This window comes from Drosophila simulans, chromosome 3R (genome assembly GCF_016746395.2).
Source record: "Drosophila simulans strain w501 chromosome 3R, Prin_Dsim_3.1, whole genome shotgun sequence".
In the NCBI taxonomy this organism is placed as follows: Eukaryota; Metazoa; Arthropoda; class Insecta; order Diptera; family Drosophilidae; genus Drosophila; species Drosophila simulans.
The window spans coordinates 15231251-15470213 of NC_052523.2; the positions used below are offsets into that span (position 1 = coordinate 15231251).

The following is a 238963-nucleotide window of genomic DNA, read 5'->3' on the forward strand; positions in this document are numbered from 1 at the left end:
TTATTGAGTAGATATATTAGTTAAAACCCTTTATGAATATTAATTTCTATTTACTACTTCAAATACTTAAATGAAAGCTAAAATGACAGTAAGTATGCCTCCGTAAGATACGGACAAACAATATTTTTGGGGAACATGGAGTTTTCAAAATTTTACAAAGTTTGAAAACTCAAGTCGACTCGTAGGTCGCCAAAATATATATTTTGGTTTAAACGACCCCGTTGTAACTCAACGGCCTCCACGTGGTGTTCCCTGGGTTCCGATTTTAACATTTTAATCGGAAGCTAATTCGAGCGGCAAAATATACATTTATGAAGGCATATTTATTGTTTTTAAATCAATCAGGTATCTGATAGTTGAGGCACTCGACTGTAATGTGCTACTTATGCTGCACTTTGTCCTCTCTTACATTTAAAAACATTTTCCCCGCTAATTATCGCATGAGTAACCGCTCTTCCAGGGAATCCCCGCACACGGACCCCAAACGAAAACAAACTTCAGCTCCTCGAATCCGTCACAGCTGGCTGCCAGGCAACAAAAAAGCTTAATAAAGCGGCCAGCTAAAAAAAATACGTACACTTGGATGTGGCAGGGGGCCAAGGAGGTCACAGTCTTTGGCAACTGTTGCCCCAAAATCGGACGCAGAGCTCGTTGCGGGAGCATTCACACAAGTGGGGAGAAATCAGCGCGTATGGGGATGTGGGTTTCGAGTTGGAGTTGGAAAGGGGAGAAGGGAACCCACTGTGACCACGTCGGGCGGAGAGTCACACATGTGACCAGAGCCAGAAATTGGAGCGGCCATTGAATATGATAGAAATAGAAATAGAAATACGTACGTGCAAAAATTTCAACGCTTGATTAAATTTCAGTCACAGTCACAGAGAGAAGGTTGCTGCGATAAAAAGCAAAGGAGCCAAAGCGCCACAAGTGTGGGGCCAACTTGAAAGACAATCAGGCAGCAATTTAAAACCATTTTCACTGTGGCCAGCACACCCAATCCCACATCCACACCCCCATCCGGATGGGGGGGTGAGGTTTCCCTGGAAAATCGGATGCCACCTGCTGTGCGGCAGTTGCAGTAACTTCTGCTTGATTAGTTTTGATTTGGTTATTTGGCATTAGGCCATGTGCCCGGCCTTCTTTAACATGCTCTTTTGGCTTCCTTCGATTTCCCCTGCCTTTCTGTCTCGACGGACAGTGGAATAAACTAATTCCCAGTCATTCGGTGACGCAGATGGCTTTGGTTCTTGGACTCCAGGATGGGCTACGGATGTGCCGGCATGTGTGCTCGAGTTTTAATAAAAACTCAATCATTGTCCGTTTTTACCATATGGGTCGAAAGTTTTCGGTGGTTACATTTTGATTACGGCTAAAGACTTGTAATATTCAAGAATGGGAAATGGGATTAGCGAACGCCTTTACTAAAATCTTAAGAAGTATCAGTTCTAACAAGCGAACAAAGATATATTTTTAGCAATTACTTTAGTAATTACTTTAACTTTAAAACTCTTTCAATGAGCCTATGACATTTTGGAGCCTAGTAAAACATATACACAATCTTAAATTACAGCCATTCACGTACGTGTCTATCAATCTAAATCCGTTTTCATGGCAATGACAGTGTCACACATGGCGCATACTTAATATCAGTTAGCAGCACGTTCAATGGCGAAAAGCAAAGCCTCAAATTGCACTATCCCGCCCCCCTGAAATGGTCAACAAATCATTAACCTTCCAACCCCCGTGCTGGAAAGTCAAATAGAAGTTAAACCCAAGAGCGATTAAGACATTAAGTACACGGAAAATGGGGTGAGCTGAGTTTGCTTCTAGCACCTCTATAATTTGACGAAATGGAAACGCGAGGGAGTGAATCGTGGAAAATCATAAGGACCGCGATCGTTTGTCGCGCGTGCTGAAGTTTGCAGAATGCGGCAGGCACTACACTTCCGCTAAATGTCGCTATTATTTAACAATTTTGTTTATGTATGCCTTTCATGCGGCGCACCAGAAGCACCAGAAGGCAGCCAGCCCCATCGCAATGTGGAGTATAATTTATGGTTACTCTGATTCCCCCAGCGCCGTTGGGCAAACTAAATTGTCGCCCTCGTCAGCGGCAGCTGGAAAAAAATATGAAAGAAAACAATTACACCTGACTTAACACTTCCGTTACTTGTTACAAAAGCCGCACACGTTCCCCCCGTTCACCTGGTGGCCACCCACATGGCCGGGCTATCCACCTGTCCAGCCGAACAGGTCCAGCAGACAGAGGTAGCTGCGTGGGCGACGGCAACGCACTTTCATTCGAGCACTTCAAATTGTAATTTAGCACGTACAAGGAGCATGGTTTTTTGAGGGGCTGGATGGAAGTTACATGACCTGCTTTAACAATCCCCATTTTAGTGCGTTTCCAAACAGCTTAGGATATATAGAGGTATACAAATTATATAAGTGAATAGTTTTTGTAATTATATTAACATTTTATTCAGTTTTTCGTGTGTGTAAATCAAAGGGAAAACAAAAAATTGGTATCCAAAAATAGTGATTTGTAAAGCACCTTAACGAAATCGTTTGATCGTACATAATAAACTTTCGTGCGCTTAAAACTAAAAGTTGACATTGCTTCCAAACGATGATTATCAGTAATATTTGTATAAAAATTGTTCGTCGATACATTTGTATGTGTTTGTTTAACGATAACCATTCGATTTGTTCATCATACAGAGGCACTAAAGCTTATTGATTCATTGATTCTTCGCATCTTCGAAGAACCAAAACATCCTTCAACATATTCGATTTGTGCTTAAGTACTTAAATGCTAAACACGTAATGCAGTGAGAGAAATAAATAGTAATGTTTTGGTATAGAATTTCATTGAGACAGTATATCTATAAACCGTATTCATCAGAATCTTTGGACAGGCGGACGTATATAAATAAGAAATGGAAGATAAATAGGCGGGCAGGATATATGTTTCGAGTATAGTGAGTGCTGACATAAATACTCATGAGTCTTTGAGTAATTCGCAAGATTCAATTCTCAGAAATGCGCAAGTTTTGGCTGTCTAAGCTAATAAAGTTCAATCGAAGACAGACTTCCAAAGTTAAATTCTCTTGATTGTTCGTTTTAACCTAAATAATTCGTTTAGCAATTTTATATCTCATTTTAAACTAATTTTGAATTTGTTCGAATATAATATGTATGCCTAGTAAAAGATAATTGTCAAAATAGTTTTCGGTTAGGATTCGATATACTTCGCAAGTATATAATAAATTTCAATATTTTCTGGCTATTCAAATTCAAGTTATGAGGGACAAGGGAAAAAAAAACAATTGTGATTTTTGTCGAAAAAAATACAGTTGAACAAAAAGTATTGCAATATCAATGTGTATACAAAAAATGCAAATTAATATCAGACTGGAAACCGATTTGCCCTATCCGAACTTAGTTTCAAAATCGGTGCAATCAAAGGTGAAAATAAAATTGATATATCAGCGTATAACTTGATTTGTGCACAATTTGCATATGGTTTGTGCTCGTAGCGTAGGCGGTCGTCTAGGATATATTCGATATTCTGATGCTCAATAACACTATAAAGTAAACCTGAAGCTCTATGTCTAGGCAAAGCTTGGACGTAACTGGGTGGCTGCTCAGGACTGCCTATCACTCCTCACTTTGGAGTTCCCGGAGGGGCGTTGGCCAAGCCGAAGAGCTCTTCGTAGGAAGGTGCTGAGAAATAAATATAAGAGAATATTTAACGACATTAAATTATTGTTTGATACAATTGTAATGTCGAATATCCCAACTTACGCAGCTCATGGGCTCCAGGCGCCTGGCGAGGCTGCAGGAACGATGCTGAGGCCGAGGTGGATGGCAGTTGGCTATAGGCCGGAGCTCCTCCTGCTGCTCCACCGCCTGTTGGCGGGGCGGCGACCACTCCGGTCGGCGGTGGTGTGAGCGCAAGGAGCGAGTACTGCGGCGACTCCGGCAGCGGGTAGGCGGGCAGGTGGGGTGGCGGATACGACTGCACCATAAGCGGACTGGACGAGTAGGGCATGTAGGGCACGTTGGAGCTGCGCAAGCTGGCCCTGGCCAAGGGACTACCATACTGCGAGGACTGGGAGCCCGAAGTGTACGACATATCCATGCCACCGGTTCCAGCGCCCACGGCAGGACTCAGAGTGGCCGCCGAGGAGTCCGAGGTTATCGAGTTGATGGAGCTGCACTCGCTAAACTGCGAGGAGTGCGAGGGCGAGCCAATGGAAGAGTCCAGTGAGGGGTAGACCGGCAGGGCGGGCTCAAACAGATTGCCGGAGCCCAGATCCGGACCAGGTGGTCCATCGTTTGGCCGTGGCGGTGGCGGCGGACGCAGCGAACTCTGCCTATTCGATGGATCCTGCGAGTACACCTTGAAGGGCAGATTAAGGATCAAGTTCTTAAAGAATCCACGCAGCACCGCCTCCACACGCAGCTCGTATACAATGGTGATGACGCCGCTCATCTGTTCATCCGTAGGCTGAGCTCCATCGGGCAGGAGCAGCTCGTGCGCAAAGCTTCGCTCGGTCTTCTTCTGCACCGAGCCCGTCTCCTTGGTGGCCACCGCGATGCACTCCACCTTCTGCACCCGCAGTGGCACATGGCTGTAGTAGGTCACGTACTGCAGGACGGTGAAGCGCAGCTTCTCCACGGCGGTGGTGCTGTTGTTGATCACAGTGGCGCAAATCCTAAGCGGCTCTCCGCGCACCGCAAAATCCTCGGGGAGAAGGGCCAGCAGGGTGATCGGTCTAGTGCCAAACAAACTGATCGTCTTGGTCACCTGCTTCTCCAGCGAACTGGGTATGCTGCGTTGCATGGGCTGGAGCGGCATGTTCTTCACCACGGTGAACGGAATCGTGTGGCGCTCGTCGAAGGTCCACGGTCGCTGGATGAGCACGCGCATCTTGTACTTGATGGCGCCATAGCTGCCCTTGAAAGTCGAGGGTAGCTGGCGACCCAGCGCTACCTCGAAGATGAACGTATGCTCCCCAGCCGAAAGTTCCAGGCCACGCGGCTCGAAATCCGGCAGAGGCGTCTCGCTGTGCTCGTACACCTCCTTGCTGGTGTAGAACAGGCTGCGGGAGTACTCGTTGTTGTTCGAGTTCTTGCGCAGGATCTCCATCCATTTGCATTTGCCCTTGCCGGTGACCTGCACCTTGATGGCTGAAAAGAAAATTAAGTTTATTAAAAACTAATTTATATTATTGCAAATTCAAACGGCTTAAAATTTAAATTAGCAAAGTTTCCATCCATGCTAGCGTTGCCATCCATTTCACTAGCGAGTGCAACCACCACAACAGCAGAGTTGCGAAGCCTCGATATTATCGGTAGCAGTGTGGCTGCATTTTCTGCACATTTTTTCAGACGCCGTATGGTATTATAAGTTTTAGCAAAGACGGACATATTAATATTTTCACGTACTTTTCACATCTTGCCAGAAATTCAATCAGAAAATCCTTTCGTTAATGCCTGTTATACTCCTAAAAATACCATTAATAGTCTAGCGTTTAAGGAGAACCGAAAGGTCGAGCTGCTCCACCTGCCTCGAGTGACTGGAAATCTAATTTGCGTTTAGTTCGACGCAAAACCGGTGCCGACATTTTCTCGCCCAATTAAGTCGAGTGTGGATTTTGCCGCATCCCGTTCCCTTTGCCCTTTAAAAATCCTTGATCTTTAAATGTTGTGAAGCGAAGCGGTGCGCGCTGCCAAGATGAACTTCGATTATATCGGCCAGGCCCTGGGCTACCACGGCCAGCCGCTCCAAAAGATCTGGGACGACGAGCGCGGCGTGGACGACCTGCGACTGATGGGCCTCACCCAGGTGAACTACGGGGTCTACCAGGAGCGGCAGAAGTACTTCACCTTCCAGGAGCGGGCCAAGCGATTGAAGATGCATCAGTTTCTGGCCAGGAAGGCCACCGATTTGTATGATCGCACGCTGGTGGCCAATGTCATGGAGGATTCCCTGCTGGCACAAGGTGGGTTTAGGGCCTATGACTATATAAGGATAGTCAGTGGATAACTCCAATGCTATGTTCCTTGCAGGCAACACATACATGACGCAGATGGCCCCCTTCGAGTTCTTCCTCAATGTGAAGGACAAACGCAAGGGATGGGCGCACCGACTGTCCGCGCTGAAGCAGGGCGACATCATCTACACGCAGGTGACAAGGCTGGCCAGCGGCAACCGGCTCATAGTGAAGCCACTCTGCACTGCTGAGCCCAAACACGCCTACTTGGCTGACATTCCCATAAAGGTAACCGCCAACACCTTTATCTGTATCATATTTCGCATACTAATCAAATCTATTTCGTCGTAGGCCGTGATTCTGCAGGACTTCTGGGGTCCCTTGTCCCTGGACAAGCAGGGCAATCCGCGCAGCTTCGTCCAGAATGACATCTTGCGCTGTGAGATCAACAACATATCCGCGGATACCGAGCGTCTCTCTTTGAACATGATAGGCATGTTCAACAAGGTGCCGGATTTAAAGTTTGGTCTCTGTGACTTTAAGGAGTTGCCCAAGTATTATAGGTAAAGAATCGTTTATCGTTTTTTAATGCATATCTTATATTATGTTTAACAAATGTTTCTCTTGCAGTAAAATCCATAACGTGGATCATCCATCTGCGTCTCACTACGAGGATGAGCTAAACAAAGCCTTAGAGTTTGAAAATCCCAACTACGATTTGCTGTTCCAATTGAACGGACTGCAGCCAAACGAGAATCTGTCACTGATGTCATATCTAAGGGCGGGATTCCCGGACGAGGAGAGCGCCGCGGAGCTGCGGCAGAAGCAGGCCTCCCAGTGGGCCTTCCGGTAAGTCTATATACTGACCTTATGCCTTGAGAGTGTTTGTCATTCCATCATTCGCACACCCTATCGCACCCAACACCCACCTTCATTGATTGGCCGCTGATCAGCTCCGTGGCTGATGGCATCGAACACTTTAAGAACGGCCAACAGGTCGAGGCCTTTCAGTGCCTGAACAAGGCCTTAAACATTGATCCGCGCAATGTTGAGGCGCTGGTGGCACGCGGTGCCCTCTACGCGAATCGCGGCAGCTTTCTTAAAGGGCTGCAGGACTTTGAGAAGGCTCTGCACCTGAACAAGTATCACGTGAACGCGCGCAAGTACATGGGCGAAACGCTGGTGGCTCTGGGTCGCAGCTACGAAGAGGAGAATCGCATAGCTGAAGCAGTTAAGGCCTATAGCGATTGCCTAAATCTGCTGCCGATGCACGAAGAGGCACGCCAGTCCTTGGACGCACTGCATCTAAGTGGAGACGGTAAGCGTAGAATAAGCACCGAGCCGTTCAACATGACCGGTGGCCACTCCTCAGACGAGTCCTCCTCATCGAGTGCCAGTGATAGTGAATGCGAAGATTCGGGTGAGTACATGCTGTGTGAGGTCAGTGCAAGGAGGGCTCTTGTAGCTAGCTAAGCACTGATCCACCGTTTATTATTCCCTCATGAGCTCTTCAAACCGATAACTTATTCCCAATTGTAGCTGGAAAGGCCAAGTCAAACATTAGTCAGCCCTTTTATGCCCAACACAAGCTAAAGCAATCGGGAGACGAAAAGTTGGCCGTCATTGATGCCCATAAGGCAAATGAGTTTCGTCTGGACGACGACGAAACCGTGTCCAGTGTGCGGAAGCTTTTGCGCGAGGCAAGCAAACACAAGAAGGCCAAGAAGAAGGGAAAGAAGAAAAAGGACAAGAAGGAGCGAAGGAGGTCCAGGACCAAGTCCGAAACGGAGGATCCCATTGAATTGCTTAAGAAGATTGACTTCCAGGAGGCCCTCAGGTGAGTTTTGCAGCAAAAGATGCTCAATGCACAATCAGAATACATTTTCTTGAGATTCTCCCTGCTTAACCAACTGTGATAGACAAGACAACAAGTATGTACCAGGAATTATTTAGCTTGACATCCGAACTGCAATTGCAACCTAAACGATGTTCATTACAATCTGGGGTGCACAATGCGGTTTTGGTGTCAATGCTGTTGAATATTTTACAATACGCAGTTAATGCCACAGTTTGTGTTTCTTTTAGGCTCATGAACAGCACCAGGAACGATGAGGAACTCAAGGCCAAGATCAAGAGCTATCTAAAAGATGGAGGAAAAGAGTCACCGCCTCCGCCGCCACCAATGAAGAAAACAGTAGACCCATCCATAATGTCAACTTTTGACAACATGGGACCCAGCACATCGCGTCATGCGGCCGCCGTTGTTGGCTTCGGAGGAGCCCAGCCACCACCAGCGCCCAAGTTTCTGGGGCAAATGAAACATCCGGAGCCGGCACCCAAGCTCTCCTTTCAGATCAAGAAACGACCGCTGCAGATGGACAAGCTGGGAATGCTGCGTCTTGCTGCGCCAGCGGAGCCACTCAAGGAAGGACGGAGCAGCAGCTCCCGCAGCCGGAGTAGGAGTAGAAGCCGCTCGCGAAGTCGCTCACGTAATCGTCGGCTTGGAAGGAGCACGCGTTCGCCGCTCAGGAGCCGGCGTTCTGACTCGAGGTCCAGATCGATTAGCCGATCACGGTCGCGTCGCCGTCGTAGCTACTCCCGTTCGCGTAGCCCCTCGCCACGCAGTTACGGAAATCGCTTTGTGATTGGACGCTACCGTAATCGCCGAACTCGCCGTTCGCGCTCCTTTCATCGTCGGCGGTCTCCGTCGCCCATTTTGAAACGCCGATCGCCTTCACCATTTGTGCCCCGTCGCACACCATCGCCGGCATCCCGCTACCGACGCAGCCGATCCCGCAGTCGCTCCCGCTCACGCAGTCGGAGTCCTCGACGCTTTCAGTCTCGCTACATGCCGAGGGATCGTGGCTCCGTGAATCGCAGCAGGTACTCCTGGTACAATCCGCATAAACACAGTGTATCCCGCACCGTGGAGCCAAATGGCAACGATGAGAGGGCAGCTACTCCGCCGAAAAAGGGTTTTGCTGACGATAGATCTGGACGAGAAGAAAGGGCGTGAACAGGGCCTCGCCTACCAGTCTTAAGTTTCCTTTTAGCTGATAGGGTACATTTGATTTGATATTCAAATTTGTAAAACGCTCCCTTTGGGAATTGTTCTTTGGTCACTAAATAAAGAAGCTTGCGAAGCGAATTTATTACAAACTATAAAAATCAATCGATTATTGGTTCCTTTCAGACAACATGTAGCTTAAAGTAAAATCAGGAAATTGTCGGTATTTACATTTTTAATATAGCGTACAAACATATAAAAATATTTTTTAGTTCAAAATAAATTACACATGTAAGTATATGAATCGAATACCTAGGCAAAATTAATCAATGTTCGGATAAGTGTATTCAAAACTAAACAAGCTAGTGTGTCATTTTTGTATTTCAGATATCATAGATATTGCACATGGAAGGAACTAAGTCCAAAGCGTTGTGAGAGTGTAAGAGAGCCCCAATAGAGAGCGGAATATCCCGGAGAGTGTATCCCCCGCCGTGCCCCTTATCAACACTTTACGCTGCATTTTCGCAGTGAGAGACGGAGAGTAAGAGAGAAAGTGGTTAAAGAGGGGACGAACACCCGGCTGTTAGTGTTAGTTGGGGCTCCTAAGAGAGAGCTTAAGCGAGAGAGGCAAGTCTGGAAGCTAAACAACAAGCATCAAGCAAACACGAAAGATAACGACTTGTTTCATTTGATATTCGCCAGCCGGCAGAAGCGGAACAAACAAAAAATAAGAAAAAACAAACTTCGGACGCCGCAGCTGCGGACACGAAATTAGAATACTTACGGCGACAAGTTATCGCACAAATTAGTACGCGGACGAGAATTGCTACCGAGATACGTCGGCGGACACCCGAATTTTTTCCCAGAAGCCAAGGTGCCGTGTAAGTGTGAAAGGAGGTGGTTTTTACCAGCTGCTAATTTATATAACAATGAAAGCCAGTAAAAGTGCAAGGCCGCGTGCAGTGCAGAAATGCAGAATTGCAGAAAAACAACGCAACACGCGCGACATTAACACTAAACACGTACATATATACATGTGCACATATATTCTCTATAATTTTCCGTGCGGACTTTGGACGATAAGCGGGGCGACAACAATATCTGGTTATACATGAAGACAAAGAACATAAGGCTGAAAAGCCACGCTTGTCTCTTGCTGGTTGTTGTTGTTGCTGGTGGCGCTCTTTGAAGTGTGTGCGCTACACTTGTTGCCAAGCGGCATGTTGGTTCACGGGCACAACAGCTGACAAGTGATTTAGTGTTATATTTACCCACTCTTCTTCTTTGCAGTGTGTGCTCACAAATTGAATGGAATCATTGGTTAGATTCCCGTGATTAGTCATAAAACACATAAGCTATAGCGAAAACTATAACCTTCATCACCTCTGTATCAAACAATTGTGGCGTGCTTGATAATCTTATCGCCCATAAGAGTAGTCGAATATGGTCAACTGGAATAATTTTGGTTTTACTGCCAAGATTATGAGTTATTGACCCTAAATCAAAGTATAAAAACCGCTCTTATTAAATAGATAAACCGAAATCTCATTTTATATCATATCATATTAAATTTATCCAATTACCTATTCAATTTTTTTCTTGCAGCTCAAGGAGAGGTTGAAGAACTAGAAGCTTAGACATGTATACGAAAATCTTTCGCGCTGTGATAATCGGAGCCCCCGGCTCGGGCAAAGGAACTATTTCGGAATTGATCTGCAAGAACCACGGATGCGTGCACATCTCCACGGGCGACATTCTGCGCCAGAACATCATAAAAAATACGGAACTGGGAAAGAAGGCGAAGCAGTACATTGCTGAAGGTAAACTGGTGCCCGACGCGATTGTGACCAAGACTATGCTGGCCCGTATAACCGAGGTGGGCAACAGGTCGTACATCTTGGACGGATTCCCGCGCAATATTGCCCAGGCCGAGGCACTGTCTGCGCGCGAGCAAATCGATGCCGTGATCACGCTGGACGTTCCACACAGTGTGATTATCGACCGGGTCAAGAATCGCTGGATCCATGCGCCATCCGGCAGGGTATACAATATAGGCTTCAAGAATCCCAAAGTGCCTGGCAAAGATGATGTGACGGGGGAGCCGCTGATGCAACGCGAAGACGATAAACCCCATGTGGTGGCCAAGCGACTGGAGCTCTACGATGAGGTGATGAGCCCGGTAATAGCCTGGTACGAAAAGCAGGGCCTGGTCGCCACTTTCAAAGGAAAAAAGACTAAGGAGATCTGGCCGATGATGGAGCTTTTCCTCAACGACCGCATAAATGCGTAATGGAACAACCCCGAAATTACATCCAATGTGCACAAACTAACGATAAACTGCTGTGTTCAATTAAGTGCATAATATATTTAGATATATATATAAACGAATACGTATGAAATATGTATGTTTGTGGGCCGGTTAAGAGGAACAGGCGTATAATTAATGTAATTGCGAAGCCTTACACAGTAGCAGCTGTCATGTATTCCTTCTTCCACAGATATCATTCCCCTCATGAGCATGTCTTGCAGCTCCCCCCTTTTTTGTATAAACATATTTTTGTACTGGTATTCTGTGCTCTGATAATAAATCGCGTTTGTTATATACATACATATATATATATTTGCGCTGATAACGCCATAACAGCCGACTTTGACTTTTGGGGCAGTTAACGGACAGCCGTCGATCTATTTTTAGGCAATGTCCACAAACACTTGGCCCCATGTGTGAAGCCAACACTTATGGCTTCACCTGATGTCACCTAAATGCCCTTCATTTTATCGCGTAGCGCATTAAACTCTAAAAGATATGGGATAGTGTGGCGCTCCCGTTTAGTCTCGCGCTCTCTTACTTACACATGCACGGACCAGCTGCTGTTCTCACGCACACCTGTATAGTGGCAAATCACAACAGAGAGGCGCTTTGTTGACAGGCAAGGGCGCACAATTAGGTCAGGTTTAAAATTGTTTAAATCATTTATATAAAATTCAATAATCCACTTATTGTTTTAAAGGTAACTTCATAATAATTTGGGGATAGTTGTTTTCCTTGATAAATACTATACTACCTAATATACCATTACTAGGAATCTTATTTCTGGAGAATTAAAAATAATAACTATATGAACACCTTTGTGGCCTCTACTGTGCTGAGAGCGCCCTCTCACCTCTCTCTCTCTCTCATTTAGACCCGACTTGCGCTTGGCCCCATATTACGGCATTTTCGGCACGCCAACTGAGTGCTCCGCTCTTCGCACATGCCCCCACCCTCTATCCCTCCCGCTCGCACCCGCGCGATGCGTTTGGCTTGGCATTTCCTGAAACAAATGCCAGTACTCAAGAATCGTGAAGAACGAAAAGAAATTCAATTGCAAATGCAACGGGCGGCAATTGAAAGCTTATCGATGAATGAAAGGCGAGCGCCGAAGGCAATTGGAGGAATTTGCGAGCAAGAATCTCGAAATTGTGGTGCAGCTGAGGGGGGGAGGGGAGGAAGCCCCATAAAATGGCCGCTGTGCTTTGTTAACTGATGGAGTTCTTTGTTTATGCGAATGGGGCCGCAACGAAAGTCCAGCTGGCCATCGGGCGGACAATGGGTTGCAAACCGCTGACAAAACAGAAAAAAACACATTTCTATTTGTGGAGTACATGATGGCAAGTTGTGCAGAAAACCATCTTTGTTAATATTAGATTACTCGATTAAAGCAAACATTTTTTGGTAACACGATCTATATGTCTGTAAATAATACCCATAAGCATAAACTAAGAGCCTAACGTGAAATATGGGGTTTTAAAATGTATGTGCGAATGGCTTGCAAACTCATATCTGATATTATTTTTCTGCGTGTCTACAGCGGCCTGAGTCACGGGATGATGCAAGCCGGGCTTTGAGATGTGCATTCCAGGAGGCGGCAAGTTATGCTCGACTGGCACTTACCGCGTATTTTGGAGCGCTTGTTGACGTTCATCCAGATCTCGCCGCGAATTATGTCGCCCGCAAAGTAAACCCGATCCGCGCTGTCCAGCGTGATTCGCAGCCGCTCGCTTTCCATTCTGCTGGCGTTGATGGTGATGACTCCTCCGATTTGGCCACTTTCCTCACGCACTTATCCAAAAATAATTTCGTCATCAAAATGCCGCCACATAGAAACGTACATGGATGCACTGCAGCACCACGGCCCGCACCACCCTAAAGTATATGCTGAATAGTAGCACCACCACACGCACTCGCCTCACGATTTACGATTTGATTTTACTACACACACCGCGCGGTGAGTGGGAGCTTTTTCGCGCTGATTGTGGCCAATTCTTGGGGAATCTCGATATCCATCAATTCGCAATGGCCCACAAGTGATGGTCGCACACCCCGGGCTAATTTAATTCGATTGCTGTCGTCCACTGGCGGGTTGAATAATTAAATTTCTTATAAATTTACGAGATCCGAGAGTTACGCTTTTTTGTTGTAGCTGCAGCTCTCTCTTTCGATAAACGGGAGAGCGGCGGTCCGATAGCAGGAACAGCTGTTGCGCGGTGCTGCCACCTGGCGGTTGTCTAGCTGAAGCGGTTAATTCGCAGACTTTTGAATCGGTTTTTTTAAATGTGTTTAATTTAAAGTTTAAGTACTACACAACGTTTTTCAAATGCACTGTTTTCAGTTGTAATGCAATAGTTCTGAAATGCTTGGTAGTGCTGATCTTTTTTTAAGGTTTGATGTTCGAAAAGAGAAAAAGAAACTCTCTGTTTAACAAAACGCTCCGCTTAAATATCAGCGATGATTAAAGCATACATACATATTTTATTAAGATTAAGCTTTAGTTGGCTTAGCAGGCTTAATGCTCCATATAGTTTTCTGTGTGCTTCCCCGTTTTTTCCTCCGCTTCTTCTTCTGGTACCTGCATACTCTCAGGCACAAAAAATTGCTTCTTGGTTCACCATCGACTTTTGAGAATTCAGTATTAAGCCAGAGCTGCTCGCGTTCGGTGCTCGCGAGCTGAGTTGCCGGAACCCTCGAATCCATCGAATTCCAACCTCTCCCACCAACTATCAATAAAACAAACAAGGGAACTTGATAGCGCGATACCGCCTGACACCGTCGCCAAGGAGTCAATTCTGGACAGGATGAGCAGCAAGGTGAACTTCGTCTTCGACAGCAATCCCCTGGGGGTCTATCAAGCCGGTCAGCTAATCTCCGGCACGGCGGAACTGATTACGGAGCGCCCCAAGACGATTCGATGTAAGTGGCACCGACATGCGGATGAAGACGCAGTACATACATATTCTAATGGACTCGAAACCATGACGTCATCCCCCTCCATCCCCATCCAAATTCTGATTCCCATACCGTTCTCATCCACTTTCGTTGCGTAGTCGCGTCGTCATTAATATTGTTGGTGCTTTGTTGTTCGCTGCTTTATTGTTAATGTTACCGGTAGATCTGTTTAAAAGATGTGTATTGTATATACAAATGTACATATACATAAAGTTTATATACAACACACATGTGGCCGCTTGGCTGGCTTCGGATATCTGATATCTGAAGCGGCGTAAAAACTAGTTTTGTTTTGAAATTGCGTACGCTGTGTTTGTATTATTAGATATTTGATTCAGTTACTGGTCAGCTCGTTCGTGCCAATACCTTTAAATTGTAGTGTATAGGTATCATTTTGGGTCAATTAGGGGTAATTCATACAGATATAGATTGATACAAGCTCCATTAGCAAGCTAAGTCGGCCTTATCCGCATTATCATAAAACAAAACTCCATTATAATTCAAATATTCAAATAATTCCTAGGGTATCAAAAAGTCGAGCTTCAGCAGCGCTTTATTTTGACGGTGAACTTTATTAGGTAGCATTCGTTTTTTGTTATGCTTATGATTAAATTATTCCCGGAATTATTGTTAGTTAATTAACAAAGGCAGTTGTTTGTAGCTGAGCCATTTTCCAATACAATTCTACATCCGAAGCACACAAAAGGTCCAAGGTCAACGGCAATTAAACTAAATGCATAATTGAATTACATACCCGGCAGTACAGACAAATTAACCCAATTGCAGCGATCTTTATAACCATAAATGGATACGGCGAGACGCGCTGGCAGGAAAGCGAGGAGCGTGTGGGCGAGGATGGGAAGACGACCAAGTCCCTGGTGACCCACACCACCACCGAGGTCTACTACAGCACTGATCAGCCGGTTTATGGAAAGGCCGGTGGCTCCCAGCTGGAGTTGCCCACCGGCAAGTATGTCTTCCCCTTCCGGGCAACGATTCCGCCCAACGCACCCACCTCCTTCAATGGTGCTCATGGTCAGATTAAACACGAGGTGACCCTGACCATCGATCGCGCGGTTCGCTACAACAACACCTTTAAGCAGTGCTTCACGGTGATCCTGCCACACGATCTTAATAAGCGGCTGGAATATAAGGTATGTAGTTTTGGTTCTTCTTCTTAAGTGGATAACCTTATGCAGCGCACTTCCCCCTAGGAACCCCTGCAACGCTTGGAGTCGAAGAGCTTCTGGTGGGGCTCCATTTTCGGTGCCCATAAGCCGATGATCATGGACGTGAGCACCTCTTATTCTGCCTACGTGCCCGGCCAGAAGATTCATTTCCATCTGGTGTTGGACAACCAGTCGGATGTCCAGTGCATGGACGTAAAGGTGCGTCTGCTCAAGAACGTCTCGTATCGAGCGAACTCATCGGGCGCAAAGGAGCAGCTGAAGGTCACCGAATCTCGGGTGGCGGACAAGCACTGCGGTGAGGTGCTGAAGCACAACAAGGCCAAGTTCGATGAGTTCCTCACGGTGCCGCCAACTACTCCATCCACGCAAAGCGAAAAGGATCCCATTCGAGTTAGCTACACACTGCGCTTCATCGCCAAGACCTTCAAGCTGCACGGTGGAGGTGACTTGGTAATGGACTTTCCAATAACCATTGGCACAGTGCCGCTGCTGGGAAGTGCTGATGACAAGGGACCCGGGGCGGAGAAGTCCCAGCCCAGTGGTGCCTCTCATCCAGGTGGGTTTTGCCCTGAAGAAATCAGAATCGCAAGTGTTTTTAATCAACGTTTCTCCGGCTTAGGCTCACCCAACTTTCAGGAGGACGTCAGCGAAGAGCAATTCGAGTCCAACACCTTTAAGCCAAGATATCCCGTCTATCCATTTGATGGAAAGCCTGGAACCAATGGCTCCAACGGGGCAGCTAATTTTCCCAGTCTTTATCCCAAGGCAGAGGATGCGCATCCTGCTACTCCTGTGAAATTCACACCAAATCCTGTGTCGCCAGCCGCACAAAAATCGCCACCATATCCGACCAACATACCTGTTGCTTCTCCGCCAGGCGGTAATTTTGAGGTGCTTGGATTCAGTATACCACCCGACTATAAACCCACGCCTAGTGCTCCAGCTGCTTCCTCCACTGGCGGCATTGGGTGGAAATAGGGACCATAACTTAACCATTTTGTATTCTACACCTTAAGCCATTTTTAAATATACAAAAAAAGCCCGCATAAGTGGCAACGCTGTGCACGTGGCAGCTATAGTAATATCGATAGTTAGGAATATCTTAATCCTAAATGGTCTTTCAATCAACTCGAGTATAAACGCAGTGATCTGGTTTCAGGAACTATGCCTACTATTAAAAAATATATATGCTCCCAATTAGGAAAATCCTAAACATGAATGTTAGATGCTAGCTATTTTCTAGCTATTGTTGTCAACCGCGATAGCCGATAGTTGGCATCGCTGTTCGCTGAAAGCTCATCGCCAGCGGCTCGAACAGCTGATTCCGTGCACTTGGCGACGTAACTCGGTTTGTTTTGTTGTTGTTGCGTAGAGGATTCAAGCAGCGCGGCTTGGATTTGGAAAACCAGTTTGTGGAAGTGGGAAGCGGCCAACTTGGACAGCGGCAGCAGGGGATTGGATCGCCGCACAACTGCAACGGCATCTCAACGGCGGCGCTATTACAAATCTGGCGAAAAGAAAGTTTTGACGCAATCCACGGGCCGCCGCCTGTAATGAAGAAGCGTCGCCGCCGCAGTTACTGCTGCACTCTGCCCGCGAACGGACGCATCTGCTCCAGGTGAGCTGAGATTGAAGTGCGCTGCCCTAGACATTCAGCAACATCATCATCATCATCACCATCGAGCGTGCTGCCAATGCCTTTGTCTCTTTATCTGAGCAGCAGCATCGGAATTTTGGGAACTGGACAACGGTCGCCGAGACATCGAACAACAAAAGCGGGAAAAAGTGAAATCGCTGATAAACCCGAATACCTACCGAGCTATTGTCAATCAATGAACGGCCGTTTGAACCTGGAGTCAACTTGGGAGCTCTGCGAATTGGCGGGCAATTGGCCATAACATACGGAGATAATAGTGAAGTAATCGCAGAGACATACGCACGCTCCGTGGAGCATGACACTTGTAAGTCTCATCCTCAGACGAATTCCACTCCTACTATTTCCCAATTCCTGTCTACGCACTTGTACACACCAATTTGTCCATCGACTTTGATGAATGTGTAAACAAGTCGAAGTTTGCGCCCTGCCGCACCTCTAAAACGTTTTGAATGAAAGCTACAGGCAAGCTTAGCTAAGTCGGATTTTCGGAAACTCCATCTCTGATAGCATCATCATATATTCGGTTTTTTTTTTCTATCAACAAACAATCTTAAGCTTTCTTTTTCACAGCATCTGCCTTGAATTTCACAAGAAGTCAAGTAAATTACAAAGAACCATTAAAGCAAATTCTCTTTTTGAGACTATATAAGCTATACCTACATATAAGATCCAACCTCATGGGAGATGCTAAGTCCGAGTTAGGTGTAGCAGCTAAAGAGTTTCGACTGTAATAACGTATCCACCTGTCTGCGTTTCTTTATTTTCAGAAATGCCATTGAAAAGTTGGCAGTCGCAGCAATAAAAGTGAAATCCGCACGAGCAAACATACGCACACGAAAAGCGAAACCAAAGGCAGCTCCGACGCAGACATGGCGGTAACCACAGGCTCCACCAGCGAGGCGACCACAGCCACAGCTCCCGTTCCGCGACGCAAGCACAGTACGCGGGAGCAGCTGCATCAAATGCTGGCCGGTGGGCTTTCGGCGGCCATTACGCGCTCCACCTGCCAGCCGCTGGACGTGCTCAAGATCCGCTTCCAGCTGCAGGTGGAGCCGCTGGGCAAGAACGCCGCCAAGGAGGGACCAGGAGCCCTTACCTCCAAATACACATCCATCGGACAGGCGGTGAAAACCATATACCGCGAGGAGGGTCTGTTGGCCTTCTGGAAGGGGCACAATCCTGCCCAGGTGCTGAGCATTATGTACGGCATTTGCCAGTTCTGGACGTACGAGCAGCTCAGCCTGAGGGCCAAGCAGACCAGCTATCTGGCGGATCATCAGCATCTTTCGAACTTCCTGTGCGGCGCTGCGGCCGGAGGAGCAGCAGTGATCATATCCACGCCGCTGGACGTCATCCGCACTCGTCTGATTGCCCAGGACACCAGCAAGGGATACAGGAATGCAACAAGGGCTGTGTCGGCGATTGTCCGCCAAGAGGGTCCTCGCGGCATGTACCGCGGTCTGTCCTCCGCCCTGCTGCAAATAACGCCGCTGATGGGCACCAATTTCATGGCCTACCGCCTGTTTAGCGACTGGGCGTGCGCCTTCTTGGAGGTGAGCGATCGCAGCCAACTGCCCACGTGGACGCTGCTGGGACTGGGCGCCTCCTCGGGCATGCTCTCCAAGACGATCGTGTATCCCTTCGATCTGATCAAGAAGCGACTGCAGATCCAGGGCTTCGAGTCGAATCGCCAGACCTTCGGACAGACGCTGCAGTGCCACGGAGTCTGGGACTGTTTGCGGCTGACCGTGCGCCAAGAGGGCGTTAGGGGCTTGTACAAGGGCGTGGCCCCCACACTCCTTAAGTCAAGCATGACGACGGCCCTGTACTTCAGCATTTACGATAAGCTCAAGCAGGTGCGCTTCTAGGTCGGACTTGGAGTCGGGGTTAATGGCGGCTCAAAGCCATTGTGCGCCCAAACGGAATCTACACTGTATTTTCTATTTTTATATCTATTTACCGCAGCGCGTAAATAATACTAAGACTTAGGCTAACTCTGTTGATTAGTTTTCGGTTGTGCGTATCTTTTCTGGGGGTTCTGTTTATCTTAGACCAATCGACTTGGTCAGCGCTTTAGTACACACAAAAATAGTTGGCGCACCAGTTAAGTTATAGATTGTATGTGCTAGATTGTAGTTCATTATGCGGCAGAGCACCTCACTTCTCAGACACATTCAAATTTTTATTTATCTTTTGTTTGATTCGCAAACGAAACGACTGCGCTGGCAGTTCATTTGATATTTAATTAATTAATTACACCTAAGTATTCAGGGAATTTAATAAAATTGACTACATCACAGCAGTGAAATAACTTTTATTTTTAATGAGGATTGACCCTGCCAATAAGATTTAATTATTCATATTTTCAGCTTAAAGGTGTTTCCAATTGGAATAATTGGTTTTATGAAAACATGTTATTGAGCTGCAGCTGTTAAACTCCAAACATAATCAATGTTAAGAAAAGCTCGCTGCTGTGAGCTTTTTTGGTTGTGAAATTGAAACGATGATGCAGTGTATAAAAGGAAATGTATCTCTCGGAACAACAATACAGTTACTTGAGCGATTTCCCGTCCGGAGAAAATGGCTCTTGTGAAGACCGACACCATCGACAACAACTCCATTCCATGGGTTCTGTGGCTACCACCAGTAACGGAAGCGGAGAGGAAATCGCCGAAAGGGAGATTCACATTTGATGGGCCACAGGTGGTGGCGTTTCACTTTGTTAAGAACCGGCACGGAGACACCTTGGACAAGTGGATAAGGCTGCTCGATGAGTTGGCACAAGAGTACGTCGGTCGGATATTGTTTGGATTGCGCGACATCTCCAATATCGGGGAGTTCAATGCGAACCTAGATCCCGACGACTTTGGCAGCTACCGAAAGGGATTGCCACCGCGAATCTATGGCAAGGACTGCGAGGGCCGAGTGTACGATATGCACAAGCTGGTCAGCGCCAAGTACCTGAGGGAGTTTTGCGACCAGCTGCTGGGGGATCAGCTCTTCCGTGCCGTAGTCCTGGGCGCCACTCCATCGCTGGACTCCAAGCCAATGAATTACTTCGAGCTGCGGGAAGGGAGCAGCAGCGATATGCTGGTGATGCTATATGATCCTGCCTGCTACTACTGGCCCATTCAGAAGAGGATGCTGCGCAAGCTGATCCGCCTGCTGGCCAGCGAGGATCTGCCCATTGTGATCGTGGACAAGGCGACTAACTACCTAGGCGTGGGCTTCACCCGCTGGCTGCAGATGGTCAACTGTCACGGCTCCACCATCTTCACATCGCCACGTCGCGATGGCTGGGACATCAAGTTGTCGGTGCGAATGGAGAGCACACGTGGCTACCTGCGATACATCGCCCGGAACAGGCAGCCGGAGCTGATTGACTTCGATGCCGAGGGGGAGCCCAGAGCACCGGAGCAGGCCGTGGAGTACATACAGTATTTGTTTTAGATCTCGACCCTAAGTGAGTGGCAAGTCACATACATATTATAACTATGATCACTAACTTATTTTTGGGATAAGATGGTTTTTCAGCCATCGGAAAAGTATCCGTTAAATTATCATACAAAAATTAAATGTCAAAATATAACATTGTTACCAATATTTACCTATTTACTAAAGATACTTATCTGCATGTAGGTGCATAAGTCGGCAGCCAACCTAAATATAGACGAAAAACCTGAAGGCGATAACAAACCAAGCTCGGAATTGCTCCAAGACACCAAAAATAAGAATTATTTGGTTTATAGATATGAGTTTGTATTCAGAACTTCACTTTGTTGTTCGCGTCCCGCGGCTGGACGTGGATCATGACCTTGATAGCGCCTCCGGTGCCGCGGCGGGAGGTCTCAAACGCCTCAGCCGTCTCCGTGATGTCGTAGTGGTGCGTCACTAGACGCTTCACGTTCACCTTGCCCGAAGCCACCAGAGCCAAAGCGGCGGAATAGCTAGAGATGCGGAGTTATCAGTAGTTGATTTGACCCACGATGTTGCCCCGCCGAATCTACCGATAACTTACTCATTGCAGTAGCGGAAGACGCCACGAATGTCGATCTCACGTGCCAAAGCGTTGATCAGGGGCAGCTTGACCTCGGGCGCTCCCATGCCCACAACCACTACTACTCCGCCAGAGCGAGTGGCCTGAAAGGAAAGTGGTTAGTGACTGATTACCCAACCATACGCAATACTGATTCACTTACAAAGATGGCCAGGCGTGCGCTGCTCTCGGCTCCACAGCAGTCGATGGACTTGTCCGGCACCTCGCTCATCGTCTGGTGAACCACCTTGACGGTCTCCTCGGCGGGCTGATCCCGCTGCAGGAGCAACGTGTGTGTGGCGCCCAGCTCCTTGGCAACATCCAAACGCTGCTGCACCAGATCGGTGATGAGGATCTCGGATGCACCCATGGCTTGGGCAGCCTAGGTGGGAAAATGAGTTCAATCTTTTAAGTTAGTGACATATTAATCGACTTTCTTACCAGCAGGGTAACCAAACCAATTGGACCAGCGCCCAGAATGAGCACCTTTGAGCCCAGACCGACTCCTGCGCGACGGCAGGCGTGAACTCCCACGGACAGTGGCTCCAGCAGGGCTCCCTCCTCCATGCTGACGTGATCCGGCAGCTTGAAGCAGAAGTCGGCGGCGTGTTTGTAGTACCTGGTCAGGTTTCCATCGTACGGAGGTGTAGCGCAGAAGACCATGTCGGCGCACAGGTTGTATTGCCCCTGTTTGCAGTGATCGCAGTAGCGGCAGGGCACTCCCGGCTCAATGGCCACGCGGTCGCCCACCTTGAGGGTGGTCACATTCTTGCCCAGCTTGGCCACCACGCCAGCTGCCTCGTGGCCAATGATCATCGGCTTGGTCAGCACAAAGTCCCCGATGCGTCCGTGGGCAAGGTAGTGCACGTCGGATCCGCAGATGCCCACGCTGTCCATAGCCAGGAGAACCTCTGAGCAGGAGAAGGCAATACAAAAGCAATTAGTTGCATGTATCTATAAATCAAATCCTAGGCAATAACAATTAGGACATACGATATAACAAGGATCTAAAGTATCTAAATATCTGAATTCATGATAATTTATTAATCTGTGCCGTCAAAAGTTATTATTATTATCAATTATTATAGCCATTTATAACTCAGGAAATCACTACATTTTATTACTTTATTAACTATGATTAAATAATGTTTTTGGAATTTAGTTTTTTATTGTAATTTTTCTCTAGTTCAAACTTAACAAAATGCGTATACATGGTGATTTTTTATTAGTGTATGAATCCCTTACCATCGTCGGCGATTTCCGGAATTGGGCGTTGCTCCTGCAGGAAGTGAATTAGCAGTTGCTTGTTTTATTTCCGGCTTCAACTTACCAATCGCAGGTCCTCGATGCCGTGGAGAACAGCTGTTAAATTGTCTGTTGCCATGATTACCGCTTGACTTTTAATATTTTCACTTTCCGTTGCACAACCGTTCGCTTTGAAAGCCGATTTAGCACTGAATTCAGTATCCGATCTGCCCGATATGCTGCGCTGGCAAGTAAGTTTATACATATATGTAGTTATGTATATAATATATTTTTCTAAATTTGCCTATTTATGTGTGTGTTTGCTTAGACCGGAATACAGTTATTATCGGTTATATTGGCTGTGAAGTGCAGAAGTTAAACAATGCTATCATCTAACTTTGTTTCTCACTTTAGATATTTGCCGGAATAGCGGTACTTATATCTCTGCCTTCTGCTTAAATTACAGTTATTGTGTGTAGTAAGACGAGCCCCTTAAGTTCATTTTATTCGCTCTCGCCTGTAATTTGTTGCTGCTCGTTCTCTCACTTGCTACGACCAACCGCGAAAACAGCTGTTTTGTATTTACCCCAAGTGTTTACATATTCCGTGTGGGCGTTTCGCCGGCAAAAACAAAACGGAGAAAAAGCTCCGTTGTTTTGTTCGAGCCTTCCTTCTAACATACACTGAAAATATTTTATTAACATAATAAATTCATAATAGTATGTCGTTCGATTATGGGTAAGCAAATTAAAATGAAAAAAAAATAAAAATAATTAAGAACAAAAAAAATATTTCTATTTTAAATAGTATTTTAATAAAAATTTGGCAAGTGTACACAAACGTACCCAAATACGATACGTTATCACTTGATTTATAGGCTTGCGCTGCTGGAAGTTAATTGAAAAAGAAATATGTACAAATATTCATCCAAATAGAATAATGTGTAGCTTTTCCCATTTAAGAACGCAATAAGATTAACAAGTTTGCTTGTGTTTGCTATACGGTTTTATTGGCTTTATTTCTCTGGCTAATATATTCATTTCAATAAGTGTTTGATATTCGGGTTCTTAACATATAGAATTTCTATTTTAAAAACGTTTGCTTATATAAGTATGTGTATAAATGTCCGTGTGGCTTTGCTGCGGTTTTTTATTGACGTAGAAATAAAAAATGTTTGCTTAAAACTAAGAAAAAGTTTCCATCACGTCAACTGCGCATTAAGTTGGCTGTTTTATTTGGTTTTAGTTCATTTTGAAGATAAATGCATCATATTCTGTAAATGCTATACGTTCCGTAAACAGTTTTAAATTTGGCTTTGAGTTATAGAAAGGAAAGCTGAGTTTCAAGTTTGCTGGCTAGTGCCCAACTACAACAGTTTACTGTCTTCTTTTTTGTTTTGATAACCTTGCAAATTGTCATAAATTATAGTGGATGGATTTAAGATAAGCAAGCAGTTAATTTTCGAAATTACAATAAATTTGTTTAATTGGGTTTCCCCATCACTTCTGATCAGACAAAAAATTAATTTGAACCTCTAACTACTGAGCAATTTTCACTTTTGACTGACACTTGCAAGATTATTTGAAATTCGGACTACCGATCTATTTAGAAGTTTTCTGGCTTTATAGACGCTGTGCGAGTGTTAGATCTCTAGTAACTTAAGACTTTCTAGGGCTTGGATTATGTATGTTGTGGCTTTGATATCTATATATATATACTGTATTTCCGTTCACTAAAGCTGCAATTGCAGAGACATGCGATCATGTCAAGTTGAAAGGAACAAATTTGGCCAAAGGAAACTTAATGTGTCGATCTGCGTATGTAATTACGTTTTTTATATCACACTTATGGTCGAAACGAAACTGGAACCAGGAACACCCCACATCCTCACATCCTACATGGATAGTTCCTGGCGCGGTTTGTTGATGTGCAGCCGCTGAGGATCCTGCGGCGCCACACAAATGTCGGTCAGGATGACGACCTCGTAGGGACTGCAGTCGGGCATGCGCAGGAATCCGCACAACCAGCCGTAGAATCCCTTCTCGATATCCGTGATGTCGTTCACCCAACTGCTGTACTGCAGACTCAGCTGCCGCAATCCCGAGTAGATGCCCAGTCCGAAGGTGCACAGCACGATGGCCAGCGGATAGATCACGAACAGCAGCGGCGTCACCAGGATCTTGTGCAGGTACGTCCTCTCCTCGCAGTAATAGTTGAACATATTGTACCAGGTGAGCGTTCCAATGTAGAAGGAGTATACCGCCGAAACGACGGTCACGAACGGCAGGCAAAACAGCGAGATGAGCAGGATGTGGAGGCCGGTGCCACAGCTGCAGGTGCAGCACAAATTGCCACCCTTCTGGGTGTCGCTGGCCATCGCATGGGCGTTCAGCTGCTCCAGCTCCTCGCGACTGATGTTGATCTGTAGGTCCACGGACTGGCCCTTCTTGCGACCCCGCTTAATGGTGCCCGTCATGGTCAGGTAGTTGCCGCCGCCCTCCTTGCGCGCCTGATAGCCCCGCTCCAGACTTTGATCGTAGTTGTTCAGCACACTCGTTTCGCCGGACTCCAGATCCTCGTAGTTGGCTATCTCCGGTGAGGAGCGCTGATTGCGCCCCTGGCCGGGCAGATCGCTTGTCCGGATGTTGACCCGTTTCTTGGAGGACGATCGGTTGCTCAGGCAGTCCTGCGACTTGCTCAACTTGGCGTCCAGGCTGCTCTCCGAATAGCAACAGCTGCTGGGCGTCACCGTGCTGCTCTCGTGCCGCTGCGACGTCGACTTGGTGCCCTGCGATATGGATTCGAAGTTCTGCAGCTCGTTGAGATTACTGTTCGATCTGGCTGACTTCTGGCTGTGCTGCGTCGAGCTGGCCGAGTGGGTGCTAGCAAGGGTGTCGTGGGCACTGGGCACACCCAGCTCTCCCGGCAGCTGCGGCAGCGGCTGCTTGTTCTTGATGATCAGCTTGGACTTGCGGAGCTCCTCCTCAAGTCCGGGATTGGAGGGCGATAACTTGGGCCGATTTTGCTGGAGGAGCAATCAAAAGTTTATTAATAATCGTTATACCCACAAAAACAGAAATCAACGTGTGAAGATCGTAATGATTTCGACATAATTAACTTGAATTCAATAGTAAAAGTTAGAACTTAAGAATTCGCGACTTATATATCTTAAAGATGCACTTATAGTAAGCCAAATATGGGGCTTATAAAGCGTAGAACATGAGTTGATAATTATTGAAGCACTCTTTTAGTTATTTTTTTATATAATTATATTATTTTCACCTGCACACTGACGATGTGATCCACATAGTTCTGCTTCTTGGCCTCCGACTTGGTTTGTTGACGTTTCCGGGGCGGAATGAAAACAGGGCGTTCCTTGCTGCCCGTACTGGTGTCTCCGCCCAGGCCGCTCGAGCCCTTGCCCACCATTTTCCGAATTTTCCACTTGGTCTTGGAGCAAAAAACTACATCACCATCGCTGGGAGCAGACAAATTTTTTCGTTTGCTGTGACGTTACTTAACGCCCAGTAATGCAAAAAGTGCACTTCCGGCCTTTGTCGCTTCGCGGCTGTGTTGTTATTGATTTTTCCTGGGCGGCTGGCACGTCCTTGTGCCGATTTTGCGTTCATTGGCGTTTTTAGGGGGCTGCTGTTGTTGCATTTTGGGTTGGGCGGCAATGTTTACAAAAAACTTGGCGCCTGCGCGGGCGACATGTTTAACTTTTTAAAATGCAGGCATTTCAATAGCTAAATTATAATGTTTACGTTATGTAGGGCTTATAAATACACAATTTGTCACAATATTTTTAGTTTGTTTAGTGAGTAGCTTTTGTTTTTAGCTTTTATAACGGTTTAAGGAATAACAGTCTACTTTCAACGAGAACAGCTGACTTGAGCAACGCAAAGTTGGCTGCGATTCTATATGCAGGTGTGACCAAAAAGTACAAACTGATCCTGCATTGAGGCTCCATATTCTATAGTCCTTTAGTTATTTAGTTTGGCGCATCAGCTTATATGCTGTGCATTTTCAATAAGAAGTTACCAAATTTAAAAAACAGTTTTAATTTTTATAATATTGTTTTAATCTATATTTAATTATGTATTGAAGAAATGTTGTTTCGAAGAATTATTTTTTAAATCGTATAGGAAAAAATACAAATACACGTTAAAGTAGCCGCATAAACCAAATAAATAGTTCCCAAGTCCAGGTGAGCTTTCAGGGTTTTCTTATCGATCGCTGTCTGGTCACACTGCGCCAACCGGCCTTTTCCCGCCTCCTCTTCCTTATCGTCATTCATTTTCCATTCGTTCTCCATTCGCCAATTGGATCTTGTCGCTAAACTTTCCACTAAACTATACTACAAAGATGTCTGCTACCGAGGGCAAGGTGAGTGCAACAACTGGAATTTTAATTAGCAGAAACACACCCAGGCTGTCAATCAACAATCAATCGCAGGTAATCACATGCAAGGCCGCCGTCGCTTGGGAGGCAAAGAAGCCGCTGGTCATCGAGGATATCGAGGTGGCGCCGCCCAAGGCTCATGAGGTTAGTTCAGTTCGGAAAGTGAGAGACGTAACAGGTTTAACTAATTACCATACTGCTTGACTCCAAAAGGTGCGCATCAAGATCACGGCCACGGGCGTCTGCCACACGGACGCCTTCACCCTGAGCGGTGCCGATCCGGAGGGCCTGTTCCCAGTGGTGCTGGGCCACGAGGGCGCCGGAATCGTGGAGAGTGTCGGCGAGGGCGTGACCAACTTCAAGGCTGGCGACCATGTCATCGCTCTCTACATCCCGCAGTGCAACGAGTGCAAGTTCTGCAAGAGCGGCAAGACGAATCTCTGCCAGAAGATCCGACTTACCCAGGGCGCTGGAGTCATGCCCGAGGGCACCTCCCGTCTAAGCTGCAAGGGACAGCAGTTGTTCCACTTCATGGGCACCTCCACCTTCGCAGAGTACACCGTGGTGGCCGACATTTCGCTGACAAAGATCAACGAAAAGGCGCCGCTAGAGAAGGTCTGCCTGCTAGGCTGCGGCATTTCCACAGGCTATGGTGCCGCCCTCAACACTGCCAAGGTGGGTTCGTGGAACTTTCACCACATCACTGACTTACCAACGCCTCATTTCAGGTGGAACCCGGTAGCACTTGCGCTGTTTGGGGCTTAGGAGCAGTGGGCTTGGCCGTGGGCTTGGGCTGCAAGAAGGCTGGCGCCGGCAAGATATACGGCATTGACATCAATCCCGACAAGTTTGAGCTGGCCAAGAAGTTTGGATTCACCGACTTTGTCAACCCCAAGGATGTGGCCGACAAGGGTTCGATCCAGAACTACCTGATCGATCTGACCGATGGTGGATTCGATTACACCTTTGAATGCATTGGCAATGTGAACACCATGCGCTCAGCCTTGGAGGCCACGCACAAGGGCTGGGGCACCTCAGTGGTGATTGGAGTGGCCGGCGCTGGCCAGGAGATCTCCACGCGACCCTTCCAGCTGGTCGTAGGTCGCGTGTGGAAGGGTTCCGCCTTCGGAGGCTGGCGCTCCGTTTCGGATGTTCCCAAATTGGTGGAGGACTACCTGAAGAAGGACCTGCTGGTGGACGAGTTCATCACCCACGAGCTGCCGCTGTCGCAGATCAACGAGGCATTCGACCTGATGCACAAGGGCGAGAGCATCCGATCCATTATCAAGTACTAAGAATGAGATAACAATTCTTTGCTTTTCACTTTTTATACAAGTTGGCAATTGCATGCGATTGCTTATAATAATAAACACCCAGTGTATATGTAAGACTATCTTCATTGGGGGTCGGATTACTGTCCCCGTCGCGCTTACTCCTCATAATTGCTTGGATTATTTGCTTATCTGCACTGGCCCACTAAGGCTCAAAGTTCAACAACTTGGAATTGTTCGAGATTGCGGTTACTTAATACGTATGTATATTTGTAGAATTTCGCAACTTTGGTATAGATTGATAGAGTTATCTGATGACCCAAACTAAACTCACTGCCGGACATCCTCCAAAGCGCCGAAAATTGTAAGAACAAGATTGTGATATCTCCCCCATATAAAAAGTCACGATTACACGTATAGAATGCCTGTATTTAAATACGCACTACAACAACGTTTGCAGACAAACACGCGCACAGATACTTAAAAATGAATATAAGTCTTGTATCTATGTATCTAGTATGTTTTTCAATTTAACAAACATGCATGCAGTTTTGGTTTCGTCGTTACAGATAAGTCATTTTAAATGCATATTTCTTATGGAACTCGCTAGCTTATATACAAGTGTCTTTTAAATAGTCTGATATTGCATACGTATATGAGTAAAACGTTAGATTTGTTCGACTTTACTTGTGACTAAGAATACGTTGATGTTTAAAAAACATACAGAGCTTCACCCTGCGAACGAACACAATGGAATATAAATACTTTTTCCTAAGCCTAGGAGAGTATGATACTATTGAAATACTATTTTTGTGGGACATTAGAACTTAAATCTATCGAAAACACAAGAGATGGTATATAGGGAGCTATGGATTATTCTAGGAGTGGGATTCGGTTTGAAACTATTTGAGCACGGGCAGGACCAAAAAAGTCCGCCTCACATCCGCGAATTGTAATACGGGTCGTCTTCGCAGGGCGGATATCCGTAAAGGTACGGATGGTGGCATTGCACTCACGACCAGCGCGACTTCTGCAGGTCGATCTGTCCCTCCAGGGTCTTGGCCAGATAGATGACGAACAACTGCAGCAGGGCTATGCCCAGGGCAACGCCGGCAATCACATACAGATTCCTCTCGACCCATACGCGCACGATCTCGATGCAGCCGCTGGTCCAGATGCGCTTGCTGGCGGCGGCCACTGAGTGCTCCTGCACGCCATAGCCACACATGATGTTCACCAGGCCGGAGCTGATATCGGTGGCATTAATACAGCAGCTGTAGGGCACTCCACATCTCTCCACCGACGGCGATGAGCAGTTGAAGTACTCGTTCTTGCCTGTATGCATACGGACATGGAATTATTTCGTTTGTGGCTTAAGAATCAACTACTCACTCCAATCCTGGTAGCCTGCGTTGCTCAGGCCGCAGCACTTAAACTCCTGCTGGGCAAAGTCGATGAAGTTCTGCAGGTCGGAGTCGTCGCGGTACGAGTGGATGATTTTGTCCGTGAACTGGTACTCGAGGAAGGAGTTCATGTACTGCGGGAAAACGAAGCAAATGATGGCCAGCGACATCTCGAGTATGAAGAAGAGAAGCAGGCACATGGAGTACAGCTTTAGCAGCCAGGTGTTCTCGCGCAGCGCTCCCAAACAGCCGGCGAAGCTGACCGTGAAGACGATGACTCCGGCGATGATCATCACCAGGGAGATGTTGAAGATCACATCGTAGACGGTGTCCAAGCGCAGCCAGCCATTGCCGTCCTCCAGTTTGTCCATGAAGGCGTACACGCCGATGGCCAGGAGCATGCCGCCGAAGAGCCAGAAGAGGAAGTTCAGCAGGAAGATCATGTACTTGACGCAAGAGGAAACGTAGCTGAAGTGGTGCGGATAGGAGATCCGCGGGTGCATGTAGTTGCCCCCCTGATGGTATCTGTGGTTGCTCATGGCCACGCGAATGTGCAAGACGTGTTTTCAGCCGAGTATTATGATGAGTATTACTTTTGCTGGTATTTTTGCCCAGGTTTCCTCCCCCACGGTTTTTTCTTTTTGTTGACGCCCTCTTTGCGTGTGGTCTCTTCTGCGGCCTGCGCGGCTGATTTGCAATAGTATCGAAGTGCGGCAGTGGTCGGGTGTGCAATTCTGGTGTTTCCCCGCAGCGAGTATGATGAATTAACGCACTAGCTTAAATTTTATGACTGATAAGCAAATTTATGGAGCCACAAAAAATAACAAAGTGCCCGGCGTTGCCAGACCTGCAGCACAATTAGGCAGCGGTTGGCAGCGCGGCCAGTCAGCTGTTCGCGTGACCGTACTGCCTTGTTGCCCACCATCCAGCATTCAATTGGCAACGCGAGCCAGCCAGGTGTTTGATTTTCATCGCGTGCAGCTGTTTTCCCAAGCAGCTTTTTTTGTATTAGTTTTTAATTTTCCACCGCTGCGTAACATTGCGACGCACGCTTGTTTTCGCCCGCGTTTGGCGCATTCATAAACAAAAGGCCAAAAATAGAATCAGCACCATTTAGAGCGCTATTCAGCAGGTGAGTAGTTTTCCAGCGTAGAGAAAACCCAAGGACGCACCATTTAAGCTTGGCAAAATTAAGTGTTTTTTTTTTCGGTTCCCCGCTGGTGACATTGAAGCACAATTGCGAGCGCATTTTCCCTAATTGAGTTGCGACTTTCTCTGCGCTGCGCTTTCTCCTCGCCAAGCGCTCAAAAGCAGAAAAGCGCACGAAAATAGAACGGAGAATGTGGGAAATTAGACGGAAGTGGCAACGCGAATTGCATAAATATTAGTTAGTTCGCTCGCGTGGGCAGTGCGCAGTGGACAAAACATTGACTTTTCCTCCTTGCTTCGCTCGTTTTCCTGATTAAATAACCAGGCAGTGCCAAGTGCAGTTGTCACCTGAAATTAGCCACGAAATGTTTGCACTTTCTGCTCGCCACGCACTGCGGCGCACTCGAATACTCGCCATTCCACGCTTTTTCTCAGGTGAGTTGCACTGAAAAGTCGCAGGTATAGTTTGAATTACCTGTGGGCGTGTTCGCCCATGCTCATCGATTGGCCATCGGCTAATTTTAGACACAATTTGAGTTGATTTTATACATTTGCATTCTATATGAACGCAATTTCGCCGCTATTTTCTGACTTTGCTCGCAATGAATTCATTGTCTTCAATTGCCCGCGACACACTTGGCTGCCTTTTCTATTGTTGCACTCGGAAAAACCGAAAATAAAAGGTGACTGCTCCACCTCCGCTTTTCGATTTTCGTTATTCGGCTTTTCCTTCGCCTTCGTTTGGCTTTGGGCGCCACTCCGCTTGATTGCCGGCGGGCGGGCAGCATAAAGGCATAAAACTATTTTTGGCCCAATGCGCGTTTCTCCACTCCATTTGATGGCCGCACTTAACAAATCTGTTTACACCTCCATTAATTAGCAGGCGAGTTTGTATAAAAAAATTGGTGTTACTAATTCCCTGGATGCACAACTTCGATTTCGAGTTTTCAAGAGTGTGCTGAATAAATGGGGGAACTTAAAAAAGCTAAACATTAACAAATTGGTTGGCCAAGCTATACGTATTTTCTATATTTTGTACGCTATATATAGCCTCTGATTAATAATGGAATAAGAATATTTATGCATATATATTTCTAATCAAATTGGCTTCATAAAATGCCCAAACTTTTCTGCATATAATTCATTTTTATAAATGATATGGCATGGTATGTGAAGCCACATCCATTCTTTATCAGTCGTTTTTTTAAGAAAACAAGATGATTATAAGTTTCGAGAAAGTATTTTCCGCAACTCATGGCTGATACGACCAAGCTTCTTATCAACATATGGCCGCATTCAAATAAGCAAGTTGAGATGGCCCAAGGTTCCGTCGAAAGTCCCACCGATAAGTGGGCAGATTATGAGGGAAATCTTTCAGTAGCTTGACGAAATCCCCTACTCAGTTTCCATTACCCAACTGCGGGCGAACCGAAAAGCACACTCAATCCGACCAGACCGCAAACCAAATACCAAAGTATCGTATTGCATTCCAGATTCACGCCAATACAGCGACAATCCGGACAAAAGGTATTCCGGACCAGCAGCCACTATGGACAACAAGAGCGAGAAGGTTACGGTGAACAAGGAGGAGCTGCGCAAGCGCCTCACCCCGGTGCAGTATCAGGTTACCCAGGAGGCGGGCACCGAGCGACCCTTCACAGGTGGGTCTCTCCTTACTAAACATGCAGCCATAAAGACGGAACACCAATCGTCGAACAAACTGCCTTCGAAATCCTGCGTAATCCCAAGTAACAAATGATGGAATGCAATAATGTCCACAGGTTGCTACAACAAGCACTACGAGAAGGGCGTGTACCAGTGCATCGTGTGCCACCAGGATCTGTTCAGCTCGGACACCAAGTACGATTCGGGATGCGGATGGCCGGCCTTCAACGATGTCCTGGACAAGGGCAAGGTCACGCTGCACCGCGACGCCAGCATACCAGGTGCGTATTGGCCAGGCGGCCCACTTTTGGCCTAGACCTTGCTCGGCACTCTTAGCTGTTGATTACTGCAAAGCGTTTTGAGTTCTGTTTTTATTTGAGTTGCTGTTCCGTTGCCGCACCCAACAGTTGAGAATTTAATTTGCGTTTATCCACCTAGGAGACAATATAACCCAGACTAGAGTAATAATTCGCCTAGTTGTCATGTGTGAATAAGAGCAATCGTAATATCAACAAGTAGTATTAAGTAAATCAGGTCAATATTTATCAAGTTTATAAAGAAGCCTTGATAACGATTAATAGCAGAGTTTAATGAATCTAAGCATAGAATATTTTATATTTTGGTATGACCTTCAGCTTGATTGTTTTAAATTTCTAAAGATACTGGTGTGTATAAGCCATAAAGTATAAACCATTAAGTAGGAAGTTTTTAAGAAGAAGCTGATTAGTTAATGGCTTAATTGAACCCTATAAAACGAGTAGCTAGCATTATTCATTTAAAGTCTGTGCTGTTTGTGTTGCCTTGTTTGTTGCTTTGTTTCGTGTTTTAAATCTGATCTTGAACCCGACCCCAAAACTGTTCCACTGCCCAGAGTTCACTGTAGTTGTGCCGTTGGCCTTGCCGTTGTTGTTGTTACTGTGTTTAGTCTTGTGCCGGTGATTTGTGACTAGTGAGTGTTCCTGCTGCCGTTGCAGCACCTGAATGCGCAACAAAGCGAGAAGAAGCGACTAAAATTGATTCCTAACCGAGTATTGTGTTCTCTTATCCCCCTCTTCTATCCCGCCTGACTTTCTCAACATTTCTTTCTTTCTAAAAAAAAACTAAAAACAAAAACACATGAAATACAACTAATGCCATATCGAATCCACCCGAATATCACCCACGAGTATCACTTGTAAACCGATTAAACCAACAGTAGTCATTTCGAAAACGCTAGGCATGGTGCGCACCGAGGTGCGCTGCTCCCGATGCTCCGCCCACATGGGCCACGTCTTCGACGATGGACCGCCGCCCAAGCATCGCCGCTTCTGCATCAACTCCGCGTCCATCGATTTCGTGAAGAGTGCGACGCCATCGAAGGCGGATCCACCGACGGCCTCGTCCAAGAAATAATGACCGATCTGCCTGTTAACCACAAGGAATACCATTACACCCGGAGGAGTAGCCCCATATAGACCAGCGGTAGATGCTACTCCGGGTCTATAGAGGGCTGCAGGCCCAGCGAAGAAAGATATTTAGCTATTTTATAGGCGTTTATTATGCAAAACTGTTTAACGAACAAGAAACACATAGCTTATACACAAGAACGATGTTTGAAAATGTATTGCGGAACGAGGAGTGAGAGATTAGTATTGTAGATCAGCCCAGCAGATTCCATTTGCTATATACTTTCCCTACTTAACCTATGTATGTTTCGGTTTCAAATCTATATCTCTATATTATAAATTTATAAAGTTTACGAAAGTTTTATGAACGGAAAGGGGAGTCTAAAGTTCCTTGCCTTGGTTGATGCACTCTTTTCGGTTTACAATCACTCACTGTGTAGATGAACTCTACTTCTCAAAAGTATCTCCCCTGCATACCCATCGTATCTATAGGATATATTGTACGTTAATAAAAATTAATCCATTTCGTAGGAGCTTACGTGCTTAGCAAGAAGTTAAGTTTGCGCAAGGTTACCATGTATTTAGGGATCAGACGAGGTTTCCTTTAGTTGGTTTCTATGTTTTCCTTTCGGTTAAGTGCAATTTTCATACATATTTCGGTTTTGAATCTACATAGATCATTGAGCTTTTTCCACATACCACATTTCGATCATTATACAAGGTCGATTGGCTTTATTTTTGGGCCAGGGCCATTATGTGTGTGTCTGTATGTGTATGGTGCTTTTATTTTTAAATATTTCCGCATAAGTGTATTATTTTCCGGTGATGTATTTGGTTATTTTTATGATTTCGATTTACGTTTTAGTTTGTTGCTTTTTACTCACGCTCAATGGTTTTGATTTGAATAACATAACCCGAATACTTTAACCAACATTATATCCATAAACTATATAGAGTGTTTTAAGCAATCCGAATAATGTGTATTTTCGTATATTTTCTATTTCTCTTTTTTTAACTCGCTTCAAAAACAAAAAAAAAAAAACTAAATGTACAACGCCTGTAAACGTTTTTTGGGGGTTTGTTTTGCTAACCAAAAACACGAAAACATTAACTCATCGCCGAAATTATAACACTCGAAAACACGACACATGAAATGCTTAATTAACCAAAATAATATGTACGCCAAATCGTTCGAAAAATCATCTATATTCCTGATTCGCCAATTATTTTCACCCGATTTATGTGACTTCATTTCATATTGTTTCACCTGCCACCCATTGTTAATTATCGCTCTCTCTCTCTGCTGCACCTCCTCCTTCGCCTCGTTCTTCGCTCTCTGATTTGCACTCCCATTTATTTGCCGTTATTTCTTCGCTCTTTTCTGTGATTCTTTCTCTGCTTCTCATTTATCACCCATTTCGCAATCAATTTTCTCTTTCTGTTTGATTTGTTTACAACGAAAAACTTTGAATTAACCTTGCAAAACGATCAAAAAAATAAAAAAATTCTATTGTAAAAAAAATGTCAACAAAATGCGCTACACAACAACAAAAAAAAAAAACAACAATCAAAACGTATCCAATTAATCCCACGAAATGGCAAAATACAAACTAAATAGGGGGCAATATTTTACTACTAATCGCACATCCAGAACGTATACGCACCGAGGTCCGCTGCGCCCGCTGCAACGCCCACATGGGTCACGTCTTCGAGGATGGTCCGAAGCCGACCCGCAAGCGCTACTGCATCAATTCCGCCTCCATTGAGTTCGTGAATGCGGATCCCGCCACCTCGTCCCCGGCCGTGGCCACGCCCACCGCGGCGCCCATTGCCCAGCAGTGAGAATGCCGAGGATCAGCCGCCAACGGAGGAGGCAAGCCTCAGAGTGTCGTTGCTGTTAAGAAATTTTTCTACGTGTACTATTTAACTTTCCGCAAATGTGGCCAATTTTAGCTCGTAGTCAAGTCAATCGCCCCTTCAAATTCTACCTGTGCCCCTCTGTTTGTGTAAATAGCTAATGTTTTGGTTCGAAATTTGTTCGTTAATTTATACAAGCCCAAATACCGAATACTCTGTAACCCCACACATTCAACACAGTACTAATTTTAAACTGAGCGCGCTAAATAAACGTGTGTTTTTTACAATAAACCGGTGCTTGCATGTGTTGTGTTTTTGCAGTCGTCACTATTAATTTGAACGTAGGTGTAAGTAGCGACCAGGTGAGAACGGAACAGCTGAGCCGCGTTGCCAACTGTGTCAGTTGTCTTCCCTTGTTTGCGCAAAACAGATGCTGCGCCGCATTGTTGTTGACGTGACGTAACGACCGGCGACGCAACAACATGAAATCGAATTTATTTATGGCTCGGAAGTCAATTGATTTTAATTGCAGCCGCCGTATAAGGTGAATTTAAATGTTTATTAGCCCGAAGTGATGTGCTGGCGACAAATCGATAACAGCGAATGGGCTGAGTATGCGATCATTCGTTTTTGAAGTGCGGCACGTGTGTAGGTAGGGTGACTGGAGAGTTCTTAAACTGGACCACCCACCTGTACGTTCTACATGCGATTGTTCGTTTGTGACTTTCAAACCGGCGTAGCCAGAGTGACAGACAGCATTGTAAATTCGCAATTATCTAACAGCGATTTCAGTGTAAATACAATTCGGGCACGTCGAAGTGATAATTTCGGATTCGCGTCGCGAAGAGATTAGATTTGAGCACCCGACGACGACGACCATGGCCTGATACACCAGATTGCCCGTGAATCTAGGCAATATATTGAGCTTCACCTGTCCAGATGCAGAAGGGCCCAGCTAACGGCATCCCATTTCAGCGCTTCACGTAAGAGCTCGCGCCGCTGAATCTCGTTGCGTAGCGCACGTTACGTCAGTGACCGTTACGAAATTTCGAAAATGAAGGAGTGGCTAAAGATCTCCTGCCTCCTCTGCGTCTTCGGCTGCATCCGCGAGATCCGTCCGTCGGAGCCCTACGTCACGGAGTACCTGCTGGGTCCCTGGCGGAATATCACGGAGCAGCAGGTGAGTGGCATCCCACCATGTATCCATTCCGTGGAATATCAAATTTTTTCTCATTCCAGCTAACGCACGATGTTTACCCAGTGGGCACCTATTCCTACCTGGTGCAGTTGGTCTTTGTCTTCCTGATAACAGATTTTCTTAGGTAACTATGCGCTGAACATTGTTTACCTTTCAAATCAGTTGAAAAATGTATTTTCTTAAACTAAACTTGGGCTAACTTGCTAACAACCAATTTCATATTTATATTTTATAACAAAAATTGTTCGTAATCAAATACGCAACCGAGTCATTATATTTGTAACCATAATGTGACCTACTCCAAAGTCAAACTTTTGCCTTCGCTATTCAAAAATTTATTGTGATTCAGCAAATTAAATTCGATGGGGCAATGTGATAGCTTTGCAATTAATAGCTGTGCGAACGAAAATAGGCATAATTTTATAACTATATGTATTATGTTTCAGATACAAGCCGCTGATCATCACAATTGGAGCCGCGGGTGTGATAATATGGAGTATGCTCATCTGGACCACCAGCGTGCTGTCGCTGCAGATCCTGGAGTTCTTCTTCGGCACTTACATGGCCGCCGAGGTGGCCTACTATACGTACATCTATGCCAAAGTGGACAAGAAGTACTATGCCAGAGTGACCTCCCACACCCGAGCAGCTATGTTTGCAGGCAAACTGGTTTCCGGGATCACTTCCCAACTTATGCTCAATCTGGAGCTGATGAACTACAAGGAGCTCAACTATATAACGCTGGGCAGTACGTACATCAACTAGCCCAACATTAAAGTCATTTATTATGCTTTTATTCTACAGCTCAGATTATAGCCATGCTTTGGGCCTTTGGCCTGCCCCGTGTGGATAGGAGTCTTTACTTTCATCGGGAGCAGTTGTCCATTACGGAGCCGCAGACCCAGCTGCCAGGGGAGGGAAACCTGGAAGAGATGGATCAGCAGCAGGAGAGTACTTCAAAGCAGCCCGGAGCACTGAGCCTCCTTTGGCTACATTTCCGCAACGCATATACCAATCCGCGAGTCGTCCAGTGGAGTCTTTGGTACGCCATTGGACTGGCTGGTTACCTGCAGGTCACTTACTACGTTCAGGTTCTGTGGAAAGTGATCGAACCGGAACCTGTAATTGCGTGGAACGGCGCTGTTGATGCCATCCTGACAGCTCTGGCTGCACTAAGTGCTTTGGCCGCCGGTTATCTGCACACTGGGAGGCTCAGACCGAGAACGTCTCTACTGATCCTGGGGCTTTTGTCCGTCGTGGAGGGCGGATGTGTGCTGATCTGTTGCTGGACACAGGACATCTACTGGTCGTATACGGGATTCGTGCTTTTCGGCGCCCTCTACGGCTTTACCATCACGGTAGCGAGGTAAGTCTCATGATTTTCACGTACTCCATATATATTTGTACTTTATTTTTGCAGTGCTGAAGTGGCCAGAAATCTGGAGGAGGAAAGCTTCGGACTGGTCTTTGGTGTGAACACCTTTGTGGCCCTCATTTTCCAGTCGCTGTTAACCATGATCTTTGTCACGGACACTGGATTTGAGCTCGATCCCGCTGGCCAATACACGGCGTATGCGTTCTATTTTATTGGCGTCGGCGTCTTGTATCTGATATCCGTGCTGATTGAGTACTTAATGTGCCGCAACACCGACGTTGAAAAGCTGGAAAACTCACTCGATTGAGTACCGATGCATTTAGATAGTACTTAAGGTCAAAACACAACTCGTTACTTAAAGAAAGACTTGTTCCTATGCGTGAACTACTATAAGATGGTATTCGTGCGATGGTCGATTGTATTCCCAGAATATTTAAGTCATCTTTTTATTTGCAATCTGTTGGCGATTCTTAGTATTTAGCAGATATTTCCATTTATAGAGCGCACAATCAGTCTCAAGTGTGCAGGAATAAAGATACCGAGTTTTAGTGTAGAATCATTGTGTGTTTTACTAATATTATCTGACGATTGTCGAACTAATTACGTTTAATTTATAGAAGAGCACTGATTGCTGATAGCAGAGTAATCGAACTTAAAAGCAAGCGTATAAGTTTTAATACATATTATGAATCATTATGAGCCGAAAATGACAACAATTGTTATAGATTTTATTTATTTTGAGACCACACATGTTTATAGTCGGAATACCCGCGCTGTTGATACTATACGCGGAACAATTTCTTTTGCACTTTTAAAGCGGCTATCGCTGATTATTAACTTATCAGTGTTGATATTTTGCATCAATAGATTACAGAAACATTAATAAACAAGTGTCTAAGGCTCTCTGAGAAACTCAGTGCAAGATAGATCCATTTAAGTGCCCTGCTAATGGGCTAATTAGCTGGTAATGGCTGGTATGGCCAACTTGGAGTGGGAACCGCATCAGGCGAGAGCAAGTTAATCGCGATCGTGCCCATGCTGCTCGCTGTAAGCGGAAACTTCCCGGATATTCCATTACCTCTCTGCTCCGCTGGCCTGCACAAAATCGGAGAACACTTGGATCGTAAATCGCGAATGGGCCAGCGCTGATTACAAGCGTCGAAGGTAAATCTCTATACTCGGCACTAGCCTGCTAACCCCTTGGAAGAATGTGCAATTATTATAATAGCTGGTCGAAGCTCCACGCTGCCAGACATATGTACATATAGTCGGTGGGATCGCTGGTTAGCGTTAAGATCGCGATTAGATTCAAGCCGACAGCCGTAACGGGATGGAGTCGTGGCTGAAGATATCGTGCCTGCTATGCATATTCGGGTTTCTCCGGGAACTTCGACCCTCGGAGCCATACCACGCGGAGATCCTGATGGGCGAGTGGTATCACGTCACCCAGGACGAAGTCAACCGATCCGTCTACCCGGTGGGTACATACTCCTACCTGGCGCTCCTAATCTTCGTCTTCCTCATTACGGACCTGCTCAGGTATACAGCCCAAGCATGAATGCAATCTTTATTGGCCAGCAATAACCCTCCGATTACGTTTCAGATACAAGCCCGTGATTATCGCCAATGCCATTACAGGCATCTGCATCTGGGGCACGCTGATCTGGACGACCACTTTGAGCGGCCTGCAGGCGGTGGAGGTTTTCTATGGCTTCTACCAGGCGGGCGAGGTGGCCTACTACTCGTACATCTACGCCAAGGTGGACAAACAGTACTATCCCAGGGTGACATCGCACACACGGGCGGCCATGTTCGTGGGCAAGCTAGTTGCGGGAATCCTGGCTCAGCTGGTCATTGGAATGAAGTGGATGAACTACAAGCAACTGTTTTACATCTCCGTCAGCTGTGGGTTCCCAGTTAGCAAAGTAATTCTATAGCCAGTTAACTAATGATTCCACTTTCCCACAGCTCAAGTTGCGGCGCTACTCTGGGCATTCTTTTTGCCAAAGGTGGAGAAGAGTTTGTACTTTCACAATCGAAGCGAGGCCATAGAAGGTGGAACCAAAGCGGAGGGCGGTAACCTGGAGAAGGGTTCAGAGCAACCCAGTACCGAGGAAGCGAGCCAAGAAAAGAAGGTACCAGCGTGGCAGCTCCTTTGGTTCCACTTCCGTAGTGCTTACACCAATGCCTTAGTGATACAATGGAGCTTGTGGTATGCCATCAGTTTGGCTGGCTTTCTTCAAATCACCACCTATATGCAGGTGGTATGGAAGTCCTTCGAGAACGAACCAACAGTGAGTTAGTTTCAATGATCAATGGCTTTCTCATCCTTGAGATTTCCCCTGAAGATAGCCTGGAATGGAGCTGTGGACGTGGCCCTGACGCTTCTAAGTGCTGTGTTTGCCCTTCTCGCCGGTTACTTCCATGCTGGACGTCTGAGCACCAGAAGCAGCCTGCTCTCGATGGCTTTGCTGTCGGTCCTGGAGGGCGGCTGTGTGCTGCTTTCCTGCTGGACCGATGATATATACCTGTCCTATCTTGGCTATGTGCTGTATGGAGGCCTGTTTGCCTTCACCATAACAGTGGCCAGGTAAGGAGTCCTTAGTCCTAGATCCTACAGGTGGAAATTATCAAAAACCCCCTATCTTTTATAGCTCGGAGTTGGCCAGCAGCTTGGAGGAGGATAGCTTTGCTCTGGTGTTTGGTTTCAACACGTTCGTGGGACTCCTGCTGCAGTGCATCCTCACATTTGTCGTTGTCTCGGAAAAGGCCAATCTGAATTTGAATGTTTTTCAACAGTTTTCCGTCTACGCATTCTATTTTATAGTTATTGGAGTAGTATATTCCATTGCTGTGATTTTGCAATACATTTGGTCAATATCGAAGAAACCAATAGCAATTCAGGAGGCAAATTAACAAACATACTCTAATGACGAAAAAGTGTTCATTTATCAGATAGAATTGTTATGCATTCATAATGTCGGTTTAATAAAATAAAAATTGACTTGTATTCTGCAACATTACTAGTTATAGGAAATATTTTCCAAGCTATTAAAACATCGTTGCTATTATATTGTTTTACACTTTATTAAAATGTATGTTTTTTATAGTTGTTTCAAAAAATGAAGAAAATTAATACTAATCTAATCAGAGTGTACCATGTACATAGTATGGCCACTACAAACTTAATAATATGTCAAATTAAACAATATCATGAACGTCGTTATTTTCAATACAACATTCAAGAATCAAAGTGCGACTTGAATCCACAGCTTGGCTAGCAGAACTCGGTCTGATCCCCGCCGTTGCGGAGGACCGCCGAAACCCGCCACGTCATCGACTCGTAGAGCATCTCAATTTTGTCCACCATATCCTGGTCGCTGTGCCAGACGTCGTACAAGACGGCTCGAAACTCGCTGACATTCTTGGGCGCCTGATTCTGGATCCTCGGCTGGATGATGGCCATCAATTGCTCGAGGAGATTGAGGTCATTGCAGACGCTGCCCTCCGGGCCCATCAGCGAGTCAAGAAAGATCTCCTTTGGCGGCGATGATTCGTCGACGAACTTAAGATCGTCCATGTTGAAGATGTTGCGCCAGTCGCGAACGGTCCAATCCTGATGGGCGGTGGCCCAGGCCAACCTCCTTTTTTTCGCCCCCTCACTGAGGCCGAAAGTGCTGGGCTCCTGCGGCTGTGGCGATCCTCTCGGCTGCCGTGGGCCTTTGGAGCGAATCTCGCTGATCCTGCGCTGCAAGGTCCTGCGGCTGACCTCTATGCCGTGTCGGGCCAACTCCCGCTGCACATCGATGGAGGTGTAGTGCGGATTGTCGCTCAGCATTTGCTCGACCATTTGGCGGTTCTCCAGGACTTTGGGTCTGCCCACCTCGCGTTTCTTTTCCTCCTCCTGCGCAACCGCCACGGGCACCGCTGTTTTCGTTCTCTGCGGCAATCTCAGCGTGGCAGTCTTCCCCTCGAGCAGCTCACACTCACGGATGCAGCTAATCACGCTCTCCACGTCGCACTCCAGGATCTGGGCTATCTCCTCACAGCTGTTCGAGCCCTTCAGCGCCTTCACAATACCTCGAACTTCGGGAGCGAGAACCATTTCGTAGCACTTCTGTACACCTCGAGTTTCACAATACCAATGATGGTAATTCGAATCCTTAATAGGCGTTTTATGCACCTGGCAGGTAAAAGTTTCTGCACCGATTTTGACGCTAGTCTGGACCTTAGTTTTATGGCGAGCAAGCTGCAATTGGCGGGATTACGGCATCATTTCAGGTAAATTCAGTTGGCGTCCCTTTTTGTCTTTGGCGGCCATTCCGTTATTCGTCTGCGTCAAGACTGGCAACCCTTGTCTTAAGGGAGGATTTTCGGAATTTCAAGATCAGCTGTTCGGGGAAATACCATCACTTAAAATGCGGCGTAGTTTATTCAAAACTATTATTTCAAGATAACTATTTAACTGAATGAACAGTTCTGTGTTTTCAAAGTAAACTTTAATAATATCGAAAAATGCTGAAAATAAAAAAAAATCGTAAAGAAATCTAGTCTTTTTTGCAATGCAATAATTTTGATAAGCAATTTGTTAAAAATCCACATTTTAATAAAATGCAGCCGTTCGCGTGTATGATTTAAATAGAATATTACCAAGAATACGATCTGAAATGCAAAAAACCTGTGTGGGAACCATTTAAGTTTACAACCAATTACCAAGACGCTTGCAATTAAGTACATTTGCTTTGTTTTGAACATGCTATTTAATCGTTGATTTCCTTTGATGCTTTGTAGAATTACAAAAATAAATATAAAAACTTGTACATATGTAAGTGTTAGTTACCTCTACTGTAGGAAATGCAATACACCTTTTATGGAAATTTTAAAAATATATATGCCAGATATTTTGTTGCTTGTCTTTTATGCTCTGTGTGTGTTAGTTTCTTCTTTTACGTACACCGTTTTCTGGAGGGCGAGGGCAGTTTGTAAAACTATGCTCAACTTAACATATATACGCGAAGGGTGCACATTCATTTGGAATTGCAAATACCATAGATCAAGATCAAATTTTGAGTACGCTTAAGCTCGCTAGAGTGGCTCAGCCTTCGAGGCAGCTGATTGAACTGATAGATATTAAAGCACATAATCGGGGGGGAAGGCAACCGAATAAGCCACTTATGCTAGGTGGCGATGGGACCGTAGCAGAGGGATCGGAATCGTATAATTAAATAAATAACGCTAGAGTACGCCTAATTGGTTTAGATCCATGTGCTAGGTTTTGATTTGTGTGTGTCCGTTTTTGTTACTCCATCGCTTTTGAGTGTTTCTTGTGTGGGAGTGTGGAACGAAAGCTGGAGCTTGGGTAATCGAGAGTGTGGGATGGACTGCCCGTAGTTAGTCATCCAGATCGATATCGGAGTCATCCGAGTCGTAGCCTCCACGTATTGTCTTCTGTGGGCGGTTGATGAATGGCTTGCGTTTCACATCTGGTGGCTGCATCAGGTCGCCCTTGTAGTCAATGGCCCCCGAGTGGGCGATGCGCCACTCCAGCATCTCGGTGGCGAAGTCGTCGCAATTGCCCAGATCGGTGAATCCGACAATAAAGTCCTTGGTCTTGCTGTCCTTCACCAGGGCGATGGTGGGTATCACCTTGATGCGCAGTCGCTGGGTGAGGAATGGAGTCTTTTCGGCATTCACCTTGCAGAACTTGGCCTCCACGTGCTTGGCCGCGAGGATCTTCAGGTGCATATCCACGATCTTACAGCGCTCGGTGCTGTCGCGGTAAAAGTGGCAAACAATGTTGGGCGACTTTTTCGACATCTCGAAGAACTCTTTTTCGTCGGCCAGCTCGGTGTAGGTGCCATGACCCTGGAAAAGATTAACAATTAGATTGGGGATTAATGAGATTGTTGCGCTGACAAGGTTTTCTTTGAAAGTTAATTTTTACATATCTATTTAAATTTTGAGCTAATTAGGCTTGTAGCCTAATTTGAAAACCCCTTATGAATAGTTAACTTAATTAATCGAAGCAAGAGTCGTGGATGTCATAAAAGTCGTATCTTGAATACCATTTGGTCATATGTCACCTAGAGAACAATCTCGAAGAATCTTCAATAGTAGTGTTGCAAGAGAAGACCACCTACGTTTCTGAGCCACTCCTGCTTCTTGTTGTTTAGGTCCTTCATTTCGCGGAGCCGCTGCTCCCTCAGGGTCTTCAGGTCATCCGAATCGAGGTTGTCCAGGCGGTCGATCTGCTGGTCCAGCTGCTGCTCGATGGTCTTAGCCGCCGTGAACAGTTGGTTCTCCAGGATGTTGGCCATGTTGTCGTCTTCCAGTTGCTGCTCCTCTGTGTGTCTTGATGTTTCTCCGTTATTCGCACTCTGCGTGTGGTGTGTTCGTGTTGGCGTCGATGGTTGTGGGTGTGTGCGTGTGGTCCGGCACAAATGGAAAGGCGTAGTCATGGAGCCGCAGATGCGTCATGTTTTGTGGAAAATTCAGTTAAGTAAGGCATGTTTCGGGGAAAGTGCAGCGCATCTCGATGAAGGTGCCCACAAATCGATTATTTAGACGGTACTCACCTTTTATTTTCACTTATTTCATTGATTTTGCTCCTAAAAAGTTTATTTAGACGTGTGGATCCGTGTGACCGTTGGACTTCACATAGGAAAATACAAAAGGCTCCTTAATGTTGAAAATGCCATGACAGTATTATTTCCCATCAGCTGTTTTCGTACTAACGACTGGCCACACTGCCGCCCTTTGATGGTTATTCCGATAGTGCAATATATTTAGTTGATCAAAGGTGAATTAAAGATGAAACCAGCCTTGACAACGGTCAATGCCACTGGCAAACACACTGCATCCGTGATATTCTTCCACGGATCTGGCGACACCGGTCCCAATGTTATGGAATGGGTGCGCTTCCTCATCGGCCGGAATCTGGAGTACCCGCACATAAAGATTATATATCCCACGGCTCCCAAGCAGAAGTACACCCCGCTGGACGGGGAACTATCCAACGTGTGGTTCGACCGCAAGTCCGTGAACATTGCCGCATCGGAAAGCAAGAAGAGCATGTCCCAGTGTTATGATGCGGTCAATCAGCTGATCGACGAGGAGGTGGCCAGCGGCATACCGCTGAACAGGATCATTGTGGGCGGATTCTCGATGGGCGGAGCCTTGGCTCTGCACACGGGCTACCATTTGAGACGCAGCTTGGCCGGCGTATTCGCACATTCCTCGTTCCTGAATCGCGGCTCCGTTGTCTACGATTCCCTTGCCAACGGCAAAGCCGAAACCTTTCCAGAGCTGCGAATGTATCACGGTGAACGCGATACTCTGGTACCCAAGGACTGGGGTCTGGAAACCTTCGAGAATCTAACGAAACTGGGTGTCAAGGGCACATTTCATCCATTGAGGAACACACTGCACGAACTGAAAACTGCCTCAATCACGGATCTGCAGCAATGGATTCATGAAAAACTGCCTCCGCTGGAAAACCATGTGCAGAACAAACTCTGAGTGGCAAGTATTTACATTTACTTAAGTAAACTTTAATAATAAATTATTTATTCTTCTATTTCAGTATTTGGCATGAAACCCGTGCATTTTGAGGCACCACAGAGGCAAGTCTTTCCACCTGTCACCTTTTTATACTGCCCTTCTCCGCCATAATGAAAGCATAACTCCTCCTTGGCCGCAATATCCCTTGCTGCGAAAATACCTAAAAATTATACATGAGAAGAGAAGTCGTATCAGAATCAGCAATAAAACTTGCCTATTTTTGGTATGGGACAGTCTATTCGTACAGCTGCTATATGACAGTTCGGTTCGCAGCTGTGGTTCAGGTAGCGTCCGATGTTTCCACGTCTTGATGGATCAACGATGGTCACCTGTTGCTTCTTGTCGCTAGTGTATTCATTAAGAACCAGGACATAGTTCATCAGGCCAAGTTTTTCATTAACATGCAAGCGTCGTTTTGCCTCTGGAACCGTTAAAAGTTCTCCAGCATACTCGCAGATGTATCCTCCTTTTGGAATTTTTACTGTAGTCCGTAGTCCTTTGGATCCGTACTCAGGCGAATCGAATATTTCCAAATGTTTCCTCGGGCCTGAGTACACAAGCCGATTGGAGCAGGTGTTTCTACAGCATTTGCACATGTCATTGCACTCAATGACAGGATTTGCGGAATTCCGAAGAATTAATTCGCTGCCATCTCCTGTGAACTCATATTGGCCTCCATGTGGACAGACTTCGCTGTTTTCGCAGGCTCCTTTGCAGTGACAGGGATTCAAAAGAACAGAATTGTACTCGTCCGCCAAACATTTGAATTCTTTGCTTCCATCGCTAGGCATCAACACAGATTCCAATATGTATTCGAGTCCATCTGGGTGCTCATAGTCGTCATTCGGAGCTGGTTCAGATTCGTCCATTACAAAGTTTGTTTACATTACATTCTAGTCCGATAATTGATTTCCCATTTTATGGATGTTGCGCTTACTGAAGAATTTTCCACTTTAATGCCTCGGTCACACTCTGAATTTAAAAATGTTCCCTAATTTAAATAAAAAACGTTTCCAAACAAAATTCTATATATATTATGACACCAATATATCCTTGTAGTTCCTATTCGACCGTTTGGCTTTTAGCGTTACCAGACTTTTTGCAGAAGGTATCTGCCCTATGATGAGCGCCCATATTTCAGATTTCCCCTGCATGGTGAGTTGCCACCGCTCCACCGTGGTGGATTTCCCACTCCTCCCCATCGTGTTGGGTTTCCATTTCGGAGCGATGAAGGGGCTGATTTGGATCCAATCGAAGTTGTCGAACGATTGGCAGCACGTCTGAACTTTATGGGAGCCTGGTAGAAGTTCATCGAGTCGATGGCTTCGAAATGGTTCTGAATATATCGATTTTATTGGACGCTGGGCGGAGGGGCATCTTTCGCATTGCAAGGCCATGGTACTTGCACATAAGAAAGTATGTGTATTTATGCCAGTGAGATTATTTACTTTTTCCTATTTTCGTGTTACTTTTTCGTATAAGCTATTTATCAAATTTTGGCGTAACACAGATTCTAGTTTCTACGGAAGTTTTAAGAGCACTTCCGCTTGTTTGTAATCATTTAAAATTTAATTTCCAGAAGGCTTTATTTCCCCCATCATTTTTTTTTCATTTTTATGCCATAATAAAAACGTTTATAACCAAAAACGTGAAGAAAAATACCTTAGTTTTTATGTAAATACCCATTAATAATGAAATAGGCCCACATTGAGCATTGCTATATTAATGTCAAAACATTTTCTTTTTATTTCATTTTGTAAAGTAGTATAATCTGTTTTTGAACATCATAAATATTTATTTATAAAATCTTTTGCGTTAAAACATCTTTTACATTAGCTGGAGATTCACAATAATATTTTGAAGGTGTAATATTTATTTGTACTGATACTGAAACAGTTTAACAATTATCCTCTTCTAAAAGGCTCCAGCGGTGTTTGTTTCTGTAAATAGGTGGCAATTAATCTGGATGAATGGAATTATGCAAAGCGTGGAAAATTTTTCGCTGTGTACTAATCTGAAATTGTAGTATATTGAATGTTTATTGTTCTTCTATTACAATTTGTTATCTTCTTACCATAGTCGATTTTATTTGCTTAGGGCATCCTTTATTTTGTCATATCCCGACTGGATATTTTCGGTTACTTTATTGGTAATCTTGGTAACATCATCCTCCTTTTCGTAGTAGGCAATGAAGTAGATGGCCAATCCGACCACGATGCCGATCACCAGAAATCCACTGATGATGGAAATAAGCACACTAAGTGCACAATTGAAGCAGCTAGAAATGTAAATAAGTTATTATTTGATTTTTAAATTGGTTATCATAATGTATTTGTTTTCATTATAATTACTCGCATTACCCCCAAAGGATGGGACAAGGTCCTTTTCTCACAGAAATGATGCAATACTTTCGAATTAATTACGCATGAAAAGTTGTCCAATAAAAATGCACCCCAAATTACAGTAGTAGATAAATTTCCACCCCATCAGTGAGTTAACAACTACGTTTTGAGGGCCAAGAGCTGGCATTCCAACGGAAATGCGAAACCGGCGCCGTGCTGCCGGTTGTTGGCTAAAACCGAATGGGGCGGGATATGGAGATTCCTGAGGGTAGATATGTATTTAAGGAATAATTCCGTCGCGCCTCGATGGAGCCAGGACTTTCTGGTGCCAGATGGTACATAAGGGGAAACTAATGCGTCGCACAGTAGTAGTACGAAATGCTCGACATGACCACATTTTTTCGTTTGTATCTCATAGATACGCAAAAACGCGGTTCTTCAATTCTGGTCAGTGTGCGCGAATATGAACAAATAGATATGTATACACTATGTGCGCTAACATATAAACGAGTGCCTTAGGAAGCGTGAGCTGGAATAATAATAAGTAGTCTTCTTGTGGCTACCATGTTGCATGTCATGTACATATATACATATTTCACAACAAATATGCGTATGGAACCATGGACAATTAAGTAATTCATTCTGCCAGCTAAATGTTTGTACGGATGCGATGATGATATACCATCGAAAGTGGATACTGCTACTTTCAGGTAGAATGTGTCTGGGTACGGATTCTCGTGCGGTTTGTTTACCTGCTCTCACTGTTTATTGTTCAGTTGCGATATGAAAACCTGTATGTATAAGAGTTGCAAGCGAAAATTCGCACAGGCGATTTCCAGTTTTCTCTGATTTCGGCTTCCGCTTTAGAATTACACTGCTCTCATTACGCCGCCATTCAGTATATAAATAGTATAGTTAAAACAGCTCCCTTGTGAGAGCTTTCTGGGAGTATAAATGTTTTCATGGGAATCATACATTTAAGTATGTAAATAATGAAAACGTAGCTATCAGGTGGTTGCACACTTTCTTATCTTATTTGCCGTCTTACTCATAGTTCGCGATCTATTTATAATCCATGGCCCAGAACTAAATGCTTGCCCACTTATAGATGACTTCTTGCACTTAACAAAAACTCACTTATCTCCAACTTACAAGATGCCAGAGCCTTACAATGCTAATCTAATTATTCCAACTTACCAGCAGGCAACGTTTCCGGCCAGACACTTGCACATGTTGTTCTCGTTTTTAGTTCAGACGATTTCAGATGAATATAAACAATTTGGTTCTGCAATTAAATAATTATTAAGAACATTACACCCGTCTGAGATCAGAAAGAGATATCGAGCTTACAATCAAAATCAACCGCCTTTGTCGACTAAATTTGTTTAACTAACCCAAAGAGAATGAGAATGAGTTTATGTGGTTCGAAAACTTCTCTGTCATACATGTTCGACGTCGCACAGTGGCGCAAGGTCGATTAGTGCGTCTTCAATATTAAGCAAAATATTAATAAATTAAAAATATTATTTAATTAAATGTCATCAAATTATTAAACAAAAATGAATTATATTGAAATTAAATACATATTCTTTCACCCAAAACTGGAGCTTGTTAAAATTTCTATAGCACACTTACAAGTCTTAAATCAAGGGTAATTTATGTATTTTATTAAATAAAAACTTAAGTGGATTTAACCAATTTCATGATTCCTTAATGCAACTTAATGAATGTGAATTTGGTTTGAAGTCGTGTTGCAAGCATCTAGCAACTATCTCCCAATTGTTCAATTCAGTAGAAGAGAAGTATTTAATGAAAGAATATCTTTGATTTTTGCTTGCCCTTGAGAAGAAGTACTTGATGTGAAAAGTGTGAGCTGTACAAACTTCTTATACAAATACCTGACGATTCGGGGTGAGAAGTTCAAGAGAGCGTAAACAATATAAAAACACATTAAAATTAACCCTAGGCGCATACATACATATGTATGTCGCTGCCATTCAGCATCAAAAGCGGATCAAGTATAAGTGTTTTTAACATTATGGCGCACTAAATTTCCCGTTCCGCACCCTTGATAAAAATACAATTTTTGGATTAATTGGATTTATTTAAATTTAATTAAAGTATTTACAAAAACTTGCTTTCGATTTATTAGATTATATTCGCAAGTGTTTTCAATATGGCAGGCATTTGTTTATTCGACTGCAAAATATACACTAACTTACGTACATACACATTTGCACAAGTTTCTGGTAGGAAAGCACTTGGTTATGACTTCTGGGCTATAGCTACAAACGTATATATGTACACAGATCCATTAGACACTATCCACATAAATATTCTTAACAATTTTGGTCATACATAGTAGAGTAGTTAATGCATATAGGATAGAGTTGAATACATTTGTGGTACAAATCGAGCGACAAGACCTCGAGATTGGACGAGTAGCAATCGTTCTCATCCATATCATACCACTTATCTAGGCATAACGTTAGATATAAAACTTTGAACTACATCTGTCGGCTTATGAGTAAAATGAAATCGGCTAACCGGATCCGTATCCGGATCCCGATCCTAACGTATTTTCGGTGCACGGAAACGAATTGAACATATCTCAACATCCCGTAGACTACGAATATGGAGTAACATGCTGGCTTTTGGTGTATATGATACAGTATTGCAGATAGTGTTGGTTCGATGATTCGCAGGTAGGGAGCCTTTGAGGCTATCACATATGATTGTTCCTTTCTTTTGTAGGGGCTTGGAATGGATCGTCCTAGGAGTACTGCGGCGACTCTCCGCCCGAGTTGATCTTCTTTACCCGGCTGACATCGTCGTAGGCGATGGAGAAGACGCTCTTCTTCTCGGCAATGGGATTGCGACGTCCCAGGCTGTTGAGCAGTGAGTTCATCGCTATTCCGGAATCGTGATCATCCTCCAGTGTGGATGCGTTTAGCTGCTTCTGTGTGGGATGCCCCGTTCCGCGATGCTCCACGTAGATCTTTGAGTTGGACACCTTTACTTCGTTTTCTCGGATGGGTGAGGGCTTGGGCTTGGCCTCCTTGCTGGTCTTGGACTCTCTGCCGGACTTAGATTCCTTTCCGCCGGCAGCTGCATGTGGCGGGGTCTCGGGATACATGTAGTGGGGCAGCTTGGTGGGCGCAGTTGGGACCTCCAGGGCGTTCTCCCTTTCAAAACGGTGCTCCGAGTGCTGGAGCAGTGGGTGATTCGTGTCAGTCTCGATTTTTGGTTTGTGCTGCTTGTTTAGGGCTCGGTCCTCCTTCAGCAGTCGACTGCCTTTTGGTGGAGATTTCCTGGGCGCTGGTTCTGGCTTGTACCGGCCACCAGTCTCATCATATTCCTCAACGTCCTTGGGTTGCGCCGTGATTCTGGTTTTCGAAACCCGCTTCTCCGCAGCTCCCACCTTCTTCTTGCTGGATGGTTGTGACTTTGATGACTCGGTGGAGGTGCGTCCACTAACGGATGACTTCTTTTTGTTGTAGTACCACTCCATGTACTTGGGTACATTACGTTCTTCGGGCTCGAGGCCCGCCAGCTCTGTTTCACTCTGGTAACTGCGATCGGTTAGGGATCGCTTGGAGCCAACTATTTCCGTGGAGGTGGACATGAGCTTCCTACCGTTCTCAGTCACCGTGGACTCGTACTTTGAGATGGACACTCGGTTATGTGGCGGTTCTGAGGATGTCTGCTTCCTGGAACCCCTTTTGGAGCTATCGCGCCTTGATAGTCGCGGCATGGCTTCTGGCTGGGAATCCGTTGGTGACGACCTTCTCGGCAGCCTTTTGCGATCTACTGGGTTTTCCGGCTCCGCATAGGTTTTTTCTTGCCTTCGGTACCTTTCGTTTTCCTGCGCTCGACTAGGGTAATTGGTTCTGATCACAATCTCGTCGCCATCCGAATCGATAGAGTACTCCGTATCATCCTCATCGAAATCGGCATCGGAGTGCTTGTAGTACTTCTCTACCTGTATTTTCCGAATGCTGTGCGATCCCGGACTGGCCAGGTCGTCCATTGAGTCGCTTATCTCCATAAACATATCGCGGTTATGGGAATCCGATTCGGTTCTGTGGCGATTGCCTGTTTCGCTTTCCCTGTTTCGGGATTGGTCCTTTCGACTTTCGTCACTCAACTGCTTGCGCAGGATACTCGTTTTGGTCTCCCTTAGAGGTTTCTTGGGTGGCACTCGTTTCTTCCTCTCCTGTACTTCCTCCTCCTCTTTGATGGGAGTCCGAATCTTGCGTTTTACCTCCTCCACCATTACGATTCTCTTGCGAGGCTGCCTTGGCCGTTTTTTCGTCCTCCTTCTCTTGATCCAGTAGACTCCTTCGGGACTATTTGGCGGATTGAAGCGCACGTACTCGTATCCGTCCTCCGACATGGATTCGTCGTTTTCGCTGCGGGCTCTTCGGCGAGATGGTTTCGCCAGTGAAATTTCGGGATCCAAAACGCCATCGAATCCCTCTGTCTGAGTGCCAGCATCGCAATCCGTCTGAGTTCCTATGGCCATCGACTGGCCGGGAAGACTCTGCGTTTCCAATGCCACTTCGTGTTGGGTGTATGCATTCTCCAACTTCTCCTTTTCCATCAAAATCTGTCGGAGTAGAGCATTCTGCTGCTTGAGTGAGTGCTCCAGTTCGTGGGTAAGTGACTGATTGGAAACAGCTGGCTGCATCTGCTGATCCAGGGAAACACCTTCGCCTGCTTGCACCGGCTGCGTGTGGATGACCTTCACCTCCGGCTCCAGTTGGGAGTAAACTATGCTATTTGGCCCCGATTTTCCCAGCGGGAATGTGTCTCCCTTTAGGGTTGATCCCTGCTGAACCTCATTGGGCATGGATTGGATATAGGTAGCGCCCGGAACTATCTGATAATGCTCTCTGATGATCTGCTTGCCATCCGGCTGCTCCTCGATGAACCTGCGCATCAGGATCTCCTTGCCGGAGTTGTCGACCATCAGCAATTGCGGATGGGAGAGATTACCCGCCGGTTTCATCGGGACATTCACATAGATGTTGTCATCGTCCAGGTTTAGGCCATCCCTAGTCTTATCTCTGGTCATCAGCTGAAGAATCTCCACGTTGCCATCCTTGATGAACAGCTCCCTTTTGCTTTTGAGACTATTGTGGGCGGTATTAAAGTCGATGTCACTCCCTCGATCAATCTCGTGCCTTCGCATGGAATCATCGTCGATGTGGCGCACTTCCGAGTCGTACTGCTTCCTCCGGGCGTACTCCTGCCTGTTCACCCGGGTCCGGGTGATGTGCTCCCTGTCGCCCGCCAGATCGCGGTTCTCAATCACATCCTCCATGTATACGTCGCGGTCGTTGATCAGATTAGTCCTAGAGTTATGGAAATTAAGATGAAGGTCGTCTTTGGCTGTGCGGTTATGCCTGCAGGGTTAGTGGAGAAGGAAAAGGTTAAGTTCTGTTTGGTTTTGAGCCCTGGTTTGTAATCCTACTTGATGCGAACACGTCGCTGCTGCTCCCCGGCGGATTGGATGTGTCGCCGATCGCCTTCGCCGATGTCCTGGCCCCTTCCTACGTCTTCGTCAAGCTGTTCACGTCCATCGTGGAACTCCCAGCGGGTGGGCTTCGTTCGGGTATCTGGAGGTTTCTCCGCTGACCAGGCATCGCGTCTTCCCATCCACTCTGCGACCTGCAAGTGTGTTAGGAATTCAGTTTGCATAGGCTTATGAGTTTAAACTATTCCGAAAAAGCGAAGTATATCTAAGGAATTTTAATATGCATGTGAAGCAATGAATCTTGAGAAATTTTGGGTTAAATTGTACATGTTAGATATACTTCCGCATCCATTATGAGTTGTGCAAATTTTGCAAAGTGAAACAAATTTCGTAGTCGATAAGGAAATCAAAAATGAAAAACTTAAGATTGATAGCTTTTGCAATTTGGAATTTGGTAAGTGCGTTTGCATTACAATTTACTACTACAATTGAATTCGAAAAAGTTCAAAATCTACCTGAACAGATTTTGTTTGTTTTCCATTTGCCATTTCCCTATGCACTAGATGCACATCGTCTTCAGTTCTACTGATATTAACTATTCTTTTGCTACAAGAGAAAAATAAAAGATTATACATGGATAGAATGGTTGTGATGTGTGGTTGATTATGTGTAAATTATTCCAGAGTTCTTAAGATACTTGTTCATTGGCTTTGGACTGGAAACCAGTTTGTTAATATCCATTTGACTCAGTTATTACACTAATGTCGGTATGTTAAGAATGCAATTGCATGCTTAAAAATTCAACATTTATTAGGCATCTTAAATATTTAACCACTTTGCATATGGCAGTCAAATATTTGCCAGTATTAAATTTACAGTTCGGCTCACTCATGATCAATTTAGCATTAGAAAGTCGCCTTTAAATAAATATTATTACAACTAATTGGCAATAACGCTTTTTATAAGTGCATTCGTAACGAGTTTTTTATGAACTCCAAACGTGCAATATTTACAATTACATAATTTCCATCTTAGCTTTTATCACTGCCCCCAAGTGAGATTGCGTAGTTTGGCATATAACAGTGGGGAGACTAAGTAGTTTTCACACCGCGATAGTTAAATAATCTTTGGAAAATACATTCTATGCTTAATAGTTTAGATGATGATAATTTAGATGATGCTTGTGTATTTTAATATGATTTTTCCAAATATTATTTGTTTCCCTGGAGGAACGTGTACTGAACCCATCCCAAATTGAATAATTATTTTTGGTACTCACGTCGCCGCTCCGTAAAGTGGACACCAGGAGCAGATGCAGCAAAGCAGCAGGATCAGAATGGTGAGTGCCACCAAGGTGGCCAACAGGATGAGCAACCAGAAGAGCACCTTGTTCTCGGCCTTGTACTGCGTCTGCAGGGGAGTGAGATTCTATTAAAGGCAATTAAGCAACCCGATCCTCCAGGATCCACTTACGTCTGTGCTGGAGGTGTCCTGCGGCATAATGGCATACGAGTTGTTGTGATGGGACAACCGTTGCTGGATCTCCGATATGTCCACCACGGAGGAGCTATCGTAGATCACGGTGGCCGTCACTACACTTCGCTCCTTGATTCCCGGATTTCCCGCTGGTATATCCTTGGCACCCGGCTCATCGGGTCTCAGGGGTCGGATATTGTGGATGTACACCTTGCCGCCTGAGAGGGCCGACAAGGTTTCTTCGGTTTTGGCCTTGTCCGGATTGTGTCCTGGCACCACAAACTTGACGGTGCGCTTCCGGCTCTCTGGTGGATAAACACGAATCGTGGTGGTAGAGAACCGCACCGGTACTCCCAGATCATAGGCCCGGGCTGTCAGGATGAATATATCCGTATCCTCATCATCCGATCCCGCCTGCCGACGTCGTCTCGTCTTGGCATTCTTCTTGGAGCGCAGGTGGATCTTCTCCCTAACGGTCAGCTCACCGGTCACCTTGTCCAGAACAAACTGATTGTCGTAGTTGCCATTGATGATCTCGTAGCGCACCTCGTTATTGGGAGCTGTGGCGTCCTTGTCCTCCGCATGAATAACAGCGGTTGTGGTGAAGCCCATCAGATCGTGTGTGAGTATAAACTCGTAAAGATCCTTATCGAAGATGGGCGTTTCATCGTTGACATCTATTAGTTTGATTATTAATGGCACCTGAGCTCGATTTCCCTCGCCATCCATGTCCCTGGCCTCCACATAGAGATGGTACTCGGGCATCACTTCCCGATCGAAACCATGCTTGTTGGTGGACACCGTGATCAGTCCCGTCTCCGCGTCCAGATTCAGTGAGGTGTTCAGATAGCCTAGAATAGCCGTATAGCGCACTTTGCCGCCCAATCCGGAATCCGGATCGGTGGCGAGCACTTGGACCACCTTTGTGCCCGCCGTCATGTTCTCGGGAAGCTCTACTGAATAAGCTGGCTGCTCAAAAACCGGAGCATTGTCGTTCACATCGTTGATATACACCGTAACGTTGACCAGAGCCGAAAGATTGGTCGCCGGTCCGAGTTCCTGGGCCAGGATTTGGAACTGCACCGACTGCTGCTGCTCGTAGTCCAGCATGGAGTTGTCGCGCACCCGGATCAGGAACCCGGCACTCCGTTCCGCCACATTGGGGCTGATCTCGAACGTGCCGTTGTTGTTGAGCAGCGTCAGCGAGAAGACGCCGTTCTTGCCCGTATCATCGTCGTAGACCCGCGGCACGTAGGGATCAACGAACGTCAGTGCGGTGCCTTGTGGGGCGTTCTCGTCCACCCTCGAGACATAGCTGCGGGAATGGCGGAGCGGAGGAGCAGAGGAGAAGAAAAGTCGTGAGCCAGAGATTAGCATGGGGAAAGAACTTCGTGAACGCCTGTACACTGTTGTAAAGGCGTGCGACAAGCTACTTCTACACTCGTCAAAAAGCTGGGGACTAGCCACATCATGGCTCATCTTATTATATGGACAGATCGAGGTTGGAAGAAATAATTTGCTACTTATAAGGGTGGTCTATTAAACAATCCCAATAAATACTATATATATTATATTCAACAAAGAGATCCTATTAGAATCAACCAACAAGCTAGACTTAAGCTAAGTTCTAAGGAACTGATGTTTCAATCGATCAGTTTCAATCTTCATTTTGAAGAGCATTCTTGATTGAAGATCGCCCATTTCTCTGACTGCAGCCGGACTGGCAGTTGGCTGTTACCAGTTTGTCGGGAATTCGGCTGGGACGGACTGGAGTTCAAAGTTAGTGCGCATAAATGGATGCTGCAGTCGCTGATTTCAGCAGAAGAGTTTATAGTCCTCGTCTTCGACTTGGTCGTCTTCTAAGTCGTCGCCTTGTCGCCGTCATCGTCGTGGTTGCCTATGCCAAGAATTTTAGGACTTTATGCTAATGGACGCGGCTAAAATTTGTTGTTTGTGTTGGTCGCAGCTCAGTGGTGTCTTTTCGGTCTTTGTTTTGGGATAAGCAACATCACTCCTACTTCGCCCAATTGCACTAGGAGGGAGCAGGGATACAGGCAACAGGGAGCAGGGAGGGAGGGACCAGAGATTCGGGACCCGGGACTCATAGTGGTTGAGCAGGTTTGCCCTAGCAAAGTCTATTTTCTTTTCTTTTTTTTGGTTTTTTATTTTTGCAGTATGCCCCCCGGCTGCTGCGATGGGAACCTGCTGGTACTTACTGATCGTTCTCGAAGTACGGCGGCGAATTGGTGCGATCGGGCAGAAAGAACGCCAATTGGACCGTGGAGGCCAGTGCGGGCGGCTCGTCACGACCCACCTTAACCTCTTCCGCAATTACGGTGAGCAGCACCGGATCACCCACATGCGTGATGAAGGCAATGTCCTCGAGGGGTCGCATCAGGAAGATCTCGCCTGCAATGCAAATAGCCGAAGCGTTGATTGATTTAATGCACAGTTTCGAAGGGTTAGCTATATTTAAGATTAATTGCATAGAGTTCCTGAAAATGAATACTTAAATTCCAATTAATCAAAGGAATCATAACATAAAATAATATCGTTGCAAACTAGTACCAATCAAGCTGCTGCTTACTTATTTAGTCTTATTTTAACACATTTTTCTGAAGAGAATTATCTGAGACCCATCAGTCACATCTCGAGGCAATTAGAAAGGTCAACTATGGGAACTTCAGTCTAGTTTTTTGCACTTTTTTCCGGTGTGATTTGCGTACTGGAAAAACTGAAAGCTGCAGCCAGCTGTAAATGCTCACAATCTGCCTGTGGGCCCAGGAGCGTTTTTCTTTTTGCACCACAGCCGTCATCAGAAAACCTGATAAATGGTGCAGAAAGTTGGTAGTTCCCACGCCAAGTTCAGTGCACGTTGATTATGCTTTTTTCCCAATTTTTTATTGAACACTTTTTTTTTTTTTTTACTTTTCCCCGGTGGTGGTCGTTGGGTAATATGCAAAAAGATTCTGTGCAGCTCGAGAAGAAAAGATTCCCACCCATAAACTTTCGGCGGATTAGCTGGCGCCACAGCCGAGGTTCTCAGAGGTTCTCAGAATCCAGAATTGGCTGATTAGCCGGGCCATCCATAATTTGAATAGCTAATCAACTAGAAGTGCATACCTTGTATAAAAGAGGCAACATATTTAGTTATGCGTCGTTGCCGTTAAATAATTAGTATACTTCGTGTCTGCGAGCCTAAAAATAGCTGCAACACTGCTAATAAATCCGGGCAGTGGGAATATCGACCACAACGCTGTTAATTGTTTTGCCCCAAAGGGATTCCAATTTGAAATTCATTTGGCTAGAGCCAGCAAACTGTGAATCTTCGTGGCAAGAGTGCTTCCCACTGCACATGGCTGAAAGAAATTGTGGGTTGATTGGGGGAGGAGGAGTTGCATGAGGAGGAGGAAGAGGAGGAGGAGGAGGAGGAGGTGGAGGTGGAGACAGCCTGGCCATTATACTCGATGGTGCTGGTGGGGCAAGAGCAAGCGGCTCGGCCTTATAGCCAAAGTCATCAAAGTGCTACTGCCAACGAGACGAGACTAGCACGAAACAAGGAAGTCTCTGTGGTGGTTTGGGTTTGGGCCAAATTGCGGCACAGAACTTGGCCGCAACGAACGGGTATTGCCGTTGACGTCGGAGGAAGTTGCCTGGAATCGGAGAATCGGAGAATGGGGGACTGGGGATTCGAAGGCGGGGTGAAGATGGGTTTCTATCTAACGAGTCTGACGACAAAGCGGGTTGCCGTGTTGCTTGCAGTACTCGTACCACTCCACCGCTGCACCACTGCACCACCTGGTAGTTATGTTAATATCGGTTACCTGACGTTGTTCTGCGGCTATTTTCCTCTCGCTTATGCCTGGCATTTGTTGCTGCTATTGTGGTTTCTGATTTTCGTCCAATTTATTTTGCTTGCTTTACTTGTGGTCAATATTTTTAAGTCCGCTGCCCATGCGCAGACCATTTTTCTTGCTTCCTGCGACTATATTTGCAAAAGCTCGCCCCTCCCCATCCATGGGAATCTGCGATGCGATGCATCCGAGTTTGCAACGCTAAGACAAAAATTTTCTACTATCTATGCACTATCAGTGTCCCATGAAGATGTTATCTTATTTTATTACAGTGGCCGTTGGTAAGAGTAACCATTATATAGGCGTTCTAGCAACGATGACCATCACAAGAGGAATTAAAGTGTGTTATCTCCTTGATAAATGTTCGGACCTTGAAAACTAAGTGTGCTTCCGCATAGAGTACGTCCTTTACTTACCGCTTGTTTCGTTGATGTCGAAAAACGAGGTGAACGGATTGTTCTCGGATACCAAGCCGTAGCGAACCTCCCGGGGATTCCCCTTGTCACCATCCTCGGCGTGGACTTGCAATATCTGAGCGGGCAGAGATATTGGAATTTATGTTCCTTAGAGATATGGAAAAGATATACCTTATCGCCTGGCAGTATTCCCGGTGGCAGTTTGGTCACTGGGGGAGCAGATGTGAACACTGGCGGCTGATCTTGAACATCCTGCACGATAACCACTATCTCCATGCCCGCTATATTGCGGCTATCCTGACCAGGCTCAGCATAAGCATCCTTCGGGCAAAATGGGATATTTTCATTTATAGCTATGATTAATCTTAAATATATAAATACTCACATTGGCTAGTATCGTTAGATGGTACATGGCTTGCTTCTCAAAGTCTAATGGTCCCAGGAGGAAAACGGTGCCTTCTGTGGTCTCGGAAGATACGATTTTTTGTCTTATGGCAAACAGCGGAGAACCCTGTTGGCGAAAAGTACGATCCATAAATCATAAGCTCCGTTGGGTTAGGGGTCTCCATGGCCATCTTCCAACTTACCCATAACTCGAGGTAGACTGGTTTCTGGAACAGTGGATTCTTGCGCGCAATTACGTAATCCAATTCCGTGCCGCGTTTAGCATCCTTTAAAGATAAATCGGGGTTGGGGCTTATAACTTTTGATGATATTTCGGTTGGAGTAAATTACACATTTGACCCTGTCCGAATCCGCTTGTAATTTTGCACCATAACAATGATTATCGTGTACGAGCATCGCTTATGAAAAACGAATAGCATCTTCTCCATTGGGAGACGTGCTTCTAATGGCTTATCTGATTACTGCTTCATTAAAGTGGCTACACTTGCAGAAAATTCGTTGACTTGCGAAGGCAAAGAAATTTTAGAATACCTACTATCGAAAATGGTATCTAAATGCCAAATAGTAATAAGAAAATAAAAATCTAAAAGATTAAATCTGTTTTATAGAAATCTAAGATACGTAGTTAACCAATTTCATTACTCCCTTTTCTGCTGCAACTTGACTCCCTTTTATCCTAAGACCTCTGTAATAGAACTTTTCCAAGTGCCCCAGCTCCTCTAGACGGATCTCTTCACGGGCGTTACGTGTAATTGGTAATTGAAACGTTCTGGCCGTGGCCACATCCACATGTGGATGGATGGGTGTAGTGTTCTCACCTCGGGTATCATTATGATGCCGGGCTTGTGCGGGAAGATGAGGTCGTGCGGCGTGGTGAAATTGGTGGCCGTAATTGAGCAGAGTTGCGTGGTCATCCCGCCCTTGGTGTCCTTCACCGATACCTGGAAGTCATAGTATCTGCCCGGCTCCAGTCGTCGCTGGAGAACGATATTCGCCTGGCACACGGAATTGTACTTGGTGCAGGGAAGCGATTCCACCTTGACGGTGGAGGCGCTGGCATCGCCCACGAACTCGAAGGTCAGCGGATAGTCGAACTCCTCGTCGGTGGCACGCAACCTGTAGATTACCGAGTTGACCTGTGCGTCCGCCGGCACAAGAACCAGGCGCATGCGCGTGGTCGGATCGAACTTGGGGTCCGCTCCCTGGACGTGATGTGGACACAGAATGCCAATTAGGAGGCTGATTGTCAGCAGTCGATAGGCGGTCATTGCGCCCAACCAGGGACCAATTGGACCCAGTCGCGATGGCCAGTGGTGCTGCATCTGCTGGTTCTGATGATTGTGCTGCTGTTGATGATGATGATGATGCTGATGATGATGATGATGCCGGTGGTGCTGCTTCAGGCGATGGTGATGGTGGTGCTGGTGATGATGGTGATGGTGGTGGTGCGGGGAGGTAGCTGGGGTGTAGTAGTAGCATTCCCTCTGCCCACTGGGCTCCTCAGCGGCACTCGTGCGACTGACAGGCTCTGTTCCCAGGCGGCAAAGCGGGACATGTGATCGGTTCTTCTCCGGCTGACTGCTACTTGTGGAAGCCATTTCTGGAAACAAAAAGATTGTCAAAATTTAAGGATTAGTAGAAGCTAAAACATTAAATATAAGGGTCTTAAACTTGGGTAGCAAATAAGTGAATTAATCAGTTTTTGATTAGTTTACCCAACAAAGAGGGCTCTACTTCCGCTGCTCTTCAAATTAAATCAGTTATGAAATGGCACACAAATTTAAACCCCGAAAAATCCAAATTGAATTTTCCTTACTATTGAGATGGTAACCTTGTTAATTTCAATTATAACGCAATGCGTATCAAATGAATAGTGTTAACTCGGAAATTAAAGGCAATTCAATTTGAGAGCCAATTTAGAAACGACTTGTAATGCATCATCGTGGATCAATTAAATGGTGCTATCAGAGCACCCGATCTGCATCTACGGATTTCCAAAAGGTAGTGTCTTGGGATTGGGAAGCGAACGTGGTTGTGCAATGCGCTGACCACGGTCCAAACCGCGCCGAATCATCGTCCCAAATGCATAACTTTTGTGGGCCAAGACGAATCCCAAGCACCAAGTCGGGACTGGATTGCAGTTGGCTCGCTCCGGGTGTGTGCAAGTGTGAACTATGTATTAAGGTTTAACTCGGCGTCCGGTGGTCGCTCCACAAAAGTGGTTGACTGACCAACCAACCGATCGACCGACCGACCAACCAAGCGACCAAGCGACCATCTACTTTCATTTTCCATTCGGGGCGGTCTGGGCAGTGCTTGGAAATCGAATTAGATTTCATAATTAATACTGCAGCACTTTCATTTTTCCTTAAGCCATGTAGAGCCATGTAGCCATGACCAACAGATGAGGCCAATTTGTATGGCTTAACCGCAGTGGAAGTGGAGTTGGTCCGCGGCTGATAAATAATGCAATTAAGAGATCTACGACTGCTTATTTGTCGCAAACACGGCGCTCTGTTTTTGGCACCCTGGCTGAACAAACTACTCAAACATCAGGCCGAGTTGTAATATTATTAATTAACAAAATACTCGGATACTTTGGCTTTATGCAATCGTGCTCCCCGAGCAAACGGCTTTTCACAACGATTAAGTCCAGTTGGTCAATGTTTTTCCGCCGCTTGTACTTATGTTTTATGTTTTTTTATTTCACTTTTTCGGTGCCATATACGTTTGTTCAAATGTGAGCAAGAGAAATGAGCAGTGAGCCGAAAAGTTAAGAGCTGAAAGCGTTTTGGCAATATGTTGAAATGGGCATAAATTATGAACTTAACACTTGAAAAGGTTATAGCTGTCCTAATTGCTTTTGTTTCGCCTAAAGAATGGCCGTCATAAATCGATTCGTGTAAAGGCTTTTCAACTAATGTTTTAATGGCCGCACTTGCATTACTTTCCAACTTGTTGTAAAAGGGCATTACTTTCTCACCTATTATAGAAAATAGTCATAGTTGGGGGTCAATTGCGTAATTCCTTGCGGTTTTCACACGTATTAAAATCATATCGCATATTAAGCTTATTTGCTGAAAATGCAGATCCACTAATCTCCGCCGAATTAATAGGTATTTAACAATTTAAAACTAATATGACAACATAATAACTTTCGTTTTGTTTGAGCCAAGTTATTATGCAGTGTTGAGATCGTTATCATCTCATAAAATAACCAGCAGCAAATAGCCGAAAAGCTCTTGATGACCTTTATGTAACTTGGCGCAATTAAGACGCCAGATGAAATGTCGATTCATCCGATTCAGAGGGTAAGATGGGGACTATATGGCTGGATGACAGGTAGCACTCGTTTTTAAGTACATGAGTATGTGCCTCTCGGCCCAAAGAACACCATGTATAGCTGATAATTGGGCTACGATGTGTCTTGGCTAAAGAGCGTCGTTCTTGAGCCATCATATCGGTCATCATCACAAAGCCGGGTTTCAGAATTGGTAACGCGGTCAGTCAAGCGGTCACGTCTCGTCTGTCTAAACGCGAAAAAATTTCATTACGTTTAATCATGTGCGACAATTACAAGCGGTACTTTAGACGCATTTCTCCGAGGCTTTGGTAAAAGTATAGCCATTCTTTATGGTCTACTTGCTGCTGAACAGCACTACAATCTCGTTATTCTAATGAAAATTCCATAAACCTTAGGGAATGTGTTTCTTTTCGCTTTTTGCTCAGTTTTTTTTCACTTAATAGCTGACTGATGGATTCTTGGGTGGAGATGAAAAGACAGCGGCCAGCGAAGGAAATCGAGAAATAGATCGCGACGGCTTTCGGTTTTCTTAGCCCAAATTGCTCAAATTGGTAAGTACACACACAACGTGAAAGATGATAAAACTCGGACCGTAACGCTGACACAAATGACAGCGGACATTAAACGGTGTTGAAATGACAGTGTAGAGCTTTTATTTCGCTCTTTTTTTTCACTCATCCGAGTGCCAGGTTGACCAGCAGTTGAGCAAATTGAGGGTCTCCGGCTCCGACATCCAGTGGCAATCTCTGTACACAAAAGAAAGAAGGTTGGATAAAAAAAAACGACCATTCTGGATGGATGCTCGATTACAGGAGAATCGGAGGAGCCGGCAGACAGTAGCCGCCGCGCAGGCGAATCATTGACCAAATCCTGGCACTGAAACTGGGACTGGGACTGGGACCATTTGCTGGCCGCATTTGCTGGCCCTTAGCGTTCACGTGTGTGCTGCACGTAATTACAAAACTGGCCAAGAAACAGCGGCAGCAGCAGTGGTTATACACTGCGAGAAAATTTGGAGCATGGAGAGAAGGATATAGTTTGGATATATGCACCTTATTGGAAGTTCAGTTACTTAGTCTTGCGACATCTGAAACATAGCTACTTTAACTTTCAGATAAAGAAATGTCCACCTTGGTAGTTGAAGTTGGTATATTTTTCTCTCAGTGCTGCTCCTTTTGGCCCGAACCGAACGTCGGCTGCTTAAATTGCGAGCTCAGACTTTTTTGCGAACAGCTCGGCGGTGAGCTATTGGCAATCCGGTTTCTTGTCCGTCCCGTCCGCCGAACGGCCGTTCGTGCTAGCTGTATTTGCCAATTTCCAGTTTGTGCAGCTGCATCTAAGTGGCATCGTCGAGTCCTTAGCCACAAGCCAATGACCAGTTATGTCAGTCGGATCCCAGGCAGCCCCACTTGGAGTTTACAGTCTGCTGCTTGGAGCATGCAGCATGGAGCTTGCAGTTTGGAGGCGAGGCTATGGCCACCCGACACCCTCGCTTTTGGTCGCCAGCGTGTTGCAATATATTTTGTGGCTGCCGCTGCCGCGGCGGCTGCTGCCCGCATTTGGCTTAGAAAGGCTAAAGTATAATGAATCTGTGTTATATGTGCATAGTATGCACACCACTGGCCGCCCGGCTGGCCCGATAATGCATTCAATTTGCAAGTATATCGCCAGGCCCAGTTTGGTTCCAAATCCAACATCGAAGTCCACATCCAAGTTCCCAGTTCGCAGTTTCCCGGCTGCTGTTGCGCAACAATTGTAACACACGGCACACAATATTTGTGCCATTTGACCGAATTTCTCTTAACACAGATATATACATATATACATATGTGTTCCAGCCGGATCGGAGCGGTCAGACAGCTTGCCTGGCTCTGGCTTACTGGCTAAATGGCTAACTGACTAACTGGTCAACTGAATCTACCACTGGCAATGAAGTTGGCCCGGTCTTGGGTCTCTCCATCGCCATCGCCATCTCCATCTGGAGCTGGAGCTGGAGCTGGATCGGCAGCCAACGCCTTGATGTTTCGCTATTTGCTCTTTGCTATCTGCTACTTCTGCACCATCTATATATAGGATTAAACAATCGTTCACATAACGCCACGGATTCAGGCAAGACAACATTTCTTCGCAGAAAGGAGTATGAGTCAGTTGAATTTATTACCACCCAAAATGGCTTCATTTCTGCCGCTCAGAAATGCCTTTGAAATGGGGGAACACTTGGGCACATTAATGCCAGAGTCACCGTAGCCTTGTTTATCAATTGATGGCCTAAATAGAGGCATTGAAGGTGAAGGTATTTTAGATTAAGTTAAATTGTCTTACCTAGATGATTCATTAGGAACTATTGTAGCTAAATAAATTTTTTTAAAATTTTATTCAAAAAAAGATAAAATCGTAGTCTTTGTAAGCAGAGGATTAATAACTATTATTATCCATTTTATGTCTTTCGTATGAAATAATGCCTATCATCAAATAAAAATATAACTTGTGGCTTATCTTCTTTGAAAAAAAAACAGAAAGTACCTTTCCCATTTCGATATCCTGATAATTTAAGGTTTCGTTTATAGACATAATTACAATAAAGGATATTGCCGGCGATAAAAAAGGAACATTAAAAACGTTCGCTGTAATCAGGAAGCTGGTAAAAGAAAAACTATATTTCTTGCCTATGTTCCTCAAGTTTATGAAACAGTTTCGTTTTTATTGGCTTGCAATCGCCACAGCTGTCGGAAAATTTGGCCAACTGCGTTTATTATTGTGTCGCGAGTGAAGGGTATGTAAACTTCGACCCGCTGCCGATGATCAATGTCTTCCTGCTTTTGGGCCAAGTCTGCGGTCTAGTCGCTGGTCTAGTCTGCGGTCTACGGGCTATAGTCTATGGTCTATAGTCTTTGGTCCATGGTACGAGTATATCCCCACTCCAAAATCGGGCGCGCCTCAGCCAAAGCTCGTGAGTTCACTCTGGAGCAAAACAAGATTTTGGGCGTTGTTCAATTTTTCGGGCTGGCCTGGCTCCGGTTCAAAATCCAACTGCAACTTCCACGGCACGCAGCTTCGTGAGCTCTGCACTTTTGTCTCTTTTTTTGCAATAGTTTTTTCTGTTTTATTTTTTGGATTTGGCTTGGTTTTCGAACTCGGGCTGGGCTGCAACTGGCTGCGACTGCGCCGTGGCTGCACACAAGTAGAATGAAAATTTGTGTTGCAAATAAAGTTGAACCTGATGGCAAACTAATCTGCTTCACGACAATAGAGCTCGCAGCCAGACAGCGGGCAGCAACAAACTGCTGCACTGCGAGAAATTCGCAAGGTTAAATGAGCTAGAACTGGGAAATGTTGACCAAATGAATTAAGCCAGTTTGAAAATTAAGCAAACATAAGTATCTATGCTTTTAGAATTTGTGGCATTGAAAAATAAAACCATAATACATAGTTCACATGATTTAAGATGAAAATAAATGACTAGAACCTAAATGTCAGCATTGTACATGATTCTGACTAGTACGGAGCTTCCTTAGAAATGTTCGAAGTGCGAATATTTTTTCTCAGTGCAGCCGCGAGTAGACGGCGAAGGCAGCTAGCGGCGCAGACTCGTAATCAACGTTTATTTCGTGGCTCGTTCGTGTCCCCCATGCGACCGTCGACCGTCCTTCACCAAGCTAGAAGCCCCGTCTATCCTTTCCTGTTCGGACTTCAGGGGGTGGGGCTCAGACCAGGGCGGATTGGGGAATGTGGGGATAGGGGGATATGGGGCTTTGGAGCTGGGTCTAAGCTGGCTCTGTGGTCTAAAGTCTGGAGCTGGAGCTGGAGCTGTTGCTGGAACAGTGACTGGGCCCAAACCCGAACCCAAAAGCCGCCGGCCGTTCCTTTCCGTCTTTGGGCTTTTGTCTGTCTGTCAGCTCGTCAGCAAACACACAGATATTTATGCATGTATTTGCAGTCAATTTTTGCAGTGTACGTACATATCTGCATCTATAAAGTTTTTATTGCCGCAGCTGCGGGCGTGTTTCTGGGTGCGCCTCGCTGGGTAAAATAAATACGCATAAAGGCGATATAGCTGAGCAAAATGGAAACAACAGGGATAACTACTGCTCCATGTCTGAGAACGGCAGCATTTTTAATATATTATTCCCGTAGTTTAATTGCGGTCCATAAAGTGCTCGGCGAACAGTGATTATTCAATCGCCCATGGGTAAGTCGTATCGATGGGCTAAGCATCAAGCGCACAATTAAAGCCTAACTATAAATATATATATTTTGGATTTATCTGTGGAGAAATAATTTCTAGATTTAAATCTATACTGTTATGTGGTTGGATAACTGTAAAAGTTAATACTCGTATGATGGATGGCTTATTGCACTTTTACCATACGAAATGCCATTATTTCTCAAGGTATAACTGGTTTCCTATCAGCAAATCAATGTTGACTCAAATACCTTGGTGCTTTCTAAGAATTTTCATTGTACTTGTGAATTCTTGGCAAATACCAACGGAGGGCGAGACAATAATGTGTGTGCTTTAAAGTGTCTCGAAGGCAAGCCTTTCATTTATTTTTAAAAATAAAATAAAAAAATTCCATGTGGGCTGTTAATGCGATAATTACTAAGGGCCACATTTGAAATACAACTAATTTGGCGTAATAACACTGGCACTTATCACTATTATCTTTGAATGTCAAGTTTGTATGGCTTGGCTGACGGCTTGTACGTGTTATGGATGACTAAAAACTTTTTTTTTGTTGAACTATGGCCGTTTCCCCAGATTTTCTAATTATCGTCGGGGCCGACTGTGATGTTTTCCTTTCATCTCAACAATTCCAAGCAGTTGGCAGCCAACGTTTTTTTTTGTTTTTGTTCGCCTTTGTTTCAGTCATTTTCCTATAATTAACAAAGAAACGCACTGCGGCGGCCTAGACAAGGTTCAGCTGCAGGCTCCCAACTATTGAGTGAGAAACTTGGCCCACAGTTCACAGTCAATTGTAAATGAGGAGCACAAACAATGTTTTCTTTTGGGATCCAAAGGGACCTCAACAACTCCCCAGATCCAACTCGGATGTGGACCCGACCACGGGGGCTGGACCGCAGACCATTCGATTAGTCGGGGTGCCAACGCCAACGCCGACGTCTTGCATCTCCAGTTTTGGATCTGGAATCTTAGGCTTTGGGCTTTCGGCTCCCATCTAGCCATCGCCATCGCCATCATCGTCTGATAAATATTAAGAAACCCCACAAACATCTACAGCGTCATCGCCCGCGCCTTCTTCTATTGCCCGGCTTTGCCTGGCTCGGTTCGTCTCGCCTGTCGACTCTACTACCTTTTTTATACTTTTTTTTGGATCCGTCATGCTGCCGCTTTGTTTTCGGGCCACGGTTCCTACGAACCCTAGCAAACGCAGCGAAAAAATAAAATAAAAATGTAAATAAAAGACCCCAATGAATGCAATAACAGCAATACCAGCGAGCAGCGTCATAAAATGGTGCGTGGGATTGACAGCGAAGACAGATACCGAGATGGTCTTAGCTTCGACTACGACCATGGTCGCAGGGCTCCAGAGATCCCGAGTCGACTCCTATTCCACCCGGGGCATAGCGATCGGCAATCGGATGCGATCCTCCAGCCGGCAGCGTGTTGAGTACTCAAATTGAATCTCGACTTTATCGGCACCCAGCCACGGAACGCTGGCAGACACGAAATTAATTGGCTTAATTTATGTGAACTTTTATAAGAAAATGCACTCAGGCACTCTTTGGCGAGTTGATTTACATTTATTTTCGCATTGCCAGCGCGGTTTAAATACCCATCCCGTCGTCTTCTAATGCTTGTTTGGATTGCAGTTAAGCCGCATCAACGGCAACATCCAGGCTCCAACGCTCCATAGGACACCATCCATCCAACTGGGATGGTACGTAATACTACTAAAAAAAATGAAAGAACGCCTTTGCCGTTGGCCAGCCTTCAGCTCAGTCTGTTCCTCAGTCTGGATTACCAACCGTCATCGGATGAAGGAAGCCTCGCAGACGGCCAGACAAAGACTGTGACTGATGGCTTGCTGGCGGATCAGGGGCCTACGGCATTAAGACACTCGGCAAAAATCATATGCAAATCGACAATAAAAGTGACTACTCTCATATCTTAATGCCACCTACTATTCATTTATTCGTTCAATTTTCCATTTCTGTCACTTAACGTGAATTTATATCAATGATATTAGTTCACATTAATTATCAGTTGAATGTCTTTATGGGACATATATCTTTTCGGACTAAATCGAAGTGTTTCGAATCGTTTAATTAAACGCTAGTTTCTTTCAGTGCTTAAAGAACAAGATTGGAATTGGGAATGGAGTGGAGACTAGGGCTATTTTGAAGAACAGAAAATCTATTTGCAGTCGTTGTAAGGAATCGCCGCGTCGTTGTAGGCCATAATTGCTCTCCTCAATAAAGCAAAAATTTATTTCCACTTTGGCAAATGGGACGCGCTGAGAGTTGGCCAAGAGGGTAGTGTAGTGCTAGTGTTTTGGCCAAGAGCTGCGCGGCATGGGAAATGAAGAGCGGGCCAAAAAGCCAGACTGCAGCGGCGACATTGTGGGCGTCGAGCATAAATAAATGTCTTTATGTGCCTTCGCGCAGTTATTGTTCTTCATTTTGCATGCGGTCGGGCCAAAAGGCTTCAGACTCCGAATTGTGTTTTTAAAACCTCGGTTGAACGACACTTTAATGACGCCACACTGCGTTGGGCAACCGGCGAGAACTAGTCGCCATTACGAGTTGAGGTACGTGGATGTGCGTCCCGTTGCCTCGCGGCAATCGAAAGACTCAGGCAACGAACGCGATTTTTCGATGCCCATGCCGATGTGCGGTCGCTGTAATTCACTTTAAGCGTCTCCGGGCGCTGTTAATCGGGTTGCAGCGATCGACGCATGGCTTTCCAGTAGTCTAATTTGCCGTTTTAGTTGAGGCCAACAGCCTGCCCCCAAATTAATAAATATGCCCGGTTCGACGCGTTGCATAAAAAAGAATAACCATAAACGAAATAAATCATAGACCGTCGACCCAAACCGACTGCACCCCTCAGCGGCGTGTCGGATTTTTTATAAATGAAAGCAAGCGGCAGATCGATGGCCGGGAAAAAGTTAAGCTTTCGAGAACCCGAAGCCAAACGAGGCACGAATATATGTATGTACGTTTTCGATGCTCAGGCACGCATGGGACGGCACATAAGACACACAGCACTGCCATTATGGATAATTCTGCAGCATAAATTTTAAAATGCCGCAAAGCTGTCAATTTTGGCACTGCCCCGAGTAAAGTGGGTCAGGCAAGGTCGCTCCGGTGTTGTTGCTGCCGCTCAGGTAAGTGGCCAGGTATGTAGTTTGCCTTTGCGTTTGCGTTTGAGTTGGAGTCTCTGTTTGCTTTTGCGTTGGTAGCTGGTAGCTGTTAGCCATGTTCGTGTGGCTCGATATATACAGATATGTATCTGTATATACATATATAAAGCAACTTGGCTAGTTCCTGCAGCAGCAGTCAACTTACTCGCTGGCTGCAGACGAATGTACATCGTTATGTAATCCATCAACATGGACCGACCGAGCGACCGATTTGATTAGATTCACCATATGGTTTGATGTTTCGAGTATTTATGGAGGATCATCCCACAAATTACCTCCAAAGTAGGTGTTTACCGGAAAATCATCCGACGATATCTGAGATTTCAGAAGGAAGGTTGGATAGATTGTCAAATTTACGGCCTCTGTTGAAATCGATTGCTACTTAACAAAAGATCAGTAATTAAATGTTTCGAAATACAGAATATCGACAGACGGCATTTAAGTTTCATTAATAGTTAATAGAGGACTTAAAGAATGTGAATATTTATAGAATGCATAAATGTTAATACATACATACAGCGTCAATAAAACTTAAATTATTTTTCAATAGTTTATTTTATGACTTACAACTTTTTAGATTACCTAATATTGCAAGGGAGAGTTGGTTTTGACTTGAACTTTGTTTTATTTGTTATTTATCTCGTCTGCAGAGACTTGATATATATATTTAATTTTCTCCCTCGCACATCAGACATGAGTTGATTAAATATGTACATACAAACTAGTTCAATTATACCTTTTGAATGGTTAAAAAGTGCTGCGTTGTGAACTCCGGTGAAAAATCGTCGTATCTTCACAGTCTGACTTTTAATTTCAACTTTCCATGTGGTCGGTCGCCTTATTTATGCAACCCGAATTCGAGCACTTCACTGCTTTTGTTTGTCGTTTGTAATCAGGTGATTGACATTTTCGGACCCGCACTGAATATTAATAGACCGTCTTAAATTGACTGCATCACTTTTTGGCCACTGATTTAAAGGCACATTTCTGAGCGTTTTTTCACCAACTATCCTTCCGCGTCCAGCACGTTTTCAATAAATTCAATCTGAGGAGTCGAGAAGCCCAAAGAAACCGATTGAAAACCGAAACTGAAACCGAACCGTGTTTTCTAAGCGGCTCAGATAACCAATTTGGGGCTTCGCTTGAATGAACCTCGAACGACCTTGCCTTCGGATTAGATCAAAGTCGATCAGATCGGTCAGATACGAAATTAATGGGGATACCGATCGGGCAGACCTGTCAGTCACTACTAGGAAACCATTCTTTGCGTAACTCAACACCGAAGCTCATTTATTTTGGGAACTTGGCGAATTTGCTAAACGTTCTTTTGTTCGCCGTGCTGGAGTCTCCGATTGCAGAAACATCAAAAGTATTTACGTACAGCAGCGTCAGCGGTTCAGCGTCCACGTTAAATTGCTGCAATTATACTGCCTGACCAGCAGCTCCACAATCTCGGTCTCCCCGAGTCCCGATTTCAATTGCAATTCCAATACCGATGGCGATCGCGATCACGATTTAATCGCAGCTAGACATGGTATAGTATAGCATAGTATAGTATGGCATAGTCGAAGCGATCCAATTTCGATTCCGATCCGATCCGGGTGTGTTGGAAAGCGCGCCGACGACAAAGTGCTACTGCCGACGCCAATGGTCCGGAAAGAGTGCTGGACTAGTGGAGCTTATCTGGACGCGAAGAATTCTCCGCAGAAAGCCAGAGCGAGAGTCTTCCGAGACGCAGAAAGCCGGTTTCTCTCTCTCTCTCTCACTCTCTTTCTTCTCTTTGGAACCGAAAGCAAGGCAATGGCAATACCCACTCTTGTTTTTGTGGGAGCAGCAAACCCGTTTCGCTCGCCGGTAGGTACAACAACCACTCTGCTCCACTCCACTCCACACCACTCCACTCCAATGAACCTTGATATATTCCCAATAATAAACAAGCCTGAGAACTATCGGAAGCGGACGAGTCCGCAATTAATCCTGCAGCTCTTGTATTCGGTTGCGTTCGCACATGCAAATGGCGTTTTATTCAATTATTCAACTATTGGCCACAAATTTGCACGGCTTATACAATAGGTAATTTGTTAGCGATTTTCGCTGATTTCAATTGAGACATAAAGCCATTATTGCATGTTATATATCGCTGCTTATTTCGACGATTTTATTGTCGCCTTTTCAAGCTGAAAATTTAAGCACTTAGTGCCAAAATTATTTACATATATTTCAATCTTTTAGTGTGTTAGTTGCCTACCTATATTTATGCTTCGTTTAAAATTTCGAAAGGGTTCCAATATATATTTATCTATTTCAGCTCCTTGGAGGTATCGCAAAACGCATAAAATATTTTGTTATTTACTTGTAATATCGGCTTCACAAAGGGCTTTCCATCAGGTGGTGGTAATATTTCTTATTACCTACTTTAAATATTTTTAGGAGTTTCCGAAAGGGTCTTAAAAGTAGATTACCTAGATGCGACTGAATTATGTAATGCTGACTGCATTTAATATCTTGTTATATTTCGAAATATGTAATTTGGATTTGTTTTCTTGTCGACAGGAACATATTGTAAAGGTCATTGTTTTTAATAGTGCTCGAAACTGAGACCGTGACTATGCTAATATTCACAACCGACATGTTTTCGATTAATGACTTGTGTATGTTTAATTAATTTGGTCAAAAGACCGCACCCCCCTCTTAGCGGCCAGCAAATTAAAACATTTAGAGAACCAATGTTTTTCGGTTTGAATTTTCCCGGTGGCGTCGGCCCGGAAAATGCTACACACGAAATTGCAGTAATTCGATCATGTTTTCAGCTTGTTCAATATGTGTAATCGTGTTCTGTGCTATTTATCTTGTGACCTGCATCTAATGCAGCCGGCAGAGCGCCGGAGCAGCCTATCGTAGGTACATTAAAATATTTTTCCTATACCAATACCAGACCAGTGCCGCTGTCTGCTGTCTATAGGATATTTATACATGGGGCCAAAAATGAAGGAAAAACGAACACAATGAGGGCGGCAACCTAAACGAGTTTACGGCCGAATCCCAGACCCAAAACCCAAGACAAGAACTCGGAGCAGCAGATGTTGAACCCATTTCTCATATTAACCTCCGTGCGCATGGAGGTTTCTTTACAACTTTTGCTACGGCTGCAGTTGGAAAAACTTGAGATTTGGCCAATGGGCCCACGTGGTGACACACTTTTCCAGGCATCTATTTTGCTTCTTTTTTTGGCGGCTGTTAGTCACGTCTTGGGTTGACGAAGTCGCTCCTATCCTGACTTTTCCACATCCCAGGCTCCTTGAATGGGGTCAACCCAATAATGAGGACGATGGTTTATCGGAATGCCATTGGCCCGGCTACGCCCTAAATCGCATCCACCAGTTGAGCCTGGTTTATGGGCCTTCGATTAGGCCTTACCTTGAACACACCAACTTAACGGCACCTAACCTTTTTGACCTACAGATATATTAATTTTGATGATGACGACGGCCTGACCTTGTGACCAGGCGGCCAAAACAAATACAGAGGGGCCGAAGGAGTCTAGGGTTAGCTATCCAATCGGACACGTCAAATAACCATTACCATTACCATTACCATGCATACTTAAGCAAGCCTAAATATATGTACTAAGTAGTACACACACACACACAATTTTCAAGTGCAATTGGATTTTCCAGTGCGGTTCAACACGAAAATAGTAATTACCTCATTTTGGTTAGATTCCTTCAGTTAATTTCCGATTTGTTGCGCTTCATTATCCTTTTTGCAGAGCATTTCATTTAATTTAAACCCTATTTCGTTTTAAACGCTGCGTTTTAGAGATACACGACAGTAGTAAAACAAATGTCATGTTGTTATTCAGAATTCAATATTTGCCATAAGTTTTGGGGCTTTCACTGTCATGTTAACTTTATCCGCATGGAAGTTTAGATATAGCACAAATCACGCGATGCACTTTGGCAGCGCAACTTTGACAGCCTGCAACATGTGGCATCGAATTGTTAGACCCTGCAATGGTGCAATTTCGTTTTATTGCCCCTTATCAGGCGCTTTTCTGAGTGATTCTTGGGAATCGGAGAACTTAAGACACCGAAGACACCATTCCAGACGTAACCACTAGCCTAGCCAGCCAAGTGAATTGAAAGTTTTCACACGTACTCGACCGTACGTACTACATACACACATACTTTACTTGGCTGATGCTCTATTTAGGCAGCCAGTTCTGGCCAGATGGCTTATCTGGGCTAACAATGACTTTAGCAGAGGGCTAAAACCAAATTCGGTGGTACAACAACCCCGGGATGGGATCCAAGGCACCCAGCAGTTATCGCTATCGCACCGTCTCCACTTTCTCAAATTATTTTTAGGGTAATCAATAGAACGAGGCGGTGCGAAGGGAAAGAGTTCACCGCCTGAAAATAATTAATCTGGCTTTTGTTGAAAATGTTCGAGACCATGTGGCCGATTTTTCGCTCTTCTGACAGCCTTGTCGTGTTTTCGAATCAAGTTTATTGACCCAAAGTAATTTCACATGCGTGGATTTAAACCAGCGTATTGGGACGCAATTATGTTATTAGGAATTATACTCTAATACTTTTTCGACACGATTTTATTTGGCAAGTTAATGATGTATTGATTAGTTGTATAATCAGTTAACACTTGTCACGTTACAGAATGGAACGGAAAAACGCGTCTTCGCTGCGAGAAGTTAATATTGGTAACCCGCGAGCTATACCGTTAGGCTCGGGGTCTTGACCACGTCTAAAGGACTTTGAATTTGATTTGCATGAGAACGGCCCAAACGACCGAACGAACGACTGGAAAGCCGTGGGTCGAACGAAATTACAACCTTCCACCGAGAATGTCCGAGTGAATTAATGAATTAAGCCGCGATTTATTCAAAGTCCGGTCCAAAGTGTATGCTCTTACACAAGGTGCTTCGTTGAATCCATGACTCTTTCGCTTGAATTGTGGCTCCGGCGAATGTCATTGGGACACCCTAGTCCGATTTGCATACATATTCCCGAAGTGACCTCTCTCTAGTTTCCACCGTTATAGCCCTAACACCATGGTTACCGGCCATGGTCAAAACACGCTACTGGACTTTCCATTAATTTATACAACAGGATGAATGGTGGCATGAATCCTAGCCACACACACACATATTTCCCTGTTTTTATATATGGCATGGGTACCGGGTATAGAACCTCAGGTGGTTGGACTGGAGCACTTTGCCTTCGGTTGCCTGACCAGCCCGAGGACCGAGATCCGAAATCCGAATTCCGAAATCCAAAATCCGAGGAGTGTTTTCCACACCTACACCTCGGCTTATTTGCCATAGGTTTGTGAAAGGCAAACTGAACGAAATGTTTGGGTTTCCGGTTTGACTTGTTGAGGTTTTATTTGCATGCGAGCCCAGCTCTGCCCGCCACCGATTGTGGCAAGAATATTGAAATACTTAATTATTCCCTATTGGCGTTCATACATTTTATTCTCGCATTCACGCAATCCACGCAACTGACCCCCAGATTGCAAACCAAATTCTGCCTTAATGGTCATTCCCTTTCAGCGAGATTTCACTGGATTTACGTGCATCCGAGCAAAGTGGTTGGGCGGACTTTTGAAATAGCCCAATTGGGGTCAGCCACCCAGAGTGAGCTACATTTTTCCAATAAAAAATGATTTATGAATTGCCTGGAATTTATTTAGGAGACGAGCCATGGATTGGGGATATATTTTATGGGGCTAGGACCTCTGTTTACCCTTGGTCTTTTCGAACCATAGGTGGTTATATTCCTCGAAATTTTATAGTAGCTTCTTTCAAGGTCGCAAAAACATGGCTGATCTTAATTAATTTTTATTGCCTCTAATAACTTAATAGCTTACCGTGCTCGGAGTATTTTACTTTGGATATACTGACTGCTTTTCACAGGAAGGAGGTTATAAAAACATGAATTTTTAAGACTTCTGTTAATGTTTTTCTTACTAATTATAAATTAATATATTCCATGTTTCTGCTTTTATTGCTCCAAAATCAAGCTAAAAAGTGCTAGTGCTAAGTAATTAAAATTTGAAATTCAAGCGAAATGCTTTTTACTTTTACTTTGGAATTCACCATTACTTTCAATTTCAGTTTAATGGCGTTTTGATACTACAATTTCCACCTTATCTGCTCCACCCCAAATCGTGCATCGAAATAGTTTTCATAATAGAGGTGCCAATGTCGCACGCCACATATTTCCCGGGCGTTAATTTGAGTGCCACATACGATGTGGCAGACCCCACCTGCTCGTAGGTTCGTGCCCAGCCACATGGCTCAATATCTTAGGTAAATTTACATACATCCACCACTTCGATTTATTCATGCATGGCCGCGTATGCAAACGAATCTAAATTGTTGCACACTGGATTTCCAAAGGGTTCCGAGCCAATTGAGGACTCACCTCGAGGATGGAGAACGGCCGACAGGACGCGCGGATGAGCGTGTGGCGCGTGGATAGCATGGATGATGATGACCAGGAGCGCGGGACATTCGGATTCGGCGGGGCACGAAATGGACACCAGGCTATGGCTATAGATATGGAACTCCGATTCCGAGCACTCGCACTTGCAGCCCGGCGAAAAGTTGAAATCAAAGTTGGCAAAAGGCGTCCGCATGGCGGGATTTCCGATCGGTTCTTCAGCCCTTCGAGCACTGGCCAATATACTCGCGGCCCGAATCCGACGCCTCCGGTTCCACTGGTTCCTCCGGTGTTCAAGTGCCGACTGTCAATGCAAATAAAAATAACAAAATGGCCTCACCTGGCACCTGTATCCTGGCAACATTCATTAAAACACCTCCGAGCGGAGCGCCGTTCAACTTCAGAGCCGCGCCGAATTTGGCGGCTATACGTTGGCTATACATATGTATGCATATATATATATATATATGTATATATGTGCATATATATACGGGGATATACACATATGGATATTAATCCATTTGCACTCGCGCCACTGCATAAGACAAATCGGGCAGCGGAACCGATTTCTCGGCCAAAACTTGCGACGCTGCAAAACGAGCGCATTATTTAATAATACCGTTTGTTTATTGAATCGCAGTCAAAACTTTTGGCACAGACGGAAACCCAGCTACCCAGGACTGCTCCCAGTGCTCCTTCTCCACTTCGCCGCAACTTGGTGGGTGGCTGGATGGATGGGTGGCGGTGCACAGCAAGGAATCATGTTGTATGGGTATGGTGGATATATGCTTGTCAGTATCTTCGACGGAGCTCTTGAAAAATAGTTCCTTAAAATGCGCGACTTTCCAGGCATATCAAATTTAGATATATCCCGAATTCAATGAACATTTTTTGCAATATTTTTATAGCATTTTTTCCAGTGCACTTGGAGGGGGGTGTTGCAGTCGTCGACGGCAACGACTACAGTATGGGCCAAGTGGCAGGGGCAAAGGCAACGCCGGCATGTCTGTCACACCCCGAAAAGTGAAATAGCTTCTGTCAATATTCTGTCAATAGGCACATGTTTTCCGCTGCCGAGTGGGGTGGCGATTGCCAAACCAAACCAAATCGAACCCAAAGTGGAGCCATTGGGGGTAGGGGGGGCACCGCTGCGTTTTCCCTTTCGCCTGATATTTAATCGATCTCCTGGCAATGAACATAGATCAATATTGCGTCCGAAAGCGATTTCATTTTGGGGGCTCGACCTATTTTTGCCACTTATCCTGTGCGGAGTATTAAATGGGCATTTTGGATTCAAATTCATTTTGGAATATAATAAGAAAAGTAATGTAATGTAGTTGAATTCAAATCAAAGCGAATACAGATTTTATTAACATATATATTTTGTTTTTTTTAATGTTAATCAACATCACCTATATGTAAAATTCCACTCCATATTAAATCGCCAGAAGTTGCTGCCCTTGTTTTGTGTCTGAATAACGACGTCCTCGCATTTATCTGCATAAACTTAAAGCGCAAAGTATCTCAACTCGGCAAGAAAAGAAGATAGACCCAAGACTCAAGGGTCAAGTAAGTACATACACTCCAGAGTGCATACATATATGTATGTAAGTACTGCGAGCATGTGCATCGCATCTGTGTGGAGGAAGACAAGGATCTGGAGTTGCTGGGATGGCTGGTCTGTGGTCCAGAGACTCGACACTGGGATATGGGAACTGGGAACTGGGAACCGGGAACCGGCAGCTCCAACACTTTTCTTTGGCCGCTGGCCATTCCATCCATGCACCATAATTTTCAATAGCTATTCAAATTCTTTGAAGTTCTCGAGGTCACCTAACGGATGCAAGAAGGCATTGAAATTGATCCAGGCCATGAGCATCGCATCGCAGCGCATCGTATCGCAGTTGCCACTGCTACATAGTTGAAAACTGGCGAACTTGCCATCCGCTGGGCTTTTAGTTTTGGTCTTGGCATCGCTTTTTGGCCACCAAACCGGATAGTCGTAGTCATAGTCTCTCCAAAGTCCCTTGCAGCTCTTTGTTGTTTTATTTCGTTTTTGTTCTGTTGCTCCAAAGCCAAGATGCATCATCACATCGACCCAATCGCATCAGCCAGCATCCCATCCGATCCAATCCTATCCTATCCTATCCAATGCTATCCTATCCCGCACATTTATCTGGCAAGCAATTCCAATTTCGTCCGTTACTGCGAATATCCGAGTAATCACTGGTTTTCCAACCAATCAGGGGGTTAAATTGCATCAAGATGCTTACTTAAAACAAAGTTGTTTTTATAACAAAAAATCCATCATTAAGCCTTAAGTTGCATGACTTTAAGTAGGATACGAAACTGCCTAACATTCCCCATCCTGATTAATTATTTATTCCATGAATGCAGCATGTTCTTTGATTTTACAGTGCGCACTAAATGTGAATTGTTATACCATTAAGATGAATTTCCAGGCAACAGGATCCTAAAACTACTTTTATATCGCTTACTCGAGTATCTCCAATTACCAAAACCTTAGATTTGAAACCTTGGACATGGGATCTTAATCTTGGCTTTGTCAAAAAGGATGTGTGGACTAGTACTGAGCATGGTAAAGTGAGTATCTGAAAGATTCTTATTTTTTATCACAACAAGTACTGATGAGTGGAAAAAGTCTGACTTCCCGAGGAAACACTTGCTCAAAAGCAATCACTTTTTTTAATGGAAACTTAAGTACGCATATCAGATTACGAGCTAATGAGCGTATGCATGAGAAATAATGGCATCGGCATCGGGATCGGGATCGGGATCGCCTCCTCTCGTTTAACGGTGTGGTGTCATGAAGGTAACGACCTTAAGGAGAACAGATGTTGCATCCAAGGAATTTGCATACTGGACACCAAAACTGAACTGATCCAAACCGAAAGCCAAAACTAAAACCAAACCAAAAGCGATATAAAGCCGGCTTGGTGTTAAGTATAAGTTTGAAAATGAGCCAAAGAGTAAAAGAATCGTGCATTATAATGTAATGAACCAGTTCGCCCATGGTCGCGTATTAACCATCCTGCAGAGTACTTCATTTGCGCCAGTGCCTAAGCATCTTGGTTGGCTTTAGCTCCTGGGATAGCTGTAGATGGCTTCTCGGCTCCACAACTGCGAGACTGCGAGATGCAAATGAAATATGCGCCGGCATTAAGAGCAAAATTACAAATTTCAGAGGAGTGCGAGCGGCAGCTGCTTCTGGCCATCTACATGGCAATGGGTATGGGTATGGGTATGTGGCTTATGTGGCGCTGCCTTCTGCACGGTGGCCATTTCCTGGCATTTTAACTGGTTTTGTTTGACGGTGGTTACAATTAGCGGCTATTTAAATTGCCACGCATGAGCCGCTATTAATTACGGAACGATGGCACCGCAGCCTAAAACCGAGAAAAAGTTGTTTACGCCTGGTATTCCACAGAGGATCCAGGGGGGTGGGGGACCATCTAACCGTTAAACGGAAGCTCCAATGTCTTTCAAGTACCCGAAGTACAAGTAAATTGGGGGGATAGAGGGGGCTTCCCAGAACCCGATACCCATTGCACTGATTTGGACTCGGGGGAATCACTTTTTTATCAAACAGCAATTTGCACCTATCAGTCGATCAGTGTCCCTTTTCTTCTGCCTATTTGGCTTCTTTTGTTATTGTTTTTGTTCTCTTTATTCCTTGTATTTTCCCATGGCGCAATCACAACTAATGCACCGCGTATGGAGCCTCTAAATGTCGAATGAAGTCAGCGATAAATTCAGCTGGTTGATTAGCTGTTGGGGCAATAAATCCATCGCTTCACACCGCCACAAGTAATTGCCGACAAAGCGTCTTCGTCGCCGTCTTCATCTCCATTTCGACAAAAAGCTCAGCTCCGATCAGCTCAGCGACTCTGGATGTGGGCATGGGCATGGGGATGGGGATGGGGACTTCAGTCCAAGTCCAAGTCCAGCTCCGTCCATCCATCCATCTATTCTGCGGACTGGACTGGACTGAGCTGGTCGAGCTCTTCGGCTCTCCACTCTGAGTAAGAATGTGTGCCGGCCAATATTTTATCAAACCTGACATTTCCTCGTGTAGCTCCGATTATGGCCCGGGTTGCGACGAGGTCGCGATTCTCTGCGAGCACAGCGGCATTGATTGCCACTGCCCATGTGTATTTATTCCTCTGCTTATGTTTATGTTGACATTGACATATCTCGCGTCTTATCGGTTTGCAATAAGTGTACGCCGTTCCATCGCACAGGCACAGGCACCAATGAGCCGGCATCGCTTGAGCGAGCGTTCTGTTTTCCACCGCTCTGTCGCCACAGTCGATACTGCTGGTATGGGTAGGTACCCATGGTCGAGGACGTTGGCGACAACTGCAGCTCGGTTCGGGCCCTCTGGACCCGGATGAAATGGACAATGACCTGCCGCAACGAACGGGTTTGACCATTAGCAGTAAGTTATTCGGCAAACGAAATTAGAGACACATGGTGCTTAATACACTAAATGATCGTAATAGTTTAGACCTTGTTCAATGGTACCACTTGCGAATATACTTGTAATTTTGTAACATATATACCCAATAATGTGGTAATGAGATTTTTATAATAATATTTCCATTGTAAGATTATAATAAGATTAGTCATACAACATATTAACCTTTCATGGTCAATTTTAAATCTTTACTAGAAATGTAGACTTAAACAATTTAAGAGGTTAAAATTTAATAATTTAAGGACGGTTTTATATTTGTACATGTTTCGTTGTCAAAGTGTCTAGTTGGTTTCCATTCCAATTGAATGCTAATTATTAAATGGCCATTTACAACATTAAGCCAATTTGCTATTTTATCTATTATCAACTAAGTATCGGTGGCCAATTAACTAATGCTGAGCATAAGAGGTTACCGTGTCACAGTAAGTATTTACATAAGAAGATAATTAAATTGATCTAATTGCACCAGGCAGCATCAAATTGGCATTTGTTGTGGAACCAGCGGGTCATCCAGGCGTTTTTCTTTGACATGTTTGCAGTTTCCGCCATAACATCGAACCTCGTTGGATCGTGCTAAATAAAGTAAGGATATTACTTCACAATTTCTAAGTTTCTCGAACATACTACGTACAATGGGCTTAGGGAAAATGCGCTTCATGTCCACGCGATGCAAGTGCTCCTGATGGGCCTGCTGCAGCATCTTGTACTCCGAGCCACTGAGGCATTGCAGGCAAAGATCGCACTCCTCCTTGTTGCAGGACTTGTCGCAATCGTGTGCAGCGCATTTGTTCAAGTCGGTGGCCAGGTTTTTATCGGCTGTGATCATCTCGCTGCTTTCGCCAAGCCTTAAAGTAAATACATATTAAAGTACGTTGGGTTTAATATTATTATTATTACTTACAATGTGCCACTTGTTGATGTAAGTGGCCTTATTCCAACCAAATTAAACACGCTGTATAGAACTTGCTCGTACAACAGCGAGTTGGGCTTGAAATGGGCCGAAGAAAGATTGGGAGACATGTTGGCCTCCATGAGAAAAACTTTCAGATCCTCGTCAATAAACAAATCAAATCGCATCAGATCGAAGAAGTTGTGAGTCCTGTAGGAGCGCAGTATGTTAACGATGTCCTTCTCCTTGGCCGCAATTGTGGTGCGTACTATGTGCTCCACTTGAGGCCAAATCTGGGCGGGATCCTTGCCCTGATCTCGGACATAGGCTTCAAAAACGGTGCGCATGCTGCCCCCAAAGCGATTGTAGTACTTGCGGAGCGAAGGAACCTCCCAAGTGGGCAGGTAGTCATCCCCCACAATGTACTTGTCCACATTCTCGGCATCGAAGGGATGGTATTTCACGGGGCAGTACCGGAACAGAACGTCGCCCGTGTAGATGTAGACTCGCAAGGGATTAATCGAGGTAATGACTACATAGACGCCGATGTCGAACTTGTGGCCATCCACCAGATAGGGTCGCTGGACGAATTCCTGGACAAAGGAGTCGTTCGATCCGAAGGCAATGTCAGCGGGAGCTCGCACCTTAATGTGCCGATGCTCGTTGTGCTTCTGGACGAACAGGGCCTGGGGATTCTCCCTGGCGTAGTCCAGGAACTCCTCCCGTTCCGCTGGCAATCGAAAGGCGCGCGGTAGAAAGGGCAACTGGGTTGTGCACAGGTCTACCTTGTTGGTTAGGTAACCGCAGCCCGGGTAATGGTTCACCACCTGATGCTGTCCGAGATTCTTGAGATTGGCGAACGAAAGAAATGGATAGTCGTGGGCCCACAACAGATTCCAGCTCTCGTTAACTCCCACTCTTTGGTAGCCGAACTTGTGCAGCACACTGACCACATGCACCAGGTGCTCCTCCGTGGGACTGCGCCCAAAGATCGCATATGTGGGCGGTGGCTGCAGTTGATCTGCTGAAGAGTCTGCTGATTTCCAGGGGAAGACTCTGCTGGCATGGGGCAGCACCTCAACCACCACGGCCGTGGCCACCGTCGCCGCCAGAAATATCATAATGGGCAGCAGTCCAATGCTGTTCGATGGCTTTTCAGACTCCTCCGTTTTAGCCATCTACAGAAAAAGAGAAAGTTTTTGGTTGCTCATCAATGGAAAATGCACCAAAAATAGATGAACTTACTTTGCCATCTACCTCCTTTTGATTAGGAGCATTCTCCACTACACTGGCATCCATTCCACGTCCGGGAGTGCTATTTTCAAATGCTAATACAAGCGACTAATTTAAAACAGACTTTTTTGTTCGCGATCTCCACGGCAACCAAACCGAAATTTCCCGTTTGCCATTCAAAGTGAAGCGCCAGCGGGTCAGCTGTTTCGAAATTTCCCCTTTGTGGCGCGCGTTTAAAAACGGCATCTCTGATGAAACGGTTAGGGAAATTTGTAACGGTAATTTAAAATATTTACAAATAATTACAACAAATCTTAAAAACATATAATAAAAGGTCTTAGAGCCCGATACTGGGTATTTCAAAATTAATTTTGTTTTTTTATGTCACAAAAAAATAACTAAAACACACATTTTGTTCTTATATACTTTTTTTATTTTTTCGTTGCAAAGTTAAAATGCAACGACGTACAAAAATCACTGCAGATACTAAAAGAATTCAATCGCTCAAGGCCTTGTTCAAAAAAGTGGTTCGCATAATGAGCCTTAATGATCCCTGGCGCGAAAACGAAGGTGACCCAAGGATAACTTCAAACGTCACGAGGAATTTATCCACCAGAGTGCGCACAAAATCCAAATCGGGGTTCCTAACTGCAGCGGTATAACAAATTTATTCAAAATATATGTAACAAACGAATAATTACCTACTTTATGACAGGACAAATCTCTGATTCGAACGCCGCACGTGATTCGTACAATTGCGGAACGAAGGAAATTATGTCAACTGTTTGCTAAGTTGACATGTTTGGCAGGCTTCAGTCCAGTGAAGTACCTTTTTTATGAGGTGGCTAACAACTGACTTTGGGTTTCTTTAGAAAATTCGAGCTCGACTAGTTCCTGTGGTCCGTTTGATGCCCGTGGACGCTGGTCGCATTATCATAAGGCAATCGGATGCTCCTATAACCGTGTTTTTTGTACTAACAGGGGAAGTACATATGATTAAAAACCAAAAAAACCAGGTAATGGCTGACTAGTATAAATACATAATCCTAACTTTTGATTTGATAGGAGGGAGAAGGAGTGATCGTGGGATTCCTTGGTGCCGGAGATATGATGGGTGATGTGGAGCTCTTGCAGGGCATCAAACGAACTCACACCTTCAGAGCAGCAAGTGAGTTTTTAACTGAGTTATTAAGTCATATTTAATATCTTTTTATTATATTCTTCATTCTGAGAGCTAACACCAGCATAGCTAACATTCTTATCTCTCCCAATTAAATCACACTTAAGTATGATAAGAAAGTGAATTAGGTAAACTGGCACTATTTGCGGCTCATGTCGGAATAAATGGGAAATACATAGGGCCAGCACGCGATTTGTACGATTGTGTTTATTGGGAGTTTGTTTGGTTTTGTTGCTTCATTTGCGATTGCCTGTACCCACCAATTTAATCAGCAATAAACAACGTTAAGTCCTAATTCGATTCAATCAAAATGAATAACAAAATACCCCCTCCCCCCGAGTCCGTCACGAATCCGCCAGGTATTCGTATTCAGTAGTATAAACTATTCAGTCAAATATATAGGTTGGCCCAAAACAACACCCGCCTTCCTTTGGCGCATTGGCTTGATTTTTCGGCTGTTGTGCCTGTTACTCCTCGTGCTGGCAATCTTAAAAAAAAGAAAATAAATAAAAAACAGATGCACGCCACCAGAAGCACCAGCACCAGCAGTACTTGGCCCCAGCTCCATGGATTCCATGTGCCCCGATTCGATGGGAGTCGCCAATTCGCCAGTTCGCCAGCAACTATTGAACGATTCACTTTGCAGCCTACTGCGAACTGCTCGTCCTGTACGACTATGATTTTGCACCGATTCTTGGGGCCTACATGACCAAGATTTGGGACGAGAAGAAGCGGGCCCTCAAGGCACTGGACTACTTTGACTTTCTCGATGACGATCAGGTAAAAAATCCAGAAGTTCCACTCTGAAGACTTCTTAGAAACATCATGTCCCATTACAAACCAATTCCCTCATTATAAGCCTTCAACATTCATTTCTTAACAATCATTCATGAACAGAAATACTTTCCTAAATATATTTACAAGCTAATATATAAAGCTCACCATTTATTAACTCTTTTGCTAAATTTTACTGAATTATTTTCAATCTACAAAATGCATTTTTGTAGATCGTAGAAGCTTGCCGATATGGGAGACTGAAGCAATTCGATCCACTGGATACCATATTCTGTGAGGATATAGGATCCATGACCAATGTCCACTTTGTGCTCAGTGGAGAATGTCTGATACTACAATGTCTGAATATAAAGGTCAGCAGATCTGAAAACCTTTGATTTCTACTTAAGCCCTTTACTCCAATTCTAGGTTAGCATGAAAAGGGGTAAAAAGGTATATGATCTTTTGCCGGCGGCTGAAGGTGATGTGTCCAAAATGTTTAGAAAAGCCGTGAGATCCACATTTTCCTCCCAAAGTACCCACGAAGATCAGTCAAAAATTGATATTCTTGATCTTGTGGCAAGTACGAGTTCCAGTTCCACGGGAGAAAAAAGTGCTCTCAACCGCAAGGTAAGCGCATTTTTAAAGCAACTGCAAATATTTGGGTATAGTCTATCCTGTGTTATTGCTTGATTTGTAGTTTCTTTTTTTATTTGATGTAAATATTAATTTAACTAATATACAGATGCGAAAAATGGATCTAAGAGATATAGAAAAAAGATGCGGCATGATCAAATCGCCGCCACAAAAATCGCGTTTCACTTGGCGCCGCTCGATTCGAAAGTCAACGATGTCCGTATTTTCTCGCAGTGAAAATAGGTTGATAAGTGAAGATGTATTTGAGAATTTTTGGGAAATGTGCGAGGATGAAAGTGATATCGAATCATATTCATCGGGCTCAGACTACACGGACATGGAGTTTAAGCAATCCTTCCGTTTCGGTCCTACCTTGAATAATACTACGGAAATCGACTACGATGGGAGTTCTATTTTTTCGTCATCGCTATCTAGTTTTTCCTCGAGCAGTGGTTCATCCGTAAGTGCCTAGGAAAATTAGTACACGAAAAGTGTTCCTTAAATATAAGGTGAACTCTATTTTGAATATGTTTCACCATTCTGGCATTCTCCTTGCAGACGACACCCACCATTGAAAGCCATTTCATCGATGTGGGTACCATAACATTTGGAGGCATTTTCGGCTTGGGCGAGAAAATGGAAAATCGCGTGATAATGGCAAGGAGCACGGTTCAATGCCTGATACTTCCCAGATTTTTCCTGCTGGAGAAGAAACAAAATCCCGGCAATGTCTGGGAGCGCAGACTGTTGTATGTGGGCGTCATGGTTCCATCCAGAGAAGCCCTTTTCGCCCACTATCGTAAAGCTTGTGACTGGAAGAAGTTCAAAAACGATATAATTTCCGAAACCCTGAAGCCCTCCGACAATGACAACACAAACATCGAAGACGTTCCCATAATTTGCAGAATTGTAGAATCACCAGAGGATCTCAATTAGTTGTGGAAAATAAATTGTTGATTAAGGGGCGGTTCTGTATTTTTCAGTTGAGTCAAAAGTATCAGCTAATTATGACAATTTGGTTCAGCTGAAAAATGTAACAACACCCGATAAATTGAACTGCATTTAAATGCTATTTTTGGTTCAGGTAATAACATCTTAAAATATTTATTGGTAAGTCTCGGAATCCGCGTCACACTCCAGTTATTAAGGGTCATTACTGGTCATATATATAGAATCCCAGAATAAACCCTATACTTCATTTATTATTCCTTGTGGGAGCAACAAGTTGGAGCGACGTCAGCTGGCGATATGTTTTGGCACCCAAGGTGTTGACATGGCAACGGCCAGCCATCGAGGTTTCCATTGACATTCGGACACCTTCGTTGGTCAGTATTGATTCAACATTTTCCCATGCAAGGTGCCTGAGTTACCAATATGACGACTGCGAGTTTACCAAGAGTTCCCGAGGGACTGCGGGACCTAATGAAGGTCTATACCAAGGAGGTGTTACGTGAAAAGCCGGCTGATTTGTATGGCTTTTCGGCCAGCTTTTTCAACATGATTGTGGGTGAAAAATCACATCAATCGGTGCGAAAATACGAACCGGTGCAAACTTACGAAACCATCATGAAAAACCGCATACGTCAGCAGGTTCCTCTGTCCATGGTGTTTAATATAATACCAGAAAAACTCACCGACCTCATCAAACAGTTTATAAAAGCAGTTTTGAGAGAAAAACCGGACAATATATACATATTCGCACAGGAGTACTTTCAGCGGATGTCCAAGGAAAAGTCGGGTCGAATTGAGTACAGCAAGTACTCGTCCTACGAAAAGTCATTGAAGGACAAAGGGAACCTAACTCCTGCAACGAAAGTAACCTGTGAGTGTGGTCGAGTACTGAGTGCGAATAGAAAGGATGTGGAAAACACTGCATCCGTATATACAGACAACAAATTAGCCGAGGCCGATCAGCGAGAATTTTCCAGCAGAATTACCTATATACAATCGGTCGTCATCATTCAAAGGCATTTTCGTCGATATCTCAACGAGCGGAAAATAGGTCGCGAAAAGGATAAATGCAATAGCGTGGAGTATGTGGCAGCTATCCTACTGATTCAAAGGCAGGTGCGTCGTCATTTGGCCAAGAAGCGAGTGGAAAAACTTAAAAATTCACATGACGCACAAAAATCCGATGCTAAACCCAAAGCTGCCGACTATATGAAAGCCGTTGTCGTCATTCAACGACATTATCGCATATATTTGAAAAGGAAGGAGGAGCAAAATCGATTGAAACACGGCCCAGTATCCTTAGCAACAGCAGCCATCATAATCCAGAGAGCCTACCGGCGAATGGTGGCACGACATAGGGCCAAAAGAACCACATCCACCGTCACAGATCAGGCCGAGGAACTCAATGACAATGCCTCCGAGACGGGATCCTACACATCCGTCTCCACCGCTCTGCTCTCAACGGAGTCCACGGAACTGGGAATGGCGAACTTCGAGGAACGAGTCCATCAAAAAATAATTCACGAGGACGAGGAAGTGGAGAACAGTAATGTTGATGCCGGCCTTGAGAAGGAGTATTTTGCGGAAGCCATTAAGGGCGAACAAAAGTCGATAAATTTACGGAAAAGCGGTAATTATGCTAATGTTTTCCCATTAAATTTCCTTCTTTAAGCAGAAGTTGCTTTTCATTTTCGTGTTGCAATCTATTAAAAAATGACAATTTTTCAGAAATTCTTAGCGGCGCCCTAATTGAAAGCATGATTTGCAAACCAGATTCGCAAAACATCAAGGATTTGAATAACGAATCAAAAGAATTCGATGTTGAGTTAGAGAACGAGCATCAACCGGCTAAACTTGAAGAGCACATTACTGAGGAGAAGAGAACTACTGAAGATTCTGAACCGGAATTTATAGTTGATAATAAAACAAGTCTAGATCTGGTAACGATACCTCAAGTCGAGGTAAAAGCTGAAAATAAAAGTATAGACCATCAGTCAAGTGAGGATCAATTAAAATCTAATAAAACCAGCTTGGATACAGAACTGGAAACGCATGAGGACTCCAAAGATAAACCACTTGCAAATGACTTAGATCCAAAAACTGATGATGCAAATAAAGCTGAAGACTCAAGCAGTGATCTTCATAAAGAAAGTCGCGAAGAAGACAGCGCATTGCATAATAACATTAAGAAAAAAGAAAGTGAAGATGTACAAGAAAATATTGTGGAACCGGCTATCCCTTCATCCGATGAACCGACAAACGAGGAAAAAGATTACACCATTATTTCGTCCAATGAAACTATTCCGCCGCCTAAAATTCAAAATTCTGAAAGTCAATTACAGGAAGTTCCACTTAAAAACAAAATTACTCCCACAGTTTCAATTGAAATTGAGCATGTTGAAGATATTTTGGAAGATTCATCAGCAAGTCCCCATGATTCTAAAGGTATGTACTTATTAAATTTGTAAGTAATAAAGATTTAATACGTTTTAACTATATATTTAGCTAACAATCTAACTGAAGGGATCTCTGTAGCAGAAGAGCCTGAAAGTATCCCCAAAGTAGAAGTAGATAGCTTGAAAAGCATCCTTATCAATCATAATCAAGAAGTTTGTGAGCAAGGTAAACAAGATATAAATTTATTAAAGAATTGTTTATATTAAATTTAATTTTGTTTAGAAACTTCTTTTGAAACTTTAGATGACAACAATTTGGAAGTATCTCTAGAAACGCAAAATGCAGTTTCAAATAAGAAGACCCAGTCTTCAGATACACTTGAAAAGATTAGAGAAAAGAGAAGTATTGAAGATGAAGACAATGTTCGATCGAATTCGAAGTCTCAGGATGTGTTGATTACCGAAAGCCCAGTTGATCAGGAAGACCAAAAACTGGAGTTGGATGGAAAATCGGAAATAATATCTGAAGTGGAAGATATGCCGAAAACAACACCAAATACAAAAGATGATGAAGTTTCCGGCAGTACTGATAAAGTAGAGATAAATAAAGAAGAGCCATTAGATGACATCGTTGAGTTACCAAATCATGAAATAACATTGAACAAAGTGCTCGAAGCTGGTAAATATGGAATTGATTTATATTTATTATATTCACCAAAAATATTTTCTTTAGTATCGGAAAATAGCCAAGAACGAATGGGGGACTTACCATCTGAAGATAAAATTGTTGAACATAGTACTTCAAGCTTAGCAAAGGAATGTGAGCTGCCAAGTAAGTTAAAAAATATTGTAAAGTATTAATAATACAAAACGAACCTTTACAGAAGTAGAGAAAGAGTCAAAATCAATGGATGATTTAGAGGCAACGAAAGAGGTCCTTGGAGATATATTACTTTCCGAAACTGATTTGTCCAAACAAAACATTAAAGAAAATGTAGAAGAATCGGGTAAGTAAGCTCATTACATCCTTGATCCTTATTTTTAACTGTTTGTTGTTCAATTTTAAGATAAACCTCATTCTGATGACTCCCTAGCACTAGAAAACTTAAAGGATAAAATAAAAATGATGTCACAAGAGGAAGTGACTCCAATAGAATCTGAAAGTTCAGAAACTAAGGGATCATCTACAGATAAAACCAGCATTTTCAGTAAAAATAATTCCGAAGAAACTAATAATGAATCACAAAATGTCGATGACATTACTGAACGGACTAAGTTGAAAAATGAAACAGATCTATTGGACTCTCACATTTCTGCGACATCCTCAGGTTAGTGGCAAAAAATAAATCTCTAGCTTAAACAAAATATGAATAGTTACTTAACAATATTGTTTTTTAAAATCAGAAGTTCAAGATGATAATGAAGATATTATACCCAATGAAAGTAATATTCAGGACACCGCAGCTAGCACAGAACTCTCTGTCATTGATGGTAACTAGCCTTTTAGAGTTCTTGGAAGAACGCATTTTTATACTTATATTAAAATGTAGGTGAAATATCAATTGGGAAATCTGAAAGTTTAAAAGCTGAACCACAACATTCCGAAACGGAGCAAGTTGAAAATCAAGAAATGGAGAACGAAGCTACTGAAATAGGTAAAAAAATACCGGAACACCCCGATGCTAATGCTAAAGACTTAGAATCCTATAAAGAAACGGCTCCAATCAATTTGGAACCTGAGAAAGTTGAAGATGAGATTGAGGAATTGAAAACTGAATCTAAACAATCGGAGGAGAAAACTATTCCAACCAAACCTGTGCCTATGAAAGCCGAAGATGCCAAAATTACGAAAAATTCAAAGGAATCTTCAGATGATGCAGAAGGTATTTATACATTTTCCGAGCCAAAAATAATAATATAATTTTTGTATTTCATGTTGAAGACGAAAACAAAGCCGTTGAAAAAATAATATATATCACAGGTAATATTAAATAATAAAAATGTATATGTCTACAATTCACTCAGTTCAATCACAACTTTTTTATACTTATCAGAAAACGTAGTGTCTGCTTCATTTGAAAAACCGCCTTCCTCAGAAAAAGAAAAATCAACTTCACTTGATGAAAAACCTTCATCAGAAAAAGACAAGTCAACTTCACTTGATGAAAAACCTTTATCAGATAAAGAAAAGTCAACTTCCCTTGATGAAAACCGTCCATCAGAAAAAGAAAAGTCAACTTCACTTGATGAAAAACCGTCATCAGAAACAGAAGTGTCAACTTTATTTGAAAAACCGCCTTCATCAGAAAAAGAAAATTCAACTTCACTTGATGAAAAGCCTTCATCAGAAAAAGAAAATTCAACTTCATCAGAAAAAGAAAAGTCAACTTCACTTGATAAAAACACCGAAGAGGATCTTTTCCAAGAATCCCAAAAAGTTGATGAGGAAATGTCCAAGGAAAAAGCTGCCATTGCAGTTGGTAAGTAAATTACAGTACAATTGTTATGCTATGATTATAATTTAATATTTTTATCCTAGTTGACTTACCTGCTACAAATAAGGGGGAATCTGTTAATAGCCCGTTAGATAACAAACCCAGTTCAAAGGAATTGCAGGACATACAAGATGAAGCTAGTACCGACAAGGAAACGGGGGAACCATTCAACTTGTCTGCTGAAAAACACAGTAAGTATACGTTATAGATATTAATATTCCTTAATATTAAAACATTGTTTTCATTAACGCAGGTGAATCTGAAACATCTAATAAACGTAGCGATACACCAAGCAAAGATATTGAAAAAGAAGATAGTATAGATCACACAAGTAAGAAAATCACTTTTAAATAAAAATTATTTAAGAAATGTTAATTGTATATGTAGAAGTAATTGAAAATATTAAGACCACTGATGTTGATGACTTGGTGCTCGAAGATGATTCTTCAAGCGACCCAGCAAAACCTGGAAATCCCGAAACGGAAACTACCAAAAATATCATGGAAAAAGAAAGTAAGTTAACAACTAGGCCCAATTACAATAACTTTTAATGAATATAAATTGTTATAGTTGAGGAAGCAAAGGACGAAGACGACTCACGCCAAAAACCCGAAGTAATTACTGGTAAGAGTTCAGAATCGAAAACGTTTTAAATTTGTTTTTAAATTAGCAGAGAAACTCTACATTGCTTGTATCTAATCAATTAATTGGCACCCAAAATTTACCTACTAACCATATTGAGATTGAAAAGATCACCAAGAAGTTATCTAGCCCTAGTGTAAGAGAAAAAGATATTGGCACCCTAACATCGGGACGACTTGTGCCCACACCCATAGCTGAGTTGCAGCTCAAGTCGTTCAAGACTCCCAACGACGATGGCGCCTGGTATGATATATATGTGGAGCCCAAGGTAACCGGTGAAAGGGATTTGGTGGTCCCTCCAGCTCCGGTTGAAACCAAAAGACCGGATTCGGGGAAAGAAGTAGCTTCTGTAGTAGAAGAACCTATGATAATCTCAGAAAGAGCTCCAAGTTACTATATTCCCAAGGAAATAGAGGAAACTGTAAAACCAAAACCAAAGAATTCAGTTTCATTTTTTGTGTCATTCGATTCTGATGATGGAAAACCCAAATACAAGATACCGAAAAGATTTCAAAATCAACCGAGTAAAGATGCTAAGGAAGAAATTAAAGATATTGAAACTACTCAATCGGAATCAGATATCGATTCCAACGAGGAGGAAATTGAAATTATTGAAGTTTCAGAAGGCGATCCTGAATATCAGCAAACCGGCGGAACTAAACTACAAACCATATTGGAACTCGATAATGAAAATGAGATGACCAATGAATTTAACAGTCAAGGACAATCCTCAGAACTAAATATGAATGAAAGTAATGTAGTGAAACCAAAATCTCCTACAAATTCAATTAATGAATTTGAGACAGCTTATAAAACAGACATTTTGAATATCACAAGATCTGTGCAAATCATAGAAAGAGCTTACAAACGGTTCAAGAATAGGTCTTCTTTAAAAAGTGAGCCTGGCAATGCATCTGATTTTGAAAACCAAAACAGAGCTGCAATAGTTATTCAAAAGTGGGTTAGGAATACCCTAAAGCAGAAAGCTTATGATACTCAAAAATCGAAACAAAGTCTTGCTGCGAGGAAGATTCAAAGAGCTTATCGAAGATACGTTGAAAAGGCAAAACAAAGGACTCAAAAACAAGAAATGGCTGCACTCATTATTCAAATGGCATTCAAACGATATTCTAATAAGATCCGCACGGAACTTAATAAAACTCAATCTTCAGTTGACACAGAACTAGAGCAAAATAATGCAGCTTCTAAAATTCAAAGGGCTTATAGAAGGTATCTGAAACTACAATCAGAAAGACATCAAGATGCTGGAATTTCAGTAAAAGATGATTCAAGCTCACTTAAATCGGTAAAATTACCCGCAAAAGCCGAAATGGGGAATAAATTTAATTCTAATAACGAACATAGTTTAATCCCAATTCACAATCAAGAAGTAGATGATTACCCAGAAATTATAAACGAATTGCAACCTGAAGAGCTTAACGATGTTCTAAAGAAAGCCGAAACCGAATCAAATTCAATTCTTTTGTCTGATTTAACTAAAAAACACAAAGAGATAAAAGAATTAAGGAGGGAAGGGTCTCAGGAAGAAGAAGACCCTCCGATTGTCATTTTAAGCAAAGTTAATTTGGCAAGTGTATCTGCAGAAGTTAAGAAACCTTTGGCTGCATTGGAATTGCCAAGAGAAAATGAAGAGCAGGTTGTAGAAACAATTTCAAAACCAATAAATTTGACACAATTAAGTGAAGAGCCTAAAAGAGTAAAAGAATTAAAGTCGGATGAGTTCAGAGAAATAGAAAACATTTCAAAAGTGAATTTAGATCAAACGAATTCGACAAAATCGCCTGATAAAGAGATTGAAGAATTACAGCCAATGGAACTAACAGAAAAATTAGTAGAGATAGAAAAACCGTCAGAGGAAATGAAAACTGAACTGTCGAATCTATCTCAGGCAAGTCCCACTCATCCATTGAAGGATGATCTCGTAGGAAAGTCAAGTGCAGCTCTAATAATACAAAGAGCGTTCAGGCAGTACATAGAAAGAAGAAAACTTGATCATTTCGAGGATAGCTCCATTGACTCCATTACCAGTTCCCGCATAACGGCCATAGAGACCGCAAACTATCCAGCTGCTGGAACACCATCACGAAGTTTAATTCAGGAAGCTATCGGAGATGCAGAAGATACTTCAGAAGATACTTCTAAGATCCAACCGAAGTCCGAGTGGTTTGTGGGATCAACTCGCATAATACCAAGCCAGGGAGTCGTTGAAGGACCTGTTGAGGTGGAAACGAATCCGGATCCAGCTGCAATTGCAACCACAAGTAAAGCCGAGCTAACCACCAGCACGCAAGTAGAATCAGTTGAAACAGTAGATAGAACGCATGGCTCGCTTGAATCTAAATTAAATCCTGGTACCATAATCGATGACTGCCTAGGCGATGCATCCGAAAAGGATAATGCAATCTCTTCTGGTTTAGCAGGTTTAGCGGAAGCTTCTGAAGCTCGGCTTGATTCAGTGGAGGATCCCCTTCTCCTATCGCAATCTGATTTTGGCGGGCTCGTACAGTGTAAGTTTTGAAAAACCATTTAATGTCTGTTAATCCCTCAAGTAAAATATCAATATTTTCTTTAGCTCTGGACATCGCCTCAACTCAAGAACTGCTCAATGATTTTCTGCAAAACGAGATTGAATATTCTTCTAGACAAGGACCGTTTCCAAGTGCGAAACTTCTTGATGAAGTTATTGAGGAACCTTGTATAAAAAGAACCGCTTCGCTGGTTAATGTTTCCGAATGTGAATCAGAATCGGATATTGCTAGTCAAAAAGTCGAGAATACAGATTCTTCTCTATCTGAAACTGCGGGCCTGGACACACTTTCTGCAGATACAATAGACAAAGCAACTATTAAGTTATCCAAGCCAGAGGAAGTAATTGAAAAAATGTCCCAGCTTCGTGACTCGAAGTCCCACGAGAGGATTTCCTCAGCAGATCCCAGTTTCGATGAGCCTGTGATCCGACCAATAAGTTCTCTGCAGGAGCAATCCAGCTTGGACATCGAGGATGGAGATATAATCGTATACAACCGGCTGCAGAGGGATGAAACTAGGGAGAGCTCTGCTCAAAGCGATTCCGTGGTCTTTGGTGATGCAGTGTCCGAAAATAACCAAGAGAAGGAGTTGCTCAATGAGGAGGAGTCCGGAAGGGTGCATTTGATGAGGCACTACACCATCGCAGGAGATGATCCGCGAGGACTATTCAGATCTGTGACCATCGATGATGCTCTGAGTTATGTGGAAAACGGAGCTAATGGCATGGGTGCAAGCAGTTTCTGTTTGGACGACGAGACTTCGGAGAACATTCGAAAGAAGATGATGGCCTACTCGTTGTCTGAAACGGATTCCGATTACTTTGATCCGAAAAAGGTCAGTAGCGAGGATTTTGAAATTGACACGGCCATGGCGGATGCCATGGGCACATCCACTGAAACGGAATCCACAATTGTTTCGGCGGCCACGAAGATTCAGGCCGGAGCTCGTGGCTTCCTTACCAGGCGAAGATTACGGCGGGCCAGTGCTGGCACCAAGTCATCCACTTTGGACACCAAGGCATCCTTTGGCAACGATGCGATCAGTGAGTCCTTGGAACGATTCATCGAGGAGGAGGCGGCCAAGAAGATACAAACCGCATACCGGATGCACACACGAAAGCGAAAGGGTCATAGCCGGAAAATGGAAGGCATCAGCTTGGAGAGCAACCTGGCCGCCAGGCGCCAGAAGTTGCAGCGCGGGGATGCACTGCGAAATGATTCCACTCCGGATGATGAAAACAGTTTGATAGTCAGTGGGGTCAAAGCCCAAAGAAATGCAAAAACCCAGAGAAGCAAGACCGTTGGTAAGTAATCATTTGTAAATGGTTTAAATTGGTTAACAAATTTTAATATTTAAATTAACTTAAATAACCAGGCGAGGTTAAGTCCAGCGCTGACATGGAGTTGATGTGGCTGAAAATGAGGCAGAACTCAATGCCCGTGCAAATCGATTGCGAAGTTTTCAGAGTAATCCCCAAACATATGCGAAAACGCATCAAAAGCGCCGAGGCGAACAAAAGAAAATAAAGTATACGACGAATTGTATAAGTATAAACGCTGAACTATATCTAAATAAAATATATGTATTTAATCTGAAATGTTTTTGTTATCAAACAAGCGGAAAGATTTCCGGGAGTAAATCATAACATTTAATTTTCCTCAATTTAAACATATTCAACTTAAACAGACTACGGATGAGCGGATGGCTGCCAGTTTGGCTCTAAACACTAAACACACTTGACAGATTTATGGGCTGGGTGTGCACCTTGGGTCGATGCACTGAATCCCGATGAATAGATTCGCTAGCCAGCTATTAAATAGGTTCTATTCAAAAAAAAAAAAAAAAAAAAGACACGCCTCTCACTTTGTTCTCCCTAAAAACAATTCTTTACAACTATCGTTTTGTGTTTTCCGTTTCGTAAGTTTCCATCAAGTGCTACATGTTAGATGAATAAAATGTTTATTCACTGTATTCATACCATATACATACAGCACGGTATACCAAAAATAGGCCTAGAGAAAACACAAACAAATTGGATCTCGTTAATGGATAGTGCTGTCTTTCAAGATTGCGGTTTCTTGATTAAGAGTATTTTATTCTTCTGGAAGCTATCAGTTAATATTAATCTATTTACACGACACGTATTGAACTAAGCGGTAGGATTTGAATACACATATTTGTATGTACAGTAGAAATCAGAGTTGTGGAAGTCATTACACAATGGGCTCGCATTGTTTCAATTCTTTGCGTGTTTTGAATCCCCGGAAGCCAGCCTGAATTTTAACGGCCGCATCGGTGGCGATTTTCTGCTTCTTTCGCACCAGGAATCCCCGGAATCCCGCCTGTATCTTGGTGGCACTGCGATCCTCCACGGATTTGCCACCATTCTCGGAGCCCGTATGCTGATCCTCGCCGCTGGGACGTGGATTTCCCTTATTGTCCTGGTTTTCCATGAGGGCGTTGTTCTTCGGTCGCTGTCGCTGATTCCGCCTGGGATGGGGGTTCTTGCTGGATCGATGGATCTCTTTGCGCACGCGGTAGCCACGAAATCCGGCCTGAATCTTGATGGCCGCACTCTCTTCGGACTGCAAGGACGATGCTGATTCCGGGGAGCTGGGGTAAATGTACATGATCCTCTGGTGCACTGCGACAAAAATGGCAATCTCTGAGTCCGCGTTTCTATCCAACAAATACGGCTTTCATCGGTTGTAGCAGCTCTCTGTTCCGGACGAACTTGCTCGCTCGAGATCTAAAATTGTACTGGCGTACGGCGGACGCAGGCTTGGCATATGTACGGCGAGAATTTTCATTTTCATTCACAAAACAAAGGCCCCACTCAGCGATTTTCCTCTCGCACCTCCCAACATATAGCTTACATGGGCCTTTTGTATCTACACCTCTGGTCCGGCGGACTGAATCCCATCCGTTTGCTCTCCCGCGAGAATGGGAAGGAATCCACGGATGCTGATGACGTTCAAGAATTTCTGTTTCACAAAGTATACAAACGCGTTGGAAACAATTATCTAATTTCGCCAGCGCTCCCAATTGTGTGCAGTCTAATTAACAGACATATAATAATTGTGATCGGTTGCGTAATATATCCAGTATATATCTCAAATATCAATATATATTATTAGGGCTTAGCTCGTGTTGACAATAATCCATCAAGCAGGAATCACTATTTTGGACAGTTGTTTACAATATCTAGGGGCCTACGTAGCGGGTGGTGGACAAAAAAAAACAGAGTAAATTGGTTTAGGTGAAAAGCGAACTTATAGATACACATGGATCCATAGCCACATATCCATGTGCAATGAAAAGAACATCGGTGCAACGCTTTGTTAATGGAAACGATGAACAGACACAGGCAGAGGTAATTGAAAAAAATACGTACACTCGTGTGCATCAATATCGGAATATGAATTTCAATTAATCTCTTATTGTTTGATGTTTGAATTATCTTGACCCTGGGTTCGGATGCAAAGTTCAAAGTACCACAATGTTATTAAATTGAGCAAACAGCATACGTACATGTCGATGTGTAAAAATGGGTAGCTGACTTAAATGGAAATTCTCGTCACAAATAAATTATATCTATTTTCATAGCCTGGCTGGCTGTTTTTTATTGATATTGGGCCCATGATCTTCTGGAATTTTTCGAAAACGTCTAGAGAAACATGTTTCTAATTCGCCCTCAATAAATTTTAGATCAACTTGACGTCATTCGGACCTTAAAACGCAGCAAAGTGGCGTCAGTTGTGAGAAATGTACGAGAAATAAATATTATTGTTAGGACTTTTTAAATAATACAGTCATTCCGCAAATGTTCCGTGATAAACAAGATTGTAAAGATTTCCTTCCGGAAATTCATAAATTTGGAATGCCTACATGCATATATATATTTGCCATTGTTTTTAAATGGCCAAAAACGAGCATACGTAACACGCTTACGTATTTTTGAAAATTCGTGCACATTTTGAGTACATTTCAGCTTTCAAATGTATGTAAGTACATAGATGTGCATGCGCAAATATACTAATTGAGTTCTGTATAAAAGGAAGTAATAAACGTTCTCAAACAGAGGAAAAAATATTTTTAAAAAATTGGCAAGTGGCCAAGGCAATATGATTGGTTTTTGTGATTTGTCCGAATGACGTAGGCAAACACAGTCGAATGTAGAGCGAAATTGTCGGTTTGCGCGAAAATTTGGAGGCCGACCAAAGGGTCTATGTGTTTCGCCCAAGCATTATCAACAAACAGAAATTAGACATTGCTTATAATCTCATTTTTTGAATGTAAACAATCATAAATATTTATCTAACATATAGTCTGCCGGCTCGACTGACTTATGCACTTGAAATACCTAGGATTTCCCACTAAAAGTATCAAAGAAATCTATTCTGTAAACTTCTAGCTACTAAAAACATCACTGAATTATTGTAGTTCAAATAGTTCAAGCAGAATGAATAAAATAATGATTTAATTTAGTTTATTGGGCTCATATAATGGGAAAGAATGTAGTTTTCTCTTAACAATACAAATGGAAATACAAATAATATGACGAAATGATTCAACGATGGACAAATAATGAAGTGATTAACAGTGTTTAGCAAATTCGATAGAGCATCTTCCGTTGCATCCTGTGCTGCAGCTCTCCACGTCGGATCATGGTATGAATTACCTTCATTACCGTGCGTTCTTCGTATTTCTGACGCAAAAAGTCCTATGAAAAGAAAGCATTGTAAGTAAAAGTTGTTCATTCGATTCGTAAGATTTCTGTGCTTACCTGTAAAATGTTCTGCTCCGATACTTGAGATCCAATTGCAAAGCGACGTTTCAATTGCTTTTCAATGCGGTTCAATGTCTCCTGGTCCTCCTCAGTCGTAAATCCTTCGGCTCCAGCCAAGCTGCCAGTCATCGCAGCATCAAGAGTAGACACTTGGAAAAGGCGAAGTGCTTCGTTCACGTGCTCATCTGTGGCAAATGGTTGCAAGCGAATCTTCGCCAACGACTCCGAAATGCGGATGACAGCCTCCAACTGGCGCACAGTGATGGGAATGCTCAGTCGTTTGTCAGATGCCTTCTCCTGTTGTCCGGCTCCACTGCGCATTAGCACGTAGCGGCTCTTTAGCTTCTCGCCGGCAGCTTCGCTCAGGCGCGGACCGCAATGAGTTCGGCAGTAGTGAATGTACTTCTTGAACGTCGACAGCGATATCTCACCCTCAGCCGGCTCTGAAGGCGCTGACTTGTTAGAGCTCAGATGCACGTTGATGATGTGCTTGGCCAGCGTAATGTCCCGCGACTCATCGTGAATATCCTTTACAATGAAAATCATGTCGAAACGGGACAGAATTGTGGGCATAAAGTCAATGTTCTCCTCGCCTTTGGTGTCGTCCCATCGACCGAAAATGGAGTTGGCAGCCGCCAAGACCGAACAACGTGAGTTCAAGGTGGTCGTGATGCCGGCCTTGGCAATGGATATTGTCTGCTGTTCCATGGCCTCGTGAATGGCCACACGATCATCCTCTCGCATTTTGTCGAACTCATCAATACAAACCACGCCGCCATCGGCCAGCACCATGGCTCCACCTTCCATGACAAAGTTGCGCTGAAGAACAATATATCATTTGATTTGTAAGTATTAGGTGTGTAATGTTTTTTCTCACCGTTTGAGGATCCTTCATAACCGAAGCGGTGAGACCGGCCGCACTGGAGCCTTTGCCCGAAGTGTAGACTGCTATGGGTGCCACCTTTTCCACAAACTTTAACAACTGTGACTTGGCAGTACCAGGATCGCCCAGCAGAAGGACGTTAATATCACCTCGACGGCACAGACCATCCGGTAAACGCTTACGAGACCCACCAAAGAGCATGCAAGTAATAGCCTTCTTGATATCCCTCGAGCCGAAGATGCTGGGCGCCAGAGACTGTGAGAGACGTTCGTAGATGTCCCCAGAGGCGGCCATTCGCCGGAAGTGCTCCTCCTCATCGGATGTGATGTTGCTGTATCGGGAGATGGCACCCGCACCCTCTGAGTCGACGGTGATGCCCACTACCCTCATATAAGGAGCACGGACTCCAACGACAGCTTTCTCGCGACCATCCCGACGAGAGGGTTTGCCCACTTTGCGAATGGAGTATATGCCCTGGATAAGCACGCGATTGCCGGGCACTACACGTTCACAGAGCGAGCGATCGCAAAAGAGCTGCAAGTGGCGGGGAATCTCACCCTGTGGCACAAAGTCGGGGAGCTCTTGCAACTTAAGGGTCTGGAAATCGACGCACTTGCACTTGTCCGGCATGATGAAGAAGGGGTCCAGCGGGCACTTGGGTCTGCCCGCCTGCTCCGTGTTGCACTTTCTGGGTAGGGCGTAGCCCTCCAAACCTGGATTCACTTTGAGATTCGGTATGACCGTGCTGCAGGACAGGCACTGGATGGACATCCGCGTGGCCTTGGCACTGATTCCCGAAGCTGCGACAATGATTCCGGCGATCTTAACCAGCTTGGAAACGCAGTCCGACTTCAACTGCCGTATGTTAGTGGGATTCGCATTGGAGCTCAGAAGAATCTGTATATCGTGCATATGCTCCTCGTGCTCCGGCCGGGGAGCTGTGATCTCGTCGGCTACCTCCCGGGCAGCCTCCTCGAAGATTTCTAAATGCTCCGTCGGCTGCTTGTTTAGCTTGTCAGCCAGAGTCTCATCGAAGCCCACCAAATCCTCCATCTCAATCTCCAAGAAGTAGCGGCCATTAAGATAGTTTCTCTTCAGGGTGTCACTGCAGGGGGATTACTATTAATGGGGTTCAGATGAGGGGATGTAGTCCACTTACCGGTATTTGTAGAAAAAGTTCTCCTCGTTGAAAGTTCGGATGAACTCCTTGTACTTCTTTTTTACCGCCTGCAAGTTGATTTGCGCATCCTGCTGGTTATCTCCGCCGAAATTGTCCGAAAAGAACACACCCGCGTCGTCGAAGCCTTCCATTTTGATAGGTAAACGAAGTTAAAAAGAGGAACTGGACTTATAGACGCTACTTCTGCTTCGCTTTATATTTCGATGTTTAGTAAATGCGATGTGCGAATAATTTGCCGCCAAAATTACCGGGCAAGCGGTCGCTAGGGATGAGCACTTGCCAGTGAAACTATCGGTTCTTATTTACAACTATCGATTATACGTGTTTCCTGTTTTATGTATTTTTGTTAGCAGTAAAAAGGACTACTACACAAACATTGCAGCAGTTGATAAACCAATATTTATAATTTACTTCGTGTTTTTATTTATTATATCTTATCGATGCTATGACCAAGATTATATTACACGATTATAGGGAACATGCCTTAGACAACTAGCTCGGATTCTTCTCAGCTGAAAAATACTAAAATTTCAGAAAAATGCAATAGTATCGAGCTGGCGATATTTGTTTCTAGCTTTTGTGCGGGGCCAGTGTTGATAACCGACCTTTTAAACTAGCGTGCTGTAGAAACAGTCCCATCATTTAGTCGCCAATTTTTCGACGTGAAAAACCAAAGAGACGCCGAAGAAATTAAAAAATGGTGAGTTTTGGTCAAAATGTGACGGCAATCGAAGGGCCAGTAGCTGACGAACCCGATTCTCAGGCCAGCACAGACATCCCCATGGAGGCAGCTGTGGAATCGGCGACCGGCATCACGCCCAATTCAAATGCGAACTCAAACAATGTGGCGAAGAAGCTGCCCGCGGAGGGCTCCACCGGTGATAATCCCAATGCCAACGCCGACGAGATGACGTCCCGCGACTATTACTTTGACTCCTATGCCCACTTCGGGATCCACGAGGAGATGCTCAAGGACGAGGTGCGCACCGTCACATACCGCAACGCCATGTACCACAACAAGCATCTGTTTCAGGGCAAGGTAGGGTTAACTTCCGGGGTTTCCCCATTTTTCGTAGCCCTTCTCACCGGGGAATCTCGTCTTTGCAGACCGTACTGGACGTGGGTTGCGGCACCGGCATTCTCTCCATGTTCGCTGCCAAAGCCGGCGCTGCTCAGGTGATCGCCGTCGACTGCTCCAACATTATTGAGTTTGCCCGCCAAGTGGTCATGGACAACAATCTGCAGGATGTGATCTCGGTTGTCAAGGGCAAGATTGAGGAGATTGAGCTTCCAAATGGTATTGAGGGAGTGGACATTATCATTTCCGAGTGGATGGGGTACGTTTCCAATAGTAGTGAAGCTTTAAAAAACAGCTGCCGCAGCAGATTTAATTTAATATATTTATAACTAAGATTGGCGTATGTTAAGGCTAATTACTGACCATTTTAATTGCTTTCCTTAATTTAGTTACTGCCTCTTCTACGAGTCCATGCTGGATACAGTGTTGTACGCTCGGGACAAGTGGCTGAAGAAGGACGGCATGATGTTCCCAGACAGAGGCACTCTGTATATCACGGCCATCGAGGACCGACAGTACAAGGACGAAAAGATCAACTGGTGGGACGATGTCTACGGCTTCGACATGAGCTGCATTCGTAAGGTGGCTGTGACCGAGCCACTGGTCGACGTGGTCGATCCCAAGCAAGTGGTATCCACATCTTGCATGGTCAAGGAGGTGGATCTGTATACCGTGCAAAAGGCCGATCTTAACTTCTCGTCCAAGTTCAGCCTATGCATCAAGCGCAATGACTTCGTGCACGCATTAGTCACCTACTTCAATATAGAATTCACCAAGTGCCACAAGCGTCTTGGGTTCAGTACGTCACCAGACTCCACATACACGCACTGGAAGCAAACCGTGTTCTACCTGGATGATCACATGACGGCGAAGAAGAACGAGGAGATCACTGGCACGTTCCAGATGAAGCCCAACGAGCGGAACAACCGTGACCTGGACTTCGTCATCGACATTAATTTCAAGGGCGAATTGTCTCAGATTCAGGAGTCGAACACATACCGCATGCGCTAGGGGCAGCCATAACCAATCCGATCTGCCATTTGGGATGGGGCTCAGAGCCCTGCAGCGAGGATACATACAATGACTAGACGTAAGGTTTATTCCAGTGCGAAATGTGCAACGAATTCGTGTTGCGTCTTCTCCTAAGTTTAACGTGTACCTTTGTTAGTATACATAATATTTTACGGTCGTGCGCCTGTTTAAATTATTATCCGAACATACTTCTAAGCAAGTTGTACAGCAGCACGTCAATTCTCACATAATAAACAGTGCATTAAGCACGTCCCCTTTTGCTGGAAACAAACTGCTTTTGATGATATATGAAACCAATCAAATCTCGCTGATTGTGCGTCTTTATTTCTTAGTAAAAAAAGGAATTTCAAGAATGCATCGAAAGATTTATATTGTCATCTGAAGTAAATTTACTTGGATCGCAATCGACATAGGAATTCCTACAGAAAATGCGGCCATGGCCGCTTGTTCTTTGATGCGACACTGCTTAAACGATATCCTTTTGAAAACATTAATGACGGTCCCGAGAATTCGAGCGACTTCGACGATCGCGCGAGAAGCTGCGGCTGCGGGGCGATCGGGAGCGACGTGGTGAACGGGACCTGAAATAAACGCATTGGTAAAGAAGAAAAGATTACTTTAAAGTTAAAAAAAAAAATAATTAAATCAGCTTAGCATGGTAAGAAGTGTATGTACATACGCGCCTTACAAAGTGCTGCAAAATAGATGTGTTAAATACTGCTTAATTGTTACTTAAACTAATACCAGGGGAAACACAAATGAAAGCTGTGCAAACTGTTTTGTTTCTATGAATTAAGCTGTGGACCAATTAAGATAAGAGTAGTATTGCTATTGCTGCTTTTGCTTTTAGAACCAACTGATATCCTATATTTAGAGTTTAAAGCTTTCTACTTTGTCGGATAAATATGCAATAAGAAAATGGTCTTTAGTAGCTGTGATCATCAGCGTTAAACGCGCTTAAGGCCAGTTTTCTCGACATCAGAGTCAAGTACTTGAGAAAGCGGACGAACTCTCATATTATAGGCAACTAAATTAAAGAAATAATTGTAAGCAATTATTTGAAGGATACGCAGGATAACTTTAAAAGATAACTCTTTGGGCGACTGCATTGCTTCTTCTAGGATGAAATCATTTGGGTTGCTAATCAAAACTTCTGTGAGGCTGTGACGCTGAACATGGTTAATTTAGAGTTGCAAGTTGAAGGTTGCTGGCTGTGGCTGTGAAGATGGTTGCTGTTGTAGATTGTTGATGTTGTAGAAGGAAGAAGTAGCAGTGGAAGTAGTTCTAGCCGAAGGAGTTATCCTGAAAAAGTGTCGATAACTCGCATTTAACAACCACTAAATGATTGGATCGTAGATAATATATGTATACAGTTTGTTGGTTTGGACTGAATAAAGTACCAAGTCGATTTTCAATTAGATATGTTATGAATAGCAATGCCATTTCAGTTGGACCTGAATAAAACAGCCTGCGAAGAAGTACTGATAAATCTGACCTTTTTCGAAGGCTGTTCTATCACGTGCAGAAAAAGGCGGGAAAATTTACGCGTTTGCTATTAGCAATTAATGCTTTTGCGATGATTCCAATTAAATTTCGATAACAAATTGTATACGTTTTGATAAGGATTGATTAATTTTGACGGTTACAGGCTAGACCGCCATCATATGCTTAGAAACCTGAAGAAAGTACCCAATTTTTGGAGTCAAGTGATCCATGATTCCATTTGGGAAACATATTGAGTCAAGTAACATGAGAAGTACAGTTTTTTTTTTTGTCGTGGAATTACCTGTAGCGGCCGGAACCAGAGCGTCCACTACTGCCGCCTTCTCCGCGCCGGCGATCGCGCGAGCGACCCGAAGACATCTCTACGCGAATCCTGGTGCCGCAGCAGCGTGTTCCGTCCAGGGCACGCGTTGCGTCCTCTGCGTCACGGCGATCCTCAAACTCGACGAAGGCGAAGCCGGGCGGATTGCGGGCCACCCACACGTTTCGCAGGGGTCCATATTTGGCAAATGCGCCTTCGATCTCGTGCTTGGACGCCGATGAGCCCAGGTTTCCCACGTACACCTTGCAGGCCAAGTCCCACTCCCTATATCGCGGCATTTTTGTCGGGCGGTGCGGTATCGTGAGTATTGCGGGAGGTGTGCAAGCGGCTAGAACACGAATATACGGGTACTTATATTATCCGTGCAAGCAGCTATACTTTATAAACTAATTCCCACACTTACCTTCTAATTTTGTTAAAAATTTAACAAAGATCTCCGCCTTTCCTTTATTTATTACAATTACCGAAAAGTGTGACCAGACGCGGAAATAGTGGTGGCACCGAAAACCGATACATCGCTATCGCCAGTTCCTGATATGTGATATAAGTTTTGTTTTTAAATATTTCTATGTTTAACCATTACCAGTGCCGAATAAACATCAATTATGTGTTATTGCAATTTCATTCACTTAATGTTAAATTATATGGACTTATACAAGAAAATGAATACATATAATATAAATAAATCACGGTGTAACGATTTAAAGCTTGAACCGTGACTGAAACAATCACATCACTAATATTTAATGGGCAGGAAAGTTCTCTCACCATCTGGCAGCACTGAGTTTCATAACCAGTCCGCCGGGCTCCATTTCATTGAACGAAAACATTAGCAAATCCTAACTGAAATGAGGCTTACGAACACCCTCTGTGCCCAGCACATCGGCTGGCATTTCAAGAAGCACTGGCTGGTCCAGGGTAGGCGAGTCCCCAAGGAAACTGGCGCCGCAGCGGAGCTCCTGAAGCTAGGTGTTCTGGTGAAGAATCCCGAGGATCTCTTGAACGCCAAAGTGGAGAGAAAACTGTGAATATCAATGGGAAATATGTAATGATTTTATAAGTAAACATATCTGACCTTACGTTCAGGGTGGACATTGTTGGCACACGCGAGAAGACCGTTTCCGAGGACAGCAGCCACCCTGACTGGCACCCCACAGTTTGCAACACTTACTCCGACAACAGCGTGCTAATTGGTGGATTGCCGCAGGCACAGGTGCTGACCAACTCTATTGTGATCCAAACATTTCCCAAGCACATCGAGGATGCCATTTCAAACCAGCAGTTGCCAAATTCCGTAGACAAGAGTGTCCGGCATGCGATTCTGGCATCCCACGTGCTTGATGCAGAGCAAGTCAAGCTGCCCAAGGTGAGGCTACCGGAGAGGCCGGCTTTTAACCTGCCCCGCTCCTACGGAATATCACACGAAAGGGTCAAGTAAGATCATATCTTTAAACTGTATCCTAACATAAGTAAATATTAATATCTCCTCAGTCGACTGTTAGTAAACAAACTCCTGCATGAAAGTGAAAAACTGGCTGGCCGTTCAGTCTCTGTACGAAGGAAACTGATAGACAACGCGTCTTTTAAGACTTCCTTAAGCAAAGACGGGGATCTGCTAGGTTTCTCAATCAATGCTGAAAAAGTGGTATTTGCCAACCGAGCCATCGAAAGTGTTAAGGGAAAATTCGAAGGAGATCTGCCTGATCTTTACCCCATGAAGAGTACTATATCGATTCCGAAGTACCACATTTACCGAACTGAGAACTTGTATCGTAAGTTATTTAATAAGTACTACCCGATGCATGACTAACAATGTTATTCATTTAGCTTTGCGCACGGACATCAGCTGCTCCCACCCGCACACCATCTTTACAGTGTTTAATAAACACCAAGTCAAAAACTCCCACGGATCCGAGGTCACAACTTCGCAGCTTCAGGCAAGGACACTGATCAAAGCTTTCGTTGTGGCTGCCGCTCGAGCAAAGCAACTGCATGGGGATTCCGTAGAAGGAGCTCTTCCCAAACCAATTGTTGTGCAAAGCGTTCAGACTGACGGTAGGACGTTCCACTTCGGAGTGCTGCAGCTAAATACCCTCGATCTTGGCGCCAATAGCACTGCCAAGAACTATTGGTTCCATAGGCAGAACTACAATTTGTTTGCTGAATGCTCTTACGAAGGGGGACGAACGCATTTGGATAATTACAATGGCGAGGTCTTCCGCATATTTAATGCTTTCTATAACAATTCCTAAAATAGAAATCTTACTGAATAATAAAATATGTTTTTGTTATGTCTGTATATGGCTCAAAAAATTCTTTTATTGGGACCTCTTGGTCCTTCTTTAACTATTATTTAACTAAAAACGAAACTTCAAAAAGCGATATAGCTAGTGTGTCAACACTGGGTGATTTAACCAGGTGTGAATGCCTGAATTATTTGGCGCCTTGTTATTCCCCTTCATCCACAGGTCGATATCCAAGTCCCCACCCCTTTACTTTTTTAGTCGACTCCATAGCAACCAGGATGCACTGAATTGTTTATGCATCGATGTATTGACTGCTAATAGAGACGTCAAGCAAAGTTTTCTCCACCCACACACATTTAAAGTTTAAAAAGGCAAAAACTCGCTACCATGAGTAGGCAAAAGCAGAGTACCAGCTCCAACAACAGTGGCACATCATCGGAAACCAGCGAGACGCAAAGTGTGGATGACCAGCAAGGTACTCCGCATTCAGCCATTCGTTCGAGTAGTGCATCATTGAGTAGGTGGGTAAAAAAAACTAAACTTTTAAAATACCTTACACATTATTTAAGCAATTATAATACCTTTTCTTTAGAGCCAAAAACAGTTGGAGACGCATGAAGGAGCTGGCTGCGGAGAAGGAAAAGGAAAATGAGGCCAAGCGACCTCCTTGGCGGGCAGTTAGCGTTTCCACGCTCACCAAGCCCGATAAGAGCGCCTTGCTTCGGGCCAAGTTACTGGATGCTTCGAGGTTTTAAAGTCAAATTATACAATTTAAATATTAAGTGTTTTTTTTCCATACAGACGACTAAGAGCTGGCAAGGCTAATGTGGCTTTGCAGACGGACTTTGTGCCGACGAAGCTCATGAAGGAAGTCAGTTTCGGTGTGCAGAAGGATCTTATTCTGCTCAAGGACGTAGGTATTCTCACCGATGGTCAGTACTCCAAAAAGAAGGATGGCTATGAGAAGTGTAAGTTTTCAGCTAGATATATTGTGTGGTTAAATGTAACACAGATACTTGCAGATGTTCTTACCTATTCCATGTCCCAAATGACCGACAGTGTGCCTACCGTTTCGCGTCAAACACAGACACTACTGCCGAAGGCCTATAACAAGGATCTAGTCAACTCCTATCTACCCAAATCAGATGAGGATGACAGGGATGGCATCTCCGATGTGGAGAAGAGACTTGGTGATCAGATAGCGAAGATACGGAGGCTCAACTTTGATGAATCGAATCAGTTGAGGGGAAGTGGAAGTAACTCTATCTTGGCTCCTACTCTGGCATCCTGGCATTTCGATGACGATGCCGTGGAAATGGAATCTGAGCGACATTTTATACCCTATACCATCGAATCGTTTAAGCCTTGGCGCAGCTTCGTTCCCTTTCCCTTCCGATTGAGGGGTAATGCCCTGATCGGCACCCAGAAAATAGATTGGTACGCCCTGCTGCAGTCCATCGATGACCTGATCAAGGAGTCCAACCACTTGGTAGACAAACTGGAACACATCATGGTTGAGAATCAAGCGCATCGCAGGTCTGTTTTGGGAAAACTGGGTAAAATACCCACCTTTGAACCGACCAAGTTTATAGCTCCATCGGAGCAGTGGTTGCCCCTCATTGAACAGCAGGAAAAGCAATTGCAAATTATTTTAAGTGGCAATGAGGCTAAGAATGCCTCACCAGAATAGAGCTATTCAAAAATCACAAATGCTTACAAAATATTGGATCAATCGTTAAAACTTCTTTCCAATGAAACTATATGGTAAATGGCCTAAGGCTTTGTTAATTGTTTTGGAAAAGATTATAAACGCACAAAAACTAGTTGAATAAAGATAACACAATGGAGTTTATTTATATGTTTGGAAAATATTTGGTTGTATGCAAATGGAGAACAATCTTTTTAAACTTTCAGCGAATAACATTAACTAAACCTTCTTTTCTCGGGAAATTCCAGATGATTTTCCTTTTCCTTGTGGGTTTTTCTTTGGCATCAGCTTCATTAGAATATCCGTAGCTGATTTACTGTCTAGCGGACAATTGGAGTACACCTCTTCACAGGCGCGATCATTGGCTCGCTTTCCATGCTCCAATGCCTCCTTTATAGCCGTTCCATCGAGGAGGTAATCCACCAGGGAATTTCTGGAAACAAATCAAAAGCAAATAGTATTTACTAAGTACCTTGGAGTTAAAAGCCTCTACTCACTCCGCTAGCATATGAATAAATTCATCCATCTGGTCTGAGGAACCAATCTTCATGTTGTACTCCGTAGAGCGAACATAACCACACACAGCACGTTGCATGCAACTCGTTGAGTCAATATTATTCTGGCCCAGAACATCGTCAATCTTATTTATCATGCTGCTCAGTGGTGTTAGGTCACTGTCCTCGCCTAAAAATTAACGAAAATTAACTTAATTTTTGAATTTCCTTAAAAGCTTTCCACTCACTGCGGCCGTAGCCTCCATAACCACCATGGAAAGCGGAAAGAATCTTGGGAATCAGTATAATGGCGCCAATGCCCACGAGAGTTCCCAAGACAACGCCGCCCAGGTCCAGTTTTATGGGATTGTAGGCGGATAGTCCAGTACCGCCCGGATAACCCTAGATAATTAAAGTTCAAAGATCAATGTTAGCAATTTAGCCCACGAGATGGGAGTTCTGATGTAGTTCACGCACATTTAGGGATCCGTAGCCAGTGGTATAGCCCAGGCGTTCCAGTCTGTCCTTCGTGGAAGCTGTCTGCGGTTCACTGGGCTGGGTCTTGTTTTCGTTATAGTACGACCTTTCCCGCTGTGCCTTATCCGCATAGAACCTGAAGCCAATCCAGATAAGCATCGTATATGGAGTACTATAAATCACTTACTTATGGCTATCTTCGTATTTGGGGATTGCACTGGCGTAGGTCAGCACTACCAGAACTCCCAACAGCTGAAGTATGACAATGTAATTTCGGTTCATTGTGCTCTTTTAAGAGGGTATCCTTTTGGGTTTTTTTTTGTAAATTAGTAATAGTCCTTTGCAGTTTTTGGCTCGTAGCTCCAACGCGTCGTTCGCTCTGCTCCAAACTAATATTTCCAGCGACAGCAACTCCATTATTTATAGGAGTTGCCCAAAAATGCGAGCAATTTGTTCAAATTACAAAATGTCAAGCAGCGTGCGGATTTGAATGCCGTTTATGCGAGTATTTGGGAAAAAGTGAGGAAAGAAACGCATTCTAGCAAAACGAATGAACAGGTGTTTGTAACCATATAGGCACTTATGTCCCCATACACGCACAGTAAACCCCCCCTCGATGAACGACCATTCATCGTACTTATGTCGCTGTAATGCGCAATTTTCATTGCATACTCAATTATTTAACGAAATTATCGCAGACACAAAAAAAAAAGAGGCGAAGACGCCACCAACAAACAACCACGCTGGCTGGGCGGATAAATTGAGCAGCCATGCATCTGAAACCAAAAGTCGTATATCTATGTACTCCAACGGATCAAAATCGCGACTTGGGACCGGAGACACATGGAAGTGTTTGCACCTGCGCCACTTGCATCATTATGAGGGGCATCCGACCAAGAGATTTCTGGTATTAAGTCACTGACTTCTTGCCGCTCGTTTTATATCGTGAATATATTCAAACCCATATATACATATATGGGCTTTTACATTGATATTTATAAACTAAACGTATATTGCTTTATAAACATTAAATCAACATTTAAAAAAAAAAAAAATAATATTATTAAAGTTTTTTGAATATGGTCTCTTACATTGATATTTTTTAAAAGCATATTTTCAAAAATAATCTCTTAAAGATCTTACAGATCTGAAGATTCAAAATCGTCAGGGTCGCCAGACAATGACCTCCATATATCATCTCATATTAAGATAATGAATGAATTATTTCACATACGACTACTTTTATGGACGATTAGTAAACTTTTTCAAGTTGCAGACCTAAAGTAATATCTTTTAAAATTTTTATGAAAATCAACATGTTGCAGAAATATTGTGCCATCTTATCATTTCAATCAAAGAAGATTTGTTGAAGAATTTGCTATATTGAATCCTTTTCGCCAATTTATTTTCTGCTCATTTTTCAATGTCTATTCACACCTAATTAATACTAATACTAATACTAAATACCAAGTCAGTGCTCAATGACATTTTTGTTCGCCGATTAGGCTGACTTCGGCAGCCTTGAAATTACGAGTCATTCATTGCCTCTCGTTAAGGTTAATGTCATAAAGAATTTGGTTTTTTTGAATTTCTGCCATGGTTTTGTTTATATACAAGCAAACACCTACACACCCGATTTAAAATGTGGGTATAGGATGATGTGCAGTTTATTTATATGTTCACGAATACATGTTTCCGATCTTATTGTAAGATGGTATGAGTAATCTGGCCTCAAACTGTTGGAAAACAACATTTATTTTTATCTTATTTTCATTTTTGTATTTTCTTAATAATTTATATCCAGCTATTTGTGTGGAAAGCTCTGTGTCCGGTCCACAGGTGATACCCACTGACCATAAATTGCTCTCAGGATTTTAATTTCACGCCTTATTTGTTTCAAAAAATGCCAAGACTATGCAGCTCATTCTATGAATTTTGGCTAATCAATCTTTAAACAACGATGATGATTTAAATGCTGATATTTTGAATGATGGAAACACGAATTAAGCTATAAACAGTTCTAGAACATTATTAATGCCTACATGTAATCATATTGCTAAATGCCAATTAAATGTAAAAATAGTGTAATTGCCATATTCAATAATTGCCCATTAAATTGAGAAAATCTTGTAGCAGATTTATAAATAAATAATCCGCAGAATGTTTTGATGTTTATCGACCCATATTTAGCCTATGCCAAAAGGGCCACTTTTCCCCATCATCAGATGCCATCATCAATTCGCGTCATATCCCATGCTAAATCTAGATTCTAATCTTATCTAAAAAGTTCTGGAAGAAATCCGTGACGCCTGAAAAGGGCTCTATATCCTGGGAGCACTAGACGCTGTACATTTCATTTGTATATAGGCTTTTCCGAACGCAACTGTATGAAAAGTGCTGGCTTTATGTAAACAGAATTCGCTCGCTCTTTTGCGAGGAGAGATGTCAATGTTTCTTAATTCCAAAAATAAGTTTATTTGGGAGATGGATAGAGAAAGAGGTATGGACCGAGCGTGCGAGAGAGAGCGGGATCGAAGGCTGTGAAAATTTTGAAAATCAAAAAATTATAAGCAAGTGCTCCGTGCGATTCTCAGGCAGATCAACTCGAACGGGCGTCAAGTGAACAACACGCAACGACGATATATCCGAACCAAAATCCAACGAACAATTCATTATCTGAAAACTCTCAAAGCATCCAAATCTAAAAATCGCAACATGGTTTACGAAAGTGGATTTACGACCCGCAGAACCTACTCCTCGAGGCCGGTGACAACTTCCTACGCAGTTACGGTAAGCCCTTCGAAATAGATTTTGAACTTTACTTGACATACGGTAGTGTGGTTTTCCTCGATTTAAATCTGTGAAATATATCTGTGCGTACAGTTGCCAAACTCGAAACTCAAGCAGTTCAAGAACTAACCTGTGATTGCAAGAAACGCTGCGGATAAATTTGACAAATTTGAAAGCAGTTAGCTGTTAGCTGTCAGCTGTCAGCAGTTAGCTAATGGCTAATCGAATCTGTAGTCACAAGAATTCAGTTTTAAGCGCTTGTGTCCCACTTGCTGTACTCAATGGTTTCATTCTGAGAAGCGAGCAGATTACTTGAGAAATTGAAACACGTTTGAATGTAAAGTGTCTACCAATTATGAATATCGTATCGAACTTACAGTACCTAACTAGCTGGTCCTTCGCAACGGAATGTCCTTGTGCTCAGAGATATTATATTTAATGATCACCTAGACGTTCTGACCATGTTGTACATATATAGCATTTTCAGGTTCAGTGTAAACATTTGTGTAGTAATTCATACATAAACCTATTTCTAACAATTTAATAACTCGCACACAATGGTTGTGTGTACTGAATACTACATATATCTGAGTTATGTGCCTGCACAGTCGTCTAACCATAATTAAACCAGACCGAAATAATAAATATGTGACAAAATTTTCTGACAAAACGATGCGAGTGTGAAAAGATTGCAATTTTCGCGAGATCGTGGGAATTGAATCTTCAGCTAATTTATTGCTGCGCGATGATCTTCATATCTCTTTCGGATATACGTGTTTACTCATCTCCCAAATATAAAACGCTAAATACATTTTGGGAACCAAGAATTCAGCGGAGGCCGAACATTTTCTTCTCTATCTATTTTATTATTATTTACAAAATGCTGAGGTCCGTCTGGTCTGGCGGTCTAATGGTCTGGTGCCCAAAAATGTTTAGAATATATATGGGCGAGTGGAATTCCAAACACATGCGAATTCGCGATGAAACTCATACGGAGCCAGCTCTCTCGATAATTTGTTTTTGTACGGGCCGTGGTTTTGCTTTTTGTATGTGTAATACTATATGCGCGCGCATTTCGCTCTTTGCTGGTCCTAAAAATATCTTTCCGATTTCCATAATATATTCAAATAAACCGATGCCATGGCAAGCAACTACAACAAAATAACGCAAAATATTCGAAAATTAGAAGATAAATGCTTAGAGGGAACAACAAAAAAATGCCCATTTTTCGGACTGTCCAATGTGATGATAATCCAAAGCAAGGATATATATGTACCTCGAATCCCCAAGAGATCCATCTTGTCTGGACACTTTCTGTGTACCATGCATATATGTACATTTGGACAAGCACTCGCTGTTTATAATTTATAGTGATAACTTGATGATTCGATGAATGAAAACAACAATCTACTTTGATGTGTATCTATGAAATACGTTTTATTGAGATTTGATTCTTGGTATTTAGGGCTAGAATGTAGGGTAACTGGCTTAATTGATAAATAACTTGGCTAAATTGCTGTAAATATATATACGTTTGCTGTTTGTGTTCCATCTTAATGCTCCCATTGCACATTACTCACAACCACACTACGTCGTATCAATATGCATATATACATATGTGTATTTAGACTGGGGTGGACCTTTTGGAAAAACAAAATCTAAATTTTCATTACTGCACTTCAATACAAACCTGTTAAGTAGGCTAGCTTTTGGCAGCCCAACTGTGCACGCAACGGCAACGTTGCGTATGCGTAATATCTGTTTAAGGCTTGTGCAAACCAATAGAGATTTAGGTCCACCCTAGGGTTCAGACACATGAGTAGCTATGCATCTTGTGTCATAATGTAAGGATGTTCGATGTTATTGGATACAGCTTGACCCACCCAGCACTTCGATCTGATACCAAACTCAACTACTGCCCCAACGAAGCTGTATATAAATGCCCCGCCCGCGCACTGTATATACGCGTACATATGACTTTGACCCACCGCACCGCCCAGTTGAGATCCCCGTTCGCTGCACCACCTAACCACTGAGCCACAGCTTAATCCCCGGCTGACCCAGAAATTAAAAACAAAATTGTGGACTTTTGGGCATTGCAGAGAACGAAGAGAACACCAATTGACTGGGAGAAAGTTCCGTTCGTGCCGCGGCCGTCGCTCATCTCGGATCCGGTGACCGCCTTCGGAGTGCGGCGTCCCGATCTCGAGCGGCGCCAGCGGTCGATCCTCGATCCGATCAATCGGGCCTCCATCAAGCCCGACTACAAGCTGGCCTACGAGCCCATTGAGCCGTACGTCTCCACCCGGGACAAGAACCGGACGCGGATCCTGGGCATGGTGCGCCAGCACATCGACACCGTGGAGGCGGGCGGCAATACCGCCGGCCGCACCTTCCGCGACAGTCTGGACGCCCAGCTGCCGCGACTCCATCGCGCCGTCTCCGAGTCCTTGCCAGTTCGCCGGGAGACCTACCGCAACGAGAGGTCGGGCGCAATGGTCACCAAGTACTCCTACTAGGGGAGCATCACCCTATTCACCCAACCGACAACCCGAACCCAATCGAAGCCTAGTCGAACGAACCTAGTCGTATCTAAGGACACATAACCAACTAAAACAGACAAAAAAAAAACTGAAAAAGCATTCAAAATAACGATAGGCCTACATCTAGTCTAGCCATATAATCTTGTGTTAACCCACTAAACACTGTACAAGTTTTTACTCTACACAGAGAAAAAGTAGAACTTTTAGCCATTCTATCCAGAATTCGTTGTAATCGAAATATTTCCAATTTAGCAAATGAGATTCCAACTACAAACCGTCTGTGCTTTTTTCTCTGTGTACCCATGTATCTAACGTTTCATCCATAGACTCATAGCATTTGTGTGCATAGATGGTTGCATTAAGCTCTTAACTCTAAAGTAAAACAGTTCGAACATGTTTCAATTTCCCCAATTGAGTCGCCTTGCGTTCTTTGGCCATTTGCATACAGCAGTTCGTGGAGCAGCAGGAGCAAGTTTTATCCTTTACCTTTAAATGATGCTTGTGCTGCCAATGCCGAAACCAAACCAAACCAAACCTTATCTCTATATCACTATCAAATCGGAATTTATAGACTCCACGCTTAGACCTGTGCACGGACAGACCGGGCTCGCACCGCAGCCGGGCCTCCTCGGACTACTCGTACACCTCGAAGTCGTCCGTGGAGAAGAGCAGCTACGACTCGAGCAACCCGCACTCGTACCGCCCGGAGCGCTCCACGTACACGTCGACCGTGGAGAAGACGTCGCGCAGCGGTCCCGGCGGCTCGTACAACTACAGCACAGAGCGGACCAGCACCACTGGCGCCGGACCCGGTGGCTACAGCTATTCCTCGACCACCAGCGGCAACCTGCCCGGCGGCACCAAGTACCGTCACTTCTCCTACCACGTGTAGGGGACGCACTGCGTCAAAGGATCGGCGTCGTCTGTCCACGGCTTTGAATGTTATGGTGCCCACTAATACGTCATTGTTCTGACTATATATATATAAATATATACATTTTGCAAATAATCCACTTAACCCGCTAACCTTGAGTGCCCATTTATATATATTTGTATACGATGTTTTCGATGATGATGTATTTTCGTTTTGACTTGGACTAATCACCACTAATGCCCAAATAGTTTCGCATATAGACTAGATTAACCGAACAAGATCAACAATTTCTGTGTGTATTTGCAACCTTCAAGAAGTCATGTTAAAACATATTTGTGATACAATAAAATAAACACGGTCTTATCTCAAATGAACGTAGCATTATATTTTTTGAAATGAACATACGTTGAGGTCGATACGATATTCATACTGAAGACACAAAGTAGGATAAGGAAATCTACACCGTTTCTGTCAAGAAATATATGAGAGTTGTCAGCTCTTTTGAACCAAAACATGACCTGCTCTATTTTGTATTACTTTCAGTACCCCTCGGTCGAGAAAGTAACTCGTGTAAGTATTTGGTTTTCATCCTTATCGCCTACATCGCTCGTCATCCATCTTTCTATGGTTTACTATTCTTTTCTATTGACTTATATCACACACTGTTCAATCACATCCATCACATCATCGTCACTGGAAAAGCAGACTCGGTTAGTAATAAGCCCTCTCATCATAGTCTTATTTAGTTTATAGAGCCAGAGAATCCATTTAATTAAAATATAAATTATTCCGAGTAAATCCCACAACCCCAAGTTAAAAATTCGGAAGGTAGTGAGCATTTTCAAGATGCATTCTTCATTTATTATCATTTCATAATCATCATTTTTGGGGTGTAGAATCAAACTGATCTAAGCATCCATCATTAGGCAGACAAAACTCCTAAATGGAGAGATCACGATCATATGGTTTACGTTTCTGTTTCTAGTTATATGTTCTTATTTATTTTCTCTGCTTTCTCATACCGCTAATCAAATCATAATCACCGAACCTTGCGTATTCTATGTTGTCTTAATGTTGAAACCATTGCCATATAGGTATACAAGTCGAGTTACCCCATCTACTCGAGCTACTCGGTGCCCCGCCGCGTCTACGGCGCAACCCGGGTGGTGACCTCGCCGATCCGCGTGGTAACCTCGCCCGCCCGCGTGGTGTCCCGCGTCATACACTCACCATCGCCTGTTCGCGTTGTCCGCACGACGACCCGAGTGATTTCATCGCCGGAGCGCACCACCTACTCCTACACCACGCCATCGACCTACTACAGCCCCTCCTACTTGCCATCGACCTACACTTCGACCTACATCCCGACATCGTACACCACGTACACGCCGTCCTACGCCTACAGCCCGACCACGGTCACCCGGGTGTATGCCCCACGCAGTTCGCTGTCGCCGCTGAGGATCACCTCCTCGCCGGTGAGGGTCATCACCAGCCCGGTTCGCTCTGTGCCCTCCTATCTGAAGAGGCTGCCGCCTGGTTACGGTGCCCGCGCCCTGACCAATTACCTCAATACCGAACCCTTCACCGTAAGTTGGTCCAGCGTACTTAGCACGTTGCTTTCGTAGACACACAGAACCAGGAGTAGTGTTGTTCTGGGCCCTCGCTTCTTTTGCTTCGATTTGGCCCCCCACCCCATTAACTTTGAATCGATGTTACAGACCTTCTCCGAGGAAACAAGCCGGATTCGCAACCGCGCGCAATCTCTGATTCGTGACTTGCACACTCCCGTGGTGCGCCGTGCACGTAGCTGCACTCCCTTTCCCGTCACTGGGTAAGTAGGGGTCATTACCACCTAATGGGCATCTGAGCACATTCCATTCCAATGAGGACACTTTTGAAACCAAAAATAGATACAATAACACCTACATGGATCCAATTATATATGTTTATATATGTGCATTGCAACAATTTGGCGCACATTCTTGAAACTAGAAGGCCCTTGGCATAGAAAATAATTGAATTCGTTCCACTCTTCATTTTTGTGTCGAGATTGCGCATACGACATGTGGGCCTGCATAATTTCGGTGCAATGATATGAGGGATAAATATGATTTGCTAAAAATAATAATTGGATACCCTTAATTATGTTCTGTAGACATTTCTAGATAAAGCATTTTTCTGCTATATTTAATATATGCATATATATGTATATATGTTTTTAGTTACACCTATGAGCCGGCCTCGCAACTGGCCCTAGATGCCTATGTGGCCCGTGTCACAAATCCTGTCCGTCATATTGCCAAGGAAGTTCACAATATTTCGCACTACCCCAGGCCAGCAGTGAAATATGTTGGTAAGTTGTGTTTCGAAACGTAAATGTTAGACTACTGCACTATGTATTCTGTTCACAAATGTGGTTAGATATCTTAAATGTATAGCAAATGGTTATTAAATCGCATTCTTTAAACAATTAAATAACAAAAGGTAAAAGTCATCTTGCATCAGTAAGGATTTGCGGTGACAAGGCCTATAATGTTAGAAGTCCGTTGTACGATACGGACAAAGTTCGAACTGATATTAACCTCTTGTCCTGGTACCTTAGACACCCGACTTGGAAGAATGATAAGAAATCCCAAGATCCTGTGAAGGAAGGTAAGTACTGTTTGTGTTCCTACATTGCGCTTGAAAATGACACCTGTATATATGTATCACTCAAGCATAAATGTAATAGATGTTGGCGCCAAAAGATTACCATTCATTACGAGATGCATAATTAAGGACAAGGATATGCACTATATTTTTCTCTTTACAAAATTTAAATTGCTCAAACTTTGTTACTATCCTGATTCAAAATAAATAAAGCTGCGAAAAACACTTCTCACTTCACAAACACAAATCAATCAAAATATAAAATAATTAATCAATTGATATAAACATGTTTACGAGCACCAGGGGCTTCAAATTAAATTTATAGATTTATAGATCAATTCGCAATTCTTCATACTCCCCTTGTCCAATAATTTTCTTTCAGTATATTGTCCAATTGTATTTATTGTCAACGTACAACGTTTGTTAGTTCAAGATAAGATGTTTTTTTTAATACGGTGCTTTAGAATATAAATTAAATAATTCATTTGTAACTAACTTACATATTTGGTTGCTGCATCCTGAATTGTTCAGTTCATTGTATTTCACTAACGTTATACGTTTTATGATTGATTGATTCTTTCCAGTTGAAGCTGTTGAAGTTGAGGCCTAAATGATAACATGCCTGATTTTTGTATGGACATACACTTCTCTTTCTTAAATAAACCAATCTAAAAGACTTTCTTTTGCGTGGTAGACAATTAGCCGATATCTACAAGATGAACACTTGATATCGACACACTCTGGCGCTTTCACTACTCAGACTAATACTTACACACAATTCAGATCAGAACAGCTTTGAAGATCGAAATAATAAAAATATTAAACAAATTTAGCGCATCACTTGTGATACTAACATTTTTCATGTGACTCACCAAAATGTAGATACTTATTCATTCTCTTTCAATTTGTTGTAACTTAAGTAAGAAGCTGACTATTAAATTATATATTTTCATGATCACTGATTACGAACTATTAAATACTTCATGTGCATAATTTTTGGCATTTAAGATATGGACGTCAGCGCGAATTTTGTTAACCAATGTTATGTTCATGCATATGTAAACACATTTTAGGGATAGTTACTTACAAATATGTATCAATATATTAATTTGTAAATACTGATCTAAACGCAACTCTTTCCTTGTGGGGTCGTATTTTGTAAAAGGTCTGCATATCGGGTCTATTTCAGATGGGGTTTCAATGGATTAGAAAGTGTCGATTTTACTATTTTGATAGGTGATATTGCATCTGCTCACATTTTTGTACATAAAGATGACTAATGGATTGCTGCAGAATTATAATGAAATACATCGAGATTGACGCGAATTTACACAGTACAACACTTCAAGACCTTAGCTTACTTCATATACTCTTTTTTGCATTTTGAGATGTATATATGTATGTATGCTTAACCCATTAACCACATTTTGGTTCAATTCTTCACACCCAGAACTTTTTAAAAACTCCCATTAATGCCACACAATACTCTAAAACATTGGCGTCTACTGTATCTGCAATTTTCCTTGCCTCGTCTATAAGAAAACCAACAATCGCCGATCCTAAGAGTAAGTATTGTAAGTATAAGTATAATGTATAACGACATTAGCCGAGTGAACAACAAAGTGAAGGATATTTAATGTAAAATGAAAAATAAGATAAAAATGCATAAGCACTGTGGCGAAGGCTCTTCTGACAAGCATTACATTTCAGATGCCGAGTTGGATCCTAACCGTCCATCTAGAAAATTTTCTGCCCCTAGGCCCCTGGAGGATCCCCTCGATGTGGAGGCCAAGGAGAAACAGCGTCTGCGCCAGGAGCGTCTTCTAACCGTCAACGAAGAGGCTATCGACGAGGTGGACTTGGAAAAGAAGCGTGCCCAGAAAGCCGATGAAGCCAAGCGCAGGGAAGAGAGGTGGGTTGTCACTCCCTTCACAAGCTCATAGACACATTTCCTATTAAATCTTTAATGTTTCCAAAGGGCTCTCAAGGAGGAGAGGGATCGCCTGACGGCTGAGGCCGAAAAGCAGGCTGCTGCCAAGGCCAAAAAGGCTGCCGAGGAGGCCGCCAAAATCGCTGCCGAAGAGGCTCTCCTGGCCGAAGCTGCCGCCCAAAAAGCTGCAGAAGAAGCTGCCTTAAAAGCAGCTGAAGATGCTGCCCAGAAAGCTGCCGAAGAAGCGCGTCTAGCGGAGGAGGCTGCCGCCCAAAAGGCCGCTGAGGAAGCTGCCCAAAAGGCTGCTGAAGAAGCTCGTCTGGCAGAGGAGGCTGCGGCCCAAAAGGCCGCCGAGGAAGCTGCCCAAAAGGCTGCTGAAGAAGCCGCTTTAAAGGCAGCCGAAGAGGCTCGTCTGGCTGAAGAAGCTGCCCAAAAGGCCGCCGAAGAAGCCGCACTGAAGGCTGTAGAGGACGCTCGTGCCGCCGAAGAAGCTGCCCAAAAGGCCGCCGAAGAGGCTCGTGTCGCTGAAGAGGCTCGTCTGGAGGAGGAGCAGCGTGTCCGTGAGCAGGAGCTGGAGCGCCTGGCGGAGATCGAGAAGGAGAGTGAGGGAGAACTTGCTCGCCAGGCCGCCGAGCTGGCCGAGATCGCCCGCCAGGAATCCGAGCTTGCCGCCCAGGAGCTGCAGGCCATCCAGAAGAACGAGAACGAGACCAGCGAGCCCGTGGTCGAGGAGCCCGTCACGCCCATTGAGGAACAGGAACCGATCATCGAGCTCGGCTCTAATGTTACCCCCACTGGTGGCAATAGCTACGAGGAGGATCTCGATGATGAGGAAGAGGAGGACGAGGAAGAGGAGGAGGAATAGATTCTACACAATCATCATGCTGTCAACCTAATTTAAAAGAAAAAAAAAAAACAATAAAAATATTAGAAAAACAATTTAATGGGGCAATGGGGGGATAATGGTGGATTAGATATCACATTAATTCATATATTCATCTTAAATCAACACAATGTTGTGCTCTAAATTTAATCATTATAAAGTTTGCTGAATAAATCAAAATTATGATACCATATTTTTTTTAAAGCATTTCATTATAAAATTCATTTATTTTGTTCTAAAGTTCCTCCTTACCATAGCTAAATATAAGATTTTCATATAATTCAGATTTGTAAATAGTTTGTTTGACTTTTCAAACTTCGCGCCAAACAATAACATACCGAATAAATAGCGAAAGAAAAATACCGTGCTATACTAAGCTAGCATTTTTTCGAAACTGCTTATTCGACCGCACTAAATTTGAGGCACAACAACAACAAGCAAAGCCGAAAACGGTACAAGTGGCTTTGCAAATTCGTATTTAATAATTTAAAGCAAACAGAATGTCGAAGGAGGATAAGGAAAAGACACAGATCATCGACAAGGACCTGGACCTGTCCAATGCGGGGCGAGGCGTGTGGCTGGTGAAGGTGCCCAAGTACATTGCCCAGAAATGGGAGAAGGCGCCGACGAACATGGACGTGGGCAAACTCCGGATAAACAAGACACCTGGCCAAAAGGCCCAGGTCTCGCTTTCCCTCACGCCCGCCGTTTTGGCTCTGGATCCCGATGAGAAAATACCCACCGAGCACATCCTGGACGTGTCGCAGGTCACCAAGCAGACGCTCGGCGTATTCTCGCACATGGCACCGTCCGATGGCAAGGAGAACTCGACTACCTCGACGGCACAGCCGGATAACGAAAAGCTCTATATGGAAGGCAGGATTGTGCAGAAGCTAGAATGCCGACCCATCGCCGACAACTGCTACATGAAGCTGAAGCTGGAGTCCATACGCAAGGCATCGGAGCCACAGCGTCGCGTGCAACCCATCGATAAGATCGTGCAGAACTTTAAGCCTGTGAAAGACCATGCACACAACGTGAGAACTACTATAAACTCTGTTTCAGTAATCTATATGTATATATAACTCCTCCATTCCTGCAGATTGAATATCGGGAGCGCAAGAAGGCCGAGGGCAAAAAGGCGCGCGACGACAAGAATGCCGTGATGGACATGCTCTTCCACGCATTCGAGAAGCATCAATACTATAACATCAAGGATCTGGTCAAGATCACCAACCAGCCGATTAGCTACCTGAAGGAGATTCTCAAGGATGTCTGCGATTACAACATGAAGAACCCGCACAAGAACATGTGGGAGCTCAAGAAGGAATATCGCCACTACAAGACTGAAGAGAAGAAAGAGGAGGAGCACAAGTCAGGCAGCAGCGATTCGGAATAGCATTAGGAGAATCGCTGACTTACTTTCATTAAAACACATTAAGTGATTGCATGGTTCCGTTTTATTCCTTAAGAACTACACTTTATACTTACGAAAAAAACATTATATCTTAAAATGATTGTAAATAGACACTAGCTTGCACTCTGGTAAATACATACATATATACACTTTATCCTTAATTTATCTTGAACTTTGACTTATTTCCGAAGAGTTCTTATGTTTATACTTTTGTACAGACGAGATCAGGTACTTGAATTTAGTACTACCAGCTCATAAGGATTTCCAAAACACGCGCTTCGTCAATCAAAAAATGATTTGTCTATTTTTGTTCTTAAAATTTGTAGGAAATCATAGAAATAATAAGAATACGAAGTAAATCTATTCGTAGGTAAAGTAAAATAAATCAAAAATGTTCAAAAGAAATAGAAATTAATAAAAATGTGAAAATTTCAAAAGCAACTAAAAGCGTAATAAGTGAAAAAATGAAGGAAACAAAAACTAAAAAACGTCTTCATGCTTAGGAAAATCGAGCTTAGATAATACTGGCCTACTACTTTACAGAAATATTGTTTCTTAAATCGATAAGCCTAATCTAAAGCATTCTTTCTATTGCAAGCTTCCTAATAATATGTAACTAAAACTTACATTTGTACACAATTGCGGGTAAATAATCTGGCAAGAACTTATATCTAATGCAGCATCTTGATCTTGTTGTACCGCGTGGGAAAGGGCATTGTTCTCTCGGCCTGAAAATAATAAACATAAAAATTGAATTCGAATAAGGGGGCACAAAAACTACTACTGAGTCGGGACGCAAGGGATCTTTTCTACAAAGCACTACTAAGCACATTTAAGACGAAACACGGCTACTAATTTAGGCGGGCTGTCGATGCCAATGAGGAGCCCATCGAAGATATCCCCGAGTCGGCATCAGAAGGAGTCGGCCACATCTTTGGGATGGGCTGTATCAATCGCACAGTTTTAGCAAACACCTCTGATAAAGACGCTTCCGCAGACTTTCGTTTTGTGGCTGCAGATGCCGTCGTTTGTGTTCCTGGCTTGTTAGCTGAATCATTTAGCTCTTTACTTCTCTGCGTCGATTTGGTCTGGGCCGCATTTATGTTGCCCACATCGTCCTCGGGATTAATTTCCATTCGCTTCATACTCTTTAAATGCATTCGAAACTGAGACATGTCGATGGGCTTACTTTTATCGCGATTTCCAAAATCCAGAGATACGTTTCCGTGGTTTGTCTGCAAATGTAATGGAGTGTAAAAGTGATTGCTTATCGGAGGGCAGCATTTAGATTGAACGCATTCACTTACCAGTACCAGGGAAGCCAGCATGTAGCGACACATGATACTAGGATCCTTGTCAGCCATGACGTCGGCCAACGTGGCTGTTCCGTTGCCCGCCTTGCAAATGCCCAAGATCTCGGTGCCCAAGTCCCTAATGTTGAAATTCTGCCGTTCATGGGCTGCTTCCAAAGCAGGAGCCAATCGTCTATGCCAGTCCCGGATCTAAATGGACAACGTTAGTATTTTTTTTTTTTAATTTTATATCCAATATTTACTAATGAGCTGTCGTCGACACCTGGATTGGCTGTTTCAGCAGGCAAATCATTTGCATCTGCTTCGTCATGTAAGGTATCTTGGTCCTGCACAGTTGAAATCTCTAGGTCTGAATTGTCAGGTTGGGTGACATTTAGAATATTACTGTCCATTGCACTCGGTTCAGTACTTGAATCCAATACAGAACTAACTAACGCGCTCTCCATTCCTAAATCCACTGTGGTTTCCAGTCCGCTTAGCATTCCGGACGATTCTGTTGCAGTCACTTCAAGTTGCGATGAATTTGCGGTATTGTTCTCCGCATTGGGTTCTGTGGAAGCGTTTAATTCCTGCACTAGTGAATCTCCAAGCCCACTTTCCATTGCGGGGTTCACATTCTCATTCAAGGCGTCGCTGGCGCTCACATCAGTTAAGTTATTGGTGTTGGCTTCAGGCTCGTCTTCAAGCTCAGTTTTAACTTCTCCGACGGTGGAGACACAACCTGAGACACGCACCTCGTTGAAATCGAAGCCCGAGTCAAATGTGGTTCGGCGTTGGCAGAAACCCAGAAAATCTGGTAAGATATGTTAGGTAGTTACGCGACGTGAGAAAGTGTGGCAAAGTAACTTACTAAAATCCCTATCAAACTCTAAGTTACTGGGGGAGCCGGTTTCTCTTTCATTTAGGGCAGCCTCTCGTGCAGTTTGCAATACAGCTCTGGGAGCGGTTGGGGATTTTGGATACGCCTCTCGCTTGGTAGGAAGCCGCTACAAAATAAAACACAGATGCAGGTCAAGATTTTTTCCAACAGTGATGTAACTATTTAAAACACTTACTGCTTGCCTGAATAAGTCGAACTCAGGTGGAAGTTTAAAGATGCATTTCCGACGCAGGCGTTTTATGGGGAGACCCATAACATTCAGCAGAATGGGATAGCTTACCTCCCTTGGAACATTCATGATAAGATCGGCATCCATCTCAATGATATTAATGGTTTTTGGCTCTACCGATTGGTTAATCAACTGCAACATGGGCGACAACTGGCGTTGATCTTCTAAATCTGAAAGAACAACACCCTCATCATCAAAAGACTGGCCTGCCGTGACAAATGCAATGCAGGGATGCAAGTGTTTGACAAGTGCCAAAATAAAAGAGTAAAGAAAAACAAATATGTAAGTATTTGAAACCATAAACAAAGGATTAAAAAAAACCCTTATCCTTAGTACGCTTGCCGAGCGTTGGAATGCCATTGCTTTACCTGTATGCATTTGAATATCGGAAAATTCTTCCAAACCGATCCCTGAATCGATTAGCAGCAGTTCCTCTAGAGTCAGATCTTTAATGGGTTCAACTCTCGTGCTGTCCAGAACACTAGACTCGTTAATGGCTAATGTGCTGCTCAGCGGAGGATTCTCTTCTTGGCTAACGCTTAAGGAGTTTTCTGCCTGGCTGATGCTTAAAGTCGCCTCGACTTCGCTAACGTTTAATGTAGAGTTCTCCACCTGACTGACGTCCATCGTGGAGTCGGCTGTGGTTAAGGACCTGCTGTTTTCATCCACCAAAGATTGGTCAATAGGAACTGTTTCGTCCGTGTCCATTGTCAGATTCTTGTCCATGCACATTTCATTCGCCAGTCCCTCATCCAAATTGTCCTCCATTAATCTCGCTGAATCAACCAATCTTCTTCTCGTTGTGACAATGGCTCCATAGCGGGCTGCTAGCATTTGATTCTCCAGCGCAATATACTCGTCCAGATATTCCTTTGTGGTCATGTGCTCATTAAGAATTTCCGTGGTGTTCACCTGATTTGTGTGCACATATTCCTTAATGAGATTCAGCCTTTCAAAGGGAATATCTGGCAGAAGCGTATTGTATCTATGCTCTACGTGGTACGTAAACATTTTGTACTGTTTTTTCTCATCCTGGTCGTAGGGATTGTGAGGATCCACAATTGGCGCATGTTTCCACAGGTTGGGCGGCGTGTGATCCTGATAAAGGTATTCTATCGTCCGATTTCTCGTGCACTTTACAAAGCCCGCCGCGTTAAAGCGTTTGTCGTCCGACATGGTCTTAAACCTTTTCGGTTCCAACGTGAGCAAATAGGGATCAACTTCCTTGTTAGTTAGCTTTTTAGCGGGACGTTTGCGCGTTTCCTCCGGCCTGCGCTCGTTTTTCTCCGGTCTGTAAATATGAAAGCAAAACGATTATTATATCGCTAAATGCAGATTAAAAGGGGATAAGCTCTTTCTTTAAAGGACTGATTATTACGAAATATACATATGTAATATAATGAAATCATCTCTTGTTTAATCAAAATACTGGTGCTATCTTTAAAATTGATTAGACTTTCAACATTTAGGTCAAATAATCTCGCCAAATTATTTAATGCCGGCTGATAAGAAAGAGTTTAAGTGGTTTTGAAAGACTTAAAGGTTTATAGTGTAATGTATTTATTTAGGATGTGATCTATCTATGAATACCTCTCATGTTATTTTTATGAATGATCTTAGCTGTCTACGTTTTTTCTTCACTTGTCTGGTTTATTACTCATTTCTTCATATACTCTGTTTGTTATTTGTTTTTGGAAGCACAAAAACGTGCTCCATCATTTATTAACATGTGATTAAACGGCAAGCCGGCTTCTGTGATATTAACGCAAACAAAGCCGAAGATGGGGGCGTAAAGTAAAGCTCGATAAGCGGAATTCTGGACTGATAAGAGCCGACGCCCCGTCAGACAATTGGGGAGCACGTGGCTTTGTCTTTCTCCATCTTCTTTACTCTTCAGTTCTGAGTTAAACTTACGCAGCACTTCCGCTGGGCGTCTCCTTCTGCAACTCCGATGTGAGCAGGGCTTCGATCTGGTGCTCCACCACCTGGTACAAGTACTCCACTCGGTCTCCATAGATCTTGCCGCAGTACTGGAGGGCACTTCCCGCGGCCACGATGGCCGATCTTCGGGAGACATCATTTCGTCCCAAGCAGTGGCGCAGTAGCTCTTCAATATACTGAAAAGATAAGCAATGTATTTGAGGATCTGCAGGTTTTTGTGTTCACTGTAAATTAAATAATAGATTTTCCTTAAAGATTATGATCTTTGAGTTCTGACTTGGAAACCCATTTCAAATACCAGTTATCGAGGCTTGACTGTAAAGCCCACGCACGTTGCGTCACACTTTTGTCTTGATCTTTCTGTTCCTCGACGGTTTTGCTTATATTGATATATATTGGCTTCAACACTCACATATCCCAGTGATATCCGTAGATCCGTGGAGTAGTCCGTGTTCTTGGAGAGCTCTTCGAGGAGGACAACTAGCAAGGCGAGCTCCTGTTGCTCATCGTAGGCGCGGATGCACTTGGCCACTTGGGTTCCCGGCCGATTCCTGGCTACTTCCAATATCTGCTTCCTCGCTTCGCTCAAGTGGGCTGTGAATTGAATAGAAACCGAATGGATTTGTTTAAACAAAAACCACACACCCAATCGCAGATCCGCTTTGTTGTTTATTTCGGCCCTCCCCCCACACACACACAATTGCACAGAAGCACCAACACACGCGGTATACTGGAAATAGCGCTGACTTAATCAATGGGAAACGAAGATCACGCCTGGGGCTGTTCTGCGTTGGTTACCTATGCTCTGGATGCTTACCCGCTTCCGCTTCTTCAGGCGAAATCCGCTCCATGGCTTACTAGATAACAATAGGATAAATTTGTTTTATGTTCGGTTTTGCACATTTTACTGGCATCATGGACCAGTCCGCAGCACGCACGCACGACGAGTGGGGAAATCAAAATGGTGGAGGCACGGCTTGTCTTAGTTGGGTCCAGTTATGTTATGGTTTTACGTTTTGTTTTCATTTCCTTGGCAGGAACAGGAATATTGGCGCGAATCGGTGCAGGGACAATTTCATATTCACGACAAGATATATGTATTTCTTATTTTGTTGTGCTCTGCCGACGAGAAGCGAATGAGAGAAGAGACGGAGAAAAATTGCTATGGCAATGCTGTAGGGGGCGCATGCAGGCATGGTCACCTTAAAGTTATCGATAGTCGGTCACGTTTATTATTTCGTGTTCGATGAATATCTAATTTAATTTATTTAATTGTACATTGTTTGTAAGTATCTCAAAACATATCATAATACGCTATATAGAAAATTCATGAAATTCAGCTTAGGTCTTGCTTCAAACCTTTATTTTGGTCATTTTTAGGAAAACTATTTTTTGGCGATAGTGTCATCACTATCGGGAGTGATTCGCCTGTGTCAAGTGCCATCACTTCTTCATAACAAATATCATTTATTATTTTCTTTATATCCGCACTTGTTTCTCTCAAAATGTCCAACCAGGAGACCCAGGTATCCAGCCTGCCGATGCCGCCGGAGCGGTACATCGCCAATTACACGGACGAGAATATCCGCCGCAACCGAGCGCCACGCCCACCGCCGCCGCCGGCGCAGCACGAAGTATATAGCATGTTTGGCATCCAGTACAACAACGACGAGATGATCCGCAGCTTGGAGTCCCAGAACATCAAGCGACTGATCCCCATCCATTTTGACCGGCGCAAGGAGCTCAAGAAGCTCAACCACTCCCTGTTGGTCAACTTCCTAGATCTCATTGACTTTCTTATCCTGAACCCTGACAGCCCGCGGCGCACGGAAAAGGTGAGTCAATTGACCCATTAAAATGTAGCATCTATTGTATTACACTCATTTGATATCTTAGATTGACGATATCAGTCTGCTGTTCGTCAACATGCATCACCTCCTCAATGAGTTTCGCCCACATCAGGCGAGGGAAACGCTGCGCGTCATGATGGAAATGCAGAAGCGGCAGCGCGTGGAGACCGCCGCCCGTTTCCAAAAGCACTTGGAACGTGTGCGCGAGATTGTTAATACCGCCTTCTCAGCTCTGCCGGTTCTAGATGATGACGACGATAGCGGCGGAGCAAAGATTAAGACGGAGGTGGATCCGTTGGAGGCGAATGCGGCGGCAAAGAATGATCCCAGTTACCAGCATGACCGCATGTTGTGCAAGCTGGTGGACGCCATCGAGTAAGCTGAGTTGGCAGAAGACTGGACATCGACGCTGGAATAGTGTCAATCATTGTGAATGGCTTGGAAAAAAGAGCTCCTCATATTTATAACTGCTTTTAGTGTAAGAAATAAAACCCCAATTGTGTGATGAGAATCTTGCACGTCTAATGAGTAATTCATTCACTGTCATGTGTTAAGTCATCTTTGAGATAAGCTTTACACAGATAACATCCGAGATAAAGGCACACTTTTAAGCATCCCACAAATTTCACCATTGAAATGACGTAGTCAGCGTGGAGTAATAATTTAGTCAAATGTCATAAATTAAATAATCTATCTAGAACAATTTCTTCAGGATGAGGAGAACAATATAAATGTATATATTTAATTGTAAAAATTGCTAAGAAGACATGAACATCACACGTTTTCTTACTTTTTTATGGGTGCTTCCGCATGGCATCATCGTGGCTAGCCGAAGTATGCTCGTACAGTACGTTTCATAATGTACATATATGTACCAAAGTGGTTTTAATGAATATATATGGTTTTTATCAAAACTACTAAATTTGTTTTATAAACATGATTAAAAAGCCAATAGATTTCTTCATTCATAACTGGAGTATCATGTTTTCCCTAAACTTTTTTAAACTCACTGTTCCCCTTACAAAATACAACGTGTTTTTCTAAATAAACATGTTTTAATACGTTTATTAGCTTTCTTAGATTGTAAAGCCGCGATAAGAGAGATGTAGTTAAGTGAATCTTCACTTTTATTGAGGTAATCTCCGATAAAAGCAGGTGCCATGCGCTCTAGGAGATCATTTCTCGTGCAGCATTGCAAGTGTGCAAGTCGATCGAATAGGAATATTGTGAAAACCCTTAACTCAGTGACTTTGAGCTTAATTTTTTAAAGAACTTGTGGTTGCGCTTTTTAATTAAGAACTGCAGCGTATTAATTGAACAATCAATTTCAAGAGCAAGCCAATTGTGAAAACCCATGGTGGCAAATAGTAATTGCTGAGATGTCGGAAAAGAATATTAAAACAGCGAATCCAGAGAACAGCAAAGGTAAAGTGGTTAAAAAAAATTTGTTGCAACCAATTAGGATAAAGTTTGGAAAAAATACAGAGCTTCCTTAAAAAGTTAATGGTTTTTAAGAGTATCATTTAAAAACCAGCCGTAAATTAACTGAAATGTGTTTATTGTGACAAATTTAATCGTAACCTTTTACGACAATGAAAAATAGTCGTAAGATTATGTGATTCTTCGTAATCTGAGTTTCCAGAAATTTGTCATAACTGCCTTTAACAAGTGTGGAAAAGTTCAGTGTTAGTGGGATGAAATTATAGCCCCATGGAATAAGTTAATGTGCGTACTAAAACACCCTTTTAATCGATTCAGGACTAGAAACTGACAAGGATGCTGATGGCAATTCAGATAGTACGGCGGAGGCGGAAGTTACGACCACGGAAGAAGGTCCTGCCACCTTCGACAAGGCGATCGAAGGAGCTGGCTTCGGAATCTTCAATCTGATGCTGCTGATCGTCTCCATTCCCGCCCAGAGTGCCGCCATATTTGAGTCCAGCTCAATGTCCTACATCCTGCCAATTGCCGAGTGCGATCTTCGCCTGACGCTGGAGGACAAAGGTGTCCTGAATGCGGTGGCCTACGCGGGCATGACCATCTCGGCCATTGCCTGGGGCTATCTGGCGGATACGAAGGGTCGCAAAAAGATTCTCTACTGGGGCTATCTGATCGATGCTGTGTGCGTGTTTGGCAGTGCCTTGAGTCAGAACTTCAGTATGCTGGTCATGTTCAAGTTCCTGGGGGGCTTGGTGTAAGTAATGAGTAATCTCTTTATCATTTAGACTTTAATTTATAATTTATTAAAGGGTAAATGGTCCGGCTGCTGTGCTGTTCACCTATCTGACTGAAATGCACGGTCCCAAGCACCGATCTTCCGTTCTGATGATCGTGGGCATGGTCACCTCTACGGCGACGGTTTCGCTACCTCTTTTGGCCTGGGGAATTTTTCCCAGAGATTGGGACTTTGAGTTCTGGGGCTTGCACGGTACGTTACCTTCATATTTGTTGAAATTTTAGAATATTCTAATTTAATGTATGTTTACTTCAGTCCGCAGTTGGCAAATTTACCTGTTCGTGCTGGGCATTCCAAGTTTGATCAGCGGTTTGATCTTCTGCAGCATGCCGGAGAGTCCGCGCTTCTTAATGGCCCAAGGACGCAACGAGGAGGCGCTGCAAGCCTTTAAGCAGATCTACCATGTCAACACTCGCAAGCCCAAGGATAGCTATCCGGTATGAAAATATTTAAAAATAGGATGCAGTGTTTAAATTTAATACGAAATCATTTCCTTACAGATAAAAGCTCTTATTCAGGAAGCTCCCAATCGTAAGGCTGGCCAGAACGAGGTTATCTACACCATCGAGGAGAAATCCGGAGAGGTGCCAACCAAGCGACAGTCCCGTACCCTGGCGGAGAGCCTCCGAGCCGGGCTGCAGCAGATGAAGCCGCTGGCCAGGAAGCCCCTGCTGGGTTTGGCCATCTGCTGCTACGTGATGCAGTTCGGCATCTTCCTGGGCATGAACACCATCCGTCTGTGGCTGCCGCAGCTCTTCGCCTCCATGGCGGAGTACGAGGCCCTGCACGCCGGCGACGGATTGGATGCCAGCATGTGCACCATCCTCGAGTTCAGCGTCAATCGGACGGCTGAGACAGCTCTGAATTACGCCGACGCCTGTTCCGAGGTAGGTATCAGATGGTGCTTGGAGATAGCAGATCTAGATCTGGTTTTGATCTGTAGATAATGATCTAGATCTGGTCTGGATCTTCAGATTGCGCTTATCTGGCAGCTCACTTAACGCCTCGTCATCGTGATCGTGACGTGGCTATCTCTGCACACAAAGCGAAAGATAACCATAATCGTTCATAAATGTGGAAGTTGTATACGAGTTTATTTGATAGTTACATGCAAACTGGAAGTGATCTTTCTTGATAAAGCCTCTAAAATTAGCCCCTTATTTTATTTTTATAGCCCAAGGTAATTTCGATGGACATGTATCTGAATAACATTATTGTTTCGGCCACGGGCTTTGTGGGCTACTTCTTTGCCGGTGGAATCGTGCGAGCTCTGGGTCCAAAACGCATGATGAGTAAGTTGCTCCCGAAATTGTATATCTTATTGGTGATATAACTACATATAACGTACTTTCCAGCTTACGGATTGTTTCTGTCGGGAACCTTTGGCCTGATGCTCTACTTCTCCGTGAGCAGTCTAATGACACTCATTGTGTCTGCCACTTTCCTTACGATTACGGGAATTGCTGTCTCCTCACTTTTGGGAGCTGTGGTGGCCCTGTTTCCCACACAATTGAGGTAGGTTTTCCATTAATGCCATCGAAATCGTATTAAATGATGGGTTAACATTTTCAGAACCGTTGTGGTTGCCATTGCCATGATGTGTGGACGCTTTGGTGCCCTGTCCGGAAATTTACTCTTCCCCGTCTTCGTTCAAATCGGATGTTTGCCACCATTTATAATGGTCTCCTCAGTGCTGATATGTAAGTTGAAGTTAGTTTGCTCTTTAATAATTATTTTACTACATTTTTTTTTCATTTTATTGCAGTATCTGGCATTCTGTCAATATTTCTGCCTGATCCAGCTAAGGCAACGTTTTCTTAAATGAAAATAATAATACAATAAAAACTAGACCTAGGAATGCCCATTTACTTAGAATCGGATCTTGCGACATTAGCTTTTGTTTAGTTTTACAAATTAGAGATAACGACTCAACTGGATTAGATAGGCGCTGAACAACTATTTATATTTACCTTAAGTAATCAAACCAAATATATCTTTATTGTTGTACAAATTACGATGTTGTTAGAGTTCCATTCAAGTTCCTACGTGCTTTAGCCAGATGGGGGCAAATACATATCTGCGGATCCCTCAAAGGACTCCACTGGTGGGCAAGGACAAAAGTCGGCGGAAGTTGCGACATGCAAATCTCATTAGCACTAATTAAGTGTATCCGGCGGTGTTCCATTGGATGGGTGGCTGTGTTGGCAGGTGAATTGGCAGGTGAATGATCAACTACAGATAACATTAAACGGATTTACAAAGTCTGCAGAAGGGCAAAGTGGAAATTAGTGCTGCGTGAATTGACTTATCGTGGCATCCTTTAAGTGGATGCTATTTATCAGATTGAGTGCATTAGTGAAACCCGAACAACACGAACTTTCACCAAATGAGCACTCAATTTTAGTCATTTTGGAGCAGCCTCCTAATCTTAAAATACCAGGAATTGCTAATTATTATAGCTGGAATGCCTTTTATTTCTGGAAATGCACAAGTGTCTCTCAAATTGTATAGAAATAGGAACAGAACAAGATAATGCAGTGAAAACAATGATCTAGCGATAATTATTACCTATAATATTTGATTAAATTTTGCTTAGTTGCATATATTTGATTAGTTGAACCATAAATTTATAAATTGTAAAATCCCATATGCCACAATATGTGGAATTGCCTTTCCCCATTTCGTAACTATCCAGGAGTCTTTCTAGTAATTTTCAAAATTTTCACTGCTCCTCCCCCAAACAAAATATTCGTATTAATTTCTAGAGATGGCGAATCGAGCAAGGGATAATGCCGATGAGCCTGCTGACTTCGAGACGGCAATCGCAGAGTGTGGCTTTGGGCTCTTCAACGTGTTCATCCTGTGCAGCGCGGTGCCCTGCCTCACGGCGATGGTCTTCTCGGCCTCGGCGCTGTCCTATGTGATGCCCTCCGCCGAGTGTGACCTCGACCTGAGCATCGTGGACAAGGGAATGCTGCATGCGGTGACCTATGCGGGCATGATCATCTCGGCGGTGCCCTGGGGATTCATAGCGGACACCATTGGACGCAGACCCGTCCTCATTTCGGGCGGCTGGCTTGATGGCTTCTTCGTCCTGTGCGCGTCGCTCAGCCAGAATACTGCCCAACTGATGGCCTTCAAGTTCTTCGATGGTTTAATGTAAGCGGTTTAGTTTCTTTCATTCCAAATTTAATGCCTACTATTAAAATGTAATCGTTAATGCTATGACCTTCCATTCTAGCATCTGCGGTCCATTTGCGGTTGTGGTCAGCTACCTGGCCGAGTTCCATGGCAAAAAGCACCGGCCTTACATCATGTTATTTGTGGGTCTGTGTGTTTCCATTGGATCGATGATTTTGCCCCTGCTCTCCTATGTGCTGTTGCCGGTGCCCATCCTTTTCACGGTCTCCTCAATGAAGTGTGGGTGAGAGTCCTTCACCATCTGACCTAAATTATGAACTCTACCTTCTGTCAGCAGTTCGCACCTGGCAGGTCTTCCTGGTGGTCAGCTCGGCGCCCAGTCTGCTCAGCGGTTTCCTGCACATTTTCTTGCCCGAGAGCCCCAAGTTCCTTATGTCTCAGGGAAATTATAAGAAGGCTCTGGACTCCTTGCAGCGCATCTACAAGCTGAACAAGCGGAAGAGCAAAGAGAGCTACCCGGTACTTACAATTTTTCTATACATTTTCTTATTTTTTCAATAATTTATTATTTATTTAACAGATAAAACATCTCACCGATCCCACGCCCGATCGGTCGGATGATATTGATGGTACTGGTCGGCCATCTACACTCCAGGAAAGATTTAGTCGGGCCAAGAGAAAGTTCATCGATGGATTCAAGCAGCTGAAGCCTATGTTCTCCAGTCCCTACTTGGCCATTTCACTGCAGGTTTATTGCCTGCATTTCTGCCAGATTATGTGGTAGGTATATTAGGTATATGTATTTGCACCTAATATATACATTATCCTAGTGTCAACTCGGTGCGTCTGTGGCTGCCACAGATCTTCGCCACGATGAACGCCATGGACACTTTGGGTGCGAATGATACGAGCATGTGCGCCGTTTTGGAACACAATGCAAATGCGAAATCCATGGATGAGGAGGAGAAGAGGGTGGAGTGCGCTCTAGTGGGTAGGAGATCGCTTGTTATGGGTTACCAGAATCTAAGGTAATAATTTCTATCGTTCAGCATCATGACCCGGATAGCTACTTGAATAACATCACGGTATCTGGAATTGGTCTGGTCGGTTTTCTGATCATTTTTCCCTTAATGAGATTCCGAGTGGTCTCGAATTACATACTGAGTGAGTACTGTACTTATACTTGGGATGCAAAGCGAGTCTCAAATATTATAAAATACCTCAATAATTATGCTAATAACATTGATTTATTGCTCGTTTCATAATAACGTAAATTGGAACCATTTCCAATTCGAATTTGCATCTCCATTTGAATTATTTATTTATGTGAGCTCCTGACAGAGGTGTTCCTATTCATCTGCATTTTCCTGGTGGGCAGCCTGTACTTTGTGAAGACTTCGCTGGTAACGATGATGGTTTCCGCCGTCTACCTGACCATGATGGGCATTTGTGCCACTACAATCATTGGAATGTCTGTGGTGATATTTCCCACCCTGATGAGGTTTGATATCCATAATAAGAAATCAAGATTAACATCTTTCTCTATTTGCCAGGACGATGGTATTGCTGCTGATCATGACCTTTGGGAGACTTGGATCTGTAAGTGGCAATATGTTGCTGCCGGTTTTCATGCAACTCAGCTGCTTGGCTCCGTTTCTCTGGCTTTGCTCACTGATGTCAAGTGCGTATTATTACATTTAAGATACATTCTGAGATAATCCCTATACCCTTACCACAGTTGCCTTTCTGTTTTCGCTGTTCCTTAAAGTCGACGATGAGCAATCGCTGAACTAATGTCTGTAATGGCTGTAATTAATTGTCTCCTTGTCGATGAATTCTGTGAGAATGAATAAAAATAATAACAAACAGTCGACTGTGTGGTTAATTCAACTTAATTACCTTTGAATCACAGGCAAACACATGCCAGACGGTTCTGATTAATTTCTTGAAGCCTTTTGATTGGTATGGAAAACATACATATCTGCCGGTAATTATGTTTTTGCGGTTACCAATTAATTTGCATATGCAAAGCTGACTCGCAATTCGCGCTTCGCTGGCTGCCAAAAGGATTTCCACCAGCACATGCCCTTTGTCTGGCGAAAACTTTTCCCCTGCATATTTTTCTAACCGCACCGCAACCATAAATCAGCACTAAAGTTTGTTGCCATCGACTGGCGACAGAATCAATGGGAATCTGCCCGTGATGCACACACGGCGTATACTTACTATTTCGAACCAAGAACCGGCAACGAGAATATCCTATTTCCGGGCACTTTCCTTCTCGACTCTGGAAACTAACCTATTTCACTGGCTGTCAAAACAAAGTCAAGCGGTAATTGACACATGTTGACTTGGGGCGTTTCCCTTGCCAGTTGTTGGTGCTATGGCTCCCAGATCGCACATATGGCTCCTCTGCATATTGAGTCATGTCCGTAGTTCGGGCTGCACTTATTTCGGTTCAATTTATAGGTGGTGTCAAACCAACCCACACAAGACTATGAAAGCAGTTTGTGCTGCCTTGAGTCATCTAAAGTATGTTTTTCCTACTCAGCACTTGGGCCGTGAAGGGTATTCTAAATTCATAGAAAATTGAGCATCAGTTTGGTTGTGAATAATTTAAGGTTTTTAATAAGGTTTGTTTTTAATATCCACAAAACCAATGAATACCAGTCAAATGAAACTATTTAAGTTTTCCCGAAACTATGCACTTAATTAGACTTTGGAACTGACTGCACAGCACATTTGGTTCACTTTCCCTATTTATGCGGCGGGTATCCAAATTTAGCCTTAAATTTAGTACACACTTTTTCACACTCTATCTGCTGGCGGAAAAATTTGACTAAAAGCTTAATGCATAAATGTATTCCCCAAAACTTCTGCAGACTGCTTCGTATTTTTATGAAGCTCTCTATTTTGAAAATGTAAAAAAAAAAAGATACCTCTGGCTACTCGTGCGCTCTATAAAAACGGCCAAACAACAAATGCGCATAAATTTATCATAATAAACATGTATAAATCGCCGTGAATATAAACAGGGCTGAAATATGCTTAGGGCGGCCTAATGGTAGGATGAGTTCCTTTTGGGGGGCGGGGCCAAATGTAAGCTATAAACTAAACGAAACAAGATCGTAAAAAAAGCTAAACAAGGAAATGCATACGCTTGTAAGTGTGTGCGTGCCCCGGGCAGAAATGAGGTACATAGTGCCACGTTATTAGGGGGGGAATCTGTAAGGACGAAGGAGGAGATCCGCCTGAATGGGCAGTCATAATCACATAGGGCCGAAAAAAGGCCGACTTGCGGGGCAGATGGAGCGGCAGACACAAACATTGGCAGACATTAGCAAACACAGAATACGACAAACAAACGCACACAATCACAATGGGTCATTTGAACGGTCCTTGAATTGTTCTTTGTTCGCGCAAGTGTGTGGGTGTTTCGCAGTTGGGTATTGTGTAAGTGGGGTGTGAACCGCGTCCTCTGCCATCATTTACAGGTCATTCATCACGGCACCACGAAGTGAACCGAAATTTACACCCTCCCAACGAGTTTATGTAGTTTGGGGTATCAGGTGAGCCGAACAAGGGGTTTTAAGCGAATTTTGAAGTTTATACAATGAAAATAACAACTTGGTAAACCTTCGATAATTTACTTTTGGCCAGCACTCAAGAAAGTTTAGGAAGCCTTAGGTAAAATCATATTTTCACACAAGAGTTATAAGGACAAAGGATAAATTGGCCTTGGTTACTTTTTAAAAAACGAAAATACCAATTCTTAAAAGATATTCATTGAACCTTTTTATTACGTGCTATAAAAACATATCCTGCAACATGTTGCCAGCAAAGTAATGTTGCTAGGTTCTCTCAACAGGTATGTTTCCAGCCAGCCTCTGTCAGCACGACGTCGGCAGAGGAACCCTGCAGAATTGGTATTTTCACGAACCAGTCGGCGGCGGCACTTGCAGCGCTAAGGACGTGCGCAACATAGCGAGCGGAAACTCGGGAGCTGTTTTAAGAAAATAAGAGTGTTGCCAACTAACGGTGTTTTCGTAGTGTGTGCGTGTGGGCTTGTTGCTAGTGTATGGGTGTTGTGCTGGCTTAAAGCCTGCGAAAAGCGCAATGCAAAATAGTGGCCAAAAAAAAGAGGCTACAAAGTGTGCAAAAAGTTTGTAATGTAAACACAAGTGGGAGGCAAAATTTGTGCAGTATTGTGATTTAAGAAATTCAATTTAAATGCTATTTATAGCATCAAATTGTGCGACAACTTTAGTGACATGTGATTAAAAGCATATTTTTTGTTCTGATGGAGTATAAATAGAAATGGTTTCTGAAAAAAGGAGCTTCATATCAAAGCGAAATGCGGATTAAGCTTTTATTAGTTCGTAATCTTGTGGATAAGTGTGAATAATAGTTGAATACAATTAAACGAAGTAGTAAAGTGAAACAATATAATTAAATGCAACCCTTTTATGGAATCAAATATCAAGCTGAATTATTAAACTATTGTAATCCAAATTATACATTTAACCATATTTACTTAAAATCCGTGTGCGTTTACACTTTAGATAATTTACTTCGACACATAAACTTATTTTTAACTGCAAGGTTGACAGTTTTGTGACCAAATGGCCACATGCATCGTTGAACGCAACTCGTCCTTGACCACCGGCCAAAAATAAAAGTGTGTTGCATGTGGCTGGCAGTTCAAAGAACATATAAAGGAGAACTCCTTGGAAAAACCGCCACAAAAGAGGATCAACTGAAAGCACAGCATTTACGGAGAAATTAAGAGTCAGCTTCCGGGGGAAATCCGTGGAGCTCAAAATGGTTTCTATGGTGCCGCGTTATTAAATGTGGCATAAGTGCAGCGGGATCATTACGGAAACCACCCTCTATCCTGATTACGGACAGCAAAATGTCGGAGATTGTCGACACCGAGCTGCTGGTCAACTGCACCATCCTCGCCGTCCGGCGATTCGAGCTGAATAGCATTGTGAACACCACGCTCCTGGGCAGTCTCAACAGAACCGAGGTGGTCAGCCTCTTGTCGAGCATTATCGACAATCGGGATAATCTCGAGAGCATCAACGAGGCCAAGTGAGTGGGCAGGAAGTACTGCGTCCTTTTATTTAGCCTTCCAGGTACTTCGACTCCACGCTCGCGTTCGTCCTTTATTTATTTGCGCCGAGATCTTCTAGCAGCCCCCGCACAAAGTTATGCAAATTAAACGGTAGAGTTAAGAGCGATTCGCGGAAGCGGCCAGGTTTCCCTGATGAGGGCCAACTGATTACTCGCGGCGAGGGCTTAAATTGAATAAAGTTTCGCGGGTCTGGCAGCTGATAAGCGTGTTTGGAGTTCGTCCGGTTAAATCGATGCACTCTGACTAAAAGTTGGAGTTACTTATACAAATTAGGATACACAGCTATTAGGTTTTATTGCAAACTTTTATTGTTGATCACATTTTCTTTGAGTGTTGTTTTGCAAGAGTAAACATTCTTAGTCTAAAATCTTAAAAGCCCTTCCATTGGTAGCAGTGAGAAAATTGTGTACATTTGTTTAGGCCTAATCTGATTGCTTTTTAAAATATATCCATAGGTCACGCTTATATCATTAATGCTTTAAGTACGCAGAATTCTTAAATACCGAAAACAAATCGTGGTATTCACACTGAATATTCTTTAGTTGACTTTCAATTATAATTTACATGCGCTGCATGTTTCGTACCTTAATGCAATTTCAAATAGGTTTCATTGTGTAATTAAATTGTATTCTGCAAAGTGCTTATCCCTTATTTAAAAGCGAAAACAAAGGAATGCTGCAAATAATTAGTATTTATTCGGAAGGCTCTTGTTTTCAATTTTTTTAATTTAGCGCATAGTTTTTAAAGCGAATGTGGTGATTAGGCTATGACAGTTTAATTAAAAACAGATTTCACAGCTCTAATAGCTTTTTGTACGCATTATGTAACGACCAATAAGTGCAATTTCATTAAAATTATGATAATAGATTTAACTTAATTGGTTTAGTTTGACAAACACTTACAGTGTTGAAATATCACACTTTGGCTAAATAGGTTCAGCATATAATCAGTTCACATGAACGAGAAATTTGGGTCCGTGGTAATTGAATTGATGATTAGCCTCTGAAGGAGTTGGCAAATCCAAATTGAATGCGTTGTTGGTATGTTTTTAATCAGCACAATTATTTTAAGTTGACCAAGAAAACCGCGTGTACTATAAATACCAGCGTTTTCATTTGTATCGAAAGCTAACCACGAAGTTAAATTAATGACTTGCCGCAATTGCGACTATTGCGTAATAACTCAAAAGTTTGCGCCATAACAAAATAATAAAAAGGAAGGGCAATCGCTGAAAGTTCCAGCCGGCGGATAAATATTCACTCGACTTCGCCTTAATTATACCAGTGATGGATTTCGGTCTTTTTTGGAACTGGTTAATTAAGCGCTTAAACTGTTTTTCAGCCTCATTACAGGGGCTTTTGTTTTGGCTGGATATCCTTTAATTGTTTTTTGGCGGAAAATTCAAAATGAGATGAAGTTACTGTACAAACTGGTTTATATATAAAAGTTAGTGGGAAAAGTTTATGTATCGATTTAAAAGTTATGACATGTTTCATAAAGAAAATAATAGTGCTAAGTTAAACACCGTATTCAAATTCCAGGAAAATATATATCGTCCCGCACAATTTCTCCTCTCACATTTCACTTTAAACGCTTTGAGCTTCAATTAAACTGATTTCTGCGAATTGACTGACAACTAATACATATATAACATAGTAGGTGTGGGTTCGAGAGTAATGCTTTTGATTACCGGTTATGTTTTAGAGAACAAAGTTACTCTATGGCTGCCTTAAAGTTAAAGTTATAACTGGGGAAAATGCAGTCTAGCAGAAATATTTTATATTTAAGGATGAAGTTGGTCGTGGTTTCCCATCCATAAATTGCTATTTAAAGTTATATTTCCCCCTGCAAATTCCATTGTAATTGCTTCCTTTTAGTCTAGAACAGCCCAGTGCCACAATAAGCTGAAAGGACTCATTCACACACAAGTTTACTAATTGCTTTCCACCCCAACATCCTGTTTTAGGTGACAAACTACTCGAAAAGGGGAAAATAGCGAAAAAATAATTAAATTCCGACAAATGCAAAGCTCTCTGCTGGCCACCCAAACTAAATCCTCGAAAAACTTTGACACAAACAAAACGACCTTCCAATTGTTGTTCGATGTTCTATATTTGGTTCCTAAGCCTCGAGGTTTAATGCTCTTTGTGAAAGAGAAAGTAAGTGAAAGTGGAAATGTGCACAGCTAGAAAAAGGGGTAGGCCATGACCCTATTTATGGAACATGGTGGCGATACGTTCAAATTGAAAAATTCGAAGTAAAATATTTTAACGACTTCTGCTACCAAGAACACATTCTCCACTAATTTAAAAATTTAATTTAATTTGGTACAACCAAATTGTTTACTGTGCATGTCCTTTGTTTATGCGCGGGCATTTGAGCAGGTGAATTGCCTGCCGCTTGTCTCGGGTTAAGCTCATTATGTTTGCTTCAATCAGAGCAAATGTTTCGGACATTTCCCATGGATTATTGATGGAAGGAACTTGACAGCTTCGCCTTCGACACGCGTATGGGATTTGCCCACATTGTCCACACACTTCAGTGCGCGTTGGCGGCCCACGCTGCGTATACGCAATGTCGTAGTATATTACAAACCGATGGAATGGCTTGCTTGAGTCGATTTAAAGAGATCGCATCCTTTCGAATTTGATGTTTATGGCGTTTCGTACGCTTATTGATTTTGATACTTGCCCAACGATAACAGCACAGCACAACAAAGGACACACGACATTAGTGCACATCCTGACGGCTGTAGCTGCTGTTGGTGTCCATCGGGGCCCTGGCATTTTTATGGCCAGACTCAAATCCAATCAGAATGAATGGGCCACATAAAAACAAGAAGTGTTCATCGATATTGGCGAGCATCGAATTTCGAATGCTTTACCAAAATTAGAGTAGATGGTGCTTAAAAAAAAGAGATCAGATAGCAGCAGTCTATGGGGAAATGTTTTCAAATTTTCCGTAATTTTATTGATTTTACTGTACTAAAGATCCATCAATAGTGCTTATTAAAAGGTTAGGTTACAGTAAAATTATAATAGTATGATTTTTATACGATTTTTGCGACTTTTCCTCTTTACTTACTATTATTTTACGGGGATAAAAACCCAGCCAGTTACAAAATCCCTCTAAACTGTGTCATTCATCTGGCCCAGAGAAAAGTGGCTCATGTAGCCAGCTTGTTTAGCTGAGGAACCCCTTCGAGACGCCACGAACTGTGACATTTCGAAGGAAATTCGAAAGAAATGGTTTGGATTAGGTCCGGAACGGAGGAATAGGAAGCCCATAAGGATGATTCCTTGTCTCGCAGCCGGGAACAGTTTGTTTATGTCTATTCATCGATGGCTAAGCCGCAGCTCAGTAGAAATGGCTATGGGGCCTAGGAATGGATTTCGAAAAAATAATGTTGGCCATTTCGAGGGGACTGGACGAGAAGAGCGCAATCTGTACAAGCTGAGTAATTTGCATATGACAAATTTTTCAATTACCTTTTCCTCGCCAAACATAAAACAAGTTCCCAGTGCGGATGCGGATATTCCATCAGTGGGTGAGGAGATGGCAACATTAATATGGCAAGCGAGGCCAATGAAACAGATATACGGACAGGGGCATGAAAATTTAATGGCCACTCGATGGCAAACAACATGAACAGTTTCATTTACGCATTGTCCTGCCACCATCGTCATCAACACTCCCGATTGCTCTGTCAAGTGCATTTCTGCAGGACACAGAATGTGGTGGCAGAAACTGGGGCTGTCGGTCGAAGGGCTGGCGGGAAATTGAGGGACATGTGAAGCACCTCCGTTCATAAATTCTGAAATTGAAAATGGCCTCATTTGCGAAGCGTGTCGAAAATTCAAGTGACTGCTGCCCCACTTTAAGCTCGCATTGTTTTTGTTCGTTCAACGATGATTACTTTGGGGGCGGATTGGAAAGGTGCCTGTGACAGCCTCCATTTGTCAGGCATCGATGAGCATTAGACCCAACTTATCTACTGTCTCCGACACAACACACATGATCAAGGATAACACTGTGGGAAACGTTTTCTATTTGGACTTAAAAGGAATATATTGAGATACGTGCTATTTAAGTTTTTCATGCCTCAAATATTCTTGCCTTGCATTACAACATTTTCCCTTAGGGCAGCCAAAAGTGAGCGTTCATACATTCTGTTTCAAAATATGAATTTCAAAGTATTTACTTAGAAGAAAACCAATTACCGAGCACTTATAAGCCCCCTCGAAGTCGCTTCGTCGCGCCGTCTAATTAGTATTTCACCAACTTTATGCGGAAAGCCTTTAAACTACGTGACACTTGCAGTTCCGTAACTTTGCCGACTTTTCCCACTTTGGCAACTGCCGTTGGCAGCAGAAGTTATCGCCCAGAAGTATAAACACACGGTGGGCCAACTTGCAACCTGCGTGCGGCATGCCCAATGAGGTCCTTGTCGAGTACTTGGGACCTTGATCTACCCTGCTTTCCGCCATCGCAACGGTGCAGTAACCGAAAAGGACACCCAATGGAACCAGTGAGCCAGGGAACCGGAGACAAGGCAACCAGAGAAGCAGGCACAAAATATATAGCTAGGGAAATAAAGCAGCCGCAAGACCGCCAATTTGGGTTGCATTGCCCGGTTCGTCATGCATAAAATATTCAGTGGAATATAATAAAGAGCGAAATGCGAATGCGAAACATGTTAGCTGAAGCGGCTCCAAGGAAATACATAGTGCGCAAATTGCCAGGACGTCAAACGGAGGTTACATGGGGGCTGAGACCCCCAGGAGGCTCTAAAAGGGGGTTGACGACTATTAGCCGAGTTAATGTGGGTAACTCACCTTCTTGAGTGCGACGATAAACTCGTCTAACTGCCACATAATGACCGGGCAATTTGTTGGTGCCCCCCATGAACAGAAAATTACGAGAGGGTAAACTATAATCGATGATAATTTCTTTAATATGTCTAATTAACTCGGGAAAACTCAATTCAAACCGCTGTGATTTGGCAGGAACCTATAAAAAAACTAGACTTGAATAATAGGATTATTAGTTAAGAGTAAAATTATTCTTTAAACGTAATGATAATTTACTCATGAATAATATTTGAAATCTCTTCTCTATTGATCACAATAATAGCTCATTGATTTCAAATAATAACCACAATTTATCACCCAGTAAAGGTCATCATTTAAACATAAGGCCAAATCAGTTGAGCGGAAATCTGGTTTATGGTAAAAATGGATGAATGCACTCACATAGAGACAGAGTAAACAACTGCAAATTCAATCAGATCGAAAATGCTGAAAAAAAATAAATTTGCCACACGTATTGATTGTGAATCGCCACACGATTCGTGAAAAAGCTACTCGAAATTCTTTCACTTTAACGAATCAAAGCAGCTGACACTTTTGGGACTTTTGCGGAAGCAATCAAGTAATAAAAAAAAGTCGAATTCCCTTGCCTGCCAAATGCTCTGCACAATTTTTAAGGAATTTGCGGAATTTGTTCCAACGAAAATTTGCATACTCAGGGCCAAATATATATTACGAAAGTTGAGCGATGCCAACTTCCAGCAGTTATACTGCCAAAATCGCCGGGGAAAATTGTGCTGTCATTAGGCGAATTTCTAGTAAACGGAACAAAAATTATAAGTGTGCACGGAAGTGCAAAGTAAAAAACTTACCAACGGATGTAATTAGTTCACTTCTGATGGCCAAACACTTCCGTCCATGAATAATGATTATTTTAATAACAGGAACAAACTGAAGTTTAGCACGGATTAACAATAGCATTAAACCTAATTTGGTGGCCGTAAAGGAAGCGGGGTCAAAAAGGAAAAAACACAAATTACGTTAATCAAGTTAAATTTGCTTAAATTAGGCTGAAAATGTACACCATCCGAGGCGGGGCTGGAACTGCCTCCTTTGTCCTTCGTTATCCTGGTGCTTTAAAAGTCAGCTGCAATGGCAGGAGACCATAAATCTGCTGGGAACTTTTCGCCCGTATTTGTAATAAGTGAAAAGTTCCTCAGACAACAGCAATTATCATAATTGGAAAAAACAAGCGAAAGTAGGGAAGCTCCAAAAAGTATGCAGCGAAAATTGTTTAAATTAAATTAAAGGTGGGCGCGTTTGTTTGTCATATTTAACGGAATTTAAGCATAATGCAAATGCAAATTGAAATTATTGGCGAATTCTGTTTGAATTTCCATGCACTGAACCCATTAAAATGCGTGCATAATTTCTCTTTAATGAAATGAAATGCTAATTATAGCCCATTTGAATTTGTACATACTAATTATATCTAAAATTTGGAAATTTAGCCAAAATTTCAATAACGTAGTTTTATATTTTCGGGAATTACATCATGTTCATTTAATGTTGATTATGGGTCATTGTTACATGGGCTTTGTGTGTATGTAATTAATGGAGTTCTTGTTTGCTTCTGCACATCGCAAAATATCTAATTAAATGTGAAATCGATAGTCGAATCGCAAATAAATACTTCGAATGTAATGCGATACGTGTATCACAGGCCAGTCCGCAAAAACAAAAACTCAGTTAGCCATCTGTAAGCAGATTTATGGCCAACCAAACTTGTAATATGAACGGTCGATAATTATGTGAAGAGCTCTCAAGCATTTGCGTTTCATACAGTCTGAATGAACTTAAGTTTAGTTTAGTTAGTAAATGTGTGCGGAATTAAATACGTAATTAATTTATAATATGCTTAGCAAGAAAATCCAGACTTTAGGTACAAATAATAGGAGTAAGTGAATACAAAGCTACATATACAAAATATTTCCCTCAATTTGTTTTCGCCACTTCACAATTTAACGGCTTATTGACCAGAATTTCAATATTGTTGATTGGATATGAACAAATGTTTCTACATGGCAAACTGCAGCTAACTAAGCAGAGAGTTTGACAACATTCGCAACTCAAATGTAAAAAAACTAGAAAAAACAATGCAACAATTTTTGGTAATTTAAAAGTTTTAGAGCTAAATATTTGGCAACTCTATTCCATCAGTTTTGCGGGCATTTAATTGGGACCACGGAACCCAAATTATTTAAATCTAATGTGGGTTAGTCAAAAGTATTTTGTGGGTCGAACAATACCAATCAATCAGGGCATCAATCATGGTTAGACAAAGTGGGCAAATTTGATGCCCGAGAGACAACTGGCAATAGGAATGGAAATGGATGAATGTGAACAATTCGCTTATTGAATTTTCGTTGGAATTGTGTCTGCTGCATTTTGAGCAGGGTGGTAAAAATAGAATTGGAAAAAAGGGCGAGGCACGGCTCATTGATATTGCTCATACGCCCTGTGGCGCGCAAACAAAAGCCACCGACTGGCTACGGAAGTGAAGAGAACATGCTCTGTGGATATGGATGGCCATGACTATAATCGAACAAGGTTCCCCTAATTAATAGGATTTACCATTCATTCAACTACGGGCTAATCAAAAGGAAGCTCCACAACCAACGAACCAATGACAAAGACAGCCCTCGAAATAATTAGCGACATGTTCGTCGCATCACAAGTCATTCGCTGCCATGATTAGCATAATGCCTGATATGATAATCGGATCCCCAGTTCCAGTTCCATGGATCCAGACCCCATGGATCCACCTCCAACTCGTTTCCTTTGGCCGACGGATGTCGGTCCAATGAAATTACAGCATATTTTCTGCTACATAGTTCTGCTGCTGTTTCAATATCGATAAGGACGCTTCTTTTGTGGCAAGTTTCCTTTAAGGATTTTTCGCCAAGCTTTTGCTTCATTGATTTCTTATTGTTATTGTTAAGGCGAAGACGAGCACGCAGTTCTGAAGAGGTTTGCCAAATCACAAAGTTTCTGGCAGTCTGTGATTGAATTTCCAAATATTGTTTGCCCGAAGGGTGGCGAAAAGTTAAATTTAAGATGGGATTTCTTCAAAGGCATTCTCTCTGCAAAATATGCCATTAAGTTAAGGAATAAATAACCAATCCCTGAGACTTATTAAATTTGAATTAAGATTTTGAGCTGGATTTAGTATACCAGAAATTCTGGGAACAGAATGTCCGAAAAATAAAAACTTTATTTCTTAGAAAATATTTTTACACCATCGTAATTGCTTCTCCCTAAACAAAATAACACTAACTGTCTCCGGCTTGATATTTTCCCAAATTTTGCAATACAAATTTGATGATATTTTCGATATTCCACAGAGACTTTCTGACCGAGTGTCTGTTTCCATCGCCGACAAGACCGTACGAGTTGCCATGGGAGCAGAAAACGATTTGGGCCATCATTTTCGGTCTGATGATGTTTGTGGCCATTGCCGGCAATGGTATTGTTCTCTGGATCGTTACAGGTAAGCTTGCAAAAAAAAAAGCTGATTTAAAGCACTTTGCAAAAGCACGTATACGCTGCATTGGCGATAGCCTTCCCTCTAATTTCTAGCATTTTTTGTCTTGGCCATCACGTGTCTGCTTTGCCATTTCCCATTTTCTCGTTTCCCCGAGTTTTTCCCTCTAATCCCCTGCTTCTCTTATGCCAAATGTCTCTGCAGGACATCGCAGCATGAGGACGGTCACAAATTACTTCCTGCTGAACCTGAGCATCGCCGACCTGCTGATGTCGTCGCTGAACTGCGTCTTCAACTTTATATTCATGCTGAACTCAGATTGGCCATTCGGTTCGATTTATTGCACCATCAACAATTTCGTGGCCAACGTCACGGTCTCCACGTCGGTCTTCACGCTCGTGGCCATAAGTTTCGATAGGTGAGTTCCGCTTTCCCCTACGCCTGCCCTCAATTCTCCTCCATCGACTTCTAATCGGTGCGTCGGCACATCCGCTTCCTGCCATCCTGCAGATACATCGCCATTGTGCATCCGCTGAAGCGCCGCACGTCGCGTCGGAAGGTGCGCATCATCCTGGTCCTGATCTGGGCACTCAGCTGTGTGCTGTCGGCGCCATGTCTGCTCTACTCCAGCATCATGACCAAGCAGTAAGTGGGCGATTGGACCCGAATCGAGGGCTTCTCTCAAGATGGGGTATTAGTGCTCTGACTAGCAGATTGCACAGCTAGAATCTTCTTAGAAGTCACTAGAAAATGCTCATTAAATTTTGCATTTAACTGAAAATGTAGATATTTAAAATATTTGGAAAAGTTTGTATAACTTATTGAATCACTTAAAACTTACTACACAATGAAAGGTTTGGTTCTAGGGTACTTAAAGTTCGTTACCAAAAACACTGTCTTCCCTTTGTTTCTGTTTAACCTCCGCGTGAAACACAAAACGCAACGCATAAACAAGTTTGTAAGCCTTGGCTTACGAGTTGGCCAGGCTCCCTGTGGAGTGGTAGTGTAGCATCTCCCGCAGCTCCAGGTATCGATTTGAGAGGCCAAGCAAATATAAAATGAAATTCCGCGCACCTTCCAGAATTACTTCCATATTTTATCCATTTCTCCCTATTTTTGGTCGGCCATTTTCGATGTTGATATAAGCATCCATCTAAATCACCATGTCGTCTCAGCTCCGACGGCTTCATTTGAATTTTACGCAAATTCGCAACATTCGGTCGGTGAAATTCTGCCGAACTGAAGCGTCTGGGTGTCCTGTTTAATAGAATTGAAGCATTTTTTATTTTGGGCTCTCAACACAGGCGGGATAAAAGGTCTCCCGGGGTAACAGACTTCAGGCATAATAAAGATGGCAAGTTCATATATCAAAATGTGATAAAGAATAGCCAAGGTGAAGCTCGAGAGAGTCGAACGATGGCAAATTCCGACAAGAGCATATAAAGGGGAGTGAAAATGAAGGATATATGGCTGTAAGGATATATATATATGCGTGACGATTTCAGGCAAAGTGAAAAAAACGAAAAATTGGATGAACGTTTTCGAAGAAACCCCCGTGGATATAGACAGTTAAAAGGCTTCGAGGCGTATGAGTGATGTAAAGTAAACCAGTCAAGCTCAGATAAGCCTGAAAATAGATGTCAGAAAGTAAAGGGATTCATTTCGTTAATAAATGTCTAAGCAAGTTGGAATTCCTGAGAGCCTAAGTAGTAATTAGAAGAGGAAATATAATTGGCTAGATCTGCATAACAATTTTAAAAGCTTTACTAAATAGATTCATTTTGAAGTTAATATTCGGGCGTGACAAATCAAATCACGCACAGCTTAAATCAATTCCCAAAATAATATACCACAATTTTCCATTTAAATCAATCATTTTGGGTGTGAAGGGTACCCGTGATTTGTCAGACAAACGCTCCCGGGCACTTTCCCCATAATTGTTGGTCAAATTATGACCTGTCTGCCACAACCAGTTGCCATAGCCGTGTTATTAATGGTCGGAAAAGTACGGGTAAACAGACAGGTACTGGGGATTTTTGTGTGGACTCGAGACAACGTCCCTTTTAAGTGCTCGACAATACTGCGCCATGAAGGACCTCATAATTTGGCAAATTAAGTTTTCAATTTGATGACGGGCCAAACGTGAAATTTGTCATGCTTGTAACAGGCAGCTTCCATTCTGCCACTTCCTCGGTGCTTAAAACTGGCGAAGTGTGAAACCTGACGGCTTTTTATGTTCAAGGGAAATCTGGGGAGTAATTAAATTATGAAATTTTGATTTATCAGGTTTCGAAATTTGCATATTTAAATGAATACTTTATTGGGGCCATGTTAACCTACTGAAATGGGTATTTTGCAGCTATTACAATGGAAAATCGAGGACAGTCTGCTTCATGATGTGGCCAGATGGACGATATCCCACTTCTATGGCGGATTATGCGTAAGTTTATTATTATGCTAAGTGAATTTGGAAATTTGTGTAATAATAAATTAATCATTATGTTTATAAGCACACTTAATGATCTTTAAACTTATTGTCCTTACCACTAACTAAGATACTAAAAGTATAAGCTGATCAAAACCTAATAATATTTAATTGCAGATACAACCTGATCATCCTGGTCCTGACCTACGGCATTCCCATGATTGTAATGCTCATCTGCTACTCCCTCATGGGTCGCGTTCTGTGGGGCAGTAGATCGATCGGCGAGAACACGGATCGCCAGATGGAGTCGATGAAGTCGAAGCGGAAGGTGGTGCGCATGTTCATCGCCATCGTGTCCATCTTCGCCATTTGCTGGCTGCCGTATCACCTGTTCTTCATCTACGCCTACCACAACAACCAGGTGGCATCCACGAAGTACGTGCAGCACATGTATCTCGGTTTCTACTGGCTGGCCATGTCCAATGCCATGGTCAATCCGCTCATTTACTACTGGATGAATAAGAGGTAATTGGCAATGAATAAGCAAATGAAATTAGGGAAAGAGATGTGATGTGACTTCTTTCCGGCACTAAAGAAATTTGTAGTAAAAATTCTTCGCATGTGCTAGAATATATATATGTTAATATATTTTCCAAACTTATATTCATATTTTTAGGTTCCGGATGTACTTCCAGCGGATCATCTGCTGCTGTTGCGTGGGCCTCACCCGCCATCGATTCGACTCGCCGAAGAGCCGGCTGACGAACAAGAACAGCTCGCACCGGCACACAAGAGGTGGGTACACCGTCGCCCACTCGCTCCCCAACTCCTCCCCCCCGACCACCCAAACTATTTTGGCCGTCCTGGCCCAGACTCAGCCTATGCCTCAGACCCAGTTGCTCTTGTCCCACCACTCACCACATCCCACGCAACCTTCCGCAGCGGAGACCAAGAGTCAGTGGAAGCGCAGCACGATGGAGACGCAGATCCAGCAGGCGCCGGTCACCAGCTCTTGCCGGGAGCAGCGGAGTGCACAGCAGCAGCAGCCGCCCGGAAGTGGAACCAATCGGGCAGCCGTCGAGTGCATTATGGAACGGCCGGCGGATGGGTCCAGTTCGCCGCTGTGCCTTTCGATCAACAACAGTATCGGTGAGCGGCAGCGCGTGAAAATCAAATACATCTCCTGTGACGAGGACAATAATCCCGTGGAGCTCAGTCCCAAGCAGCTGTGATGTTATCCCGATTTGTCCTGCCACTGGAACGGATTGTGAATCCTCCTGGCCTTCGCCTCGTTTCGCTGCGGGGGAAATGCAATTTGCCACTGCTTGCTCTACTCTGTACATATACTCACATTCACAAAGAGATGAAACATGTTTGCATAGCAGGGTGGGTCGATTTTAAGTGGGAACTTTAAGTACTGAATATTAACTATTAAGTCGTTAGCCTCTGTGCTTAGTTATGTAAAGTAGTTTCGTTCCCAATGAATTATTATTCCCCCTTCTGTCCGCTATATAAATTTCTTATTTCACTTAAAGTTCTATTGCACTTCTGCAAATCGAGCCACCCTATTGCAAAGTCAAAGTCGAATTTCCGGTTGTCAAAAGAAAATGCTTCAGCGAGAAGGAAAAACTTACCAATAAATTGAATTTGTATGTATTTGTATAGAAGAATCTATCGACACTTTAACCATCGAAGAGCTGTAAGTTTTAACTGTTGTAAACATCTAGGCTAAGCCAAGTTTGTAAATACATTCTGTGTATAACTGATAAATGCATCTGCGTATATGTTGTGCTATTTGAGTAAAAGAATTACGCGAGTCATGGAATTTCTCACTTTAAGTTGTTTTAATCGCACCCAATTAACTGAAGAGCAAATTGTGGTCAGCTGTTGACATAGTACATATATTAAATTGTTATAAAGTGGCAAGTCAAGACAATATTTAGTTATCGTTTGTCAATTAGGGACAATTGAGGCATGCTGAGTAAACAGGACTGTCCTCAATTGTTAACAGCCCGTATAAAGATGACCTCAGGGCTTGCCATTCAGCTCAAGGGTTAGGTAAATATTTTAGATAGAAATTGGCAATGAGCACAAAGCTGGGATTAATTTGCTTGAATAAATACTAATTTGGCTGCAAAAGTGTGCTGCTAATATCATTAGAGCAATCCCAAAAGGGAATTTGCATTCCATTATGTTGCCAGTCGCATTATTTATGCAAAGCTGAGAGTCCAAATCCATTCAACCCAGTTAGCCATGCACGAATTCATACTAATGTGGGTGTAGTTATTACTCAAATATGGCCAAAAACTGGGTGGCGATGGCAGAAGGAGGTTCCTTCAATGCAAATTCGCAAAAAGCGAATCCTTTCAAATACTCTCAAATCATATAAACTTCAGTCTTTTTCCCGCGTCATCCCATTCACCTTCTTTTCAGTAGTTCAATTTTAAAGGATTTCGCTTTTATTCACCCAAAAGCAAACAGAAGCCGAGCTTCAAGGCGGAACATATACTCGCATAATGGTAAGCGATTACAGAGTGTAATTGAAATTCTAACCAGCAACAGAACCTAACCCCATCAAAAGCCTCTTGGGAAACATTCAACTATCTAATTGAATCACAAACAGTTTCATCGCAGGACATTCGATATATAGAGACGAAACTCAAGCCCAAACGCAAACCGAAATCAAAATCCAACCCGAAAACCAGACACCAGCAAACAGAGAGCTACATTTTTATTGGCACGATTTGGCAGTCGGGGGAGAAAGGAGAAAGTCGCGCTAATGCGTTAAATTGCTTGTTGCACAGTGAACTCCCAATGAAATCGATGGCCAGAGTTTTTTATTCGAGGTAATAGGATTTGATGGTTTCGGAGCTACGGGAACTGCGAGAGCCCCATTCGCTGAATAACAATTTGCATAATAAGTTGATGTTTGTTGCGCAGATGCCCCACTTGTCAGACTCCTTTTCCATTGTCATGGCAGCCGCAAAAAAGCCTTTAACGATTGAAAAGGCAAACCGAAAATCAGTTGAAAAGATTCTATTACCATCCATGTTCATATGGTTCATCGTTTCCTTGGCAACAGACTGTGGCCAAGACCTGGGGTCACACCGCAAACAGTCAGAGCAAGTTGGAGTGGTCTGACATCGAATAAGGTCGCTCATTTGATAAGTATCGTATCGAATTAAATGGTCATCAATTTCCATATACACGTGCGTTTAAGAGCACCCTGTTATTGTCCTAATAAAGAGGGATAAGTACCAAAAAAGATTACAAAAGACATTGTAGTTGAGCAAGTCAACTATCCGATACCCATTACAATCATTATGAGAAGAATATTATATATATGAAAACTTTACATCATTTTGCACCCTCGTAGCTGATTCGAATAGACGATTATGCTGTTTTTGAAGATGGCTTGATAGATCGTGTTAGTTTTGAAATATCTTTCAAGGCATTACCTATCACTTCAGTTTCTACTGAACACATTCTTCAATACACAAGGCAGTGACCCGTTGTCCAGGTTTTGACTTTTCAACAAGGAGAAACAGAAACACGTAAAGAATTAAATTCGAAAATGATTGGAGTCACGGGAACTTTCAAGGTGCTGGCGGCCATATCGGGCTTACTGTTCATGGGCTATTGCGTGTATTTCGACAAACAGCGTCGCAGTGATCCGGATTTCAAGAAGAAGTTGCACGACCGCAGGATCCAACGCTCATTGGCATCCGTGAAGTCAGCGGCATCGGTTCCCATGAGCGAGCGGGACGTCGAATTGTACTTCATGACCCAGATACACAAGGGCGAGACCCTGATCACAAACGGCGATGTTGAGGGAGGCGTGGAGCATCTAATCAACGCGATGCTCGTCTGCGGCCAGCCGGCAAAACTGCTGCAGTTGCTCCAGAGCACCTTGCCCGTGGATATCTTCAAGGCGATGCTGATCAAGTTAAACGCCTACGAGGCCTCGCACCGCTGTTTGCCCTTTGTAGTGGATGATGAGGCTACCAGTAGCCTTTGAAATACTCCAAAATTGATGGTCTCTGTTTTTTCTCGAACAAAACGATGACTTTTTTGAGAGCTGCGTCTGAAGTACCGAAATACATTTCTTTGGTTCACGTATCTCGGGCAAATGCGTACAATATATACTCGTATCTCGTTTTATTCGTTGCCAGGGCCAACTTGGCAAACAATTTGTGGGATGAGGGAACTTTGCAGCCATTAGCCAAGTTGGCAAATTAACGACCTCGATTATAATGTCGAGCGTAACGTTTTGCCATTTTATCTCCGTTTTCATTTTTACCGAAAGGAATTTCTTAGTCCGAACGAGCTGTTCAAAGCTGCAGTCAAGGTCTTTGTCTTATGGGACTTGTAACCATGTCAACGGATTTTTAAATATCTCAGCAAATTTGACAAAATCTATATCTGCATAATGAACACTAATATTTCTCTTTGTTTATTGTTTCACGTTGGCCGCAGTTTGAGCCATTTAACTAGTCATCAAGTCTCAATTAACTCACCCATTCTGGCTTGAAAAATCACTGGGCTTATCAATTCAATTCTCAGCACGGATTTCATCCGACAGTCGAGATTAGCATGACAATTGAGATGTACGGCTAACTGCATATCTGATGTCGATTGGCAAGGGTTGAATGCACAGTGAGCACGAACGAAGTATCCGACATCCCATTTCCGGCTATGCAGCATTTGCATGTGTGCGTAGTTATCTGTGTAGGCATGTGTGTGTTCTGGCCAACAATGACAGGCAAATAAACTGGGCTTCGGGGAATTCCCGCCGTTGTTCTGCGGTCTGTGTGCATAATTTGCCGGGAACGCATAGCCGTGAATTTGTCACCCGGACGCATTTGATTGATGGTCTTGTGGTCCCGCCAATTGGCCAAACTGGCTGAAACGTCTTCTCCCTTTAAGCTGTCGTTTTAACCATTAGTGGCATTTTGATTCTGCTTTGAACCCTGGAGAAATCACGAAGTTAATGTTAAGCAAGGGAAGAACAATAGGGGGTCATTCATCTGCATATACATTTAAACTCTGTCCAACACTTCCCTAGGTCATCAATTTAAGTAAAATATACTTGGTTTAAAAAAATTAAATATAAATATAAATAAAATATACATATAAAATATTCCACTGCATAAAAATATATAAATTCTAGTTTTGTAAAACCCTTCCCTAACCGTTTTATAGTGTGCTTAAGGCTGAAATAAACGGCGGACCATCTGAAAGCAAACAATCTTTTAGCGCCCCTTTGTCAGCATTTAATGAGTGGAAAGTTCAACTGATTCCCATCCGATTCAGGTTCCCATTGACTGTAATTACATAATGACCTTTTGCGGTGCTTTCCCTTGCTGCCAACCATTGTTCAGTAATTACCAGATAAAATAGACAGACAGACGGACGGGGGAATGGCAGCTTTGTTGCCCGGCACTAATTTTCAGGCTAAACATCGGGCTATAATGATTTTTGCTTTGAAGCAGTCCGGCATCAAAGATTTTGCCCAAGACCGACGGCTAATTCAATGAAATCTCCTGGCAGAATACTGAGCAAGAATGTCTGGGCTAAGAACAGTGCTCAATTATTCCATCTCATTTGGAATATTGGCAAATTAAAAGAAGGTAATTGACCTTTTGGCATTTTTCCTCGGAAGTTCCGCAGGATAAAATCAATATAAATCTTTTTGGCAAACGTCAGCATTTCATTAATGTAATTGATTAATTAATTTTTTTTAATTGGTGTACCTTTTAGTTACATGCTTGTATATGTTATTAACAGCTGATTTCTTTTCGAATTCGATGAGATGACTATTAGTAAAAAGATATTAATTAGGCTCACAAGCGTTGAGACTGACATAAATTAATTATTTTACTACAAGCTTCATATTATTTTATTTTTAGATGCTTTCTTTAATGCAGAATTTTATTGCACTTTATCTAACTGGGTTGCTAAGCAAAAGTAGTTCGGTCTAAATGGAAATCGAGACAGCCATGAATATCTTGAACGTGCGTGTAGTGTTGGCAGTCTGCGATGTGGAGCCACATCAAACAGACTAATTGGTTCGGGGCAGCCACAGCGACCAGGAATTGTGGCACGGAGATTTATGCATGGGAGGGGGAAGTGTCATTATCGCCGATGTCTAATTATGCCATGGCGCGCCAATGTCATTAAACATCTCTCCAGATAGGGGAAGACGAAAATGTTGTGAAATCTTATGGTTCAACTGTTTCCATTGTGACTAATATATCACGTATACGCCCTGTAAGCCGTGAAACCTCAGCAATCCAATCCCGAAAATGGCTTTAGCATAGTTTGCTGGGGCACGGGGGAAAACATACCGTGTTTACTCGTGTTTTTTTGTTTTCGGTATTTTTTCATACCTTACGCTTGACTAAACAGAAATTTCCCATAAGCCGTATCAGGCTAAAAGGACGACAGAAGGCAGAGGTACAAAAAAGGATTCAAGGCCCCCGTTGCCCACTTCATAAACCATTTGGCAACACAATGTCACATTGGCACTCACACAAATACCGCTGTCCGTACAAAAACAAGCACCTATAGAACGCTTGCTCACACGCACGGAGACTTTCATTTCCTGTCAGCGGAAGTGGTTGTTGCGTCTGCCTACGTGAGTGTGTGTGTTAAGTTCTATATCATATCCTGGTATTTTTTCGCACGTTTCACAATTTTTACCCTCAGCTGTTTTGAATTTCATTTGAATGTTTGCTTTGCGAGCATTGGGACAGAAAAATGCGACCATATGCATATAGTGAAGAGTAGGTTCAGTACACCGAATGAATTACGTATACGCCATGTTTGCAGCAAAAAAATGAGCCCGCAGCTAGAAGGTTTTCGGCAAACAATTGGAACACAAGCTTCTCGGCAATCCAGAGCGATTTTCTAACACGTTCGAAGCGATGCAAACAAACGTTGTGTGTGCATATTGATAGTTTTACAGCTTACACTTGAAGAGAAGAGATTATTGTAAGCTTTCTTGAAAACAGAGTGTACAAGGACTTACTACAAGAAAACAGATTTAAAGACAAGCACTTTTCTTGCACGAGTTAGCCAAGCAAAATGTTCTATCGCATTCAGACAATTGGAATTTTTAAACTCAGAACACGATTGCTTACAGGACCCTTTTAAGCACACAGAGAGATAAATAACTATAGAAGAATATCTGGCACTGATTTCGTTGAATGAGAACTTTTTATGAATTCTATTTGCTGCCACTTTAATTAAGTATTCCGTCGGGCTTTCACATCAACTTATTGCATTTTTATTTGAGTACTTTACTTGAGCATAACACAAAAGCTACGAGAATATCTCCTATATTGGTTTTTTACCTGAATAATAAACTGGATATGTATGGCTTTCAAGCATTCAACAACTGTCCTTGTGCAGTCAAAACTCGACTATCACAGGCTCACATCATTGTTAAGTGGAATTAGGGGAAGGACTATTTTATTGCTGCAATTTCCACTAAGCCAAAGCCAACAACAGGAATGCGTACAAATATATATACGTATATATATAAATCCTGCCGACATCAGGCGGCAACGCTGCAGATATATTGTTTGGGCCAGGGTCTGTAAGTTTCGAAAAAGGAAATGCACTGGCTGCCTTTACTTCTACCACTTTGTTACTTTTATAAGTATGTTTAAGGTGTGGGCGGGTGCGGTGTTTTCAGAGGGAGCCCAAACCAGATGGCGAAGCAATAGTGGTCCTACACGCTAGTCCTGCCAACACATTGCATTCTGTTTGCACAGCCGCCCAGGAACCACTTGCCATGAAGGCTCTCTCATTGTGCCCCCCACAATTTTCGTGCCACAAGCCCCAAGTCCTGGATCCAGAGCCACGCTGGGAATGTCGTCAAAGGATTTGCGTCACAAGACTTTAACCACACACAGAGCAACAGCTGGGAAAGCAATTTTTACCCAGCCCCAGTACGAATCCTTCGATTCGGCGAAGTCAAAATGTATTGCAAAGGCTTCATTCAGCTGCCGAATGGCAGAGTTTGCTGGAATCCAGCGGAACTTCTTAATTGAGGCCGGCCAATCTAAATAGATCCTTTGACTGGCCGAGCTTCCGGCCCAGTTCCGCTGCCACTTCCACATACCACTCTCCAATTTGTAGTCCATGTGCTGGGAAATGATGGTGCACCTGAGGCCGGACACCACAACGACAATTGGAGTGGCACGAAGATTAATGGCGGTCATCCCTTAGGTCGCAATGCATGAAAAGAAATTTATGTAACGTAAAATCCTTGACGTGGATTTTTACTGACTACTTGTAATTATATCATCAAATAATTCGACTGCCAAATTAGAAATGTGATTTAATATAACTAATAAAAGTGTGTTTTTATAGGGGAATATTCATTTCTCCAAGTGTAGCCCTGCCTCTGACAACATGGTAGTCTGGACTGAAAAGTACGGGTGCCTGGAACCCTGTGGGTCCTGAAAAATGTGCCCGCATGTTTGCAGTGGCTAACAGCGGCTCCAGGGATCCGAAAAGTCAGATGTGGTATGACGAACAGGACATTCAACTTGCAGGGCTCGTGTATTCCAAGACAACGGGTGGCATTCTCCGCAAACATTTGGTGTGCGACTTTTATTTAAACTTGAGTGCCTTGAACTGTAAATTAAAAGAAACTCAACAGCATGTAATAACTGAAAATGATAACAATTTAAACTAATTTCCTTGTGCTTGTTTATAATAGATAGTAAAAATAAATATTTTCCTAATGTTTTTTCCATTTATAAATTTGCTTTTGTGCTTTTTTAAAAAATTTCGTTCTGTTCCTTTTCCACAATATATTTTCAAGCCACAAAAATATTTGGCCTAAAATTAAATCACAGCAAAGATCCTGCCTTATCATCATTCACGACCACACAAAGTCTGGCGCTGTGTGAGAAGTTTAATCAAAATAATAAACTCAGTTTGCTTTCTAATTTGCCATGCAAAAGAAAAAGTTTCAAGGACGAGGCTGGCAGGGCTGGTTGCTTTTGTGCCTTAGTTCATTATCTGCGTCTTTGGAACACCCACCGAATCACAAGCTCAAACACCAAGGATACCAGGATACAAGGATACCTACACCTCTGCAGATGTCTAAACAATATAAGTCGCCTACTGTTACAGTTCATTTGAATGGAAGGAATTTCATACGAAATGAAGGCGGCACGGCATATTAGATTTCTCGTCGCAGAGCGGGCTTGGAAAATTTCAAATGCAAATGAACAGGCAGATGGGAATGATTCCGAATATTTATTCATAATAAACAAGATAACAATAACAATAATGTCACATGATAAGCTCTGTCAAATGTTATCGCTTCGCAGGTCTGTATTTCGAATAGCGACCCATAAATATTTATGATTCTCGGGCCTAGACGGCGTAAACAAATGTATGGAAAAGTTTTGAGCTTTTCCAGGCGCCAACAAGTCGTTGTCCCATTAGAAAGTATTAAAAAGTATTATTTCATTTTACGACTAAATCAACCAAAATCTGTTTTATATTGGCGGCTATTAAAGAGCCATTTCGACTCATTTTATCCAATGTTTTACATTGCAGCCAACAACAACGAAAATTAATGTTTCATGGGATTAGGTTAGGTAACCCGTTAATTATTTAACCGGCTGTTATGGCGGATTTTAAATGGCACCTATTTAATTTGCATTCGTAACAAGTTTTTTCAACCGCTGAACTTTGAAAAGGATTTGCTGCAGCTTAGGTAATTGTGCTAATAAGAACGTGTGCGCAGCTCGTGATTTGTTAAAACTTGAAATCACATCAACGTAATACGATACATTCATTAGCTAAACAAGCACTATAAATGAGCATTCATTTAATTACACAACTGCTGCAAAAGGAGCTCAGTCGTGAGGTTTGTTTTCGGATTAAATATTTACCTGTTTATTTGGTAGGCAAACGAAAGTGCTTATGCAGTACTTTATTTTAAAGCCAAGAAGCTTAGATTGAATAATTTGAATGTAAGAAACGCCGTAATCAAGGGTTTAAGTCTGAATATATATGAATTAAATATAAATATGAATTTTCACTAGAACAGAAAGACAGAAATATGCTGAGCTAGTTGAACGCTCTTAAATATTCAGTGGCCTCTCAGCGCAATCCTCTTACGGGTTTCCATAAGCCATTTCAACGGCCAGGTGACCAGTTGCTTGCAGGGGTCACGTTCAATGTTCAATGTCCTTTTTCAAGGGGTAAACGTGAGCCACATGCCGAAGACAAAGACAAAGGCAGTTGGCTTGCGTAAGTGCCAATATCGTTCCCTGGATTCTCTATTTTCAGAGCTTTAAAATGTGGCAATTAAGCGCATTCTAGCACACAATGCGGCTCTTTTTTGTGGCGTCCCTGCAGGTGGCACATATATCAATTATTAACATGACCAGCCAGAATGTTCTGCCCCCTCGAATTGCAGCGTGTGAATATTGTTTTAATACTGGCATATGCCAGAAGAAGGGTGAAATAATATAGCCACAGTGCAAATTGTGAACTCTGAATGGGGCATAGGCAGTGAGCGGTGGGCAGACAAGCTGGCGGTTCACGTGGCGTATACGTCATGTTGGCTGCCAAATAAATCTGCGCGAGACGGACCTGCGGTTGATTTTATTTCGGTTCACTTTTGTATTACTCCATCCTGTTTGGAGAATTTATGAGCCGAGCATAACGTTGATTTAATATTTATAACAACAATTGCTTTTCGCCCCAAAAGCGGGCCGTCAAGTTTTTTAATGCCTCTTGGCTTGAACGCAGGAATTTGGCAAATTAAGTTTACTTATTTAGTGAATTCCTTCATCCTCACATCGCAGTTTAATGCCTTTGCTTGGGATTTACGGGGGCCACAACTGAAATTTTTATTTTCGGCTTACGCGCTTTTATGGCTCTTGTTGATCATAAAGTTGCTAAAATAATTGAAATGACATGGCTTAAGTGAGTGCGGAAGTTTTGGCCGTTTGTTTTTCCTCTGTCATTGCGTTGGACAAATTTGAGGTTGTTTATGATGCCAGCTATTAGCCATCACAATGCGACTGGGCCAAGATGAGGATGGTGGACAAAGTTTGAAAAACTTTTTGAATGGAACACCACTTTCACACATTGTATACATGCGTGGTAGTTACGATAAAATGAGTGGGCAAACTTTTGCGAACAATTAAAAGGAAATGGTAAGTGGGTTGTGATTACACAAAGCAAATGTCCTTCATGAAAAATGCATTTGACGTTATAATTTATAAGCTTCTATTTATACGAACTTGTTAAATTGGCGTTAAATGTGCTAAAGCTCTGATTTTACCAAAAATACATCAATTTATTTTGATTTTTAAATAACGTAGAGCTTCTTTCGAAATGTGAGCAAACCACTTTATGAATTACATACAATTTTGTGGCTGTCACTAATTCCAATCTAAATCCTTGGTTTCCAGTTCGATCGAAATCCTTGGGTTTAAATACTTCGTTTGATTTTCACCAGAACTGGGCTTTGATACTCTGACGGTCGTCCTGTTCTCGTCTGGTCAGGGAATTCAGTTAAATGTGAAAAATAATTTGAACAAAATCGAAACTAGAAATCTCATATTCAACATTCCTGATTCGTTTGACGCTTGATTGATGATGGCTGGCACAAAACTTTGAATATTTCAGCAACGAGTGCGGTAAGCTGGGATTGAGCTGGAATATTTGCCCAGCCAGGAGAAATTGTGTAGTCAGGTCATCATGTTTTACATTTTATTTAAATAGAAAGCCGCAGGGGCGAGCAATTTTCGCTGGGGACGAGACCCATCGTATTTTACAGCTCTTTGCGGCAGAGAGTTTTGTAACTTTTGCGTAACTTTGTCGTTAATGCTCGGTGCCCATTTGAGTTGTCGGTCGAAGGGGAATGTGGAGGAATATATACATGATGGCGTTGTGTAAACTCACCGTCTTTCCCATTAACGATGCTCTTTCCCCAGACAGGACCTCCACCTGCGTCATCAACAACTTGCGCCTAAGCCATTTGGCCAAAAAGGCAATTAGGTGAACCTGAACTGAGAAACTGAGTGTGTGGAGCGACATTGCTGCGGGATTAGCATGTAGTATTTGGGCCAGATGGGACCGCCCAGATTCGTTTACACGAGTATGCAAATTTACGCTGCAAACGTGACAAATCGAAAACAAACCACACCGCAACGCAGCGCACTTACGTACATACTAACTAGTATGTATGCTTGGACAGGAAAATAATTGACAAAGCACCTGAGATTGCCTCACGTTCGAGGTGTGTTTTGCCAAGTTTAATGGGGCGATGTTGTGGGCGCTTTCAACAAGTGTTGCATCAATTTTGCTCAAGGTTATGGACAATTGCCTTTATTGAAAGTCCTTCTAGCTGCCATACCACTTTGGCATTTCCTCCGTTTCCAAATTTTAATAATCTTTAGAAACTTTCCTAACTTTTTTATGCACAACATATATTTTTTTTCATTCCCAACCCGGCTGCGACCTCAACAAAGCAAACTTGGCCCACAAAGGTTCCTGGCGACAGGAGCAGCCTTGAAAGTCCTGCCGTAAAAATTTGAACAGGAAGCCGTTGAGCTGTGAGACCAAACCCGGCAAAGACACCAATTTTTTTGCTATATACATACAGAAAAAGAAAAAGGCTTGAAAAAATATGTATCTTAATAGAATTAATTGAATAACTGAAATTGCATCGTATTATCCAAAAGGAGAAAATCTAACTGAAATAATACATAAACTATGTTATTTTCCGCTAACATTTTACCCTTAATATTGCTATGCTTATGCTAGTTTCAATTTCAAGTTTCTATACTTAATTTTGTTCAGTGCAGCATCCCTACCAACACTTCCATCCTGTGGCAGTTCCCTTTCAAAATTTCTCCGCCAGACGACACACCGTCAAATCGCCGGCAAAGTCGACATAATTCAATTTGTTCGGCCTGCTGAAAGCTGGCTGATATTTTACGAGGCCCCTCGAAAGGGGAGCACTTTGAGCCCCCCGAAAGCATAAATTAAGCGTTTTAACTGCTTTTCCCTGTTTCCAAGTTAGGGGTGAAAGCCGTTGGGCGGGAAAGGGTTAAGTGTTGGGCCCAGTCTCGTTTTGTTCGACACGCAATTTGCGTTTTTGTGTGATTGAAATGGAATGCTTTGTGCCGCGACGAAGTCGTAAACTTAATTTGACAAATTGCGAGCTTAGCGGGCAGGAAAAAACCGCCCACTCATATGTCAGCCTGCTTTTTATACTCTACTCGGTTTTCCAACGCTTTTTCGAGCCCGTCACATAAGCGCTTTAATTGCGCGCCTTTTGATGGGATCATAAAAAGGGCAAACGATCCGAATCGGAATTGTATGTGCCTCCAAATGTGGGTGCAGTTTTCGGCTGCGGAAATGTGTCGCCAGCTTGTGATATTTCATAAAAGGCATTAAATGATATAATTCCCGCACATGACAAGTGAAATTGCTAACCGAGCAATGCGTATCAAAGCGGTTAATAAAGGAATGAAGTTCTTTTGGAAATGAAAAGAGTCACGTTCCGTAAATGTTTCCCCCTGGTGATAACGCAAATTGATTATGAACTAAAATTGCAAATTTATGCAGTCATGGCTTCCAAGGAAAGAGGAAATTGTGAACTTTAAAAGACACAAGCGGGCATTCGCCCAGCATAATTACTATTTAAGGCATTTTTCATTAACGCGCTCTCCTTTTCCTGCTTTTCACTTGGACTTAAGGAAAAACCCATGGAAAATAGTTGCCAAAGAGAAGCGTGAAAGTATTAAATGGCCGGAGGGACCTTTCGCAGTCACTCACTAATTCCAACAAAATGTGGGGTTTTCTCATCGCCTCTGGCTGAATTTTTCAGGTCGGAACAGCACTTGTTGCACTTTAGAACACGAAAGGCAAATAAATTCTCCTGCTAAGACCCTCCTAAATATATAAACAGGGGTCAGCTGGCTGAGGAGCTTAAAATAACAAACATTTTCTAGACTAATTAGTAGAACGGCCAAGAGGTCATTGAGTGTGAGCCAGGACTCTAAAAACTAAAAGGATACTGTTGTCCGAGCAAGAGCTTTTGCAAATTTAATTAGCCAAAAAAGACGAGATGTTAAGTTCTGCAGTAGGAAGAGTAACTGGAAAGAAAAAGAGAGAAAAAACTGCTCTTTAAACATGGTAATTGAACTTCCTAGACGCACTCTTTAATTGAATTTGCTGAGCCATTTTTTCCAGTTTGCTTCCACTCCATTGAAGCCAGATAGGCAGATAGCTATAGCCCAAGTCGAAGTTGGCCAAAAAGAACCCGTGTTACGTGCTGATGTCCAAGCCATAACACTTCAAATGTAATGGCCAGATCGATGGGCCAAACACAGATAAACTGACATGGCCAAATGGACTGGTCAATGTCTAGCTGAATGGGCCCAAATGAGCCCTTTTTCTTTTGGCCAAGTTCCTGCCTTTAATGCGGCTGTCTGTCAGAGAAGCCAAAATGTATACCGAAGATAAATGACCACCGAGCAACAACCAGAGGCACTGTGGCCAACTTTTAGTGGCGGGCAACAAAACTTGGTCAAAGTCACAGGCCATAAAACCCAAATCGTCAGTTAATTAAGCCTTCAGTTGTCCCAAAAGCACTTCTCACATGGCCGAACTTTCGACCAAAAAGTTTGCATTTTAATTAGACCCGACAGTTGTCGACGACACTTGAACTATGGTATTTCTAGGAATCGTCTAACAAAACAGGACCATAATCAGATTGTGGCTAAAAGGGGAATTTAATCCACAGCTATACCGAAAATAAAGGCAGAGATTGTTCTGGATTTCAACAGGATATACCGGCGGAGAGTTTTATATTTGGCTCAGCAGAATAATAGCAAACATTTCTGGCTTCCCGACCGTAAAGTGTCTACTTGCAAACAAAGGCGTTGAGGAGTACAATTCGTATCAAATAATAACAAGAGTGAACCAAAAATATAAACTGCTGTTGACGTCAACAATGTCGACATTAAAATGCAAAATACGAGATGGCAACCGAAACGAAAAAAAAAATCAAAGTTCCGGGATTCTGTGATTTCTTTGATGTACATATTTTTGGAGCTTGTTAATGAAGACTAAATTGTAAATGTATATTTGCTTATGAAATTGAGAAATTTCAGCCCACAAAAAGTGAGACTGGGTGGAAGAAGGTTAAAAATGTGCCTAGTTAGGCCGAAAAAAGAACTTGATACGTGCGTGAGCTGAAAGGAAATTGATTTGATTTCATAAATTCAAACCATCTTGAGGATTAGACGAGAGCAATTGACAGAGAAGGAATCGTTTTTCATTTCTTCAGTTGTGTGTGTAATTCTACCCCTGATTAATATAAATCAAGATTATAATGTCTATTTAAGGCGGCCAACAAAATAAATTTAATTATTTCCACATTACTGAATTTCAAGACAAACATTATTGCCTCTGTGCCATTTCCTGCGTAAAGGATTCCAATTCAATTTAATTTTTTCTTGTCACTCGGATTCATATTCTGGTTAATTCGCTTTTGCATAAATTCCGTATCACTTGTTTGCCGTTGTGTTTAATATTTGCATAAATAGATAGAGATCTTACTGCGAAATTTTCATAAGTTGACGAGCAATGTCAACAAAGCGAAAACAAAACTGAAGGGAGAGTTATGGAAAAATATAACAACATTTCAACTATTTATGTGCTATGCACTTGAAGTGTAATTAAAGGCGACATTTTCAGAAGTTTCAGGGAAATACTTCAAGGAAAAGCGTGTTGCAGCGACACTTCCTAATTGAGATTCCATAACGGTTGCCATCATTTGCACAGTTAGTTAAACAAGGGGCGAGCAAATTTTCCTATTTGTTTAATGTCCTGCGTCGATTTGACAGCAGCTCTGGGCTGTTTCCTCCGTAAATCCTGCGAAAATTAGAGCACTGCTTCTGTCCACCCGTTACCGTTTCCCAGCCACGACTCTCCCCGGCCGTGGATCACGTCGGAATGGCAAATAGAAAAGGAATTTCCACGCCAGCCTTTCAATCTGGGCGATGCTGGTTTTCCATTGGCTTTTTTCTAATACGCCGGGAGTGGCGCATGTTTGTAATTGCTCAGCGATTCAGCATTTAAACGCATTTTGCCCAAATCAAAGCGTGCTTTGCTTTGACCTCTGACCTCGTCTTCGGGTAATGGAAAAATTGAATAAATAAACGGAATTATGCAAACTAGAGCCACCCTGAGGGGTAATTATTTTCACTTGGCACGACGCCTTTAAGTCGTTTCGATCAACAATTAAATTCAGACCAAATTCGCATCTTTGCGTGTTTCGAACAACGGTGCGTATACTTCATCATCTGCAGGCCGTAAATCAAACGTGGCATGATGCATGCATATCCTGTGGCAGCGGAACAGGATATGTGGAGGACTCTCGTCCTCCAGAAAAATGTGGCAGAAAAATCTGGCCCAGACGAGGTCTTATCAGTTTTCTTTTCGGACACTCGCCACAAGCGCAGATTAATTGAAATAAAGAAATAAATCATTTCCATGCATATTTGTTGTTCCCCTATCTTATAGTAGTTTTAAATACCCACAATAGTTTGGTTGTAAGGCTTCTTAAATAATTTAGTTTACGCTCTAAGCATATGTTTTCAGAACACTCCTTGCAAAAAGAATAAAAAAGGAACCTGCCCACCCACTCCGGACGAATATCGCCTTGACATTTAAGCCTGCGGCTCAAGTCGGCACCCATGTTCGCATATAAATAAATAATGAGAAGGGAAACCGCTGTTCAAAAGGCAATTGACTGGAAAAAGGTGGTCAGGTCCGATGTCCCAAGTCAAGTGATTGTGCAAATGTTTGGACATCGGTCAGGTGGCCTCCGACTCGGTCCGTCTGCTGAATCGGCTTGTTTGCTCCCCCTGATTTGAGTAATATTTTCCATGTCCGCAGGTCGACAGCCAATTTTCTTGGCCTTTGCGGCTAATCAGTGACACGTGCTCACTTGAATGTTCATTTTTAATTTCCGATGTCTAAAATGTACAAAAGAACATTTATTGATTCTTTAAAGGACTGCCACTTTGCCCTATTCAAAAAGTTTGCCAAATAAATTGAAACCTATAAAAAGGATTATTCCTTTTAGCGATCTGGCTAATTTTGTATTTCTTTTCGTATTTCACTGTTTTATTTAAATAATAATAAGATGGCATTTAATATTAGTTAAAAAGCATTCGAAATACTCCAAGCTAATTTCACGCTGGAAAACCTTGAGTTTTTACGTATTATGAGTAATTCAGTTAGAGCGCGGTTTGATAGTTTCTGGTGGGTGGTGGAAAACAAGTAGCTAGAATCTAGATTTATTTCATTAATATTTACACACGACTTTCCACTCCGGAGCAGCGCTCCCATCGGAGATCCTGTCCTGCGTCCGGTGCAGTCAAAAGCAAAAGGGTGAACAAACACCGAGCGCTGTTAGCAGTTATTCATTTTCAGTTTTCCCTGACACAAGTTGGCACGTCATCAACACGGACACACATGCCTGACGCATCTCATCGCATCCCATCCCATCCCAAATCCCATCCTATTCCATCTCGATGGCGATGGAGGAAGGATGCTCGCTGGGATTGCGTGCGACGCTAGAGTCTCGAGGGGAAAGTTGCAGATGCAGCATAAAATCCAGTTCTCGCCTTTTCCAAAATTCTGCACGTTTTGTTTACACTTGATTATTCCGTATGGGTTGACTTCCATGGCTGGACTTACTTTCGGACCCAGGTATTCTATGTGTTTTTAAGGTCGTTTGCTCTTCGAAACTCTGACAGTTGTGTTGTGGGCGAATCCGTTATCAGCAATTAATCATAAAGTGGTGGAGGTTGGCAACAAATAAGCCAAACACAACCTCAGAACTAAAAGGACCTCCAACCACAATAGTAATAGGAAGGAAACTTTGTCTTTGGCGCTGTTAGCACTGGAAAAAAATTTTTAAAAATTTAATTTAAACATATTAACGCTTAAATTATCCAAATAATTATGTTATTATAATAAAAAAGCAATTGGTTGAGATATCTGATATATCTTTGATATTATTATAACTTTTTATAAAATAAATTATAACTTTTGATACTTTTAATTATGTGTAATCGGGCTCATATATAACAATGTAAAAGATGTATACTTATGTAGTACAAATATATAAATAATATATATAGCGCCTAGTTAAATATAATAATTGAAAACTGTGCATTTTTGTTCCTTCCCATAAAACATCGCAATTTTCTTAGAATTAGCCAATGGCAGCAAACAATTTCATTTATGATTTCAGACTGCGTTTTTCCCTCAGTCATGGCCAATGGAAATTTATGGACTATTCCCGGCCCTTATCAAATCGGGTTTGTTGGAGGGTCTTAGTTCTTTTTGTGGGCGGCTGCGTGGGCGTGGCAGTCAGACGGACATTGCATTGTTGCCGACAGTTGCAGCCAAGCGAGTAAAATGTTTAACAAGCGCGAAATTCGCGCAAAGCAAAGCGAACAGAAGACGACAAAGACGAAGAGATAAAATGTTCAGCTTTCCCTTCTCTCATTCTTTGCTCCTTTTTTCGTCCTTAGTGATTTATTTTAGGCTGCTTTTCTATTTAGTTACCCTGTAATGCATATTAAGCCCAAAAACTTGCATTTTATGACCTATAAAAAGTTTTATTTATAATAATGAAGAGGTAATTAAAAGATATTATTTTAGAGCTGTATTAACTAAAGTTTCATGTGTTTTTGAAATTAGATTTTTGTTAGTAAGTATCAACACTTTTCAATTGGCCAACAGTGATGGTCGTTTTTATTTCTGGGTCACAGACCGAGGAGAGTATTTAATTAAATTTTGGTCCTAGTTGCTTACAACAGCCGACGCTTCGGTAAATCTTTTTATTAACTCGCAGTCAGACAATGAGAATGTATGTTCCTGGGTCTGACAACTTGATAATCTTTGCATGGCTGAGGAGTTGGAAAACCCTCATCCAGAAGCGCCATGTGGCAGAATTTGATGAAATATAAAACTTCAAAACGAGTCTGACAGCTGCTGACATTGCGATGTCCTCTCCCCAGTGCCTCTGTATGTGTTTCAAGCGTGCGTGTGTGTGTGTGTGTCAGGATTAAGCTGGCGCATCATTAAACAGACGACTGCACATTGCGCATACGTCACGTGGGCCAGAAGGAAAATATGTAACGACTTTTGATATATTTCGTACATGTTTATAAAGCAACCTCTTATGCGATTTGTCACCGGCGAATCAGCTGTCATCTTAGAGGCATTCAAATGCTTAACAATTAATCAGCTTATCCCCGACTGACGTGAAATGTGATTGGCAATGGAAGTTCAGGGCCAAAAACTCATTTCAAGCCCTAAGAATTCCCAGAACTGCAGTCAATACACCTTGTCAGTGCCTTGATGAAAAGAATGCTTTGAGATTCACGAGTCATTGCGGAATTTCCAAAAATAAATATTTCATCGCACAATCTCGCGCTTTTTCGTTCATGTTCCAGACGACATTTGACCCAGGTCCGGCAAGTGAAAATCTGAAGTCTGAAACTTTGGTTCATGTTAAAAATTTCTGTGGCAATAAGTAGCAAAATGGTGAATAGTAAAATAAGGCCTTGATTATTTAGCACAAAAGGTAGATACATATATTAACTTCGATTTTCGGCGCGGACGGCGGGACAGTCGGCGGAACAGGTTCGTCCGTTATGGCCATAAATAGGGGCAGTTACCAACGTTCCGAAATTGAAAAAAAAAAAAAAAAAAATTAATATGCTGCCACCCATTGAGAAAGCATAAGGCACATAAATATAAACTCAATGGACCGCCCGCCGAGGAACCCTTCAGGTCCTGTGAACATAGCATTTACGTGGGTGTGTGGACGACAATGTTACTAATGTATGTATATTCCACTCATTATTCTGCAATTGAGGCTTGGACAGTGTCCATTGGACACCAACACCCGCAATCCGCACTCACTCAATTGATATGCATGTGTTTGTAAATTAGCAAACGAACAATTCAGAAATGGGAGCCTGCCAGTCATGTCCTTTAAATGACTTTCAGAACGATGTGTTAGTCAGTTGTGTGCATGATTAAAAGTCTTAATTAAATATTTCGTCCCGATTAAGAATGTTTTCGTTTACTCAACAAAAAATATTCAAGTACCATATATTTAAAATTTTAAATATTTTATCAACCTAACATCAAAAGGACCACAAACTGCATAAACTTTTTACCTTTGCCGGCAGTGAAACTATACCAAATTTAAAGTTGGCCAACAAGAGACCGGATCGACATCACTGGATGGCGCTACGTCCACGCGTGCCATCTATCCGGCCATCAATTAAGCCACAACAGCATGGCATATTCGAAGTATCCGGAGAAGGCTAAATAAAGCTGTCATCTCCCAAATGTCAACAAGGTCATTCCGAAACGAGCGAAATGGATCAGGGTACCGAGATCCGGATCGGACCCACATATCGGCGCACCGCAATCCCATACACAAACAAGAAATCTCCGTCCGTCGGTGCTTAATTAAATCTCATCGGGCAAGTTTATTTCACTTTCTCCATCCTGGCTGTCAAATTAGGGCTTCATGTGGCCAACTCCCGAAAACGCCAGCGGCTGTTGCACAAATTTGGGTTTCGCTCTGGCTAAAACTAATTTCCACTAGATGATGTCAAGCCATTAAGTTATATTTGGTCAGCTGGTCGGAGTGGCGACCACTACACAAATAGTTGAGTTAAGCTGTCCATGACAGCGGTCGTGAAAACCCCAGGGTCAAAGTCAAGTCAAGGGGCAAAGTTCACTGAGCCCATTCGCAGAACTTGTTGCATACTTCATGGAGCACCCGTTGACATGATAGGTGATAGCTGGTAAAGGGGGAAAAGGCGTGGAAAATTCCAAGTGCTCTTGAACATAAAGTTTGCTAATTGGACTCTATGCGCGGGGGGCCTACGTTGAATTTAGTATGAGACGCTTCTACTACGATTTGCGGGGGTGAACTCATTAAAGTTAAACTGCAATTATAATTAAAAGACGCCAAGGAATCTCTGCTGGAGGTTTATGCTACATATTACATCACGTACTATATTTTGTACTAAAAACCATGCTTTAAAATGTGTACTTAAAGCTATAAAGTTCAGTTAAATTCTTGCCATATGGCATACAGTTTAGTCATATCACTACAAAATAAATAAGCATAGCTTTTCAGTTTTAAGCTGAGCCGCATTCACAACAGGATTAAATCTGATCCTCAACCCACCGACTCTGACGTCAATGATGAACGTATTTGCCCCTGGCAGCAACTGAGTTTTTATTTAACCATACCTCCCGAAGTCAAACAAATAAAATGACAAAATGTTCTGGATCTGGCCTGGCCTTATTTAAGCCTCTCGACTGGCAGGAGTGTTTTAATTTGTCAACCCCTGTATCGGGACTTGTCGCCAAGCCTCAGCAAATCTCACCTGCCAGGTGGAAGGACCAGCTGAGTGCCTGCCTACAGCTGATTAAGCTCATTTATCAGAAGTGAAGCCAGCCCAAATGGAGGTTCCTCGAAGTGCCTCACTCGGCTCAAGAGTCTGGCAATTAAATGGCCTAAACTGGAGACCCAGAAGTCGCCTACGGCATTCGCACAGTAGGGAAAGTTGAAGTCAATATTGATATTCATGTTGGGAATCCGAAATTCGCCTACCAATTCCCAAGGAACGAGGATGCCACAAGGAGGGCTTAAAGGCCAAGGCATTTTGGTATTTGAAAAGTTTGGCGCGCATCAATTTGGCAAGACAAACATATAATCGTTAAAGTTTTAATTGTACTGTGTAAATGATGTTTCGCTGCCATCTAAATTTAGATTGAACAAAGTTTCGATATATATTAACAAAGTTTGCGTTGCTCAAGAGGGCGGAATTTAGTTCGTATTGATAACATTCCGCAAATTTAATGAAATTATCACCGAAAACTTGTGTGTACAGCAAACCCCAAGCGGTTCATATGGTGTGTGCTTACTTTCTTCAAAAATATTAAGCCAACATTTTACTGAGGAGTGTGCCATAACTTATGTAAATGATTTAAAGATACACTTTTTGAAGTCAAAGTAGTGTCCCTGAGGAGTTAATGCCCCCCGGGAGAAAGTGGCTTTCAACTTTCATCTACCAGCTACTGCGTCTGTCTCAAGGAATTCTGTTCCGACGTTTGTTGAATAGTTGGCAACTTTCTTCAATTCACCCAGACCCATAACTTGACATGAGCACAACATCCCTCCTCCAAGTTCTGCCCTCGCCAGACATCTGGAAACTATTGACGTGTTCCACTTTTTATGGCATGCGCCTTCTGGGACCTATGTTGTGCACCCATCCTTCATCTTCCTGCCGTTGGCTTATTACATCGCAAAGTTGATTTCACGGCATTCTTGCGGTGAATCCTACTCGTTGTCAAAGGGAAAAAATCCTGCAGCAGAGGATCTGACAACATACCATAACACTACTAGTGTGGAAATTTCTTTTCATGAAGATATATTAAAGATTTTTAAATGATTTCTTGACTTTTGGTTTCGATGTGAGGGATAAAAGTGAGGTTGTCCTCAATAACCATGTTATTTTACCAATTTTTATAAATTACCTGTTGGCATCACTGGCTGACACGGTCCGTATGATTGAGTCCAGGCACTTGTGAAACAAATTGCCGTAGATTCCGACGAAATCCGTCTTTGTCCACCGCATCTCGGCCGGAATATGTTGGACAAATGGACAGTTTTGTGAATTAATTTGATGTCTCGGCTGATTCGCATTTCGTTATTCGAAGACACAAGGAACAGCCGCAAAAAAAAACTGTTTGCATAATGGAGCGGGGAAAATGGGCGTTTGAACCGAAGTGTACGGAATTTCACAGATGTCACATGTGCAGAACAAAGGCTCGAGACAAAGAATTCATTGCAGCTGAATGATTAATTTGAGCTCATGGAGCACATTGCTTTGATGATAATAACGACCATGTTGATGTCAAGTTAATCATTGACCTAACTTTTTATGTCCACATTGGGCAATCTATCTTCATGACTTTGAATAATATGTTTACCATAAATTGAAGATGTTTTTGTTTAATAAATTGATGAATTTAAGCCAAGGAATTTTAACCCTTAAGTGTATTATATTGTCCATGCACTAAAACCGCTTTTTAAATTTAACTAACTTTATGCATTAAATTTAAACACTGGCAGCGAAAAACCAGTCGCAGATAAACAGCATGTTATTTCAAAACAATTTCGAGACCTTTTATACAAATACTGTGCATGTTTTGGACTCACAGAAGCCCGCACTGTTTTACATCCACAACCGGCAAAAAAACATTGCCCTTGGACTGCATTTTAATGTCCAACTTGTGGTTCAGTAAACAACTAAAACTCTCGTCTGTGAAAATAGCCCCTCTGGAGGCCATTATCCACTGCCACTGCTGGTGGAAAACTATTTTTAAAGAGTTAAAAGCGATTCAGCGGAAAGGGAATTTATGAAATTAGCATAAGTTGAACCCAAACTGAAAATACAACTTTGAGTGGCCCTAGGAGAGGGTATGGATGATTTCAGATTCATTGAAGTGAACAAACGTTAGGCAAATCCAAAAATATCCTTGCACTGCAAAGGACTAAGATGGAAAAATACGTAAAAAATATGGCTGGGCCTGGGTATTATTTATTTTACTTTCATTTCTGCCGCGGGTCCTTTCCGTTTCCCTTTGTCCGGCTGTCTGTGTAATCGGCTAGAAGGACTTAGATAAAACACGAAATGGCCACAAAAGGGATCTTGTCGCTAAGAGCATCTACACCCACACACACTTCATAAATACACATGCCAACATCCTTCTGGATGAGAGTTCGACAACCGGATTCCGAACCGAACCCGGCGGCCTAAAGGCTTGCCAATTTTGGCACACGTCGGCAAATAAGAATAAATTCGTAAAAAATCACGGAACTATAAAAGCATGACGGAACTGTATAAGCCTGATGCGTTAAAATTGGGATTAGTAAAACTAACAAAAATAAAGCCACATAAAAAGCTACAATAGATGTATATACAACAATTTTGGCAATATTACATTTCATAAGTCTATATTATAGATGATACACTTCCAAACAATTTATATTATATATGATCCACCAGAAACTGGCCAAATCGCACCATCGTTGAGAGTGGGTGAATCATATAGACGAACAGCATGGCCAGAACGGTTGCCTGCAGGACGTATTCGCTGCGATCCGTGTGCTCGAATCTTCGCTGATGGATAACGGTGATGGTGAAGAGGATGAGACTAGCCACGTAGATCAGACTGACCATCGACACGTATCGCATCATATAGCGATTGCCGTTAAGATACACAACCAAGTAGATCGAAACGACAATCGCTATGCAACAGAATGTGAGGACGATCATAAAGATGCTGCCGGGCAGTATTTTCAGCGGCAGATAGACGCCCATAAAGTAGAGCATGATGTTCAGGGCCAGCACGATTGTCAGGACACCAGCCATCCAGAGCATCGATAGACGCGCCCACCGGTGGCAATTCACAAAGATGACGATCACCTCCACGATGACAATGGCCAACAGGCCATTGCACGGACACTGGTTGGCCAGGTACACATACGCCATGATCAGCACACATCCCACGGCCAGGAGCAGCCACACGAAGCTGGGCACCGAGGGGCTGATCAGCTTCCCGAAGTCCGTATTGCAGATCCGCAGGACCACAAGCTGAATCACTGCACATGCCGATAGAATAGCGTGGATCAAGTAGACCCAACCGACGTGTTTCTCCCTCAGGGTCACGGAAGAGCGCTGGTGCAAAGGACCCGACGATGCAACCGGGCTCAGCAAGCGCGGGGTTTCTCCATGATTTGGTTTCGCAGGCTCATGCGGTGGTGGAGCAGGAGCGGGAGATTGAGGAGGTGGCCTGGGTGGAAGTGTTGACCTTTGACCATTCGGTTTGCGTGGACCCGTCGATGAACGTGGCGTGGGATTAGGCCTACTCATCTTCCTCCGCGTTGATACCACCACCACCGTTGTGGGAACCTGCTGGGTGCTATGAACATGTATATTAAATATGAATATATTTGATTAACAAAGCGGTGGGTGTACTGTGGGCAAAAAGTGTTCTGTTACAATTTAGATTTACTCAAATAAACGATTGGAATTTTGCTACTGAAACTAATACAGTTCAATGATTGATACTTTTAAATGTTGATCTGTGATGGAATAACGAATCGATTGGATATATAATTCTGTTAATGAAACCACTGTGGTATATGCATACTCATGCATATTAAATGGGAATTATGCTGGCCAGGACTCAAGTGCTAATCAATGACACGTGCTGCGTTGTCACCAGACTCATTAAGATGGCCCACCTTGCACCTGATGATGTGTTTACATATGTATTTAGCTCTGGCGAACTGTGTGCGCTGTGGGCCAACTTTTTGGGCCATTTTGTGGCTGGGGCTTTTACTGAATTTTAATTAGACTTTGCCGCTGAAAAGCCAGCACGTGCAGAAACATCGGCAAACACGGCCTAAAGCCAAACAACAAAGTCAGGAATTAAATAAACATGAGTCGGGCAAAAACTTAGGGTCTCGCCTCAAGGAGAGGAAACCAAGTGGTGTCTTATAACCTAGCTTTCTTTAGAATATGTTATTGAGTCAGAGATTACCGCGCTTTGTTCGCCTGATCTCTAATCCCCAATAATCGATGACAATATGCGAATTTATCTAAGCTTACACAAATGTCGGCATCATTCAGTTTGGCCATTCTCTATATTATTACCCCAGTTTGCTGTCATAATAAGCTTTGGCATTAAAAGTCCTACAAATGCCTATCAACCCAACCAGCCTGCCACTCACAGCAACAATAACTTTTAAGAGATTTAAACTGACAGTGCCAATAGCCAGCAAAACCACAACACGAACAGAATGGCAAATTCTGATCGGAAGTGCGCCGCAAGGAAGTCATAGTAAATCCAATTAGAAGGACAATCGGATTTTATTGACGCTCGAATGAGTTGAACTTAGCTGTGAACTGTACAACAGATTTATTGATGCGGAAGAATTGAATTTATCCTTAGGAAATACATATAAGAATAAATATGTGACAGCTATATAAATTAGTAATAATACTTACATCTCCTTTTTTGATCTATTAATTTATGTTTCATTTACGATTTCTTTGAAAAAGCAACCTTTTTAATGCCGCATAAAATTTATCTAAAATGTTAATGTAATTTAATTTTAATGACTTCCATTAGGTAAATTTGTCTGGTTGAAATGACGTTACTTATCAAACCAATTAAAACGTCCATCTCAGGTTGTCATGACAAAGGCTCGAAATATGAAGTTTCATTAACAATGTATGTTTGATTGATTGAACTGGCAGATCCTTGTGCATTTGAGCAACAATAATACTTAATAGATACTTGCATTCTATTAATAAGAACTGAGCATTCCACCTATCTAATCAGGGGTGTCAGCTTACATATGTCAAATGTTTAGCCTTGAAAGTTAATAATAGGGCTACGTATTAAGTATTCATGGGATGGAAATTATTAGGGGCATGTGAGCCGGGCAAGTGTGCTCAAAGAGGTTTAATTATTTAAAATCGTATTTCTAAATAAAGCAGGACATTTGCGGTAAATATAGAAACGAATACGCCAAAAAAGTTAAATTTAAAACGCCGTTCGGTGGGAAGACATTAAATATGCCTTATGTGGCACGTACCCCCATCAAAATCATATTGTGGCCTTCCAACCGTGCGACATGCAATTGAACAAATAAATCAGCGGGCTAATAAATTTTTAGCAACGATGGTAGGAGCTGCCTAAGGCCGAGGCAAAAACCAAGACTTCCATAAATGCTGCCATAAATGCCGCCGACTGAGCCATTCAAGAAGCCAGGTGAACGGAGCGAAGGACAAAGCCCGATTTCAGGCGACAAAGCAGGGAGTTACACCTGGATGATTTGCTGTAGCTGTTGCTATTGCCGGTTTTCCAGCTCTTTCAGATTTTCACGCCTCTCCTGTTCTTCCCTTCCCTTTTCCGGACTTTCTGGCTTAAACGCTGTTGCCTTCTGCACCACATTGCGTATACGTGATGTGAAACGGCACGGGCTTCCACATTTAACAATATGATTAAAGGCAATTTTTAGCACCTGTTCTGGCTGTTGATTTCGTATCGAGTATTAATTGCAATTTATTTTGTATGCCAACACTCGAGACGACTCGCATGCAATTAAATTATTTACGCATGGGGGCATAACGCATTTAAATGCTTATTTATGCATATGTAACTGAATTGTGTACTTCGAACCAAGTTAAGAGGAACGCATGTTAATCGCAAACGCTTGTTTAAGCAATTATCCTTCGAAATTACTCTTTAAGAACGGTATTAAGGCGTATATGAAATCTTTCTCTTTTAAATTTGACCTTTAATAATAGACAATAAATTACTTTTAAGCAAATGTAGTGTAATATGAATGACATCGTACTTTTTATTAATTTATATATTTCCTACAAAAAAGACTATGAATTTGCTTATTAAAACTAATACATGACAGTATTGTTACTTTAAAGCCATCTCAAAGGATACCGAAACTCATTGTATTTTCACTTCATCATTATGTTTTTTTCAGTTTTCGTTTCTTTGTTAAGGTTATCTTTAATTATGTCCAACATTTTCCTTTTTTCTCCGTGCTTAGCCCTTTCCGAAGAAGAAGAAGCAGCTGGGAATTGTTCTTGTCCTTTTCCAAGTAATTTCAAACCAGTTCTACATTCATAAGAACTGTGGGAATTATACCAGGAACTTCTAGAACTATTATTTCCAATGTACAGAAAATTAAAAAAATTCCAGCCATAGAAAATATTCAAGCTAGAAGGCAGAAGGGTCCACCTATTTTTTATGTGAGCCTGTCAAGCGTTAAGTGCTCAGCGGCGTTTTAACTAGTCCTGGAATTGTTGACAACATGTCAAAGAAAACAATGGTGTAAATAACTAAGGTTCCTTTTCTATTCTCTTTTGTTGAGCCCCTCCTATCATTCGTTTGCAACGAGTTAAGTTCATTAAGATGGAAGAACTACACATTAGTTTCTATCTAGAAGAGCGACTTGTTTTTCATTTAGTCTGAAAGCACCACTTAAATGTGTCACTTGAAATGCGTAAACAGGCATTTATTTAATAATAATCAGTGATAATAAGAGTCCACTTTAAAAAGTGTGAGTAAGTAAAACTCGTCTGCCATCTGAGCTAGAATTTTAAAGTGAAATATCATTTGTGATATCGTTTTTAAGTTATTTACTACTTTGAATCGAACTTGACTACTTATCAAGAATAAAAAAAATGTATGCAAAAATTTAAAGAAGCAAACAAATAGGAGCAGAAAAAATATTGTAAATATAGTGTAATACAGTGTAATCTTTAAACCCTAAAAACATAAAAAAAATTTATTTAAACATAAAGCTAAAGTTAATCCAGAGCACCAAGTGCTGCAATAAAAAAAATGAAAGCTTTTCCCGTGTTTCTACACAAATGTTGACTATAAATGAAAGCTTAAGAATTTAAGCACTCTCTTAGCTTATATTGACAAATGAAATTTATTTTAGCAAAGTCGTTAAATTAAGTTCACTTACTTGTCGATCAATTCAAACAAATTCAAAAATATATACGAGTATGTAATATAATATAACAACTTTTAAAAGTTATTTACCATGCTCTATGAAAGCTTATTTTCATATCTGCGAATGCTGTAATCAAAATTCATTTTAAATCCTGTCAGTTAACTTTGTACACACTTAACCACTAATGATAGGAACTAATACAGAAATACATAACATAAATAACCTTTAAAAAACACAATTATAATTAAAAATAATAAAAAAAAACTGAGTCATGAAGAGAGTCCATGTGGACAACTACACACCGAAGTACTACAGTGGCAAGTGGTCCTGGAGCGCCGAAAAGGACTGCCTGGAATTCGAGCCGCACAACGATCTGGAGAATGCCAGGGAGCGCTACATCACCACCAATGGCTATAAGTTCCTGCGCATCATCGACCAGGAGGAGGAGCTTATCTTCCGGCAGGCTTATGTGCGCGATACGGGCACCTATGACTTTGACACCTTGGTGATCAACGACATCCGCGACCTGGTCCTCTTTCTGATGCCCAGCGATTTCCTGACCTACCGGTTCGTGGAGTTCATGCACCGCCCGGCGGTTCACCGTCTGATCCATGCGCTCATCATTTACTTCGAGTACTTTCTGCGGATGGTGGAGTTTGTGCTGGTGCGGCGCGATGAACTGGCCGATCAGATCCAAAGCGATCAGACCATCGATATGAAGAAGACCTTCTCGATCTATCTCAGTCAGTATCGCCTCCTGGTGGCCCGCAACTACAGTGTGATTCTGAAGGGAGAGGGCGATATGGCAAAATACTACCATATGAAGGAGATTATCAATATTTCGGATACCAGTCGAGACCGCGTCTTCCACGAGCAGTTCCTGGCGGTGATGACCCAGATCGTTTGGATTTGCATGCATCGCCGTGCTTACAATGTCATTGAGATGGAAATGAACCGTCTGTTTCGCTCCGATCACTTCGTCATGGCACGTCCGGAGTATCTAAGCTTTACGCCGGCGGAGCGTAGTTTACTGTACGGGCGGAACCATAAAATCGTTAACTATCGCACCCAGATATCGCCGCTCGTCCAGGAGTTGGAGCACGTGGCGGAGGAGGACATGCCCATCCTGTGGATTGGCGAGCGAAAGTACCGAGGCAACGACAAGCGAATTGCCGAGATGGAGCTGGAGTACATTGTGCCGGGACCACAGCTGCGTATGATCGATGTGGCACACGGCATACTGGGACATCCGAAGGATCTGTACAACACCATCCTAGACCTGGATTGGCCCACAGTTCGCTACTCGAACTTTTCGCTGGGCTACGATCCGTACCACATCATTCGCCAGCCGCACTTGGACATTCCCAAGATCGACGCCTTGAAAGCACGCAAGATGAACGAAAACTACGAGCATTTCTATAAGGTGTATCGCATCTACGAGCCGCACAGCCTGCAGATCCTGCAGAAGTGGCTCAAGCGGGACAAGCTCGTCCAGTTCTATCGCTCCGGGGGACTGCTGCTCACCAACGTGGTGTCCCGGTGCGAGAAGGAACTGGCCGAAAAGGTACCGGTAACCAAGGTCGACCAGGTCATATCCAACTACTTCAAGGTGAAGTCCAGGCTGCGCAAGGGATCTCCATATGAACCGGACAACGTCAGCATCACCTCCTCGCGCATTGGGGGCTTCAATTCGCCACGCCAAAAGAAAACGCCACAGGAATACTATTTCGATTGATATGAGGTCGTCCACATCATTTAGGTTTTCAAGAGACTTCAAATACTTCAAAATTATGATTTCGTGAATAAAATACTTATGAATCTTGAAAGCTTGGCATTATTGTTGTTAATAATATCTTAAGTTGCATCTAAAGTTCATATATTTGATGATATTTGCATGTATTTTATGATAGTATTTTCAAAATAATTATTGGATTTTTAAGGTATATATTTTCGCCGGAAAATGCGAACCGTAGACTTATCGTTCCCAGTGTTTCAAATGGCAGATCAGCTGATCCGCAAATAAGACTATCGTATCAAAATCTGTCCACCTCGAAAGCTCTATGCAGTAGTTGCTCGATAGACACGGTTCAGTTGAGGAGCACTTCTTCCGACCGGAATCATGTCCGCACCGCCATATCGTCATTTTACCCAAATTGGGGATCCTGTTCTGCGCCAAAGGGCCGAAGAAGTGCCGCCCGAGGACATAGACAGTAGGGAGATCAACCAGATTATTGACGGCATGGTAAAGGTGTTACGTCACTACGATTGCGTGGGCGTGGCTGCGCCCCAAGTTGGAATACCGCTGCGTATTATCGTTATGGAATTCCGAGAGGGAAAGCAAGAGCAATTCAAGCCGGAAATCTACGAGGAGCGTAAGATGTCCACACTGCCGTTGGCCGTAAGTAAAGCTTTACTCTTCGCATTCGGAAAATATATGTAAATCTATGCCGTTTTATAAATGTATGAATTTGAGAAACTAAATTTTTGCATCCAAAAATATTGCTTATGTGCAGCAACAATCCCGTGATTTCTCATCATAAATCATTTGCTTGCAGGTCTTCATTAATCCGGAGCTGGAGATAATCAGCAGCCAAGTAAACAAACATCCCGAAGGTTGCATGAGTGTGCGAGGCTATTCTGCTCAGGTGGAGCGGTATGATAAGGTCCGGATCCGGGGGATCGGCAAGCTGGGCACTCCGTCGGAAATGGAACTGGAGGGCTGGAGCGCACGGATCGCCCAGCACGAGGTGGATCACCTTAATGGAACTATCTACATGGATAAGATGGATCCCTCCACCTTCAACTGCATCCTCTGGGAGCAAATCAACGCAGCTGAGGGTCGATCCGCCATTTGGTTTCATAAGTAAGAACTTGGTTGCATTCAATCCAATGAGTTTTTCACTTTTTTATGGCGCTTTGTACACAATATTTGTATATTGTTTGAAAATAAAATACACTTTTGAAATGAATGCGCTATTTACGAAATAAACGTTGTGTACAGGTGGAATAAGAATAAGAATATATCCTATAGTTAGAAGCGCGCCAAATTTCAAATCTATTGACGCCGATAAATCGATAGGCATATACTTTCACATCCCTAGCCGGTCGTCAGGTGGCCAGTATGACCGTGTTGTATAACTATATTCCCTACGATTCTGATCGGAATATTAAAGGAGGCTAAACATTACACAAAATGCACCTGAAACCACGGATAAAAGTGTGCCAAACGATGCTGCGACATAGTAGATCCTTTGGTACGAGTCCTCCCGCTAGTCAGTCGTTTAGGAAGTGGTACCAGCAACTGTGGACCACGGAACGCACCAACTTGCCGCCATACAACCATTTCACCCAGATTGGTGACCCTGTTCTGAGGCAACAGGCCGCTTTGGTACCCAAGGAGCACATGGATAGCCCCGAGATTGGTGCCATCGTCGAGCAGATGGTCAAGGTGCTAAGGAAGTTTGACTGCGTCGGCATTGCGGCGCCTCAGATTGGAGTATCGCTCAGGATCATAGCCATGGAGTTCAAGGGACGGATCCGAAAGGAGCTGCCCGAGGCCGTTTACCAGGCGCGACAAATGTCCGAGTTGCCACTGACTGTGAGACTGGGGTCTTAGTTAGCTGTATTCGGAAGCCCAACCCTTATAATACAATGTTTTGCTTCTTACAGGTTTTTATCAATCCCGTCCTGACGGTGACCAACTACTCCAAGCTAAAACATCCAGAAGGCTGCATGAGTGTGCGAGGTTACTCTGCCGAAGTGGAGCGATTCGAAGGTGTAAAGCTAACAGGCCTTGACCAACTAGGAAACCAAAGCGAACTGGCTCTGAGTGGTTGGAATGCCCGGATAGCGCAGCACGAAATGGATCACCTGGAGGGAAAACTATACACCGATCACATGGACCGCTCAACCTTTGCGTGCACCTGCTGGGAGGCGGTTAACACGAAATCCGGACGCGTGGAGATACCCTTCTACAAGTAGTTAAGTCGCTCGTGGAACGTTTCACTATTTATGTATGTATATATACTGATTGAATGGAATTCTATCTATCGTTGGCAAATGTCCCTCTCGGCTGGTTTTAGTCCATTGGTTTGGTGGGTGCACAAACCCGTAGATTCTGGATGGCCGCCCCAAGCGCAGACTTGGCCTTGAAGTACTCCTGACTGTCCCACAAATCACTCTTGTCCATCATGTAAGCAAGCAGTTCTTGGTACTCCCGCATCAGCAGACGATGGGTGGCAGCCGTCTTCAACTGTTGCATCTCAAATAGCTCGAAAAGAGTCGGCAGAGCCTCAAGCTCTTGATCACTCGCAGTCTTCAGGCTAAGTTTTTCGTGCTGGGTTCCCAGAAGGCAATATTCATTATACTGCTCTCGCAGACTCTTGCCAAGATAATTGAGGACTGCAGTACGCAGGATAAACTGCCGTATGACCGGATCGGCATTAGTGCGGCGGAACATGTTTAGCACAGTCCGGGAAACAACGGTCACCTAAATCAGCGTGGTACCGGAAAATACTAATTCTGGGAATACAGATTGACAGAAATATCATTACACCTTGGAAACTATTTGGTCTTTTAAATAATCAGAGTCGCTGCAGCATCTCAATTTCAGTCATTTTGAGGAATATAAACATTTAACTCTCAATGTAAAGGCACCGATTTTGCACAGCTTTTGACTAAAATAAGATTTTATAAATTTATACCATTATTTACTGCCAAATACAATGAAGCGCGTTCATGTGGATAACTACGCACCAAAGTACTATAGCGGCAAGTGGTCGTGGGACTCGGAGAAAGACTGCCTCCACTTTCAGGCGCACAACGATCTGGAAAACGCAAGAGAGCGCTATATTATCACCAATGGCTACAAGTTCCTGCGCACAATGGACCAGGAGGAGGAGCTCATCTTCCGACAGGAGTATGTGCTACCGAAAAGCAACTATAGTGACGTTGTGGTGATCGGAGATATTAGAAACTTGGTTCTCTACCTTATGCCTAAAGAATTTCTAACCTACAAGTTCGTTGAGTTCATGTACGAGCGGGATACGCACATGTTGCTTCACTCCTTGATTATATACTTTGAGCACTATTTGCGAATGGTCGAGTTTATGCTTATACGTCGGGATGAGCTTTCTGGTCCCCTGGGTCAGGTGCAGAGCGAGCAGACCAACGATATGAAGCGAACCTTTTCGGTATACTTGAGCCAGTATCGTATGCTTGTTGCCCGAAACTACTGCCGCATCATCGGGGGCGAGGACAATATGTCCAAGTACTACCACATGAAGCCGATTTCCAACATTTCAGCAACAATCCACGATAAGTTCTTCCATGAGCATTTTCTGGCAGTGGCCATCCAAATAGTCTGGATCTGCATGCATCGCCGTGCGTACTACATCATCGAAATGGAGATGAATCGCCTTTTCCGGTCCGAGCACTTTGTTTCTGCTCGCTCAGAGTACCTCGAGTTCACGGAGGCGGAGCGCAGTCTTCTCTACGGGAGAAACAAAAAGAACTACAATTATCGAATTCAGGAATCACCTCTTGTCCAGGAGCTAAAGCTGGTTCCTGCGGAGGATATGCCCATTCTGTGGATAGGCGAACGCAAGTACAGAGGAAACGATATCCGCATTGCCGAGATTGAACTGGAGTACATAGTGCCTGGATCACAGCTCAGCTTTATAGATGTATCGCACGGCATCATGGGACATCCGAAAAGCCTCTACAACACGCTTCTTAGTCTCGACTGGCCGGCTGTCCGCTTCTCAAACTTCTCGGAAAAGTTCGATCCGTACCATATAATCAGGCGACCTCACCTGCAAATACCCAAGATAGGTGAGCTCCAGATGCGTACAATGAAAGAGAAATATGAACATTTCTACCGGATCTGTAAGGTTCATGAGCAGGCTACCCACCATCAGATCTGCAAGTGGGTCAAACGAGACATCAACATAGCGTTCTTTCGGTCCGGTGGTCTGCTCACAAACGTAGTCTCGCGTTGTGAAAAGGAGTTGGCAAGCACATCTTCAGGACAACGGGTCGATCAGATCATCTCCAACTATTTTAAGATCATGTCCAAAATACGCAAGGAGGATAGAGAACCGGAGCGTACATCATCTACCCGTGGTAGTATTGCATCGCCTTTTAGTGTGGGCAAGGTAAAGCGGTAAAAAACTACATAGTTCTATACGTTAATAGCTATTTTTGCATATTAATAAATATACAGAAAATCTGAGCCTTAATGCACTGACACTTATGGATTGCTATCATATGATAAATGCATGAAAACGAAAGGCATCCGCTCAAGGGTATGAGTTTCGTAGGTGGGAGCTTGCGAATAAAACTTCACTTTCAGGCCTTTAAACATGAGCATAATTCCACTAAACTTCGTCACGTACACAGCAATTTAAATACAGTTTGAATACACAAGACACAACCCGATCTTGGCTTATCTGCGCGACTACGATGAAGAGAGTCCATGTGGATAACTACGCCCCAAAGTACTACAGCGGCAAGTGGTCATGGGACTCGGAGAAGGACTGCCTCAACTTCCAAGCGCACAACGATCTGGAAAACGCCAGAGAGCGCTATATAATAACCAATGGCTACAAGTTCCTGCGCACCATCGACCAAGAGGAGGAGCTTATCTTCCGGCAGGAGTATGTGCGAGCCAAATCCAACAACAGTGACACAGTGGTGCTAAGAGATATTCGAGATCTGGTGCTCTACTTGATGCCTAGAGACTTCTTAACCTACAAGTTCATTGCATTCATGCATGAGCCAGAGGTGCAGTCCGTGCTCCACGCCCTAACATTGTACTTCGAGTACTACCTACGCCTGGTGGAGTTCGTGCTGATTCGCAGAGATGAACTCTCTGGCCAGATGGCCCAAATTCAGAGCGAGCAGACCAATGAGATGAAGAAAACCTATTCCGTTTACCTGAGCCACTTCCGCATGCTGTTAGCCCGAAACTACTGTGAGATTATCAAGGGCGAGGGATCTATGGCCAAGTACTACCACATGAAGCCAATTTCCAACATTTCAGCAACTATCCACGATAAGTACTTCCATGAGCATTTTCTGGCAGTGTCCATCCAAATAGTCTGGATCTGCATGCATCGCCGGGCGTACTACGTCATCGAAATGGAGATGAATCGGCTTTTCCGGTCGGAGCACTTCGTTTCAGTTCGCCCTGAGTACCTTGAGTTCACGGAGGCGGAGCGAAGTCTTCTTTACGGCCGAAACAACAAAAACCTCAATTATCGCGTCCAGATCTCTCCGCTTGTCCAAGAGTTGGAGCATGTTGTGTCGGAGGATATGCCTATTCTGTGGATAGGAAAGCGTAAGTATAGGGGCACTGATCCTCACATCGCTCAGATCGAGTTGGAGTACGTTGTGCCCGGATCGCAGCTACGCTTGATTGACCTGTCCCATGGCATCCTGGGCCACCCGAAGAATCTCTACAACACCCTTCTGAATCTCGACTGGCCGGCAGTTCGGTTCTCAAACTTCTCGGAGCAATACGACCCATATCATATCATCAGACGGAACCACCTGGACATTCCCAAGTTGGGTGAACTTCAGATGCGAAAATTTGGCGAGAGTTACGAGCACTTTTACGAGATCTTTCACTTTTTCGAGCCAGTCACCCATTCCCATATCTGCAAGTGGGTCAAACGGGAGATCAACATAGCGTTCTATCGGTCCGGAGGTCTGCTCACGAACGTAGTCTCACGATGTGAAAAGGAGTTGGCCACCGCATATGAGGGACAAGACGTGGACAAGATCATTGCCAATTACTTCAAGCTAGTGTCTAACATACGGAAGGTGGACTATTTTGAGTCGCCTCGCGTGAGTGACGTTAGCACAGTGAAGAAGGCGAACCTTGGAAAAAGACAAAGTACCTAAAAAGTCGGCTTGAAAGTATTCAGCAAAAATCATGCATAGTTGGTTGCGAGAATTTTGTGCAAGAATACTACCTTACTTTTAAGGTCCAAAAATATGTATTCGTGTAATTTATATATTTCCAACCTGTCTACATATATAAAAAAAAATACATTTATAGGATGATGAAAATATAGAAAAACTGAAAATATTTCGTTTCCATTCTTTTCCTTCTAATAAGTAAAATACTCGGTAGTTTTAAAGAAAATTTAAACCGTCAGATATGTGTATTAGTTTACCAACTTTTAAATCTTATCTCTATATTATTTATATACAAGTTAAAACGATAAATTTGTTACTACTGTGGAATTAGATATGAAAATGCCTTGAAAGTTATTAGGAATCTTCTCCCTTGTCCAGGTTGCCGCCTAAAATAGGCCCTCAATTTCTCCGGTTTCCGTATTCAGATCAATATCATAGATCGCCGGGCGGGTGGGAAGACCCGGCATTTTGGTGACCTCACCGCACATGGCGACCACAAAGCCGGCTCCGGCTGAAACATATACGTCCTCAACGTCCAGGGTGAAGCCCTTGGGGGCGCCTTTGATCTTGGCATCGCCGGTGAAAGAGCCGGAGACCTTGGACATGCAGATAGGAAGATTGCCGAAGCCCTGCAAATCGAAAAATGCATTTTTATAAATATTTTCAGTTTGTCGAAGGAAATGTGCTCGACTTACCGCATCCGTCAGGCGCTTGACCTTCTCCTCAGCCGCCGGCGAGAGCACCACCTTTCCAGCGCCGTACATCGTCGTGGCGATCTTGTTCATCTTTTCCACCAGCGGCAGATCCAGATCGTAGAGCAATCGGAATTGGTTGCCCTGTTCGCAGGCCTTGATCACGGCATCGGCCAGCTCAACGGCTCCGGCTCCTCCGTCCGCCCAGTGAGTGGAGACTACGGCGGCGAATGCACCTGCCTTCAGAGCAGCTTTTTTGACCAACTCATGCTCCGCCGGAGTATCTGCTGAATGAGCATTCAGGCTCACCACCACTGGCATGCCGAAGGCCTTTCCGTTCTCGATGTGCTGCAGAAGATTGGGCAGACCCTTCTGGACGAGCTCCAAGTTCTCCTCGGTGTATTGCTTGTTTAAGGGGGCTCCGGGCGTCACGGGAGCTCCGCCGCCGTGCATCTTGATGGCCCTCACAGTGGCCACCAGCACCATGGCGTTCGGCTTGCGGCCGGATGTACGGCACTTAATGTTGCAGAACTTCTCCATGCCAATATCTGATCCGAACCCGGCCTCCGTGCAGACAAAACCATCTTTACCAACCAGCTTTAGGCCGACTTCATCAGCGATGATCGAGTTGCAGCCGTGGGCGATGTTGGCAAAGGGACCAGCATGCACCAGCACTGGAGTTCCCTCGAGCGACTGCATGAGGTTGGGCTCAAGAGCGTCCTTCAATAGAACTGCCAGGGCACCGGTGACTCCCAAGTCGTCAGCGGTTACGGGCTTGCCTCGCTTGTCGAAGGCCACCACCATGTCAGCCAGCCGCTGCTTCATGTCCTCCAGACTTCGAGATAGGGCTAGCACTGCCATGATCTCGCTGGCCACCGAGATGGAGAACCGGGTCTCCCTCGAAATACCCTTTTCAGTGGGCGATTGTCCAACGGTAATGGTGCGTAGGTACCGATCGTTGATGTCCACAACACGCTCCCACATAATCGTGTCTGGATCGATGTCCAGCCGGGCAAAAGGTCCGTATTCCTCAGCGGTAAGGGTATCGGGATCGGTTTTGGGGATTCCCAATTTCTGGAGTCGGCGTAGCTGAATGGGGCTGAATTTCCGCTGACCCTTGATCGCGGGCACCAATCTGTCATACAAGGCCTTGTCCTTTTGGGTATTCTCGTGGAAGATTCGGGTGTCCAGCTGAGCGGCCAACAAGTTATTGGCTGCCGATACCGCATGAATGTCTCCTGTCAGATGGAGATTGAACTCCTCCATGGGAATCACCTGGGCGTAGCCGCCGCCAGCAGCTCCTCCTTTGATGCCAAAGGTCGGACCTTGGGAGGGCTGTCGCAGAGCAGCCATGGTGTTTCTCAGCTTGTGCGCGCCGAGAGCCTGGACCAAGCCCATCAGTGTGGTGGTCTTACCCTCACCCAAAGGCGTTGGCGTCATACCGGCTACAACCACATAGTGACCCGCCTCCTTGTCCTTCAGACGCTCCAGCACTGACAGTGAAATCTTGGCCTTTTTATTGCCGTACAGGGAAACCTCTCGAGCTTCCAGACCGATCTCCTTGGCCAGCACAGCAATGTCCTTAGGTTTTTGGGCACGGGCAATCACAATATCACTGGGCACAGGACGTTGGGGCTTAAGGGGCAGCGTTTGAAGGGCCCACTGGCTCCTAGCAAGACGCTCCAGGAATCGGGCCGCAGATCGCACGGTGTTCTTCATAAGCATGGCGACCGTCATGGGTCCCACGCCGCCGGGCACGGGCGTTAAATGTCCTGCCACCTGGAGAGCTTCCGCGTAATCTACGTCGCCGACCAACTTGCTGCCACTGGCCTTGCTGGCGTCTGGAAAAGATCAAAAATTGGAATTTGGTGGAATCGGTTTTGGGATCGGTTCGCCCCGATCGGGAGCTGTTCCCTAACTAATTCTCGAGAGCATGATGTTTGAAAACAAAATGATTTCTTATCGTCGGGGGTCGGGGTCGGTTTCTTATTCCACTAGGGGGTCGGATGCGTTGATAAGCGATTGATGGCTTTATCAGTAAACAAGTGGAAACGTTTGGTTCCACAGATTAGAAAATATGTTAAAGCAAGTCTTTAGATTATCCATTGGATATTCACTGGGATTGCCAGTCAACTGATAAGGGATAACCATCACTCACCTGGCTTCACATTGATGCCGCAATCGATGACCACTGCTCCGGGCTTTATCCACGATCCCTTGACCATCTCGGCCACTCCGATTCCGACCACCAGAATGTCTGCACTTCGGGTGATCTCCTCCAGGTTGCGGGTCTTTGAGTGGCACACCGTGACCGTGGCATTGGCCCACTTGAGCAGTTCGGCGGCGGGAGTGCCCACGATCTTGCTGCGTCCCAGAACCACAGCCCTGGCTCCGGCGATCTCTACTCCAGAACGGCGAATTAACTCCAGGCAACCCCAAGGAGTGCAGGGCAGGAAACCACCAAGGTCACCAATGGCCAAGCGACCTTCGTTAACCGTGTGCAAGCCGTCAACATCCTTCTCCGGGGAAACGGCGTCCGTAATTCGATGCGAATCGATGGTAGTGTCACAATCCAGGGGCATTTGCACTATGATGCCGTGCACCCGGGGGTCCTCGTTCAGATCGTTGATCTGAAATGGCCAAGTCGATTAGTTATAATTTATAACTTACTTCAAGTAGAGAATATTTTGTTATTCAGTTGATAATACTTTGTATTGCCCATATTGCATAATCCCCTTCCGTCGCGAACTTACCTTATCGAGCAGTTCCACCTCGGTGATGGATCGGGGCAACTGGACGTGGGCGGCATCGATACCGATCTCCGTAGCCGCCTTGATCTTCATGCGGATGTAAACGTTGGAGTCCTCACGTCCACCAACCTGGACAATCCTCAAGCCGGGCACAAAGTCCGCCAATTGCTTGCCCATAGCCGACACCTCGTTACGCAGCTCCTCGCGAATGGATCTAACGGGTGGAGGGGATAGGATGAATAGGAATCCTAGGATGCAAGAGTTTTGCCCACTTACTTGGCCACCGCCGTGCCTGATATGATCTTGGCCCCACTCATCTTGATAGCCGGCTCTGCTGTCCACTCTCCGCTGAAAAAACGCAAGCCCGTAAAGTTTTTTAGTCCGGATGACCGAAAGTATTGCCTCACTAGCCACGCCAACTCGGCTCGCGCAATGCAACTGAGCTGAGCACTCAACGGACACCCCTATCTATAGCCCACATAGGTGTTCCGCCCGCTCCCTCTCTATTTTTTGTAATCCCGCTCCCTTATCAGGCGCCTTCGAAATTATCGGTTTCGGGTTTCTCGCGGGTCACATCTTGCGATTGGTAGCCGGGAACAACACCGGCTGACGTATGCCAGAGCACCTAAGAGCCACAACATGCTCCAATCTCTGGGAGAAAAACAACCGCAGAAGTGCGAATGGTAAGCTTATACGATGGCTTTAACCGAGAAAATTGCTGGCATACGCAATTTCCATATCAAATTCGTACGCCTCCATTATCAACCACTTGAAGAGGTACTCGAAAGTTCAACGAGTTCATCAAGTATCACTAGCCAAATATTTTCCATCCCTATTTATATTGTTTTGGAAAATATTCCATCAAAATAAAAGTAGAATGCCTAGAGACCAAAGCCAAATCGGCACCACTGTACTAAACTTCTCTTCTACCTGGGCAATTAACAACAATTTCCTAATCTATCTAAACAAAAACTCTGCACGAGAACCACAAATAACTGTGGTAAATAGATAAAGCTGTTCTTATCAGCAGGTGCGAATTGGTTGGGCAGATAACCAAAACAGTCCAAACATGCAGATCATGACGAGAGTTTGGGAGAATTAAAGACTGAGCAAGAGAATTTTGAACTAGACCGAGGGAATTTATTGACATGCGTTTAGTTTGTTTTGACGGCTGCTCTCAGCTTGGCGGATCGACTGCGTGTGTTCCTAGCCACCTCGTCGGCGTCTGGCACGATGACATGGCGATGGAGTTGTTTCCAGCTCTTCTTGGTCAGTGATTCTAGCATATCTGGCTCGTCTATGGCATAATGGCTGGAGTACTTGAGGGGAAGAGCATTGGCGGCGCCTGCCAGGACGTTTCCATTGATGTGACGCTTCACGATAGTGTCCTCCAGCGAGTGGAAGGTGATGGTCACCAGGCGTCCATCCACACGGAGGATTTCGTTGGCCAAAACCATGCCGTAGTTGATCTCGTTTAGCTCGTTATTCACAAATATGCGGATGGCTTGGAAGGTCTTGGTGGCTGAGTGTGCCGGTCGTCGAAGCTTATCTTTCCTGGTCCCGCCATTCATGATGTTTTCAATTACATCTGCCAGCTGCTTAGTGGTCTCGATTTTAAAGAGACCGTTGCGCGCGTCTATCAGTCCTCTGGCTATCTTCTTGGCTGCTTTCTCTTCGCCATAAATCCGCAAAATCTTCACAAGGTCGCCCTCTTCAACATTGGCCAGCACATCGGCAGCTGTAACCCCTCCGCTGTGGCCTCCATCCATTCGCATGTCCAGTGGACCGTCCTTCGAGATGGAGAAGCCTCTGACCGCCTCATCGAATTGCATGGAACTGCAGCCAAAATCGAAAAGCATCCCGTCCACCGAGTTCTTGGCTAGGCCATGATCGTTGAAAAGCCTTGGTAAATCGGAGAATTTTCCAAGCAGGGGAATCAGCTTGCCCTTGAATTCTTCGGATTCGCTCATATCGAGGGCCAGTTGGTGGGCCAATGGATCTCGATCTAGGGCGTACACCTTTGCCTCGGGACACTTCTCCAGAAGACGACGCGTGTGGCCACCAGCTCCGAAAGTCATGTCGATATAGGTGCCTCCTGGAACGGGCTGCAGGTATTCAATGGCGGTGTCGCAGAGCACAGGAACGTGGGGAGCAGTCTTCACTTCTATAGAGCTTCGTCTTAACCAATCCAGTCTCAGTCTAGTGGGGTTTAGAAGTCGCTTCATCATGCTACTTCTTTTTTTTTGAGTCCTCGTTCAAATATTGCAGGAACTCGGAGCTCAACACTTGGCTGCACTGGGCGGCGGTCAGTCCAGTGGCCGTGGATTCGAAAGTGCGCGGATACTTTTTTGCGTAGACGTTGTTGGATAGCCTCTCCAGAGCATTGATCTGACGGTCCAGCTCCTTATCCGTCGCTCCGCCTTCTAGACTTGTGAGCTTGGTCACCTGCTTGCGAATCTGCTCGCCGAGATCCCTTTTTTTTTTTTGAGAAAAGGCGAAAAAGTTAATTCCAACTAAATAAGTGTACATGTGTGTGTTTTCTGTGGAGGATATTCGTTCCATGCGGCGCAGCTGGGAAGATTCAATCACTTTCCGCAGAAGTGAGGGTTTGAGGTGCTAGGTGTTAGCTAGGGCTAACAAATGTAGCCATAAAAGCAACACGTCAAAGAAATTAATAGAACATGTTTTCTTCTTCCTCAATTATTATACAAATATAATTATCAGCACGCTTTATTTAACCTTTGTATAGTGTAATTTATAATACTCAAAGTTTTTATAACGTAGCTTAAGAAGATATTTTCAAACTTACTCGAATCCGTGGCTCAAAATAAATTTCTCCGGCTCCAACTGATATGCGAATTTAGAGGCCATTTTTCTGCCACTACACAATTTAAGATAATTTGATGTCTGTATGTTCCGAAAACTGGTAAGACAATGTAAGCCGTTTAAGCCAAGTAAAACAAGTAACTAAAATTCGCGATCCACAGCTTCTCAGAATCGGCTAAATGAAACCCACAATCCACACGGTAAGCTGGCGTGGAACCTAAAATTCTTGGCGGGCCGGCAGGCACAATAGTTCTTAAGTAAATTCCTATCATATATTCCATTTGCCAAACTAATCTGATAAACCATTCACAAATCAATGTGTGCAAAACTACATCGTTGCATTTAATACAAATAATAGTAAATCCTTTCCATAATTATTTGTTAGATAATCCAAAGTTGTTGCGCCGCCAGAACGAACATTCATGATTCCAGGGTGTGTTAATGCTTATTCTCACCTGCCGACTTTCGATTTCTCCGCTGGCCACTTTTCAAGTACTTTCAGGAATCTTTGATATTGCGCCGACATAATTGTTTCAACTTAAAAATTAAATTAAACAAATAGCAGCGCAACAAAAACACACGTTTTTGCTGGAGGTGGAAGGGCAGTCGATAGTTATTCGATACTATTAACAAGGGTGTTCCCATTGGAGATGAGATATTGGTCAGCTATTTTCCAGGTTTTCTTTACAAGCCGAACTTTTAAAATCTATATTTTATAACTTTATATTTGATTTTGTAATTATTTCTTGATAAGCTGTCAAAGCGTTTTCGATACTTGGAAAGCTATCGATAATAGTGCGTTGTGTGGTATTATATCGAACAATTTAGGATTGTGAGTGTTGAGAAAGTAAAAACTAATTTTAGCGCACGTTTAAAATGGCAGTTACTTAAAAAGAATAACAAAGTTCCATTGACCTTACTTGTATTTAAAATAAACATATCTTCATTTCCGGTTGAACCGGAAATCAAACACAAATCAGATTACTTCTTGGTTTTATTTCACAACGACTAAAATGCGGCTTAAACAGAATCGGTTAGCTTAGCTAATAAAATTCATGCGTTCGTTTAAAATTAAGAGCATCATAAGTGTTAAAAGAAAACTACGGGCTAATACAGGTTTACGAGTAAATGTAACGTGGTTATGAGAGTCGTACACCCCAAAACGGTTAAATGCTAGTTCTTGCTTATAATTTCGCTATTGCAGATCCTACGCTCTTCGGCCCTCCGGCTTCAGAAGCTGCAGCTTGGTGGAAATGGGTCTCAGCGATGATGACGACAATGGCGATGAGGACGATGATGATACGGTGGATGTGGATGCTCCTGTCGACGAGGAATACGGATAGATGGTGTTGCCACTGCTGCTGGAGAACACAGGAGTGGTACGACTGAACGGCGCTGGATGGGAATACTCGGAGACGGGTTGGGGCTCTGTGCCTCGGAATTCCTGTGGCAGCTCTCCTCTGTAGACTCCAAACTGAGGTGTGGTACGGACCAGCTGCTCCAAGGGGGTCAATCCGTATTGGGCATGTCGCTGGTGGACGCCGCCATTGTCCGGGGCATCCAATTTGGGCGGCAGCACCAGGCTACTGTCCACCACTGACTTGCCATCAAAGGTGTAGAGGGCTCCACTCGGCAGCCTGGTATGGGGAATCTTTCGGTTATCTGGCGGCAGGTAGTAAGTGTCTATCCGTTCCGCAGCAGCTGCCACTCGGTCATCCATGTCTAGTTCCAACTCATCCGCATATATCTCTTCTTCATCGGGCCCAAAGAGATCCTCCAGCAGATCGGGATCCGGTTTCTTTGTGGTGTTTCTTGGAATGTCTATTGTTGTGGTTACAGCATCTTTTTTGGTTGTCTCTTCCAGTGACTCCACATCATCCGCCACTGGCATAGGCTCCATTTCTAGCTCCTCTTCGTGTAGGTCCTCTCCAAAGAGTTCGTCCAGGGTGGGCTTTATTAACTCCGAAGCGGAGGGCAGGGCGTGCTCCAGGGCTGCCGACGGCAGTCTTAGAGCCGATGCCGTGGGACTAACCTCCTTCACGTTAACCCTCAACACTTTTGTAGCATTGGTACTGTCCAAGGGCGATGGTATAAACATGGGCTCAAAGCTCTGCGTTTCACTGCCTCCCTGCTGGGCTGCCAGGAACAGGGTATCTGTTTCCATCACCTCATCGATTTCTGTCCCAGGATCCTCTCGTCGATGGGCCACCTGATCGATGATCTCCTTGGGCAATTGGACACCAGTGCCATCGGTTCTAACGATGGGTTTGAATCCGCTCTCCACAATCACGGTGTCGGGCTTGAAACCCTGATTAACGGCAGGACGCATACTGGCGATTTCCTCCTGGGAGGGTTCCTTTACAGTAGGACGTTTCACCAGCGGAATGGGCGTAGTTGAGATGAGAATGGAGGACACAGAGGAGGTCTTGGGTTTCTGGTCCCCCTTTCCCTTTCCGCCTGGTTGATTAAAGAAGGCCGCATTTTGCAGAGACCCTTGTGGTTCTAGGTCCACATAAGGTACTGGAATCTTTGGTTTACCCTTAATCTTGAGTCGTTCTCCCTTGTTATTGAGCCCGCCTAGCTCAGTGGGCTGACCCAGGAGTAAAACAGATGCCGCCAGCGGTTGGAGTGGAAAAGGTTTCTCCTTTACGAAGGGCTTCAGCAATCCCGGTATCGGCTTCCTATAGTGACTTACAATCAGGGAGGGCTGTTGCTGCAGAAGAACGGGATGCTGCTGTGGATGCGGATGCAAATGCGGATGCTGCTGCGGAAGTATGGGCCTTGAGGCCGGAACCTTCTTGATCGGAGCAGGGAAAGGTCGACGGCCGGGCAGCTTAACCGGATGAAAGAGCGGAGCGTTTTGCGGCGGACGTAGAAACTCAGAGAGTCCAATGGTTTTCTGGGCGAGCGCTGGAAGATTAGCGGTTAGATTGTGGTGATGCAAATGGACATGCGGGTGGGGGGCATGCTGCGGTTGGTGGTGCAGGCGATGCAAGTGCGGGGGATGATGGATGAGATGGGGACCAGCCGCGAGTATGGGTAGCTTTTGGTTGGCAGAGGGTAAAGTGGCTGATGGGGATGGGTATGCGGATGCGGATGGAGATGCGTTCAGCGTGTGGGCATGGGTCTCGCCCAGCAGAATCTCGGGTCGCGAGCTGATCTCGGTCGGGGTCACGTTCGGTTTCTGGTGTGGATTCGGAATCGGGTTCTGGTTGGGATGGTTGGGGTTCAGATTCGGGTTCCTCAGTAGGCTCTCCTCGAGAGCCTCAGCAGCGCGGATGCCATCTGAAATCAGTTTGGTTATTTCCGAAGATTTCGTTATTTCAAAACTCAGTTTGGGCGGTGTTCCGTTCATATTGTGGTTCTTAATCAAATCGGTTTGGTGCTTCAATAAAAAATTATCGTTGGCGCTGACCTTGGTTTCGTGCCGTACGGACGCCTCTCCGGCGTAGTCCTCGTGCACTGGCGCCGGTTCCGCGGCGGTGGCTTTCGCCGGCAGCCGGATTTCGTGGCGTTCAGAGGCGGCTCCCTTGAGTCCGCCCGCGTCCGAGTCACAAGAGTCGTGCACGTGGATCTTCCATCCCAGGTAACGGTGTGTGAAGCAGTGGTAGTACACCGTGTCCGGCGTATTCCGGTCCGGCTTCCAGGTAATCACTCCCGGCTCGCCGGCGTCGCACTTGAGGGTCAGGGTGCGCTGGTAGGCGCCGAAGGACTGGTAATCGTCCGCCGGGGGACCTTCCACATCTGGTGTCCAATTGCAGAGACGGCCAACGCCGGTTGGGGTGACTTGGCCGGACCGGGAGCGATGTACTCCGGCGTAGATGCGCACGGCCTATAGCAGAGAAATCGGTATTGCCGTTAGGGATTTATTTACCAAATTGATTTCACCTTTTTCTCCTCCTCGCGTTTGTGCTCGTATCCTCCCACAGGATCGTCACTGATGTAGAACGGATGGTACTTGGCCGGAATATCCGGATTGTTTCCGCCCTCAACCACAAATGTATAGGTCTTGCCGCGCACCACATGGATCTCGGGGATCAGAAGTCCGTTGATGTACCAGGAAATTCCCCATCCGACGTGACCTAAAGTATACAACATACTTACTTGGTATCTTTTGAACAATAAAAGCAAGAACCCCACCTGTGATTGCTGGATAGCCGTGTTTTCCTCCCGTGGGGCCCATCTGGGCATAGAACACTCCATCCTCTGGTTCGTGACACTGAATGGCAGGGATGTCCCAGGCGCCATTGCTGTTAACTGGCTTCGGAGTAGGCACTGGCCGCCTTTGGGTAATGATTGCTGTCTCTTGGCGCCTCTGCGGTGGCTGACGATGCAGTGCCTCAGCCCGATTCTCGTAGAACTCCTCATCGGGTTCCACGTTGGGTCGGCCTGCTGGCGGATAACCAGCTCCGCCAGTAGAACTCTGGGCCGCGGGAGCAGAGTCCTCCTGTTCCGATGAGTTGCTGTTGCCACGAGCACCCTCTGGCAAGGGACAATTCCACTTGGGCTGGCGACCGAACTCGATCTGGTGCAGATGCTTGTTGTAGAATGTATGGAAGGAGACTTCCTGGAAATCGTTAAGTGGTCCAATTGCCCACACCACTGATTCCGCTCCCGTAATCGAGATGGGCAGATCCAGGCGATCGGTGGCAGCTAGGGATCTTTGGTAGGTCACAATTGAATAGCCATTCACCATGGCAGCATTTAGTAGTCTTATGGAGTTGGTCTTCTCAGAGATCTTGGTGTCGGGACAAGCGCCACGCCCACCTGAGCACTGAGCCTTGCCCTCCAGGAAGTAGTCCGTTGCAAATCCGTTTCCGGTCTGTGGATCCACCCAGGCCACCACTGCATCCGCACCAATCATCTGGCTGATGTTCTTGTTCGGCGAAATTCCAAAGGACATGTAGTTGTTCGGTTCTGCGGGGATATAAATGTGATGAGAGGTTTTCATACATATGCGTTGATCACTGAAAGCAATGCTTATATTCGACTTTGAAATCATTCAGTAAATTATAAATGGGTATATCTTATGAATGAAGTCAAGTTAAATCCATTTGCCAATCCTACTTGGAGTGCAGTTAAATTCTACGGTGAGTGCTAGGAGCCCCACAATCAACGAAAGTTGATCGCCCCAATTCTGGCTTGGTCAACCGGTCGGCAGACATTTTCCCGGTGAAAATTCCTGGCGGCATTCTTAGCGGTTGCAAATTGCCCAGATTGGAGTAAGACCAGTGGCGATTCGATATGGACAAAGTATGCCCACGGTGATCGTGATTGCAGATGCAACCAACAAATTGCTATCCATTTGGCCACCCCATCCCAGCCAGCAGTCGAGTTGCGCAATAAAACCAGTCGTCATAATTCGCAACTTGTTATTCTGCCAACCGATGTTGCTGCCATGGATGCTGCTGATCGGTCAATTTGGATGCTAACTGGATTTTATTGTTGCCATCTCGTCCCCCTTCTCCGCTAACTGTACTCGATAAAATGTCAAAGCATCATAAATCATCGCCAGCAGATGCAGCATGCAGCTTGCCAAAGGCTTGTCACCAAATGGGATAGGTCAGGTAAAGGGCTAAGCTCAGCAGAGAGTCTTAAATTCCGAAAGGTGTCTTTTTCATGGCATTCCTAACTCATTGGGAACTGTGATTGCATAAGAAGATAGCAATGAATTTAAATTTATTTCGACAAAGCAAATAAAAATAACTCTTATTTTGTATATATTGACGTTTAGCTTCAATTAACACAAAGCTAATATCTGCGCAGCTTATGGAAGGGGAAACTTCCGCAAATTAGGAGCAGTTAGCACCCAGAACTTACCCAATTTGGCCACCAACTGGACCACGATGCTCTCGCCGGCCACCGCCCAGCGAACCTCGAATGCCAGATCGTCGTAGAGCACCTCGCAGTTGAGCTTCGACTGGAAGAGATTGGTTTAAGGGAAGGTTCGATTGGATCGGAAGCGGAAACGGATATGGATATGGAGTTGGAATCGGATGGGGAATGTGCGGTGCGGGTATGTGTGTGCGTGTAGGTGTGAATGTGGACTGAGGTTTCTTTTTTTTTGGAGGGGGAGGAGAAAGCTTTGCCAAAGTCAAAATTTTGAGAATACCCGAAATGTTTGCATTTTTGTTTTGCTGTATTCGAAATATTTTTGCTTTCGAATGGTTTAATTATACAAAATGAAAAATGTTTTTGATTTCGCTTGGGGGTGTTAGTATATTGATCAGAAGGATATGTGTGTGTTTTTGTGGGGGATTTCTGTGTCTGTGTGTATGTGGTGTGCGTTTTGTGTTGTTTTGTGTGTTGTGGGTTTCGAGGAGGAGGAACAATGAGGATTCAGTCCCACACATATTTCATTTTGTATAAGACGCTCCCGGAGCTCAAGCAAAAGCTGATCAAGACAACAAAACACAAATAACAAGCAGGTGAGTATTACATAGACACATATATTATAGAATGTGTTGCACATATGTATGTATATAAGTTATATATAGATATATATTTTGGATCTCTCCTCCTCCGCCGTCCGTCTAGCTTACAGTCTAGGAATTTCCGGTCACGACTCGTGATGCCGGATCCGATTCGAATCGATTGATAAATATTTTGCATATACACAACAATAAATACGCTTGCATAAATAGAGTTACACACAATTACACCCAACTACCGCGATCAGCTATCTGCGATCAGCGATCAGTAGTAGTAATCAGCGCTGCAGCTCGCTTAAGATCTGGCTGGCGTTCTTCTTTACCTGAGGACTGATTCCGAGCATCTTTAAGGAGGGCGGCACATTCAGGCCCTCCGGTAGGCGAACGTGTCCGAAATCTACGGTGAAGGCCTCGCACCAAACGCCAAAGTGACCAATGTCGAAGATGGTCAGGTCCTCGGGCAGGGTCAGCACGATTGTCTTGCGCTCGTAGCGGCGCAGCGGGTTCTCCTTGCCATTCTCGTCCGGAATCCTCAGGCCGTCGGAAGTGGGCCGCTGGCCACGACCCACCCAGAATTTGGCATCTGCAAATCATATTTGGGGGGAACTTTTATATCAGCTGATTGTCAAATAACAAAAATCTCCATAAAACCATTCTAATAAGTACACTCAGTTCAGGTTTGTTAAAGTTAATTTGTTTACCCTCACTTATGACGAAAGCACTTTATTGATCCAGTATATTCGGTTTCTATTAAAATCTGTGTGAATTCCCCTAATTGAAAGGATTGCTTAATTAAATAATGAAATGCATTTCATTGTTATAACCATAATTCTCGGTATTCTATTAGCTCCGGAAATGATTCTGTGAATAATACGAACCTTAATATAAAGATACATTTCATTCCTAGTTTATCTAATTGATCGTTTTCAAAACCAAACTTTTGGAGCGTCACTTCTGAAGATGAATAAAAATTCAAATATAGACAAGAAGAAGCCAGAGCTTTAGGAAGTTTTTGAATGACATGCTAAGTTCCTTAAGTATTGAAAATCTGAATGTTGGAGTTGTACCCACCTGGCGCTTCTCCGTCGTAGCTAAAGTTTGGCACCAGCAGCGTTTGGGCGTCCACTATGACAATGTTGTCGGAGGAGACGCCATGGACGCCCCTCAGAGCGCTGATCTTCTGTGGCCTCGGGAAGTCCAAGTTGGGCGGAATAGAAACGTCGCCGAAATTCACCGCAAACTCATCGCACCACACTGAGAACCATTTGATGTCGCGCAGTGTTTTCCCCTCGGGCAGCGACAGGGTGACGTCCTTGTTCCTGTAGCGGCGGGTCAGGGAGGCGGTTCCGCCCCTTTCGTCCCTCAGCCGGGCGGCACCTTCATTACTTGGCCGCGCTGTATTCCCCACATAGAAGTAGGCAGCTGGCGCCTCGCCGTCGTAATTGAATTTCTTGATAAAGATGGTGCGGGAATCGACGGCGTACACATCGCCGGAGACACCGTGGTGCAGGCGGGTCAGGGCACCGATCTTGGTGCCATAATAGGGGTAGGCGGCATCTCCAAAGCTGGCTAGGCCTGCAAACAAAAAAACAATCAAAAGAATCGGTAAGGTAAGCGGGCAAAACAAAAGACTTAGGCAACAAACTTGGCGCTAGCTGAGTCAGTGGGCAATGAATACACAGGCGAGATCTTCGCAGCCACTTAGCGACCACTTAATTAGTCGTACACTGGCGGAAATAAATTGGACCAAGCTTGGTTAAAATTGCTTTTTTTTTTAATTAATTAATAATGATTTGTTACTCGATGTTCAATGAATAATTTGTCGATTGTTAACTGGACTTGTTTATTGTTACGATATTATATTGCCTATTAACTTTTATATTATCAGTGTTTTTAATTTCCATGCCGACGGGTTCCAGGCAAACAGATAAACCAAAACAAGCAATTCAAACAGAAATCTACGAAAGCGGTGTGTCATAGCCAAAACTCGATCGCAGTCTTTGTTCTTGGAGCACAGGAAGTTTCGGATTTACGGATTTACGGCAAATAAATTTTGAATACAATCCGAAAATTCGTGAGGCGTGTAACACCAAAACAAAAATGGAAAAATGAAAAAAAAAAACAGGTCTTAATGGGAACTAATTCTCATTAGAAGATGAATGGTTCTAAGCCGACTTTAATGGGCCAACTTTGTTTGCTTTGTGGGCTGGCGAATTTCGCTTTGAAAAATCCCACTTCACCTTCACAAACTTGGCTTCAACTCTTGCTGCTGTTGGTTGGTGTTGTTGTTCAAATTCAATTTATCTGTGTTTTATTACAATCTTTTTGTTGCTATTGTTTGTGCTTTGTTTTTTGCATGGGCCATAAACACGTTTCTGTTTTTTTAAACTGCCATCAAATGGTTTGTCGGGGCGACATGGTCGCCATGGCCTGCAGTTATTTTTTATTTTTGACACAACCCGATTGGTTTTTTTTTATTTGTTTTTACCCGCTGGCCGGTTCACTTTTCCGTGGCCATGGCTTCGGCTGCTCCAAATTTTGCGCAGACGCGGACGAGTCTTTCTCGTTTGCCAGATTCTGAATCTGGCCAGTTTGTCGGCCACGAATCCGATCCGATCTGCCCAGCCGATTTCCGCCCGGCTGGCCCAGAATCCATCAATGATTTAAAGCTCACGGGGCAGTTGCGAGCTCGTATGCAAAATGCCAAAGGTGTAATTAAAAGCAATCGTAGTCTTATTAATGATGATCGGGCCGAAGTCAGACGGAGCCATTAGGCAGGCTCACAACGAGCACTCAACTATTGGCCAAGCTAACCCATCGAACTGGTTGGGGGCAATTGGCAATCATCTGAAGCCACTCGAATTGCAAAATCAACGCATCAAAAGCATGGAATCGCTAACGAAAAGACATTATTTACTTGAGGATGTTTTTAGCGAAATATTTCAAAATGTTCGATTTTTCAATTAAATAAACATATCATTCGATTAATTAATCTAATTGTGATCTGGTACGTATTGATTTCATACATAAATTGGAATTTTATAGTTTAAGTATGCAAAATCTGAGTTAAATGAATATTTTAATAAATTGATTTAATAAAGTCTTATTTTTTTCGCATGGACTAGCCAACCTAGAGACCTACTTTCCCAGTGGCTTTTCCACTCACTAGGAGGTCTTCAAAATGGTATCAAGGAAACATGTTAGCAATTTATGCAAATCTCCGGTGGAAATGCTAATGCAGTCCGCCAGTGGGACAATTGTGGAGTTGGTCAGCGGTTCAACGGTCAGCGCGATCATAAAAGCTGATGAATATTCAACTGGCTGGCACCGCACTCACAAAAGATGATATATACATCGGATTCGTATTCGGCATGTCATTGAGCTGTGTGGCTCCTATAAACAGGCCACTAATCTAGTTTTTGAATATCAGCATCTGTATCTACAGCTGTATCTGTATCTGCAGCTGTGTCTGCATCGCTATCCGTTCAATTTGCATCACAATGGCACTTATAAATCATTGCCCGGGGTACTTACAGCTTAATGCGGCCAATAGGCCAAATAGCAGCAGCCAAGGTTTATCCTTCATTGCCAACATGGCTAACGGTTGCAAAAGTGTGCCTGCGTGTGTCTGGGGTTTCTTTTTTATGGCAGCGTGTGGGTGTTTGGGCACAGGCCCCCGATTTAATTCGGATTTTTCCCGGCAGGATGTGCTTATCCTGGCACTAGCAATTACACACACACACACTCGGGCTTAACTATGGGTTAGAGAAACAGAGAGAGAAAGAGATCTACACTCGCGAATAAAATTCGAGTTGGTACCGATCCAGGGATCTAGCTTGGGGTTCCACTTAGCCAGGTATCTCGCGACCGAACGCAACGAACTCCAAAACCGCACTGATCGCCAGCGATCTTGGCTGTCAGCAAAGAGTTGAAAAACTTTCGGACCCGCCGCTGCCGCATCTGCTTCCGCTCCCCTCCCGCTCTCTCAGCCGACGCCGGCAGCACCGTTTGGGTCTGGTTTTGCAGCCAATGTTGCTGCTGCTGTTGCTCTTAGCCTGAATGTTGCTGTCGTACACTTGCAGTTGATGTTGCTGCTGTTGCTTTAAGTCTGAACAATGCTGCTGCCTTAACTTTAGGTGTTTTTATTGTTTTATTGAAATGTTGCATCTGCAACTGTCAACACAACGATATGTGATTGTGGCTGCTTACCAGCAAGTGTGTTGCTAATGGAACTGCTCATGTTGCTGTTGTTGCTTTAACTGTTATCGTTGCAGCTGATGTTGCTGTTGTTACCGTTGATGTTGCTAACTATATACATTGTTGCAGGATAAGCACATCATGTTGCTGTCTGTACTGTTAGTGTTGCCTTTGCTACCAATGTTGCTGTTGGGCCTACGCTATCTTAGCCATTTGTTGTGATCACTTGGCTCTCCAGTGACCCACTGCTGCTGTTGCCTTAATGTTGTTATTGCTGCCCGTCAGCAATAATTATTGCGATGGCTGCTGTCGCACAGTACCCTCAAAAAAATGAAAAAAAAAACGTAGACAAACTTCAAACGTCTTTCTGCCGCGACGCCTTTTCGGCCAAGTTAAATACACTTTTTTGCACACCTTCTGTCATTTTTCATGTCTTCTCTTGTGTTTTTTCTATTTTTCGATACCCACTTCGTTGTTTGTTGCTGCTGAATTTAAATGTTATTCTGCGTGTTGAACTTGTTTCGCTGCTAATGCAATTTATTGTTGTCAAATTATGGCCGAGTGTGCTTCGCAAATCTCGAATGCTCGATACCCACTTTTGTTGGGCATTACGTGCAGTTTTCATTCATTGGATGCTTAATTTGTGTATTCCCTTTTAAAACTATTTCCGCGATGGTTGTTATTCACGTTTACAGAAATCGAATTACATAGGATTTCCTTAGGAAACTGTTGTTTAAATAGTTTTTGGGGCCTGTAAGTGTCAAATTATAACATACCATTTCATTTTCCATTTAATAAACTTCCTTAACATATTTTTTCCGATTTTACTTTCGGTTTCGTTCACCATTCACAATTTCACATGGTAACTAAACATTTACTTTTCGTTTCCTTATAGCCATGTGCTGTGCTTGCAGATTACTTTATTGACATTATCTCACCTTTTCGATTGAATAATAGCAAAAAGTAATTTACTTTTTTGATGTACTCCCTTTGCACTTTCGATTGCTCCCGCGATTACCGGATTACCGGATTAGATAATCAGACATGGCTGCTAATCCATCATGATGGATTTAGTCCACGGTTCGGAGGTGAAAGAAAGCAGATTGGCAATTCGTGATCCGTTGCCAAGTTCACATCTGTTGGGCCAGCTCGTGGTGGCCGGAGGCCCTCGAAGATACCAAAAAACGAGTGAGAAATCACAAAAGGTCAGACGGTAAGTGTGCGGTTGCCAGCGCTTGTTAACCGTTTGCTTCCCGCTTACATAATTCAATTAGGGCCTCGGCTATAATGGAGATAATTTCTGGGAGCCCAATAAAAGCGATAACAAAGCGACGACATTGGCCGCAGTCAAGGCGAAATCTAAATCTAAGTTTGGGCATCCTTTTGTTCTTGGCCAAGGCCCTGAATCTTTTGTGGCTTTGTGACTGCATTCGAGCTTTGTTCGCCATATATCGCGCGGCTTATAATCCCTCTTTTGTGGTAACAACAAAAGGCAACGGCGAATCAATAACCTCTGGCCGCAGATGATGTTTTTTAATATCCCAAAGCGGCGTTATGATTTTTGCAAATTCAAATTAGGTTTCAACAGATTTGCCTAAGTGGTGCCAAAAGCCGTTTTTCATATTTATTTTTGCAACCTAGTGTTTGGAATCACAGCTGGCGACGTGATCGACGATTTTGCATGGGGAGCGTGTAATTATAAGGGAAATGCTGGAAACACTGAAATGAGGCAAAAACGCACATTTCGTATAAATTACCGACAGTCATCATGTTTCAGGTCGCTTTTAATGCTTCTTTCACTTTGAAGACAGGCAGACGAACAAAAACTCATATGGCTGTTGTAAAGCGCTTTCATAATCAACTGGCTGCGAAGGTGGAGCCACCGGGGAACCTCTTTTTCCAGCTGACTTTCCCACTCCCCCAAAACCCTTCTCTTTATCGAAAAACATGTTGAGGTTTAGCCGGGCGTACACTTGGGAAAATTCCTTACTAGTATGAGGTGTGCAAATCTTGCACGCAATTCCATTATTAATAATTTTGGGAAGAAGTATATGAAGCTTATTTGTGAATTAGATTTTTCTGTGTATAAAGTATATGTTATTTTTTGCATAGTGCAGGCCCACCTCAATGTGCGTAATTTGGATTGCCATCAAATTAGTTTTTAATTTCTCAACTGACATTGGGAATAGAGTTAAGCCACCACACTAAAGCACGAAGCAACATTATTAACTTGGCTACCACTTTTGGGTGCCCAGCTGCTCTTCTTCTTCTGGCCACTTTCGCATTTGCATGGCATGGCCAACGCGGCTGGCGACCATTAGATTTATGGCTTTAAGTCGACGTTGTCTCGCTCTTTCGGCCAGCTGATTGATCCGAAAATTATGCACGAGCACGATAAAGCCAGCAGATCCCAAACAAATCCGTCCATCCATGATGATGAAGTCCAAACGTGTCGCGTAATTAGCCTTTGTTATGCGAATTTCATAGGGTGGCTCTGGTTGCTGATTTATAGCCGCCGGTTGTTGGAGGTGGAGTATCATCTAGTGGATCGCTGATTCAAGTAAATTGAACAGTTCATCATGCTGCCGGGGCGGAGAAAGTTGCCCACTTCTGGGATCCGCATCTAGTGCAATATCTATGCGTCTACGATCGTTTCCCTTTCCTGACAGCTCGCCTCGCATCAGCATTTCCTCTTACTTGCATCATGCATTGTTAATATATCGCCGAGTATCAAGGTGCATGCTTTCCATATCGCTGACCAGCAACTCGGGCTAAGGTCATGCTCAAAACGCTGAGTTCGACATGGGGGGCCTGTCCCAAATAAATAAAACGAAATCATATAAGTATAGCTAATCTATGGAGCACTGAAGCTAGCATCCTATTTGGGAAAATAATCGCAAACAGAAGATTGGTCTGGAAAGATCGTAAGTGGAATTACCCTAAGAATTTAAAATATTTCAACGTATACTTTATATTTGAAAAAAATTTTTGTAGTGTTTAATTTGGACAACTAGAACTTTACTCAATGATTTTTTAGATGCTAAATCATACGGGTTCTTCTCCAAAACCATTTTGGCTTTGAGCAGCTTATGATAATCAGCAGACACACTGCTGACCACTTAATTACAGGGTATGCAAATTGGAAAGGCAGCTGAGCTTAATTTATGGCCCGCTGACAAGGCACATTCTAATCATCTGTAGAGGCGAAAATAACATTCACCTTCTATGGCCAAAAAGCAAAAACAAACAAACAACAAAAAATCAGTCGAATTAAAGCAATGTGAATAAAGCAAAGTTGAATTTGTTATCAGTTTGTTGTTTGTTTGCCCAGCCAGGCCAATCGCGTGCCTCCGATGTGAATTAATTTAATTAGTCTCGCACACACACGGCCAGGCCAAGAAGAACCAACAGATGACCTTGGATCGCTGGTGGGTGATGGCTGATGGGCTAATGGATGGGCGAGATGGCCTAAGGTTGATGGAGTGGGATCTACTTGGCCGCTCATTGTTTATGACTCGATTGTTCAGCTGCGAGCGAGCGAACGAACAGACACCTTGCCCCTTTGGGGCACCAACCACCCCCTTTTCCGCCAGCCGCTTCTGCTTCTTCGTCTTCTTCTTTAAGTCAAGGCCACACAGCAGCAAATCTGCACGATGGCTTCTAATTTGAATTTTACAACATGCACTTACTGGCGATGCCTCCTCGCAATGCGAATAATGCTGTTTGTATTTGCCTGCCTTATTTATGGCCGCAGCTAGTGTAATTAATCTTCTGTGGAGCCGCAATAGATGCGAGATGCGAAATGCGAATGCAGCATCTGAAATGTACGAGTACTAAGTCACAGGCACATGGCATAAATTTCCTGCCTGCTTATTTATCATCTGGCCATTTTCATTTGGCGACTCTTTATGGCATTTTCAGTGGAAGTTAGTCGCCGGATTTAGTTAGTTGGCAGCCTAGTCAGTGGGTGTGTGTTGAGTGTTGGACGGCTGAGTCGAGGTGCAGTCAAAAAGTGGCACTTACGGCCTTTGTTTGTGCCAAGACAGCATTGAAGATCTGCAAATATTTGAGTATTTGCACACAAGTGCGGCAGACAAGACCGAAATTAAGTTGTCAAGGAAATATATAACAAATATTAAATGGGCGGATAGTTCGAGCGAACTAACATGGAAGCTGTTTGCACTGCCCACGTATTGGCAAATATTATTTTCAGTGTGGGATATGCCAACTGTGGGCAGGCTACTGAATTTGAATTTAACCTGTGAATAGTGTAAGCCAATAACTCATTTCTATGTAATTAACTTATATGAATAGTAGATATTTTCATTGCATGGATAATTAATTGTCTTGTATCTTCAGGGATAATTAAAGTTGCCCTTCTTAATTGAGCACATAAACATAATTAAGTTGCCAGTTTCCAAAAGTTTGTTAACTAGCTTAACTAATGAATAATCCAATACTCTCAGCTTTGTTAGCCACTGTTGAAGCATCTGCAATTAGCCGCGGAGCAACAATAGTTTTGCATACATTTCTTGCGCGCCGTGAAAAGCCGGTGAGGCAATCGCAGTTACAAAAGTCTGGCGGGGAAACAAACGAATAACGGCCCACGCACAGACGGCAATTAACTGGCACACAGGCACACAAAAGACCACTGAGAAAAAAAATGTAGTATGCATCATCAATGTTTTTTCTTGATGGTACACTCTAGGTATAAAATAATTTCTACCTTTCTACTAGAAATAAATATAAAATTATAAAATTTGTTCTTTTCAGTGCAGTTACATGTACACTGAAATGTACAAAAGCATATTGTGCATTTGACTGGAGGATGCCTAATGATCACATGCATGAACATAAAGACAAAGAAGTCATGTGGAAGACCCAGACCGCCGACCGATGATCGCAACCGGCACACGTGTGTAAATAGAGGAAGATGGGTTTTCCATGGGACAAGGGAGAAAGAATCATTCAATGTATGTATACTTGATGGGTAGCAGAATTAGTTTGGAGATTGCGCCACACACAACAATAGCGCAAAACTAAAGTGGACAAACTAAAGTAATTCTTATTTATCAAAGTCAATGGCTAGACTGACACACATAACGACTGATAAGAAAACTGGCAAGAGAATTATGAATGCTATGGACGAAAGTAAATTGTTCCGAGGCGACGTTTAAATGCCCTTGCACGTATAAAATGTTATAAATGAATTGCTTTATTTCGCCCGATGATTTTGTTAACAAAGCACCTAAATAGTTTTTAATAATAACATTCATAAATACATACGACTTGCATATGTAAGCGACAAAATTCGTAAACTTGTGTTTCGTCGTAGATATACCCGTACTATAAAGAAGGGTATAGCAACAGTAGCGGCAACACGCGCTGAAAGTTAACAGCGGCGCTCGCTGTTATCTAACAGAAGTAGAGAAGTGTAACGGTTAAACGCCGCGTGGGAGCAGCCGCTAGTCAGATATTTTCATTTTCGAGCGTTTTCGAAAATTTCTCTACCGATCAGTTTTAAAAGACACGCCAAACAGTGCGAAACGTTCTCGAACGCTACGGAAGAGCAAATTAAGTACAGAACCAATACAAAAGTTCGGGAGTTCGCGTTGTTTGAGTTGAAAACAAAAGTAAAATTTAATTCATTTCAAAATAAACAAACAGAAATCGACACAAAATGCACAGCAAACTGTTGGACGAGGTGGGTATTCATATTTAATCAATCGATCGAAATTTTCCTTTTACGTATAACTACATATTTTGGAAGCCAACGTATTATTTATTGGAAGCACTCTTAGTTAGTCATCTTCATCCTGGGATGACTTGTTCCCAAAGAGTCATCGTGTTATTTACAACCATCTGCATCATAAACATTTCGTTGGCTCGGAAAATTCAATGTCGGAAAAGCATTCTTTTGTTGCTCTGCAGAATAATGAAAAGACAAGGAAATTTTTCCTGATTGAGGAAATGTTTTCAGATTCTGGAAATTTCAAGCAATCACAGAACAACAACTCTTAATACCAGACTAGTTTCCAAACAACGCGTGGGGCTCATAATAATGACACGGTGGTTAATTATGGTTAGAATAGTTTGTTGACAAACTGGTTTGCACTTGGTCAACTTCTTGATTAAATTGAATATTTGATTCAGCATAAAATTGATTCATTTTTTATATTGCAAAACAATTCGGATTTGCTCACTGTAGTCTACGCCCAAGTTCTAGTTCACCAAGCCATTACTCAACATGTGGATTACATATTAATGCAAAGCTCCCCGTGCAAACAAGCTTCACTTCAAGCACTTGCCATTATCAAATACAACGCGATTACAAAATCAGCTGGCTAAGCATGTTATATGACAAACGGTGAGCATACGTGATGAATGCAACTGCTGATTGCTGACCCTCTGGTGTAATTTTCCATGCACACGCCTTTGTAATGGAACCACAGACATACATATATGTAGGGTACATTGTGCATAGAGCACCATCCGGAAAATAGGCCCACTTTCCTGCCCCTTTTTCCGATGATTTATCTTCGCGGTTCTGTTAGCGTCAGATCGACAGCTGACCCGATCTCTTTCGTCTTTTCGATCACTTCAGGTGATTTTGTCGGCTGCCTTTGAGTCACGGCGACTATTTTTACTCTCGTTTTTCATTTTTAAAATTCTCGCTCGAGCAATTTAGATTTATTTAATTTAACCACACTCATGCCACTGGGAACCGGGAGAAAGAATGGGAGAGCACCCACAACAAAAGTGATTTATTTACCAAGCCGAAATTCTATTGCTCTTCCTGAAAAGTCAGGCATAAATCTAAGAGATATTAATTGTTCAACAAAGCAATCATTTATCTTTGTTTAGATGCCACTATGAGTATCGTTCTCGATCGCCAGTCCAGTATACCCCTTCTCAAATATACATTAGGAGCAGAGAATGTGTGAATTTTCAATTTTACGTTGACTGATTTCAATGAATGAGCACGGATTTCGGTTCGTGGGTTTATGTCAGGCAGAATTAACATTTTGACGTGCACCGGAATTTGTTAATTAGCGAACGTTAGAAAGGTGAACAAAGTGAACTAGTGCACTGCACGAAAAAATCAGTCTTTAAGAAAATAAATTTTATACTTCTATTTGTTTTCATAATTTTAAACCGTAGTTTTCTATATGGGCCCATTTATGTTGCTGATTTTTTGCGATGTTGTTTGCTGCGATTATGGTATAATACCCCTAAGTTCGAAATAGTAAGCGCGTGCCCATTATGCAGTCGGTCAATCGGTCAGTTGGTGCGATAATGCCTCCAGCCCCCTTAGAGTCCGGTTAGAGATTGCCGAACCCGCCAGACCAGACGGCGCAGCCGATAAGCCATATAGCTAAAAAAGATTATTCCTTGAATTGACTGAGACCTTCACCCGCTTTCGTATTTTCAGCTGAATGAAAACGGCTACATTGTCATCGAGGACTTCCTCACTGCCGAGGAAGTGGACTCCCTGTACCAGGCGGGAAGAGCTCTGTGCCTGGATGCTCCGCAGAACAACAGAAAGATCTTCAGCACCATAAAGCAGGAGGATGCACAGGGAAAGGAGCTGTACTTCATGGAATCGGGAGACAAAGTGCGTTACTTCTTCGAGAAGGGCGCGGTGGGAGATGAGGGCCAGCTGCTGGTGGATCCCATGATCGCCCTGAACAAAGTGGGGCATGCCCTGCACGTGGAGCATCCTGCCTTCAATGCCATCACGTTTAGCAACCGGGTTCGGGAGATCTGCTGGCAGTTGAACTACAATAAGCCGGCCGTCTGCCAAAGTATGTACATCTACAAGAATCCCGGAGTGGGTGGCGAGGTGACGCCGCATCAGGACTCGTGGTTCCTGCACACGGATCCCAACTCGGCGGTGGGCTTTTGGCTGGCCCTCGAGGACTGCACCCTGCAGAACGGCTGCCTGCAGTTCATCAAGGGCTCACACAAGAGTGGAGTCCACAGGCGCTACCTCCGCAATCCCGACAAGGATGCCAGCGAACTGATGGTCTACGATCGGGCAGCTCCCATTTATCCGCAGTCCAGCTTCACGCCAATGCAAGTCAGCAAGGGTAAGTTGATAAAAGATAATTTATCATGAATTTAAAGTAGTTGAAGCACTTTCTAAGTACTGCAGAGTACTAGAGCTTCGGTAGACCCATTTAAAAATTATCTTTATGGTGTTTTAGGTGCAAAGTAAATATTTTGTTAGCTGCTTTTGTCAGACCAAGTGTAATTTAGTTTATTCTTGGCCTGGTTCCCTAAAGAGTTATATTCGTGGTTTTTCCATTAATACTATAAAATCATTATAATATATGTTTTACTTAATTTTTCCAGGCACCTGCATTATAATCCACGGAAATGTGGTGCACAAGAGTGAGCCGAATCGCTCGCAAAAGAGTCGCCACGCCTACACTTTCCACGTCATCGAGACTGAGAACAACGTCAAGTATTCGGAGGACAATTGGCTGCAGGCGCCGAAGGATAAGCCATTCCCCGTCCTCTTCGAACGCAAGGCCTAAGGGTCTGGTGGAGATCGTTATTCGGTATTTTCGCATATAAGACTCTAGTGACTCTTTAAGTTTCGTTGTACACGCCAAGATGTATGATGTAATTGTAAATGTAAAGAATAAACTTCCTACTGTATTAAAATCTGAATTTAAATTGGTCACAAGCAGTAGTCAAGCAGTGCTGAAAATGTGGCTTTAAAGCAGTACTTTGGGCTCGAGCCAGTGAGCAAGCAGTTGATGGGAACAGATAGCAAGGGGCGAACGACCGACCTTATAACAAATCTACGAATCGAATTTAAACGATAACGGAGAATAGAAGGAGACCACGGTCAAATTGGTACAGTGAAAACACAATAAAGTGGAGAGAAAGTCCCCTGGATTATTGTTGCAAATATTACATATTAAAGCTAAGCCTTTTAGTGCTGGAAATGTTTTTGTATGTAAAATAAGAATTAGTTTTCCAAAGTAGTGTCCTATCACTGATTGCTGTTGTTGATTAAAACAAGTGAACCCTCCGCTACTGTGACGTAAACGAGTTTTCCACCATCCGAAATTCTCGTTTACAATTTGATAAAAATTTCTGTGTCCGCCACCTCGCGGGTCGCGCGTTGGCGTTACGATCGTGAGAGATAAGTCTATTAGTAGTAGGGCACTGGAACTCGACTCGGACACTAGCTAACACAACTCAGTATGCTGCCAGCTGTCAGCCGCAACAGATCGTATATAGAAGTGAAATGGCCACCAGCAAGTGGGAATCCGATGAGGAGATACAGTACTTTCGCGAGTATCTGCGCATCCCAAGTGTTCATCCCGATCCGGACTATGGTTAGAATCTGCATGATAGTATATTTTACAGAAATTGAGTGGCAATTTTAAAGATATTTAAACTTACCTCTGCAGCACCATGCGTCGAATTTCTCAGGCGACAGGCAAATCTGATGGATTTGCCAATGAAGGTGTATTACCCAGCAAATGAAAAGAATCCCGTGGTGGTTTTGACATGGAAGGGACTCAATCCCGAGTTGCCCAGCATTCTGTTGAACTCCCATATGGACGTGGTTCCCGTATTCCCAGAAAACTGGACTCACCCACCATTTGGAGCAGACATCGATGAGGAGGGTCGCATTTTTGCCAGGGGAACACAAGATATGAAGTCCGTGGGAATGCAGCATCTCGCTGCAGTTAGAGCGCTAAAAAGAAGTGGAGCGAAATTTAAACGCACTATCCACATCTCTTTTGTGGCGGGTTAGTTACTTATACGATCTATTACATCATAACACATATAAAATTCTTTTTACTTAGATGAGGAAATGGGCGGTCGCTATGGCATGAGACCTTTTGTGCCCACTGATGATTTCCGTGCTCTTAATGTGGGATTTGCAATGGACGAGGGCTTGGCTTCCCCCGATGATCACCTTCCTCTTTTCTATGCAGAGCGAGCAGTTTGGCGTAAGTTAGACCTTAAATTTAGCAATATATCCTATATACTTACCACTTCAAACAGGTGTATATTTTAACATCAGTGGGACTGCTGGTCATGGATCGCTTTTGCTGCCCAATACTGCTGGTGAAAAGCTGAACTATATAGTCGGAAAGATGATGGAGTTTCGTAGGACTCAGGTCCAAAGATTGCAGAATAATCCAGAGTTGGTCATTGGCGATGTAACGACCATTAATTTGACCAAACTTGGTGGCGGAGTTCAGAGCAATGTGGTGCCTCCCTTGCTGATGGTCTGCTTCGATTGTCGTTTGGCTTTAGATGTGGATTTTGAGGAGTTTGAGGCTAATGTAGGTGCTGTACTCATCCTAAATGTTCACTAAACTAACCTACAGGCATATTTATAGCTCCACAAATGGTGTGCCGACGTGGGTGGTGGCATCGAGATCACTTACGAACAGAAGCAACCTAAAGTCCCGCCCACCGCCATCGATGATAGTAATCCCTTCTGGCTCGCTTTCAAGAAAGCTACCGATGAGATGTAAGCTCTTAACTTATAAGACCTCTGTTTATAACAATATATTTTTAATCTTTTAGGCACATTTCCATCAAACCGCAAATATTTACGGGTGGAACTGACAGCAGATACATTCGTGCCGTTGGCATTCCAGCTTTGGGCTTCTCACCCATGAATAATACACCTGTACTGCTCCACGATCACGATGAGTTCATTCAGGCGGACATCTATCTGCGCGGTGTGCAGATATTTCAGAAGATAATTAGCAACGTTGCGAATGTCTAGTTAATGCCTTTTATATGCTGTATTTTTGTTTGTTTTATATGATAACAGTTATAAGATAAATAAACTCCTTGAAATAATGGATTTGGCAAAGCATTCGTTTATGATGGATTTGCTTCAGATTGCATTTGCACACGAAGATAAAACTAATAAAAGATAAATATGAACTTATAGACTAGATCTAACTTTAGATTCAGTTATGTCTGAGCTTTAGATAGGAACACAATGGCTGCTAAGAACTGGGGGACCGACAAGGAGATAGACTATTTCCGCGAATACCTGCGCATCCCAAGTGTGCATCCCAATCCTGATTATGGTGGGTATCTAATAAATTCTATCCATGATTAGTAAAGAGAATGCCCATTATTTCACTAGAACCGTGCGTGGAGTTCCTAAAGCGTCAGGCTGAGAATTTGGATCTACCCGTTGAGGTCTACTATCCTCTCGATAAACAAAATCCCGTGGTCGTTCTGAGCTGGGAGGGAACTGAAAAGGAATGGCCGAGTATCTTGCTAAACTCTCACATGGATGTAGTTCCCGTATTCCCTGAAAAATGGACCCATCCACCGTTTGGGGCAGAAGTCGATGAAGAGGGTCGCATTTTTGCCAGAGGATCTCAGGACATGAAGTGTGTGGGAATGCAGTACTTGGCAGCTATCAGAGCATTAAAAGCCAAAGGATTGCGATTCAAGCGAACCATTCACATATCATTCGTTCCAGGTAAATAATCATTTAATTATCCAAATTTTTTAAACTTAACAAATTTTTCATTAGATGAAGAGGTAGGTGGGCGAAAGGGAATGATGCCTTTTGTTAGTTCGGAGGAGTTTAAGTCGCTTAATATTGGATTTTCCCTGGACGAGGGAATCTCCTCTCCGACTGCAGAGTTTCCCGTTTTCTATGCCGAGCGAACATTAAAAGGTAAGTAAATTTAAAAACCCGTACTGGTTAAGACTAATTTGTGGCTATTTTCAGGTGTTATTTTTAAGATTAGTGGATCCGCCGGGCATGGATTGCTTCTAATGCCGAATACAGCGGGCGAAAAGCTTAGTTATATAACTAGCAAGATGATGGAGTTCCGTGCAAGTCAGTTAAAACGCCTGAAGGATAATCCAGAGTTGCAGATTGGCGATGTGACGACCATTAACCTGACCATCGTGGATGGCGGAGTCCAAAGCAATGTGGTGCCACCCTTGCTGACCGCCGTTTTTGATGTTCGATTGTCCTTGGATCTTAAAGTCTCCGACTTCAACTCATTTGTGGGTACCCGAATAAATAAGCCATTAAATTACTAATAGTATACTCACATTCTAGTTGGTGAACTTGTGTGAAGAGGCTGGTGGCGACATCGAGTTTGAGTTCACTTCAAAACGAAGAAATGATCACACTGCTCCCACTGTCACGGATGAATCGAATCCCTTTTGGATGGCCTTTAAACGTGCCACGGATGAGCTGTAAGCTTAAAATGATATTCGAAATAACTTTATCTTAATTAATTATTTTCCAGAAGTTTGAAGAACAAGCTGCAGGTATTTCCCGGTGGCACTGATAGTCGCTACATTCGCGAAGTAGGCATTCCAGCCTTGGGATTTTCTCCTATTAATAACACTCCGGTTCTTTTGCATGATCACGATGAGTTTCTTCGTGTAGAAACTTACTTAAGAGGTATAGAGATATACAAGAAAATTATTGAAAACTTGGCAAGCGTTGAAAGCTAATTTCTTCTGAATTAAGCCTTTTGAAAAAAGTGTAAATGTTTTCTTATACTCACGAATAAATAATTTGAATCAATAGTATTCTTTTTTTTGTACGTCGCTTAAATTTATTGACAGTTATTTAAAATAAACATACATGCCCATATTTTACTCGAGTATCAAAATTTTTACATACACGAATATGTATTTATGTAATGTAAATGTCAAGTGTAATATTTGGTGCGAGTCACGACTATGTTAAGCACGGTGCAGAACTGTGCTAAGTTAAAACAAGGACAAGACCCATTTATTTAGTACTTGTTATTAGTACTTGTTCTCTTCAATGTCGGCGGTTGAAATTGAAAATGATTATCGTTAGTTTAACATTAAAATTAAATAGATATATAAGTTTGAATATTGATCAAAAGTCTGTAAGAAGCGAATTCACAAGTCTTTAGTAAAGACACATACAAACTTCTTACCAACTTTTGTATTTTTACCAAAATACGAATTATGGTATTATGAAATACCATAAACTGTTAGTTAATGCTTAGTTAATTAAATTCCGAAATTCTGGTCAATGTTTTCAAGCATAAGCGTTTAATGCTTAATTTATAATAAACATAGTTAATTGGATTGTTCTAAGTTTTCTAAGATAAGTTAATACGCTCATTATAACAACAAGATTTCAGCTTTAAGCCACAAATTTTCTCTGCCTTAGCCAAAGTCGATCACTTAAAATACACATGCTGTACTCCACCTCCGGTCAGGATAGGTCCCCCTACCCCCTTAGGATAGGTCCCCCCACCCCCTCAGGATACCCACATCGCAGATGTCCCCAGCCATAATTTTGTAGTTGGCCAACTTTTTGCGACTTTTATGCTGCGGGTCTTTTGTTGGCCGCTGCTCGGGCCGCCTTGGGCTGCTGGCTCTTACGTGTAATGTTCTCTCATGTTGCAAAACGATTTGTTGGAGCCAAGATTTATGAACTTGTTCCCACTGACAGTCGACAGTGGTTAAGGTAACACACACGGCAATATGTGCGCGTGTGTGTGTGTGTGTGCGTGAACATGCCGCCTAATTAGAAGATTTTAATTATCTGTTTTCAATCAGCTTCCATTGAGATAATGATAATGCTGCCGCAGCCTTGTTCTTGTTCGGATTTCGCATCTTTCTCGGCCCCCAGTTTTACTTCGCTGTGCATTTTTTGCTGCTTCTTTTCGGCACTACTTTGTGTCCGTTTAAGCCAAAATGCTGTTGACATTTCGCTGGCAGCGTCGGCCTGGCCAGAATCCGAATCAGAATCGGAAATTTGGCAAGGTGTTGTTGGTATCGCGGCCACGCGCATGCTGCCAATAAGCGCTGTCAAAGTGTCCTAAATCGATTAGAATTGATTTTGAAGGGACCGCTGACAGGCCAAAACGGACCCGCGAGCAATCATCCTCGATACAATGGCGCGGATTACAGTTGTCTGTCGTGTCCTATGGACTTGCCACTCCCAATCCAACCCGCTCCACGACCAGCTCCCATCGGCAGTCCCTGGCATCCTGCCCTTCCTCCGGCCGGATTGCGTGTTTAAGGCCAAACGGAGAGGCGATGTTGCTGTCATTGACGATTTATGTCAACTGCCGCCGCGGCACAATATTCAAATTCTTTGCATTCACTCATCACTTGTCGCCGGCGAGCCGCCTGTCCTCGCCGCTCATGAGACGCTTGTCAGGGGTGTCCCCTGAAGGGGTACTTTTTGGGGGGCTCAAAGCCCTTCTATGTATTAATTGAATGGTCTTAGAAAAGGTCCCTATGGTAATTTATTCTCATTAGGTTTTTATAACTGGAAATATAGTTTAAGAGACAGTATAGACCTATTTTTATGAAAGTAATCATAGATTTTTAAATCAGCATCCCCTTCTGAAATCAACTGCTCACTACGCCTTTGGAAAAAGACGAATGCTTTGAACTTTTAAATCACTGGTCTGCAAAATAATGAAACACGAAATACCTGACGAGGGTTGCTTGAGAGAAAAGACATAAATTGCATGATAAAAATATTCTAATTAAAACTATTGCGCCTATTAAGATTTTTGCTTATTTGTAAATACCAGAAAACAAGTTTTTATAAAATATGACATACTTTACAATTCATTTTTAAGGTGCCATTAGCATTAATGGCAGATAGAATAGATATTTTCCTAGAACTTTTCAAGCCACCCACTGGACAGCTCTTTCCCCAGGCACACCGAACGAAGCTCATCTCCACCTAGTTAACTCGCAAATTGAATTCAAAATCAAAATTTATTTAACTCTAATGGATTTGGCAACCTGAGTGGTTGCCCCGCCCCACAAAAAGGGACGCTGGTCGGCTCATCTTATCGAAACTTTGTCGGATACTGGATACTGAATTGTGGATATCTGGATATCTGGTGGCCGGTTCGCGCGTTTTCGCCACGCCACTTTGACTCCGTTGTGTTGCCTTGATTTGACAGGATTCATTGTCTCCGCCACTTCAGTGACTTCAAGCTTACGCGCGTTCCTCGTCTTGGCCTTCTGGAGAACCGTCCTGAGAATCTGAGCTGGATGCGTATTGACAGTTTAAATGCGTCCATCACTTGGCCTGAACTCGGTCCGCGGCTGACGCTGACGGAATTCATTTAAATACATTTCGGCCCCAAGGGGCCAGACAGGACCATTCGCATTGTTGCCCCCGAGGTTTAGGACACTGAGAAAATATCAGTTATCATTCATATCATTACGGAAGAATGCCAATGATTTGCCATCACTCTCAGATCTAGTTATGTTTTTTCTATGCTAAGCCAATTTCTATAGAAGTGCATCTTATCTTTGAAAAGGGCATTTCCTGAGATTGTCTTTGTATAATTTTCTATAAAGGATTTTTTTCAGTGCGGTGGGAAGTAAATTGGGCCGCGTCAGAGCCAATCGACTGGAATTTATATGCGGCGCATTTTCGTGGCCTTTGATTGACTTGTGTCACTTTGTCTCATTTGTCAGACGAACGCCTTCGACCAGGCGGGATGTTGGGATGCCCGGATGACTGGATGCCTCGATGCTCATCATCATCCCTCCTCCGATCCTGGCGCTTAAGTGTCAGGTGTCTCACTTTGGGCCGCTCAATTGAAATGTTCTGGCGGATAATTCGAGGACGAGGGCCCAGTTCTTTGTGGCAACTAAATGACACGAGTCTGCATTCAAATGCCCATCAAGTTGTTACACAGTCGAGCGGGCAGCGCGTATCCTTTTGGGCAATATCCTGCCGCAAAGCCCAACTCTCGAACATGGGATTTATGACAGCTGAATGGGCGGGAGGTGTAATCGGGTGGTATACATACATGTAGGAATGGGACAACGGAAATGTCCTGCCTGCTAACCGGAGATATGTTTCATATCCGCAACACGATGGCCAACTAACGTGCGAGATTCCCACATTCGCACTCGGATTACCATTACCATGTCCATTCACTCTCCGCTCTGCAACTGAATGCCGCTGAATCTGAGTGCCCGTGACAGCCAAGATTTGTTTGTTTGCCCACGTCCAGCCCGTCTAGTCGTCCTAACCCAAAAGGGTTCCGCATTCAGATAATACCGCACGTCTGATTGAAGCGGGCCTCCATTGGCATGTCCTTCAATCCGCCTGACAGCCGTAAACTTTTATCCCCCCTTTAGATCCACAGATTGCTTGTTTTTGCATCCGATTCCATTGATTCCACTAACGCAGTGCCGCCTGCTCCTCCTGTTAACATGGCCATTAATAATGGTTCGCCGCAGAAGCACTACCCAAGGTGTTCAAAGTCCTTGCCGCCTTTGCCCGCCGGCCAAGTGCAATTATTAACCAAATTGCGGCAATTGTAGCCGCTGGCCAAGATCCCATTGTGCCGCTGAATCATTCGCAGTTGGTTCAAGAAGAAAAATCCGATATTTTTTGGTAAGTCTTGCCCCGAGTTTAGAATGAAAGTAACTACTTTTTAATATATGTATAATGTTTAACTACTCACTGATTCAATTGCCTAAGAAAGCGAAGTGCTTTTATTTCCTTCCAAAGCTTTTGTTATTTTGGCCCACATAAATCTCGGCATGAATGAATTAACATATCAAGATCGGCCGAACCCATCCGCGTAGCCCCGAAAATCGTTTCAAGTTGCAGCCTTGATTTAGATAATGCAAAACGCTAATGCCCGACTACTTGTTGCAATTATGATTGCGCCAGAAGTTTTGGTGGCCAGCTGCCTCTCGGAGTCGCGGATCTCGGAACGCCCAGAGGTGTACCCAGCTCGATGGCAAATTGAAAGCCAAATGCAACTGGCAAAGACGCCCCCGCGAAACACGCCCATGCGATGACTGCGAGTTGTAAGATGCACACGAAAAAAGAAACCAAACCTACAATAGACTTTTATAATAGAATTATGAGAATTAGTTGATTTCATTAACATTGGTCTCTAGATTTTTGTATGGATATAAGAAGTTATTATAGAACATATAAAATATCCAGAGCATTGTGTCAAAAGTAAAATAATAGGCATCAGTTATAAACTTTCACAATAAATTCATCTGGTTTACAATAAATATGGTTTTAATGAAAAATTTAATGGATTTAAACAATCTTTTTTCCATATGTAGTGAACAGGGAGCTTGGTATTTGCCACAATTGCCTGGCACTTTGTAACTGTCGGCGGCTATTAAGAGACTCATTTTTCGCGGTGCTGCACTATGTGGGCATGCAAATGCCATGCCCCACTGGCTACCGATTGGGATTCAGATTTAGATTCAGATTCGTACTCGGATGCAGTACGAGATGCAGATACAGCTGGGGCAGCTGCTGTAAGATTGTAACCCGAAGGAAAAGGTTGCGTAATTTGCTCGATGGCGGCGCAGTTTTTGATTTCCTTCAAATTGGCAAGCGTCGCACAATCAGGCTTGTGCTGACCAAAAGCCGAAAGGTTCGGCCAGGATGGCCCCTCTTCGGCCAATGGCCCCTTGAATTGAATTCAAATTTCAATGCAATTTTGCATATCCAAGCGCATTATAGCCGCTTGCCAACTTACTTCCCAGTGCGCAAAATCCTCCGCTTCAGTCTCAGCCTCAATTTCAGTCCCGGCTTCAGCACAAAGCCTATTGAACTGTGGGCCATTTTGGCCTTTGATGCGCCGCCAGTTTTAGCCTTTAGGCAGCTTTCGGCTTCAGGCGGCCGCCTTTGTGTCCTGATGTCCACCATTTTGGCAACTTGCCGCTCGGCTCAATCTCAACTGCAACTGAATTACGCAGAATGGATTTGAGCAGGAACAGGGGCATTCAGTGCACTGTGGGAAAAGTGCACAGTAAACATTATAATTTTTGTTCGTATTTCGCTTAAAAAGCTTTCAAACTAATAGGATGCATCTGCATCAGTCATCTGTATAATATTGCATATCTTAAAAACAAGAAAACCTCCTTGATGATGCCATATTTTAGGTAAGGTTTAAGGATTATCATAGCTTTTACATTTGTTTTTGGCTAGCACACCTTGGCATAATTATTTCTCAGTGCTCTTGAGAAGGTGGATCCAACTAAGCTGCTCAGCAAGATGGACTGAACGTCAGGAGAACAGCGACAAGAGCTTGGGATTGGATTGGGTTGGGTTGGGAACTGCGGATTGGGGAGCTGCTCGTTGGGCCTTTTTTTATTCGTGGAATCAGAGAGTATTGACATTTTTTCAACGGCGACAGCAACAGCGGGACGAACATTTGCTACATTTCGCTGGCTCCCAGTGTTCGGATCGCTTCTTGGCCAGAAGAGCGAGAACAATGGCCAAGATGTGCCAGAGTGGGCAGGCATCATGTGGCGACGACAATCGCATCAGCGCATCCATTCCTCCATTCGCAGGTCTTCCAGCTCGGAGCTCCAAAATCCCATCTCCAGCCCCGCGATCGGTTAGCATTATTGCATGGGGATCGGGATCGGGGCACTTGGCTCTTGGTTCCGCTTTCGGCCTCGTTTAATGCCGCCAATTGAGGGAAGTTTTTTTTAACCGCAATTGGGGGAGCGACAGAGATGGAACTGGCAAGATCTGTGTTCCTCCTGCTTCTGAAAGTGTCCCCATCAGGTGTGTAGGTTTGTGTTTTAGCATCCAAAGAAGTCTCGGTTCGCAAGACCACTCGAATGCGCTGCATTTGTAAAGGTTACAGCTATATCGTACAAATTCTGTTAGGAAGTATATATCTCTTAGCATTCTTAACATGCTTAAACCAAATTTCTGTTACTATCAGTCATGGTATAATATAGTAGATTTTGTTGATTCATTTTGTTGATTCATTTTGTTGATTCAAATTTGGTCTTAACTTATTTAGGTTAATCTCATATTAAAGTTAAACCCCTTCAGCCAATTGTAGGGTGCATCCAGCAATTTCCGAAAAAAGTAGGGAACTTTGGGCATCATCGGCAGCCATCTATATGTGTCTTGCGATCGCCAAGCGTGGTGGTGGCTACCAGGATGCGATGGAATGGATGCTGGGCTGGTCAATGGAGTCATGTCCATGTTATAAGCACTTAATCTGATCAGCCCTCGACTGAAGAGGCCTTTGTTTCTCCGCCCGGCGATCCTCTTCGTTGATTCTTTGTAGGAATTTTTTTTGTCTGTTTGCTGGTTCAGCTGAAATCGCAGCTAAAATATTTGGCGACTTTTGGCCTGGAACTGAAACTAATTTGTTGATGGCCAGTGGCCAACATCAATTAAAAGCATTTGACTGAAAGCCTTCAAGCCATCGTACCCTACTCAAGATGTCTATCTGTCTAGGGAGTTTCCTTGGGGATCTGGGATTTCGGATTGGGGATTTGGGATATGTGATGTTTCAGGATGTTGAGGAAGTCGTAAATCGCCTAACAGTTTGCCCCCCACTTTCCCCCGTTTTATTAGTATTAATTTGTGTCTGTTTCGCTGTGTTCTCGTTTTTTTTTTAGTTTTTTGTTCTATATACAAACTGCGGTAGGTGAATGTTAATAGCCAGCTCAAGTGGCCGGGAAAATGCTTTCACTTTTGGATTGTGCCACGGATTTGGACTACGAATCGGATACGGATTTGGACCACACACACTGGCACTCGTGTTATGTGTCGCACATACACAGGCACACCACACACACACACTTTCAGATAAACACTGGCTATCAAAATATTTAGAGAAAGGCGGGAGTGGAAAAGAGGCAGATTGTCAGGGTCGCAGGCCAAAGTGAAAGCGGTAGTCAAATTTTTATGGAGTTGCCCAGCAGGAGCTAACTAATCCGAGGTCGCTGCTCGGAAGATACTCAGATACTCAACGAACACTGATCCTCCGATCCTCAAAAGATATATATCCTCACAATTGACTTTGCGGCAGGGACACAAAGGCAAATCCGCTGCGACAACTGCGACATCGACAATGACAGACGTCTTGCGGGCCTTTAGCGCATTATTTCACTCTCCGTTCCGGCGTTCTGCATTTGCATACGGCTTTGTGGCAAACTCTGGCTAAAACCGAAGAAAAAAAATCGAAAACCAAAAGGCAAAAAGGCGAAAAGCCGCTTGGCCATTTCGTCATGCTTGATTGTTGAGTGCCTCCTTTTATGAGCTGATCTCTGGCGAGGAACGGCTCCTGAAATTCGTAGAAAACGCCACAAGACACACATTGTATCGCCGCACAGTGGTTGCCAAAATCTAAAACGAGATCAGCTCACCTGGGTGGGTGTTATTAGCCGATTACGAAAGGTGTTCAGGTTCTTGCAGCTGAGATTGCGAATTTGCATTGTGCTCTAAGATTACATTTGTATAATATCCCTTGTGGCTGGAATTCTAATTATATTCATCTGAATATATTCTTAAAGACCCTTAACAAATTTTTACAGAAGAAAGCCAGAATAAATATTCTAAAATCAACATAAAACAGCAACCAAAGTCGATTATAGTTACAAAGTGTTAAAAGACAAGAAGGTATCTCAGGATTATTTCTGTTCAATAACTTTAATGTTTATAATTTAAACCACTGTATCCGCTCAGACCCTACTATATGCTACTATTTCCCCTCTCCATCTTCGTCATCCAGTTGCCCAAATAAGGTGCAACAATTGCAGCAGTGGCCGCTGTTGCCACCGTTGCAAGTTGCAAGTTGCAACTGAAGCTGGAGCATCGACTGCCCTGCCGGCAACTCTTTTGTTTTTGATGAATGATTGCAATTTATTTGTATTGTTGCATTGCTGGCATTCATCGCCAATTGCATTTTTGATTATGTGAACTTATTTCCGCCGACCCAATGGCATCAAAAGGCGTTTTGCCGACAATGCAAAACACACACACTTCCCACTTGGGCACCCCGAATGGATCGATGTATTTCAATATCTGGATCCCATATCCCATAGAGGAGGAAACTGCGGTTCAAGTATTTCGATTTTGTTCGATTTGGCGGTTGCCGTTGTTTGTTTATTTATTTACATTTAAAAGTCCGCCAAGCTTCTTGCTCATGTTGTTTTTAAGTGGTGGCGCCAATGGCTGAAATCGAACGGAATGGGTATTCGGATTCAGATTCAGAATCAGATTCAAATTCATACGCTGTGCAGTGGGCTGCATGCGCTTTGTTTAAACATAAATTTTTCATTTTTTTAAATCAATAAAGCTGAAAGCGCCAGAGCCAAAGCCAAACAACGCCACGAGACCCGGGTGCAATATATTTATACCAAACTCACACCAACCGATCCGACTGCGACTGCGATGTGTATTTGGGTTTCTAATTGAGCTTGACTGGAATTAAATAAATAAACAAAGCCGCAATGATTCCATTCCATTGCCGCATACAATATCGATGCTCGTCATCATCGCTCCTCGTTTGGTGGCCATCATCTTCTTGGTTTCTGGTCTTGTGGCAAACATAAACAACCAACTGCTACAAATTAGCCAGAGGAAAGAACTTCAGCCAACAGCCAACAGCCGAGGAGAAAAACAATCCACAGCCCTTTGGACATGATGGATTTGCTGATCAACTGATGAGATGACTACTTCTCGTCTGCCAGTCCAAAAATGTTTAAAGCCAAGACATATATCTTCGAAAGAGTTGGGTTTCGCAGGGTGTTTAGTTTATGGTTGTCAATGGGCGATTTGTCATGGGAGCAACAATAAATTGCTTGGCAGACGATTAGAAAACAAGGGTATAATGATAAAGATCTAAAAAAGGTGTCCATAAAGAAGGGCTTAAGTATCAATTCATTCATTACCGCATTATGAAATGTTAATAAAATATTTGGCATATAGTTTTGAAAATCAATTAATTAATATAAGTTGTGTAAAATAAATGAAAAGAAAAGGCAATGGAGCTGAAGCAAAATGATAAAAGTCTGGTCATCTCTATAACTTTAGCTCTAACAAATATTCATATATGTAAATTGAAATTGGCCATTTCACCGTGACTTAAGTATATCACAATCTGATAAATGGAGAATATATTAAGCATATATTAGTTAGTTTTGCATCTACAAGATGAATTAAATTTACCTTGCAATTTATCACATTAAATCTTTGTAATGCAAATGCAAAATTCCAATTAATATTCAATTAATTCAATATTGCAATAAGTTCAAAACGATTATACAGGAATGTAGAAAATTGAAACCGACTTGCACATCATAATTATTGTGCACTTGATTTATTACTCTAAAAGTTTTTAGCTTGCTTTAAGAGTCTATAATTTCAGACATGCAAGTACAACCATTTTGCGATTGCAGAGCTCTTCATTCCTACTCATCGGCACTTGAAGTTTAGCTAACTCTTTTTCGACAGCAATTAACTGTCAGTTGTGTACTTGATACCACAGAACATGTACAGAATTCCACTTGGATCCGCTGGATGAAAATGCCATAATCATAGCGTAACGTTTATATGAGCAATTTATCAATTTTTCAGCGCCAGGGCATTTATCAGATAATTGCTGTTTGCACACACAGACATTTCGAGGAGAAAACCGCAAAATCATCAGTTGAGTTTGGTTACTTGGGGCCACGAAATTGCAATAACAATGAGACCAGGCCGGTTAATTGGCCCAGAGAGCGGCTAACTGACAGCTAAATTGCCATATCGCATTGCATTTGGCTCCGGGGTGCTTTCGGCCAAGTTAAGTAAGGTAATGCCCCTTTTCCCACTTGGCCCACAACTGTCAAAATCAAATCGACTCAAAAGTCGGTGTATTTGATTTGATTTAATTCGATTTGTGGCGACTATTGATCTGCACTTGTTGCTTGTGCTTTTCGCTTACCTTAAGTTTCCAATTGCCCCCCCATTCATTGGTGGGCCAAAAGCAAAGTGGCTGCAAAGCCACGCCCTCTTGGTGGAGCAACAGCCAATGGCAGGCATCGCCATATTTGAAAAGGGACGGCTATAGGCCGGTTAGAGTGAGAGGCAGCATAGCCACCACCAAATGCAGTGGGTGAATGCTGCTTTTTTCATTCCTTTTCGATTTTTCTCTAGTGGTAATCAGTGAGGTACGGCCGCCGACCGCTTGGGGGCGCCACTCTGCCATTAACCCTGGGAAATATGTGGTAAAAAATGGATTGCACGTGGGTGTAGATTACGGGGGAGTGACCAGTTCAAAAAAGAAATGTCTGGCAAAAATATTTAAGTGCTGTCAATCAAAAGCGTTGACAAGTAGCCTACTCCCCCGCCAGCTTCTAACCACCGAACCACTGGAATTGCAGCCTGTTACGTGGGGCATTTTAAAATTAACTACTTGAGATGTGTTTTGAGCGATAAGAGCGCTTACACGAATGCTTACCAGCCCGATGATTAATTACCAAACCTGCAGTGGCAGCAGAAAAAAAACCGAACAGTACTGCGGGGCAAAAGAATATGGCAGGCAGCTGGCTTTTTGCCTTTGTTTTCCCCATCGAGCCCCGTCTAAATTAACTTGCTAGCCAAAACAGCCAACTGAAATGGGCGAAAGAACGGCGAGTGCAGTGCAATGCAGCAAATGTCTGTGGCAACATGACGACAACGTTAAGGGCCCCCGAATGAGCGTCTGAAAACTCAAGGGGGCTGGGGGTTGGCAGGGCCCAGAAAACATGCAAAAAATGTTACGCCATTTAGCGAAGGGCCTTTCAGTTGTAACTACCCCGAAAAAATAGGGTCAACACTTGCCATTCAAGGCGGAAAGCTGACAGGTCCGGAATGTAAGTTGGGCCAGCAAGCAAAATAATATTTGTATAAAATATCATAGTATATAGAATATATTTAATAGATACTATTAAGTATTCTAAGATTTTATAAGCAGGCCAAATTATTTGTATACTTCTCTGACAGTTCTTAAACGTTCTTAAACACTGTGAAATGGAGTGGGCGGAAAAATCCTGGGTGTGGGTTGCTGCGGTTGCTGCTGATTTTTTTCCCTGTAATGAAACACTCGGGATCGACTTCACGAGAATTCCGGTCTTTATTCGCGCACTTGTAACTTAAGACTACCTTAACATTAACAGTAGCAATACCGCGGGACCGCGGAGTGGTGAATACCTTGCGGGAAGGGAGGAGAGCGAGAGAAGAGAAGGAGAGCGCGAGCAGCGGTGCTTGCGAGCCGTGGAGGAGCTTCGAGTAAAAGCATTGGCCGCTTACACTGCCGCTCAACTGTTTGCGCCCTTCTGGCGTGAACATTCTCCCCCCCCTTGCGTAGGCAAAGGTATCCCTGGCCGGCTAGACATCAGGATCGGCCTCTTCATTCCGTGCACGCTCCAGAAACGGTCCATCCGAACACCGTGTTCTGCGCGACGGGCAAGCCATCATCAATTTTTAGGAACCCCGGTTGGATCAAGTTGGCATATACATCTGATCCCAACACGAGGGAGATGGAGGCCGGCCGGTGGAAGCGCTCGTCCGCGAGACGAACACCGTCAAACTTGGCCCTGGCGGCGTCGCTCAGAGCTTGGATGGGTGTCCGGATCCTTAGGCTGGGTTCGACCTTCAGGACGACGTTGAGTCGGAAGGTGCTTGTTCGGGACCGGAGTGTCACCGAGCAGACCTCGTTGCCTCCCAGCCGGGCGATGGGCAGCCGGAACGCAGCCGCCAACGACCGGTCGATGCTGCTCACCGGCATGCATGGGTCGATCATGGCCCCGGTCTCGAAGGTCTTCGAGCCCGTGTCCAGCACGACGATGGCTGTAGGCAGAATGGGAACAGCCTTCTGCTGCCCCGTTGCCACCGCCGGAGACGCGACGGAGACCTTCGGACGCCGTTGATTGTTGGCGACTGGGGCTGGTGGCGGAATGCGGGAAATCCGGACCGGACGAGGTGCAGCGGGATGGCGCTCTCTGCGCGTCGGAGCTGGTAGCGCTGCTGGGGACGGAGCGGGACGGACCTCGTGCATGTGGAGTAGAGTGTGGTGGTTTCCTCCACACTTCTTGCATCCCTCTTGGCTTCGGCAGTCTCCTCCTGAGTGCTGATGGGCGAGGCAGTTCGAGCAGTACTTATTAATAAGTACTGCCCGAAGGCGCTTTTCAGCGCTCAGTTTGTGGAACCTCTTGCACTTCCGAAGTGCATGGATTCCAGAGCAGACTCGGCAGCGGTAGGATTTGATACCTCGAGTACGTCTGCTTTCCAACGACTGGGTGGCACGAGGTCGCGGAGCCATTATTGGAGGAAGTGAGTAAGTCTGCCAATAAAAGAAATGAAGAAGCTTAGTATGAGCCGACTACTCTTTTGGCCCCGGAATGGGGGAAGTGCCCTAATCCCTAGGAACGGAGGACTCTTTGTCCTCCATCGGTAGCAGAATAACCTTGTGGACAGGGCGTTTTATGGTGCCGCGAGACGTACGGATCTCGACGACTCGAATGCGGTCGTCGGCTCCTGGAAAGGCAGAAACGATTCTGCCGAGCCGCCATTCGTGCGGTGGTAGATTGTCCTCCTTGACAACTACCATATCGTCGGCTTGGAGATTCCTGGTCGGAAATTGCCATTTGCTTCGTTTATGGAGTTCCTTAAGATACTCCTCTTTCCACCGTGCACTAAACTGCTGATGTTGTGCCTTGAGGTGTTGCCATCGATTTATTATCGACTTGGCTTCGCCCTTTATCTCGGGTTCCGCCGTGGAAAGCAACGGCCCTCCAATAAGGAAATGGCCTGGTGTGAGGGCCAGCAAATCTGAGGGATCTTCGGACATAGGGGAGAGGGGTCTAGAGTTGAGGCAAGCCTCAATCTTAGCGAGAAGTGTCGCCAGCTCCTCAAATGTATATTTGCGGGCTGACGTCGATTTAAGGAACAGGGTTTTGAAACTTTTCACCCCTGCTTCCCACAAACCCCCCATATGTGGAGCCCCGGGTGGGATGAATCGCCATACGAGTCCCTGATGGCTATATGCATCAGTCACGGACTCTTTGATGGCTTGGAGAAAGTCCCTGGAAATCAAAGTTGCCGCCCCCACAAAGGTCTTACCATTATCCGAATGGACCCGTTGAGGACAACCGCGCCTCGCTACGAAACGAGCGAAGGCCGCTAGAAATTTCTCGGTTGTTAGATCGGAAGTGGGTTCCAAATGGATAGCCTTCGTGGAAAAGCACACAAACACACAAACATATCCCTTCGTTATGAGACACGCTCTCCCTGTATAGTTTTTTATTTCGAACGGGCCGGCATAGTCGATACCCGTGTAGGTGAACGCCCTAGAGAAGGAGACTCTATCTGTCGGGAAATCGCCCATCAGCTGTGTTTGGAGTCTCTTCTTGTAAATCGTGCAAATCTTACAAGGATTGACCACAGCCTTCACCAGATTCTTGATTTTAGGAATCCAATACTTCGATCGGATCAGGCGTACGATCAATTGACTACCGCCATGAAGAGTAATCTGGTGAGTAAATTGGACGACAAGGCGCGACAGTCTACAGTTATAGGGGAGAATAATCGGATGACGTTCATCATATTGCAGGGTTTTGGAGGCAGTGAGACGGCCGCACGCCCTTAACAGGCCGTGTTGGTCAATGAACGGGAACAAATTCACCAACGGACTTGACACTGGAAGAGGCCTTTTCTCGGTCAGATGCTGAAGCTCTTGGCCATATGCTCTGCGCTGCGCAATGGAGGTCAGAGTTCGTTCTGCCCCTCGGATCTCTTCACTTGTAGGGCGTGAGTTGGGCAAGAACGAACCTTTGCGGCAGCGTTTAAGGAAGCGTTGAACATAGACCAGAACTCGCAGGGCCTTGTCCAACTTGGAGAAACGCTCGAGAAAGTCGATGGACGGGGCCTTGACAAAATGCACTTTGACCGCGCGCTGCTCTAGCTCGGTCACTGGAAGAGTGTCACTTTGTGCTGGCCATAGCTCTCGTGGCCCTTGCAGCCACTCTGGTCCGTGCCACCAGAGATGGTTATCTGCCAATTCATGTAAGGATACGCCTCGACTGGCTAGATCGGCGGAGTTTTGTTCTGAGCGAACGTGTGCCCAACAGTCGACTGGCGTCGCCTGCGTGATCTTGGCAACTCTGTTGGCCACAAATGTGGTCCAGTTGCACGCAGGCTTTCGTAGCCAGGCTAAGACGATTGTGGAATCTGTCCAGCAGCGGATATTTGAACTGGCGGAGGGCATGTGCGGGAGGATTGCTGTCACCATTTCGGTTAACAGCACGGCACCACAGAGCTCTAGCCGAGGAAGGGAGACGGTTTTTACCGGGGCCACTCGTGTTTTGGCTGTAAGCAGGCGAGTCAGGATCTTTTGCCCCACCTCGACGCGGATGTATATCGCCGCTCCATAGGCTCTCTGGGACGCGTCACAGAAACCGTGGTGCTCTATGATTACCTCAGGCTGGTACCAGATCCATCTCGGAACGCGGATCTGGTTGAGGTCGGAATACTCGGCTAAAAACGATTGCCACCGCTGACACATTTCAGTGGGAAGCTTATCGTCCCAGCCTAAGTTTTGCAACCAAATCTCCTGCATGAACATTTTTGAACGGATTATGAACGGCGCGAGCCACCCGGCAGGATCGAACAACCTAGCGATTTGGGACAAAACTTCTCGCTTTGTATAGGAGGGTTCCACAACTATGTCTGGAGGAACGAAATAGAATTCGTCGGACTTTGCCCTCCACCGAATACCGAGCGTCTTGGCCGTGCTTTCGGCATCGATGTCGAGGAACTCGCTATGAAGGAGGTGTTCGGCCGGGACGTCTTTAAGGACGCCTTTGTTGTTCGAGGTCCACTTTCTCAGCGGAAACCCGGAGGCACTTAGGGCTGCTTGCAACTCTCGAATTGAACTTTGGGCTTCGATTACGGAATTCGCCCCTGCCAGAACGTCGTCGACGTACATGTGCTGCTGGATGATGCGGCTGGCATTTGGAAATGGCACTTGGATATCCTCTGCCAGCTGTTGCAAGACTCGAATGGCGAGGAAGGGGGCGCAGTTGACCCCGAAGGTAACTGTTTTTAATTCGAAGTCTCGGATATCTCCTTCCTTGTTTCGGAACAGAATTCTCTGAAACGGGGTATGTTTCGGATCGACCCAGATCTGACGATACATTTTCGTGATGTCTGCACTGACGACGTATTGAAAATAACGCCATTTCAGGACCTGGATCGTTAGATCGGATTGTAGGACTGGACCAGCATGAAGAATATCATTTAAGCTGGTCCCATTTGCCGACGGACTTGAAGCGTTGAATACAACGCGAAGCTTTGTAGTGGTGCTTTCGGGCTTAACTACCGCGTGATGAGGAAGATGATACGATGGAGAATTGTGAGTCGGCGGAACTTCTTTCATATGACCCAGATCCAGGTACTCCTGGATCACGCTGTCATATTGCTCTTTTAATGGAAAGTCTCTTTTTAAACGATTTTCGTTTCTAAGAAACTGAGCTAGCGCAATGGACCTTGAATATCCTAAATCGGATCCGATATTCTCGGGATCCCGGAACGGGAGCGTCACCACGTATCTCCCGCTTGCGTCTTTTGTCGTTGTTTGGAGGAAGTTCCTTTCACAATAGGAGTCCGACTCTTTTACCATCTTTACTGGTAGATCCTCCACCTCCCAGAACTTGCTGAGAAGCGTGTCGAGCGTATCAGGGTCGCCTATTTCATGCACCTGGGTCGTGAAGGATGCGACCCGTTTCGGCTTGCCCTTGGAAATCGGCCCCGTTAGCACCCACCCGAAAATAGTTTCTTGGCCCAGGAGCGAGCCGCAAATATTTTGTCGGGTGCCATCCATCATTATGGATGGTAGAATGTCAGCCCCGATCAATACATCAATTTGAGAGCTCTCAAAAAAGGTAGGATCTGCCCAGCGGAGTGCGGGCAGGTCCTTCAAAGAATTCCGAGGGATCGGATAGGAGGGCAGTTTGCCTGAGAGCTCCGGAAGGACGTAAGCTTCAGTGTCTAACTGTAGACCTGGCTTAGTAGGAGAGCGAATCCCGAAGTGACACAGCTTCGAGGACTTCGCGGAGACTGAATGATTTAACCCGGAGACTTGGGTCTGGGTGTTGCGGAATGGCAACTTGATGAGGTTGAACAGGCGTTCTGAAATGAACGTCGCCTCGGATCCCGAGTCGATTAAGGCTCGGGCTCGGTAGCTCATCCCCAAATGGCACACGTCAATCATCGCTGTGCTCAGTAGGACGGCTGAAGTGCCGGACGCGAAAAAAGTTTGCACCGCTGAGGTGCTTGCCGATGCATTTCTGCTAGAGGGTCTCGGAAGTTGCTGTGTAGGGGGCGAGGTTGAGAAACTCGCATTTTCGGAATTTGGGGGGCTGCGATGCAGCAGCGTATGGTGCCTGCCCTTACATGTAAAGCAGCTGTGCGTGCTTGTGCAGTCACGTAGCTGATGACCTCTGGCAAAACAATTCAGACATAGCTGCTTCTTTTTGATATACCCGGAGCGCGAGTCAACAGACATTTGAAGAAAACGCGGGCACAATCTTACCGGATGGTTCTCCTTCGAACATAAGTCACACCCTTTCTGTTTGGTGCTGACCTTTGTCTCGAAGGATTGAAGCCTTTTTGGAACTGCCTGAGTCGGTTTCATATCTTCGATGGCTTCCAATGTCCGATACCTTTCGCTCAGGAAGGCATTCATTTCTTCCCAAGCTGGGATCTCGGATTTAGCAGTTAGCGACTGTTCCCATAAGGACAGGGTCTGCTTGGGCAGTTTGCTCGCGCAAAGGAAAACCAAGATACAATCCCAGTTTTCTGTGGATACCTGGGAATGCTCTAGTGCTGTTAAACACCCCTGAATCGTGGATTGTAGCTCTTTTAGAGCATGACCAGATTCTTGCGAAATTGAGCTCAAGTTAAAAAGAAGCTTGAGCTGGCTGTTGACTAAAAGTCGCTTATTTTGGAACCGATCTCGAAGCGCCTCCCAAGCCGAAGCAAAACCATCATTCGTGAGAGGAGATTTCGCCACGATGGCTTTTGCTTCGCCACTTGTTTTGGTAAGGAGGTGGAATAGCTTCTCGACCGGAGTCAACCTGGGGTTGTTTACGTAAATTGCCGTGAATAGGTCCCGGAAAGTGGGCCATCGGAGGTAGTCGCCATCGAAGACTTCCGTGTCGCATGGAGGTAAGCGGCAGCCGGACGAAATTAGCGGCTGAGAGGGTGCCTGCGCGACTTGAGGCGTTGCTCTGTCGATTGTTTCGCCAATTTGTGCTGCACATGACTCGTATACTGAGTAGCAGTAGTCATATTTGGCCTGGAGAATAGGCACTGTGTCGAGGGATCCTTCTTGGGCCATTAGGTCAGAGCATGTTTCGTACTCTCTTTCCACTTTGTCCCATAAGGCTCGCACCTGTTGCAGACGGACTTGTAACGTGTGTAGGGACGGAGAGGCTTGATCAGGAGTGTTGATCTTCGCTTCGAAAAGGCTTACGCGATCGCTGACGGCGATGAATTTATGCAACGCTGCGTTTGCGGGCGTTGGCTGCTCAGAGGATGCCATTTTTCTTGTGTTAGAGCGTGTGACGCGGAGGAAATCAGTCCCGACAGCGGAGGGACTCTCGGATTTTCTCGATAGAGAAGACTCACTAGACGCTCGCGTCACTGGTCGGGAAATGACCAACCTAGGAGTTGTCTTCGAACTGGTCGATGGCGAACCCTTTGCTTTCGGAGTGGGAGTCGCGGGTTTGACCCTAGGACTAACGGACTTGGGTGCTGGCTTACCGCGAGTGGATAGCGGAGATTGCGGGTTGAACTTTTGTTCTTTTCCAGGTGCGGTGGTCTTTTTCTTGTCTCCCTCTAGGGGCATGCTCAGCTATGCCCAAAGAGAAGGAAGTCAAGAAGGCCTGCACGCCGCAAACAAAAAAAAAAAAAAAAAATGTGGAATTGAGAAAAAAAGAACCAGATACGGAGGGCACCAAAATCTGGATAGACAAAGGATCCCGTCGGAATTCGGGAGAAAGTTGCAATTGGGATCTGGAGATTGGAGCACGAAAGAAACAAAAATCGCAGTCTTTGTGAAATAAGGCCCAATAGATCTTCAATCAACTTGAAAAAAGCTTAAATGAAGCACAATATAGCTAAAATTCAGTGTGAAAAAAAATAGCTAGGAGGATTCACAAAAGAAAACCAACAGCTAGAGTGAAGTCCACAAGAAGATATAGCTATATTGGTGGTCCAGAAAAACAATAGCTCAAATTTATATAAAAACAAAAACTATGAATTGACGTTTCTGAAAAAATCGCTAAAAAATTGCTACCAGCTGGAGTCTGGAAAATAGCCAAGGATTTATAAAAAAAATCACTATCGACTGGAAATCCCAAAAAAATAGCTAATATATAGAAAATAGCTAGAAAATAGCTAGAAAATAGCTAGAAATTGGCTAGTTAATAGCTAGCTATAGCTAGAAAATTCAAGTTTAAATTTATAAAAATAGCTACCGGCTGGAGTCTGGAAAATAGCCAAGGATTTATAAAAAATCGCTATCGACTGGAAATCCCGAAAAAAAAATAGCTAATATATGGAAAATAGCTAGAAAATTCAAGTTTAAATTTATAAAAATAGCTACCGGATTTAGGACCACAATTTTATTATTTTAATTTAGGAACCAGAAATGGGAGCCAGAAATAGCTTGTAAAAAAAAAAAATTATTATTTGGGTTAAATAATTATTAAATAATAATTATTAAATAATAATCAATAATAATAATAATTAAAACAATCGTTTATTTCCCTTTTTTTTTTTTTTATTAAATTATTTATTTTTAAATTTTATCGTCGGACTTTTTTTATTTTATTTTATGTCTCGACAATAGGGTATTCTCTCGTCGCTATGCGCTGGTTTTTGTCAGGGCAATAACGAACAAAGAGGAGACGAAAGAACTTGCACTTGGAAAGTCTGCGTAAGTCGCGACTGTGTGTATGTCAATATCGTTGGAAGCTAGGTCTGACAATGGATATGTCGTAATGTGTGTGTATATGGCTATGGGTATTTGTGTGGATGTGAACTTTATTTGGAATATTTTGTATGTGAATATATTGGGTGAATATATGTATGTTTATATTTAATTTACAATAATTATATATTTAATATATATGTGTATATTTAATTTAATTTAGTTTTATTTGTATTGGGTTGTATATTTTATTGAGGCACACACAAAAAAAACAGCAGTTTAGCAGCGGACGATAACAGTGAATTTTGGACAGTGTATATATGTGTGTACATGCGCTTGGATATCAGCGGAGCACCGTAATTAGGAGGCCGGTATTGGCAAAGTGCTTGTTTATGCACTTAAAAAAAAAGTAATCACGGTGGCTGGGCGCATGTACTTATATATTTTCACTTTTCACTTGATACGGATGGACGGAAAGAATAAACGCCGTTGGAAAAACGAAAATGGCGACCACGGACGGAATAGAATTTAAAGCCGTACTTATCTTGAATTTTCCGCAAGGAGCGCTGGCAGGATCAGAGCTCATCCGGCTCGAAGGACCATGAAATGGAGTGGGCGGAAAAATCCTGGGTGTGGGTTGCTGCGGTTGCTGCTGATTTTTTTCCCTGTAATGAAACACTCGGGATCGACTTCACGAGAATTCCGGTCTTTATTCGCGCACTTGTAACTTAAGACTACCTTAACATTAACAGTAGCAATACCGCGGGACCGCGGAGTGGTGAATACCTTGCGGGAAGGGAGGAGAGCGAGAGAAGAGAAGGAGAGCGCGAGCAGCAGTGCTTGCGAGCCGTGGAGGAGCTTCGAGTAAAAGCATTGGCCGCTTACACTGCCGCTCAACTGTTTGCGCCCTTCTGGCGTGAACACACTGAAATAGGTAATTCACAATATTTGTTTGCTTCATTTAAAATCCTTATATAAGTTAGTTTTTTTAAACTTTTTTAAGAATAATGTTTTAGACTTCTTTCCGAGCCACTCCGCTCCTGTGGCCAAGACTTGTGGCCATTGTTGCGTGGCGAAGGCTCATTGGCCCAAGTCGAAGCCCAGGCCCAAAACCGAAACCGAGACCAAGCCCAGCTATAGAGCACTATATGTCCACTGGTGGGGGGCACTTTGCAGGGCGGGATCTGGGGGTGGGGCTCCATCACCCCAGTGGCATAACTCAAAAGAGCGCGCACACCGTTAGCTGCGAAAATTGCATTTGCATATGGGTGCAAACAAAGCATAGACAGACGAATAGCAAATGTGGCACAAAAAATAGAGAAACAGAGAAGTCGACTGGGGAGGAGGGACCTGGTACTCGACCTGGTACTCGATGGTAGTGGTAATGGCACTGCACCCAGTTTACGGCAATCGGCAGTTTGGTAGTGCCATAATGGTAATGGTGATGGTAATGGAGGAGTCTCCTCAATGGCGGAGGCAGAGTCGCGGCCTAATGGCAATGGTAGCATGCATGCATGCATATAGGAAATGCAAGATTGCAATCTGGCCGAAGAGGGGGTTGGGGAATGGGGGGAAATCGGGGGAAATGCAATGAATGAACGGAGAATGGAACGACACAATGGCCGGCGGAAGTGATAAATTAAAATTATTTTTCGCAAGATTTTCGCCCCAATCAAAAAGCGAACGCTTTTTGCCTCCGTTTCGATGGCTGCAAAAAGTATTCAAGACGCTTTGATTTGATAACAGAATGAAATGCCAGTGGTGGATTTCTGGGTTTCCTTCGACTTGGTTTTCCTCGTTTTTCCTCCAGCGGTTTCTTGCGTGTGTGGCATGCAACATTTCTGAAATATTTTTATGCACTGTCGCACAGACATGCCGGCTTGACCAATGGAACATTGTTTTCCTTTTCGTTTTTCCACCCGATTTCCCCGCTTTCCGTTGTTTTTCGTTTGCTGTTTGTTTGATTTTGATGTAGTGCAGCAACTTTGCCCTGAAACTACGGAATTTGGAAACTGTTGTGCTGGAAACAGAGTACGCAAATTTTGCGAAACAATTTCAAGTCCGAAGATATCAGCTGGAAAACACTTGGCAGGAAATTGCGATGGAGAAATTGTTTTTAATTTGAATTAATTAAATGCTACTTTTACTGGAATGAAAAGGAGGTATAGACATTAAATTAAGAGTGATCGAAAATAGTAAGAAATTGTGTAACAATAAATTTATCTTTAGTAACTTTTGTCCTGTCTTATCATAAACAAATATATATTTATTACATGATTTATCACATACCTCTTAGTCTACAAGACTTGCCTGTAATAAGCCTTTATCTGGCAATTGAACTTGAATTAGCTGCCACTACATCAACTCGAATGACTGCCAGCCATGCTCCACC

The 238963-nt window shown here is 43.7% G+C and overlaps 52 protein-coding genes and 1 long non-coding RNA gene across 93 annotated transcripts; 30 read left to right on the forward strand and 23 right to left on the reverse strand.

The window, feature by feature from the left end:
• Nucleotides 1–2453: 2453 nt before the first annotated feature.
• On the reverse strand, nucleotides 2454–13519 carry LOC6728581 (arrestin domain-containing protein 17). Its single transcript, XM_002103886.4, has 3 exons — nucleotides 12944–13519; nucleotides 3808–5196; nucleotides 2454–3726 (listed from the first exon to the last, which is right to left on the reverse strand). The coding sequence occupies exons 1-3, from the start codon at nucleotides 13056–13058 to the stop codon at nucleotides 3668–3670; spliced, it is 1563 nt and encodes a 520-aa protein (XP_002103922.1). The 5' UTR covers nucleotides 13059–13519; the 3' UTR covers nucleotides 2454–3667.
• LOC6728582 (tetratricopeptide repeat protein 14 homolog) lies at nucleotides 5389–9170 on the forward strand. Of its 2 annotated transcripts, XM_016176997.3 has the most exons (8): nucleotides 5389–6011; nucleotides 6079–6290; nucleotides 6354–6565; nucleotides 6633–6851; nucleotides 6956–7422; nucleotides 7542–7839; nucleotides 7922–7933; nucleotides 8088–9170. In XM_016176997.3, the coding sequence occupies exons 1-8, from the start codon at nucleotides 5744–5746 to the stop codon at nucleotides 9016–9018; spliced, it is 2619 nt and encodes an 872-aa protein (XP_016035212.2). In that variant the 5' UTR covers nucleotides 5389–5743; the 3' UTR covers nucleotides 9019–9170. The 2 variants fall into 2 exon arrangements, with proteins under 2 accessions (XP_016035212.2, XP_039150430.1); XM_039294496.2 differs by lacking the exon at nucleotides 7922–7933.
• LOC27206473 (GTP:AMP phosphotransferase AK3, mitochondrial) lies at nucleotides 6712–11650 on the forward strand. Its single transcript, XM_039294501.2, has 2 exons — nucleotides 6712–6851; nucleotides 10615–11650. Exon 2 carries the CDS (start codon nucleotides 10649–10651, stop codon nucleotides 11297–11299), a length of 651 nt encoding a protein of 216 aa, XP_039150435.1. The 5' UTR covers nucleotides 6712–6851; nucleotides 10615–10648; the 3' UTR covers nucleotides 11300–11650.
• Nucleotides 13520–13928: 409 nt separating the features above from the next.
• LOC6728584 (arrestin domain-containing protein 2) lies at nucleotides 13929–16547 on the forward strand. Its single transcript, XM_016176999.3, has 4 exons — nucleotides 13929–14239; nucleotides 15062–15429; nucleotides 15490–16021; nucleotides 16085–16547. The coding sequence occupies exons 1-4, from the start codon at nucleotides 14125–14127 to the stop codon at nucleotides 16441–16443; spliced, it is 1374 nt and encodes a 457-aa protein (XP_016035214.1). The 5' UTR covers nucleotides 13929–14124; the 3' UTR covers nucleotides 16444–16547.
• Nucleotides 16548–16768: 221 nt separating this feature from the next.
• On the forward strand, nucleotides 16769–19424 carry LOC6728585 (mitochondrial thiamine pyrophosphate carrier). Of its 2 annotated transcripts, none has more exons than XM_016177000.3 (2): nucleotides 16769–17426; nucleotides 17890–19424. In XM_016177000.3, exon 2 carries the CDS (start codon nucleotides 17992–17994, stop codon nucleotides 18988–18990), a length of 999 nt encoding a protein of 332 aa, XP_016035215.1. In that variant the 5' UTR covers nucleotides 16769–17426; nucleotides 17890–17991; the 3' UTR covers nucleotides 18991–19424. The 2 variants fall into 2 exon arrangements, with proteins under 2 accessions (XP_016035215.1, XP_039150434.1); XM_039294500.2 differs by having other exon boundaries at nucleotides 16769–17083.
• A 178-nt stretch (nucleotides 19425–19602) lies between these two features.
• On the forward strand, nucleotides 19603–21402 carry LOC6728586. Its single transcript, XM_016177002.3, has 2 exons — nucleotides 19603–20585; nucleotides 20762–21402. Exon 1 carries the CDS (start codon nucleotides 19703–19705, stop codon nucleotides 20570–20572), a length of 870 nt encoding a protein of 289 aa, XP_016035217.1. The 5' UTR covers nucleotides 19603–19702; the 3' UTR covers nucleotides 20573–20585; nucleotides 20762–21402.
• On the reverse strand, nucleotides 20860–22648 carry LOC6728587 (sorbitol dehydrogenase). Its single transcript, XM_002103892.4, has 6 exons — nucleotides 22489–22648; nucleotides 22404–22437; nucleotides 21600–22069; nucleotides 21322–21540; nucleotides 21141–21262; nucleotides 20860–21069 (listed from the first exon to the last, which is right to left on the reverse strand). The coding sequence occupies exons 1-6, from the start codon at nucleotides 22540–22542 to the stop codon at nucleotides 20886–20888; spliced, it is 1083 nt and encodes a 360-aa protein (XP_002103928.2). The 5' UTR covers nucleotides 22543–22648; the 3' UTR covers nucleotides 20860–20885.
• A 742-nt stretch (nucleotides 22649–23390) lies between these two features.
• Nucleotides 23391–26329, reverse strand: LOC6728588. The gene is made up of 2 exons (XM_002103893.3): nucleotides 25686–26329; nucleotides 23391–25428 (listed from the first exon to the last, which is right to left on the reverse strand). The coding sequence occupies exons 1-2, from the start codon at nucleotides 25830–25832 to the stop codon at nucleotides 24298–24300; spliced, it is 1278 nt and encodes a 425-aa protein (XP_002103929.1). The 5' UTR covers nucleotides 25833–26329; the 3' UTR covers nucleotides 23391–24297.
• A 300-nt stretch (nucleotides 26330–26629) lies between these two features.
• Nucleotides 26630–28187, forward strand: LOC6728589 (alcohol dehydrogenase class-3). The gene is made up of 4 exons (XM_002103894.4): nucleotides 26630–26789; nucleotides 26859–26948; nucleotides 27018–27479; nucleotides 27533–28187. The coding sequence occupies exons 1-4, from the start codon at nucleotides 26769–26771 to the stop codon at nucleotides 28097–28099; spliced, it is 1140 nt and encodes a 379-aa protein (XP_002103930.1). The 5' UTR covers nucleotides 26630–26768; the 3' UTR covers nucleotides 28100–28187.
• A 296-nt stretch (nucleotides 28188–28483) lies between these two features.
• On the reverse strand, nucleotides 28484–30629 carry LOC6728590 (tetraspanin-33). Its single transcript, XM_002103895.4, has 2 exons — nucleotides 29468–30629; nucleotides 28484–29410 (listed from the first exon to the last, which is right to left on the reverse strand). The coding sequence occupies exons 1-2, from the start codon at nucleotides 30015–30017 to the stop codon at nucleotides 29088–29090; spliced, it is 873 nt and encodes a 290-aa protein (XP_002103931.1). The 5' UTR covers nucleotides 30018–30629; the 3' UTR covers nucleotides 28484–29087.
• A 142-nt stretch (nucleotides 30630–30771) lies between these two features.
• LOC6728591 (methionine-R-sulfoxide reductase B1) lies at nucleotides 30772–35825 on the forward strand. 4 transcript variants are annotated; one of them, XM_016177008.3, is made up of 4 exons: nucleotides 30772–31062; nucleotides 32121–32288; nucleotides 32409–32573; nucleotides 33488–35420. In XM_016177008.3, exons 1-4 carry the CDS (start codon nucleotides 30993–30995, stop codon nucleotides 33682–33684), a joined length of 600 nt encoding a protein of 199 aa, XP_016035223.1. In that variant the 5' UTR covers nucleotides 30772–30992; the 3' UTR covers nucleotides 33685–35420. The 4 variants fall into 4 exon arrangements, with proteins under 4 accessions (XP_016035223.1, XP_016035225.1, XP_016035222.1 ...); XM_016177010.3 differs by having other exon boundaries at nucleotides 30777–31062; nucleotides 33509–35420; XM_016177007.3 differs by having other exon boundaries at nucleotides 30808–31062; nucleotides 35296–35825.
• Nucleotides 35826–35937: 112 nt separating this feature from the next.
• On the forward strand, nucleotides 35938–38663 carry LOC6728592 (thiamine transporter 1). Of its 2 annotated transcripts, XM_039294499.2 has the most exons (6): nucleotides 35938–36446; nucleotides 36510–36714; nucleotides 36774–36856; nucleotides 37179–37480; nucleotides 37537–38098; nucleotides 38153–38663. In XM_039294499.2, the coding sequence occupies exons 2-6, from the start codon at nucleotides 36589–36591 to the stop codon at nucleotides 38412–38414; spliced, it is 1335 nt and encodes a 444-aa protein (XP_039150433.1). In that variant the 5' UTR covers nucleotides 35938–36446; nucleotides 36510–36588; the 3' UTR covers nucleotides 38415–38663. The 2 variants fall into 2 exon arrangements, with proteins under 2 accessions (XP_039150433.1, XP_044779426.1); XM_044923491.1 differs by having other exon boundaries at nucleotides 35938–36714.
• Nucleotides 38664–38800: 137 nt separating this feature from the next.
• On the forward strand, nucleotides 38801–41178 carry LOC6728593 (thiamine transporter 2). Its single transcript, XM_002103898.3, has 5 exons — nucleotides 38801–39646; nucleotides 39711–40012; nucleotides 40076–40401; nucleotides 40456–40697; nucleotides 40762–41178. Exons 1-5 carry the CDS (start codon nucleotides 39438–39440, stop codon nucleotides 41021–41023), a joined length of 1341 nt encoding a protein of 446 aa, XP_002103934.1. The 5' UTR covers nucleotides 38801–39437; the 3' UTR covers nucleotides 41024–41178.
• On the reverse strand, nucleotides 41176–42478 carry LOC6728594. The gene has a single exon (XM_002103899.4). It carries the CDS (start codon nucleotides 42210–42212, stop codon nucleotides 41385–41387), a length of 828 nt encoding a protein of 275 aa, XP_002103935.1. The 5' UTR covers nucleotides 42213–42478; the 3' UTR covers nucleotides 41176–41384.
• Nucleotides 42479–42839: 361 nt separating this feature from the next.
• Nucleotides 42840–44821, reverse strand: LOC6728595 (thioredoxin domain-containing protein 9). The gene is made up of 3 exons (XM_016175128.3): nucleotides 44683–44821; nucleotides 44248–44484; nucleotides 42840–43972 (listed from the first exon to the last, which is right to left on the reverse strand). The coding sequence occupies exons 2-3, from the start codon at nucleotides 44422–44424 to the stop codon at nucleotides 43499–43501; spliced, it is 651 nt and encodes a 216-aa protein (XP_016035226.1). The 5' UTR covers nucleotides 44425–44484; nucleotides 44683–44821; the 3' UTR covers nucleotides 42840–43498.
• A 78-nt stretch (nucleotides 44822–44899) lies between these two features.
• Nucleotides 44900–45893, forward strand: LOC6728596 (lysophospholipase-like protein 1). Its single transcript, XM_016177011.3, has 2 exons — nucleotides 44900–45628; nucleotides 45690–45893. Exon 1 carries the CDS (start codon nucleotides 44918–44920, stop codon nucleotides 45623–45625), a length of 708 nt encoding a protein of 235 aa, XP_016035227.1. The 5' UTR covers nucleotides 44900–44917; the 3' UTR covers nucleotides 45626–45628; nucleotides 45690–45893.
• LOC6728597 (probable histone-lysine N-methyltransferase set-23) lies at nucleotides 45621–46753 on the reverse strand. The gene is made up of 2 exons (XM_016175127.3): nucleotides 45882–46753; nucleotides 45621–45827 (listed from the first exon to the last, which is right to left on the reverse strand). Exons 1-2 carry the CDS (start codon nucleotides 46534–46536, stop codon nucleotides 45673–45675), a joined length of 810 nt encoding a protein of 269 aa, XP_016035228.1. The 5' UTR covers nucleotides 46537–46753; the 3' UTR covers nucleotides 45621–45672.
• A 684-nt stretch (nucleotides 46754–47437) lies between these two features.
• Nucleotides 47438–49445, reverse strand: LOC6728598 (protein midgut expression 1). 3 transcript variants are annotated; one of them, XM_039294505.1, is made up of 4 exons: nucleotides 49360–49445; nucleotides 49207–49294; nucleotides 47742–47945; nucleotides 47438–47607 (listed from the first exon to the last, which is right to left on the reverse strand). In XM_039294505.1, exons 2-3 carry the CDS (start codon nucleotides 49239–49241, stop codon nucleotides 47753–47755), a joined length of 228 nt encoding a protein of 75 aa, XP_039150439.1. In that variant the 5' UTR covers nucleotides 49242–49294; nucleotides 49360–49445; the 3' UTR covers nucleotides 47438–47607; nucleotides 47742–47752. The 3 variants fall into 3 exon arrangements, with proteins under 3 accessions (XP_039150439.1, XP_039150438.1, XP_039150437.1); XM_039294504.1 differs by having other exon boundaries at nucleotides 47438–47687; XM_039294503.2 differs by having other exon boundaries at nucleotides 47438–47681; nucleotides 49360–49443.
• Nucleotides 49446–50092: 647 nt separating this feature from the next.
• On the reverse strand, nucleotides 50093–72001 carry LOC6728601 (cadherin-86C). 4 transcript variants are annotated; one of them, XM_016175125.3, is made up of 12 exons: nucleotides 71065–71994; nucleotides 60458–61239; nucleotides 59822–59905; nucleotides 59620–59745; nucleotides 59406–59555; nucleotides 59235–59349; nucleotides 57181–57373; nucleotides 54962–56279; nucleotides 54768–54898; nucleotides 54004–54094; nucleotides 53486–53682; nucleotides 50093–53417 (listed from the first exon to the last, which is right to left on the reverse strand). In XM_016175125.3, exons 2-12 carry the CDS (start codon nucleotides 61235–61237, stop codon nucleotides 50783–50785), a joined length of 5820 nt encoding a protein of 1939 aa, XP_016035233.1. In that variant the 5' UTR covers nucleotides 61238–61239; nucleotides 71065–71994; the 3' UTR covers nucleotides 50093–50782. The 4 variants fall into 4 exon arrangements, 2 of the variants coding, with proteins under 2 accessions (XP_016035233.1, XP_016035231.1); XM_016175123.3 differs by having other exon boundaries at nucleotides 54768–54916; XR_001599891.3 differs by lacking the exon at nucleotides 54004–54094 and having other exon boundaries at nucleotides 53278–53417; nucleotides 71065–72001.
• Nucleotides 72002–81438: 9437 nt separating this feature from the next.
• LOC6728603 (probable tubulin polyglutamylase ttll-15) lies at nucleotides 81439–83584 on the reverse strand. Its single transcript, XM_016175121.3, has 4 exons — nucleotides 83422–83584; nucleotides 82189–83354; nucleotides 81919–82132; nucleotides 81439–81860 (listed from the first exon to the last, which is right to left on the reverse strand). The coding sequence occupies exons 1-4, from the start codon at nucleotides 83473–83475 to the stop codon at nucleotides 81744–81746; spliced, it is 1551 nt and encodes a 516-aa protein (XP_016035234.1). The 5' UTR covers nucleotides 83476–83584; the 3' UTR covers nucleotides 81439–81743.
• Nucleotides 83585–83746: 162 nt separating this feature from the next.
• Nucleotides 83747–87058, forward strand: LOC6728604. Of its 8 annotated transcripts, XM_002103909.4 has the most exons (9): nucleotides 83773–84065; nucleotides 84125–84229; nucleotides 84282–84425; nucleotides 84475–84577; nucleotides 85236–85369; nucleotides 85597–85737; nucleotides 85793–85993; nucleotides 86109–86459; nucleotides 86558–87058. In XM_002103909.4, the coding sequence occupies exons 1-9, from the start codon at nucleotides 83865–83867 to the stop codon at nucleotides 86933–86935; spliced, it is 1758 nt and encodes a 585-aa protein (XP_002103945.1). In that variant the 5' UTR covers nucleotides 83773–83864; the 3' UTR covers nucleotides 86936–87058. The 8 variants fall into 8 exon arrangements, 7 of the variants coding, with proteins under 7 accessions (XP_016035236.1, XP_016035237.1, XP_044779425.1 ...); XM_039294497.2 differs by lacking the exon at nucleotides 86109–86459 and having other exon boundaries at nucleotides 83775–84065; XM_044923489.1 differs by lacking the exon at nucleotides 83773–84065 and having other exon boundaries at nucleotides 84125–84234.
• A 242-nt stretch (nucleotides 87059–87300) lies between these two features.
• LOC6728605 (titin homolog) lies at nucleotides 87301–96630 on the forward strand. Of its 4 annotated transcripts, none has more exons than XM_016177016.3 (18): nucleotides 87301–88580; nucleotides 88679–89395; nucleotides 89456–89572; nucleotides 89630–90025; nucleotides 90080–90178; nucleotides 90231–90353; nucleotides 90414–90674; nucleotides 90751–90837; nucleotides 90897–91229; nucleotides 91289–91327; nucleotides 91401–91826; nucleotides 91886–92032; nucleotides 92095–92172; nucleotides 92229–92354; nucleotides 92412–92455; nucleotides 92512–95011; nucleotides 95077–96336; nucleotides 96408–96630. In XM_016177016.3, exons 1-18 carry the CDS (start codon nucleotides 87374–87376, stop codon nucleotides 96557–96559), a joined length of 8112 nt encoding a protein of 2703 aa, XP_016035239.1. In that variant the 5' UTR covers nucleotides 87301–87373; the 3' UTR covers nucleotides 96560–96630. The 4 variants fall into 4 exon arrangements, with proteins under 4 accessions (XP_016035239.1, XP_039150429.1, XP_016035241.1 ...); XM_039294495.2 differs by having other exon boundaries at nucleotides 92515–95011; XM_016177018.3 differs by having other exon boundaries at nucleotides 87304–88580; nucleotides 92412–92465; nucleotides 94922–95011.
• Nucleotides 96631–97070: 440 nt separating this feature from the next.
• LOC6728607 (abnormal spindle-like microcephaly-associated protein homolog) lies at nucleotides 97071–97827 on the reverse strand. Its single transcript, XM_002103912.4, has one exon. The coding sequence runs from the start codon at nucleotides 97661–97663 to the stop codon at nucleotides 97247–97249; it is 417 nt and encodes a 138-aa protein (XP_002103948.1). The 5' UTR covers nucleotides 97664–97827; the 3' UTR covers nucleotides 97071–97246.
• Nucleotides 97828–99500: 1673 nt separating this feature from the next.
• LOC6728608 (DNA replication licensing factor Mcm5) lies at nucleotides 99501–102170 on the reverse strand. The gene is made up of 4 exons (XM_002103913.4): nucleotides 101865–102170; nucleotides 100700–101810; nucleotides 99820–100641; nucleotides 99501–99756 (listed from the first exon to the last, which is right to left on the reverse strand). The coding sequence occupies exons 1-4, from the start codon at nucleotides 102014–102016 to the stop codon at nucleotides 99640–99642; spliced, it is 2202 nt and encodes a 733-aa protein (XP_002103949.1). The 5' UTR covers nucleotides 102017–102170; the 3' UTR covers nucleotides 99501–99639.
• Nucleotides 102171–102426: 256 nt separating this feature from the next.
• On the forward strand, nucleotides 102427–104262 carry LOC6728609 (protein arginine N-methyltransferase 1-B). The gene is made up of 4 exons (XM_016177019.3): nucleotides 102427–102585; nucleotides 102649–102924; nucleotides 102993–103222; nucleotides 103353–104262. The coding sequence occupies exons 1-4, from the start codon at nucleotides 102583–102585 to the stop codon at nucleotides 103972–103974; spliced, it is 1131 nt and encodes a 376-aa protein (XP_016035242.1). The 5' UTR covers nucleotides 102427–102582; the 3' UTR covers nucleotides 103975–104262.
• A 35-nt stretch (nucleotides 104263–104297) lies between these two features.
• LOC6728610 (RNA-binding protein 1) lies at nucleotides 104298–106349 on the reverse strand. 2 transcript variants are annotated; one of them, XM_016175120.3, is made up of 3 exons: nucleotides 106224–106349; nucleotides 105782–106148; nucleotides 104298–104576 (listed from the first exon to the last, which is right to left on the reverse strand). In XM_016175120.3, the coding sequence occupies exons 2-3, from the start codon at nucleotides 106096–106098 to the stop codon at nucleotides 104486–104488; spliced, it is 408 nt and encodes a 135-aa protein (XP_016035243.1). In that variant the 5' UTR covers nucleotides 106099–106148; nucleotides 106224–106349; the 3' UTR covers nucleotides 104298–104485. The 2 variants fall into 2 exon arrangements, with proteins under 2 accessions (XP_016035243.1, XP_002103951.1); XM_002103915.3 differs by having other exon boundaries at nucleotides 104298–105297.
• A 203-nt stretch (nucleotides 106350–106552) lies between these two features.
• On the forward strand, nucleotides 106553–108119 carry LOC6728611 (39S ribosomal protein L37, mitochondrial). The gene is made up of 4 exons (XM_002103916.4): nucleotides 106553–106844; nucleotides 106907–107254; nucleotides 107312–107592; nucleotides 107648–108119. Exons 1-4 carry the CDS (start codon nucleotides 106669–106671, stop codon nucleotides 108070–108072), a joined length of 1230 nt encoding a protein of 409 aa, XP_002103952.2. The 5' UTR covers nucleotides 106553–106668; the 3' UTR covers nucleotides 108073–108119.
• Nucleotides 108120–108353: 234 nt separating this feature from the next.
• On the forward strand, nucleotides 108354–109922 carry LOC27208934. The gene is made up of 4 exons (XM_016184464.3): nucleotides 108354–108587; nucleotides 108659–108814; nucleotides 108868–109034; nucleotides 109089–109922. The coding sequence occupies exons 1-4, from the start codon at nucleotides 108454–108456 to the stop codon at nucleotides 109754–109756; spliced, it is 1125 nt and encodes a 374-aa protein (XP_016035244.1). The 5' UTR covers nucleotides 108354–108453; the 3' UTR covers nucleotides 109757–109922.
• On the reverse strand, nucleotides 109896–111655 carry LOC6728612. The gene is made up of 5 exons (XM_002103917.4): nucleotides 110933–111655; nucleotides 110746–110881; nucleotides 110517–110670; nucleotides 110272–110458; nucleotides 109896–110207 (listed from the first exon to the last, which is right to left on the reverse strand). Exons 1-5 carry the CDS (start codon nucleotides 111025–111027, stop codon nucleotides 109994–109996), a joined length of 786 nt encoding a protein of 261 aa, XP_002103953.1. The 5' UTR covers nucleotides 111028–111655; the 3' UTR covers nucleotides 109896–109993.
• A 1646-nt stretch (nucleotides 111656–113301) lies between these two features.
• LOC6728613 (protein anoxia up-regulated) lies at nucleotides 113302–122607 on the forward strand. Of its 5 annotated transcripts, XM_039295903.2 has the most exons (8): nucleotides 113302–113535; nucleotides 117496–117522; nucleotides 118047–118538; nucleotides 118671–118783; nucleotides 119175–119305; nucleotides 121312–121513; nucleotides 121580–122099; nucleotides 122187–122607. In XM_039295903.2, exons 1-8 carry the CDS (start codon nucleotides 113461–113463, stop codon nucleotides 122394–122396), a joined length of 1770 nt encoding a protein of 589 aa, XP_039151837.1. In that variant the 5' UTR covers nucleotides 113302–113460; the 3' UTR covers nucleotides 122397–122607. The 5 variants fall into 5 exon arrangements, with proteins under 5 accessions (XP_039151837.1, XP_016035247.1, XP_016035246.1 ...); XM_016177022.3 differs by having other exon boundaries at nucleotides 121580–122607; XM_016177021.3 differs by lacking the exons at nucleotides 121312–121513; nucleotides 121580–122099; nucleotides 122187–122607 and adding exons at nucleotides 119437–119604; nucleotides 120186–120277 and having other exon boundaries at nucleotides 113303–113535.
• Nucleotides 122608–122802: 195 nt separating this feature from the next.
• LOC6728614 (general transcription factor IIF subunit 2) lies at nucleotides 122803–123992 on the forward strand. The gene is made up of 2 exons (XM_002103919.4): nucleotides 122803–123451; nucleotides 123517–123992. The coding sequence occupies exons 1-2, from the start codon at nucleotides 122915–122917 to the stop codon at nucleotides 123811–123813; spliced, it is 834 nt and encodes a 277-aa protein (XP_002103955.1). The 5' UTR covers nucleotides 122803–122914; the 3' UTR covers nucleotides 123814–123992.
• LOC6728615 lies at nucleotides 123857–129389 on the reverse strand. 5 transcript variants are annotated; one of them, XM_039295902.2, is made up of 10 exons: nucleotides 129012–129389; nucleotides 128607–128788; nucleotides 128168–128370; nucleotides 126622–127544; nucleotides 126200–126423; nucleotides 125995–126130; nucleotides 125387–125937; nucleotides 125139–125333; nucleotides 125021–125066; nucleotides 123857–124559 (listed from the first exon to the last, which is right to left on the reverse strand). In XM_039295902.2, exons 1-10 carry the CDS (start codon nucleotides 129043–129045, stop codon nucleotides 124420–124422), a joined length of 2634 nt encoding a protein of 877 aa, XP_039151836.1. In that variant the 5' UTR covers nucleotides 129046–129389; the 3' UTR covers nucleotides 123857–124419. The 5 variants fall into 5 exon arrangements, with proteins under 5 accessions (XP_039151836.1, XP_016035254.1, XP_039151835.1 ...); XM_016175118.3 differs by having other exon boundaries at nucleotides 126200–126459; XM_039295901.2 differs by having other exon boundaries at nucleotides 124806–125066; nucleotides 126200–126459.
• Nucleotides 129390–129580: 191 nt separating this feature from the next.
• LOC6728616 (mediator of RNA polymerase II transcription subunit 7) lies at nucleotides 129581–130555 on the forward strand. Its single transcript, XM_002103921.4, has 2 exons — nucleotides 129581–130029; nucleotides 130091–130555. Exons 1-2 carry the CDS (start codon nucleotides 129700–129702, stop codon nucleotides 130421–130423), a joined length of 663 nt encoding a protein of 220 aa, XP_002103957.2. The 5' UTR covers nucleotides 129581–129699; the 3' UTR covers nucleotides 130424–130555.
• Nucleotides 130556–131200: 645 nt separating this feature from the next.
• Nucleotides 131201–134294, forward strand: LOC6728617 (synaptic vesicle glycoprotein 2B). The gene is made up of 9 exons (XM_016177023.3): nucleotides 131201–131469; nucleotides 131803–132238; nucleotides 132294–132472; nucleotides 132536–132717; nucleotides 132781–133167; nucleotides 133455–133572; nucleotides 133636–133795; nucleotides 133853–133980; nucleotides 134046–134294. The coding sequence occupies exons 1-9, from the start codon at nucleotides 131424–131426 to the stop codon at nucleotides 134099–134101; spliced, it is 1692 nt and encodes a 563-aa protein (XP_016035255.1). The 5' UTR covers nucleotides 131201–131423; the 3' UTR covers nucleotides 134102–134294.
• Nucleotides 134295–134953: 659 nt separating this feature from the next.
• On the forward strand, nucleotides 134954–137306 carry LOC6728618 (synaptic vesicle glycoprotein 2B). Of its 5 annotated transcripts, none has more exons than XM_016177026.3 (9): nucleotides 134954–135439; nucleotides 135522–135700; nucleotides 135759–135940; nucleotides 136002–136201; nucleotides 136252–136449; nucleotides 136511–136585; nucleotides 136800–136922; nucleotides 136975–137102; nucleotides 137160–137306. In XM_016177026.3, the coding sequence occupies exons 1-9, from the start codon at nucleotides 135048–135050 to the stop codon at nucleotides 137213–137215; spliced, it is 1533 nt and encodes a 510-aa protein (XP_016035258.1). In that variant the 5' UTR covers nucleotides 134954–135047; the 3' UTR covers nucleotides 137216–137306. The 5 variants fall into 5 exon arrangements, 4 of the variants coding, with proteins under 4 accessions (XP_016035258.1, XP_002103959.1, XP_016035257.1 ...); XM_002103923.4 differs by having other exon boundaries at nucleotides 134955–135439; nucleotides 136252–136408; nucleotides 136471–136585; nucleotides 136763–136922; XR_006541934.1 differs by lacking the exon at nucleotides 137160–137306 and having other exon boundaries at nucleotides 134955–135439; nucleotides 136252–136408; nucleotides 136471–136585.
• Nucleotides 136965–137892, reverse strand: LOC27208829. Its single transcript, XR_001601068.3, has 3 exons — nucleotides 137321–137892; nucleotides 137155–137258; nucleotides 136965–137092 (listed from the first exon to the last, which is right to left on the reverse strand). It is a non-coding gene; the product is annotated as an uncharacterized LOC27208829 (long non-coding RNA).
• Nucleotides 137893–139337: 1445 nt separating this feature from the next.
• LOC6728619 (tachykinin-like peptides receptor 86C) lies at nucleotides 139338–153167 on the forward strand. Of its 2 annotated transcripts, none has more exons than XM_039294949.2 (8): nucleotides 139338–139474; nucleotides 139984–140515; nucleotides 148771–148916; nucleotides 149115–149328; nucleotides 149421–149555; nucleotides 151270–151350; nucleotides 151513–151860; nucleotides 152012–153167. In XM_039294949.2, the coding sequence occupies exons 2-8, from the start codon at nucleotides 140334–140336 to the stop codon at nucleotides 152565–152567; spliced, it is 1662 nt and encodes a 553-aa protein (XP_039150883.1). In that variant the 5' UTR covers nucleotides 139338–139474; nucleotides 139984–140333; the 3' UTR covers nucleotides 152568–153167. The 2 variants fall into 2 exon arrangements, with proteins under 2 accessions (XP_039150883.1, XP_002103960.1); XM_002103924.4 differs by having other exon boundaries at nucleotides 139339–140515; nucleotides 152012–152130; nucleotides 152278–153167.
• Nucleotides 153168–154778: 1611 nt separating this feature from the next.
• Nucleotides 154779–155480, forward strand: LOC6728620 (mitochondrial import receptor subunit TOM20 homolog). The gene has a single exon (XM_002103925.2). It carries the CDS (start codon nucleotides 154910–154912, stop codon nucleotides 155351–155353), a length of 444 nt encoding a protein of 147 aa, XP_002103961.1. The 5' UTR covers nucleotides 154779–154909; the 3' UTR covers nucleotides 155354–155480.
• Nucleotides 155481–175406: 19926 nt separating this feature from the next.
• On the reverse strand, nucleotides 175407–176557 carry LOC6728621. Its single transcript, XM_002103926.4, has one exon. The coding sequence runs from the start codon at nucleotides 176382–176384 to the stop codon at nucleotides 175500–175502; it is 885 nt and encodes a 294-aa protein (XP_002103962.1). The 5' UTR covers nucleotides 176385–176557; the 3' UTR covers nucleotides 175407–175499.
• A 3456-nt stretch (nucleotides 176558–180013) lies between these two features.
• On the forward strand, nucleotides 180014–181792 carry LOC6728622 (protein phosphatase 1 regulatory subunit 36). Its single transcript, XM_002103927.3, has one exon. It carries the CDS (start codon nucleotides 180279–180281, stop codon nucleotides 181740–181742), a length of 1464 nt encoding a protein of 487 aa, XP_002103963.1. The 5' UTR covers nucleotides 180014–180278; the 3' UTR covers nucleotides 181743–181792.
• Nucleotides 181793–182055: 263 nt separating this feature from the next.
• Nucleotides 182056–182957, forward strand: LOC6728623 (peptide deformylase, mitochondrial). Its single transcript, XM_002103928.4, has 2 exons — nucleotides 182056–182405; nucleotides 182563–182957. The coding sequence occupies exons 1-2, from the start codon at nucleotides 182127–182129 to the stop codon at nucleotides 182872–182874; spliced, it is 591 nt and encodes a 196-aa protein (XP_002103964.1). The 5' UTR covers nucleotides 182056–182126; the 3' UTR covers nucleotides 182875–182957.
• Nucleotides 182958–183103: 146 nt separating this feature from the next.
• LOC6728624 (peptide deformylase, mitochondrial) lies at nucleotides 183104–184816 on the forward strand. Of its 3 annotated transcripts, XM_044923350.1 has the most exons (3): nucleotides 183109–183605; nucleotides 183677–184020; nucleotides 184090–184816. In XM_044923350.1, exons 1-2 carry the CDS (start codon nucleotides 183201–183203, stop codon nucleotides 183986–183988), a joined length of 717 nt encoding a protein of 238 aa, XP_044779285.1. In that variant the 5' UTR covers nucleotides 183109–183200; the 3' UTR covers nucleotides 183989–184020; nucleotides 184090–184816. The 3 variants fall into 3 exon arrangements, with proteins under 3 accessions (XP_016035262.1, XP_044779285.1, XP_002103965.2); XM_016177030.3 differs by lacking the exon at nucleotides 184090–184816 and having other exon boundaries at nucleotides 183104–183616; nucleotides 183677–183847; XM_002103929.4 differs by lacking the exon at nucleotides 184090–184816 and having other exon boundaries at nucleotides 183677–184072.
• LOC6728625 lies at nucleotides 184003–184466 on the reverse strand. Its single transcript, XM_002103930.4, has one exon. It carries the CDS (start codon nucleotides 184464–184466, stop codon nucleotides 184086–184088), a length of 381 nt encoding a protein of 126 aa, XP_002103966.1. The 3' UTR covers nucleotides 184003–184085.
• Nucleotides 184732–186185, forward strand: LOC6728626. Its single transcript, XM_002103931.4, has one exon. It carries the CDS (start codon nucleotides 184732–184734, stop codon nucleotides 186172–186174), a length of 1443 nt encoding a protein of 480 aa, XP_002103967.1. The 3' UTR covers nucleotides 186175–186185.
• A 271-nt stretch (nucleotides 186186–186456) lies between these two features.
• LOC6728627 lies at nucleotides 186457–188347 on the forward strand. Its single transcript, XM_002103932.4, has one exon. The coding sequence runs from the start codon at nucleotides 186470–186472 to the stop codon at nucleotides 187910–187912; it is 1443 nt and encodes a 480-aa protein (XP_002103968.1). The 5' UTR covers nucleotides 186457–186469; the 3' UTR covers nucleotides 187913–188347.
• On the reverse strand, nucleotides 188145–194838 carry LOC6728628 (C-1-tetrahydrofolate synthase, cytoplasmic). 3 transcript variants are annotated; one of them, XM_002103933.4, is made up of 6 exons: nucleotides 194654–194838; nucleotides 191649–191720; nucleotides 191376–191586; nucleotides 190781–191252; nucleotides 188626–190463; nucleotides 188145–188559 (listed from the first exon to the last, which is right to left on the reverse strand). In XM_002103933.4, the coding sequence occupies exons 1-6, from the start codon at nucleotides 194722–194724 to the stop codon at nucleotides 188317–188319; spliced, it is 2907 nt and encodes a 968-aa protein (XP_002103969.1). In that variant the 5' UTR covers nucleotides 194725–194838; the 3' UTR covers nucleotides 188145–188316. The 3 variants fall into 3 exon arrangements, with proteins under 3 accessions (XP_002103969.1, XP_016035263.1, XP_039151568.1); XM_016175111.3 differs by lacking the exon at nucleotides 194654–194838 and adding an exon at nucleotides 194182–194330; XM_039295634.2 differs by lacking the exons at nucleotides 188145–188559; nucleotides 188626–190463; nucleotides 190781–191252; nucleotides 191376–191586; nucleotides 191649–191720 and adding an exon at nucleotides 193602–193845 and having other exon boundaries at nucleotides 194654–194835.
• On the reverse strand, nucleotides 192491–193600 carry LOC27208935 (probable methyltransferase-like protein 15 homolog). The gene has a single exon (XM_039295636.2). It carries the CDS (start codon nucleotides 193598–193600, stop codon nucleotides 192527–192529), a length of 1074 nt encoding a protein of 357 aa, XP_039151570.1. The 3' UTR covers nucleotides 192491–192526.
• A 336-nt stretch (nucleotides 194839–195174) lies between the features above and the next one.
• On the reverse strand, nucleotides 195175–204562 carry LOC6728630 (protein Skeletor, isoforms B/C). Of its 2 annotated transcripts, XM_002103935.4 has the most exons (8): nucleotides 204164–204562; nucleotides 201701–202204; nucleotides 200953–201212; nucleotides 200019–200118; nucleotides 198339–199115; nucleotides 198087–198280; nucleotides 197614–198030; nucleotides 197303–197483 (listed from the first exon to the last, which is right to left on the reverse strand). In XM_002103935.4, the coding sequence occupies exons 1-8, from the start codon at nucleotides 204222–204224 to the stop codon at nucleotides 197442–197444; spliced, it is 2355 nt and encodes a 784-aa protein (XP_002103971.1). In that variant the 5' UTR covers nucleotides 204225–204562; the 3' UTR covers nucleotides 197303–197441. The 2 variants fall into 2 exon arrangements, with proteins under 2 accessions (XP_016035265.1, XP_002103971.1); XM_016175110.2 differs by having other exon boundaries at nucleotides 195175–198030.
• A 5752-nt stretch (nucleotides 204563–210314) lies between these two features.
• Nucleotides 210315–213496, forward strand: LOC27209195 (phytanoyl-CoA dioxygenase domain-containing protein 1). The gene is made up of 3 exons (XM_039295637.2): nucleotides 210315–210530; nucleotides 212259–212916; nucleotides 213182–213496. The coding sequence occupies exons 1-3, from the start codon at nucleotides 210507–210509 to the stop codon at nucleotides 213364–213366; spliced, it is 867 nt and encodes a 288-aa protein (XP_039151571.1). The 5' UTR covers nucleotides 210315–210506; the 3' UTR covers nucleotides 213367–213496.
• Nucleotides 213497–214018: 522 nt separating this feature from the next.
• LOC6728631 (aminoacylase-1) lies at nucleotides 214019–215675 on the forward strand. The gene is made up of 6 exons (XM_016177031.2): nucleotides 214019–214179; nucleotides 214255–214599; nucleotides 214657–214803; nucleotides 214859–215142; nucleotides 215200–215333; nucleotides 215390–215675. The coding sequence occupies exons 1-6, from the start codon at nucleotides 214089–214091 to the stop codon at nucleotides 215592–215594; spliced, it is 1206 nt and encodes a 401-aa protein (XP_016035267.1). The 5' UTR covers nucleotides 214019–214088; the 3' UTR covers nucleotides 215595–215675.
• Nucleotides 215676–215741: 66 nt separating this feature from the next.
• LOC6728632 (aminoacylase-1) lies at nucleotides 215742–217322 on the forward strand. The gene is made up of 6 exons (XM_002103937.3): nucleotides 215742–215907; nucleotides 215967–216311; nucleotides 216366–216512; nucleotides 216567–216850; nucleotides 216906–217045; nucleotides 217099–217322. Exons 1-6 carry the CDS (start codon nucleotides 215817–215819, stop codon nucleotides 217307–217309), a joined length of 1218 nt encoding a protein of 405 aa, XP_002103973.1. The 5' UTR covers nucleotides 215742–215816; the 3' UTR covers nucleotides 217310–217322.
• Nucleotides 217323–228744: 11422 nt separating this feature from the next.
• LOC120284962 lies at nucleotides 228745–237148 on the reverse strand. The gene is made up of 2 exons (XM_039294798.2): nucleotides 237112–237148; nucleotides 228745–229920 (listed from the first exon to the last, which is right to left on the reverse strand). Exon 2 carries the CDS (start codon nucleotides 229897–229899, stop codon nucleotides 228988–228990), a length of 912 nt encoding a protein of 303 aa, XP_039150732.1. The 5' UTR covers nucleotides 229900–229920; nucleotides 237112–237148; the 3' UTR covers nucleotides 228745–228987.
• On the reverse strand, nucleotides 230702–232773 carry LOC123327312. Its single transcript, XM_044923414.1, has 2 exons — nucleotides 230891–232773; nucleotides 230702–230759 (listed from the first exon to the last, which is right to left on the reverse strand). The coding sequence occupies exons 1-2, from the start codon at nucleotides 232771–232773 to the stop codon at nucleotides 230702–230704; spliced, it is 1941 nt and encodes a 646-aa protein (XP_044779349.1).
• Nucleotides 237149–238963: the final 1815 nt, after the last annotated feature.

Coding starts and splice junctions, on each gene's coding strand:
- LOC6728582 (XM_016176997.3), top strand. CDS start 5,744: ATGAACTTCGATTATATCGGCCAGGCCCTGGGCTACCACGGCCAGCCG. Junction 6,012..6,078: donor GGATTCCCTGCTGGCACAAG/GTGGGTTTAGGG, acceptor TGTTCCTTGCAG/GCAACACATACATGACGCAG. Junction 7,423..7,541: donor TAGTGAATGCGAAGATTCGG/GTGAGTACATGC, acceptor TCCCAATTGTAG/CTGGAAAGGCCAAGTCAAAC.
- LOC27206473 (XM_039294501.2), top strand. CDS start 10,649: ATGTATACGAAAATCTTTCGCGCTGTGATAATCGGAGCCCCCGGCTCG.
- LOC6728581 (XM_002103886.4), bottom strand. CDS start 13,058: ATGGAAAGCGAGCGGCTGCGAATCACGCTGGACAGCGCGGATCGGGTT. Junction 5,197..12,943: donor CAAGCGCTCCAAAATACGCG/GTAAGTGCCAGT, acceptor TTTTCTTTTCAG/CCATCAAGGTGCAGGTCACC. Junction 3,727..3,807: donor GCCTGGAGCCCATGAGCTGC/GTAAGTTGGGAT, acceptor TTTATTTCTCAG/CACCTTCCTACGAAGAGCTC.
- LOC6728584 (XM_016176999.3), top strand. CDS start 14,125: ATGAGCAGCAAGGTGAACTTCGTCTTCGACAGCAATCCCCTGGGGGTC. Junction 15,430..15,489: donor ATAAGCGGCTGGAATATAAG/GTATGTAGTTTT, acceptor ACTTCCCCCTAG/GAACCCCTGCAACGCTTGGA. Junction 16,022..16,084: donor CAGTGGTGCCTCTCATCCAG/GTGGGTTTTGCC, acceptor TCTCCGGCTTAG/GCTCACCCAACTTTCAGGAG.
- LOC6728585 (XM_016177000.3), top strand. CDS start 17,992: ATGGCGGTAACCACAGGCTCCACCAGCGAGGCGACCACAGCCACAGCT.
- LOC6728586 (XM_016177002.3), top strand. CDS start 19,703: ATGGCTCTTGTGAAGACCGACACCATCGACAACAACTCCATTCCATGG.
- LOC6728587 (XM_002103892.4), bottom strand. CDS start 22,542: ATGGCAACAGACAATTTAACAGCTGTTCTCCACGGCATCGAGGACCTG. Junction 22,438..22,488: donor GCATCGAGGACCTGCGATTG/GTAAGTTGAAGC, acceptor CACTTCCTGCAG/GAGCAACGCCCAATTCCGGA. Junction 22,070..22,403: donor TCCGGAAATCGCCGACGATG/GTAAGGGATTCA, acceptor TCTCCTGCTCAG/AGGTTCTCCTGGCTATGGAC.
- LOC6728588 (XM_002103893.3), bottom strand. CDS start 25,832: ATGGTGGGCAAGGGCTCGAGCGGCCTGGGCGGAGACACCAGTACGGGC. Junction 25,429..25,685: donor ATCACATCGTCAGTGTGCAG/GTGAAAATAATA, acceptor TTGCTCCTCCAG/CAAAATCGGCCCAAGTTATC.
- LOC6728589 (XM_002103894.4), top strand. CDS start 26,769: ATGTCTGCTACCGAGGGCAAG. Junction 26,790..26,858: donor TGTCTGCTACCGAGGGCAAG/GTGAGTGCAACA, acceptor AATCAATCGCAG/GTAATCACATGCAAGGCCGC. Junction 26,949..27,017: donor CGCCGCCCAAGGCTCATGAG/GTTAGTTCAGTT, acceptor TGACTCCAAAAG/GTGCGCATCAAGATCACGGC.
- LOC6728590 (XM_002103895.4), bottom strand. CDS start 30,017: ATGAGCAACCACAGATACCATCAGGGGGGCAACTACATGCACCCGCGG. Junction 29,411..29,467: donor CGCAGGCTACCAGGATTGGA/GTGAGTAGTTGA, acceptor GTATGCATACAG/GCAAGAACGAGTACTTCAAC.
- LOC6728591 (XM_016177007.3), top strand. CDS start 30,993: ATGTTTGCACTTTCTGCTCGCCACGCACTGCGGCGCACTCGAATACTC. Junction 31,063..32,120: donor CATTCCACGCTTTTTCTCAG/GTGAGTTGCACT, acceptor ATTGCATTCCAG/ATTCACGCCAATACAGCGAC. Junction 32,574..35,295: donor CCGCGACGCCAGCATACCAG/GTGCGTATTGGC, acceptor CAAACTAAATAG/GGGGCAATATTTTACTACTA.
- LOC6728592 (XM_044923491.1), top strand. CDS start 36,589: ATGAAGGAGTGGCTAAAGATCTCCTGCCTCCTCTGCGTCTTCGGCTGC. Junction 36,857..37,178: donor CTGATAACAGATTTTCTTAG/GTAACTATGCGC, acceptor ATTATGTTTCAG/ATACAAGCCGCTGATCATCA. Junction 37,481..37,536: donor CAACTATATAACGCTGGGCA/GTACGTACATCA, acceptor TTTATTCTACAG/CTCAGATTATAGCCATGCTT.
- LOC6728593 (XM_002103898.3), top strand. CDS start 39,438: ATGGAGTCGTGGCTGAAGATATCGTGCCTGCTATGCATATTCGGGTTT. Junction 40,013..40,075: donor GTTTTACATCTCCGTCAGCT/GTGGGTTCCCAG, acceptor ACTTTCCCACAG/CTCAAGTTGCGGCGCTACTC. Junction 40,698..40,761: donor TTCACCATAACAGTGGCCAG/GTAAGGAGTCCT, acceptor TATCTTTTATAG/CTCGGAGTTGGCCAGCAGCT.
- LOC6728594 (XM_002103899.4), bottom strand. CDS start 42,212: ATGGTTCTCGCTCCCGAAGTTCGAGGTATTGTGAAGGCGCTGAAGGGC.
- LOC6728595 (XM_016175128.3), bottom strand. CDS start 44,424: ATGGCCAACATCCTGGAGAACCAACTGTTCACGGCGGCTAAGACCATC. Junction 43,973..44,247: donor AGCAGGAGTGGCTCAGAAAC/GTAGGTGGTCTT, acceptor AATCTTTTCCAG/GGTCATGGCACCTACACCGA.
- LOC6728596 (XM_016177011.3), top strand. CDS start 44,918: ATGAAACCAGCCTTGACAACGGTCAATGCCACTGGCAAACACACTGCA.
- LOC6728597 (XM_016175127.3), bottom strand. CDS start 46,536: ATGGACGAATCTGAACCAGCTCCGAATGACGACTATGAGCACCCAGAT. Junction 45,828..45,881: donor CTGTCCCATACCAAAAATAG/GCAAGTTTTATT, acceptor TATAATTTTTAG/GTATTTTCGCAGCAAGGGAT.
- LOC6728598 (XM_039294505.1), bottom strand. CDS start 49,241: ATGTGCAAGTGTCTGGCCGGAAACGTTGCCTGCTG. Junction 47,946..49,206: donor GCCGGAAACGTTGCCTGCTG/GTAAGTTGGAAT, acceptor TTACATTTCTAG/CTGCTTCAATTGTGCACTTA.
- LOC6728601 (XM_016175123.3), bottom strand. CDS start 61,237: ATGGCTTCCACAAGTAGCAGTCAGCCGGAGAAGAACCGATCACATGTC. Junction 59,746..59,821: donor CAGTCTACCTCGAGTTATGG/GTAAGTTGGAAG, acceptor TTTCGCCAACAG/GGTTCTCCGCTGTTTGCCAT. Junction 54,917..54,961: donor AGGACACCTCCAGCACAGAC/GTAAGTGGATCC, acceptor TGCCTTTAATAG/AATCTCACTCCCCTGCAGAC.
- LOC6728603 (XM_016175121.3), bottom strand. CDS start 83,475: ATGGATGCCAGTGTAGTGGAGAATGCTCCTAATCAAAAGGAGGTAGAT. Junction 83,355..83,421: donor AAAAGGAGGTAGATGGCAAA/GTAAGTTCATCT, acceptor CTTTTTCTGTAG/ATGGCTAAAACGGAGGAGTC. Junction 82,133..82,188: donor ACATCAACAAGTGGCACATT/GTAAGTAATAAT, acceptor ATTTACTTTAAG/GCTTGGCGAAAGCAGCGAGA.
- LOC6728604 (XM_002103909.4), top strand. CDS start 83,865: ATGCAACGACGTACAAAAATCACTGCAGATACTAAAAGAATTCAATCG. Junction 84,426..84,474: donor TTAAAAACCAAAAAAACCAG/GTAATGGCTGAC, acceptor TTGATTTGATAG/GAGGGAGAAGGAGTGATCGT. Junction 85,370..85,596: donor ACTTTCTCGATGACGATCAG/GTAAAAAATCCA, acceptor GCATTTTTGTAG/ATCGTAGAAGCTTGCCGATA.
- LOC6728605 (XM_016177016.3), top strand. CDS start 87,374: ATGACGACTGCGAGTTTACCAAGAGTTCCCGAGGGACTGCGGGACCTA. Junction 88,581..88,678: donor GATAAATTTACGGAAAAGCG/GTAATTATGCTA, acceptor ACAATTTTTCAG/AAATTCTTAGCGGCGCCCTA. Junction 90,675..90,750: donor CATTTCTGCGACATCCTCAG/GTTAGTGGCAAA, acceptor TTTTAAAATCAG/AAGTTCAAGATGATAATGAA.
- LOC6728607 (XM_002103912.4), bottom strand. CDS start 97,663: ATGTACATTTACCCCAGCTCCCCGGAATCAGCATCGTCCTTGCAGTCC.
- LOC6728608 (XM_002103913.4), bottom strand. CDS start 102,016: ATGGAAGGCTTCGACGACGCGGGTGTGTTCTTTTCGGACAATTTCGGC. Junction 101,811..101,864: donor AACTTTTTCTACAAATACCG/GTAAGTGGACTA, acceptor ATCCCCCTGCAG/TGACACCCTGAAGAGAAACT. Junction 99,757..99,819: donor CGGAGCAGAACATTTTACAG/GTAAGCACAGAA, acceptor TTCTTTTCATAG/GACTTTTTGCGTCAGAAATA.
- LOC6728609 (XM_016177019.3), top strand. Junction 102,925..102,992: donor AGCATCTGTTTCAGGGCAAG/GTAGGGTTAACT, acceptor TCGTCTTTGCAG/ACCGTACTGGACGTGGGTTG. Junction 103,223..103,352: donor ATCATTTCCGAGTGGATGGG/GTACGTTTCCAA, acceptor TCCTTAATTTAG/TTACTGCCTCTTCTACGAGT.
- LOC6728610 (XM_002103915.3), bottom strand. CDS start 106,098: ATGCCGCGATATAGGGAGTGGGACTTGGCCTGCAAGGTGTACGTGGGA. Junction 105,298..105,781: donor TCTGGTTCCGGCCGCTACAG/GTAATTCCACGA, acceptor ACACTTTTTCAG/GATAACTCCTTCGGCTAGAA.
- LOC6728611 (XM_002103916.4), top strand. CDS start 106,669: ATGAGGCTTACGAACACCCTCTGTGCCCAGCACATCGGCTGGCATTTC. Junction 106,845..106,906: donor GCCAAAGTGGAGAGAAAACT/GTGAATATCAAT, acceptor CCTTACGTTCAG/GGTGGACATTGTTGGCACAC. Junction 107,593..107,647: donor CCGAACTGAGAACTTGTATC/GTAAGTTATTTA, acceptor TTATTCATTTAG/CTTTGCGCACGGACATCAGC.
- LOC27208934 (XM_016184464.3), top strand. CDS start 108,454: ATGAGTAGGCAAAAGCAGAGTACCAGCTCCAACAACAGTGGCACATCA. Junction 108,815..108,867: donor AAGTTACTGGATGCTTCGAG/GTTTTAAAGTCA, acceptor TTTTCCATACAG/ACGACTAAGAGCTGGCAAGG. Junction 109,035..109,088: donor GAAGGATGGCTATGAGAAGT/GTAAGTTTTCAG, acceptor AGATACTTGCAG/ATGTTCTTACCTATTCCATG.
- LOC6728612 (XM_002103917.4), bottom strand. CDS start 111,027: ATGAACCGAAATTACATTGTCATACTTCAGCTGTTGGGAGTTCTGGTA. Junction 110,671..110,745: donor CTGGCTACGGATCCCTAAAT/GTGCGTGAACTA, acceptor TTAATTATCTAG/GGTTATCCGGGCGGTACTGG. Junction 110,459..110,516: donor TTATGGAGGCTACGGCCGCA/GTGAGTGGAAAG, acceptor GTTAATTTTTAG/GCGAGGACAGTGACCTAACA.
- LOC6728613 (XM_016177022.3), top strand. CDS start 113,461: ATGGTTTACGAAAGTGGATTTACGACCCGCAGAACCTACTCCTCGAGG. Junction 118,784..119,174: donor ACTCCCTTTCCCGTCACTGG/GTAAGTAGGGGT, acceptor ATATGTTTTTAG/TTACACCTATGAGCCGGCCT. Junction 121,514..121,579: donor GCCAAGCGCAGGGAAGAGAG/GTGGGTTGTCAC, acceptor ATGTTTCCAAAG/GGCTCTCAAGGAGGAGAGGG.
- LOC6728614 (XM_002103919.4), top strand. CDS start 122,915: ATGTCGAAGGAGGATAAGGAAAAGACACAGATCATCGACAAGGACCTG. Junction 123,452..123,516: donor TGAAAGACCATGCACACAAC/GTGAGAACTACT, acceptor CCATTCCTGCAG/ATTGAATATCGGGAGCGCAA.
- LOC6728615 (XM_016175113.3), bottom strand. CDS start 129,045: ATGGAGCGGATTTCGCCTGAAGAAGCGGAAGCGG. Junction 126,460..126,621: donor CGATATTCAAATGCATACAG/GTAAAGCAATGG, acceptor TTGTCACGGCAG/GCCAGTCTTTTGATGATGAG. Junction 126,131..126,199: donor TCGACTTATTCAGGCAAGCA/GTAAGTGTTTTA, acceptor TTTATTTTGTAG/CGGCTTCCTACCAAGCGAGA.
- LOC6728616 (XM_002103921.4), top strand. CDS start 129,700: ATGTCCAACCAGGAGACCCAGGTATCCAGCCTGCCGATGCCGCCGGAG. Junction 130,030..130,090: donor GCCCGCGGCGCACGGAAAAG/GTGAGTCAATTG, acceptor TTGATATCTTAG/ATTGACGATATCAGTCTGCT.
- LOC6728617 (XM_016177023.3), top strand. CDS start 131,424: ATGTCGGAAAAGAATATTAAAACAGCGAATCCAGAGAACAGCAAAG. Junction 132,239..132,293: donor AAGTTCCTGGGGGGCTTGGT/GTAAGTAATGAG, acceptor AATTTATTAAAG/GGTAAATGGTCCGGCTGCTG. Junction 133,168..133,454: donor ACGCCGACGCCTGTTCCGAG/GTAGGTATCAGA, acceptor TTATTTTTATAG/CCCAAGGTAATTTCGATGGA.
- LOC6728618 (XM_002103923.4), top strand. CDS start 135,048: ATGGCGAATCGAGCAAGGGATAATGCCGATGAGCCTGCTGACTTCGAG. Junction 135,941..136,001: donor AGAGCAAAGAGAGCTACCCG/GTACTTACAATT, acceptor TTTATTTAACAG/ATAAAACATCTCACCGATCC. Junction 136,409..136,470: donor AGAGGGTGGAGTGCGCTCTA/GTGGGTAGGAGA, acceptor TCTATCGTTCAG/CATCATGACCCGGATAGCTA.
- LOC6728619 (XM_039294949.2), top strand. CDS start 140,334: ATGTCGGAGATTGTCGACACCGAGCTGCTGGTCAACTGCACCATCCTC. Junction 140,516..148,770: donor GAGAGCATCAACGAGGCCAA/GTGAGTGGGCAG, acceptor GATATTCCACAG/AGACTTTCTGACCGAGTGTC. Junction 149,329..149,420: donor GTGGCCATAAGTTTCGATAG/GTGAGTTCCGCT, acceptor GCCATCCTGCAG/ATACATCGCCATTGTGCATC.
- LOC6728620 (XM_002103925.2), top strand. CDS start 154,910: ATGATTGGAGTCACGGGAACTTTCAAGGTGCTGGCGGCCATATCGGGC.
- LOC6728621 (XM_002103926.4), bottom strand. CDS start 176,384: ATGAGTAGGCCTAATCCCACGCCACGTTCATCGACGGGTCCACGCAAA.
- LOC6728622 (XM_002103927.3), top strand. CDS start 180,279: ATGAAGAGAGTCCATGTGGACAACTACACACCGAAGTACTACAGTGGC.
- LOC6728623 (XM_002103928.4), top strand. CDS start 182,127: ATGTCCGCACCGCCATATCGTCATTTTACCCAAATTGGGGATCCTGTT. Junction 182,406..182,562: donor TGTCCACACTGCCGTTGGCC/GTAAGTAAAGCT, acceptor ATTTGCTTGCAG/GTCTTCATTAATCCGGAGCT.
- LOC6728624 (XM_044923350.1), top strand. CDS start 183,201: ATGCACCTGAAACCACGGATAAAAGTGTGCCAAACGATGCTGCGACAT. Junction 183,606..183,676: donor TGTCCGAGTTGCCACTGACT/GTGAGACTGGGG, acceptor TGCTTCTTACAG/GTTTTTATCAATCCCGTCCT.
- LOC6728625 (XM_002103930.4), bottom strand. CDS start 184,466: ATGTTCCGCCGCACTAATGCCGATCCGGTCATACGGCAGTTTATCCTG.
- LOC6728626 (XM_002103931.4), top strand. CDS start 184,732: ATGAAGCGCGTTCATGTGGATAACTACGCACCAAAGTACTATAGCGGC.
- LOC6728627 (XM_002103932.4), top strand. CDS start 186,470: ATGAAGAGAGTCCATGTGGATAACTACGCCCCAAAGTACTACAGCGGC.
- LOC27208935 (XM_039295636.2), bottom strand. CDS start 193,600: ATGATGAAGCGACTTCTAAACCCCACTAGACTGAGACTGGATTGGTTA.
- LOC6728628 (XM_002103933.4), bottom strand. CDS start 194,724: ATGTCGGCGCAATATCAAAGATTCCTGAAAGTACTTGAAAAGTGGCCA. Junction 190,464..190,780: donor CGGCATCAATGTGAAGCCAG/GTGAGTGATGGT, acceptor GATCTTTTCCAG/ACGCCAGCAAGGCCAGTGGC. Junction 188,560..188,625: donor TCAAGCGCCTGACGGATGCG/GTAAGTCGAGCA, acceptor TTCGATTTGCAG/GGCTTCGGCAATCTTCCTAT.
- LOC6728630 (XM_016175110.2), bottom strand. CDS start 204,224: ATGTTGGCAATGAAGGATAAACCTTGGCTGCTGCTATTTGGCCTATTG. Junction 201,213..201,700: donor CTACGACGGAGAAGCGCCAG/GTGGGTACAACT, acceptor TATGATTTGCAG/ATGCCAAATTCTGGGTGGGT. Junction 199,116..200,018: donor CCAGTTGGTGGCCAAATTGG/GTAAGTTCTGGG, acceptor ATATCCCCGCAG/AACCGAACAACTACATGTCC.
- LOC27209195 (XM_039295637.2), top strand. CDS start 210,507: ATGCACAGCAAACTGTTGGACGAG. Junction 210,531..212,258: donor ACAGCAAACTGTTGGACGAG/GTGGGTATTCAT, acceptor TCGTATTTTCAG/CTGAATGAAAACGGCTACAT. Junction 212,917..213,181: donor GCCAATGCAAGTCAGCAAGG/GTAAGTTGATAA, acceptor TAATTTTTCCAG/GCACCTGCATTATAATCCAC.
- LOC6728631 (XM_016177031.2), top strand. CDS start 214,089: ATGGCCACCAGCAAGTGGGAATCCGATGAGGAGATACAGTACTTTCGC. Junction 214,180..214,254: donor TCATCCCGATCCGGACTATG/GTTAGAATCTGC, acceptor TTACCTCTGCAG/CACCATGCGTCGAATTTCTC. Junction 215,334..215,389: donor AAGAAAGCTACCGATGAGAT/GTAAGCTCTTAA, acceptor TTAATCTTTTAG/GCACATTTCCATCAAACCGC.
- LOC6728632 (XM_002103937.3), top strand. CDS start 215,817: ATGGCTGCTAAGAACTGGGGGACCGACAAGGAGATAGACTATTTCCGC. Junction 215,908..215,966: donor GCATCCCAATCCTGATTATG/GTGGGTATCTAA, acceptor TTATTTCACTAG/AACCGTGCGTGGAGTTCCTA. Junction 216,851..216,905: donor TCTCCGACTTCAACTCATTT/GTGGGTACCCGA, acceptor CTCACATTCTAG/TTGGTGAACTTGTGTGAAGA.
- LOC120284962 (XM_039294798.2), bottom strand. CDS start 229,899: ATGGCTCCGCGACCTCGTGCCACCCAGTCGTTGGAAAGCAGACGTACT.
- LOC123327312 (XM_044923414.1), bottom strand. CDS start 232,773: ATGTATCGTCAGATCTGGGTCGATCCGAAACATACCCCGTTTCAGAGA. Junction 230,760..230,890: donor GGTATCGACTATGCCGGCCC/GTTCGAAATAAA, acceptor AGAAATTTCTAG/CGGCCTTCGCTCGTTTCGTA.